At 42.6% G+C, this 257,500-nt stretch overlaps 8 protein-coding genes across 15 annotated transcripts in view; 6 read left to right on the forward strand and 2 right to left on the reverse strand.

Annotated features, from left to right (window-relative positions):
- Positions 1-34,621, forward strand: part of LOC138196995 (unconventional myosin-Ic-like) — a 65,453-nt gene extending 30,832 nt beyond the window's left edge. For 3 of the 4 annotated variants that reach the window (XM_069147420.1, XM_069147424.1, XM_069147423.1), the window contains exons 2-32: positions 7,467-7,622; positions 8,377-8,492; positions 11,150-11,348; positions 11,902-11,982; positions 12,345-12,524; positions 14,495-14,593; positions 15,969-16,079; positions 17,668-17,739; positions 18,013-18,132; positions 18,717-18,790; positions 19,081-19,186; positions 21,089-21,169; positions 22,391-22,482; positions 22,688-22,782; positions 24,038-24,084; positions 24,175-24,255; positions 24,828-24,933; positions 25,932-26,049; positions 27,132-27,245; positions 27,501-27,577; positions 27,693-27,761; positions 28,399-28,483; positions 28,699-28,858; positions 29,439-29,522; positions 29,605-29,698; positions 29,782-29,837; positions 29,960-30,095; positions 30,628-30,698; positions 30,799-30,896; positions 31,141-31,240; positions 32,299-34,621. In XM_069147420.1, coding sequence (XP_069003521.1) covers positions 7,467-7,622; positions 8,377-8,492; positions 11,150-11,348; positions 11,902-11,982; positions 12,345-12,524; positions 14,495-14,593; positions 15,969-16,079; positions 17,668-17,739; positions 18,013-18,132; positions 18,717-18,790; positions 19,081-19,186; positions 21,089-21,169; positions 22,391-22,482; positions 22,688-22,782; positions 24,038-24,084; positions 24,175-24,255; positions 24,828-24,933; positions 25,932-26,049; positions 27,132-27,245; positions 27,501-27,577; positions 27,693-27,761; positions 28,399-28,483; positions 28,699-28,858; positions 29,439-29,522; positions 29,605-29,698; positions 29,782-29,837; positions 29,960-30,095; positions 30,628-30,698; positions 30,799-30,896; positions 31,141-31,240; positions 32,299-32,325 — 3,105 coding nt within the window. In that variant the 3' untranslated portion in view covers positions 32,326-34,621. Of the gene's footprint in view, positions 1-7,466; positions 7,623-8,376; positions 8,493-11,149; positions 11,349-11,901; positions 11,983-12,344; positions 12,525-14,494; positions 14,594-15,968; positions 16,080-17,667; positions 17,740-18,012; positions 18,133-18,716; positions 18,791-19,080; positions 19,187-21,088; positions 21,170-22,390; positions 22,483-22,687; positions 22,783-24,037; positions 24,085-24,174; positions 24,256-24,827; positions 24,934-25,931; positions 26,050-27,131; positions 27,246-27,500; positions 27,578-27,692; positions 27,762-28,398; positions 28,484-28,698; positions 28,859-29,438; positions 29,523-29,604; positions 29,699-29,781; positions 29,838-29,959; positions 30,096-30,627; positions 30,699-30,798; positions 30,897-31,140; positions 31,268-32,298 lie in introns of all 4 variants that reach the window. The other variant, XM_069147421.1, reaches the window with a different exon arrangement.
- Positions 34,622-38,210: 3,589 nt separating this feature from the next.
- Positions 38,211-69,908, forward strand: LOC138196996 (large neutral amino acids transporter small subunit 4-like). Of its 2 annotated transcripts, XM_069147425.1 has the most exons (15): positions 38,211-38,556; positions 40,903-41,125; positions 47,575-47,785; positions 47,875-47,930; positions 48,120-48,196; positions 57,472-57,564; positions 57,693-57,826; positions 58,317-58,528; positions 63,017-63,160; positions 63,279-63,296; positions 63,545-63,671; positions 63,761-63,893; positions 64,348-64,421; positions 65,562-65,685; positions 65,821-69,908. In XM_069147425.1, exons 2-15 carry the CDS (start codon positions 40,966-40,968, stop codon positions 65,980-65,982), a joined length of 1,725 nt encoding a protein of 574 aa, XP_069003526.1. In that variant the 5' UTR covers positions 38,211-38,556; positions 40,903-40,965; the 3' UTR covers positions 65,983-69,908. The 2 variants fall into 2 exon arrangements, with proteins under 2 accessions (XP_069003526.1, XP_069003527.1); XM_069147426.1 differs by lacking the exon at positions 63,279-63,296.
- A 564-nt stretch (positions 69,909-70,472) lies between these two features.
- Positions 70,473-82,645, forward strand: LOC138196997 (phosphatidylinositol transfer protein alpha isoform-like). Its single transcript, XM_069147427.1, has 12 exons — positions 70,473-70,818; positions 73,560-73,590; positions 77,591-77,736; positions 78,658-78,749; positions 78,988-78,995; positions 79,119-79,193; positions 80,510-80,593; positions 80,807-80,881; positions 80,989-81,099; positions 81,224-81,346; positions 81,701-81,752; positions 81,851-82,645. Exons 1-11 carry the CDS (start codon positions 70,802-70,804, stop codon positions 81,740-81,742), a joined length of 804 nt encoding a protein of 267 aa, XP_069003528.1. The 5' UTR covers positions 70,473-70,801; the 3' UTR covers positions 81,743-81,752; positions 81,851-82,645.
- A 1,138-nt stretch (positions 82,646-83,783) lies between these two features.
- LOC138196998 (inositol polyphosphate 5-phosphatase K-like) lies at positions 83,784-96,346 on the forward strand. Of its 2 annotated transcripts, XM_069147428.1 has the most exons (14): positions 83,784-83,869; positions 84,231-84,300; positions 87,326-87,430; positions 87,527-87,635; positions 87,847-87,963; positions 89,164-89,339; positions 90,165-90,276; positions 90,753-90,862; positions 90,997-91,023; positions 93,178-93,409; positions 93,735-93,872; positions 93,958-94,041; positions 94,115-94,219; positions 94,335-96,346. In XM_069147428.1, the coding sequence occupies exons 2-14, from the start codon at positions 84,239-84,241 to the stop codon at positions 94,428-94,430; spliced, it is 1,473 nt and encodes a 490-aa protein (XP_069003529.1). In that variant the 5' UTR covers positions 83,784-83,869; positions 84,231-84,238; the 3' UTR covers positions 94,431-96,346. The 2 variants fall into 2 exon arrangements, with proteins under 2 accessions (XP_069003529.1, XP_069003530.1); XM_069147429.1 differs by lacking the exon at positions 90,997-91,023.
- A 309-nt stretch (positions 96,347-96,655) lies between these two features.
- On the forward strand, positions 96,656-102,171 carry tekt1 (tektin 1). Its single transcript, XM_069147430.1, has 8 exons — positions 96,656-96,717; positions 97,171-97,377; positions 97,487-97,652; positions 98,982-99,110; positions 99,223-99,369; positions 100,077-100,302; positions 101,215-101,411; positions 101,685-102,171. Exons 2-8 carry the CDS (start codon positions 97,212-97,214, stop codon positions 101,842-101,844), a joined length of 1,191 nt encoding a protein of 396 aa, XP_069003531.1. The 5' UTR covers positions 96,656-96,717; positions 97,171-97,211; the 3' UTR covers positions 101,845-102,171.
- Positions 102,172-103,230: 1,059 nt separating this feature from the next.
- Positions 103,231-107,613, reverse strand: xaf1 (XIAP associated factor 1). Its single transcript, XM_069147433.1, has 7 exons — positions 107,461-107,613; positions 106,114-106,249; positions 105,550-105,606; positions 104,895-105,123; positions 104,729-104,796; positions 103,584-103,844; positions 103,231-103,491 (listed from the first exon to the last, which is right to left on the reverse strand). The coding sequence occupies exons 1-7, from the start codon at positions 107,496-107,498 to the stop codon at positions 103,459-103,461; spliced, it is 822 nt and encodes a 273-aa protein (XP_069003534.1). The 5' UTR covers positions 107,499-107,613; the 3' UTR covers positions 103,231-103,458.
- Positions 107,614-109,513: 1,900 nt separating this feature from the next.
- ccdc150 (coiled-coil domain containing 150) lies at positions 109,514-129,569 on the forward strand. The gene is made up of 17 exons (XM_069148370.1): positions 109,514-109,868; positions 110,067-110,245; positions 111,469-111,537; positions 112,527-112,625; positions 112,700-112,829; positions 114,334-114,377; positions 114,514-114,585; positions 115,540-115,664; positions 118,953-119,130; positions 119,249-119,317; positions 120,508-120,677; positions 121,049-121,142; positions 126,691-126,839; positions 126,958-127,084; positions 127,537-127,728; positions 128,111-128,191; positions 129,349-129,569. The coding sequence occupies exons 1-17, from the start codon at positions 109,514-109,516 to the stop codon at positions 129,484-129,486; spliced, it is 2,271 nt and encodes a 756-aa protein (XP_069004471.1). The 3' UTR covers positions 129,487-129,569.
- LOC138197001 (endothelin-converting enzyme-like 1) lies at positions 129,556-182,379 on the reverse strand. 3 transcript variants are annotated; one of them, XM_069147435.1, is made up of 18 exons: positions 182,232-182,379; positions 173,341-174,213; positions 171,750-171,818; positions 171,142-171,252; positions 170,885-170,977; positions 168,743-168,867; positions 155,841-156,063; positions 151,308-151,406; positions 150,727-150,801; positions 147,119-147,222; positions 146,065-146,123; positions 142,354-142,405; positions 136,276-136,343; positions 135,573-135,721; positions 133,719-133,784; positions 133,038-133,133; positions 131,718-131,794; positions 129,556-131,478 (listed from the first exon to the last, which is right to left on the reverse strand). In XM_069147435.1, exons 2-18 carry the CDS (start codon positions 174,196-174,198, stop codon positions 131,379-131,381), a joined length of 2,424 nt encoding a protein of 807 aa, XP_069003536.1. In that variant the 5' UTR covers positions 174,199-174,213; positions 182,232-182,379; the 3' UTR covers positions 129,556-131,378. The 3 variants fall into 3 exon arrangements, with proteins under 3 accessions (XP_069003536.1, XP_069003537.1, XP_069003535.1); XM_069147436.1 differs by having other exon boundaries at positions 135,573-135,697; positions 173,341-174,542; XM_069147434.1 differs by having other exon boundaries at positions 173,341-174,542.
- Between the last annotated feature and the right edge of the window lie 75,121 nt (positions 182,380-257,500).

Consider the following 257,500-nt stretch of genomic DNA (forward strand, 5'->3'; position numbering starts at 1 on the left):
TGACTGATTCATGGAGCAAAAATGGAGAAAAAGGGCAAAAGATTCAGCGAGTAGCTTGATCACACGCCTCCCTCATTACACAACTTTCACAAGTTATGTAAAACAGAAGTCAGATGAGGATAGTTTTTTTTTTCTCTTACAGAAGTGACTGACAAAATCCTCTATTCCACTTTTCTCTCTCTTACTTGCACAAATATTAACTCCAGTTTGTTTTAAGTGCTCCGGGGCCCGGTCGGTTCTTTGGATCCCATTTGAAGAATAAATCTCCTCATGCAGGTCCTGCTAAATGTGGCCAAGTTGTACAAACTGAAAAATCATCATATCTTGGAATGTATAAATCATTCTTTAAGCACTGATCCACGTGATGTCAGAAATGACCTCATGTATTGATTCCTACAGTAGGAAGACTTTAGATTTGTCTTCATTGAGTTCTTAAAGGGGCACTCTACTCATTTTGTACATTTCAAATAGAAGATACTGTCTAATTGCATTATGGAAAATGTAGCATCCAGTGGTTTCAGGCCTTGAAGGACTAAAAGAGTGCTGATCAACTTTGACTCTTCTCTTCTGACTGAGAAGACTAAAACAACAGAATATCCCTTTAATTGATGCATCTACAATAATCCAGATAACTAAGTAATGAGGATTCATTGTAGACCCGAACATAACACTTGTGTTCACAATAGAGGTTAACCTGCATGTTTTCATAAATGAAAAAAAAAAGCTCCATCACAGCTTCCCGTACTGTCCCAATGGACAGAGTTTCAAGCAGAAGAGTAATAATCCTCACATCATAAAAGTTATTAATAAAGAAAATATGCCTAACATCAACATTGTTTAAACTTTATGGACTAAGATGGGATGTAGCTGCATCATAATACTGTTAACATACTAAAAAATAAGTGTAATCAAGTGGAGTCGAGTTAAAGGTCCAAAGCAATTTTTGTAATCATGGTTGCCACAGAAACACTTTGAAATGAATCAGACACGTCGGAAAGGATTTTTGGACCCCAACCAAAAGACTAATGCTCTTTGTCGACAGGTATGCGTAACGTTTAATAAAGCTAATGGATTATGTTGGTGCTTGATGTGAAACTGTACAACTGCTCAGTGGGATCAGAAGTGATGAAGCAGCACAAAGAACTCAGTGGAAACTTCCTTCAGGCCCGTTATGTCTTAAAGTTGTGTACGGTGCGCTGAAAGCAGCAGGTTAGATGAGGTTTACATAAACAGCGTGACATCCGAGCTGTGTGAGCGCTCCCGAGGCGACGTGAAGGTCGAGGAGAGAGAGCCGCTATTGTTCACAGACTGAGGAAGAGGAAGAGGAAGATTTAAAGATGCAGCGATCAAAACGGGTGGTGAAAAATACAAAGCGAGCGTCGTGTACTTTGGGTCGTCGTCATGGCGTCCAGTCGGCCGCTGATGTCTCCGGGTCTCACCTGGACCTGGCTCTGTTGGAGCGACTAACATCCAGGAAAGAAGCCGCCAAAGTAAAGTCAACAACAAACATCCTGAAGTCCACATGCCTTGTACGAGTTTTATTAAAGAACACGGAAACACTTAACAGTTACTGAAAATCAAACAAAAAGGTATCTGACGTAAAAATAAATAAAAACAACGAAGGCGATGGCGGTCAACAGAAAATCCTGGAGACAAACTGGCCCTCTGTGTTGCCGCGTCTCGGCGCCGCCGAGCATCGAACACGGAAGAGAAGGTGAAAACAAACAAACAAACAAACAAACACAAATGAAATGTGCTACCGCAGCATTTTTTGAAAATGTGTCGGTCACACTTCATTTTGAAAACTGATAAAAACATAATTCAGTCCATAAATTACAAAAAAAAAAACATTTACAGTAAAACACGTTAATATTCCTTAAAATAAATGTACGTAAAATTGTTTGTTATCTAAACTCAGGTGTTGAATATCGAGACGAAGATCGTGGAGACCTGATCCGATGGTGTGAGATGAAGTCAGAGGATCTCCGTTCCACAGAGTGAAGCTTGGGAGCTTCAACGCGTTACGTTAGTTGAGTTACTACGTTGACGTTTGCTTTTCCTTGAACACCGACCTCCTGGCTAGAAGTTGAGTGTTTGTTCTGACCAACCTCTTCCCCACATGGACTTTGTTTCCACACCGTCACATGACTCCCGTCTCCGACGGTAACCAACTCGCCGCGCCGACCGTCGCTCTCAGCTGCAGTTTTCCTCGCCGTGGTAACCGTCTGCTAACTCGGCCACTCTGAAGGGCGGACCGATCGGCGAGCGCCGTCTGTTGGTTAACGGCTCCCTGTCCCGCCCCTCCTTCACCGTGATTGGACGGCTGGTGGCAGTGACCACATGTGCTAATATTTTTCCAGACTGTCGTTTGACCGGAAAAGAATCGCCGCACGTTCAGCGCAGAATAGACGCTCGGCACCTCGTGGAGCTGCTGCCGCTCATTAAAACAATCTACAATATATTCTGTACTCAGGAAAGAAACACTCCGGTGGACCGTAGGTAGGTGCAGCGGTGGCAGAGCGCGCTGATTGGTTGAAATGAACCGGAGGTCTACGCCCAGCAGGATGAACACCTGCAGATGATTCTCTATGGAGGACGAGCAGACGCGTATTCACGGAGTGAAATGTGGCACCAGGCTAATGAAGGGCAGCTCGTGGGTAAATCTCTCAGGAACAGCTCGGAGATAAGAGCGGGCCGATCGGTCTCATGATGACGCGACATATTGAAAACTCACCAGAGTCTGTTGGTCTGTACCATCCCGGAGAAACCGCTTTCAGTCGAGCAGCGTTGCAGAGAGAAGTGTCAGCAGAGGGAGTTGCACCTCCTCAGGTCTCCTCCTGCTAACCTGGCTGCAAGCGGCCTTGTTTGCTGCACAGGATTTGGAAAACATGACGACATGTACGGTAGGAACTGGCAGGGCACGTGCTCGGTGTGTTCCTGAGACCGGGTGGAGGTCCGGTGTGTGGCATCACCCACAGGAAAGGCAAACGGAGAGAAGCATTGGGAAACAATGAAGTAATGGAGAGAGCTGACACGAGGAGAGAAAGCGAATGAGGACGTATAGAGGAGGAAGAGGAGGAAGAGGAGGGGTGCTACAGCTCTGGTTTCTTTCCTCCCAGGCGCCAAAACATTTGGATAGTATAAAAAAAAAGAAAAAAAAAAAGGTGAAACCTGAATGTAAATGAATATCAGTTGTGCTGCTGTTGACGCTGATTTAACTCAGTCCCACATGATGAATTCCTTTCTGTCCGGTCTGAACACCTGCTGAGCTGGCTGCTCAGCCTTTCCCAGGAAAAACCTCCGCTCGGCAGGAAGTCCTGTGTTTCCAGCTGCAGCAGCAGCGTGTTTGGGTTAAAAAAAAAACAACTGAACACAGACATGGAGAAAGTCTTCCTCACCAGAAAATCCAAAGTAAAGAAGTCCAAAATACTTTAAATGACGGGTGTAACTATGTCCCAGCAACGACCGAAAATACACACACACACACACACACACACACACACACACACACACACACACACACAGCTGTAGTTTCTTTGCTTTCTGAAGAGATGTGTGAAACAATAGGTCACCAGAGCTCAGGGCATCCGGGGTGAGACGGGGACGTATGGGAGAGAGTGAGCAGAGAGAGTGAGCCGAGAGAGTGAGCACACGTGCACTCATGCTTGCAGTAATAAATAACATGAACACCCTGAGATGTGGACTCCAGTCACCTGACTTGGATTTGAACTTTTTGACTTAACAGTAGCTGGATATGCGTCCCACAGATTGAACATTTAACAGAAGGGTTCTGCAGAAACAACGACTTGAATCAAATGGACGACTAGTCACGATCCACAAGTACACAACAGGTCTACACAACTCACTTCTCGAACACCAAACTACACCAACTCTAGCGAACTGACATCCCTTAAGAAAGCTGCTCGCCTTCAAGCTTTAACCGTGAACTGGTTGATGTGCTGGATGCAGGCCGTCTCACGATGTGTTGAAAGTTGTTGGACTTGTCGTTGATTTGAACTCGTTGCTGGAGGGATCATTTGTGACACTAATCATCCGGAAACTGTGGCGATCGTGTGGATCTTCCGTCAGGTCGAAGATGCGCGTTTTACAATCTGTAGAGTCTATTCTGTGGCCTCCATATTTGTCTGGTGTCATGGCAACAACTTTGTGTTTCTATCAGAATCAGTTTTATTGCCCAAATTCCTCCAGAGTCTTCACTACATGTATTATATGCTGGATAGACAAGAGAACAGCGATTTGTAGTTCGTCTCGGTTTACTACCACAGACTGTATAAAAGTGTTCGTAGCTTCCAGCTCTGACAAATGAGGCCGATGCGAAAGTACTTCAGCTGCAGTACCACCAAGTGCCACTAGAGGTTGTCTCCAAAAGGTCTCCGGCTCCACAGACTCCCATTCAACTAGTCTCATCAAATTCTAAGTCAATAAAAATTTCTCCATAAATTATCATGGTGTTGCTAGCTTAAGTCTAATAATATATAATAATATATATAATCCCATCATTAATTATAAAATAAGATTCATAAACGTGTGTTTTTGTTTTGTGTTGGTTTGATTGACAGGTCTGTGGTGCGGTCAGGTTACATTTGGGTTGGACTTGTTGGTCTTGACTTTAGAGTCTGAACTTGGCCGATACTCTGACAGAGATGTCTGTAAAGCCTCTGAAGAAGCGTACAGCGAGTGTGTCCTGTATAATAAAACATGCTCATATGATAATATTCACTACATTTGCTATTCATAGTCATTTTAATGTGTAGTTGTATATTATTGGGTCCTATAAAATCCCAAAATAAAAGCCTTCCTCTTCTCAGGAGATTAAATCAATTTATCCCCACTTTGGATTTGTGCCCTGGCTGTGTCCTTGTGAGGACACACACACACACACACACACACACACACACACGCACACACGCGCACAGAGAGCATAAAGCTGTGAGGTGAGTCAGCCTCCTCTTTGATAGGCTGTAAAGATGAAGTACAGCCCAGTGGTCTGCATAAACACAGCAGGCGATGCTCGCTGATGTTATTGGGTTTATAGGAACCCACCGGGTGTCGGACTGATTCCCTGAAGTGCTCCACGTGACTCAGACAGAGATGAAGGTCCACAGCAGCGCCCGGTGGTGTCTCCCCGGGACACTGCAACTCTGCTTTGAAAGCGGGGATCAAACATATTCATGCATACTTGTGTGAAACTCGAACAAGATGTGTGTGTGTGTGTGTACGTGTGTGTGTGTGTGTGTACGTGGTGTGTGTGTGTGTACTGTACGTGTGTGTACGTGTGTGTGTGTGTGTGTGTACACGCTCCGCAGTGATTTAAAGGACTTGGTTGTGGTGTTGTTGAAGCGCTGCTGTGAGGAATTTCAGGGAGTTTTGTTAACTTTCCGGGTCCAGTTGAAATGGAGCGACGGAGCGGGACTGAAGTCGTGACCTCGCCGCCCGTCATCTCCTCTCCTTCTATTTTTCCTCATGTCTCACCTCGCACTAATTAATAAGGCCTCTCCTCCCCCAAGCTCTCTCTTCTCTTTCGCCATCTCTTCTTCGTGGTCTCCAGAGGGATAAAGACTGCTGCGCTGCATAACACAACAACAACACCTGATGTACTTCTCTCTGTGTGTGTGTGTGTGTGTTTTGTCCCCGTCCCCGTCCCCTGTCCCCCGCTGCCTCTCCTCCACCTTCCAGCACAAGTTGTATTCGTTTCAGTCCTGTCCAGCTGCGTACGTCTCAAACATGGATGTCGGTAACATTCGCAGTCTCATGTGTAAAACTCAGGCCTCTTTTTTAGAGCACGGTTTCCTCTGCAAACGCGTCGATGAGCTCAACCATGTAAGTGTTGCTATTTAACTTCCCGTCCGATGCTAAATTTGCCCGTTGTGTTCGTAAATGCGTGACAGCTTGGGCGGGGAAGGTGATAACTTCTCACCCACCCAACGTCCGGGCTCGGTCAGATGGTAACTTAAAGGCTGCTCGAAAGAAAACTTTGGATGATGTACAAACAGAAAAAAAAAAAAGTCCACTTTGTTTTGCTGCATGCGGCTGAATGGATGTGAAGTCTGAGACGGACCGCTCCACTTCAAACGCAGCTTCTTGGCGTTGTTCTGAATGTCTTCTATTGTGGGCTGAAAGCTGTCAGAGGGACTCTGGGATTTGTCTCCAAGTCCTGGAAGATGAGAGCTCCTGGGATCCTTTTAAGACTTATTTAATGTTTAACGTGTTGTTTCCTGATTTTAGTTTTTCTTTGTTTTATGTTGCTTTGACCAATCGAGATTTAACTAGTTTTGGACATTTTGAAGACTAAGAAATGAATACACTGGTTAAAAAAAAAAAATGGTTGATGAATAATACGTATAATATTTACTTGCAGCACTGCTTGGATTCATTTTCTTTTGTCTCCGCCTTCTGCCAATCAGCATAATTACGCAAACCCCATTGACGTCATAGGATTTGTTGCAACCTAATTCATCACAACTGTTAAATAGAATAAAAGGTTTCACGATGCCACAAAATTACTCATTTGACGATGAGAATTTGATCCATTCGGTCCGATAACATTTGGAAAGTCTAGAAGAGCATTGGGTCAAACTGGAGCTTAGCTGGTGTCCTCTGTCCGATAGAAAATGCCTACAATGTACTGATCCAGCCAGCACGGGAACGTCTCACCAGATTTAAAAACTCAATGTACCCAAAAATATGGAGATTTATTTGTTTTTTTTCAGTATTGTGTGAACATTTATCAAGGACTTGTGTGTAACAGATGTTATTATATTAATACAAATTTGCACAGATTTTGCAAATTTGGCAGAAAAGACCCCAAAAAAACTAAATTATAGAAGACTTGAAGTCAGACAAAGAAATATTGTCGTTGACTGTTTAAAAGTTCGCTGAAACATTAACAGCTGACATTTCAAGCAGGAGCACGAGTGAAACATAAGGGATGTAAATGAAACGGCAGTGAAACAGTGGGAGTTAAGTATTTATTTAAAATCATAAGCTCCAGGTCATAACAGACCAAAACAAGCTGTAACAGCTAATCGACGTGCGCCATGTTGAGAAAGAGGTCGAGAAATGATTTTGTGATTTCCTAATGTGGCTTCGAGGTCTTCTAATAGAGTATAACAGTATAATCCTGTAATCAAACCAACTGCAACACAACTTCTTCATGAACAACATGCTGATTATAATCTGTGATATAAGACTGTGTTGGGTGTCAGTTCACTACGTTCACTGCTTTTTACTGCTTATTTGTCTCCATGCTGATGCAGCTCTGGTTTCTGATTATGATCACTGGTGCCCCGATGAAGATAAATCTCGTGTGTGTGTGTGTGTGTGTGTGTGTGTGTGTGTGTGTGTGTGTGTGTACACCTTCTGTTTCTGTGTGCGTGGGACAGGCAGCGTGTGATTTATGAAGTGTTCCCTCACTAACCACACCTCCCCCTCTCCACCTCCTCCAGGTGGTGGCCAGCGACGGGGTGCGGGCTATGATGGAGTCGGCCCTGACAGCCAGAGACCGGGTCGGCGTGCAGGACTTTGTCCTGCTGGAGAACTACACCAGCGAGGCCGCCTTCATCGAGAACCTGCGCAAGCGCTTCAAAGAGAACCTGATCTATGTGAGTGGATGTCGTGAGGAGGGTCTCGGCGTGGAGACGTACCGGAGCACAACTAATACTGACAGGAACCGCACAGGATGTTGTCCACGAAATAACATTTCATCATGAACACATGACAAAAACTTCTTCAAAGGATTATTTCAAATTTCATGTATAATTGGATATTATAGATATTCTTTGGTGTACAAATTGTACACCAAAAGAGATTTTTTTTCTGTGTGAAACCGATTTGGCCTGCAGTTTTTTTTTCTGTGCACATTTGCTTTATTTGCATTCAGACTGGACAAATGTGAACTGGATTCCGGCTTGTAAGCAAAAGCCTGAAAGAACTGTTGTTTCACCTGATTAAAGATTTGGAGAGTTCAAAGCACCGAGGTCTGAAAGTAACGGTCACTGTTATTAGCAGTTCAAAATACCTAACAGTGGCTCATAAGTATGTGGTTACATCCCTTTAGCCGTAACCACAGCGGTGGTTTCCTCTATAAATTAGATTAAGACTACACCGTTTTTACTCCGATGAGCTGAATTATGTTTCACTCGGAGGACAACGATGTGCGGACGGAGCAGAGAGCTCTCTGGTTCTCAATGAGTTTCAATGTTGCTGCCAAACAAAGCAAACAAAGTAGAGCAGTAAGGTTTGAGTTAGCGACGTGCAGCCGTCTCCGATGCACCCCGTCCTGACGTCGGTGTTTAATGTGCAGCACTACGAGTTATCGCTCCCACGTTATGTGACCGTATGTTCCCTCTTCATCAGACGTACATCGGGTCAGTGCTGGTGTCGGTTAACCCGTACAAGGACCTGGAGATCTACACCAAGAACCACATGGAGCGATACCGCGGGGTCAACTTCTACGAGGTCTCCCCACACATGTAAGTGCCTCGGCAGAACCAGCAGGGTTGGGCTCAGATACACGTCGACATTTACAGGAGTTGAAGTCCCTTAAATTTCCTCAAGTGATGTCATTTGAGTCATCGTCCGTTGGGTCTGAAGCGTTGACTGTAAATAAAAGTGGACGAAGCCTCCGGGTCTGAAAAATGAGGCCGATGCAGAAGTGCCTTCCGGCTGTAATACCACCGAGTGCCACTAGAGGTCGGCTCCAAAAAAGCCTCCATAGACTCCCATTCAACTTCTCATAAACTTCTATGTCAATAAAATTTCTCCACGAGTTATCTCGGTTTTGCGAGATGGCTCCGGCCAAAATCAGAACTCGGGGATTCACAACGGCCGTTCACAAACCAACATCACTGCTAGTTGCTGTTTGGTCTGAAGACTATAAGTTTAACGCTTGAAGCTTGATGCTCCATTGCACCATGCAATCTCCGACTGGACGTTGCATTGTGGGTAAATTAGGCACCAGATTTTGATACGCAAGAGGAATGTCTAGAGAGAAAAAAAGACATTGTTCTTATGAGCCGGACAGTTACAGGAACGCAGACCTAAATCAGAGTTGTCCTCTTTTAACTGCCCCCTACTGTAGAGTTACTTCATGAAAAGGTAATAAAAGCACGTAATCCACCTACAATCATTTCAAATAAGTCTTTCTTCCTCTTTCTTCTTTAAGTCAGCATGAGTTCTGCTGGGACGGTCTGAGGGAAAAAGTGAAAACCTCTACTCACCAGATTTGGCTCCTGCGACTTCTTTATGTTCCCCAAGAGGAGCCGTCTCTAAACCTGCTGACTGCCCCTCGTATGTGTTTGAGTGACAGCTGGGAGGAATGACTCAATGCTATTACAGGCGGAAACACGTTTTGCTAAACTGACTGCACCATTTACGGTGGACGGTGTGTTTACTGACTGCCTCGTCACACTGCATACGTTCAGAGCTTCGTGGGAAGGGTCTACCATAAGTGCCTCTCCGATCGTCCTTTTTCTCTAACGGTTAAACTGTCGGCGAGACATCGTGGCATCAGGCCGAGTGTCTGTTTGAAAGGTTGCCACAGGACCAGTCAGGGAATTCCCTGTTAAACCCTCCCAGACCCCAAAAGGACGGCAGCCAAACAATCGAGTGATTATGGAGCCTCGGGGTGGCGTCATCGAAAACATTTCAGTCTTTCACTGGCCTTCTCTATATCTGCTCCAACCGACCCCCCCCCCCCCCCCCCCCCACACACACACACACACACCCCACCTCTTTACTTCAACACTTGAGCGCACAGCCAAATGTTTTCTCTCCGTCCGACTGGAAAGAATGATGTGCTTTGGCAAAGAGAGAAGGTGGATGACTGTAGAGGGAAAACGGGAGGCAGAGGTGGAAAGAAAAGTAAGCAAATGATGGTACCAGGCGAGAGATTTCCTCCCGTGAGAGGGAATTCCTCTGACCTGAACCTGACCCCCTCAGTCCTCCACACACACACACACACACACACACACACACACACACACACACACACACACACACACACACAGTGTGATGCAGCTGTGGACGAGCGGCTGGTTTTTATCTTCCAGCAATTAGTCTGGTGTCAGAAATGTGTCCAATCCGGCTGAAACAACACAGCTCTGGTGATAGCAGCGCCGGGTTGATGAACGATACTGTAACTGAAACAAGCTGCTGGTCCTTTATGATTCATACTGGTCGTCCAGTATCTTTCCTGATTCACACACTTTTGAGATGCTCTCGCATGTTAAAGTCCCGACACACGTTTTCCAAGACATTTCAGTGCTTCAAGGCCAGTCCAGACCAAAGATCTGCAACGAGATGATTTAAAACTTCTCTCATTTCGCCTTCAGCTGTTTATGCCCAAGCAACCAGACGAGACAGTGAACCATCTCCATAGCAACGACTCTGTACTTCTGTGTTACCTGCCGGTTGTTTCGGCTTTTTTTGTGGCTGGATATAGTTTGTAACGTCTTGAAACATGAATGTGATGGTGACAGTTAGTCGCTTGCAACCGTCGCATTTTTAGTTGTGATGAAATAGCGAAAGCATAAAAAAATTAGAGGGTTTACAGTTTGGAGCTCCAACCAATAAACCAAGTGGTTTATGTAACTTCAGGCCGTGAACTGTTTTCCTGTTGTAGTCCGTTTTTGTATTGAATGTCTTGATTATTTCTTACTACAAACCATTTCAAGCATTTTTTTTGTGTCATAAAATTCTTGCCGAGTTGAAAACCACAGGACACCAAGAAAATGGGTTTTCATGCAGACTTCTGGTTCTGTTCTTCATCTAGCTGAACTCTTCTCTGTGTAACACAACAAAAACTACATCCTGTCAATGATCACACAGGTGGATCAACACTTTCAATGAGAACTGAACATCTGAACCTTCATTTAAAGGAGCATGACTGTTAAACTGTGGTCGTTTTAGCTCCAGTGTGTGTACAGTATGATCAATATGATTTCAAACAAATGCCATCATATATCTGCATTATGTCCCTCAGTGACTAAATACATGGGGCTTTTTTCTTGGTTTCTTTAACAGGGACAGGACAGGTCAGTAATTGTTGCTGTAAACATGCTAAAATTAGCAAAAAAGGCCACTTTTCATGGGCAGCCTGGACAGATATTAATAATCTTTACCCCACCAGCTACGCCGTGGCAGACAACTCGTACCGCTCCATGAGGACGGAGAGGAAGGACCAGTGCATCCTGATCTCGGGGGAGAGCGGCGCCGGGAAGACAGAGGCGTCCAAGAAGATCCTGCAGTACTACGCCGTCACCTGTCCCGCCAGCGAGCAGGTGCAGACCGTCAAAGACCGCCTGCTGCAGTCCAACCCGGTGCTGGAGGTGAGACGCCGCCGCATCTCAGTCATCTGGCAGAAAAGCCAACGTCAGGACCACAGAGACAGAAAGCTGCTCAGCAGACTTATTAGATTGATGAGTGAAAGAATGTGTAATAACGTCAATGTTAGTGTTAATGAACGTGGCTTTAAAGATACTGTGTTGGTACTGGTCTGCCGGTACCTCTCGGCTGCTTCAGGAGACCCCTGACCCCCTGACCCCCTGACCCCTGACACTTTTTAAACACAGTTTACCTGAAAACATGGATTTTCATAGATGTATATTTTGGGGAATGAAGGCAGCACAAAGGCGCTGTAGTTTAAGGAGACACTTGTTTAGGTGTCTCAGCCAGATGCTTTCCAGATGTGTTTCAGTGTGTCTGTGTGTGTCCACTCTGTAATCTGTGCTACTGAGGCTCTCTGATCTCTCCTCATCCGTCATCCTGTTTTTATCACTCGTTTTGTTTCTTTATGCCGCCGTTATCTCTCCCTCCTAATCCACCAATTGTCACTCCTCCTCTCCTCCCCTGTCCTCCCCTCTCCTCCTCTCCTCCCTCCAGGCCTTTGGCAACGCCAAGACGTTGCGCAACGACAACTCGAGCCGCTTTGGCAAGTACATGGACATTCAGTTTGACTTCAAGGTGAGCGGAGCAGTCTGATTTACTCTGGCAGCTACTTTCAGCAAACAGTCCAACAATTCAACAAGAACCTGAAATATTGTTAGATTTACTTATTTGAAATCGACCTCCTGTGGTAGCATCCGGCTTTTGTGCTTGAAATCTGAGTGTGATTTCTCTTTATTTAATTGCATGACGTCTCCCACCTATATCCCTGTTTGTGGGTTTACATTATGTTTCATGGACTATAAAATCCTGGTGGAACCTGCATGTTATATCAACCCCACATCACACCTCAGTACCCCAGCCTCACCTTCTCCTCCTCCTCCTCCTCCTCCTCCTTTCCTTCTTCCCCCCGCCCTCCCTGGCCTCTGTCCCGTCGGCAGGGTGCCCCGGTGGGAGGCCACATCATCAACTACCTGCTGGAGAAGTCGCGGGTCGTCCACCAGAACCACGGCGAGAGGAACTTCCACATTTTCTACCAGCTGATCGAGGGAGGCGAGGAGGACCTGCTGAGGCGCCTCGGCCTGGAGAGGAACCCGCAGCAGTACCAGTTCCTGGTCAAAGTAAGACTGTGGTGCTATGATTCATGTGTCTGTGGCACCATAACAACAATAACGTAACTCCCTCAGCATCAACAATCTGTCAACAGCAGTTGTGTGATAATAACCGTCGGTATCGGCAGCAGCAGTGTACTTTGCTCTACTTGGTGCAATCATCTAAACACTGTTTCATAGATAACAAATCTGCTTTGATCTTTTTGTAGTTGTTGTTTTTTTGTAATAAGTAACTAAAACCAGAGAGCGACGTGCACCTGACAGTCGGGCTGAGTGGTGAGAAATATTTAATAATAGCGTGTCTGATTCATGTGTCTAATGTTGGAACACTGATTTCCCGGAAAAGCTCAAAATAATCATTTATGAGGCTAATTTATCTCTGTGAATACAATAATTCAAGATCAATACATTGTAGAAGCTTCCCAACTGAAACAATAATAGTCCACATGATGTCATAGAGTTCGTGATGAGACATAAGGCTGTAGTTGTAGTAGGTGGAGCACGCTAAAAGGGCAACCAACAGTGATGTCTCCCGTTGGTTTGTGAACGGCCGGTATGAAGTTCGGATTTTGTCCGGCGCCCTCTTGTTAGTTCGGAGCGGTTTGGAGCAGGAAGTGACCATATTTGGGCGAGATGGTGGGGAGCGAGCGAGCGGTGGATCTGACTGATCTGATTAGAAACCTGACGATACAACGTCCCGCCCACCGGTAACCATAACCTGATTGCACCACAGGCCTGTCAATCAAACAGACACACCCCCAAAAACACAGCTTTTTGAATCTTATTTTACAATTAATGACGGGATTATTTTCAGATGGACGTCCAGAAAACTAATAAGAAGTGACTTCAGCGAACAACACTGAGATACCTCGTGGAGAAATTTTATTGACTGAGAATTATATGAGACTAGTTGAATGGGAGTCTATGGAGCCGAAGGCTTTTTGGGGAAAACCTCTAGTGGCACTCGGTGGTATTACAGCTTAAGGCACTTCCAGATCAGTCTCATTTTTCAGGCCCGGAAGCCATTCAGGCCATTTTTATATACTGTCTGCCAGCACGCCAGAACAAGGCTCCGCCCCTTTTCTTCTTTGAGTGGGTAAGTAAAATGTTGGCTTTTCTTTTGTTCCGGTCCCGTCCACATAAAATACTGCAAACAAACTGCCAACTTAACGGAGACAGTTAAAAGTAAAGTTGCTGTCAGTTAGTTTAATTTGCTTGTTGCCTATAATACATTTATGTTCCACTCTTTTCCAGAAGTTTCGTACAGTTTCGTAACTGCAGAGGAAGAGCTGCTGTCAGAGTCTCGTTAAATGTTGTTGTTGGAAGGTGGCTTGTTTGAGATAAGTGTGTGTTTACATGAATCCAACCATTTGTTCGTGGGAAAACCTGCAAGGGCTCACAGCGAAGTGTAAATGACGTTATTCTGCAGCCGCGCCTCTGGCCCAGAAGAGAAACCTGTAGAAGGAAGATAAATCATCTGTAAATACTCACTCTCGCTCTCCAACCTGTCAGAAGCCATTGGTCTGTACTGTGTGTGTGTGTGTGTGTGTGTGTGTGTGTGTGTGTGTGTGTGTGTGTGTGTGTGTGTGTGTCCTGGAGGGAGCTGTGGTTAATAGGCTCTCAGTCAGGGACTCTCGGTACAGCGAGAGGAGCTTTTCTCAGGGGGAGAAATCTGCCTTCGGGCTGGAACTGCTTCCTAACCTTCAGTGAACACACACACACCAGCAGCTCCTGCACAGAAAACACCTCGCATAAGTGTTTATCTAAATAGGTGTTTACGTCACGCCACGTCAAGTGGAGTTTACCTGTAAACAGCAATTTGCACATCGCCTAGTTTGTGGATTTTTGCCGGGCACGTTTGTAATCATGGCGTTGCAGGGGGATGAAAAGCTCAAGCAGGCGGGGAAGTAAGTATCATGTTCAGAGTGCTTCAGCTTGTTTACCGGTGTGTTGCTTTTTGTGTGGGTTGTTTTCCGCAGGGTAACTGTCCCAAAGTGAGCTCCATCAACGACCGCAGTGATTGGAAGGTGGTGAGGAAAGCCTTGACTGTGATTGGCTTCAACGAGGACGACGTGGAGGTGAGGACCGGGTCCGGCTGTGTGCATCATAATTAGCATGTTGAAGTAGTGTGGGAGCATCAGCAGCGCTCTGTGGCCTTTCGTCAGACTGTGGAGGCGGTTTTTGAAATGAGATTTCAATCTGATTTGGTGTTTCCAAGACCGATCCACACATCACCAACCTTTCTGCATGGGTTGCCGTGGTAATGACGTACGCGCAGCTACGCTGGTGACTCGTCTTTTCGACACGGGAAGCTGCCGGCACGGAAGTAGCAGCAGAGAGTTTGTTTGGGCTTTTGTCCGTGGACCGTTGTTGTCGTCTTCACATTTCATTGCTGTTCAGACTATTAAAAATCAATCTGGATATGACAGAAATCTGATTTGGTCTGTCGGTATGAACATGTCCCAAATGGGATTACTTGCGTCACTCCCAATGTGACGCGCAGTGATGATGTCATTTTCAGAGCAGAGTCGATGTTACCACCGGCAGAGCGATCAGAGTGGAGATTTTCTCTGGAGGACAACGAGAACAACAACGCAGAAATGAATTGCTTCCATGTTGGAAAGCCGCTTCAAACGTGGAGCTACGCGTGCGCTGTTAACACAGCAACCTATGCAGATACGTTGGTGATGTCTGGAAACACCAAATCTGATCCATTCGCTCACTTATACAATAACAGTGCAGACGGTCTGTCCTGAAGGTCTGATTTGAAAAACAAATCCCATTTCCCTGCAGCCTAAACAAAACCACTGCTAAGTGCACAGAACATTTTTTTTTTTTAGATCGGTTCGGACTGAACATGTCGCACTTCTTACTTAAATTATTGCTCAAATCCCTGAAACAAAGAAGTTGAAGTTTACTGCAGACCAAGTTGAATAAACATGTTTTTACTGCCGACCCTGAAGTACTCGTGTGTCTGAGGGGGCTGTTTCTGTTTCACCGCGGATGTTTGTTCCTGAGAGTGTTTGTTAGACAGAACTGTGTGTGTGTGTGTGTGTGTGTGTGTGTGTGTGTGTGTGTGTGTGTGTGATTTATATATTGAGAACGTGCTTGTCCTCGGTGTGGGAGTCGTCCTGCGTGTCCGTGGGTCTGGGCTTGTTTCCAGAGCTCTTTCAGATCTCACAGCTCAGCGAGTGAAGAGCAGGTGTGAGGAGTGTGTGCTGACTCCGGTCTTCTTCACATCTTTACCCGATTTGAATCAAAGCCACATTTATCTGTCAGGTCACTCATAAAGATGATAAGTTATGTGTAATCTTATCGTGCCGTGGCCTATCGTCCCTTTTATTGTCCCCCCTCACTTTTCCTCTCCTCATCCTTCTGTCCTTCCCACTCCGTCGTCTTCACGCCCTCCTCTTCCTCCTCCTCCTCCTCCTCCTCGCTGTTTTCTCTGTGTAGGAGTTGCTGAACATAATCGCCAGCGTGCTCCACCTCGGCAACGTGCAGTACGGTGGCGAAGACGGCATCGCCTGCATCACTTCGGACACGCAGATCAAGTACCTGGCGAGGGTAAGACGCTGCGGCGAGCGGCGAGCGGCTTCGCGACAGATCCGAACCCGATTCACTGAGCCGGTCGGATCGGGCGGCAGCGACGGATGAATCAGTCTTCATCACATTGTTGTTGTTTTTCTTTCATCGTCCATCTTTGAAGACTTGTCCGCAAGCGATACAGCAGCAACCCTCTGAGACTGCTGGCGCTCACTTAGTGAAATGAATGAAGGTCCCGGCAGGCGTCGAGAGCCGATCCCAGAAACCATCACGAGGTTTTAGTGCATCACAATTTTCTGCTGGTAAAAGGATGCAGCCGACAGATTAGCGAGAGATTATTTGACGTCGGTCACTTCCACTCCGGAGTTCTTTTGTTTGGCTAACTGTTGCTTAAGTAACACTGCACACTATAAAGGGAACGAAGAAGTCTTCTGTGAGTATTCAGTAACAGCAGGCGACTCGTCAGAGGTAATCACAGGTTGGAGACAGACGGACTCGGTCAGACTGAAATCAACCCAACTCTTAAACACAGTGTAGAGTTCGCCAATGAAGCAAACAGTTTACAAACTGGAAATAATAATGTTTCATACAGCAGTCATTAACTCAGTGATGTGACCCTCGATGTGCCATGAATCTATAAGATTTAGGAGTTTTTTCTGTGTAAATTAGACCTGCAGAAAATGTCATTATTTCAGATACAACATGCACCGATCAGCCATAACATTAAAACCACTGACATTAACTATAACTATAAAAAAAATACATCATTCATAAAGATTATAATGTTCAGTCGTTGTTCACTCTGATTCAGAGGTGTTGATTTATTTAAATGGTCATTTTGAAGGATACTTTGCGGCTTTAAAAGGACCGATGACATCAATCAGTGCAGGACAATGGAAAGAAATTATATCTGTCAACCTGATTCAGTTAAATGGGACGGACAAAATATTAGGAACACCTCTCAGTTTAACCCGGCAGTTCAACAGAAGCACAAATCACAGTCTCCAAAAAGGACCATTTAAATACACCAACACCCGTTAAGTCGGATTGAATAACAGCTGAACATTATAATCCTCATGGAGGGAGGATTTACTGATGGGCTGTTTCTATTACACTTAATGCTTCACCTGTCAGCGGTTTTAATGTGATGGCACATCACATTAAAAATCAGCCAAATGCTTCAGTTTTTGTCCAAACTATCTCTGACTAAAGTTCATCCTCATCATGTTTTGCCGTAATATTTCTCCTCCCATCTTCTGGTGAGTCTCCTAAATGTTAGCTGAGACATTAGCTTCACTTGACCGAACATCCTTCTCTCACAGAGGACTGATTTCCTGCTTTGAGTTGTTGTTTGTTGTTGTTTAATAACTATCTGGGCCCTCTGCTGATGAGCTCACATCCAATTCAATATTCTGTAGAAAAACACATTTTCCCCCTAAAAAATGCCCCCCATTCATTTCTTCCTCAATCTTCCAATTAAGCCTAATGTGCGACCCGATGGAAAGATCCCAGGATGTCACTGCTGCTGGTTACCGGGACGTCCGTCTGTTTGCTGGAGGCGATGAATCTGTCGCCGGCTCTAATGTTGTTTTTGTTGCTTTTCGCGCAGTTGTTAGGAGTGAACGGGTCGGTGCTGACAGAGGCGCTCACACACAAGAAGATAATTGCCAAGGGGGAGGAGGTATGTTTGGACACACACACACACACACACACACACACACTGACTCACTCATTCACTCACTCACTCACTCACTCACTGACTGTATAAATTACAAGGCCTTCCTGTGTGTGTAATGTCTGCTCTGGTCCAGTCTAATAATATTATAAGTGGTCTGACTGTCCCTGCTGAGCTCTGTGTCACTCTATTATTGTCTGTCTCTGCTCGGGTCTCACCTTCCTGTCTGTCTGTGTCTGTGTGTGTGTGTGTGTGTGTGTGTGTTTGTTTCTTCATCAGCTGATGAGCCCCCTGAACTTGGAGCAGGCATCGTCAGCTCGGGATGCTCTGTCCAAGGCGGTGTATGGACGCACCTTCACCTGGCTGGTTAACAAGATCAACGCTTCGCTGGCATACAAGGTACACACACACACACACACACACACACACACACACACACACACACACACACACACACACACATATATTGCTTCGATGATTTCGTCTTGGTATGACTGCACAGTTGCCACCTCTCCACTTCTGGATGAACATTTTTTGGTAAACATTCAGCTCATCTGATTCTTTGTGTCAGAGGACATCAGTCACTTCACTGCAGAGCATGTTGATGTCTCTCCTTCATTCTGTTGCAGCACAGCTCCACCTTGTGGTCACAACTCGATATGATATCCCATAATAATAATGATAACTGACTGTCATGTTGCCAAGGACTTAATTACACACCACATTAGAGGAATTATCCCCAATACAAATAAATCCACTGAGTGTATTCTTTCTTTAGTAGAATTACACAAAATCATTCTGTGAAGCTTGCGTGGATTTTAATTGAACAAAAACACACATTTATTTTCGATATTTAATACATAAATAGTGATTCCTGAATAAAATATTCCTAATTTATTTAAATGATATTTTTTACTGCTTATATTTGATGCTTTCTTTTTCGTGTAGATCTAACGATGAGTTTTGTTCCGTCTCTGTAACAGGATGACTCCTCCAAGAATTACTCCGTCATCGGCTTGCTGGACATCTACGGCTTCGAGGTCTTCCAGCACAACAGGTACGGTCTGTGCTGCTGAAGTGCAGGACAATGAAATGTATTTATGTCTGTTTATATCATTTTACTACTCCTCTGTTTTAAACTTAATCACAAAGTATTTGAATTAAAGGGAGAATATGACCGAGACAGATAGACCGTGTTTCTCCTTCATATAAAGAACGGCACTCAGAGTCTTGCACTCTCCAAACAAAGTGAAACAGCAGAACAATGAGGAGTCCTGCGTTGAGGTGACCCTGTGCTCTGCCTCACTTTGCACTGATTCAGCTGACGTGTCCACTGTTGTGTTGCAGCTTCGAGCAGTTCTGCATCAACTACTGTAACGAGAAGCTGCAGCAGCTCTTCATTGAGCTCACCCTGAAGTCGGAGCAGGACGAGTACGAGGCCGAAGGCATCACGGTCAGTTCCCTCTCTTCAGCTCGTAGTGGTACGGTCTAACTGCTCGGCTGATTTGATAATAAATTCGTCATCGGGAGAAAACACCTTTTAACACCCAGGACAAAGAAGAGGATAAAGAAACAAACGCGCTTCTGAACGAGATGAAAGTGATTCAGATGAAGATGGACGGCGTTATAAAACAGCTTAATATCTATTATAATTAATCCAGGAACTATCTGGTTCACACTGCAACGCAGTAGGTGCAGTAATAGTATTTTATTTCTCCTGGTTATTTGTCCGTCAAAGTCGTGAGCCAGAGATTCAAATGAGCTAAAAGTGTTTTGAGTCCGTGTATAAGAAAATAAAAGCAGACAAGGCAAGTTTAGAAAAACACGTCAAGACAAAACACATCATAAACAAATGAATTTGACCGACAGAATTACTACTATTATGTGAATATGTTCTGTAGACTTTTGGGCATGATGATTGTGTGGTGAAGATCTGATTTTGTGACATCCCGCCTGCTATCTGGGACTATTTTTAGTATCGCCTCTATCAAAAAGGTTCCAGGGGAGCTGAAAGTTGATGTAAAAACACTGCAGACCACTGATTGGTCAGAGAGATCACCACTTTATCATCACTGCACAAAGCCAGTACTGTTTAAAAACATAGCTACGAGAGCGCCCACAATTCTTTTAATTCACTGGACTGCTGGAGTTAATGGCAAAAGTGTCTCTTACCAAAAAGTGTGTGGTGTCGAGTGGAGGTGTGTCTTGTGGTGGAAAAGTGTCCTCAGTGCTTCCCTCTCGCCCTCCACCTCTCCCACTGTTAACAAACTGCTGCTTCTTAAGCTGCTAAAAATTTATCTATTTTGCATCTTGATAAATGGATTTTTTTTTTTTTAGCAGAGTAACTCCACAAATAAGAGAGGCAGTAGAAAAGCCCTCGTCTCTCCACCTCTGTCCCCCGTCTTGTCTTTCCACCCTCCATCATCCCACCGTTTCTCAGTGAGGGTTTGAGCTTTTCTGAAGAGCTCTTAATGTGATTGTGGTTTGCTGTTGTGTTTTCCAAAGTGAAACTGATAATTGAATTTGCCATCGTGCTGCTGTGAACTCCCAAGTCACTTCCAGTAAGTGCACTTATATTTAGAGGATGCTGCCTCATTAGAAATGAAGCCTGTTATTGTTGCAGTTTATTTCGTCACAGATAAAATGTGAAACCACTCCAGGAGATTACATGTCAAAGCACTGACGGATGACTCCAGATGTTGAATCCTCTCCCCGTTTCTATTCGTTGCATTTATATTGTTTTTGTTTTGCTTCTGAGGAACAAAAGGCCGTTTGTTTTGGCTCTATTAGAAACGCATTCGCTCCGGGAGCAAACAGGTTGTGGGAGAAACTTGGACTGACCTCTCAAAGAGTCCATTATGATGAGACATCGGGGCCGTGGGCCGCTCTCCCCGTCGTCTCTGTGGAAATTATGTGACCGATGGAGCTAACATGCGTGTGTGTGTGTGTGTGTGTGTGTGTGTGTGTGTGTGTGTGTGTGTGTGTCCACATACAAGTGGGTGAGCGGCGTCTCTGCGTGCCGAGATTCCTGAGATTCTGTGGATGATTGAATGTATGGTCATAAAGAGGTGGTGGTGGAGCTAAGATTTATTTTCATATTAATATTGTTGAGTTTAAACACGTCACATGTGGCCGTCGGTGGCTTCAGGCTGTTGTTGTTGTTGTTATTATTATTCTTTCAAAAGTTTATGAGTTACTGTCAGTGTTTCCCCACCGAGAACAATATGAGATGACTTGTTTTCCTGTGTGGTGCCGCAGACCTTTGGGCTCCTCAACACTCAGAGTCACTACGGTCACCACAGCAGGTTTCTGTTTCTCATGATCTCTAACCAAAGCAGCGTTTGTGTCTTTGCAGTGGGAGCCGGTTCAGTTTTTCAACAACAAGATCATCTGCGACCTGGTGGAGGAGAAGTTCAAAGGCATCATCTCCATCCTGGTGAGGAGACACTCTGTCTGTTTGTCTGTCTGTCTGTGTCTCTCTCTCTGTCTCTGTCTGTCTGGATGGAAAGAGACAGATTTTTTTTTTTTTAATTTTAGAAAAGCATTTGTTAATAAATGTACTTTCTAAGATGACCTCTGACAAAACATTTGAAGAAAAATAAAGAAGTTATGATCAGATTAGTGTTGCTGTGTTCCAGATGTTGTACTTGTGTACTAACACTCATTATTTTGAGTGCATCAGTGTGTTCACAGTCAGTACAGAAACATGCAGTTCACTACAAGTACCAGGATGATTCATTCAAAACGCTCCAAAAAAAGAAGTGTGAAACTCTGGACACTTTTCACCCTAAACGGTCGCCATCTTGGCTCCGGAGACGTCAAGATTTTTCAAATTATAGCGTCTGAGGAAGCTGCAGCTGTTCCTTAACACCGAACACAAGTATTTATTTTCCACTGCTGCTGCTGGGCAGAAGAATCAGTGTGTTTATTGAGTGTGTTAAACAGAGGACACAAAAACACGTTGACTTTTGGTAAAATAATCAAAGCTGCAGATATTTTGGAGGGTGATGTGTTCACATGCTGAGGTTATTTCCTGTAAATGCAGAAGAGCAGTGAGTGATCTGAAACAACACTACTCTGTCAAAATTCCTGCACAACACAAGAAGAGTCCTGACATGTGAGAACACTATTTGTTAGTGTGCTAATGGAAGTATTTCATGATGAACACAACACAGGTTTAATATTAAAGGAACTCAATTATAATTTCAATCAAATAATAACATGATAAATGATTCTATATTTTGTAGTTGACATAAAGCACAGAAGTTGCGTATGGCATATTAACCCTGAGTAGTTGCTGCAGGTTTCCCTGTCAGGCTGCGTATGAGCTCCAGCATGTAGGACATAAAGCGCTCACTGCTGTGAGCAGACTGTAATAACTGAAGGAAATTCAGACTTAAATCCGATTTTCTTTGATCAGCTCCTCTCGTCTCATCTGGATTTCCAAAACACAAACTTTAAAATAAACGGGACAAAAAGGATGATTTGTGAGAAGTGAGGTGGACGTGGTCACCCTGAGGTAGTAGGAACCTCACAAGGAGCAGATCCCAGCAGCTCATCCCAACTCTGTGACCTCATACCCGGGTTCACATTCGTAAATATTATGTAGGCATCGTCTCATTGACTGGCTGCTGCTGTCACTGTGCTCCTCTCACAGGACGAGGAGTGTCTGAGGCCCGGAGACGCCAATGACCTCACCTTCCTGGAGAAGCTGGAGGGCACCGTGGGAGGACACCCTCACTTTGTCACGTGAGTTTCGTTCTCGCTCCGCAGCTCCTTCAATCTCAGTTTGGTCTCACAGGACTTCAAAGTTCAGCTGTTTGCTCATCGTACCGGACTGTGAACTGCTGAATAAGTGTCCCGTCCATGTGCTGATGAATCTCTGTGTGTGTGTGTGTGTGTGTGTGTGTGTGTGTGTGTGTGTGTGTGTGTGTGTGTGTGTGTTTACCTGCAGTCACAAGCTGGCTGATGGAAAGACCCGGAAGGTGATGGGCCGTGACGAGTTCAGACTGCTGCACTACGCTGGAGAGGTCAACTACAATGTCAACGGTGTGTGTGTGTGTGTGTGTGTGTGCATAAAAATATGAAGGAGAGTAAACTACACCAATAATTCATAATACGCTGTGAGTTTTCCATCACTTCCATCATGAATACAAACATATAGTTGCTGTAGTGACCAGCCGGCTGCTCTGAGGTTCAGACCAAATTATTTGAAAGGTTTCCAGGATATAAATGAATACGAAGGCCAGAACATCCTGTTTGTATTTATTATCATCAGAGCTGATCAGGCTCCGTCCCGCTCTGTTGATTTTGGGGAAGTTAACCAGACAAACTGGTTATCAGAGACAGAGTTAGGTTTATAAAACACACGGAGTAGTTCTTTAGTTTACCTAAATAACTCTTGTAATTTTCAAAATGAAGCATAGTCTTTAAAAATAAGAACATAAAAAATGAATCTCATTTCTGTTTCTTTAATAATATATGCTAAGCAGCTGAACAGGGCTTTGTTCAAATTGTTTGTTATTTTTATCATCAAACTTTGGGGCCTGACTGGTTCTTTAGCCTTTTCGGGTTTTTTTTTTTTTTAGCATATTACGCTAAACAGTTAAGGTTTTAGTTTGAAAACACGTCAACTGGAAACATTAAAACGTCAGCCGGAGACGAACAAACAACTTATCAAGCCAGTGTTAGCTCAGTTAGCCACAGCAGGATAAAGTCTCGTGACAAGTTTTCATCTCAGTAGGCAAAGTTGTAGAAATGAGAAGAGTGATTTTGGTTACGTTTGTCTGAAATAAAAACTGACTAAAATTTTGAGTTTTAAATCTCCCAGTAAACTGCAAACTCCCGTCGCTTTTCTGCTGCCATTTTTTTTGAGTGCTGTTAATTTACTGTAAATAAAACTTGAGAAATGCTGAAAATGTTTCTCAAATTAAAAACGTACCTTTAAATAGCTGGCAGGCTTTTGATTTATAACACCTGCACAAGAAGTAAACAGAATAAAAACAGAATTTCTGTAAAAGAAGATAAATAAAGAGCAGCAGAACGGCGATGAAGTGATTTATCAATGCAACAGAGCAACATGGAGGAAGTGCTAACGTTAGCATTAACAGTGTGAACGGCTAATTAGACAAACTAGGACTTACGGAAACTGGAAAATATGATCAAATATATGTCAGGAAGTAAGAAATAAAATCTTGTTTCTAACCCTCAAATAAAGGTTTCAAACTATTTATGAAAAATAAACTATAATAAACGATCAACAATTGGATGCAGCCAGTGACCCGTGACATCTTCTCTCATTCAGGATTTTTGGACAAGAACAACGACCTGCTGTTCAGAAACCTGAAGGAGGTGAGTTCAAATGAAACAGGAAGAGAATGAATGACTTTGTGGTCCGCTGTCGATTCAGAGGTTAAATGTGCCCTCGGTGTTCGTCTGCAGGTGATGTGCATGTCGGAGAACAAGATCCTGACGCAGTGTTTCAACAGGGAGGAGCTGAGTGACAAGAAACGCCCCGATACGGTGAGACGGCTTCGTGTGTGTGTGTGTGTGTGTGTGTGTTTTTTCTGCTCTCTTGCTAATCCTCCTCCGATGCATCGCAGCATACTTTCCCACCGCCAAACAACCGGCGGTGTGTTTCCCCTCCGCGTTGCTGAGTGGGCGGTTGTGATGGGGATTCTCTGCAGCTGCCCGCTCACTGAGGAATGCCCTCATACACCCGTATGCCCTGCGCACGCACACACGCACGCGCACACACACACACACACACACACACACACACACACACACACACACACACACGCATCGAACAGGGCACCGTCGCAGGCTGGTGCAGTTAAGAGTCCCGGGCGTCCACAGTGGGTCCAGTGTTCGGTCTCTGCTGGAGTGCCAGTCACATCAGCCGCCCCTCTGCTTACGTAGCTCCTCTTAGGTCATCGTCTCAGTCTGCCGGGCTTTCATTTCGTTTCATTTCATTTCATTTCGCTCTCCTCCGCTCACCGACTCGCGACCCGCTTCGTCCTCTCACCTCCAGCTGTCCTTCCCTTCCTAACCAGCTCCGTTATCTCTGTGTGTGTGTGTGTCTGCCCCTCCAGGCAGCCACCCAGTTCAAAGCCAGCCTGGCGAAACTCATGGAGATCCTCATGTCCAAGGAGCCGTCGTACGTCCGCTGCATCAAGCCCAATGACTCCAAGCAAGCAGGTACCACGTTCAGTCTTTGTTTTGTTGTTGTTGCTAATACGGTGCGAGACGGCGGCTGCAGAGTATTCTGTCAAATGTTGTTGGAGATGGAAATAAAACTGGAGATTTCAACACAGACATCTCAGGACCATCCAGTCACTGATCGTTAATGTGTCACATGCATCACAAGCACAAGCTTGTTTAATACTTTATCTTATGATTTGATTCTTTTTGAACATCTTCAACTATCAAGATTTCTCCTCAATATTTTTTAATGGACTCTAAATCCAGTAGCATTTTTCCTTTGGAGTGTTTTTCTCACTTTTCTAAATAAAGGAGAAATATAAAGGCTGACATCAATATTATTCATTGAGAGTAACTGGACGTTTGGAGCTCTGACATTATTATCATAATAATATTATCATTCAAAGCTAAATAGTGAATTTCAACTGTTACTGAATATCTGATGTTGAAATTTGAATTTCACTGCACGAAAGTGTTTTATTTTGAAAATCTGAATGTATGTGACTTTCAAAGACGTATGTTTCTTTAATTCAACAGGTGAATTAAGTGAATCATGCTGTGACATTTTCATCAATTCAGATTTTCAAAGTCAAATATTCCAGTCCTATAAATTCAGTGGTGTTTAAATTTAAGTATTTCTTAAATATTTAGTGTCATAATTTTCAATTCTATTGGCTATAATTTCTTTACAGTTTCTAAAAGGACTCCGTCCAGCTTCATGCAGCAGTTCTTACAAACACAGTAGAAGCTAATATTTCTGTTAATCCTGATTCCATGTGTTTTCTGCTGCATCAGAGGCTGCAGTGTAGCTCTCCGTGTGCTCATCAGTACATCGGGCCGGCCTTTGTTTCTTTCACACTCTGTCTTTTGTCAGATTCACACAGTCTCTCTGTCCTCGGTCACTCCTACTCCTGCTGCTTAGCATCTACTGGTTCTCTCTGGTTCATCTCGCGTTCCTCCGTCTGACCCCGCTCTCCCTCTCCTCCTCCTCCCAGTTCGATTCGACGAGGTTCTGATCCGTCACCAGGTCAAGTATCTGGGCCTGATGGAGAACCTGAGGGTGAGGAGGGCCGGCTTCGCCTACAGACGACGCTACGAGATCTTCCTACAGAGGTGATCAGCGACTTCTGGTTTTTTTCGATCAGTGTCAACACGAGACATTTAAATCTGCTGCGTCATCGCTTCCAGTCCGTTAGTTCAGGGTTTGTTGAAACTGAGCATTATGAAGTTTCTCTTATTTAGCCTGCCCCTGTTGATCTAAACGGGGCGGACAAATATCATGTTTTATAATAGAAACATACAAGTTTAGGTAAATGTTCATAAAATAACTTCTAATTTGAGAACGGTGAAATATTCCTTCGACCTCAATATAAATGAATCCCTACAATCCTAAACACCTGCTGTTGTGGTGGTCGGATTGTTCCTCCAGGTGTTTATCTAACAGGATAGGTCCGGTTTTCGGTACCGGGACGTTTCCCGTCCTGTCGAAATGTCCCAGCTCCCCCCCCCCGACCAGCTCATTCGTTGCTCCGTCAGGTATACGAAGGTCGATCTAAAAGTTCAGAGACTGTTCCTGCTGTGCGGGAACGGGTCGTAGCACCGTGACGTGCACGAGTAAAGATTTCAAGTTTCATCGTTTGATCGACACCCGAGTTACGCACATCTGTGATTGCAGAACTTTGTGATCAACCCTCATATTTCTCAGATAGAAATCGAACATAAATGAAAATGAAAAATGTCCGTCAACACTTTCTTAAAGCCAAGAGTGACTTCATCAAATTCCCTGTTTTGTCTGAGACACTTTCTCAATCCTAAAGATATTTTATTTACTGTCACATGAGACAAAGAAAAGAGTAAATCATCACCGGTCAGACGCTACGACCGTTTGTTCACTCTGAAGAAACGTCTAAAAAGTTACCAAAGCGGTTGCAGATTATTTTGCTTGTCAATCAGTGTTTTTGCCGTCTGTTGCCATGACGCCGTCCTTCAGCTCGTCTTCTCCTTGATGGATAAACAGCGCTGCTGTTTCAGGACCTGTTTGAGGCTCATCACTGAGCCGTAGAAGAGGAGGTGGTTTAAACCTGAGGCCTCCCGTTTCAGGATGTTGTCTCTGACCTCTGACCTCTGACCTCTGCGCTGTGTTTCAGTGTTGACTTTGTGTTTGTTGACTTTGTGTCGGTGTCGTGTCCGTCCAGGTACAAGTCCCTGTGTCCAGACACGTGGCCCAACTGGCAGGGGAAGCTGTCGGAGGGAGTGTCCACGCTGGTCAAACACCTGGGATACAAGCCGGAGGAGTACAAGCTGGGCAGGTGAGCGTTCGGACGTGTGGACATTTTCAGAGGAGTCAGCGATATTTCTCAGATCGTTTGGCTCACATGAAACAAGTTCTCTCGAAAGCTTTTGTTTTTTCCTTTTTATGTTTTTAAATTTGCCGCTCTTTGTGATCGCTTGTCATTTTCCTTCTGCTTTTCTTGACTCTCATCTGTTTTCCCACAATCGCTCAGATCTCCACTGTTTTAATCAATTCATTTAAATTTCTAATATTTTGCTCTCTAACTGCGCAGATCCAAAATCTTCATCCGTTTCCCAAAGACTTTGTTTGCCACGGAGGATGCTCTGGAGACCAGGAAACACAGCCTCGGTGAGAGTCGATGAGTCATCGCTGGACAGATTATTTGTGCCTTTTATTTATATAACAGTTATTCTTCAGCAGATTGAAAGTATTTCTCTCTTTTTGCTCTGTTGTCACCACACAGCCACCAAACTCCAGGCGGGATGGAAAGGCTACAGCCAGAAGACCAAATACCAAAAACTCAGAACATCAGGTGAGGCAGCGGCTGCTTCCTTCTGTCTAATGTACGATTCACATTTAAAACAAACATATTTGTTCATTTAAAGATATGGTTTTAAGTAAAGTGGTTCTGGTCTTGATTCAGGATTCACATCTTTCCTGAGTCCTAAGTTGCGATTCAAATGCCGTCCTGCACGAAATAAACAAAAGAAATGTAACGAATAGGGATAAAAAAAAAATCACCCAGTGAAATAAAACGGTGGACATTTCTTCAACTGCTGGTGCAGTAAAGTTCAAATTGAGTTAAAACTGTTTAAGGATTTAAATTGAACTGTATAAAATATAAAATAAAAAGTCAGACTTATTTAATCCTGACCTTGTTTACAAATACTGTAATGAGAGCTGACTACTGATGTGACAACGTAGTCGCTGTCATGACGACGCTGGCAGCGAACAGCTGCTGCGAGCGCACGGCGTCGTATAAAATGTCCTTCAAAATAAAATGACAGCAGCAGAAGTTCTGCAGACTTTTATTTAGAAGTTAGACTTTTTTGCCCTCAACGTTTTTTTAATTTTTTTTTTATCTTCCACGCACATCTTGCGTCCCAAAAGTAGGCCGTGACCCACCGGTTGTAAACCCCTGGTTTGGTGTATTCGTTTGCTGTTTGCAGCTATTGCGGTTCAGGCGTGGTGGAGGGGCATCCTGGCCAGGAGGAGGGCTCAGCGCAGACGACAGGCGGCCGACACTATACGCAGGTACACTTCATACAGGAGCCAAGCAGCAGACCACTCCAGAACAAGCGTGCGCTGAAATCTGAAAGCTGTCTGAACTTTATTTCTTCAGTTAATTCAGTTTTCAGACCTTTCAGAGTGTGACGATCAGATTTGTGTTGGTATGAACAGGACGGACACTTTCACAGGTCGACGGTATGAATCTTTTTCTGTTGTTCCTCTCCTCGTCTCACCTTCAGGTTCGTCAAAGGCTTCATCTACCGCCACAAGGAGCGCTGTCCGGAGAACGAGTACTTCCTGGATTACGTTCGCTACTCGTTCCTCATGAACCTGCGCAGGAACCTGCCCAAGAACGTCCTGGACAAGAGCTGGCCGCTGCCTCCGGCTGCTCTCACTGAGGTCACCATTTAACACCCTTTGCATAGTTATACCTCGATCCCACAGACTGTATGTATAAAAGTGGACGTAGCTTCCGGGTCTGAACAGTAAGGCCGATGCAGAAGCGCCTTAAGCTGCGGTACCACCGGGTGCCACTAGAGGTCGGTTCCCAAAAGCCTCCACAGACTCCCATTCAACTAATCCCATCAAATTCTCAGTCAATAAAATTTCTCCACCAGTAACCTCGGTGTTGTTCGCTAAAGTCGCTCCTTCTTCTTAGTTTTCTGTCGGTCCATCTGAAAATAATCCCTCATTAATTATAAAATAAGCTTCAAAAAGCTGTGTTTTTGGGGGCGTGTCTGTTTGATTGACAGGTCTGTGGTGCAGGTTAGGTCAGAGCTATCGCTGGGCGGGATGTAGTATCGGTGGGTTTACAATCAGGTGACGTCAGATATCCCCCCCACCCCTACCCCCACCCCTTCCCCCACTACCAGACAGAAAGTCAGTGAAACACAGACATGTTACGTATCAGGGGTTCAGTAAAACTGAAAAATGCTCAGTCAGCAGAAGCGTTGTGTAAACGGTGTGTCTGTGTGTTCAGGCGTCGGAGCAGCTGCGGAAGCTGTTCATGCAGAACATGGTGTGGAGTTACTGCAAGAAGATCAGTCCGGAGTGGAAACACCAGGTGAGTCAGGAGAAGCTCTCCGTGATCCGACCGTCGGGCGTCTTTGTCCCCCGCCTCACTCTCGTCACGCCTCTCTGAACAGATGGAGCAGAAGATGATCGCCAGCGAGATCTTCAAGGACAAGAAGGACAACTACCCGCAGAGCGTGCCCAAGCTGTTTGTCAACACGAGGCTCAGTAAGACTTCCCCGTCTGTCCAAAAAACACGCTTGACGCTGTCCACTTCAACATTTAATGTGACGTGTTTGGCTTTTGTTCAGACGGCGAGGACATCAACCCCAAAGTGGTGCAAGCTCTGGGCAGCGAGAAGATGAAGGTCAGTGAGGCTCTGAAGGATTTTGGATTTTGTTCATCATCAGCAGTGTGTTGTTGACCTTTGCCCCCCCCCCTCCCCCCCCCCCTCCTCCTCCTCCTCCTCTTCCTCATCTCTGTCCCCAGTACGCGGTGCCAGTCACCAAGTACGACAGGAAAGGCTACAAGGCTCGGCCCCGGCAGCTGCTGCTCACCGGCGGCAGCGCCGTCATCGCAGAGGAGGGCAAACTCAAGCAGCGCATCGACTACGGAGCTCTGAAAGGTCAGAGGTCAACACACACGGAGAGGGAGAGATCGTTCGCTTGCAGCTAGTCATCCCGTTACTTACATCCATAGGGAATCGTTAGCGGTCGTTGCGTCCTACTGGGCGCAGACCAAACGATGGGAGCAGCTTTAACCAATCGGGAAGCTCCGTTCAGAAAAGAACGCTATATTTCAGCGTCACGGCACGTAACCACGGACACCGGCCGCTGCCCGCGGCGCCCTTCAGAGCGGCCGGACGTGAATGGGAGCCGTGTTCCCGGCCCACAGGGAAGAAGCCCGGCCAGGTTCACTTTGACATTAGCGGGGTTGAATCAGACTGTCGGTCACATTGGAGCATCACCGCGCTCAAAAGAAACCGGTCCTGAACTCTCTGATCGCTCTTCGTACGTTTGGATTTGAGCGAACTCGGCGTTTTCTTGTGTTAACCGAGAGCGAACAAATCCGAGGACCAGAAGAAGAACTGTATTTTGTCTCCCGCCGTACTCGCCGCTCTTCTAACGTCGCCTCTCTCCTCCGCTGTTTCTCCGCAGGCGTGTCGGTCAGCTCCCTGAGCGACGGCCTGTTTGTTCTGCACGTGCCGAGCGGCGACAACAAACAAAAGGTGACGCCGCAGATGCAATTTTTCCGCTGACCGAGTGTGACGTAGTTGCGCGTGAACGTTGAGTTGTGACGGCGTGTCGGTCTGCTGGTTTTCCTCCCAGGGAGACGTGGTTCTGCAGAGCGACCACGTGATCGAGACGCTGACCAAGATCGCCATCTGTGCCGACAAAATCAACAGCATCAACATCAACCAGGGCAGGTGAGCGGCAGGGCGGCACGCAGACGACCGCGTCAGCACGTTTTGCGTGCGGGGGGGAGGGGGGGGGGGAGAAAAAAAAAAAAATCTCCCGCATGCTCTAAAGTGGAAAACTGTGTAAAGTCTGCGTCGATCCCTCGTTTCATTTGTTTCCTCCTGAAGTTGAAAGAGCTTCGTGCATCTCGTCCAGATGTTTACTGCAGTGTGTGCGTGACTCAGTCGAACTGTCCGTCTGTCGCCCCTCCAGTATAAAGTTCACGGGGGGTCAAGGCAAAGAGGGGATCATCGACTTCACGCCCGGATCGGAGCTGCTCGTGGCCAAGGCGAAGAACGGACACTTGTCTGTGGTGAGTCCACTCAGTCAGCTTCAGTAGGTAGGACACTTTTTGTTTTTGTAAAGCAGCACCCTGTAGTTGATATATTGACGCATATTAAAGCTGCACTAATCAGTATTTTTATATTAACACGGACTGAAATGATGTTAGTAATGGGAAAGTTGCTCATAGCGACGACTCCGCCGAGAAATCTCCCGACTCGGCTCTACGGAACGTTTTAGTGTCTTTCAGTTCATTGGTTTGGTAAATACCAGTGAAATGCTCCTGTTTCTCCATGTCCACTAAATCTCTACTAACATCAAAAGATTCTACATAAAAAAAGAAACTTTGGATTACAGCTTCTGGTGCTGCCCCCAAGTGGCCAAAAAGTACAATTACCAGACCCTGTAATAAATCACTATCTTTTGATCACAGTAATGGATGAGAATTCAGTCAGACTTTCCAAACAAAACTTTTATCAATAACTCCTTATGTAGCAGCACGGCTCTTCAACTTCTCATCATCGAAACCAACAACAACGAAAAACAGCAAAACCTGAAGTGATAGGTTTGATTGGAAATGCGGTCTTTTCTTGAGAAATTAAGCGACCAATCATCACACATCCCCGCGTCTGTCTAATCATGCAGTATGTCTCAAATTACATCAGTTTACTACAAACTTCCAGTTGTATTTTGCACTTTGTTTAAATATCAAATTCCTGCAATTCCGCAAAACCGCAAAAAAAATCAAAAAACATAACACTTAAAAAATTGCATCTAAATTTGAGAGAAAAGTCGCTGTGAAGTCTAAAATGTTTGATCATAATCAAAAACAAAACTCGAGGGACTGAATAATGCAGCTTTAATATCGTTAAATCTTTGTGTTTCGTTGCTTACTCTTTCTCTTGAGCCAGATTTCCAATAAAAAAAAACACTAAATCCCGTTTTACTCTATTTATTGTCATGTTATGTGATATGAAGTTTCACTGGAGGAATCTGGTTCATGCCTGTATTTTTTTTTACAGTCGTTACTTCCTGCTTCTGTCCTGAGAGTCTCAGTGTTGACGTTTCTCTCCTCTGGGTTTCTTCTAGACGGCTCCCAGGCTGAACTCCAGATGATGGCCAGTCTGACCACACACACACACACACACACACACACACACACACACACACACACACACACACACACACACACACACACACACACACCAGGAACTCCTGACCTCTCCCATCCTCCAATCACACGACCGCAGACCCCGCTCTGCCAAAGCCAATCAGACGCCAGCTGTCACTACATAGGTGGCATGTGCTTCCAAAAAAAAAAAAAAAAAGAAAAGAAAAGAAAAAAATCCAGCAAAACTAATTGACATATTTATGTTTATATATAATATTTTTGGGATTAATACTGTTGCTGTTTGAATATTCTGATTTTATATATGAGGCCAAGGAATAACATATTTGGTGCATTTTTCCTGCGCCGTGCGTGTTTATTGTGTTTATTGCGCTTTATTCGGGAACACGACCAAGAAAACGAGGAGGGAAGCGTCCCGATACGACGAAGGGGATTGTTGTTGATGAAGTCGGGGTCAGCTGTCGCCTCTATTTGTTTCTCCTGTTTACTTCTCCTGCTCGACTATGAGGCCTGATTGTCCTCCTGACGCTACTTGTCTAACGGATGGCTCGTAATGTCGAAGCTCGCAGGTGTCGAGATCGAGGCCGCGACGGTATGTAGGACGGCCGCGAAGACGTTCGGGGGACGAGGACGAGCGACGTCTCTATCGCACGGTGGTGCTCGGGCGCAAGAAAAAAACAAAAGGCTGGTAGTGTAGGACTCACTCAAGAACTGGTCGGATGTACTACTGAATTTATTTCCAAAATCTGTTCTGGAATAAGAAGGGAGCCGGCGGTGAGGGAATCACTGCGATGCTGTAAATGCTGCATGAAAATGAACAAAGTAGGTGATGAAAAGGGACGAGCAAAGGTGAACGGAAAGACGAGAGACGAGCAGAGGTTGTTTGCCTTGACGCCAGGTGCTTGTGCCTTTTTTTTTTTCTCCTCGACTAACTTTAACCGTTCGAGAGCTCTTTACGGGTGTCGGGAAAAAAACCAGGACACTCGACGGCGGAGTGAGTTGAGTTGAGTTGAGTTGAGTTGAGTTGAGTTGAGTTGAGTTGAGTTGAGTTGAGCCAGAAAGCCGTCGTCCTCTGACTGAATGTTGGACCAGCAGCAGCCTCGGCGTCTCTCTCCGTGCTCTGCTGCACCCGACCGGCCTGAGCTACTAATTAAGAGCCGTTTGTTGTAATCCTTTTTAAGAAAACCGTTTTTACGTTGTGGGGAAAGCTTTCTTACCAAGAGTTACATGAGAAGATTGACGGCGCTCTGATCTGTGCACGGCTCACTCGGCTACGTGGAAAAACAGCTGGCTCGGCCGTGTCCAAAGATATGTAACAAAAAAAAACAAAAAAACTCCGACACATTTGAGTTTTTTCTGTGCTTTGAACAAGAAACACTGAAGCACTCGACACTAAACGAAGCTACGCTACGCTAAGCTAAGCTTTTCCTGGCTGTAGTTTCATACCTGAATGCACATCTTCTCTTTCAAGACGTGCGTGAGTAGATTTTTCAGGGTAGAAAGCACTAAACCACTTCAGTAAATATCAAAAGTCCCTCCAGCTCAGGTTTGAGGCCTCCCATAGACAATAGTCATCTCTCTGTTTAACCCTGTTCTGACCTTTGACCCTTAACTCTCCTTAACGCATGCAGGTGAGACCAAAGACAGACGGAGAAAAAGTTGTCATCAAAACCCTTTTGAGAGGAGCTCCAAAATGTTTCCAAGGTGATTTTTTTTTCCCCTCTTTCTCTGTTTCTTTGAACCTCGTTCTCACTCGATGACACAACTTTTCCTCCGCGTGACTCTGGGCGGCGACGCGGACGCGACATGCCGAGGCTGCGCTGCTGCACTTATTAGCCAAAGACCCCGTTGATTTCTAAGTGATTCAGTGTTGTATGATTAATTTGATATTCTTGTGAATGTCGTGTTTATTTTCCGGGAGAGGAGATGTGTATGTACAGTTTCTGTGTTTATAAATGAGAGACTCAAGCCAAGTGAGGTTTGACGATGTGAAACATTTGGGAGGGAAAAAAAAGAAGCTTTTTAGTGTCGTTTGTTTAACGCAAACTTGTTCATGTGCCTTCGTTGAACAGCAATACGAGATGTGTGCGGGAGGAGAAACACCTCCTGGACCGTGTCAGAGCAGAGCGGTGCTTTCCAAAGGTTCCCCTCTCTCTGTGTGTAAGCTTTATTCAAACCAAGTCTGTCTGTCCCTTTTACAGATGCACTCCTGTTATCAGCCCCGACTTACTGTATGCACCAAACCAATGTATAATTATGCCAACACACTAAAAAATAAGATAATGAAGATTTGAAAAATAAATTAAAAAAGTAAAAAACAAACCGAGCTGAGTCTTCTTCACTTTCAACCACGTGTTGTTGTTTTTTTTTAAAGGACTTTTTAAAGCCAACGTTGATGAAAATATTGAAACTTGAACATCTACAATTTCATCTCAACAATCTCTCTGCTGAGGACGACTGTGATGCAGCTGAAAGCTGCCAGCAGACGTTTTGACCTTTTTTTTTGACACATTGTAGGTTAACTGTAAATGTAAACACGGCTAAATATCGATCTTCATTTGATAAGATAGTGTCATTGAGGTGGCATTGAGATCCTGGGAACATTCATGACCAACTCCCCTTTAGTGACATTGTACCTTTCATATAAACATGCATCTCTTCACGGAGCACAATAACAGCACAGAGAATTTAGCAAGACTTACAATGAAGTAACAATAAAATGTTTTTAAAAAAAAAAAGTAGGATATAAATAAAAGCAATGGATAAAAAGTAATTACAAGTCACGTTAAGTGAAAACCAGGCTGAGAAGATATGTGTCTTTAGTTTTCCTTTAGAGAGGCAACTAATGCAATGACTTTTAAATAGATGTTATACTGTGTGTGCTCTGATAAACAATCATCAAATGCAATTAACATGAGGACATATCAATAAAAACAATGACATGAGTCACAGACACCATCAAATAATAAGAGTTATGAAGGAGTGTAGTTTTAGGAGTGTTTGTGGTTCATTCCCTTTAAAAGATGCAGAGCATCAAGATTAGAAATGGTTTTAATCGACCGCACAACAAAACAATCTCGTCTGCAAAAAAAAAAAAACGCCCGGGGGTGGACCGACCGGGGTTGGACCAGGTTTGGACCGACCGGGGATGGACCAGGGTTGGACCAACCGGGGTGGACTGGGGTTGGACCGACCGGGGTTGGACCGACCGGGGGTGGACCGACCGAGGGTGGACCGACCGGGGTTGGACCAGGTTTGGACCAACCGGGGATGGAGCGGGGTTGGACCGACCGGGGGTGGACCAAGGGTGGACCGACCGGGGTTGGACCAGGTTTGGACCAACCGGGGATGGAGCGGGGTTGGACCGACCGGGGATGGACTGGGGTTGGACTGGGGGATGGACCGGGGTTGGACTGGGGTTGGACCGGGGGTGGACCGGGGGATGGACTGGGGTTGGACCGGGGAGGTGGACCGGGGTCCTGGAACAACTTGAAAGCTCCAGACTTCATGAGTGCACATTAGTTAGGGTTAATTCAATTTAAAAAAAAATAGTTTGAGAAAATGCACCATGACATGCCGACATCACCTGACTGAAGGCAGCCTCGGTCGCTGACTTTCTTCTTTGTGCTTCCATGTCGCATATTCCTAAATTTAGTGACCACGCAACCCTGCAGGAGAATCTGACCGTCGCTGGAAAGTGCCGTTTGTTTTAAAGCAACACTTTAATGAGGCTGTTCGAGCCTTCACAAAGCAGAAATCCACATAAACTGTTGTAGACTGGACAAAAAAAAAAATTAAAAAAAATAGAAAAACCATTAAAGGAAACATAATACAGATTATGTTTTCTTATCCTGCTGTTAAACATCTCTTTTTAATGTATGAGAGTATTAGAAAAACACAATAAAAATAAATGTTGCGTCAGACACTTTCTAAAAACTCCATCCCTGTTAATGCTGCTATTTTTTATTCATATACAGAAACGAGAGTCATCACGGCACAAACTGATGGAAAGTTTCAGTATTATTATGAATTACTCCCTGGTCCTTAATCAACAAGAAAACTAGTTATTACAGTGAAGAGGTCACACTGTTCCTTTAATACAAGAATGTAAGTTAAGAAGGTCATTGCTCTCCAGATAACTGCAGAAAGATTTCATCGTCCTCACAGTAAGAGAAATGTTAACAACAGTCACCTACGGAGATGTAGGGGTCCCACCTCTGGAGATGTAGAGGTCCCACCTCTGGAGATGTAGAGGTCCCACCTCTGGAGATGTAGAGGTCCCACCTCTGGAGATGTAGAGGTCCCACCTACGGAGATGTAGAGGTCCCACCTACGGAGATGTAGGGTCCCACCTCTGGAGATGTAGAGGTCCCACCTCTGGAGATGTAGGGTCCCACCTCTGGAGATGTAGAGGTCCCACCTACGGAGATGTAGAGGTCCCACCTCTGGAGATGTAGGGTCCCACCTCTGGAGATGTAGAGGTCCCACCTCTGGAGATGTAGAGGTCCCACCTACGGAGATGTAGAGGTCCCACCTACGGAGATGTAGAGGTCCCACCTCTGGAGATGTAGGGTCCCACCTCTGGAGATGTAGAGGTCCCACCTCTGGAGATGTAGAGGTCCCACCTACGGAGATGTAGAGGTCCCACCTACGGAGATGTAGAGGTCCCACCTACGGAGATGTAGGGTCCCACCTCTGGAGATGTAGAGGTCCCACCTCTGGAGATGTAGAGGTCCCACCTACGGAGATGTAGAGGTCCCACCTACGGAGATGTAGGGTCCCACCTCTGGAGATGTAGAGGTCCCACCTACGGAGATGTAGGGTCCCACCTCTGGAGATGTAGGGGTCCCACCTCCGGAGATGTAGGGTCCCACCTCTGACCCCTCAGGAAGGCTCCTGTGTTTTAATCCGTCAGCGGTGCTGTAACGTTACCGAGGGAGTTATCTGTAGATGCAGATTCATATTTTGTGCACAAACCATCACATGTAGACAGAATACACAAAGACAGAGGACCAAATACAGAGATTACACACAGTAAACACACATAAACACACAGTAAACACACACAAACACACAGTAAACACACAGTAAACACACAGTAAACACACGTTGTTTTTCCTGCCTCTGCAGTTATGCGTCCCACACTGTCTTCTCTCTGCTGTCAGACACTTCCCCTCCACCGCCGTGATCAAATCACCGTTTGGCTGAACTGTGACGGTGTGAACCACAGACATATATTCGTATATAAATACATATACTTTATGTCTGTGGGGTAAACAGTCGCAGTCCTGGTTCCAAGCAGCCACTAGGTGTCGCCCTCGCCGCGAGACCCCGCAGTGTTTTCTTATTTTTATTCTGGCTGTCCTTTTCCACTGGAACATGTGAACCCTCCTCTCCTGTATTTCTAGGAATTACAAGTTTGGCATGAAGTTGAGAGTAAACAGGGCGTCAGCTCATATATGCTAATGGTTTAACAGACCAACCAGGGAGGCAGAGGCGCTGTAGACACAGAAAACAGAGGTTTGTGGAGTCTTGAATTTAGAAACAGCTCATTTAACTTTTCTGTCACATAAAAACAAAGAGTCCAAAGAAGTTTTGAGACGTTTAATCCTGATGCAGATCATTTCTCCTGTTTAAATATTTCACCAAACTAAAATATTGTATATAAATCTGATTACACTGAACAATGTGGCAAACTGCCTCTAAGTTAACACTTCCCAAGTTACCATCTGACAAAGTTTCCATTGTTTTATTGGCCTGTTGTTGACCTGTAAAATTGCTGCAAAATGAAATGTTCTTCTGCATTACCCCGTTTATGACCCCGTTGTTGTTGTTTCAAAGTAAAAGCCACTTTGCTTCCAGTTATTATCAGCTGTTCAGTCTGGTGTTCAAACATACCTAAGAAACAGCTTTTTTGGGGGGGCTATCGAGAAACACATATAACATGGGAGGTCTCCTATTGGCTGCGGCTGGTCTCTAGCTCAGCCACTGGCCAATAGGGAGGCGGCGGTGTTTGTGCGTCGCCGCTGCGCTGCTATAAATCCGCAGCAATGAGCGATGAGAGGAGAAATAGTGACTTAAAGAAAGGAGACGGGCATCCTGCGCGTCAACTTCCACCGCTGCCGTTTGCGTTGGTCGTCGTGGGACGTGCGGAGCTGCAGAGGCGGACGTGACTTTGGACGGAGCTGCTCCCGCTGTCCCCGGACCCGCGCGCTCAGGTGAGGATGCTCCGACCGCGGAGCCCCGACGCGCCGCCTCAGCGGAGGAGAGGCGGACTCGGGACTCCGGTCCGCTCCGTGAAAAGGAAACCCCGTCCGATAGAGACGTGGTCTATAACGGGCGGTATTTTCACAGGGAAATGTCCCGCTGCCCTCCGAGCCTCCTCCTTTGTTTAATGGCTGCAGGGAGGAAGCTGAAGCTGCAAACAGCCTGTAAACACTGTTATCAACTCCGGCTCCGGCGGAGCTTATCAGCTCGGTCTGATAACCTCAGTGAGTCATCCTGCACACGCCGGCTGCAAACACGCCGAGCTGCTTTCATCAGTCAGTCGTGATGTCTTTCCCCGTGAGGACCGATCACTTCTGCTGCTGCGTGAAACTTCGGATTTCATCCCTTTAGAATAAAAGCCGCCTGTTGTCGCAGGAGCTGCTGTGATGAGGGAGGATCGGGGAGTCTCCGTGTCTGGGAGCTTTTTGTTGTCAGCTGGCTGCTCGTTAACTGTCTTTGTTTCAGCAGCGTGATGCACGTTCCCCTCTGCTGTTGTTGATACTGAACAGCTGAGCGCTTCTTTGCGTGCGTGTGCGTCAAGTCGCTGAGACGCTGTCCGTCTACATCCGGAAGAGAAACGTTAAAATAAAACCGGACAACGAATACGTTCGGAAAACATCGCTCGTTTCACACAATGTTGAACTTCCGTTGATTGATGACGGTAATATGAACTTTAAAGTCAAAGTAGTTACAAACCCAGCTGCGCATTTTCGTCTTCTGCATGCCCAGTCATCAAAGTCTCAGCGAGTAGAGAAACTCACTCGCCCTTTTATTTTGAAAATACCACCCGGAAAGTGAGTGTTTCATCCTGGCTAACTGCGCGGGGATGAGGATGAGGAGGAGGAGGAGGAGGGTAGAGATGCAGATTGGGTATGGAGGGGGAGGAGGGGTATTGTGCGGATGATTTCAGTCCAGTTCAGACCAGTTCTAAAGCTGCTCTTCATTCACCGCAATACACTTTGTGTCATTGTTCTCAGCCGCTTCCTAAAAACACGGGAAACCCGAGTGAAGTCTGGTCCGCGTGTCACCAGCTGATGCGTCTCCTCCCCCGCGGTGCTCTGCGCTCGAGCGACGGACGACATCAAAACAACTCGCCCTCCACGCGCCACGAGGGTCCGGGAGTTAATTGCTCATAAATAGGATTCGTTGAACAATATGAAACGAATTAAAACTGAAAAGGCAGGCTCTATTGTTTCTGTTACGGTTTCAGGTCAGGCCGTGTTTGTTTGAATGAAGAGCGTCACAGTCAGCGAAGTGTCCCATTTTAAACAAGGACATTATTATGAAACCGTTCAAGTCGTGTACGAGCTTAATTACTGAACACCAGGTGTGTTTTGCACGTGTCCGGTCTGTCTTTGTGATGTCGGTCGTATTTACGGTCCGGCCGCGCTCGCGCAGACAACAGAATCTCGCGCCGCACTGGTTCGAACCGGCTCGAGCTCGCGTTGCATTCACGTGCACTGGAGTTTTTCTGAAAACGGGACATTTGTTTTTATGGAAATATCTCTGTCGTGCTCGACAGACACCCGCTTCAACGGTGTAAACATTTCAGTTTATGTTTTCTTTCATCACAAAGCAAACAAATCCAACAAGTACTCGTGTCCTGTTCGGGTATTTTATTTTTTTGAAAACACCAAATTAAGATAAACCATTTTAATCTGTTGACATCAATATTAAGAATGATGGATTTGAAGACTTTGGTTCGAGCCTAAAACTGAAAAAAAAATCTAATTCGATTTTTTTCATGTAAAAGCTGAGTGAACAACATGATCTGCCAGTAAAGTGCCCTCTACAATCTTCTCCCACCGGATATGAATACAACCTCAACCTCACGTGTAGCTGCTGCAAGAACTATGTCACTAGCAGCCAATCAGAGACGACCTGTTCAACCCTCAAGCCAATCAGACTTGTCAGGGGGCGGGCATGTTTAATATTTATAGAAGGGGCTTGTGCCCCAAAGGCCTCAGCTGTTTTCTGTTTTTGATAGTCTTCTTCCAGAGCACCATCACCATCACCATCATCATCATCATCATCAAGCTACAACAAAAGATTGCATATGTTTCTGGCTCTAAAACACTTTATTATGAAATAAAGACGTATTGCAAGAGATCATATTGTTCGAATATATTCTAAATATGAAGAGCTAATGAAGCTCTCTGTGAACAAGCAACAAGACATGCGCATCATATCAGAACACGTCAATATCATTTCTGATCATCATCTTTGGATCAGTAAAATAATCAATCTATCTCTTTTTTTTTTTCTTTCTTCTTTTTCTCCCCTTTCTTGCCTCCCAGGCTCCAGCAGCCTCCCTCAGATCCAGTCAGGTCAGCGTTCGGCGACCTGCGACCCCCGCCGACATGGCTCCCACCCTGGCTACGGCCTTCTCCCGCCGCTGGTGGATGGCGGTGACGGCGGTCATCGAGAACCTGCTCTTCTCCGCTGTGCTGCTCGGCTGGTCGTCTCTGCTCATCATGCTCAAGTCTGAGGGCTTCTACTCCTACCTGTGCAAAGGACCGAGTGAGTCTGGTTTACATCATTTAAAACCAAGTGTACCTACATGGGGGCACATTTACTTACTCGGAGTAAGTCAAATAAATAATAATAAAAAAAGATTAAGTAAATGTATTGTATTTACTGTATTAAATGTATATTTACTCTACATTACTGTAGTATATAATCAGTATATTATCAGTATACAGTATACTGGGGACCTTTGACATGTTTCAAAGTTGCAGCCAAAACCACAGAGATGCAATTTTTTTTTATTCCACATATTCCTCTTCCTTGCCCGAAACCTGGTGCCTGCTTTGCCCACAATGCAACTCAAACCGATGTCAGTTCAGGCTGAGATTGAGGCTGCCCTCGGCCATTGGATCCTGAATTAGCCAGCGTTAATTAGAGATGAGGAGCAGCCCACAGAGATCTGTCTGGTGGGCTCGCTTTATCTCGCTGTTAGTCTTCAGCCGGCCGTAACTCTGAGGCTGTGTGGCTGCTTCACAAGTGCATTATTACACCTGGAAAAGTTCCCCTTCTCGAAAAGAAACTGACCACTTCCTCCCCCACCGGACCCCCCAGAGTCAGAGGAACATATTTGATGTAATAAAACATCAATAATAAAACAATGAGATGAATCGCTTTGAGATAAACCAGTGATGAATTACTTGTACTTTGGCTGATCATATTGACAAACTGTTTTCATGACGCTACTGCTGCTACTATGATAATATTTATCATGCAAATAACTGTCATACAGCTGATCCGGTATCTTTAAAACATCCTCTCATTGTGGGCTTCTTGGATTTAATCATAGGATGTGAAGGGAACACACTTGCATGATGACGCCTTGAGTTTCTCTGAGCTGCTGAGAAAAAACAAAAGCTTCTCAGCATTCACAGGTTCTTTATGCTGATTTAGCGACACGCAAACAAACGTACAAGAACCTATTTCAGGAAGTGAGCAACCTCAAACCTGCGAGGTGTCAATTCTTCCGTGGGAACAGGGATCTTTGAGAGAAGCAGATATCTCCATATTAGCAAACAGAGGATTTCTTATTGAGCCAACAGCTGAAATTTCTCTTGTAGAAAAAAAGCCGGTCTACCGGCAGCCGGCAGGCAACGAGCTTCAGAAGCAGCTCCGAAGTGCTCCTGAAACAACAAAGCAGCAGACGGGTCAGATTAGATTATTTTATGCTTTATTCTGTCCCCGACTCTCTCTGATCAAACGTGATGCAGCGAGCTGCTGCACTCAGCGGGTCATTACGAGATTGTGAAAAATCGCTTTGGCTGATCAGGACTTGAGTTCCTCCTGGTTTGGATCTGCTGATCGTCACAGCAGCACAGATAAGGTGAAACATAACAACACAGTGAATAAAGAAACGTCCAGTTCATCTCCATCATTGGAGTTTGAGTTGTCTCCGATGCCGGGCGGCGTTGAATGAGACCATTCATCCCTTCGTTCTCCACACTGATCACCACACAGACGGTTTTCTGTCTTTGGTCCTCTGATGGCGTCTTTGTCTGCGTATTTGTCTCTTTGTATCCTACAAAAGGAGCAGTGATAAAAACATGGAGTTCATTTGTGCACGAGGCCTTTTGATTGAATGATCTGCTGAGCGATAACTCTCTCCCTGAGGTCCGTGTGTCTGTCTGGATCAGGCGTCTCCTGCCGTCCCGGCTCTCCAACGTGGTCAGCAGTGTTACATCAGCAGTTCGTTTGTTTACTGGTAGCGGTGAGAAGTCGATGATGAGGTCAAGAGGATGCAACATGCGCAGTTCATGTGTGTGTGTGTGTTTGCTCACAGTGTGTTTGGTGTCTCGGAGTTACGTAGACGTGCAGCAATGTCCTACTCTTAGTGTGCAGAGGATCTGTCTGTTAGGTTAGGATGTTAGGTTACATTACATGTTACATGTTAGAAGTTGTAAATGTTTAAGTTTCTATTGTAAAACCTTTCAAACATACCGATATACCTATATAACTTAAATATTTATATATATTTATTATTATAAATTATGATTATTATAAATTTATTTATTATAAATTTATTTATTATTATATTATATTTATTTATATATATATATATATATATATATATATAAGCAGTCTCGGTTTCTGTAATAAAACCTGGTTGAAGTGATGAGAGACATGCTGCAACACTAGTTTGTATCGTCCATAGTTGCAGCAACGTTCCCTCTTTGTGTTCCCCGACACCGAGTTTTCTTGGCAGGCTCGAAAAAATGCGAAAAATCCTTTAATCTTTAAGCGCTACTCAGAAAAGTCAGAATATTTGAGAAATTTAAGCGTTATACTTCCAAATCGTTCACTAATTCACTATTAACGGTTCATTGTCTGTATGTGAAGAAGACTTTATGGCCCTGCCTGTTAAAATCTTTATCTTTACAAAATGGAAGAATTGATCATTATTTAAAGGACTACTTTGACATTTTGGAACATCTCTGTGCATCCTTTGTTTTTAGCTGACAAGATTAAACTGTAACTAGGAGACAGTTAGCAAAACTGGAAACACTAGTTTTACACAATTTCTTCTTCGCTTCTTTTCCACAAGTTAAACGAGAAGATTGACGCGTCTCGTGTGTCATCAGCTGGAGTGAGTAAGCAGTTATTTTTGCTTATTTGCACAATTAGCAGAATAGAAATAAGGGTAGACACAAAATCCTCCTATCAAGACTTCTGAAGCTAACAAATGAACATGTCTTATCTTGTTAGTTGCATTTTTACAAAAAATGACAAGTTGTGGTTTTACAGGCCAAAACATTGTGGCTTAAAAAAGTTAATTAACGAAGCATAATTAACTACTTGTTCATTTTGTTTCTATATTGACAGAGAAGCAACAAACAACCTAAAAAAAATGAAGCTTATCAGTGCTTTATAAGTAAAAAAGTCTGGTGTGCACTATTAAAAAAAGATGACTCAGAAGTCGTCCATCTCACTGAGCTGATGTTGTGTTACGGCTGTCTGATGTCCTCGTAGATATGAAGAGATACGATCCCTTTATCATATCTAAGGTGTGCCGGGATGCGTTTCTCCATCATTTATCCCCCAAACATGTTTTGAAAAATAAAAAAAGGAAGACCACTGTCACATACCAGGAATACGTAATATGTGAAAAGCACAAGAAGTACAAGTTGCAGCACGATACGGTTCATTATCGACTCATGTCAGTGAGACAAAGAGAGGCAGTCAGAGGCCGAGCGCACCAGACGACAACGGTTCGCCCCGAGATAATGTCGTTCCAGTGTTTGTCTGAGGAAACACCTCGCAGCTGTGGCGTGTGGAGGAATTTCAGCCAGTAGGACGTCTGATGATTTACAACGAGAGCCACAGTGGATTTACCTGTTAACACAGTGCAGTAACATATGGGAAGGAGAGGAGGAGAGGAGGAGGAGGTGAGAGAAATGTACATGCCTTCGTCTAAGTCATCCACCGCTCTCACCTTCCTCTCGTCTCTTTGTTTTGTGTCATGACTCGGTCCATCTGTCGCTGAGATTCTCGTTTTTTTTTTTGTTTTGCTCTGTTTGCTCGGCCAGCAGAAAAGCTTGTTTCAGCTCGCTGTGAACAGAATGGAAGTCATTCCCGAAAAGGAAAACAGAGTCTGAGTGGCTGGATGTTTGTTCCTCCCTTCTCATCTCATGCGTTGCGTGTTAAGCCTGCTCAACATCACTTGACCTCCGTCGGCTTTACATGCAGATGAACACAACTCCGAATAAAGCCACTGATGACCAGGATCAGTGGCTGAATCTGAGCCCACTGCCCCCTTATTGTGTATTAATACCGCCCCTGACATCGTTTGTGATCCTCCTCTATCAGCGCGCCTCTGATCGGGTTATCAGCTGCTTCTTCTGTGCTTTCGACGAATAAAGGGACGACTCAAGGAAACAAAGCTGTCAGCGCATTTGAGTAATGATTAAACCAAATGATGGTGTAGGAGTGAGTCTGTTTGACATCATGTGTGTGTACAAGGAGAAGCTTACAGAAGAAAAGGACACGTCAAGAAACACACACACACCAGTTTTTGTTGTGTTGAACATCCCCTGAATAGCTGACGCACAGCGAACACAGTGTGACTAAATAGAGAGAAGTTTTCAGAGAAGTCCCTGACTGTGTGTGTGTGTGTGTGTGTGTGTGTGTGTGTGTGTGTGTGTGTGTGTGTGTGTGTGTGTGTGTGCGCGTGCACAGGACTCTTCCCTTATTGACTCAGGTCTGCAGCGACCATTTGATTAGTCAGCAGTCGGGGGCCGCTGGGGGACAGATGCTGCTGCCTTCTGTTAGTCCAACAGTCAGCACTTAATGCTCTAATTCACCTCCAGTAGGAGCCGGCGAGGCCGAGCACGTAATCTGCCTGTTGACAGAAAGGCTCCATCAAAAGGGCTTTTAGTTGCTCAGCCACGTTGGTTCAGACTGAAATGTCTCAACAATAAGAGGATGGATTGGCACGAATTGTCAAACAAACGTTCACGCTGCCAAGAGGACGATTCCTACCGACTCTGTTGACCCTCCGGCCGGGCGTCTGGTTCTTAAACTGCTGATGTAAACATGGCAAAGCCAATCTTATTGGTTTAAGTTGAGGAAGACGTGTGCACCTTTCAGTTTATGAGCAAAAATGACTTCATTTATACATCTGAATAAAAAATATAGGACGCTGAACACACATTTAAAAAAAATGAAATGAAATGAAACTAAAACTCTTCATATCAAACTAATATACTACGACATGATTGACAGATGCCGGCGTGCGCCTCTGCTGTACCTTGTGTTTAGTGCAAGTTAGCAAATGCTAGCGTGCTAACAAGTTGGTAGACATGAGAAACAACCTCATACCTGCTGAATATCTGCATGTTAGCGCTGTCATTGAGAGATCTTTGGATGCTGACGTCAGCATTTGGCTCAAAACAAAGCTATTTCCACAGCAGGCATTTTAACTCGTCCCAGTTCTGCTCTGTCTGAACGCAGCCGTCATGAACACCTGTGCTTTCCCCACAATGACGAGTCAAAATGTCTGCTATGAAAAAGGCCTGCAGCCCAACAGAGCTGCAGGCCTACCTGACTTTAGTTTGACCATTTAAAGGGAAAATGCACCGATTTAATTTGACTTAAACCTGAATACTTATCATGCTACTGTTACTAATAACTACTCAAATGAAGGTTTCCCTGTCCACAGCTTTATGTTGAGATAAGAAGGTAATTGTTGATCCACAACGATAACTTGATTTTACTGATTTATTTTGTCAATCATTATTCAAATGATTCTATATTTAGGATGCACTTCAAGAAAATCCATAACATTAGAGGTGGATGACTTTCACCAACACTTCACAGACGTGCTTCAGTATCTGTGTGAATATTCAGACTAATCTTCGTGCGGCTGTGTACTTAAGTGCGGCCCCTTCGAGCTCAAGTGTCCTCCGTGAATGTTCTGAATGCAGCCGCGTTACAACAACACCGCAGTCATCAGATGCTCATCTGACCTTTCACCAGCGCTTCATCTTCGCAGTTGACGAGACACTTCTCTCCCCCAGAGTGCCTTTTATATGACGTAATGACTTCCTGTTGTTCCTCTAAACCCCCTCAGCGTCAACACCTCCTCCCCGGTCCCCATTTTAACCATGAGCTGAATCAGCAGAGGCAGAAATCAACATCACACCCCCGCTTTAAGAGCACGGAGGGAAAGCAGATTTCCAGTTCTGTTGTTTATTAGACGGAGCAGAAAGTTTGAGCTGCAGTTGACAAGCTGCCCCGAGGACTGGATGGAGGAAAACTCTCAGATGACTAAGTGCTTCGTCGCTCCCCCCCCCCTCCCCCATCCCCCCTCCTCCCTCCTCCACATACAGTATGTGCTAAATGCGGAATCTCTATTGTTTTCCTGCCGGTTTGACCATAAACAAGTGGAGGTGATTGACCAGTTCTGTCAGCCCTCCTCTTCGTCCTCTGTCTGTCTGTCTGTCTGTCTGCTGATATCAGCAGAGTTTAACCAGCAGCAACAGTCTATTAGAGCAGAAAGACTGAAATAGACTGAACTCAGTGGACTGTGTTTACCGGTGATTCAACCGAGACGCAGAGTCCCCCTCCACTGTGCCAGGTTCAGCTGGGACTATTTCTGGTGCCTGTTTATCTTATTTATTGTGTTCTTTTCCCACCGGATTGTTTACGTGACCTTTTTAATGAGTCTCCTGGCTTTTCGATCAGTGGCTCAGCTCTCAGGGACGGGAGGGAGGGTAAATGTAGAAGCTCAGGCCCGAAGGAGAAAAATTAGAAACGAGCTCTGTTGAAATACCGAGAAGGTATTATTTTAGATCTCAGGGGAAACCTCTTGAACGACTGAACACGTCGACAAGGGTTGTTAGATCATCAGAAAGGAGAATGATGATCTGACAGCATGGCAGGATAATATTGCAAAACAAAATGCTTGCATTTTTAAATCTTTCTGTCTCCTCTTCTTTTTCTGCGTCCAGGCAACAGCTCCATCCTCAACGTCTCCACCATCTCTGAGCCCGACACAGAAGAGGAGTACCTGACGATGAACGACTGGCCCATCTGCAAGGACCAGGACGAGATGCTGAACCTGGCCTTCACCGTGGGCTCCTTCCTGCTGTCGGCCATCACTCTGCCGCTGGGCATCGTCATGGACAAATACGGGCCGCGGAAGCTGCGACTCCTGGGGAGGTGAGGCTGGATGAGAACACAGTTGAAGGTCCTTCTTCTTTTCTTTTACCGCCTTCCTCCTACTCATAACCGTCGCTTTGTGTCCCCAGTGCCTGCTTCGCCTTCTCCTGCCTCCTCATCGCCTACGGTGCCAGCGATCCCAACGGTACGTATCTGCTCTCGTGTCGTGTTCACTCGGCTGCTGTCGTGCTGCTCGTGCAGGCGACCGGTAACAGAGCGCATTAAACACGCGGGCACCGGCGGCGCATTAATGCTGCGGCGGCGCTTTCATCGATCGGACACGATGGGCGTCGTTAGCTGAGTAACAACATCTGATCTGCTCTTTCTCCCGCAGATCTGTCCATCCTCATCTTCTTTGCATTGGCGTTGAACGGGTTCGGCGGCATGTGCATGACCTTCACCTCTCTGACGGTAAGCTTGGTCAACATTACAACACCCTGCGCTGCCGTTCTATCGTCGTATTCTAGTTCACTTTTAGTTGATTTGTTGGCTGGTCAAATGATACTCACCCAAAAATGTAGGTAGAAAAGCCGTAAACAAACAGTATCTGAATGTTAGAAAAATGACTCAGAGGCTGTTTTCAAACTCAAACATATCGGACATTTATTCTTGCAAGAAGGAGCAAATACATGTACACTCAAAGAAAGATGTCCAGCATTGCTCGAAGTCTCTCCTCCAGTTCAGCTTATATACAGTGAAACAGTTGACGGTCACCCCCATTCCCTCTGTATATCTGATTTTGTAGATAGTACTGAGTGAGGTCGTAGGTCACAAGATAAAGGTACAGAGACGTTGTAACTGAGACTATAGAACCATGTTGTGCAACAGATAGACAAACATTTGACAAGTATGATGAGTTCATTATTTTTCCATCCCTGAACCACTAAGATCCACAAAGGCCTTTAAGATCTCCAACAATTTGGACCAAAAAACTTAAATGGAGTTGCTGGGATAAATCAGCCCTGAATGTTTTGTTGTTTAGCTTCGATGACCTTCAGATTTGTTTGAGGGAATGAGGAGCGTACAAAAAGAAATCACATACTTTACAAGGATTTTAGCGTTTCATGGTTTACTGGCGTATCAGAAGTCAGATGTCAACCACAGTACAAGATCCTGCAGGGAGACTCTTTACAGACTTCTACGACCATCGAGTGTCTCTCGACCAACGAGGCCACGCAGGCCAGTTTATAGCCTCGCTAGCGGGTAAACTCAAACTGTCTGCCATGAATCTTTGCTTATAAACTATAAATTAAAAATGAATACAGTGTTTTTCAGAATCAATGCAGTATCGCAAAACATAAATCCCGATGCTCAAGTGTATACATTTGTTTTTTTTAAATCCCTTGTCAGTATAGGTCACGCTTTCATACTTATTTTGTGAGAACATGCAAATAAATTGTGTGGTACCATCTGACACCTAAAAACTTTATTTAGGTTCATATTTAGTTTATTACACCTCTGAAAAACAGATTTAAAAAAAACAACAAAAAAAGCAAATGTTTATATCAGCAAACCAGCGTAGCTCAGTTTGATGTGAGCGGAGATGAAATGAGAAAAGAGCGTATAGGTGAAGGAAGAGATGATAAGATTGCAGAAGAAAAGTTGTGGTGAGCAGGAAACGGTTGGGAGGAAGAGGAGCGGCAGGAGGAAGGATTAAAGCGCTGCGATGTGATAGCTGGTGGGGAGCTGGAGAAGAAAAACAAGGAGAGACAGACTGACTGTCAGACAGACGGAAGCATTTGATGAATGACGGAGAAGACGGAGAGAGATGTGTGGGCAGCTGACGGGAGGAGAAGGGATGAGAAAAGTCAAGATGAGTCAGAGAAAGTGCCGCATCACAGGAGAGGACATGTGAGAGAGACACGGAGAGGACATGTGAGAGAGACACACGGAGAGGACATGTGAGAGAGACACACGGAGAGGAGAGAGTGATCTATTATTCACTGATGCTCTGCTGCTCTGGCCACGAGCCAAAAAAAGACCTTTCCTCATTACTATTTCATCCTCACAAGGACACATGGATCACTCGCGTGTGTGTGTGTGTGTGCGTGTGCGTGCGTGTGTGTGCGTGTGTGTGTGTGCGTGTGTGTGTGCGTGCGTGTGTGCGCGTGTGTGTGTGTGTGATAAAGTAAAAGGCTGTAAGGGGCCCTGCTGGAAAAAGATATGTACAATGCAACACACACACACACACACACACACACACACACACACACACACACACACACACACACACAGAGCGGAGACAGACTGACACAGAGGACGCAAACAGGAAGCAGCAACAGGGGAACTGAGTGTGTGTGTGTGTGTGTGTGTGTGTGTGTGTGTGTTCCCCAGCCATGCTTTGCTGTTTTCGGCCTACTGGGACCATAACAGACACACGCACACGCACACACGCACACACAAACACACACGCACACACACGCACACAAACACACACAAACACACAAGTTGTTGAGCTGCTTTCATCCCGCTGCACTCCCCCCTGCAGCCTCCCTCCCAGTCTCCCTGGCTGTTTTCTTCTCCAGTTTCAGCCCCCCCCCCCCCCTTCCCCTCCCTCCCACCCCCACAAGCAAGGCCCGACTGGCACACAACTGTAAAAGCTGTACACACTATACGCTGCTGTGCATGTGTGTCTTGAGTGTGTTGTTTTAGCTGCGGAGGGGCCTCTGACCTGCAGTAAGCATGAGTTACAGCTCCCTGCAGGTCCAGACAAATGTTTTGCTTTTAGTGTGTGTGTGTGTGTGTGTGTGTGTGTGTGTGTGTGTGTATGTGTCATTATATCTGCAGGTCTTGAAGATTCCTGAAAAGCATTCAACAGTTCAGTTTCCTCAAAAGCAGGCCTTCGACGTGTTAAAGTCAAATCTAAATGATTTTCTCTTCTATTGCGACAGTTTACACTTCTAGGAAGTATCGAAAAAATGTATAATTCTCTGCATTATCGTTCCCAGTTTCAGGTATTACATTTGACTCAATGTTGCGTCTTAAAACCTCCTGAAAAGCCTTGAAGATGGAGGAAGTGCTGCTGTGTGTCTGGCTCTTTCCTTTTCCTGAATCTCTGGGTCGAAGGTTGTTACTGAGGAAAACAAGTATTTTAAGACTGTAACCTTTATTTCTCGGGGTAAAACGCGGTGAGGCTGCGTCTCAGGCATTAGCAGGTAACAGACACTCCTCAGGTCAGACTGATCCATCCTTGTGTTTCACTCATTTGGGACGAGAAGCGGAGATTTCGTTCACCCTCTTTGTACTTTCTTTTCCCTTCTGTTATTTTCTTTATTCGTCTCCGCTTTGCTCCTCATTCTCCTCAGTGGATGCACACTCAGCACTCAGCATCCCGGACCGACATGGAAATCAGGGAGTGAATCTGAGGAGAAGAACGGGAGGGAGGGAGGGACCGAAGGAAGGAAGGAGGGGCGGCCAATCCCCTCCTCTCTGCTCTTCACTGTAAACAGCATCATGTTTCTGAGAATCTCTCCTCTGCCTTTATTCTCAAACAGACCCCACACATATCCTGTACATCCAGTCCGACCACACCCACAGGCACACAGGAAGCTCCGCCTCTTGTTCTCTGGTTTGCGGCACGTGTTGAAGCCCCCTCCGCCGCTTCCAGGGGTTTTGTCTCCCAATCTGACGCTCTGCCTGCAGCCACGATATGCTTTCCCTCTGATGCTTTGTAACGTATCTCTCCTCTGTTCTCAACACTCATCAGGAAACACGACATGTTCTCGGTTATTTTCTCCTTCATGAAAGAGCTTTCAACTCGTGAGTTTTAGGCCCGATGGCGGGACGAGGAGTGATTTCTCGTCGGGGTGAAAAAATGTACGAGGCGTGCTCACACAGCACTTCATTCTCCCCGGTGAAGGGATGAGGTCTATTTTTAACCCCGCCGGGGATGGCAGGGCGAGATGGAGGAAGTACAGTACCAGCTCCGTTTGCTGCACGTGACCTCATGAAAAAAAACATGCCAAAGGTCAAGAGTTAGGCTGTGATGGGAGCTGGGCAGACAGGGCGGCGGCGGCCGATATCGGGCTCATGTTGGCGCGGACTTTGTGTGAGTTCTGGCTGCAGTCCGGTCCAGGTGGTTTGCTGGATCCGGTTTTCTCAACCACCTGTTCAAGAACCTATTTCTGGTGGGAACACACAGGTGTTTTTTAGGTTTTATTTCTGCTGGTTTCAGTTCAAAATATGCTCCCGAAAAAAATACAAAAATATCACTTCTTCTAAAAGGAAGCACAAGATGACATCAGGCGGTGCTGTCTGCTGTTCGTCAGCAGCTGTTTGCTAATATCATAGCACTCTTGGCTGCTCTTTATGATGGATGGAGTCCCATCCTGTGCGTCAGGGCCGGACCGGTCAGAGCTGGTTCTCGACGGTCTGAGCAGCACGCAGCTGAAGTTTCCACTCGCTGCAGCAGAAACCCTCTTCCTTCTTTCATTTCTGTCTTCTTTTCCTCTCAGAGTGTCCAGTTTCCTCATTTTTGTTCATTTTTTTTTTTTTTTGCCCCTCATCCGGCTTAAAAGGCTCGGCATGTGTGTTTTTTTTTTTTTTCCCCGTTCCCTTTTCGGCCTCTTTGTCACCTCATATTCTGCCTTTTTTTTTCCATTTTCATTTTTCAACACTCAGCACACCTCTTATCCAGAGCGACCGACAAAATGCGTGCAAAAGTGCAGGAGCGGCAAAAAGTTGCAATCACAGGGAAAAGTTGCTCTGAGAACGTGTTCACAAGACAGACTTAAGGCTGAATACACAAATCTATACTGTGGGAAAGTCAGTCATCGACAAACAAATGAATGTCCTTATTTGGGTCACATGTATCGTGCAACATTCATCTCCTTTGTCTGCAATGATAACATCCAGCAACGGCCCCCAAATAAGACTGAATCTCAAGTCTCAACAGGCCCGTGTGACTGAAACAAGTTTAAGTGTGTTAACCAGCAGCTCTGTGAGCGACGTGTCCGCAGTGACAATGCTAACAGGTTAATGTTTAGCAGGTATCATGTTTACCATAATCACCGGCTGAGCTAAGCATGTATAACATTTGCTAAATAGCAGGTTGAGTGAGTTCTGGAGGAATTTAACCTTCATCACTGTGAGGCCCTTTTAAAAGCTGCGATTTTTGTTATTGGTGGATCCAGAGACTTTTAAAAGTGCTTCGACTGCTCCAGGACATCTCGGCTGTGGCCCAGGAGCTGGTTTTAAAGGTCTCGAGTTGAGTCGAAAAGCAACATTTTCATTCACTCCTCTTGACACACAAGCGAAAGAGAGTTTTCAGTTTATTCAGGTTTGTTCCGCTCAACAAAATGTCATGATTAGTCGTGACAAACTGGCGCTTGTATTCAATACCAAGTTAACCTGGATACTATTGAAACAAAACTCTTGAATGCACCACTGCATCTCAGAGGTGAATTTATTTCATTATAATCATTGTTTTTACTCCATTTATCCAACACCAGCCTTTCCAAAAAGATTTCTGCACATGCACCTGCTGCTGAGCGAACCCGGATCTCTTATCTCCGGGTGACTGAAGCTAAAACCTTTAAACCTTTAGTGGTTGTTCAAATAGACCAACATGTACTCTCTGCATGGATACACTGAGATCACAGAGCTAACAATGGAGCTATTCAGGGAAGAGGCAGAGTAGGTGGTGGGTGCTATTATTTCGAAGAGCAGTCTGCTCTCAGACTTTTCCCCCGCCGCTCCCTCTGAGATTAATGTAGTGATTGTGATATTGATGATGTAATGGAGGTCAGGAGGCTACTAGGAGCACTTAGAGATTAGCAAAGCTGGCGTTTAATAAGGCAGAAAAGGCTGAGTGAGGAAAAGAGGTGAAATATCCAGAACAAACAGTGGGAATACCTCTGATGTAGAACTACATCATCACATACCTGGAAGGCTGAGAAGCAACACATTCCTCTGATGATTAGAAAATCACCAAACAAGGCGCTGCTCTCTGAAATTAAATCTTACCGGGATTAGAAATGAAAACACTTATTGATTTTTAGCCAGCCAATAAAGATTCATCACTTTGGTCCAGACTGAATTGTCTCGCCAGCTATTGGTTGGATTGCCATTATATTTCATATACGCTCAGGATGAGCTGTAATATATCTGGAGACTTTTAATTGTGCGCCATCAGGCCCGGGTCATTTGTCCAGATTAGCACATGTTGGCATGCCAATATTAAGCTAAATTAAATTGAACTAAACCAAAGATAGTTGGCATTGTAAACATTATTGTACTTTTAAAGATGCTGCATCTGTGTCGTACTAGAGTAAACGTGAATAACAGTTTCTTACTTGTACATAGCATTCAAAATTTAAATCAGAATTTCAGCTGGGAAAGTTAAATATTTCTGAACGCTCACAGATAATCTGATTTAGAGCAGCAAAACAGGTCCAGACAATATCGAGGTCAACCGAGCGCTGTATTTTTATTCTATTTATTGGTTAAGGATCCTGTACAGAGCCTACTTTCACAAATATTTTTTTATTGTACATTTAGTGAGGAGCACTAATACAACTAATGCAAAAAAACTAATGCAAAAAAACCCAGCACAAAACCAAAAGGTCTTCCCCTTTCTATGACCTGAATATTTATAGTTATAAGGCATTCATAAAATGCAGCTGCTTTTTAATGAGCGGGAACATGAGAGCTAGCGGGTGTACCATTGTCCGTTTGGTTAAAAAAAACATTTGAGACAAATTTGATGTCAGTGACATGAATCGTGTCTGTTGTTTGGTACAGTTACTGAGCCGGTTGCTCAGTGTGTCTGTTAACGCCTGAAGCGGCAGCTGTCCGCCTGACTAATGTGTTATTGACTCCAAACTACAAAAGCACTGTCATGTGCTGCTCCTCCCATCCAACTCTCTCACTGCCACTTCATCTTCACGCAACTGAACCCATTAATCCTCCACTTCTTCTTTCAGAAGTAGCAGACCGAGCCGGTTTGCAACATGTTTTTGGGAAACGGAGGTCTCAGCAGCTGACTGTGACTCAGACCCGTAGTGACCCAGAGAAACTCTCCGTGTGACGTAAGCTCTTTATCAGGCCGGCGCACAGCGGCGTAACAAGCTCTGGATGTTTGGTTTGGTCCGGTTGGAGCATGCCGCTGCACACTCAGATCATTGGAAGGTTGTTTTTTTTTCTCTGGCACTACGTTTCCTAACTCACGTGATATTGTTGTTTTCGCCCACTCACACATGCGCTCCCAGAAATGATTGCCAGTGGCAACAGCTCTGCTTCCAAATAAACCTGTTCCCAGAGCGAGCAGATAAGCCCGGGCGTATTAGAGACAGCCCTGAGGTGAATGACAGGTAGGTTTGGGACGTACTGATCCCCTCTGCAGTGGCCTCGTTCCTTTGTGTCTGCACTGAGTATGTGGAGTTTAAATGGGATGGTGTTCATTTGAACTAGTCATTCAGGGCCTGTATAAACATTACTGGGGTGGTAAAACTCCAGGGTTATTCATATTTTCTAAAAAACAAACAAACACAACATACCAACAACAAAATATTGTGTAGGGATTTTGTTTGTGACGTAAATTTCAAAATGAAATCGGAGCATATTTGACATACTTCATAACGACAGTTAAAAGAACAAGTGTTGATCAGCGCCGCCACCTTGGACACAGTTAATAATGTACCTTATAATATTCTACATTTCCAAATAAGAGGAGGTGTCACCTTCATCCTTGAAACCTGGTTCATGTTGAATCTTTGGCGATGGTCTCCTTCTATAGTCATAAAGGTCCTTGTATTTAGGAGCATTTGCCTGTTCACCTGGTGGCTTCTGTCTCTGACACAGGTTGCTAATGGCAACCCACAGTACAGACAGTCATAGCGACCTCGTAACGATCCCTTTCCATCACAGGGCCAGTCAAAGCTAGCCTGGTATTTCTGAACCCAAATTCCCTGCGTGAATAGATACGGGTCTGTCTACCCTCCATTGAGGACCGTTTCCCTCCCATTATATATCTCATACAGTCCTTTACTTCGCTGCCCACAAATAAATATGAAGGGAACAAGACTGGCCATAAAACAGACCCATTGTTACAGGCTCAAAAGAGGAAGTGATAGAGCGTGAGTGAGTAAATGTGAACCTGTTGACTCTGCATAGATACAGTACGCTGGCCTTGATATGTCATCACCGCTCCAAACCTGCTGAGATGGTGATTTGCGCCTCCTCTCCGCTCCTCTCCATCAACTGGGCCAAAGGTCGGCCATCTTCCCGAGCACCCGCCGCCTCGTCAGTAACTCAGTCCCCTCGTGTAACGTGTCACACCGTGGTTCATGTGCTTGAGTGCCGCCGCAGACAAACAGCAGTGGAGGAATTCGGGGACGGGGGGTGGGGGGGGGGGGTTTGTTATTCTGGATGTCATGGCAGGGGCGTAGCGATTTTATTTTTTTGGCGCTCACCTTTGCTCCAATTAGTCCAATTAGTGAGAAGGTTCAAACAGCTGGCTGACAAGCTTCACCCCCTGTGGTGAGCACAGCGTCTGGACGGACAGATGAGGACAATGAGGGGGACCGCAGGGATCTCTCAGAGCACTTCTGCTATTTATGACCCATAATAAGAGCGCTGTTAGTGAGGAGTTACTGTCGGGTTTTGAACTCTCCGCCCCCACCCGGTCACAGCGGACCCGCTTGGTTCCGTTTGTTTTCCTCCCTCCTGTTACTGTACGTTGAGTCATCCAGCTGGCAAAAATTAAGCATCACGCCAAAGTACATCACGGAAACGTCTGAGCCACATGTTGCTCTCTTGGTTTCTGCTCTTTGAAGAAGACTGTTTACGGTTTGAAGTTCGTCAAGAACACTTTGTGCTCTCTCGTCTCGACTCGAGCGTCATTATGCAAGACTCTCTATCAGGGAATGTATAGCTCAGGTAGTACTTTTAAAAGAAAGCTTAAAACATATCTCTTTACTTTAGCCTTTAACTATACTCTTGAAGCTCTCTCACACTTAAACTACCGCGCCTTTAAAATGCATATTGCATATTTTATGTTTTAACCCTATTTGTGTTAAAAAAAAAAAAAAAAAGTTGTATGCTGCATTCTTTCACAGTGAGCGGCCTTCAGTAGGTTTTAGGACAAAATATGAAAACAAAGATTAGTGACCTCCTGTGCACTGAACAAAAATGAAGTAATTAATCTACTGTAGTTTACTAAATCCAATTATAGATGTAATTTTGGCTCGCAGCAGCGTGACCGCTGTAGGCTAACAACTGTTTCCCCGGGTGGTATTTAAAGGAGAACAGTCAGTGCTATACGTAGCCTGGCAAATTTTATGTCATATAAATTAAACTGTTCATATAAATTGAACAGGTCAACTTGTCTGTCAAATCTTACTTTGTCTGACATTATGTTTTTGTATTCTTTAATAATTGTTTGGGTCTATATGTTTACATGTATTTTATGTAGTCGACTATTATAAGTTCGACATTGTTTATCTATCTATCTATCTGTCTGTCTGTCTGTCTGTCTGTCTGTCTGTCTGTCTGTTGCTCTATCGAGTGGATACTTGATACTTCCTCCAGGCTAACAGCGTTTCACAGTGATGTCAATCCCGTTCAGGTCAAACTTGACACTCTCTGCTGTAGTTCCTGTGAATCTCTGGATTCATGTGTGTTTAAATGAACTCTGTTTATTCTATTTAAGTTTGTAAGCTGATCTGTTGCGTCTGTTCTCCTCGCAGCTCCCCAACATGTTCGGAGACCTGAGGTCCACCTTCATCGCCCTGATGATCGGATCCTACGCCTCCTCTGCTGTCACGTTCCCCGGCATCAAGGTAAAATCTGATCTGTTACCTACTTCAACCAATTTTTGATTTACCCCCAAATATTCATTCATCTCGGAAAACAATAACATTGCTACCAGAGAAGGTGTAATTGATTCTCTGTTTCTTCCTGCCTGTAGGTGATCTATGATCTGGGTGTCACCTTCTTCGCCATCCTGCTGATTTGGGCCGGTTGCGCCTGCATTGTCTTCTTTAACTGCTTTGTCAACTGGCCTCTGGAGCCCTTCCCCGGCCCAGAAGACATGGACTTCACGTAAGACTAACACTCATTCTGGCACACGAACAAAGGCGTATAAACACGTGTAGCTTCCAGCTGTAAGTGTTGAGCAGCCGCTGTAATGGGATTTGGAAACCTCAGGTCATACCTGCTCTAAATGGACTCTGACTCATCCCAGGCATCCTGTATTCTCCACACAGATTGCTGCATTATGACATGCACATGTGCCAGCTTGCATACACACACTCATGCACAGTAAATCCCCTGTAATGCAGCGGAGACTCAGCGGGCCCTAAAGGGGAAAGCCCCATAAAACCAGATGATCGGCCGGCTTTGCTCTCATTCACCTGGATCTCTTTATGTTTCCATTTGTTTTTTCCCCTCTTTTTCTTTCTGTCTCTGCTGCCATGTTTTCTTCTTCCTTACTTTCATCTCCCTGTTTTCATTCGACCCGTTTTCTCTGCTATGTATTTTTTTTGCTCACGTTATCTCCTTAAACTTTATTTTCTTTCCTGCGTTCTCTCAGGGTGAAGCTCAAGTTCAGCTGGCTGGGCTTTGACCACAAGATCACCGGGAAGCAGTTTTACCGGCAGGTGACCACAGTGGGGCGCCGTCTCAGCGTAGGCAACTCCATCAAGCAGCAGCACCAGCAGCCCAAAGACCTGGCCACCCAGGAGGCCAACAAGCTATGCCTGTCCACCGTCGACCTGGAGGTGAAGTGCAAGTCCAAGGAGGAGAGTAAGTGTTAAATCAGGAGACCTCACTCATGTTAGTGTGGCAGTGAAAGGGAAAGCGTGAACAAATATTCGATGACGCTTTCTGGTGTTGGCTCTCACTGTTCGAGCCCGTTCAGCTTTTTTTTTTTAGCTGCTTTTGTTGCCGTCTTACTATGAAAACTGGAATCTCCAACATGCTGCTACCAAAGCGTCACAGCCATCTGTGAGAGAAAACAAATCCAAAAACACAGTGAAGTCAACTTGAGTGCTCCACTGTAGTGAAATGATTCAGTCTTGAGGAGAGGCCGTCCCACTGATTGTTGACTATTTGTTGTGTCCCCTTTGGACGACTTATGAATATTCATCTGAGCGTCTGAAAAGCCAGTCTGCCGATGGGACGGCCCGTTGAATGAAGCGGGCAGGAGAGTCGCTCTGTTTGCCAGATTAGTCTGAAAGCTGTTTTACAGACAAAAGCTTTGCAGACAAACTGCCCGTCCCTCAGTGCCGGGATGACGAGTGATACGAGTCATTTGTAAAGATCTCCATTTAAAAATCAGGTCATGAAGCCATTTCTTTTCTCTCACACATGTTGGAAAGATTCATTGATAATCCCACATACTGCAAAATAATTGAACTGGTATGGAAAGCAATGAGCTATATTCCACTTTTATGTAATACATAAGCCCGTAGTTATATGTATTTATAGTCCACAAACAAAAATAACAACAACAATAACTTGATACTCATTGAGATCCTCACAATTTGTTTCATTTGTTCATTGTTGATGAACACATGAATCTACTATTGAATCAATATCCAGCTCAAACACTAGTGACGAATAGAGGAGGGATTCAAATAATATTCTGAAACATTCCTACACTGTACAAGATGTATATACAATAGCCTGACTGCTAAAAGCTTCTTTTATTTTACAATGATAATGGAATAACTGACTTGACATTAACCAGCGGAGTATCGTCATCTTAATTTGTGTTGCTCATTGCCGCTACAGAACGATGTTAGCCCCTTTTCTCTTATCAACACTGTTTCCAGCTGCACCCAGAGGCAGATTTGGTGAAAACGTTTTGATAAACACAGGCTGTGTCTCAAACTACGCACTTGGCTACTTACAGATGCTCTTTTGACTGCATTAAGTGTGTAAACACTGTTAAGTATAGAAACAGTGCACTTTGAGTACAATGAGAAGATGGTGTATTCATACCGGTTTTAAAATGGAGTATGAAACGTTGGACGCTTTTCACCCTCAATTGTCGCCATCATGGCTACGTAGCAGAAAGGGCGGAACCAACCAGATGTTTTCTACCTGCAGCAGCTGTTTAGATTCAGATTCATATTTAGGTTTCTTTATTGTCCATTACATTTGCAAAATTTTTTTTAATTTGTCCTTGACACTGGCACACAAAACAACACACATTGTACACAACAGTGTGCTACACACTCAACAATACATTACAACTATAACAACACAACCTATGCAACACAACGAGTGTGTATCCTAGAAATCTTAAAGTGACCAAGTGGCAGGAATAAAAGTGATGTTTTCATTGGCATTATTCAACAATAAATTAATATCATTATATTATCGGAAGTACGCAAATTGAGAAATAACTACAGTTTAACTACCGGAGGCAGAGAAGACACAGAGTTAGCAGTTAGCACTTAGCTAGAGAGGCAGATATCTGTCTCTGGAGTCTGTGGAGACCAAAGAGTAGAAAACTTTAAAAGCTGATAATACTGTGAGCTGTTTCTGTTGCCTCCAAGCGAGAAAAACAATTAACTTTAACTTAGTTGTTTTTTCTAAAATCAGACAAAGTAAAGCCTTGAAAAAGCTTTTTGAGGACATTAAGATTTCCCAAAACAACACAGACGACCCAGATGCCCCCCGCCAGCTCCAGATACTGTATGTTTGTAGAACAGGAGGCCTGACCTACATCTGTACGCCACAATTAGGGCACAAGCCCCCCTTTACCTCTCCGTGGTACCCCTTAAACTGCGCCTGCCCTACATCCATGCTAAGCTAACCTCCTTTAACCCTACACCTCCGGGCCTCCTCAGGCTGTCCTGTCTCTTCCACCGGGGTCAGGAGCTCCCAGCGGGGGATTCTGGTTGCTCCCCTCTCGGTCTCTTTGGTACCAAACGGACCGTGGAATCGGTTCGGACCTCCTTCTTAGAAAAGCCGCTCAGCAGGTGTGTGGCATGCTGGCCAGAGAAACATTGTAGTATCAGCTGGTACGAGTGTGAGTGTGTGTGTGTGGGTGTGTGTGTGTGTGTGTGTGTGTGTGTGTGTGTGTGTGTGTGTGTGTGTGTGTGTTTGGACTGTATTCATGATGCCCATGGTTGGTTTCATAACAGCTGGACATGTTCCGTCTGTCAGGAGCCTTAAAGAGGCCCATATTACACACACACACACACACACACACACACACACACACACACACACACACACACACACACGCACACACACATGCACACAAACCTGCTCCCCTCTCATTTTGCTCTAATTTGATAGCAGCTGTGTGGAGGCTGCAGAATATTTATGTCTTGTTTTTGCTCACTTTGCATCCAAAAAGCAGATTTCTTTTGTTCATAGTAAATCATGTACCCGATCACTGACAAACTAAGGGCGGCCACAGTGTACTAGTTCAGTCTGTAAACTACACTTTGTACCAGCGCTGAGGACAGACTAAGAAGGTCACTGCTTGATTTATACACCAAAATAAAATCCTCACTTATTTATAAGATATATTTACCTCTTCGAAGTCTTTGACCGCGGCTGCTTCTCTTTTACCTCGATTCTAATAATGTGCAGCTCAAAAGGCTCATAAAACATCACAAGCCCTGACGAGCGTGACCAAACAATGCCTGTAATGGTGCCTGGTTTGGATACCTGTTGTTCAAGGCAATAAACCCATCTGCTCCATCTGTGCACCCTCCATTAATTGGTCCGTCCGGCGCTCCACCATATGGACACTTGTGTCCATTTTCCATTTATATTCACAACTTTGATTAATGATCAACTCCTCCTGAAACCTACTTCTCTTTGAGTCCCCGCTGCTTCTCCGTCACGTTGAGACGTGTTGCCGTGGCACCCAGGGGCCAGTGGGAATATTTAGATGACAATCTCTTCCCTCCGCCTTCGCAGTAGACGTACCTGGAGGCCATATTCATGTAGTTTTCCATCAGATGAGTTTAGAAAGTGAGAACTGGTAGGAGGTGAGGCTTGTGTGGGCTTGGAGCCGTCTGCACGGTGCAGGAAGGTTCACTGCAGCAGACGGGGGCTTCGAAAGGAAGTGATGTGTTGAAATGAGTGACAGGAAAGATGTGCAGTCGTACCTCAGTACTTTGTTCATATTAACAGTTAATGGCAGCACAGATTTATAGACCACACTGTTGTTTGGTGGCTTCAGTGTGAGAACAATAAAGACTGAAATATCATAATAAATATTCAGTGGACGGCCATGAAATTTTGTCCTGCGTGTTCCCCAGAGTCCTTCTGAGTTTGTTGATTTCCTGCTTTTAACTGAAACACTAACAACAAGTTGACGTTTGCAGTTTTCTTTTTGAAATATCTTCACAACTGCCATCTGGATTGTTGCTGAATTTGCTACAAACATTGATGATCCTGTCAAGACGAAGGATCATCCAGCACCATCCTCAGGCCCAGATTTCCCATCAGCCTCTGCTGTATTTTATGTTCATGTGCAAATATTAGAATATTAGTGCTGAATTGATATGAAGAACATGGTAAACATTATACCTGTTGAATAGTGTCATTGTGAGATGTGGTCATATTAACCTCGAAGCACTGGTATGCCTTTAAACATCAGAGTGTGTTAATCCACATGTTGAAGCGTCCTCGACACTGAACTCCAAGTTGCTCCCGAGGAGGCGACCACCTTGTCTGGTAGCTCTGTTGCCAATGATGTGTGAATCTTTGTTTGAATAGAAGGTAAACACTGTCAAGCCCTTTTTAGACCGTGTGCCGATTTTTTTCATCATTTAAATCCTCCATTTAAACGCCATTTAAAAGTAAAAAAAAAACACTTTTTTAAATCAGTTTTTGAAGGCTTGGATCTGAGCACTCAATAAAACGTTTGGCCCTATGATGTTTCCGTATGTTCCAGTGCAGCTTACACAGCTTCATGTTGATTTTGTAAATCCTTCATCTTTTGTTTTAGACAGTCTAAATCTGACATTTTGAATATGAACCTCACACATATGTGGGTAAAACAGGTAAAACAGCATGTGGATGTTTCCCCTGCACAGAACCACGGGGAGCACTGTGTAACTGAGTCACTGAGTTATGTACAGAGTGCAGAGAGGTTACATAAAGATATGATATAATGAAAGCAGCAGAGACACATAATGAAAAATATTTTTTGTAGCTGTGTGCAGAGAAAAAAACCTCCCTGGACAATATTTGTGATATTTGATATCTCTCTGGCGTGTGAACACGGTGACAACCTCTCCTGTCTCATTTCCTCCGCAGCTCAGTCCTTCATGAAGAGTATCTTCAGTCCCATCTTCTTGCTGAGCCTCATCACCATGTGTGTGACTCAGCTGCGCCTCATCTTCTACATGGGAGCCATGAACACCATCCTGGAGTCCCTGACGGAGGGGAACCTCAGCACAGGTGTGTGTCCCCGCCGGCAGATTGTGGTTTTCAACTGTGTGCAAACACACGCAGATGTTGTTCTGTGCATTTTCTTCTTTAACGTCCCTATCATGCCTGCTTCTTGCTGCTGTTGCAGTGGAGAGGATGCAAGTGGGTAAGAGACCTTGAGGCCAGACTAACCACCTACACCGTCCACCCCCTCCTCCCCCGTCTGTCTGTCCACCTTAGCTGTGTTGTGAGAGCATGAAACCTGGAGTACAATGTGTGGTCACAACCCCTTCCAAAAAACAGCCCCATGACATCCACAAAACTGTCCCTCCATTCCTGTCAGTGTCATCTTCACGCTGTTCGTTTCAATATCCTGCATCAAAGCGCTAACGATAACCGCTGTCTGTCTCCCAGTGAGCGTGTACACCTCCATCTTCGGCGTGCTCCAGCTTCTGTGCCTGGTCACCTCTCCTGTGATCGGCTACGTCATGGACTGGAAACTCAAAGACTGCGACGACGACAATGACAAAAGCGTGAAGAGGTGAGGACGCCCGCCTCTAAGATGTAGCAGCACAGTTGGAAGCAAAAAGCTGTTAAAAACCCTGATTGCATTTCACTGTATTGTGTCAGGGAGCCCGGTCAGCCCCGCCGCTCCAGCAAACAGATCCAGAAGATCGTCAACGCCACCCGAGCCTTCATCTTCACCAACCTTCTCCTGGTCGGCTTTGGAGTCTCCTGCCTCATCCCCAATCTTCCTCTTCAGGTACACACACACACACACACACACACACACACACACACACACACACACACACTGGTGCAGAGGGTTGTTTTTGTTCAGATCGCTGAAAGTTTTTTTTTATTATTATTTTTTTTTGTTTTTTTTGGGGGGGGTGGGGGGGATTCACACTCCGCAGCATGTGCTGCTGTAGTCCCGAGTCTCTCTCATGGGGAGAGTGAACACTGCAGAGAGAGAGAGAGGCTCAGAGATGTACGTGATGTTCAAACTGGATGCGTTCACACGGCAATGCAGCTCCTGATGGTCCTCGGTGCTCTGGTGCCACCTACTGGACAGAACCATCACTGCGTGTTATTTACTCGGCTCTGAATCCGAGATAAAAGGCGTTTCTCAGTGCAGACAGGCCGGCTGTGACCTGACATGGCACCTCATGGAAAAACCTTTTTTTCTCTCTGCCCCTCCTCCTCCTGCTCCTCAGATCCTGTCCTTCATCCTGCACACCATCGTCAGAGGCTTCATCCACTCTGCGGTCGGAGGCCTCTATGCTGCTGTGTAAGTCTGGGACATATTCAACACGATGATGTAATACCCTCCATGCACAAAAAGGCCAAAAATATGTGGAAATTACACATAGAAATGAAAAACCATGTCCATTAATATTCAGCTGTATCAGCTCTCACTCCGCTGAAAAGAACCTGCCACAAGATTTTGGAACCTGTCAGGCAGAAGAACAGTAATGAGGTCCAACAGTGACGTCGGCTGATGAGGTCTGACTCACAGTTCACACTCCAGCTCATCTGATTATATGATGAAAAAATAATAATATAAGACTCAGTTCCTATTACATACTACATTATGCTCCACATTAAGGCTTTCTTCAGGCTCCTTATAAGATGTTATTTTATAGATGTGTTGTTGTCAACAACAGCCTGGGATTTTATAGATATTTCTATATGGCACTTTATAAAGTGCTTTACGAGGACATAATAAAAAGAAAACTCATAGAAAGCCATATAAACATAAAGGAGATGTAAACAAAAATGTAATAAACACACTTACATAATGTAAGTACAGACATATATATCAGCCAGCAAACATCCAAACACCTAACACAAAAAATAAGATTGTAGAAAAGTCTTTCAACAAAGATATACGTCATTATAATATACATCATAAAAACTAAAATATACGTCAGAATCAATGTTACAGATTATTTTCAAGTTTTACATCTTGACCCTGGAACAGCTGGAAGTTCCTGCCTCATGACCTCACACTGTGTGATGTTTGATGAGAGGACAGAGTCGGTACTGTCATGAAATAAATTCTGTAAAATGACCAAACAACTGCAGCTGAAAATGAGCTGAAACGACAACAGCGGCACATTTAATTAAAAAAAAAACTGTAGTTTTCAGGCATTTTCTCTGCAATCAGTTCATTGAAAACAGCTGAACGGCTTTCACTAAATTATTTCTTCAAAGTTGTAAACAGCACATTATCATCCAAAATAGACTACAGAAAATGTGTGACTTTTACTACAACTCTTATTCCCACTTTGTGGGCCAGATGATATTAATTTTTAATGAGATTCACTTTGAATTGAACTTTGATTTTGATACTCAAACATGACCTCAGGTTGGCGATGTGACCTGCTTTACATTTATTGTCTGACACATGCTGTTTGTCCCCCTGCAGGTACCCGTCCTCTCAGTTCGGCAGCCTGACAGGCATGCAGTCTCTGATCAGTGCTCTATTCGCGCTCCTCCAGCAGCCTCTCTTCATGGCCATGGTGGGGCCCCTGGACGGAGACCCTCTCTGGGTAAGAAGACGTAAATGTCTCCCCATAAAGAGGACATTTCTGTTAGACTTTTTTTTTTTTTTTTTTTTTTTTTTTTATATAGCATTTTCTAGCTTCACATATCCCGACATCTGCCTGACACCTCTGTTGTTGCAGGTCAACGTGGGCCTGTTGGTGGTGAGCATGCTGGGATTCTGCCTGCCACTCTACCTGATGTGCCACAGTCGCCAACTGCAGCGCCTCAGAGACGAGCGTGACGAGGATCCCAAGATCTACGTCAAAATGAACAACGGCAGTTCGCCCGAGGCCTGCATCTAGAGGTGTTTAACAAAGCTGAGAGGAAGAGCTACAGGAAAGAGAGACGGAGGGTGGCGGAGGTCACCTTCCCGTGTGATTAATTCAGACTGCAGCATCTCTCAGTTCATACAGTCATTCATCTTTTACATTCCCCACACACACACACTTTTAGACACGCAGTCACACACACCTTTATACCGCAAGTCCTACATGACTGAATACCACTGTGACACCAAGTTTCACCCTCTCTGACACTATGAACTGTGAAAAACCCGACACACACATACACTCAAGCCACATGGGGAGCTCACCGTCCCTCGGACTGCACCTCGGAGCTGAGGAGAAAACTGACTCTTAGGAGACAAAAGAAGTTCTCCCCAAACGACTCCTCCTCTTTGTCACATCTTTTCTTCACTGTTTATTTCACGTTACATCTGGTTTGAGCCTCTGCCAGTCCCACTTTAAAAACCACAGCAGAAGAAGAAGATGCCAACCAATGGGGAGCCACAGCTGGGAGACAGATGTCAAAAGATCTCAGTGACAGTGCTGTGAACACGCTGGACTCCAGTAACCATGACGACCTTTGCTTTTTGATAGGTATGTCTGGACCTACTCTTTGTTTGTGAGAAGACACCCCCCCCCACACACACACACACACACACACACACACGGTAGTATCCTCGGTCATGGCATTTCCTCTTCCTCTTGTGCTCCCGAAGGCTTTAACTGGATCAGAATCCACAGACAGCAGTACCGCTAGTAGCTCAGATTGAAACTCAGTGTGGAACTGCATACACACACACACACACACACACACACACACACACACACACACACACACACACACACACACACACACACACACACACAAGTTAGTCCAGAAAACACTGCAGCACCTCTTGCCATGTGTGTGTGGAGTTTGATGAATTAGTTTCTGGTGTTAGACAAACTGCATGATGCCGGAGACAAAGCTGTGTTTCACTCAGCCACCAGTGCAGGACGACACACTCAACACGCCATGTTTTTGTTTTATGTCCATACGTTTTGGAATATGTAATTGTTTTTGTATTTACTTGCAATATGATCTCCGATGCGTAGTGAAGTCTTTGGTCCTCATGCATGATCTGACAACGTGAAGGAGGAAATGTGTTTAGAGCAGATAGACAGGAAAAAGACGTTAGATAGTGTTTTTAAAAGGTGGAGTTGGTGGTAATTTTAATCGCCTCACACACGCGACTTTGCGATCTCGAATCGTTGTAGCAATAAGTGTTTCTGCGAGGTGCTGGGCAACATGCCGACACATGATCACACACACAGACAGGCAGAGGCGTATATTATATGGACTGTATTTCTAAATCCAAAAAGGTGATAGCTGAATCACAGAAATGTGTCGTTTGTATTTTCCTTTAAGGCGGAGTTGAGGTCATTTTACCACTTCAAAGTACTCACAAGAGCTTGTTTTTCTTTACAAGGTGGATTCCAAAGAAACAGTTAAATTATCACTCTCAAATTACCTTTTGCTCTTTTGTTTCTAATCGGTTTTGTGGTGATTCTGCACCGTAACACAAAGTGCAACCACAGCAGGAGCTCCGGGAAACTTGAATTCACCTCTTACAGACGTAAAGGGAGATTAGCGTGAAGGTAGCAGGCTGATAAAGAAAAAGCTTCTTCCAGCAAAGTAGTGCACGATGAGACTAAAACGCTGACAATAAGGAGTGGGCTTCTCTTTCAAAGACAAGAGCGTGGAGTGTGCAGACGATCATGCAGGGGGATAATAATTCAGTCTGCCGTCTTCAAATGCCAAACAGTGACGCTCCTCACGTCTTTCCTGGCTGCCGGTACCTGATAGAGGCACTTCCAAAGACAGCCACGACCCTCAGAGTGCCTCTCTGTGTGGTGGGAGGAGTGGAACCAGGCAGGATGTGGCGCACCCACTCCCTCTTTCCCTCTTTCCCTCCATCCATCCCTCTATCCATCTGTCAAACGCTTTCATCCACCCGCAAAAAGGTTTTGAAATGTTTACCGGTGACAGAGCTAAGAGACAAGCCTCTGCTGCCATCAGACGCTCCCAATGAATGAGTTAAGTGAGAAACGAATGGCACATGATGCACTTTAGACCTCTAAAATGGACCTCAGTCATGTATTCGTGAACGGCCCGTGAACGGCTGCTCCCTGGTGGTGCATAATGCAAAGAATGTAGACTCAAAGCTTCGGATGTAGATTTGTAATTCAGAATATGGGAACAGAAAGATTCTGTTATTTTTGTATACTCGGAAAAAAAAAAAGTATTGCTTCACATGTATCGCCTTTTTGTACACGGACGGCGTGGCAGGGTTTTTGTCTCTCAGCTCCAGAACCTCCATAAAACATACCAATCATACATAACTAATGAAACTGAATCAGTTTGTGAAGAAGCAAAGAGAACCGTATGGAGTTAAATTGGTGCCACAATTTATTCAAACGTGTTTAGTTAGATGACAAATGTAAGTAAAGTTTTGTGTAGTGGGAAGAGAAGTACATTTGTAATAAAAGATTTTTGCATTTCTGTGCATGTGAAATTGAAAGTTGCATAATACACACATGGTCTAAATTATGCAATAGACAGCACCTTGGTTTGTTAAAAATGCCACTTTTTGGTTGCATATCTGTATCAAAAGCCCGTTAAGTAATTTCTCACATACTTTTTCTGCATTTCTTTACCCAAAAATGATGTACTGTATCTCTTAAGTCCTGCAAAACTTGTGCAACAAGACCAGATCTCAATTTGTCCATTTGTTTAACCACAAGGTGGCAGCAGCTCGGTATCCCACGTGTGTCTCCATAACTGTATCAGATGTGGAGAACAGATGAGTTTTTTTTCAGTTGTCAAACTTCATTTTTTTTGTGTAAATACAACCCCACACTGATAGACTTTGCACTACTATCTTTTAAAAAGTGGGGAAAACTCTCCTATACTCAAATTCCGACGGCTGGTTTTCACTGATACGACATCTGTGTTGTTGCTGTGTCGCCTCTCAACAGCGGTTTTGTGCTTGAGAGATACAAGGCAGTACATTTTTTAAAGAGATGGACAAATTAAAATGTATATACTCTGCACAAATCTTCACTTACAAATATACAGATTTTGTTTTCACTTCATGAAACCTGATTTAAGGTACAGTTGTCATGTGAATCGAGGCACTAATTTGACTCCATAGAGTATCTGGTAGCGTGTTCCGTAACTAAAATCAGTGCATCCTGATTGTCTTATGAATGTGTGAAGATGGACACTGATTTAAATTTTTATTTGCCTGGTAACCCATCCTGAACTCACTCTCATGCAGCCACATAATACTGTTATTTACAGGCCGTTTCTCTTGCATTGATGTCACGGGTCATCATGTGATCACTGAGCCTGGCTGAATGAGTGATGAGTTCAGGCCCTCAAAATGGGAATCCAATCAGCACTTTCCTTCACTGCCGTACCTTAAATGACTCACCCCGTCCTCAATGCCATCACCTTCCTGGCCTAACCCAAACCTCCTCGGATTGAGATTCGACTCTAGTTTGGATTATTAATTGATGTATTGATGAATTGTTTGTTTTCTGATGATGAGTTCCCAGCGTCAGCGTTTGCTTGCGGGTGTTTTTATGGCTATGTGTGATGATAAGAAACGGGGATTTGAGCTGAAACACCAACCCCTTGTTTCCCTCCCTTGGCATTTTGTATTTTGTTTTCTACCTACCATGCTCCAGTTTAGATTGTTGTCTTTTATTACGCTTTTTTCTCCCTACCAATGTTTACGAGAATGTGTATTTCCATGGTCTGACATTGTATATTTGGTTTTCTTTTGTCTTGTACCACAGTATAGCCATTGTCATTGACTTTTCAATACATGCTGTTTTGACTGAAAGAAAAAAAAAAAAACAGATCAATATATGAAGCAAAATAAACACAATCATTTGTATGGATGTGTGTCTTATTTCAAATGGCAGGAATGTGCAGATTTAGAGCAGCGGGGGTCAGACTCACTGTAATACTGATGTTTGTGGTATCTGCAACTAAATAAATAAATAGAATAGGATATCTTTGTGTTCCAGATGAAACCCGTTTTTAATAGTCAATCCACAGTTTGAGTAAATCGACTCAAATGAACAGGTTGAACCAGACTTTCTCCTTACTGGTTTGACCAGACTGAGGTGCGCACACACACACACACACACACACACACACACCACCCCTTAGGAAGACAGGGAAGTGTATCCTTGTGTACCGACTAAGGATCACTGATCACTGATTTGGTGGAAAATAATAAAAAAAATATCACCAATCTCGAGCGTCTCATTATAACATGTGACTTGCATGCTCATAACCTGTGTTTGCTATTGGTCATGCAATCACATGACGTCTTGTCACGTGAACTTGAAGACACGGTAATGTTTAGTTGTTGTAAATAAAAAAGACAGGCAGTTCTTTCTGCTTTACACCGCAGCAGTTAAGTTATCACCTATTAGTCTTATTCTTAAACTCTATCGTAATCATTACACTGATATTGGTAGTATCAATAACAACATCGGTACCAGTAGTAGAACACAGTACAGAGACTGTATGTAAAATGGATGATACTGATAAAGTTCCGACAGCACTTGAACGTCACACGGAGTTACCTGAAACTAAAGGTGGGAGTCTCCGCCTCTCTGGACGCCGCGCCCCTTCGCGCACACACGGCATCTTTCAGGAAGAAAACCCGGAGGGAAGCGGTGCCAAGCAGTGAATGAACGAGTCCTGTCAGCTTTCAAGCAGCTTTCCCACCTCCTTCTCTCTTTGTATGCTGTTTTCTGGACGGAGGAAGCAGTCAACATGCTGATTAAAGAATAGTGAGTATCTTAACTTTCTGAAACTGCTCGGTTTGTTATGTCTGCTGGAGGAGCGAAACGGACCCTTGATTTATCGGTAAACTTCATAAACTGTTCTTGAAATACTAACCTTAACTTGGAGAATGAGGGCAGGATAATGAGGCTCCAGTTCAAAATGTTTGGATAAGTTGCTTGGCTACCAGTTTCTGGGGGTTTGTTTTGGCCCCTTGTGTTGTTTGAGTTGGAACTCACAGAACTCCATTTCAAGTTCTTGCAATTTAAAGTTCATTTGGTTATAACCATACGTAATCAATAATATATTTTCAAATAGGAACGCTTTTGGACTGCTATTAGGGGTGAATGTATTTTCGGCATAGATAGGTTGACCTTTACTTTCAAAGCAGCTGTGTAACTCAGTAAAACGTTCAGGTTTGTTTTACACAAGGCGCTACCGAGCGAGGTACACGCTTCGGGTGCGGCGAAACAACTTTAATTTGCTCTTAATATATGTATTTGTTTAGATCACAATATAAGCCGAAGTGGAAAATTCCTCTTATAAACTGTATTAATTCGTGTTTCATAAGACATGGTAGTGAATTTATAAGGACAATTTCAAATAGGCAAATGTTTGGGCAGAGTTTGGGATACAACTTGGCAAATATTGGGAATAATGCAATCAGTTTTATTTACAAATCTCACAAATATGCTTTAAAACGCCTGATTGAGGGACTTTAGTAAATAAAGGAGTCTTTTTATTTCCGGTGACTCCTGAGGCAGATAGTTTTATAACTCTCATGTCATATGCATATCATTGCTGGAAATAGTACCTGGCCGTCATCTGACCATGGTACAAAGTACATTAAAAGGCTCAGCCCTGTTAAATTAAAGTTCTTAAGGAGACTGATCTGTTCTGCTTTTACAGTAATACAAGGCCCCTTTAGTTAGGCATCATCCTCAAAAACTGTGGCGTGCCTTTCTGCGAGTGTGAGCAGCCCAACGTGGATCTGTTTCATCAGCCATCACGCCTGGTAGGGCTCCTCTTCCACTCTGATCTGTTCTAATGAAATATTCAGGCGCTGCTGGACTGACAACAGGTGGCGATTAATTTGCTATTGTATCACGGCACACAAGCGAAGGATGCACAAACAGCACAGACAGACACACACACATGCAGAGCTACTACTAAAAGTTTGTTATCTCTCGCAGCAGCAGACTTGATTGCAGCCTCGTAATTTCCTCCTTCTCATCAGTAGGAGAACCTCCTGTCATGGTACTTCCCAGTGAACATCATATATCACTATAAATCAGTCAAGGCAGCAGGGATATGTTGTTATCCCTGCTGCCTTTATGGCTGCATCTCCATGTGCTCAGTGCTGAGACCGTGGCTTCATTCGTTCTCTGCTGAGCTGCCATGTCTGAGCTGCTTCTGGCTCCCACCTCTGCAGGACAGCTGATTGACCTCATGTCACTGTTTCTGCTGACTCCTGTTTTTATTGCAGCTGCGGTACAAGATTGTGTTTTCCGCGTGACATCTATGTAGAAGTCAGATTGTTTTGTACGCTTGTTGAAATCAAACCCACAACCTGTAAATGTAGATGCAGCCGTTCTCTCTGCTCTGATTGGTTGGAGGACGACATCACTGATTTTACTCATGAACTTCACTTTAGTCGTCGCGTCTCGAGGAGAGCTACACGGCCTGTGACTCTAATGTCTGCTTTAGATAGAAAGTGTTGGCTTTGGAGGACATGTGCAAAACAGGTCCAATTAAAACTGAGGAATTGCATAATGGGAAATGTGGTTTTCAAACGTGAACATCTCAGCCTCTGCTGCTTCAGTTTTGAGGGATCTTTTTAAAAATCTGTCTCTTGGGAGTCTCACAACTTTCCCTTTATTACAGCATTAATTACAGTTGTTAAAATACACCAAATAATGTAATGACAAGAGGTCCCAAATTTTACTTAAGTGTTAAAGAACACACGCTTTTTTAATTGAGTTACTTTGATAGACTAATCGCACCCCCATGTGTGGATCCTGAATGTGTACCATTAGCTGGAGTCAGCAGCCACTTCTCTTTGTTTAGGTTAGTTTAACAAATAGCCTGAGAAACAGAGTGACAGCGAACCAGACTCTGTCAAAACTAAATCCACCCAGTAGCACCTCTTAGGCAAACAAATTAGCCTGTTTTATCTTGTTTGTTTAATCGGTACAAAAACTGCAGCTTCACATTTTTTCGTTATTGCTGGAGGTTATTTCTTTGCTGGGAACAGTTGCTAGGCAACCAGCATGGATTAAATGAAGTTACTGGTCAAGAAATGGAAAAAAAACCCCAGTGAATTCTCATTTTGACGTTTAGTAAAGAGATAAAATGTAGTTAGTGAACTTCAGAGCATTTGTGAGGTGAAATTGTGTTTCCTTTCAGAAGGAGAGTGGCAACAATCGACTAATCTAAATCTCTGCAAAGTGAATTTGCATTATGTTCAGTAGAAGATTATTTTCCTAAATCTTGAGACACCGTATATGAAGTTACAGTCATTTCTACGAGTGATTCTCAAGTTTGTTTGTACTTCCGACTTGTCTGTTTATTGATGTGCTGAGACGATGTCATCAGACAGCTGATGTCGGACCTAAAGACTAAATGCAGATCTGTGATAGCGTTTCCTCGTCTGTTGTTGTAGGTCAACAGTGCAGCCGACACCGTTTTATCGCTGACTGGATTGTGTGTGTGCCACAGTTAATGTCTTCTTGTTGTTTCTGTCTCCCAGCCGGATCGTCCTGCCCATTTCCGTGGAGGAGGTAAGAACTCGTTTATTTCCTTTAATTCAATGAGACAGTTTGTGATAATCGACATCAACAGACTGAACGAGCTCCAGATTCAGAGGAAGAATTAATATCATGTTGATGTTGTGTTTTATGGAATATTTTCTGCTCACATGGTTTTGGGTAAGTTTGGTTTTCATCAGTCCACATTTTACACCTGATCGTTTCTTCTCCTTGTCGGAGATGTTCTCATGTCAGTACCAGTTTCCTTCCCTTTAATGTGAGATGATGTCACTCAGTGACAGTACAGCATTCCAGGGAAGAGGAGCCTTTCCGGCCTGCTGATACGACATATTTTGGTTATCACTGTGTGTCTGATCTTCATCTTTGGAGATGATTAAAGGCACAACAGAGCGGAAGAGATTTCACACAGAACCTAGACCTTATATAAAAGTGTTCGTAGCTTCCGGCTCTTAAAAATGAGGCCTATGAGGAAGTGCCTGAAGCTGCAGTACCACCGAGTGCCACTAGAGGTTGTCTCCAAAAAGGCTCCATAGACTCTCATTCAACTGGTCTCATAAAAGTCTCAGTCAATAAAACAAGTTATCTCGGTGTTGTTCGCTAAAGTCGCTCCTTCTTATTAGTTTTCTGGACGTCCATCTGAAAATAATCCGTCATTAATTACAAAATAAGCTTTAAAAAGACCTGTTTTTGGGGGGTCTGTTTGATTGACAGGCCTGTGGTGCAGTCAGGTTATCGGTGGGCGGGACGTAGTATCGTCAGGTTTCCAATCAGATCAGTCAGATCCACCCCCCCCCCCCCCCCCAGCTCGTCCAAATATGGTCACTTCCTGCTCCAAACCGCTCTGAACTAGCAACATGGCGCCGGACAAAATCCCAACTCGAGGCTTCATAACGGCCGTTCACAAATCAACGGGTGACGTCACTGCTGGTTTCCGCTTGGCGCAGTCGTGTTGTTGTTGTAGTTAGCCACTTTGAGGACTTTACTCACTTTAGCCTCCCTTCAGATTCAAAATCCAGAATTTATTTAGCTGTGATTTTCAAGAAAGCAGTTCAGACCTCTTTCTCTCTCATTTGTACTGAACCGTGAGTGTTTACCTTCCTCACTGCATGTACGTGAACCCCTTCTTTCTTTTTTTTTTTTTGCTATTGCGTTAATCTGAGTTTTAATCCAAATGCACCATCAAATACTGAACTCTTTGTTTTTCCATTGATTGCCTAACACAAAGAGGAAGCCAGAATTTCACAAAGCCGCATCGTCTCAGTTTTCCCCTGATCCCTCTCGGGAGGAGGGGGAACTTTGGATGCAGAACTTCCGATCCCCGTGTTCGTTGGGTAACCGTTCGCGACAGTTACAACATCCTGAGCTGGATTAAGTCTGAATGAAGTCGAGGTGTTGCTCTGTTGTTACGCCGCAGGCGCTGTCATATGTGAGGCTGTAACAGTGTTTGGAAACGAGCCGGGTGGGTTACAGGTTATCAAAACGGCAATTATTACGTAATGGGATTAGTCAGTGTTGGATTTCTCCTTCTTTTAGTTGTATGTTTTATAGATCTGAAACGACAAACACTACGTTGCAGTAACTAACCTTTGGACAGTCACCTTCACTGTTTGTATTCTTTATGCAAAACTAAACTTCAGCTTTACAATTGTCAATAATCAGTTTTTTTCCTAATCTTCCATGAAACTAAACAGAATATAAAACGGTTTGGACCAACGATTACTAGAATAAAACTAAAATAATCATTTGAAGGAGCACTCAGGTGTTGCTCTCTGTAAAGATAGAGGACTCACAAGAAACCTATTTCAAAAGAACTGATCAAAACTGGGGCATCACAGGCCACCGACTTTCCCTCCTTAATATGAGATCCAAAAATGTGAATGCTACGTTTCCCACAATGCAACAGGATAACATCATTGAGTAGACCTGACTAGTCCGGTGAATGCCTTCATCTTCAAACTTTAACACTGAAGCACTTGGAGCTGCATTTCTTGCATGAAAGGTGCTTTTAAAATAACTTTTTTTTAAAATTATTTTTGAAATACAGGCTCTAATGGATTTTTTTATTTTAATAACCTGATTACATCATCATGGGTTAATGTTGAAATCAGTGAGTTTCCTTTTTTAATCAAGAAAAAAAATCTAACTAGAAATAGAAAATAACATTGTTGCAGCCCAAGTTAATTGAAATATGTTGACAGAAGTGATATTTTCATTAACATCTGTTAGTGTAACAGAATACAGCCCACTTATTTAGTTTGAACTTATTCTTCCGGTATATAATGGCATTTGAAATGCAAAGAATGAAGTTTCTCTGCAGCGCTGTGTGGAAATGTTGTTGGATGATTGGTGGCTTCAGAAGTTTCAACCAACAAACCCTGGAGTTGTTCGGACGGTTGTTGGTGTGACTGATTGCCGACTCCAGTCCTTCTGGTTCTCAATATAAAGCAACACAAACTTGTTTTTGTCTATAAGTCGCGAGCTGTGACTCGGCAGGTTCACGCTCTGTCTGAACACGTCGCCTGCCAACGCCGATCGTTGCGCTCCCTCCCCTGAGCTGTCTGACCCGTCCGTGACGACGACAAGACGCACTGGTTCGACACGGCCAGTCACATTCCTGAGCTCCCAGTCACAGCGGCGAGGCCGAGCGTCGGGCAGCTACCAAAATAGGTTAGCGGCCTGTAGCGGTGCGCCGTCGCTGAGGGAGGAGGGCTTGGCTTCGTTCATCTCCAACATTGTGGTGACAACATGTGTCAGTGCTTCTACAAGTGTCACCCAGATCCTAAAATACCAAAGACACAAAGATATCAAACCCAGCGGGCTGCTGAGTGGACCTGATGTTTCAGCATTACGTAAAACAGACTTAAATCTGTCAGAGAGGCTTTCTGTGTGTGTGTGTGTGTGTGTGTGTGTGTGTGTGTGTGTGTGTGTGTGTGTGTGTGTGTGTGTGTGTGTGTGTGTGTGTGTGTGTGTGCGTGGTCAGTGATATGAGTCACTTTTTCCAGTGTCACAACTCTTTTGCCTGAGTCAGGAGGGGTGAGGGTGAGGAGGGAGGAGAGGAAGAAAGGAAGAAGAGATTCAAGAACAGGCTTACTCTGCGGTTTCCTGTTGCTGAAGTTTGTGTCTAAGAAATGTAGGAAAACGGTTAACTTGTGGTCTTGTACATGAATGTTTCACTGAGGTCATGACAGAAGCACTCAACACGGGTCTTTGAACTTGTCTCCTCTTGTCTTCATTTGGTCTTGATTGTAGTGTTGTTTTTTTTTAATCATTTCTACAAACTTGTTTGACAACACTGAGCTCTGAGGAAGTCTGTGAAAAGACTTCGCTTTGTTTATGCAGAAATCCTCTAAATCCAATTTTTTTTTCTGCGGTTGAGCTTCTACTTTTCCATTAGGTGCTGAAAAGACTTAGAATTTTTTATTTTTCGACATAAATATGACTTCATAAAACCATCAGATTTTCACACAAGTCCTAAAAGTAGATAAAGAGGACCCAATTAAAGAAAGTGTTTTACAGTAATCAGGCCTGGATGAGATTTCTTAAATTTGAGTTGTTTAAGCATTTAAAAGAAGAACAGGAGCAGTGATTGTTGACTCTATGAAACAGCTGCGCATCTTTTGTCTTGGCCACCCACCTTACATCAGTGGCAAGACAGCTTAATAAAAGTGTTCTTGGTGAACGAAATGGCAAGTCCTTAAAGGCGTGTTTTAAACTGATGGGCTCCTGTAATTGAATATTTTAGATGACTCAAATAATCTGATAAGGTTCTGTGCTGATTTTATAGTGAATATGGCCAAAATTAACGTCTATTTCTTTTAAGGTCATTTTAGTTTATTGTTTTAAATTAAGATATATATATATATATTTTTTTTTCTTCTCACTATGTAAATTCACATGATGCCAATATTTACAATGCTTGTGTGTTGACAAAGTATCTGACTGATTGACTTCGTGACTGTATGAATACCTGTGTAAACAACACTGACCACGCTGTCTCCGCTTGTGCGTCCAGTACCAGGTGGGCCAGCTGTACACGGTCGCCGAGGCCAGCAAGAGCGAGACGGGTGGAGGAGAAGGCGTGGAGGTGCTGGAGAACCATCCCTACGAGAAGGAGGGAGAGAAGGGACAATACACCAACAAGATCTACCACCTGGCGAGGTCGGCAGCGCAGCACGGCTTCACACGCACGCACACACACGCACACACACACGCACACACACACGCACACACACACGCACACACACACACACACACACCCCGTGATACAATGGCCAGTGGAATCATTGTCACACCTTGTAACACCTTGTAAAGCTCGACAGAAGCTGCTTGCTTCAAACACACAAACATGCTCAATGATTTTAACCCAGAATACAAAAAATGAACAACGGAAGCAAAAAAAAAACAAAAAACCTGCATAAAATACATTATACAGAGATTGGGGAAAAAAATGGCAAACTGCTGCAGGTGGTGAATTAAGTGATAACATCCGTCCTGGCTTCTGTCTGTTCTCCCTTCACTGCACCATTTACTTAACCGCATTTACTTTGTTCTCGGGATCGTCCATCATTTCCTTAACTGCTCACTAACGGCCAGTTATCAAGGTTGCTGTAAGTTGACACAGTTTGTTCAAAATAAATATTTGCATGTGTTTGTATCCATTCCTGTCTGAAAACAGTCTAAAATCATGACAGAGGAGGGTGTAAAAAAAAAAGAAAAAAAAAGTAGAGGTAGCAGCACCTCTAATAAGTTATAATAAGGTTTCTTTATTATGGACTCGACAGCTGTCTGGGCCCTCATAGTGCAGCACCGTCAAGAGGGAGATATTGGTCCATGGGTGAAATGCACGTGACCAGTTTTTTGTCAAACTGTTCACCTCATGGGACATACATAAAGGATTATAGTGGAGAAGCAGCTAAAAGACAGCAAACAGACATGAAAACTATGAAAGCAGCTCTGTTTATGTGTAAAGTTGTACCCAGTGTGTCCGGTGCTTCTTGCTGTACATGTCTTGAGTGTGTGTGTGTGTGTGTGAATACATTCAGCTACATTAATGGGTGTTTTCTTTTCATGTCTCCGCAGTAAAGTGCCGGGTATCATCCGTATGATTGCTCCGAAAGGTGCTCTGCAGGTCCGCGAGGAAGCCTGGAATGCATATCCTTACTGTAAAACCGGTGAGTCCCAGCTCGTACACACACAATATGTCGGATTACGATTGGTCATTTTAACAATTCATGCAGGTTTGCTGGCCGTTTTCACTCAGTCCCTCTGTGTTGGTTCCTCTGTGTGTCGTCGACTTTTACAAGTTACAAGTTGGGTGCTTGAAATGTGCGGCGGGTCTAAAAGTTTGTATGTCCTTTTCTTTGTGATGTCTCCTCCTCCCGTCATGATCCACCCGTCCTCCTCATGCAGTCCTCACTGTAAGTTTATTTTGAGTGTTCAAATGAAACCTGAAGTTGAGCTTTTTATTCTGAATAACAAACCTTTTTTACAATAAGACCCCCGCTGACTGATCCTGTCGTGTGTCTCTGTCGTGCCCACAGAATGACTACATGAAAGAATCCTTCATGATTAAGATCGAGACGTGGCACAAGCCTGATATGGGGGAGCAGAACAATGTAAGTCAGGATGTATGCCAACAGACGTACCTTACCCAAGAGGATACATCACAGTTAAAGTCACATACGTGAAATTGAATATTTGGATTTGTGGATTAGATATATGCATTTTTTTTTTTCTAAAAATGTCTGTAATTGTTGTGTTTTGCTGCCGTGTTTACAGAGTTTTGAGCGTGAATACAAGTAGCACTTTAAAACAGAAAAACTTAGATCTGTCTAGTTTTAGATGATGGATTAAAAGAGCTGATCATCAGTTTGATAACCGTGCCGCCCCACGACGCTTCACACCACCGTCCTATTTCCACCGTTTTTGCTCTCCGTGGCTCCTGTAGCAGCGCAGCAGCTTCACTTCCTCACCTCGTTGTGTTGCAGTCTCAGTTGATGAGGGGAGACTAGTTGTCGAGGTCGAGAAATATCCCGAACTGTAAACCCACAATGACTTATCCATCATTTAGTTTTCCCCATGTTGTGTCATTCATGTGTTGCTGCGTACAGAGTCGTTGCCGTGGAGATGTTACAGCGTCTCGGCGTGTTGCTTTAGTGGAAACTGGCAGCTTTCACAGTGTTGCTGACTGGAGAGCTGCAAGTAGTTCAAATCGTCTCGCTGCGAATCTTTGGTTTGAAATCGGATTAAGATTGATTAGCTGCAACAACGTGTTGGCCAGCTGGTGCGAGATCCAAGTTTCAGACCATTTTTTTTTTTTTTATCCACGCTGGCTGAATGGCTCCACATTAGTCAAAGCTGAAATATATCAAAAATTTGTAGATGGATTAAACATCAAATTTTGTACAGACATTGGTGATTCCCACAAAGGGGATGTAGACTTTCACCCGCTGGGAGCCACCAGCATGAGAAATAAAAGTAAAATATCATCTACTGGGAGCGGCACGAATTTAATATAAACATTCGTGAATCCCAGATGATGTTTCAAATGACAGTGATTTTTATTTTTGGTTGAGTGCAAGAATTGCTCCAAATTAAATATCTTGGATTTCTGTGAAAGGAAAGAAAGTCAAATGACTCTGTGGTTGACTTTTCATCTTGTTTCATTATCAGGTCAAAATTTAGAATCAGAGTTGGTAACACGTAAGCGTTGGACCACGAGCATGACGTTATTTTAGACCGTAAATAGGAGATTTTCTGCCTTTGGCTTCGTCAGTAGAAGCTGTCTGGAGAAGATTCAGGACAAAATAACGAACTACACTGGTCAAACCCTCGCTTTTGTTTAACTGTACTTTTAAACATGAAATTGGTCTGTTTCTTGCTTTCACTAAGACGCTGAGCTAACGTGAAGGTTTGATTTCCCACTCTGCAGGTACATGGACTTGACACAGCCACATGGGAACGCGCTGAAGTTGTTAACATTGATATTGCTGACAAAAGTGCGATAAGTGCAAAGGTAAGATAAAAAAAATCCTGCATGTTTTTAGAAACAAACCGTGGCTTTGGGTCGGATTTTTCCCAACAGCAGCCGATTAGATCGCTGATTGAAATTGCTCAGAGTCACACTGTCTGTCTAGTCAGCACATCTGTTTACTAAACATTCAGTGTGTTGCTTTAGGTTGTTTTCATATGTCTCATACTGATTGTACTGGTTGCTTTCATCCTTCAGGACTACAAAGCAGATCAGGATCCATCCATCTTTAATTCAGAGACGGGGCGAGGGCCGCTGGGACCCGACTGGAAGGTACGACCTCGTCACTTCATCAAAGAAATAATTTGATTGATTTTAAAGGCTTGGATATACATCTGTATTGTTTTTTACATTTTGTCTATGCAACTGTGTGTTTTCAGAAAGAACTCTCCACCAACTCCGAGTGTCCTCACATGTGCGCCTATAAGCTCGTCTCTGTTGAATTCAAGAAGATGGGACTTCAGGGAAGCATTGAAAACCTAATTCACAAAGTAGGAAATATCTGATTTTAGAGATATATTGCCCTCTGGTGGTCAGTATGTGAATTTCTACATAGAGAAAATGTGGTGTGTCCTCACTGTCTTTCTCACTTCCCCCCACCCACCTCCCGTCCAGGTGGAGAAGCGTTTGTTCACCCACTTCCACAGACAGCTGTTCTGCTCGATCGATAAATGGATTAATCTGTCGATGGATGACATTCGGCGTATGGAGGAGGAGACAAAGAAGGAGCTGGACGAGGTGACTGTATACTAGTTACTGCATCGCTGCTGCAGGGGGGAGCAGGAATCACTTCAGTTAAACCTTATTTCGTTGCGTTACTCCTCTCTGGCAGCGTCACCATGGCAACAAATATTTCCCTAATTTCTCATTATAATGTGAAATATTCTTTGGATGTTCCAAGATATTTTTCAAATTATAATGAAATTAAAACATCCCATTAAAACAAGAAAGCTTTCTTATAATATGATAAGTTGGTATGTAATAATATAACAAGAAAAAGATAAATTCGATGGCAATAGGTTGTCCACGAGACTGAATATTTGAAGGCGCATTTTCTCATCTTGTAATTTAACGTGTTTCTCCGTGTCACAGATGAGGAAGGAGGATGAAGTTAAAGGCATGCCCATTGAGTGAAACAGACTCTGTGAGTATGAAGCTATCGTCCTGCTGAGATTTGAGATTTCGCAGAATCTTTTTTTTATTTATTTTTTATTTTTTTATTCCTTCTGTCTTCCTCCTCAGATCACTCTGACACAGGAGGATTTGTCTTCATTCAACAAGCTCACACTCCACCCCTCGGACTGACTGGAATTGTAGCAGCTTGATAGGCATAATCGAGAGCACCACACTTGCATCCCAATAAAAAATTGCTCTTAATAAGAGCTCCTTATTGTAAAGCAACTGTGTGTATTTATGTGCTACATTTGAATACAACTGCTGCAACTTTTCGTCTTTTTATATGGGCGAGTTTGCAAGTTGAGGAATGAAACGTTTTTGTTTATGCCTATTTGGTCATTTGAAGTTGAAGAACATTAGGGTAAAGGTGTGGGTTGTCTCTGAAGCAACATTTCCTGCGAATACAATAATTTTTTAATGACAGTTATTGGTTTTATTCTCCTTCTTGATTTGGTCTTTTCCAGTTCTCAGTGATTTATTGTTTACTTACCAGAGCAAGACAAATTTTTCCTGCAGTCGTCTGTCTACAAAATCCTTAAAGTTTCCAGGAGTTACATTTTTGTTTTATTTTTTTATAGAATAATAAATAAAAAGGAGAAGACATTGGTGCTTTTTAGGGAACAGTTCATTTTCTGACCTCACAAAGTGCACCTAATGTTTTATCAAATGGGAAATTCCTCCCCCTTCCTGCACTGGAGGCAGTGAAAATATAGCTTATGATTTATATAAACACTATGATATAAAAGGTGATTTAAAATTTAGGTTTAGAGTGTTGGTGATTGTAATATACAAGAAGAATGTTTGGTCATTGTAAGTCTTATCCTGCTTTGAATAAAAAAAAAAAAAAATAATAATAAAAAAAACAACAAAAAAAAAAAAACTTCTGGATTTTAATGTTATGAGTTTCTAGTATATTAAAGACAGTGTATTTGTTTATTGATTTTTTTTTTGTATTAGTACATAGTGCTTTGCTGGAAAAAGTGAGCTAATGTCCCGTCATACCACCTGCACCAATAATAACGCTTGAGCCTGAGCCTTTTAGAATAAAAGCCTCCCCCACAAATTTTAACTGCCAAACACTAAATTCCACATTAGCTGCACACAATTTAGGTCAGAATGTTTTATTTTTTTTTACTCTACTTGTACTTAATTCTCACATTAACTTGAATCTGTAGCTGTGTTACCTACTAAAGGTTCAGGTCAGGCAAACTGTCTAAGGGGAAGATTTTAAGAAAAACCTTTTGCTCCAAAAGGCTGAAATGTGACCCTGACTACTCTCTGCTGTTTGTGAGATGTCAGAAGCCTCCTGTTGGAACCCCCTGGTTAAACCTTTAACAATGCTCTGTATTTCAAAAGCTTATTATACCCTGTATTACGTTGTGTCCTCACCTTAAAAGTGACGTAAGCAGTCAGGAGGAGTAGGAAGTAGCTACTACATTTCCCTCTGAGATGTAGTGGAATGGAATAGAGTGGAAATACTCCAGCAAAGTAGAAGAACCTCAAAATCGTGCTTGAATACAGGTCACAAGCAAGTGTGCTTTATTTTCCACCACTGCTTAATACGCATGGTAAACTAAAAACTATCATCGATAGGTGTCAAGTTATGTGCAGTGCAGATAAATAGACAATATATTAGAAAACGCCAATTACATTCTAACGCATAGGTCTTCAACAGGGATGTTATCTTTCAATCAGAAATGCACACATTCAGCGACACACAGGAGCTCTCAAGCTGGACACCGGCTCACTCACAGCAGGAGACTAGCCTGGACCCTCCTGCACTCCGCCAGTTTAATATAAAACACAATTTTATACAATATATATATATAGTAGGGGGTCCCTGCTCCATCTCTCTATCAGTTTGGGGGTCCTTGGCCTGAAAAACGTTGAAGACCTCTGTTCTAGCACTTGACATGTAACTTCAAAGCTATGCTTTTATTTTGAAGGCAAATAACCTGTCTTCCGGTTAAGGGGCGTGGTCAACAACAGCAGCTACTGTACACCAGCGTCGCTGCTCTGCTGTTTACTGTACGCTCGACAAAGTCGACAAGAACAAGGGAAACAAGTGCAACTGAAGCATATCAGGTAATACACGATGCAACACCTTCACCGCTGCTTGTCGTTTATTCCGGTGTTAAGTGTTGAATGAGAAAAGCTCGACGCAGCTCGCTTTGTTTACGACATGATCAGATGACAACAACGCAGCAGCGGCGCGGGGCGATAGCACGAAGTTCCCATGCGCAGTTAGCTGGAAGTCAATGGATGCTATCGGCTAAAGTCAGAGATAAACAACAACACATCCACGGTGCCGTCAGCCTTCAGGTGTTGATACGTCAGCAGTGTTGCGGAACCAGAGCTTCACTGCTGCATGCGTTGGGAGTTTTCACTCCTCTCCAGCTTCAGGTTTGGACTGAAGTTGCAGTGAAAGCGTGTCGTTGTCTTGCAGGTGAGGAGATGATGGAGGAGCACGAGGAGCTCAGTGAGAGGAGCGGGACCGACGAGGCGGACAGCTTCAGGTGGGACACTGACTCTTTATTGGCCCCCTGCGACCATTAACCCCCCCCCCCCCCCCCCCCCCAAAAAAAAAAAAAAGCATGTTTCATACACCCTCTGTTGTGTTGTGCAAAGTGAAACAACTATGGGAATTTTTTTTTGTGCATTTTGTGGTCAAACTATTTCTAATGTCTTTCCATTGTAATGGAGGGGGATGTTTTCTGTTGTAAGACCAACGTGTGAGTGTCTTGAAAAGAAACCCAATCACGCAATAGAAAGCATTGCGTCAGGATGACGGGATGTGATGACATGCTGGATGGAGCCCAGTTTGTTTTTGGCAACACAAGTTAGTCCTCGGTAAGAAGGTCCTGGTTGTGCTTGTTTGGTCAGATGGTGATTCGAAGTAGACTTTAGGTTTGAGTGTTGATGATTGTGTGTCTGTGGGATCGACTGGCGACCTGTCCGGGGTCTAAACAACTACAGACCCGTCTCTCTTCTTCCCTTTCTTTCCAAAACTCTGGAGCGAGCTATCTTCAACCAACTCTCCTCCTATCTCCTCCATAATAACCTTCTTGATCACCAGCCTGGTTTCAACAGACCACTCAACAGAGACGGTCCTCCTTGCTGTCTCTGAGCAGCTTCACACTGCTAGAGCAGCCTCTCTGTCCTCCGTCCTGATCCTTCTAGACCTTCTGCTGCATTTGACACAGTGAACCACCAGATCCTTCTTTCCTCCTTCAGGACCTCGGTGTCTCAGAGTCTGCTCTCTCCCTGTTCTCATCCTACCTCAACGACTGCACCTACCGGTTAACCGATCTGTTAGAGGATCTGTGTCTGAACCTTGTCCTCTCACTACTGGTGTCCCTCAAGGCTCCGTCCCGGGTCCCTTCCTCTTCTCTCTGTACACCAACTCTCTCGGCTCTGTCATTCACTCGCGTGGCTTTTCCTACCACAGCTATGCTGATGACACCCAACTGATCCTCTCTTTTCCCAGATCTGAAACACAGGTAGCAGCACGAATCTCACTTAAAATGACACTTACTGATAGAACTTTGTAGTTTGGCTTTCTTGAAGAAATTGTATTTTCTTGATTCTTGTTGTTCTGGGTTTTGTACCCTCATGGTTGAAATGCACTTATTGTAAGTCGCTTTGGATAAAAGCGTCAGCTAAATGAAATGTAATGTAATGTAAAGACAGGATAAGTCCCAGATAACAGCTGGATGGATACAAGTTATGTGCTGCATAATTTAAAAGAGTTTAGGAGAAAGCTTTCTGTAGTTTTCATTGGATCCTGCTGTTTAAGTTGTCTGAGTCACTTCTGATTTTAACAGTTTTTATAGCACAAGTTTTTCTTTTATTTCTCCTCATTTGTCTTTATTTTCTTTGGACTCGATTGATCTTATAATTCAGGCCAGAGCCGTAGTTGGGGACTATATTGTGTTATTGTCGTAGCCAGTTTGGCGTTTCCCTCTTTAGACAGAGATAACATTGTCCACACCCGGCCGTGAAGACAGACTTTACAATGTGGACTTTATTCTGCTCTCCTTTCCTCTCCACCTCATTTCTCTTTGCCTTTTATACGTGACATTTACGTTTCTAGCTGAAGAATGTTTCTTTGTTTGGCTTAATTAAAGGTTGACTAAGTCTTTGTGTCGCTGCCTGACGTTGGTACCAGAAAGCATAATTGTCCGTCTCATTCAGGGTTGAATGTGCTCCTGCCAGTCTACAAATCTGAGTGCAATCAGAGTGCGTTCTGGCAGGAGGATTAGGTTGCCCAACAACATATCTAATGCGGATTTGAAGTGGTAAACAATGCTTTTCCATTCTGCCTGATGAAAAAGCAGCTGGATGCCCAACAGCTTCCAGAAGGAAACGGAGGTTTTTACATTCGCGCACGCACGCCGGTTTCTCAATTTTTAATAGGCCTAATGTTGAGACCTTTGAGATTAGACGTAGCACACGAAGACGACTTGTAGACAAATTAACCAATTTCCTAATCCGTCCCACTCTGGAGCACCAAAATCCTCGAGCCAGAACTTTCCTCACTTCACTCAGTGGGTCGATTCTACAGACGCAAGGACTGCCGCTCCTTTGATTCCTTTTTTAGATTATTTTGTTGTTGTGGAACGCTGCCAACGATCTTTGATCCTTCAGCAAATACTTTGTACTTTGGTGTATTTTTGTAACGTCCACGCTCCCTCATTCAAGCAGCCAGCTGACCACACGTCAAACTCGGAGGCAGAATGGGTCAAATCACTCAGCTGTTTGGCAGCCTCCGCCGCGTCCGCTCCGACAGCCTTTGCAGCGACGCCACGCTGCTGTCGGGGAGCAAAGTGGTGCTGCGCCACCGCCTCAGCCAGCTGATGACCTGCGTGGACGACTTGGACCCCAAAAACAAGCTGCATGAGGAAGTGGGGAAGACCCTGGACAACGCCTTCCTCGTCTGTGGCAGGAGAGCGAACACGCAGAGAAAGAACAGCTTCAGGTGGAGAATGACGTCGTCTCTTCATCTTTCCACATGAACAACTTTACTCTGTCTTCGTGGATCTTCTTCCTCTGGGTTCACCGAGCCGCCGGGTCACCGGCCAAACAAGGACACTCTTCTTCCTTCTAATTGAAGCCCCTCTTTATTCTTCGAATTTCTGTCATAGATTTTGCTGTCAAAGCGGAGCAGACAAAATTCAATATACTGGATGTCTCATGTTTGGATGAAAGGACGACTGCTCTCATTATGAGAACTGTAGTAGTAGTACAGTGGTTATACTGTAACAGCTTTTAAACTCGCATGATGTGTTCGTCTTTGCTTTCGGTCGTGCTGAAAGAAGCTCTTTGTTTGTAAAGCTCGAATTATAGTAACTTCTTATTTTGCGATGTGGTGCAGCTGAAGTCATAAGATCATCCTGTATCTCGTGGATTGTCGTGAATGAAGGTGGATCGTTGTAGCTTATTGCTTGTTTAGTTTCCCATTTTGTTAATCAATTATTCACGCAATTTGTATGTTTTTATGATGCTTGAAAATGACTTAGTTTTCATCTTCCGTTCACACAGGCTGCACATGGTGACGTGGAACGTGGCCACCGTCGATCCCCCGGATGACCTGACCTCGCTCCTCCACCTGAACTCCCCAAAGAGCCCAGACCTCTACGTCATCGGGTAGGTGGTGCAGGGAAGGTGACGCTGCTGGTTTGTTGGTGCAACTAGACATGAGTTGGACTGACAGTCACAACTGTATGTGTGTTTGTGTGTCAGTCTGCAGGAAGTTTACTCAGGGCCGCTGAGATTCGTGTCGGACATCGTGTTCGACGACCCATGGAGTCATCTGTTTATGTCCACCTTAGCACCACACAAATACATCAAGGTACGTATCCCCTCAAAACACACACAAACACACACACACACACACACACACACACACACACACACACACACACACGTCAGAGCTGGAAGTCACTTTCACAGGGAAACAAGAACAGATCAATCTGTTATCAGTCATTTTCATTCATGTAAGTGAAAATTCTTCTTGTGTGTGTGTGTGTGTGTGTGTGTGTGTGTGTGTGTATATATTTCAGGTGTCATCCATCAGGATGCAGGGTCTGCTGCTGCTCTTTTTCTCCAAACTGGAGCATGTCCCCTTCATCAGAGACATCCAGGCTACGTTCACACGCACAGGCATTTTCGGTTACTGGGTGAGTAAAACACACACACACACACACACACACACACACACACACACACACACACACACACACACACACCAAACATTTTGATAGAGTGGACTAAAACAGTCAGACACAATTTACGGTTTTACAAGTGGATCAAAATCAAAGCTGAAGTATCCGCGACATATTTCTCTTTTTTTATTCCACGCCTTCTGTTTCCTTGTCAAAACCTGGTGCCTGCGTTACCCACAATGCACCTCTACCACAAAGTCAGAGTTTTGGCTTTGCTAAGCTCGTAGTATTCGTAGAGGCCATAAAGAGACGAGACTCAAGACAACTTAGAGAGACAACTAAATGAATCCAGTGCATTCTGGTTCTTCACTCAAAGATTCCCTCCAGGTATGTGTGAAGATGTATAAAGATACTATGAATTCAGTAATGAATTGTGTTTATAAGATTTGGTCATTAGAAAAAGTTAAATTACCTAAGTGTATAAATTCTCTGCCCCCCTCCCCCAAAAATAATATGGAATTTATCACAATGAAAATATTTTTCAGTTCAAAGGTTTAATTGCCGAATACAAGATGAGTAAAGCGGGTTTCAGGTTTCCATCTCATACTCGTGTTAGCTGCTTATAGACTCTGAGACTTGTCACAGTATGGAAAACACAAGTGTATTAATGATGGCTGCATTCCACTTTGTGGAGGTCCTGCTTTTGTGTTTGGTTCTTCATTGTTGAGGCTTTGTGGGGCACGAAATGGAATTTATCCGTCAGTAATCCCATCTGTGGTTTCCCCACTGTGACGAACAACAACTATTTGTGATGTCGCAAATCCTCCCGACAGACACACGCCTTCAACTCAGATTTCAGATCAGCTCAGAAAACCTTTCAGCAGATGAATTTAAAAACAGCTTTCTGTGTCAAACTCCTAAAACTGAAACCTGGCTGTGTAGCGCAGCTCATCAACACCTGCGAACTCACTCTGGCGAGTAAAATTGGAGCACTTCCCCTCGAAATAAGGAACGCAATAAAGTGTATTGTGAAATGCGTCATCCCGCTTGGTGTGTCTTTCTTGTGAACTGAACCGCAGAAGCAGAAGTAAATGTTTGACTGTTTCAGAAGGCTAAAAATGGACTTGATAATTGTCTCTCACATGCTGTAGCTCAGTGGATGAAAAGTGCTTCAATAGATTCAGTGTGTTTCATCTCTTCCTGTTTGTCTCTCAGGGTAACAAAGGTGGTGTGTCCGTCCGTCTGTCCTTCTACGGCCACATGCTCTGCTTCCTCAACTGCCACCTGGCAGCTCATATGAAATACGCCACAGAGAGAGTGGATGAGTTTGAGTACATCATGGACACGCAGATGTTTGACTGTGAAAAGGCTCCAAGGATTGCTGACCACAGGTGAGAAGAGGCAGAAATATTTTGCAATATTTGCAATTTTTCCGCAAAACATGTCGTCAGCAGAAGCTGTGCTGAAAGTGTTCCAGTGTAAAGTCTTTTCAAACAAAACTCTTTATTAACAAAAGTAACTCAGAAATGCTCTGCACCTGTTTTCTCATCACCAAATAAAACTGGAAAACTAAACAGGAACAAGCGGGAAAACCAGACGTGACAGAGTTTGGAGGAAATGTGATTCTCACATTAATACTTTTGAATGAAATTCTTATTATTAATGGAAGTGATTACATATTACTGTATGCTAAAACAATTTTATACACACATTGTAAGAGGCTGCGCTTTTGTACATACAGTAGACCTATATATGCTGAATTAACAATAATGAAATGGTCATTAAAGCTCTTATTTAAAAAAAAAAAAAAAAAAAAAAAAAAAAAAAATACCTACCTACCTAGTCACAGACTGTCTGTTCTGTAAAGTTGTGTCATTTTTATGAGTCTTATCGTATCTAATATTTCTGTGATGTGCAGCATGATTATTATCACAGGAAATGATTATACATTTATTCCTTTATAGTAGTAGGTAGTGCAAAATGTTTTTTTTTATTTCTCCACTTAAAATTGTTTCTAATTACATCGCAATTCTTGAGAAAATCCTCTGCAAAATCAAACATTTTTGATCGCAACCATCATAAAAAACCTCTCTTTCTCCTGCTGCCCCTCTTCCCTCCTCTGGTCCTCCTCTGGTCCTCCTCTGGCCCTCCTCTGGCCCTCCTCTGGCCCTCCTCTGGTCCTCCTCTGACCCTCCTCTGGCCCTCCTCTGGTCCAGACTCGTGTTCTGGTTCGGAGACCTCAACTTCCGGATTCAGGACCACGGCATGCACTTCGTCCGCACCTGTATCAACAATGAAACCTACAACCTGCTGTGGAGCAAAGACCAGGTATCATTCAGCTACTGCTCACGTGACAAGTATTGCATAAATGCAGATATTTTATTTGACCACAATCATTTTCAATGATTACTGGAATCGTTCTATTCATCTGAAACTAACAAATACATTTGCATCACTATTTCCATGTTATTTTCCACAGTTGGAGGTTTGACTGGTGCTTTTAATGACCTCATCTCGCTGCTCCTCCTTCTCCCGTTTTGTTTACGGCATACGAGTGGAAAATTAGCGCCACCAACTGTTTATTTTGAGACGCTTATCTTTTAATATTAAACCAACCACATTTTGATGAGCATCCAATAATGTACGCATTTTGAATTTGGTTGCAAAGCCAAACACCAGAGGACTGTTGTGGAAACATTTTGGTTTTAAACCAAATGAAAACCAAGAGCCTGATAACTGGGAGGAGGCGTTTTGGATGGGCAGGTCAGGAAATGATGAAATGTGTGTGTTGCTGCTGTTTTCAGTTGCTCATGATGAAGAAGAAAGAGCCGATGCTGCAGGAGTTTGAGGAAGGACCCCTGGACTTTCAGCCCACGTACAAGTTTGACTTAAACTCCGATACGTACGACAGCAGGTAACTGTTTTACTAGTAACACACAAGAAGTCATCACCAAAATCAATCCTGATTAATCATAATCAAACGTTCCAGTCACTTTTTTTTTTATTTGCAGTACTTTGTATATATTTGATCTCTTTTCAACTTCACAGGTTCTACAAGACATGGTTTGGCTTTAAGTAAGAGTTCAGATTACATTCGTGTCCACATCTCCCATAATATATTTTGTCACCCCACATTTAGCTCACCTAACTGCACTCTGTATGTGCACATTCTTTTAACATACTACTTTTAACAGGCCGGTAAGAAGTAGTGTCCTCTTTTGTATGCAGTAACTTAAAGTCTTTGTTGTGTTTTTAAAGGCTAAATGTAGATTCTGTTCTTCTGTAACGTGTGCAAATCACACCAACAAGCAGAGAGAGCGTAAAGTCTTCGCAAGACCAATTTCAGATTGTCTTTGCAAAGAAAAGACTCAAATGCTTGTTGACTTCACAGATTGTTGTTTGAGCTCACAACAATGTGGCTGTCAAAGGTGCCCTGCCGAGTTTTTAGCCACCGCCGCAAAGTTTGACTGTTCCATGCTCTTCCACTGATTGACAGTTGGCAGTAATGCAGCGACAAACTTAAGTGATTCAAAATACTGTAATAAAAATAAACTTTTCAGGTATTTTCTGAAGAAGAAAAGACGTTCAGCACATTTCTCAGGCTTCAAGGATGCACACAATAGTTTTCTGTGAGAATTGTGTTTCCAAAAAACTCCACAGGGCACCTTTAAATAGCAAAGTTTACATTAACCTACACCGTCTAAATCCATCCTGCTACTTGCAGAGCTTGTTTATATAAATGTGTGAACCTGTCTGGGTCCCAGATCAGCTGCTGCATAACATCTAACATGCATGGCCAGAAATATATGTTTTGATAGGCGCTATGACTGTTTATAATTCAGTATGTGTGGATTTAAGTCAGACATGGTACCATTTATGATGGAAGTTGGTCTCTGCATGGTTGGTCTGCAATGACATTTTTTACTTGATTTAATAGTTAAGCTCTGCTCTCTGTGAAAGTAGTCACACAGTAGTTAAAAATTGTTGACACTTGTTTTGAGTTGCAACAACCCTCTAAAAACAGTGATGGCCTCGAGAAAAACACGTGTAAGACCGGTTCTGCCACCCGGAGTCATGATGGCAGACGTGTTCCAGATGACGTACTTCCCTCAGTACACTAACAAATAGTGCTCTTCCATGTCAGGACTCTTACTTGTGTCGTGCAGGGATTTTGACAGAGTTGTGTTGTTTCAGATCACACACTGCTGTTCTGCACTGACATGAAAGAACCTCAGCATGTGAACACATCTCTCCAACATATCTGAAGCTTTAATTATTTTACCCAGAAGTCAACGTGTTTTTGTGTCCTCTGTTTAACACTCTCAATAAACACACTGATTCTTCTGTTCAGCAGCAGCAGTGGAAAATAAATACTTTTGTTTAATGTTCAGGAACAGCTGCAGCTTCCTCAGACGCCTTAATTAGAAAAGTCTTTACGTCGGTGGCCCCGCCCCCTTCCTCGACAGAGCCAAGATGGCGGCCGTTTAGGGTGAAAAGTGTCCAGAGTTTCACACTTCTTTTTTGGACTGTCTTGAGTGCTTCATCCTGGTACTTGAAGTGAACTGCATGTTTCTGTACTTGACAGTCTAAGCGCACTTCTCTGCACTCAAAATAGTGAGTTAGTACACAAGTACAACATTTGAAACACAGCACTGGTCTCTATAATGGGACTTCAGAGGTGGAGGAGAAACAAGAGACCTGCAGGAAAATTTAAGATTAATTTCCACCTTTGATTGAGTGAGAAAATGAGACGAGTGTGTCGACCTTTCTGTTCTTGGCTGACAGGCGTTGAACCCGACGTGTTCTTCTAAGGTTGCATGTGTTGTTCATTCTGAGAGGCTTTTCTGCTCAGCACAGGTGTAAAGAGTGTTTATCTGTGTCACAGTATCTTCTGGAGATCTTAAACATTTTCTCTCACATCAAATGTGGTAGGACAAGATGGAAACTTGTCAATAAATAAAGCTTTTACTGTAATTGGCTACAAGACGTGTCAGGATTACCTGGCGTGGACATTGTTTTGCATTTTTGCCTCCATGTGTCTTCTGATACGTCCCCGCTGCGTCATGTTCGGTTTCAACATCTCACATATTAAATCATTTTTCTCAGTTTCCCTCCACTGTCATGTTCCTCATAACAACACTGATTGTTGCTGTCCAGAGTTGACTCTATCTCCCAGCTAAAGCCTTCCTCTGCTCTCTGTCCCTCCACCGTCTGGAACCGCCAACGCAGCGGTAAGAAACGTAAACCCGCTTGGACCGACCGGATTCTGTGGCGTCTCCGACCCGCGGCCTCGCCCTCCGACGAGCAGGACGAAAAAGGGATCGGATCAGACGCGGAGAAGGTCAAGCAGCTGGGGGAGGATGAGGAGTACCCTCTGAAGATCAGGCAGGACTTATACACCAGCAACATGAAGTACAGCATCAGTGACCACAAGCCTGTCATCAGTACCTTCACACTGGAGGTGAGAAACTGAGCGTTCACATACAGTTAAGCATCCTTCAGTTTACTCTAGCTTCACCTATTCACTCTATTATATCTGACAGAGATGGAGTTGACTGAATTACATATTTATTTTAGGGTAAATCAACGTTTTCGTTGTGGACCAACGAGTCTATATAAAAGTGTTCGTAGCTTCCGGCTCTGAAAAGTGAGGCCGATGCGAAAGTGCCTTAAGCTGCGATACCACCGGGTGCCACTAGTCAAACCTGCTGTCTTAACAAATTTCTCTTTAAAATGTTTTCCAAATTGACTGATTTGTGTGTTTCCTTGTGTCTCCGTCCTTCCAGCTGAGGAAGATGTACGAGACTCCTCTGGTGCGTCTGCAGGCGGAGGGCGACTGGAGCGCAGACATCGACGCCATGGTTCTCTACAGCCCTCTGCAGCTGTTCCCCTCCAGTTCCTGGGATTGGATCGGACTCTACAGGGTGGGTTTAAAAACGTCTCTCTACACACCAGCTGATTACATGTGCTATTTCAGCATGAGATGCTTAACGTCAGTTTGAATCTCAGGTTGGATTCAGCAGCGTGTCGGACTACATCACCTACACGTGGGTCAAAGACGACGAGGTGGCCTTGAACGAGGAAATCATACAGGTAGGAAGTCGTACGTTTAATGAGACGGACCGCAATGGTGACACACGTGATATAAAAGGATGTGTTTTTGCAGGTGTACGTCAGTAAGGAGGAAATCCCCGTGCGCGGAGGAGAGTGCGTGCTGTGCTACTACAGTAACACTCTGCACTGCATCATTGGAATCAGTGAGCCATTCAAGGTCAGTAATCAGCAACAAGATGTTTGTCCTTCATTCTGTTTGACGACATGATTTAAGATGAGAGTTTCTGGTTTTGTTGATAAGAACCAGTGAAATCTGCTGCTCTGGCTTTCAGGTCCACGAGTCCAAGGTGGCCATTGAAGAAGGCCTGATGCCCGAAAATATCAACGGACTTGATCAAACCGTAGCGAGTGAAGATTGTTGGAAGTGATCTGTCAGCAGTTCTAGATGTGGCAGGATGTAGAGATGAGGTCTCCCGAACAACACTTGGGTTTTAATAACTGTTTCCTAACCTGCCACCGAGAGATCAGATCATGAAACGCTGCCGGTTCACACTGTTCCACCACTGACCTCTCTGAAGCCACCTAACGCGGTGGCTGCTAGTTACTCACACCTCTGAAGTCACTACATTGTGTCTCTTTCTTTTTTATATGAACCAGAGTGAAAGTTTGACAGGAAATATGAACACTCCTTCATCAGCTGACTTCAAAACTTTGATTAAAGTGGAAGGTCAGATTTGAATTGGCCTTACAATGGGGCAAAGAAAGTTCTTACTATCGTGCTTATAAGACTGTGATATGCAATATGATGTTTGCTTTGATTGGATATTATACTTAGTGAAGCAGGAAGAGGTTTGGCGTGTTGATAAAATGAGAGGCAAAAGTATGTCGTAAGATCCGCTGCTTTATGTGATCAGCCCAGTGTTAAAAGGAAGTAAGTTTGTTTTGAAATGGGAAAAAACACTCGAGTCAAACTTCACTCAGGTGCTACAGTCACAAAAAGGAAAAGGGAATAGCAACATTAACAAAGCTCACTGGCCATCTTTGTTTACATCAGTTTAATGATAGAGATTGAGTTATTTTGCAGTGGAAAACGAGCTGTCGTCATCCAGTGCTTACTTAGCAGATAATGGGAGACTGGAGCAGGAAAGAGAAGCTCCGCCAAAAATGAAAATTCATGTCACCTCAAGCTCTGTTGAAGCTCATGGGACCCCTGAACATGTCACTTTTCCCACCAGCACTGATGTACTAGTGGGTTGGAGGGGCCCGGATCTGTTAGTGGAGAGGATAAAGGGGACAGATCTGTTTTTTGGAGAAAAGTTAAGGACATTTTATGCTGTTTGTGTTTGATGGTCCTACAGACTCCACAGATTTGACCGACATGGGTTTAACTACGAGATGACGAATGAATAAAACCATTATGTAGCTGTAATAGAAAATAATTATATACTTCTGAGATTCCACACTGGTACTATAAACATTTAACGGTATTGACTGAAAATAAATTCCTCCTGTAGAAGTGTGTGGAGAGTCAGCAGTTCTGGGGGACTGATCTTCATGTGGGTACTGTCCTGAAAACCTTGCTGTAGTATAGAGGCTGGATCTGTTCCTGGTTTCATGTTATTTAAAGTATACATAGGGCTCACCGTGTTGTGAAAGGACTGCTGTAGGAAGGTGAGAAGATTTTCTCCTCCCAGTATTTGAATTAACTTCAGTTGTTCCTGAGGACTTGAACACATAACTATTTAACATAACGTCACACCTTTTTTCCCCCAGAGCAGGTTATCTTTAGCTCGTCTTCATCTTTCTGTCTCGGTGAATCATTCCTTTTATTGCTGTTCATGGTGTCACAGTGAAAAAAAGAACTTAAAGAAACATTGCACTGTTTATTGTTAATGTGTGTGTATTTATAGGTTGTCATGTTTTCATTAGTGTGTACTAAGAAAGAATATAAATTTAGTTTTCATTGAACTATATGGATTCAGCAAGTGCCTTTGAAAGGATTGTTGCGTTACATTTACTGTACTGTACTATACTGCTTAATTTTGATCCATCTACCTTTAATATTCAATAGATTATTTATCATAACATGCCTCTTCTTGTTCTGATCTCCTTCCGATTTAAATTTGTTTGTTTTTTCCTAACTTTTAGCTACACTAAGCTGTTCCACTGAATGTTATTATTGGCTTGCTGGAATCAGTTGATAAATTAGCCAGTTTATGTCACAGTTTTGTTTTTTAACTAAAGAGTGACTTATTTTCTCAAATGGAAATTAAATATTGTACTGTAACAGAATACCAACAAATGTATGCTTTGCACATACAAATATTAAAAAAGTCTCGCTTCATCCTTGTGTGGTTCATTGATTCATCGTCAGTTATCTATTTAACTGCACGTGTTTATTTGGCACTAAAAGTCTTTTATTATTACGCAATTCTTTTTCAGTAGCCCTGCTGGCATGTTTTGGCTCCAGTTACATGTGTTTTTGTTCTTTATAAAAGGTAATTAAACGGTCAATTTTAGTCAATAATTCGGAATTTTCTGGCATCAAAACAAACCTTTCAAGACGCTGATTGGCTGCAGCTCTGCTGCCACAGCACGGCGTCACGAATGACGTGTCGCGCGCCGTTGCCACAGTAACCATTTGTTTTGAACTGAGCCAGAGGCCGAGGACATTAAAGCTGATACGCTTCGTGGGTGACAACCACAGGGAACAAGGTGTGTTAAAAACCGCTTTTATTTTATTCCTGCAATGTGTATCTTTGGCGAACGTTGTTATGTAATGTAAATTTAAACTTTCAGGATAGTTAACAGCTAATTGAACGTTTTGTGTAGATTTAACGTTAGCTACTTTGTCTGGTGTTAACGACTAATACGGACTTAAAATCAAATGCAAACTTAAAAAAAAATTAAGTTTTTGGATACATAACCGGAATACACCCCAATTAAAATAATGTTGCAAACAAAACAAAGCAAAAATATTCTGTAAAAGTTTCACATAGGAACAGACAAATATAGACGTCAATATTGAAACAGACTGTGACATTTTTCTAACCTAATTTCTTCAAACAGTAAATAACCAGCAGGTGTCCAGTACAGTCTCATATGCATTGTCTTCTTGTTTTAATTTCCCTTTAACTATGAGTTGCCACATTTGAACTATTTCCTCAGTAAGCTCCTTCCTGCCCACACTGAGAGCCACTAGAGACACCATGTCTGTCATAGACCACAGTCCCCTGCAGGACGCTGCACACAGTCTGATGAACGCTGAGGTGGTTCTCAACCACTCTGAGCTCTTCAGAGCAGAGTGCAAAAGGCTCATCCTGGAAACTGACAAAGCATGCAAGCGCATGCAAGATGATGACACCAAGCGACTCGGTAAGTAGAGGAGTAAAAATCCTGCTGGTCTATTCGTGTGTAGCACAGAGGGATGACGTTGCAGCGACTGTTGAAGGGGATTGTAACGCTGTTATCTTCTGCTGTTCAGATCAGCGGATCCGAGACATCGTGTTTCTGAAGCAGGAGTTGGAGCTGAAGCTGGAGGCGATCTCTCTGGAGACCGATGCCCTCATAGCCTTACAGAACAGAGTGATGAAGGCTCTGGAGGCGATCGAGGAGCCGCTGAGAGTCGCCGTCCTCTGTCTGCAGGAGAGGTGAGGCTGCACAATGAAGGAGGGGAGAGGATCTTAATCAATACAAGTAAACTTCCCTTCCTCTCAGATGTCTTCTGTCTCATAGATCTGTATTAGTTTTCACTAACTGTCTTTTTCCGTGCTGTGAAGCTCAGACACAGATGAAACTGTAAAGTTCATTCAATCCTGCAACACTTTCTTTAATAACGTGAAAGCATTTATGTCAAAACTATCTTCCATTTTTAAACCTGCCCATGTTCAGTTCAACAGATCTTTTTAATTGCAGACATTAAAACAAATCAATTAACATTGAAATATTTTGCAACAAAAGGGAAACATAATTACAATATTATTAATGACAATATTGTCATTATGGATTTTTTATTATAAGATGCATTCTTCAGCTAACGCTAAAATCAATCAATTTTGTACATTTTGGTGCAGTTCAAAGTGGCCAATAATAAGACAATGTGGTGGTCAATTTCGGGAGACAGGTAAAGACAGATGAGGATGGAGTCGAAGTTCAATATAAAATAATTATTTGTTTGAACATGCAGCATGGGGAGAAGTTCATCACTTGCTAGGCAATGAAGTTCTACAAACTATACAAACACGAATACAGTTTTTATAAACTCACTTTGGATAGAAGTGGGCGTTATTTCACATAATCCATACATAGCTCCATATATGGATAAGTGCTGAGCACATACATCCAGCTGGTTTCACTCATCATAAGTCACATTTAATGTTGTTTACAAAAACAAGCTTGTGACTAGCAGGAAATGGATACGGCTTCAGTTCTGCCATAAGTCACTTTAATGGTCTCACAACAGAGTGAAAATATATAAGCTGCTATAATAGTATGTTATGCTATGTTAGATGTGTTAATAAGATATGTTAATAATGTGTAATGTTATAAATCATAACATGTATATGAACAGGAGATATTAAATATCTCCACAACAGAAAAACCAGAAAAATAGAATAAATCTGAGATCAAATTAAAAACACAATAAAAAACAAATTAAAAGGAAAATAAGTCAGTTTAAAAAAACACATTGAGACCAATGCACGCAAGATGATAGAGATAATAGAAATATATAAGGTAGCTTAAAAGCTAAAATGACAATATGACAATATGAGTGGTAAATTAGAGTGAGATAAGAACTGGAAACTAAAAACAAAACCATAACATAATAACCAGTGTTGTATACAGGAAACATAATGGACAAAACTCTATTTTGTGTTCATTGGTGAGGACGGTAATATTTATTTTGAAGACAGAGGTGTTCATAAAGGTGCCGAAGCAGCGAGGATGAGCAGATGCTCTTTTTATGTTGTTGCCTGCAGAAAGAGACGTGACTGCTCGGCGAGGATCTATGACGAGGTGGAGCGAGAGCTGCATAAGGAGAGGGAGGTTTTTGAAGGAGTTGTTTCTCTTCTGCAGCGCGTAAATGAGCAAATCACTGAGCAGCTACGGTAAGAACATTTCAAAGTGTGCACACCTTTTTTTTGTTTTTCATCAGTTACTGTTATAATCAGATACAACACACCTGTCACTAAAAACAAACCGAGTCCTGTTGTTTTCCAGACTGAACCGATCTGCCAAGTACCATTTAGAGCAGGATCTGAAGGAGAAATTTGAGGCTGAGTGCATCGACAACTCCTGCACCTTAATGACCACCAACTCCATCATCAACCTGCAGAAGCCCGGTAACAACGTCACTCCTCTGCCCAGGTAAACTACCATTTCATTTGTGTGTCTCTTAATTCATTAATGCCCACAGAAAGATTCACAAATGTATTTCAGATGCACAGAAAAAGATTTCTTGTTTCAAATATATGTAACTGAAATCCACAAATCCATTTATTTAAATGTATTTGTGATTTTCATAAAAAAACATATTTTTGGATCTTGTTACATTTATATACAAACTGTTGAACTTGCATTCATGGACTGCTTTTATTTTGTGAACTTTGCTGTATTTGTGTGTGGTTTTTTGAGACACTTCTGATGTGACCCTGATCCAAAATAAAAAAAAATTTCAATAAGGAAATACCTGTAGCCAATCAGGTGTCTCCCTCCTATTCAACCAATCACATGAGTGTAGCGTGAGGGCTTGATTTAATGTGACCACATTGCGTTACATTTGCAGCTTACAGACTTACAAGTGCTGATAAAAAAGGAAAAGCAACTAAACAGAGTTACGATGTTCTTGTTCGCTCCATAAAGACAGCGAAATACAACGATCTCTTAAAATTGTGTTTTATGAGTTTTTGAAATTCAGCTTCTTTGGATTATTTGAAAGTATTTTCAGTGCCTAACCAGAACGGGGACAGGATATTTCTCTTCAAGGGTTTCTACTCAGATGTGGTGAAGTTGGAAATGTCCATCAAGAAATGTCATTAGCTCCACGTCTTCATGGCTTTTTAAACGTCTCTCAGCTTGGCAGTGACTCCAAGGCAGTGGGAGAACATCTCAGAGATGAACATAGTGAAGACGGAGAATCAGGTGACCAACTCGGTGTCCCTGCGGGTCCTGGTGGAGTCTCTCCTGGAGCAGACGGCTGCTGACATGCAGAAGCAGATTCAGGCCACGACAGCAGCCTTTCAGATGAACATCCAGGAACTCAAGACTGCAAAGAGTCAGATGGAGGAAAAACTGCCCACGGTAGGGCAGTGTGTGTGTGTGTGTGTGTGTGTGTGTGTGTGTGTGTGTGTGTGTGTACGTACTGTATATGTGGCAGAGAGAGTGAGAGGAGAAACAAAAGCAGGAAGGCGAATGTCCCCGTAGATGATGATTACTTTCCTTATAATGATGGACGGATCAGATAATTGAGAAACATTAGAGACATTATTTCATCATCATAGTAAATACACATGATTTAATGTTCCTACTGCTGCAGCAAATAACAGCAGATTGAATCCAAAACTATTTGCACGAGTCTTTGACTTCCAAACATTTTGGTCACTGGTCATATTAGACCAAGTAATGCTGAAGCAGCAAAACCCTGACAGTGTAGCAAATACATTTACCTTTCAATTTATAATACATCTTTTTTTGTGTATGTTAGTGCGGACGACTACATACGAGGTAAGATGTGAGTTTTAAAACTTCAGCCTGTTAATTGTGTTGAAACTGGAAACTGTTTGTAGGGTTGTTACACGCAAATTTAGATAAACAAAACCAAACAACAACGTATGCTTCCTTATCTTAAGAGACAAAATAACCAAAACAATAGAGCCCGACTGATACCGGACTTTTGGGTTTGATAGTGATACAAATACGAGGCAGTAAAAAACATCCAATATCGATGTATCGGCCGATATTAATTATATATATAAATTGTATATACAGTATGTATGAATACATATTTATAATGACAGCTTAAAAACATTATTTATAAAAAGAATAACTTCAGTCAAAGTGTTTGACATGTTTCTAATGCTCCGGTGGTATTTTGAAGCATTTCATTCACAGAACTGTACGTTGTCTGAGCTCCATATATCCTTCATATATTTCTACAGCAGACTTCCAGTGTGTGACTGGCTGACCCTGGCGTGACTCCTCTGTTCCCTGCAGGTTCTGTCTGAGATCAGCAGCCAGCAGAAGATCAGAGAGGATCTCCAAATGGCCATCACAAATAAGGAGCATTTCCTGAGTTTGGCCCGGGCCCGGCTGGCTCTGCGCTACCAGAGGCCTGGAAAAGAACAGTGTCTCGATCCGGCACAGGCCCAGCTCCTCGCCGAAGTCCAGCACCTCACCGCTCACATCGCAAAGTAAGGCCTGCTCACACATAACATGTAAGATGTGTTGCGCCATTTGAGCTGCTAGTGTCCCTGGGATTTAACCAAGAAATGTTGAATGTAAAGAAGATGAATTATTAGCATTATTAACATGTCAATTCCCAGAAAGGAGCCACTACGATGTTAATATCTGGTTCCCGTGTTCCTGATTATTCTCACTGCTCTGTCCACACAGGCTTAAGTATTATTTAAAGAATTTACCCTTTCGAGTCATTATGTGGTGTCTCTGTATCTCTGTTCCCTCAGACTACGTGACGGAGTGGCCCAGTCAGAGGAGGACCACAGGGCGCTGGTTCGCTGCCAACTGAAGCTGCAGGATGACATCCAGTCCAAGACCAACTCCCTCTACATCGACGAGGTCATCTGCACCCACCACCGGGAGCCCGTCATCATCCATAACTTCTGAGCACTCATCAACAGGAAAGGTCTACGTGTACTCAGTATTTATCTCAAAATGTAGTCATGTAAATCCACTTTTAAACATGTGTCAAGTGTCTTTCATGTGTAAACAGGGTTTCACATCATGCAGTTTAAAGTCGTCATCCGTGTGGCTTTATGTGTTTTGGGAATTTCGTAATAATTATACAGCAAAGTTTCTCACCCTCTAGTGAAAATCTAACATATGACCTCATGTTGAAACCATGTATTAATATTTAATTTAAAAAGAATCCCAATAAGAAGAATAAACCTTATTTGTGTTGCACTTCAAAGTTCAAAGTGGTTTACATCAAAGCAGAATTCATGATTTTATTGTGTAGTTTTACTATTAAATTAATCACAATCTCCATTCTTTACTTAACAGTTTATAATGCACCAGAAGTGTGAAAAGATGACCTGCTGAAAATGGGTCGCACCACTCAAACTAGTTCTTTCTGTAAATCTTAGTTCTGTTTCAAAATATTCAGCCAGTAGCTGCCAGATGTTGCTCACATGACCAACTGATAACCAATTTTAAGTTAAAAATGTCGATAATATTTCACGAAAATGAAACAATATATGTAAATTCATGCCATCGTCCCTCCCAATCTGAACACATAGTTCTCTGTGTATGTTCCAGATTTACATATTACTTAAAGGTCCCACGCTTTATGCTTTTTTTGGTGTTTTATATGTAGTCTTGATATTTATAAAATATATATTTTTGTAGTTTTAGGTACTAAAAAACATCTCAAAGTAGTTTGTTTTACATCTCTTCTCTGCGGCATCTCAGGTGATTTCGTGTCTGTGTCTTTAAAGCACATTTACATCAGTGAGCCTCGTTTCTGATTGGTCGGCTCTTTTCTGAGTGACACAGGCCAACCACAGGTTGTCTTTGTTCTTCTGGTTTGCTAGCTCCCTGACAGAATAACCGCTCCCTGCTTGCTTCCACATAAAAGGTTGGACCGCAGGCTGTGCTGAAAGGGACATATGACATGAGTGTGTGTGACATCACACAACTTACAGAAGTCCAAACGTCTCATACGGGCTGTGTGCATTTCTTTTGTACCCTTTTGCAGTATTTTTTTTACAGTATTTGTTGCAGGTGGACCTGCTTCATGATTAAAAAGGAAATGGAAATCAGGATTTACACAACATGAGACCTTCTTAAGTATAACAAACCAAAAGATGTGCAGAGCTCAATATGACGGGTGGGAAACAGGCCTCCCAAAAAAAGTTTAAATATCTAACAGCACAGGAAGATCAGTGAATGCATCATGGAGTAGAAGCAAATTAGAGACTTCAGCAGCAACTACAAACTACTGTGAAAATAACCAACATAAAGATCCTCACTCAAAACGCTCCACTCACCGGCTTAACCAAAAGCAGTTCGCATTAGAGTTTATTATCTGAGCATTATAAAGTCATAAGGAGTGTCAGATTTATTTATATTATTTCATTCTGAAGTACTTTTTCTTCACGTAAACACTAAAACTAAAGGTCATTCAAACATAAAAAGTGTAAACATTCATCTAAACACGTAAAGAAACTCTGAAGGCCACATTTCAACAGCAGCAGCTTCTCCGCTCTGAGTTCTCCGTCTTTACTTCAGCAGAATGAAGAGTTTACACTTCCTCTAAAACACAGAGAGAGAGAGGGGGGGGGGGGGTGTTAGCGTAGGAAATCTTCAACAGCGTGAGTACAAATCTTGTGATTCAGGAGTGTTACCGTGTGCCAGCGCAGCGTGGCGACGGGCAGGGCCAGGTGACAGTATGGGCAGATGCTGATCTGGTTTGGGTCGCCTCCAGGACCCTGGCTGGGTTGGACTGACGCGGATGTCACCTTAAAGCTGCTGACAAGCTGAGGAGAAGCCCCGGGGCTGAGGATACCCCTCTCTTCTTCCTCTTCCTCCTCCTCCTCGTCCTCTTCCTCCTCTTCTTCCTCGTCTGACATGGCCTCCTCATCGTACCACCTGCTTGCTGGAACACACTGCAGGTGGGGAACACAGACAAAGGTATTACTACCTTCATGACTGCGTGTTCACAGTTAAAACGCTGTACAGTGGGTATAAGCTTCAAATGAAAATGTGCCTCTTTTAAACACATTCTTTCTTTCACTAATAAAAAGCTGAATTCATAAAAATTGCCATTTAAGTTTACTCCGAGGTTTTACCGGCACAACCTCACTCCGTCCGGTATGAACGGTAGCTCACGGTGGCTAACGGTAGCAGTACAACTGGGTCGGGTGGATGTTGAAGCCAAATTCTCAAAAACAACATGGGAGACGACTTCTGGAGGTGAAATTAACATTCAGTTCATCGGGCAACGGTTGGACAACAACACAGTCTCAAAACCTGGGACATCTTCGGTATTGTGTTACGCAATAAAAGCGCACGTTTTGGAGTGGCCTTTTATCGTGATAATCATGCTGTTGATTCAGCATCACGACGCACCGCGTCTGTCAGGTCGATGGATTATTTTGCCAAAGACGTGTCTTGAAAAAGTTGACATCTGATCACACGAGTGAAAAGTTTTAACGTGACGTTCTATAAAACACTCTGTTGGACAAAGACAAACATTCAGATTGATATTCTTATTCACGAGGGAGTGCCATCGTCCCTGACAACAACATCTCATAATTATCAGATATTCTACGAGATAAAAACTCACCAAGGAGGACAACAACTTTACTCTGTAAAAACATCAGTTTAGGACGTCATCAATTGTAATTCAAACTTGTTGCTGTCATCAGGTTTATAAGACATGAAGCTCACAGTCAAGTCTCAGTTCACTGTTTCTTTCATACGCCACATAACTTATGTTCAGCTTTATGTTTAGCCGCCAGTAATATGTGAGAAAAATGCTTGTAAATACCTCATGTTTGTCTACATCCTCAGCTGGAAATGAGGTCACACACCGGGGACAGATCACTGTTTTTTTAGCTGTTGAGAGATGCACAGGAAGAGTTCATGGATAATAGGAGGAAAAGAAGCACTGTGGAGGTCCACTGAGATTTGAGCTGAACCTGTCAGTCCCTTACTGCGGCTGCTGGCTGCAGCGCGGCCGGTTTGAGGAGGACCCGAGCCGTCGTCGGCGTCCGAGCAGGTCCGACCGTGCTCCGGCTGGTCCCTCAGTCTGACGTAGAGGCCGCAGTCCCTGCAGAGCTCCGTGCGACTCCCGCAGGCCAGACGGTGCTCGTCCAGCTGCCTGCACGGCAGCTCCAGCTCACAGAACTGACAGATCTGCAGACGCTCCGCACACTCGTCAGCCTGGGAGGAACAGAGGAGCGGCGTCAGACTGACAACCAGATGTTCTGGGGCCCGTAATGTTACGACAAATCTGGCATCGCAGTGTTCAGAAAATTCAGGTTTTTTCAATATCCAAGCAACAGAAACTGTTCGTCTAACTTAGACTTCAGAAACACGAAATCCTACATTTCCCACAATGCGATCTGTCTTTTATTAACCTGATGATGACACTATGACATCATCAAGGTGTTTCTTTCTCTCTCGGAGGTTAAATGTTTTTTCTTGTACTATTAATAGTTTATATCCCTTTTGCCTGAAGAGAGGAGACACAAAAGTACAGGAATGTAAAAAAAAAAAAACATGAACAAAGTGTGTTAAATTGGAGACGTTCTCTGTACAACACTGAACTTCACCTGATGTCCACGTGAACAATAAAACTGAACTCACCTCGTGATCCATTAGGCGACAGCGCTCCATCTTCTGGTGACACTTGGAGCATCTCACCTGCAAACACAAAGTAAACTTACAGAGAATTCACCAGCGTGTGTGTGTGTGTGTGTGTGTGTGTGTGTGTGTGTGTGTGTGTGTGTCCTTCCCAACATTAAAACCACTGACAGGTGAAGTGAATAATATTGATTATTTCATGACAACGTGTCCAGTGAAAAGGTGGGATATGTTTAGTTTGGCTCCCTCTGACTGTGGCTCACAGTTCAGGACTGGTTGGAGGAACATGACAAAGAGTTCAAGGTGTCGATTTGGCCTTCAAACTCCCCAGATCTCAATCCAATCGAGCATCTGTGTCCGTGGAGGCTCACACCTCGTAACTTCCAGGATTTAAAAGATCTGAAGTGAATTTATTTGCAGTCACATCGTAAGAACAAAAAGCAAGTCCTCCCTAATGTAACTGATTCGGTTTTATTGTCAAGACTCGGTTCAGGTCAGGTTTAGAGTAGGTTCATGTAATTCAGTGTAATGTCCCCTGATGTGATGGAAACGTGACTGTGTGTGTACCTGGGTGTGTTGCTCCTCTCGGTGTTGGCTCAGCTGATCTTTTGGAACGGGTTCATTACAGTCGGGACAGAGACACAAGAATCGGCTGCAGTGAGTTTCATGCAGATCGAAGTTGGCCTCTGCGACCTCCTTGTGGCTTAAAGAGAGAAGGACAGAGTCATCTTGTGTTTAAAACGGTTCAAATCAAGTGTATTAAGAATGCAGTTTTTAATCAGGCATTTAAAAGGGCAGTGCTATTTGTTTTTCCCTGTTAGCTGTTCAACTTCTGCTTTTAGCATCTCCTTCAACCTCTCCACTTTGGGCCTTGTCCTCTTTCCGAACACTTAATTCAATTTGTAAATTCTGTTATTTATTCATCTTTTTAAACAGCATTAGCACATTTTAAATTCAATTACTTCTTTAAGAAATGTATTAATAATTGTTTTATGATGTGGGCCGACTGACTCTTTATTGATGGTTTATTATTTCTTTTGTACATTCTTTTCATAATTCCTCTTTTAATTCCCCATTAAATCATCGTATCATAAATAACTTTGTAATTTAGTCTAATTGTTTCTGGTTTAAATAATTAATTTGTCATGTATCCTTTATTTATAAAATACTTTTTTTTATCGTATAATTAGCCACAAATTAGTGAATTACTTTATTTCTACGTTTGTCAACGTTTATTGCACCCGGATTTGTTTCTTTCAATAACTTAAAGAAACCCAAAACACTTTCATGTCATCATGCCAACATTATAGCAGACTGGGACGTTGTTAGCTTTTACGTTGAAGGGAAAAATCTCTTGATTCACCGAGTTATTGATTTAACTGATGTTGTTATTGTTTAGAAATGTGGAGGACATTTACTGTCTTTTTCTCCTCATCAGGAGGAGCTCATCCTGAAAGTGAAAGTAACTCTTGTTTTGTAAATTGTGTGTTAAACTAAAGCCAATAGTTAAGAATCCACTGAGGTTAAATATGCTACGTTTCAAATAAAGTTAAAACCAACTATTGACTAAATATGGAGTGAACGACGACTGAGGAGCTTCTCGGTTTGTCCCCTGAGCTCCTGCAGAGCCTGATGTTATTTTTATTGGATTACATCACGCAGCACGTGGTCCTATCGCCGGCTGCCCTTTGAGGACTTTGTGACATAACTTCAGTTTAATTTATACTGACAGTCATCCTAGTATTTTTTTACTCAATGCCGAACTGTGACTCCATACGACCTTTAAACGTCCTTACTGGTTTACTTCCTACTTACTGTAGGTTCAGTCGCCTGTGACCGAGTCAATGTTTAAACAAGCAGACTTCCGATGTCATTTGGTGCGTGCTCCTCCAACTTAACATAGTTAACTCTCACCATTGGCCGCAGGTGCGTGTTGCCTCCTTGTTATCCATCGACGAGAAGTCTTGAATTATAATGTACGAACTGTAGAAGACCAATGTGGGATGTCTGACTTCACCCTTTTCGACCCGGTTCACCAAAACAGAAAGTGAAATTACTGGTTCCACTTGTTGGTATTTTCCACTTCGGCCACAAGGTGGCGCGGAAGAGCCCTCGAGGTTGAGTCAGTTCATTTTATTGTGGGTATGAATGTAAACATCAGACAGACTTTATCAAACTTTGCTGAACTTGTGTAGTATATATCCCAGAGTGTGGTTCCTCTGGGTTATATACGGAGGAGGTTTTACTATCCAGTCTCCCTTTATCGATATTAATGATTATAATTAGTAGAAACTCAAAATCCCAACAAGTGATATGCTACTTTTAAAGGATGGCAAAACATCACCTCCACGATAATTAGCCCACACAATAAAATAACTTGTTAGTCTTTACATACGAATCATTACATCTCATTCCGTGTTAACAGTTAAAGTATTTTCTTATTCACGTCCTCGTCGTGCGCTCGAGTGATAACTCTGACATTTCCTACAGTTCCTGAAGGCAACGAAGTCAATGTTTGAGGAAGGAAGCGCTCCGACGCGTCGCTATGGAAACAGGTCCCGGAAGCGGCCACTGTTTTGGTGAGAGGAGCCGGTTTTTATTCACTCCACTCCACGGTTTGACTATAAAACAGAATAAACTGACATTATTTCCCTCTACTGAATGCCGAATTGAAGTTTTGTTTTGCTCTTGACGTGTTGCTCCAGTCTCGTGCACGAGAGTTGACACGGCCGGTGAGATTTTTCCTCGCGCGCCTTCTTTGCTCATTCACGGTAAAACTTCAACTCTTCGGCTGAAACCTGAATCTGACGTCAGTCTGAAGACCTTTAACGTGTCCTGGGACGTTTACACATTTGACTTTTGGACATTTGATAAACTGAAAAGTAAATAAAGTGAACTTATGTCTTTTGAGTTTTCACAATTGTATTTGTAATGAAGCGACGGTGACAATTCAAGTTTGTATCGTAGATATTATTACGATCTTATGTTGACCACTTTTTTTTAACCTAATGAAAATAAATGGGGACATTTTAAATGATTGTGTCACTTTAAGGTGTTTTTTTTGCTGCAGTTTGGCTCAGATAGTCCTCAACGTGCAGTATTATTGTGTACGTCAACGGTCACGAGCGAGGAGGGCTGCGTCACTCTGACGTCACTACGGTGAGCGTATTGCGTCACCTATCTACAAACACTGTGACTAGTTACTTCTCTGCTATTTCAGCTTCTTTTCCTGAGTTAAACGTCTCTTAAATCTCTCCACACTTCTTCTAGTCTCGAATTAAAACTCACGTTTCTGCTGTTGAAATCTTTGACCAACGTACTGTTAGTTTAGCGGTTAGTAATGGCTTCCCTCTCTCCCTCCACCTCTTCTTGTTTTTCCTGCTCGGTGTTTCGTTGACATGTTTAGTTACGAGCCCGCCTCCCTTAATGATAATGCTACCTGTAATAAATGTCGTAGGGTCACTGAATTAGAATCGCGGCTGTGCTCCATGCAAATCGAAACCAGCGGCCATAGTTGACATTGACATTGGATTAGTTTCTGGGGAACCTGTTCTGGTCGAGGCAGATGTTCTCCACCTCTGAGCCTGGTTCTGTTGGAGGTTTCTTCCTCTTAAGAGGGAGTTTTTTCTTCCCTCTGTTGGAAGTTTTTCTCCCTTAAATATTAGTTTTTTTCTCTCGTGGTTTATGTAGGAATTGTTGAATTGTTGGTTTCTCTGTATAATGTTGTAAAGTTCTGCTGTAACGACTTTAATGTGTTCAGTGCCATGAAATAGCCTCTGTTGTGATTTGGCGCTATATAAATCAAATTGAATTGAATTGAACTGTGCACTGTATTACTGTGGAAAGAGATAAAAGAATAATCAACCAACTGTATTTTGCCATAGATTTCCTTAAACAACTTGTTCTTTTTCCAGGAAGCTTGAAATGTAATCTTGGCTCCAGTTAAAGAAGCACAAGTGACCACCCGATGTCCCGCTCAGCCATGCAGCCCCTCGGTGTTGGGGCCACAGCCCCGGAGGCCCTGTCCCTGCTGCACCAGCGCATTGTGTTGGCTAAGGAGGGGACTGACGGTCTTATTCGGGACATGGATAAACTGGGAATATCCAGGGACCACATCTTGGGGTCTGCTGAGATAAAGGAGCTCACTCAGCGCCCTGTAAGTCCCCTGAAGATGCTTCGGGTTCTGGGGGATGAGAGCGTACTGTGGCAAAAGTGTGAGTCTCTCGTGAGCCAGGTCTGTCGCATGGAAAGTCTACTGCAGACTCTTAAACTCACCATCTTCCGCCTGGAGACTGAGAGAGAGCTGCATCCCTCTCACACAGGTAATGGCTGTCATAAGAGAAAACAATAGCTCTCTGAAAGTATATTGATACTGTACGTTAGTATAGAGGCTACCATCCGAGCACATATGCAGTTGAATCCAAATTTGAGCAAAGATGATGCTATAGTTAAACCTACCACAGTGAGCAGAGGGGCAGATCAGAAACTCTTGTCTCTTTATTCCTGTTTTTCCCGTGCAGCTCATCTGAAGCAGCAGCTGTCAGCGCTGCAGCAGGAGAGCGAGGAAGAGCAGCAGACCTCCAGGAGGGAGCTGATGAAGCTCCAGGACCAACTTCAGCAGGTGAACCAGGAGAGGGATGAAGCCCGCATGCAGGTGGAGAGGTTGGGGGAGACACTGGAGGCAGCGACTGCAGCCAGGGTAACAATGACCGTAAAATTATTATTGTAGTTTTGTTCTTTATCATTCATTTTAGAAATGGTGACATTTTACTTTACATTTTCATTGTATATTGACAAAGATACATTTATCAACACCGCCAGATTGAATAAAGTTTATGATATTTGCATTGGTTTTACCTTCCAAATGTATTTCTTAGATAACCACCTGCCTCACTTCCTGTGAGTCTCTGGTTCTTCATAATATTACCGTTGTGTAAAATGTTACGATCAGAATGATGATCTTTGTATATTTCAGTAACTGCCGACCTTTCTGGTCGTGATTAAACGCCACTTCTATGACACTCATTAAACCCTTATTTGTTTTGTTGCCGACAGTTAATTGAGAAAAAGGATACCACTTAATGACTGTATGGTAAATATGAAGGTGGAGCATAAAGCCTGGAAGATGTTGGGGATGTTATATTCAAATCATTTCTCTTTGAGTTGATTTAGAGTGTGTATGTGGTCCATTGTTGAGTAGTTTCTTCTGAAACCTGCCTGCTCTTTTGGTTGGCTTTCATCTAATGTGCTTTCCAGTCTGTTGGTGATAATCTTTGTGAAAATGTTGTAGATGTTCAAAAGTAAACTGATGGGCCTATAATTGTTCAAGTCTTTTTTATGCAGAATTTTCATGTTGGCTTTTTTCCACTCTTGCGTTACTTTCTCTTGATGTATACATGCGGAGAATAGTTTCGCAAAGTATGTGCAAACGATATCTCCACCTTCTTTGAGTGTGTCCATTAGTATATTGTCTGGGCCTGGTGCTTTTCCCCTTTTCAAATGTTTGATGGCATGTTTGACTTCCCAGTCAGTCACAGATGGCAGACTTTCTTGAGTTATTTCTGTTGCTTCTGTTGATTTATTGCTGTCGTACAGTTGTGTATAGAATTCTTCTATTCTGTTGAGTATAAGGTCTTGATCAGTTATTTCAAGTTGTTATCAAGAAGGCTGATATCTTCTGCTTCTCATGGGAAGACAGGTAGTATTGGATTACAGGTTACCAGTAGCGAATGACAGGTCTCCTGACATCTGACCTGACATCATTTTTAGTTTTCTTGTTTATCTTTCTACAAACACAAGAAAATGTCTTTAATCAGATGTTTTACTTTTAAGAATCTGAGTAGTTCAGATTGGTGAGAAGCACAGTGAGTAATGTCGTGGTCTTCGTGGGTCCTGATTATCAACATTTGTCTTCCCATCCAGATGGATGTGGCTTTGGCTGCTGAAGAGTTGAAGATTATAAAAATAGAGACGAGTCAGAAACTGATGGAGGTGAGTGGTTCATTTTTTTTCATTCTTTTGCACCCCATTACCTCCATTTTCACACATGCAGTCGTGTGAAAAACTAAATTGTTTCCTTTTTAAACATATTTGAACAAACAAACATTTGATCCTGTAAAACATCCTGTGTGCCTATTGAGAAAGGTGCTAGACTCAAACAAGTGACACATCAAATTCACATTTTGCGGTGATTTTCATGATTCAAATAAATTAAACAAACTGATCAGTCACATGGAAAAAGTAAGTAAATCTCTGCATGTATCGCACCTTCAAGTTCATCAAATCAGAATCAGGGTTCCAGATCAGCTGTCGATGATTAGAAGCTCCTGAGGGAGAGACAGGTGGAGTCGGTCTCATTTAAACCTCTGACATTGAGTCTCTGCTGTTCTCTTTGATATTACAGCGTGTGTGGTGTCATCATGCTAAGATCTAAAGAGAAAAGAACATTAAGAGTAAAACTAAAGTCAATGAAGATACAGGTGAAGACCAGCGGCTTCAGTGCACACCGCCTCACCTAAGATTAAAGTTTCCGTCCCTTCGTTGTTTTGAGAATTGTCCTAAATCTCTCCTATGCTTGGACTCATCACTAGAAAGCTCTCTGAGGCCTCTGACTTTTGTATTAGTATTCTCCAGACGGATGAATCAAAGATATTGTTAACAGTACACATGTTTGATGCAGACTGAAGACGGCCTCTCAGGAGAAGAAGCTCAAACCATCTGTGGCTTGGGGCTGCTGCACTGCCTCAGGGACTGGGCAGCTGGCAGTCATTCAATTCTGCATCCTATCAATATCAAAAGTGATTGAAGATAATGTTAGGCCGTCCGGCTGAAAGTTGAGAAGTTGAACCAGAAGTAGACCTTTCAACAGGAAAATGACCCAAAGCACACAGCCAACCCCCAACAGAAGGGCTGGAAATGTTTAAATTTACTAGTTATATTTTCACATGACTGTGCATTTTATAAATCTTCCCACCGTCCAGATGAAGGAGCAGATGAGGCAGGAGTCCGTGAGATTTCACGGTGAGCTTCTGCAGCGGGTGGAGGAGGCGGAGGGAGCGGTGGAGATGGAGACGCGGCAGGTACGTTGTCAGAAGAGCTCGGAGTGATGATCACGTGTCCACGGCAGCTAACGTGACGTCCTCTGGCCTCCCAGGCTCTGCTGCTGCAGTCCCGCTCCCAGACCTTGTGTGCAGAGGTCCAGTCTGGCCGGCAGCAACTGGTGGAAGAAAAACACAGAGGCAGACAGTTGGAGGAGTGCTGCCAGCTGCTCAGACAACAGACAGGTTCGCTTAAAGGAATGAGGGGATACAGTGGGATACCAGTGTACCAGTGTAGCTGTAGCTGTGCTGCAGCCAAGACAGAAAGCTGCTGTAAGGCGTTTGAGGAAAGACAAGTCGATGTCAATCAGACAGAAATGCAGATCATTTCACCAGCTGCCGGATTTATACTTCTGTTCACCAACAAGATATTACACAGTCAAGTCCTCCCTCACAGGCCTGATAGTTGTTTTAGCCTCCACAAATCATGTAAGAATACTCTGTCCACCCACAGGTGGCTGAGGACACCGTGATAAGGTGAAAATGCCCATTTAAATTTTTCAGGATCTTCAGTTGGGTCCTCAAAGTTGCTTATTTTATCTGAAAAAGCAGTAAATTCTCACATTTGATAATCTGGAACGAGAAAATATTTGGCTTTTATGCTTAATGAATGACTCAAATTATTATTATTCAATTATTAAATTGTTTCAACTCTCAATTGGACAACAGAGAACTGTCCATTGTTCCACTTCCTGGTGCCCTGTGGTGTTCCTCGTCAACAAAGCAGTATGTGAATCACTGAGGTTGAACAAATATGTGGATTTTCCTTTTTGAAAAGTAAATTTTTCTAAAAACGCCATCCGTCTTTGCTCACTTCCAGTAATTCTCCTCCTGGTCTTTGTTGATTCATCAGTTTGTATTTTGACATACTGTAGATCAGTGGAACAGTGTTGAACTATTGGCTGGGATGTGAACTGTGCCACTTGCATCTGTATGTATGCTTGTGTTCTTCAACTAAGAGCAAACAAAAGGGAGACCAACTCATAAAAAAATTCTAAGAGTACTGAAACCTCCACAAGGAAGCTTTAATTGAGACACTGAACTTCTGCCATCTCTATTGAAAGGTAATGAGTCTCTTGTCAGTGTCATGAAGGTATTCACCTGACTGAAGTAATGTCACATGATTCCAAACTTCGATTTGACATATTTTTTGGAGAATAGTTTGAGTTTTTGAGATATACATTTATTGACTTTTGTACCAAGAAATGAAAAGATTGACCGCGCTCATATCTGTTAGCTTGGCTAAGCACAAAGACTGGAAAGTCACATTTTTACATTTATTTTTTGATATACAAGTTAAGTTTTGATATAAAACTTAAATATTAAGATTTTCAGGTACTGGCTGGCTGATATTTTTTTTTACCTTTTGGACATATGTAGACTCGCTGTTTCCCACTGCTTCCAGTCCTCATGCTCAGCCAAGCTCACTGGCTGCACCTTCACATTCAACGGGCAGAAATGAGAGTGCTATTCTTTCCTAGCTCCTCTCAAAAGAGCCAGCAAGTGTATCATCACATTATTATTTTTATCTGAAAGTGTTCCTGTGTCTTAATGAAAAGCTGAAATGTGTGATTTTTATATGACTTTTTGCAGCAAGGTACTGTATAAGTCAGATTTACATTTGAAATATTTCTCACAGCTTTACATGACGTTTGGTCGCTGATCTACATTTTCTGTTCGACTTTTACAGCAATGAAAGACTCCCTTCTGCGCGAGTTGAAAACCGAACTGAAAGTAAGTAGAAAGAACGAAAGAAATATCAGCACATGGAAAACATTGTGCAAATTCTCATCAATCAAATATATGATTAGCAATGCATATGATATTATTTCGGTTGGTGAATACTGTCTGTGTTCGTCGGTCCCATCAGAAGCAGCAGACTGAGAACGGTGAGCTGCTGAAAGAGAGCAGAGAGCTGAGAGCTGCTGCTGACAGAGTCCAGGTGAGGAGTTGTTTCCCACTCACTCTATTTCAGACTCCAGGGTTTGTCCAGGCATGTTTCACCACAGTCATGGGAAACATGCAAAAACACAACGAGCTGCAGGTTACGGTATGTTTTCTAAGCTTTGTGTGGAGTCTTTCCATTTAAAAACAAATAGTCTACATTTAGTGAAGCCAATGAGGGGCGAATGGGGAGAACTCATCCGGACACGTGTTCTGAGCAAATATGTCCAATACGAAGTATCTTTGAAAGCAGTGACCCATTTATTAAAAGTCGGTGCACGTGCTCAACTCAGCACAGGTAGGAAAAACATCTTAGTCCACAGTACATCACAGGTAAGTTTCCATTCAACAGGATGCACAAAACGCTGCTACACACACAGTCAAGAAATTGTTTGCTTCCCCGTTCAGTCACCTGGTGCTCATCACCTGAAGCTCACTGTGGCGAATGCTCCACCCACTGTTCAAACACAAAAGCTGCATGTGGCCTACAGTCACCTGTGCATTATATAAACATAAAACACACACACAAAAAAAAATTACATTATAGCTCCATCACTTGGATATATGACTGAATGGAAATTTGACTTATTACAAAAACCCAAATAGCAGGTTTCCAAATATTTAGGTGATCAGAAATAGATGTAGTCAAAAGTACAATTAGTAGATTACAATTTAACAATGATCTAACTACACACTCAAATAAAGTTTATTTAGATTTAATCATAAGATCTGGAGGAGGATCTGAGTTTTTTGGTGCCCTTTTGAGAACATCAATCATTGTGCAATGTAACAGTGATGCACTCTACAAACATCTAATTCCCTGCACTTTATAAATAACAAACAGAACCTGAATAAATAGTCCTGCATTCAGTAACAGCACAGCATGAAAGTCAACACACACACACACACACACACACACACACACAACCCATTGCTTCTCTGTGTTGTTCAGGCTGAGAGGAGTCGTGTGGTCGAGCAACTGCAAGAGCAAGACCTGCTGCTGGACACAGCCAGACGCAGTATTCAGACTGAGCTGCAGGTGGCGCTGGCAGACAATGATCGCCTGGAGAAGGAGCTGTGAGTCTGTCAGCTTAATTCACACTGGTAGTTCGGATCAATGTTATTTCCCCTGCCATCTTAATGCTGGAATTATGATTAGCATGAAAAATTAACAGCTCACATACAAAAGTGTTGAAAATACTTTATTTGTTGAAAGATTCTCGAGTTACATTTTATGTGGCCTAATCCTATCTGAATAAAGAATGGTGACGTAATTATGGGAAACCTTAAAGATAAAATGTATTAATCTATGATGGATCGATGCAATTCACCTAATGAATATCAGTGTAACAGAAACATATTGTATATTTAACGTATACAGTAGTACTCTGGCTACTTTTATAGTATATGATTTATGGTGTTCCTGAACTGCACTGCTGTACAATGTATGCAAATGCTGTCCAATCTGCATGTCAGATTGTACACACACACACACACACACACACACACACACACACACACACACACACACACACACACAACAACAACACACCTGTAATTTTATATATACTTATAATCCTACATTCAAACCCGCTGGTTGGCTGGTTAACTGCATGTATTTTGAGGCATAAACTGTTTGGGGCACATTTCCTGTGTAAACTACAACCCAATGCAACACTATTATCAGTGTCTCAGCGTAGAGATTGCGTCTCCATGAAAGCCGGCTTTTAACTTGGAAAAGTAATAAACACATTTTGTTTCGTTCGTGGGTGAACAGCACATGTTAGGAAGTCGTCGTGACAGACCATAAATCAGATCAGACCCTGATCAGGACAGAAAAGTTTAAATTTGTCGTTGTTTGGTTTGACCAGAAGATGGTGCTGCTTTCCTGGGTTTTGATTTAGATCGAGTTTTTTGTTGAATGTAACGATGGCATCACCAGAATAGTACTCGTGACTCAATGACATCACTAGAGTGATGACAATGAAGTCTCAATGAAGGTCTAATCTATTTCACAATGACAGTAAAAGGCCTCGTTTAGGAGGCCTCTCTACCGCTTAGTGGCCCTTCAGAACGGAGCTAGAAGGGGTGGGGCTTAACATCTTAAACTAATCACTTTCAGGTTACAAAAATATTCTTGAAAAAAATATATTTATTTCCTGGACCATTTTTCATTTTATGTTGCTTCAGTTTGGAAAGCATTCTTCTACCTCTCCATTTGGAGTCTGCATATGAAAACACAGTTTGGAGGACGAGATTACAACTGCCTCTCCATCCCTTAAAGAAACGGGACACCTAAGCGGGCACGTGGTAGTGAACTGGGATTGGGCCAAAGAGTCCTACTGTGGCTCCCCCTGATGTCACTGTGCTCCCAGTGTTCCCATTGTTCCCAGTGCTCCCACTGTTCCCAGTGTTCCCACTGTTCTTTTTTTTTTTTTATTTATTTTTTTTATTTTTTTATTTTATACACTTTATTAATCCCCGAGGGGAAATTTCTTCACTACAGCAGGGGGGCTCTCAGGGGGAAGATGCTGCAGCAGGCTGCCACTAGCGCGGCGCCAGGTAACCTGACCTGAGATGCATGTTTTTGGATGATGGGAGGAAGCCGGAGAACCCGGAGAGAACCCACGCAAACACAGGGAGAACATGCAAACTCCGCACAGAAAGGCCCAGGACCGGATTCGAACCCGGAACCTTTTTTGCTGTGAGGTGACAATGCTAACCACTGCACCACCGTGCCACCCCAACTGCACCACCGTTCCCAGTGTTCCCAGTATTCCCAGTGTTCCCAGTGCTCCCAGTGTAGCAGCAGGAGCTGCGAGGCTCCTATAATGACATGATTTGACTTCTGACCACGCAAATATTCTTTAGCTTACAGTGACATCTGTGCAGTTCTATTGTTGCTCAGAATACCATCACAGGGCTCTAATGTAGCTCTGTGTCATCACAAGTGTTTCACTGTGTCTTAGAATCACATTATTACAGTTCTACATGAGCTCTCGATGACATCAATAGAGCACTGCTGTAGTTCTCAACCAAATCAATACAAATCCACTGTACTTCACAATGTCTTTACTAGATTGATGTCTTTACAAGTCCTCTCATTGGTCTTCACTAATGATGTCACTATGGTTCGACTGTAGCTCTCAATGACATCACTAGAATTCAACTTCAGCTCTCAATGACATCAGTGGAGTTCTGCTGTAGTTCACAATCACAGTTATGACTTCATAAGTGTTCTACTTTATCTCAGTGACATGACTTGAGTTCTACTTGATCTCAGTGACATCACTTGAGTTCTACTGTATCTGTGACATCACTTGAGTTTTACTGTATCTCAGTGACATCACGAGTTCTACTGTATCTCAGTGACATCACTTGAGTTCTACTGTATCTGTGACATCACTTGAGTTTTACTACAGTTATCAGGGACATTGCTATTTACAGTGCAGCTCACAATAGACTCCCCAGATTTCAACTGCAATGACATCATCATTAGAGTTGTACTGGAGCTTACAATGACATCACTAGAATTCTTGCATTGACCTCAGTGGCATCAGTAAAGTTGGGACACTTCTTGTTTCCTGTCGGTCATATCTGCCCACTGTTTGTTGTTGGTTGAGGAGGTCACGTGATTCTTGACCTCATGAACTACAACTGTTTTTCCTACTCCATCAATTGCAACTAAAATGGGAAAACATCTAATAAATAGCTTCGTTTAAAAACAAAATCAGTTTTTATTTAATTCTTTGTCATATTTTGAAGTGCTCATCGGTTTGTTTTTCTGATCATACATTTCTTTGTATTTCCTTCCTTTAATAAATACAATTCTTAAGTTGGAAGGAAACACATCAGGAATTGTAATCCATACCAATCATTAAATATACAGACATTATTTGCTTTAGAAATAAACTCTTAATGGAATCAGCAACAAGTTGAGCCACATATTCGAGCATAATTATCTGTCTCCCATCTCTTTCTCTTTCTTCCCCGCTGTCTCACGGATTTAGTAGAAGGTGGTGTCGGAGGAGAAAGTATTACCATTTGAGAACAGACGGTTAGTCAGATAAATTGGTTTGCAGTGCTTCAGACAGATTCTTCATATTTTTCTTTTATTAGATTCAATTTCAGTCCTCCTCTAATGAAACCTGTCCCACTGGTCACCAGCCACCTAAAATCACTGCGTTAGTCAGGGGAGAGATCCGTATCATTTGTCGATCTAAATACTGCTTCAGAGGCTTTCTTTTTTCAGCAAACTGAAATTTTTGGATGTGAAAATTCTCAGATAAAGGAGGATGACAACAATTTCTGAAGTCTTTTGAAGTACCTCTTAAGACATTAAAAAGAAAATCTGTCTTTCTTCAGGGAGAAGCTCAAAGCTGAGCACACTCACCTCCTGCAGAGCTCCGCCATCACACAGGAAACAGCAGTGAATGAGAGGAAGCTGCTGCAGCGAACCGCTGAGAGATTACAGGGAGAGCTGAGCACAGTCAGAAAAGAGGAGGCGGCAATGAGGAAAGACCTGGAGGGCTCCAAAAATGAGGTACTTTCACCAAATGAATGCTATTATTTTTGTGATAGATAATGTTGCGCAAAGAAGTGAAACCACACTCTCGTTTTGTGGATTTGTCTCTAAATAAATCCTTCTCTCTGACGAACAGTTAAGTCTGGTTGTCACTAAGCTGGAGGCAGAAAGAAACACTCTGGACGCTCAGCTGCGGGAGGCCAGGGTAGGATTAGTTCGAATACTGTCTTACCTCATGAAGTATGTCTTATTTAATCCTTTCGTGGTCATTGCATTGGTGGGATTTCTGAGCTCAACCATGCAGAACCAGCAGGATGAGAACAGGAGGCTCATGGGAAAGGTGGCAACTTTAGAGCAGCACCAGGTGAGAGATAGGTCACCATTAATACTGCAAAATACTGAGAGAAGTACAGTTGTACAGTTGTGTGTGGGTGTGGGTGGGTGGGTGGGGGGACCAGATAATTGACAAGAACAAACTGGCCTATGAAAGAGGGAAACTTAAGGTACCGCACACACACAAACACTTATTAGAGATCAATGTTGGCTAAATTATACTTTTCAGTTCATTGAAAAATCTGTAAAAAAACATTGAATTCAGTTTCCTCAAAGAGTGTCAGATCTTCCTGCCTGCTGTGAGCAGAAATGTTAGTTCTGAGAAGTTTTCGGTACACGATCGCAGGCCACCAGGAGGCGTTACACACCGACAAACTAAAAGTGGAAATGCTGTGGAGTTTCACTCAGCACCATCAGACCTGTGGCAAACACCGGTGATACAGTAGTTAGGAGGCTCATTGACTGGCAAAAGCAGATTTGGACAAGAACTTGCATGAATTCATCATTTGTAATTGGGTAATCCATCCATTCATTTTCTGGCACTTATCTGGATTTGAGTCACATCGCCAGAAATTATTGTTATGTGCTGCCAAAAGGTACTGAAAGAATGTGATATAATGTGAAATAATTTTATGTGATCATCCACTTTTGGTTATCCATCATCATCTTAAAATTGATTTTACTGTTGTTAAATGGGAATCAAAACGTTATTTCATCAAGTTGGACTCATGACACCTCGGGAAGAGTCGACTAAAGTCCTGACGTCCCAGAACTACTCCCCTCAAACTTCACACTGTTATCTGTGTGCAAAGACACAAGTTCATACCTGCAAACTTATTATGTGACAACACAATGAAACACATATTACTGGATTACACGTTTTCTACTAGAAACATCAAAAATCACATTGAGACTCCTGATAACAAAGAAACCTTCTGGCAGACCTATATTTCCTCTTTTACAAATACCCAAACGTGTTGGTCCAACCTCAGCACATCCTTTTGATCAGGTTTCCTTACAAATACATAAACTTGTCCGGTAACACTTTGTCTTGTGCTGTAGATCAGTGAGCTGCAGGCCTGGAAGAGTATTTATGGACCGGCAGAGGGCGTTGTCAGTAAAACTCTTGATGACATCCTGGCCTCCCGTAGCAGACTTCAACTCAACAGCCAGACTCTGCATCAGGAGGGGGGGGAGAGAGAAGAGGAGCTGGCCACTCTCAAGCAGGACAGGTCTGTTAGATGAACTCTGCATGATGAGATGTGAAAGATGATAATACAGCATGTCAGGGAAATGTCTGTAAATGCAAGTATTTGTGACTGTAATTATACTGAACGTGCATGTATTATAAAATATAAGATTATGGCATTTTAGGTGAGCCAAAATTCAAACAATTGTGTTACAAAGGAGAATAAAATGAGTAATATTACAATCTGCTGAAAAAGAGAGATTAACATAATGCAGCTCATGAGTCAAGAGGACTTCAATCAAACTCCAATGCGCAACATAACACTTATTTCATTTGAGGAGTGTTCATAGAAATGTGTGGATCATATTAAGCTGTGTAACCGGTGATGTGACGTGATGCTTTCCTCTGTGTCAGGCTACAGGCTCACAGAGAAATCAGAAAACACCAGGCAGAGGTGGAGAAACTCCAGAGACTCCTGACATCTGCTCACTGCAAGAGCAACAGAGCTGTAAGGACACTCGCTTTCTTTAACTCATGTACTCGTACACATACTTTACAGGAGATGTATAACACATATTCTTACTAGTGAGGTGTCAGGTAAATGATTGTGACACAGAGCCGGGGTCTCGGGTACAACAAAGGCAACTGTTTATTTTAACAAATGCATTTGGGTCCACAAGCATCACTTCAATAAGCTCTGCTGAATAGTGAACAACAATCTCTAGTCTCTCTGTCCTTTCTACGCCTTCTCCTCTCCCACCGCCCATGGGTGAAAACTCACTTCTGCTCATCTTCATGTGAGCCAAAACAGCTTCAGATGGGGGAGAGACTCCCTGGGACAGTGTGGGATCCTTTATGATGAGCAGGTCACCGTACGCAGCACAGCCAGCACAGCCAGGTGGTGAAGAACAGAGATTGTTGTCAGTACACAGAGTTCTTTTGGCCAAGGTTTCTTTCCACACATTGAAAATGGTAAATACATTGAAGAGAGTGATTTTTCTCCATCATGAGGCTAATTAGAAATTTACACATATTTATATCGGATAGTTTTTAGATGAAGGTGTTCATATTTGTCATTAATGTTATTAGGACACACCTCCAGTGCATCCGGAAAGTATTCACAGCGCTTCACTTTGTCCACATTTTGTTGTTACAGCCCTATTCCAAAATGGATTAAATGATTTTTTTTCCTCAAAATTCTACACGCAATATCCCATAATGACAAAGTGAAAAAAGTTTGTTTCAAATTTTTGCAAATCTATTAAAGATAAAGAAATCAAATATAACTCATACATAAGTATTCACAGCCTTTGCTCAATAATTTGTTGAAGCAGCTTTGGCAGCAATTACAGCTTCAGGTCTTTTTGAGTATGATGCTATAAGCTTGGCACCTATTCTTGGGCAGTTTCTCCCGTTTTTCTTTGCAGGACCTCTCAAGCTCCATCAGGTTGGATGGGGAGCGTCGGTGCAGACATTTTCAGATCTCTCCAGAGAGGTTCAATCGGGTTCAAGTCTGGGCTCTGCCTGGGCCTCTCAAAGACATTCACAGAGTTGTCCCGAAGACACTCCTTTGTTATCTCTGCTGTGTGCTTCGGGTCGTTGTCCTGTTGGAAGATGAACCTTCGCCCCAGTCTGAGGTCCAGAGCGCTCTGGAGAAGTTTTTCATCAAGGATGTCTCTGTACATTGCTGCATTCATCTTTCCCTCCATCCTGACTCGTCTCCCAGTTCCTGCCGCTGAAAAACACTCCCACAGCATGATGCTGCCACCACCATGCTTCACCGTAGAGATGGTATTGGTCAGGTGATGAGCGGTGCCTGGTTTCCTCCAGACATGACGCTTGGCATTCAGGCCAAAGAGTTCAATCTTTGTTTCATCAGACCAGAGAATTTAGTTTCTCATGGTCTGACAGTCCTTCAGGTGCCTTTTGGTAAACTCCAGGTGGGCTGTCATGTGCCTTTTACTGAGGAGTGTCTTCCGTCTGGCCACTCTACCATACAGGCCTGCTTGGTGGAGTGCTGCAGAGATGGTTGTCCTTCTGGAAGGTTCTCCTCTCTTTACAGAGCAACGTTGGAGCTCTGTCAGAGTGACCATCAGGTTCTTGGTCACCTCCCTGACTGAGGCCCTTCTCCCCCAATCGCTCAGTTTGGCCGGGCGGCCGACTCTAGGAAGAGTCCTGGTGGTTCCAAACTTCTTCCATTTACGGATGATGGAGGCCACTGTGCTCATTGGGACCTTCAATGCTGCAGACATTTTTCTGTACTCTTCCCCAGATCTGAGCCTAGATACAATCCTGTCTCAGAGGTCTACAGACAATTCCTTGGACTTCATGGCTTGGTTTGTGCTCTGACATGCACTGTCAACTGTGGGACCTTATATAGACGGTGTGTGCCTTAACAAATCATGTCCAATCAACTGAATTTACCAGGTGGACTCCAATCAAGTTGTAAGACAAGGCAAGGCAAGTTTATTTGTATAGCACATTTCAACAACAAAGCAATTCAAAGTGTTTCACATAAAACCATTAAAAGCATCAAAACATCAGGCAAAGGAAAAGCAAATTTAAAAACAATTAAGAACATTGATTGAAACATTAAAAACAGTCATTAAAACATTAAACAAGCTAAAAAATAGAATAAAAGTTGCAGTGCAGTTTAAGAAATAAAATACAGTAATAAAATGCAGAAATGCAGGAAATTGATCAACATCCCTGAGTCTGGTTCAATTGAAGGCAGCAGCAAACAGAAAAGTCTTCAATCTTGATTTGAAGCAGCTGAGAGTCTCAGCAGACCTGCAGCTTTCTGGGAGTTTGTTCCAGATATGTGGAGCAGAAAAACTGAACGCTGCTTCTCCAAGTTTAGCTCTGACTCTGGAGACAGAAAGGAGACTCGTCCCAGACGACCTGAGGGGTCGGGATGGTTCATAAGGTTGCAGCAGATCACAAATGTATTTTGGCCCTAAACCATTCAGTGCTTTATAAACCAACAGCAGGATTTTAAAGTAAATTATTTGTTGGACTGGAAGCCAGTGTAAAGGCTTCAGAACTGGAGTGATGTGATCCATTTTCTTGCTCTCAGTGAGGACTCGAGCTGCAGCGTTCTGAATCAGCTGCAGTTTTCTGATTGACTTTTTACAGAGACCTGTAAACACACCGTTACAGTAGTCGAGTCTACTGAAGATGAATACATGGACAAGTTTTTCCAAATCCTGTTGAGACATAAGTCCTCCAATCCTTGATGTATTCTTCAGGTGATAGCAGGCTGATTTTGTAATTGTCTTGATATGGCTGTTCAGATTGAGGTCTGAATCCATTACTACACCGAGATTTCTGGCTTGGTTTGTGGTTTTTAACATCATTGATTGAAGCTGAGCGCTGACTTTCAATCGTTCGTTCTTGGCCACAAAAACAATTACTTCTGTTTTATCTTTGTTTAATTGAAGGAAATGTTGGCACATCCAGTTGTTGATTTGTTCAATGCATTTACCTAACCCTTGTATGGGATTATAGTCCCCTGGTGATATAGTTATGTAGATTTGTGTGTCGTCTGCATAATTATGATAACACACTTTGTTTCTTTCCATAACCTGAGCCAGTGGAAGCATGTAGATGTTGAACAGAAGAGGCCCCAGAATTGAACCTTGGGGAACACCACACGTCATTTTAGTCGGCTCTGATGTGTGATTAGCTGCAGACACAAAGTATTATCGGTCCTTCAAGTAGGATTCAAACCAGTTTAGTGCTGTGCTAGAGAGTCCCACCCAGATTTTTTCTCTGTCTAGTAGTATGTCATGGTCGACTGTGTCGAATGCAGCACTGAGATCCAGTAATACTAAGACTGAAATTCTGCCACTGTCTGTGTTTAAGTGGATGTCATTGAAAACCTTAACAAGAGCAGTTTCAGTACTGTGGTGCTGTCGAAAGCCTGACTGGAAGACATCTAAACACTTATTTACGGCCAAGAAGTTATTCAGCTGTTGAAAAACCGTCTTTTCAATTATTTTACTTAAAAATGGGAGGTTTGATATTGGCCTGTAATTTTTCATTTTTGGGCAGTCTAAATTAGCCTTTTTTAGGAGTGGTTTGATAACTGCAGTTTTTTTTAGGGACTCAGGAAAAACACCTGAGAGAAGGGATGAGTTTACAATTTGTAAAAGATCAGTGGTCATGGAGTTTGAAATATTTTTGAAAAAGGGTGTTGGTATAATATCTAAGCTGCAGGAGGAGGACTTCAGTTGTTGTATAATGTCTTCCAGACTTCCATGGTTGATTGAATGAAATTGTGTCATGATATTTGAATGGATATTATTTAGAGACGGGGACAACACATATCCTGTGGTTGGTGTGGAGGCACTTACTGCTTGTCTAATTTTCTGTATTTTGTCTGTAAAAAAGGAGGCAAATTGATTGCATGCCCAAGTGGATTGGAGCTCAGCAGCTACTGACACTGGAGGGTTCGTTAGCCTGTCGACGGGAGCAAATAAGGTGCATGTATTGTTATTGTTTTTGGTTATGATGTCAGAGAAGAAGGACTGCCTTGCATTTCTCAGTTCCAAATTATAATTGCGAAGTCTTTCTTTATAGATGTCACAGTGAAACCTGGAGATTTGTTTTTTGCCACCTGCGCTGTGAATATTTTCCGGATGCACTGTATATCCCTTTATAGTACATAGTCTGAGAAAGACTGTAATAAAAAAGAACAACTTTTCAGACATACTGATTTATTCCACCAAACTGTTCATGGAAGGTCAGCAAGATAGATAACGTGCTCATCTCGTTGAATCTAGTGAAAGGCTGTGAAACTACCTCTAATTTGAAAGGCTAGAAAATATTATGCCTGGATTTTTTTCCCTATTCAACAGTATTTTGTTTTATCAGACTATTATGTGTAAACACATATTGAAGTGACATCTGAACTATTAAATGAAAAAGGTTTTTATTGTCCAGATACATGGCACAGCAGGACTATTATATATAAATCTTTTAACACGTTTTAATTCGGGAAGTTTTTCTTTTTAGAGGCCTGGAAATGAAATATTTACATGTTTTTCATTCCACAGCAGTCTCAACAGAAGATTAGAACAAGTGAGCGTGAGCTGCAGTGGGTGAAGCTGTATATCTATGAAACAATAGCATTGGGATGGGATTCACTGGCTCCACCCTTTGAGATTTAATTTAATAATACAATTATTTTTTATCTCACCTGAGAAAAGGACCTGATTAAACCCCCAGGGGCTTTCAAAGCCAGAAGTTCACAACATGTCAGGAGGTTTGTTTTGACTGATACCAGAGAATATGAATAACCAGAGCAAAACAACAACTGAAACAAAAAGGGCCTGAAAGGAATCGTTTGAAATTTAATTGAAACTGGACACTCTAATAAATCACTGTTTATGTCCAAAAGTGATCTTGCATATAACCTCCTGTAAAACCCCAACGTGTTGTTTTTATATTTCTGTTTCTCTACAGAGTCAACAAATAATGTGTCAGAGAGATTTAGAGGTGTTGGTGGATGAATTTTATTCCCTTTTGACAGACCCTGGCGAGCTGTTTCCCTCTGTTTCAGGTTTTAATGCTAAGATAAACTAACCAGCTACTGGTTGTAGCTGACGCTCAGTTAAAGTGTGTATTTGCCAAAATGATAAACTACTGTTTTGCATCATGATTTTATGTTGAAGTCCTGAGAGCCCCTTAACAAAATTCATTCTTTAGACCTGCAATATTTGTGTGGATATTTTGCTGTGGGGCTTTTATTCCTAAATATTTTTCTTACCACAGTGTTGGAAGCACGTAGTGTTGTAGCCTAGGAGTAATGGGCTCTCTGTAAAATATAATAAAGGGGCCATTTCCTATGTGCCTAATGGGATTTTAAAGTTAACGGGGTACAAACTGTCCGGTACACACAATGCACAGAGACGGGGGAGTAATAAGTGGTCATTGGCGGCCCACTGCTCTATTTTTCCATGGGCCCCCTCGGTGGATTAATCCAGTTATGATCACAGAAGGGTTTTTATAATTAAAGCTGTGTGTGTGTGTACGTGTGCATACAAATCCTGCAGTTGGAGTCCTTGCAGAAGGCCTTGGTTACAGCCAGAGAGGACAACAAAAGGCTGGCTCTCAGTTTGGAGCAGACTGTGTTGACCAACAGCAGTTTACACAGGAAAATGGATCGGGCTGAAGACCAGTACCGGGCCACTATCACACAGAGGTACACAGTCGGACATCAGCCCGGGGCCCGTCTGCTACATGACTTGTCTGGATGAACGGGACGTCCTATGCAGGATGTTTTAATGATATTTTTATTGTGCTGTCACCGTACACTGCAGAGACGACGAGTTGCGGGAAGCCCGGACAAATATTAGTTATTTGTCAACAGATCTGAGCTCTGCAAAGCAACAAAGTAGAGAAGACTATGAATCATCCATGAAGACACTGCAGCGAGAAGTTTCAGAGGTACCAAACTGCAGACATCTTTTATTACGTAAAAGCAGATAATGATGGAATTTCAGTGCAGGTAAACAATGTACTGTAAGTGATTACATCCTGTGAAGTAAATACCATGTCTGTCTCTAACTTGTTAGGGAAGGACCTCCAAATAGGACTGTAAAGTTAAAATAGCCCAAAAACTGCTGAGAGATTTACTGACATGTGTGAATATGTAAATATGTATGGATGTGCATTATCCATATTGAAAATCCTCACCTCTGACTGCGTGCTTTCCTTTGATGCACTGCTGCCTGGCTTCTCATCACATAGTTTTGTTTTGTTTACTGAATCTATACTTTTCTCAGAAATATATCAGCTGACGATTCATCGATTGGAAGGAACAGAACAAAGACACCAGCTCTCCTCTTGCATCAAAGGTTTATCTTTTTTAACCCTGAATCTTTTGTTTCCTTCTCCAGCTGAAAATGACAGTGAAAGATTCATCAACCAAGTCAAGCGACGTGTCCAAGACCAACCAGGAGCTGCACAGACGGGTGTGTGAGCTGGAGCGGCTGGTGTCCAGACAGAAGGCCTGTATCAGAGAGCAGAGGAGCCAGCTGAGGCGGCAACAGGAGAGCAGAGAGTTACAGGACGGCTCTCGGAGAGTTCAGGTGCTGCACACTGTGAGGACATGAATGTCAAAGACTCAGGTCCTAGAAGTTGTGCAGAATTAGCATCTTTCCCCTCCTTTATTTACTTCTGTTGAGTTTCCTTTCAGCAACCTATGAAACGCAACTGATTATTTCCTAAAAGTAGTTAATTTGCTCTCAATGTCACATTAAAATTTCACCAAATTACAATGCTTTCTTTTTAAATCAGAGCACAGACAAAGAAGGTGATGTTTGAGGCAAGGCCAGGAAAGGAAAACAACACAAGTATCTTTAATTCAAGTCCTATTTTTTTTGCCAGAAATTGTGTATCTTTTGACTTATAATTGGATATTTTAGTCATTGAGAGCTTGCATGTATACTCAGTGTGCTATGTTCTCACCAGAGATTAGAAGAGAGGACTGGGAGTCCGCATGAGAAAGAGCATGTGGACAGGAAGCTCCAGGTCAGGGTGGATTCTGAACAGGTGAGTGTCTTAAAAATGTCTCATTTCACATTGTTTTCATTCAAAATAGTTTTTTTCTGGCTTCAACCTGTTTGTCCTTGCTTTCTTGTGGTTGAAGGTGAAGCCTCAGCATTATATTTTTTCTAAATAAATGATGCTGCTCTTTGAAGCCACTAAAACCTTGAGGCTTGTCAGAAAAACATTCAGCAACTCGTGCATTTCAAAACAGTCATGGAGAACTCCTGGTTTGTTGTGTTGGCATAAGCCTTTAAGTACATCTTTATCTTTTTTGGAATATTAAATCCCTGCAGCCTCTCAGAGAACCACTGATCTGTAAAAGCACTGCTGGCTAAAGGTTCGCTCCTTTTGATGTGTTGTGCCCTTTTTATAGGCAGAGGGTATTTTCAGTTGCCATTGATGTTCACAGTTGAACATATCTGTCTTCAAATCTTCACAGTCATAATTAACGTGAAAAACATCTATTGATTTATGTAAAGCCAACAAATGTTGCTTTTAAGCCACATTTCAGCTCTAATGATCTTAAAATTAGGAATTTCATACCAATCGATGGATTTGGAAAGTTTCTACCTCTTTTTGGGCTTTTTAAGGCTGAAAATTGAAAATGATTGAATCCTTATTAAATATAGATACACATAAATATTAGATTTTTTACGTTATGTTAATTACTTTTAGATACTTCACACAAACAAATCATAGAATACACCACTGGATAAATTGTAAAATAATCCTTTTAAAAGAATGAACGATATGGGAGATAGTCAGTTCCTCCTTCTCTGGGCGAACATGTCATCAATCATGTGATCACTTGAGAGTTGCTCTTTTACTGTTGAAGCCATTTGCTTAATAAATGTCTCAAGGCTCAGCCAACTCAGTGAATAACTTATAACTTTTCTGATATGTAATATCTTCTAAGTTAGATAAATATGGGACCAGATTTTAAACACAAGAAGTGGAGCCCATGTTGCACACTGATTCTTGTTTACAGCGTGAAATCTTCAGAGATAAATGTTGGAAGGAACAGCGTGTTTCAGTTTGTCAGTCTGATTGTAAGTGGTTTAACTGATAATCTGGTTGTATTAAACGGCCTTGTGGTTTGCACAGCTTGTTGATGCTGCACTGTGAACGTGTTGTGTTGATTTTTGTCGGGGTTTTTGCAGGTTTTAAGCAAACGGGAGGCGGAGCGGGAGAGGTGGACTTCTACTATCCAGCGCTGGGAGGCCAAGAGAGAGCTGGCTCACACCGCCGGAGGAGACCAGCCTGTGAGGACAAAGCTGATAACACAGTCGCATCGATAATGACCAACACATACAGAAGTGGAGTTTCTCACTGACACACACACCTGAACACAGACAACACCACACTGATCCTTTGTTTTTATTCAAACATTAAACAGTGACCAACAGAGAGGAAGAGATAGCAGCCACATGTGAACTAGCAGCTGTAGAGTCAAATGTGTGTGTGTGTGTGTGTGTGTGTGTGTGTGTGTGTGTGTGTGTATGTGTGTGTGTGTGTGTGTGTGTGTGTGTGTGTGTGTGTGTGTGTCTTCGTCTTCATCTTCCATATTGATCGACCAGAATTGAATGTCTGTCGGTATGGAAACATGCACTCTCTTCCAAACAAACTGTACACCCATAACATGTGATATACTTCTCCACTGTACAAAGATTCTCACTTTTTGAACCAACAGATTCATCATACAAAAGTTTTTTTTTTTTTTTTTTAAATAACACTGTGTACAAATGTATGATTCTCCATCTACCATCGTGGCACCTTAATATGTACAGAGTGTTAGCTTCTGTTATTTGGTGAGTTAACTGTGAATATATGATGTGAGCTCACGCTTGTCTAAGACCATTCAGAGTTTATCAGGAAACACTGGGATGGGAATCAGCCAATAGCAGATGTTCGTCAGTTTCAAGTTGTCCAACAGGGTCAAGTTGTCACCTGTGCTCTGAACTCCAGTGAGACAGAAACAATCGCTTCTATCTTTGTCCAATGTTTGATTTATATACTTTGTGTTTGCACTGTAGGCTTGAAGAATTGAATGCAGATAGAGACACAAAGATCCTCCGTTTGTTGCCGCACTTCACTACAAATCCTGAGAAAAACATCCACCATGACTCTACATTCTTTTCTTTTTTCTTTTTTATAAAAGTTGACAAATCTTAAAAACCGTACAAACACTCACAGTGACAAGAGACCAATGCAGGCAAACGATACAACAGTCATAACGGTTGAACACTTGACCATTGCTCTGTGCGGCCACAAGAGTGCAGCATTGCGACACAAATCAAACTCCAGTACCAAACCGAGAGGACACCAAAGGTTTGGCAGGCACGAGGATGCTACTGATCTCAGCTCATTTCAAATTGGTTCGTGTCCAGTTTACATTTTGGACTTAAGTCCCTTCTGTTGCCAGTTTTTACTCTTCACATGTACTGAATGTTGTTCTAGTTGATGATACAAAGGAGAGAAACAAGTGAGGAAACGTGTTGGTTAAAGGAGCAGTGTGGAGGATTTAGTGGCATCTAGTGGCGAGGCTGCAGATTGCAACCAGCTGAACGCTCCTCGCCTCTTCTGAGCATGTAAGAGAATCTATGGTGGCTGCAAAACTCGAGAAAGTCCCTCTCTAAAAACAGTGATTGTTTGTCCCTTCTAGGCTACTGTAGAAACACGGCAGTGCAACCTGGTGGGATCCGTGGACCAGGAACCGCTCTCTATGTAGATATGAAGAATTCATTCTGAGGTGAAGCAGTTTCAGGTCATTATCCACAAATTAAAGCATAATTATTCATATTCTATTTCTCCCATATCCCCCTAAATCCTACAGTGCTCCTTTATTTAAAAACAAACTCTACGCATAATGTGTGTGATATCTGCTAAATACAAAAATAGATGATTTGAAAATAAATTTAAACATAGAAAAATATATATAATGATATATATGTACACAATCAATGGTCGTGTGACCCATGCGTTGTTTGATTAGTAACAGACAGAGTTAGTAACGGACAATCGATGTATGAACTTAAGATAGATAATGCTGTAAAGATACATTTCCTTCCTGTGTCGCATGAGTGGGATTTATGTGTCATCCTGTTGGCTCCGGTGAATATGTTAAAGGAGGTGGTGGGCGGGGTCATTAAAGGTGGAGGTCAGCCTGAGGTCAACGAGTTAGACGGACAGGTCACCAAACGGAGCATTTGTCCTCAGGGTTCATCGGGGAACCTTTGTGACAGTGGAACACTCGGGCAAACTCATCGAACTGGGAAACGCTGCCGATCACTCTGCAGAGGCACGAAACAAACAAACAAACAACAGTGATGCAGAGACTGTAAACAATTTGTGTCTTTACGTAGTGCACCGCTGACAAGAGACACTCTGACTGCAACATCTTCTGAAACTGATATTATTCAAATGTAAAATCATTATGCACAAATATGTGAAACTTTATGAACCTCAGGGTGTGTGTGAGAGTTCTGTGTGTGTATGTGTGTGTGTGTGTATATATGTATATATACTGTACCTGTAGTGCTCTGGTGCGTGTTTGTCAGTCAGCAGCTGCAAGTAGATGGACTGAGATCTTCTCTTCATACACCAGTTCTGAAAAAGACAACATTAAAACAACAGTCAGCAAACATGGACGCAGTTTAGACAAAGTAGAACATCCTGCACGATAAAGGAAAGTCTTCCTTCCAGTCGTGGAGAATAAGTAGTATTTCATTTTCTGATATTAAATACTTCTACTGCACAACATTTTACATACAAACATGATTTTTACTGCCCAACATTTGTCTAAAAAGCTCAAGTAGATACTTCAGAACAAAGATTAAAGCAGTGGTCTCCATACGTTTTAGTGGAAGTCTCCTGCCATGATTCACATGGGAGTTGTTAGCAGTTCCTCCAGAGAGCGAATTCGCCTCTAAATGTCTCAGATGGATTCATTAAAATACCGTTTAAGGTCAGGAGTATGAAAAATGATCAAATACTTGACAGAAAGCAATGATTAGAGGAAAAAAACAAAACAATACAATCTACCTTCAACAATAAAATGGTAATTATGCAACAGGTAATTAAACTAAAGTTATTTAATTGGTCACTTGAGGGCCATTGTTCTGCTGAACAACCTCTGGTATACATTTTGATGATAATACTTTGTTCCTTTATTTAAGGTGGATTTTCAATGCAGAACTTAGTTTCTGTCATTTTCCTGAGCAAACAATTAATTGGGAAAATCATCATTGGTTAATCAATACTTTTAAAAAAAAACGTTCGTTGCAGCCTGATATTTGTTAGGAGTTAGATTTTTAAGAAGTCGTTCTGTGTAAAAACCTTGTGTGTTGGCCTGCTGTGAAGATTTACAGACTTGACCATGTTATTTTGGTTGAGGTGCTTGAATTGCCTCAGGCTGAAAATGAGGCTTTTTATTCACCGTGAACACAAATATGACATTGAAGATGAATGTATGCACGTTTGCTCGATTTTAATACTGCTCCCCCTGTGGCATGAGTTTTAAAAAATAATGAACTAAAACACTCCATGTTGCATTAGAAAGTGTGTCTAGATTTCACCACTGTCACATTAGGCCATGAATTTCAATGAAACTCAATGTTGAAATTCAATGATGAGGCATGATGGTTATCAGGGACAGGGGTGGTCGCGCTGTCACCAACACTGCATTTTTTTTTTCTTATCCCTCTGATAGTTTCCATCAGCTAATGTTGCGATCATATATAACTCCTACCCACTACGATCAGCCGCTCCAGCTGAGAGTGGCAGCAAAAGCATTTAATATGTAAATGTAATGAAAGACAATAGTGTGAACTCCATCGCGGGGCTTCAGTACCTGTGCGAAGGCGATGAAGAGCAGCTGTTCGTGAGTGTATCTGAGGCCGGGCAGGGGCCTCTCCGGACCATGTTCCCTCACCCACTTCTGATATGCCTGAAGAGACACAGACAGTGAGGTGTGTGGAGGGAGTGAATTATGACAGACAGGAGATAGAAATGAAATTATGACCCCCAACCGCAAAGAAGCCTCTTTTCTTTAAGTTAAAAGAAGATCTGAAACCAAACGGGATGTTTAATGAAACGTACTTGTTATGTTCACTTCAGCCAATCAATATGATTGACACGACTAACGGGTATTATGATACTATGGTGCATTTAATGTTCTGATTTATTTAAACGCGTTCATTGTCTCCCTTTGTACTTTTGTCTCTGCCTTCATAAACCACTGCTCACTTCAATGTTGACTACTGACATGCTCAACGTAGAATTGAATTGTGCCGCACCTCAGACATGCAGGTATATTAAGTATTAAATATTCAGGTCAGAGGAATTTAAATCAAATTGTTTATCTTTAATGCAAATAAAGCAGGGTGGTTTATGAAGAACAAAAGGAGGGAGATTTTTGAGACAGAGCAGGCAGAGGCTTTGCGTACTGATGAAGTGGATTCTAGTATTTAGATTTTACCGAGCAACATAGCACTACAGTATTTGAACAATGATGGAATCAGTTATTACTTACAAAGTATGACAGCTTCAGCCCTCCCATGTCTGCTATGTTCTCCCCCAGAGTCAGACGACCATTCACCTAGACACAGAAAAGGAAAGTTCTGAAACTTTGAAAACATATATCCGTTATTAGATGTACTTCAGTCTGGGGTCAGAAATACGATATGAATTCTACTCTAAAATATTAATATCTACAGTGTACCAATCAACAATTCGGTAATCTTAACAAAAAATGTTGTCATCTGGGAACTTGCTTTCTGTGCATCCTGTGACATGATAAAAATTGATACCACTTATATCTGCGTATAATATCTGTAAGCCAGAGCCAGGAAACCAGGAAATGGTTAGCTTAGCGTAGCACAAAGACTGGAAACAGGTGGAAACAGCTAGCCTTCTGCTATCCCAAACTGAAGAAATACACCGACCAATGAGGTTAAATGTTATTTGTTTAATCCTTATAAAGTGTATAAAGGATGATGAGATGACAGGTTTTATGAGGGCTAATGTTCCAGACTACAGTAGTTCTTGGCTGGATGCAATGACTTCCTGGATTTGCAGCAGGTTAATAAATACTCTCCCCATTGCCCCCCCACCCCCCCCTCCCCACCCCCTGGAAGCGTCCAGTCTTTATGTTAAACTAATGGCGGTTTTCCAGCGCATGGTTCGACTCAACTCGGCTTGACTCTCCTCGTTATTTTGGTTCTCCAACTGGCAAATGTTGTGGATAGTAGCTGGTACCTGGTACTTTTTCTGTATCACCTCCATCAAGGTTCCAAACAAACTGAGCCGACACCAAAAGGTGACGGGCAAACACTGCCGACCACTGATTGGTCGGAGAGAATTTGCTCTGGAGTCATCATCACCTCATCGTGACAGGACATGCCACACAAATCCGCCATTGTTAAATAGCAAAGCTACCACAGTGGCCACAATTTCTACATTTACCGCACTACTGGTTTGATGGCAACCCGCAAAACCACATCGGGGTCACTTTGGGTGTGCTGCATTGAAAATGATGTCATAGTAATTTCATGTTTCTTTGCCATGATGACCAACTGCACTGAGGGGGTACTATGTGCAATAGAAAACAAAATCCAGTAAAGTACTTAGAACCTTAACAGAGTAGAGTCGAGGTGTGTCGGTACCTTGTTGTAGAAACATAGGTTAAGCTCTGTTCGAAAAGCTAATTGTTTGCTCGTTCTAGCTTTAAATTTGCTCTACAGAATTGTCAAAATTGAAGCAGCAGAAAATGAAATATTCGAACTTTCACTTCCTAATAGTGGTTTAGTAAGCTCCAAAAACCATGGATCCATCTGACATTTTCCATATTAGAACTCAAGAGAATTTTTTTTCCTTGCTTGGTAAAATTGACAATATTTTTAAGCTTGGGCACTTTGTGTTGTAAAACTATAAATTTCAAGCAACATCAGCTCCGGGTTATTTCAGACTTGATGAAGCTCACCCGAAGTCACAAAAGACATTTTACAACTGTGTTCGCAGTCACAGAGAGGTCCAAACTATGACTGGTAGACTGATATTCACTGTGAAACCGGCAGAGGTCTGCTTTAAAGGAACATATATCTCCTTTCAATCAGTACAAAATATTGCAGAAGTCTCCCAAAGACAGCCAGAGTAGTACTGATCAAATCAGTGGTCATAAATAGAGCTGCATTACATTAGAGATGGACACTGACTTTCTGATGTATGGTTTTCAATATAAACATAATGTCAGTCGAGAACGTCGGTGGACCCATGTATCTATGTCATGACTCGTACAGTGTGTGTGTGTGTGTGTGTGTGTGTGTGTGTGTGTGTGTGTGTATGCGTGCGCACACACACACACACACACACACACATGCAAACCCACCCTCTGGTTATACACAGTGAAGTTATCGTAGAGCTTGACAATACATTCAGCCTTCCTCTGGAACTTCCTGTAGGACTCCTCGGTCCACCACTGCTTGAGGTTGCCATGGCGGTCGTATTGGCCCCCTAGGGACATGAACCATTGCATCACTAAGATGAGGGGCAAAAGGGCAGGGGGGGGCCAGTGTTAGCATGGAGACAACACAACCTGCAACTTTCCTTTTCAGTCCAAAGAACTGCCCAACGTGCCACATTTGACACTTTTGGTCGCTGCAGGAGTCAATAAATTGGAAGGCAAGACGTTTGTACTTCCAGAGTGGACTTTGGCTGATGTGTCCTGTTCATGAACCAGCCGAACAACTTGTTCAGCTGCCTAAATTTGTAGAGTAAAAATGATGGTTGGCTATCTGGCAAAGAAGCTGGAAGTGCACAAACAAAAAGTTGTTCGGCAGAAAGTTCCCACCCTCACTAAATTCTTCTGATGAATCTTTAAGGGCAGCACTTTTGACTGGAAACCAAAGTTTGAGATTGTGGCTCAAAATAACCTTTGCTGCACAGTTGCCCAATGAAGTTGATAAAATAATCATTTAAAAAAACAAACGTTATGGAGCCTTTTAAGAACTACAACTCAAAATGCTGAAAAAAACTGTGGATGATCAGACTTTGTTGCAATGGATTATGGGTGAAGAGGTTAGTATTCTTACCCCAGTCATCATATCCATGTGTTAGCTCGTGGCCAATGATAGCTCCTATTCCTCCAAAGTTCAGGGACCTAATGTTGGGAAGCAGAAATATGAAACATTACAAAAACTGAAACTTTCTTGGTATCTACAGACACTTAGATAGTCTTGAAGTGCCGATCTTAAAGTGACCCTGAACTTTTAAAAGAAGAAAAAGCACATTTATTTTCGTGTGAAAAGTAGAATTCATAAATGAATATGGAAACTTGCTTGTAGTGGCTATTGGTAGCAAAGTTCAAATGGAGTACTGAGTATGTGAGATTGGTTTCTCAGTTTGTTGACGTTGTCGCTCTTTGAATTTTCTGCTGTTGCCTCATATTTTACAAAGCTACTCCCCCTCGCAACTCTTTAAAAAATAACTAAAGGTATCGTAGCCTTTCATTAGTAAGAGGCTAACACAACTTTTTTTCAGATAACAGGTCTCTTGTGAAGTACACTGTTTTGCCAGAGGTTATGAGAGGTTCGTTGGCAATCTCATCTGTCTGTTAAATCTCAAGCTAGACCCGCTTACCATAAACAATAGAAAAAGGTGTTGGTGGCCTCTAGGTTTTTGTTCAGCTCAAACGAATGAGACAGAACATGTAAATTACTGAGCTTCAGCCACACAAGGGTGAATTTGTCCCCTTTGGAGAGAGCCAGGCTCTTCATATCCCTTGACTCCCAGTCTTTATGCTAAGCTAACTTGAACTAACTGTTTCCCAGTTGCAGCTTAGTGGTAATGGACAGACATCAGAGTGATATTGATTGTATATCGTGTGCTTTCACTATTAAGTGTGTTTGCAAGACTTTGTCAGGCTCATATTATAAAACTTCAGAAACATCTCTACTCAAGTCTCTCCTGTATCTTACACTCTACAAAACGTACAAAAGCACACGCAAGAAAGCGAATCAATGCTATAATGTTGTTTATATCTATGGGTGTGTTGAGAACTGAATCCTGGACTTAAGGGTGGCACCTGCTCACTTGAATGAACATATTTTGCCTGACTTATGAGCCAGAAAAGTTTCCCAGCTCTCGAGTATGTGCGGTTTTCATTGCAGTCGGAGGCGTCCTGTCCCCAGTTTTACACTCTTATATAATGGGCACATGGCCACACTGAAAAGTAAGCGGCAGCACTATATCCATTTCTCTTCATGCATTTATGTTTATATCGTGCTACTTTCTGTCCAGTTCCTCTCTGGCTCCCATTCACTGTTTCTCACTGCTCGTCCTCGTGATCACGATCTGACGTTTTTGTATTGGAGCTCAAACCCAGGACCAGAAAATCCCACCTAAAATCTCCAAGTCTGAGTTTGGCATTACAGATACCCAAAGTAAGGGCGGTATGCATATCCTCTCAGAGCACTTTTGACTGATTCGAAGTGTCTCATTACAGTCAGCTAGTGGGCTTTCTTTTCCCTTGTCCCATTGTCCTCATTGCGAATTCTGCTCAGCCAAGCCAGATGTTGCACTTGAGATCTAATTTGGTATCCATGTGGTTCAGATTGGTATTGAATAAAAATCATCTTAATGCCACATTTTCCTTGTTCGCATTGATTAGAAAACATCAAATCTGTGTTTCACAAGTGGGGAACAAATCTGCTCTGAGGCCTTTCAGCTGCGGTGCGAACATAAATCTTAATTTCCCAGGTTGTTGGTACAAGAAAGTCAGTGTAAGTGCCAACAACCTTCCTGTGTTCCTCCCAGTGGCCCCCAGATTTAAAACAAGCAGCAGGTGGCCTTTCCTCTCCTTGACCTCCTGCACTGAACTAGAGTGGTGTCTTTGGCGCACATGCAGATATAGAGAGCGATGAGAGGGCAGACTCAGGGCTATTCACATGGCTACGTCTGAAAATGACTTTCTGACAGCTAGTCGATACGCTGCCTCACACTGGGCCAGACTCCCTCGCTGAACTAACTGGCTGGTTGAAGCTTCATTATACTCAATGTGATAGTGGAGAGAGGTGTGTGTGTGTGTGTGTGTGTGTGTGTGTGTGTGTGTGTGTGTGTGTGTGTGTGTGTGTGTGTGTGTGACAGAGAGCGAGAGGGGGGAGAAAGTGAGAGTTTATGGGAGGTTAGGGCTACTGCAGTAATAACTTCAAGGGGACAGACACGGACAGGCACACACACACACACGCACACACACACACACACACACACACACACACACACACACACACACACACACACACACACACACACACACACACACTTTCTTCCGATCATTAATTAATATTGATTGGCATGCATGGCAGCAGGTAGTGGAAGAAGTGGTGATCACCTCTAATGAAGACATAGAAGTGTTAGCTAATATTGGGTACACAAACTGTTAGGTCTAATTTCCTCATATTTGTGTGTGTGGTTGTTGAGTGGAGTTGTATGAATGCAAAGGGTGTAGCTACTTGGGTTGTATTGTGTTGGTTTAGAATAATGCTCAATACTGGCGGCTGCAGGTTGACTCACAGCACGCAGCTCGGGTTAACAAAAGGTATGCTGAGTGAAAAAAAAAAAGTTGTTTACTCGCTCTCCTCACTGCAATGCTTTCTTCACAACCACACCACAAGTTTGTGGATTGATTTCCTTCCTTGCGGGCAGCCATTTGGTTCTACTTCACGCCAGTATTGTATGAAAACTAACTCGCAGAGAGCTGAAACTCTCACTGTGAAGTTTAGTTTAGTTTTTCTAAAACTTTATTTTCAGTGTTCATGCAAACCTGAGTGAGCTGCTCATCATTTTTACGTAAACAATGTCATGAAAATGATCTCTTTATATAACATACAAGGTTGAATCTTCATTTAATCTTCATTCTTAAACAATCCTGAGAAACCTGCTTAAATGAATTACTTTGTGTTGGTAACATAACTCCAAGCTTCATTATGATCTGTTTGCCATTAAGTTCATTAAGTCTCAAGTGGAGTTTCATACTGTACTGAATTTAAAATCAGTGGTGGTCTGGAACGTGTGAAGTTATTCTGTAAACATGTGATATGCTTTGATAAAAAGCCTGCAGTGATAAAAATGTAAACCGTTGTAAATCATTAATTCTACACAATTAATAACGAATTGGCTAAAACATGTAAAAGTGACTGAGAGTGAGTGGGATGTCTCCAGTAGGACATCACTGTTATAATGCTGTATTTTAAAAATGTAACATTTGAATTTACAGTCATTTTCATCAGTTTCTTCACACACATATAACTAAATATACATTATTGTAATTGTTTAGATTTTGATTTGTTATATACTTTTAGATTAATACTGAACCACAGCAATTTGTATATTCTTTATTTAGTTCTCAGTATGAATAATGAATCCCAGCACTGCTTTCAAAGAATTTCAGCCTATTGCCTCAGAAACATTCAGTAGGATTTCAGTCGGTTGCACCCAGATAGTTAACCAGTAGGCTGTGTGATTGTGCCATACTGGGGCAGGAGTAGACCCAGTACACCGGGGTAGACCCAGCATACCGGGGTAGACCCAGCATACCGGGGTATACCCAGTATACCGGGGTAGACCCAGCATATTGGGGTAGACCAGTATACCGGGGTATACCCAGTACACCGGGGTAGACCAGTATACCGGGGTAGACCAGTATACCGGGGTATACCCAGTATACCGGGGTAGACCAGTATACCGGGGTAGACCCAGCATACCGGGGTAGACCAGTGTACCGGGGTAGATCCAGCATACCGGGGTAGACCCAGCATACCGGGGTAGACCAGTATACCGGGGTAGACCCAGTATACCGGGGTAGACCCAGCATACCGGAGTAGACCAGTTAACCGGGGTATACCCAGTATACCGGGGTAGACCCAGCGTACCGGGGTAGACCCAGTATACCGGGGTAGACCAGCGTACCGGGGTAGAATAGTATACCGGGGTATACCGGGGTAGACCAGTATACCGGGGTAGACCAGCATACCGGGGTAGACCCAGCATACCGGGGTAGACCAGTATACCGGGGTAGACCAGCATACCGGGGTAGACCCAGCATACCGGGGTAGACTAGTATACCGGGGTATACCCAGTATACCGGGGTAGAATAGTATACCGGGGTATACCGGGGTAGACCAGTATACCGGGGTAGACCAGTATACCCGGGTAGACCCAGTATACCGGGGCATACCCAGTATACCAGGGTAGACCCAGCATACCGGGGCATACCCAGTATACCAGGGTAGACCCAGCATACCGGGGTAGACCAGTATACCGGGGTATACCCAGCATACCGGGGTAGACCCAGCATACCGGGGTAGACCAGTATACCGGGGTAGACTAGTATACCCAGTATACCGGGGTAGACCAGTATACCGGGGTATACCCAGTACACTGGGGTAGACCAGCATACTGGGGTAGACCAGTATACCGGGGTAGACCCAGCCTACCGGGGTAGACCAGCGTACCGGGGTATACCCAGTATACCGGGGTATACCCAGTATACCGGGGTAGACCAGTATACCGGGGTATACCCAGTATACCGGGGTAGACCCAGCATACCGGGGTAGACCAGTATACCGGGGTATACCCAGTATACCGGGGTAGACCCATCATACCGGGGTAGACCAGCATACCGGGGTAGACCAGCATACCGGGGTAGACCAGCATACCGGGGTAGACCAGCATACCGGGGTAGACCCAGCATACCGGGGTAGACCAGCATACCGGGGTAGACCAGTATACCGGGGTAGACCCAGCATACCGGGGTAGACCCAGCATACCGGGGTAGACCCAGTATACCGGGGTAGACCAGTATACCGGGGTAGACCCAGTACACCGGGGTAGACCAGCATACAGGGGTAGACCCAGCATACCGGGGTAGACCCAGTATACCGGGGTAGACCAGTATACCGGGGTATACCCAGTATAGTGAAGTAGACCCAGTATAGTGACGTAGACCCAGTATGGCTGTTGCCACCTGATTCGACCCGCTCAGTGAACGAACCCGGTTCAATTAATAGGCTTTTCAGTCTGTCCATTGACTCTACCTCAAACTCCAAAATCCTCCAAAGTGTGGGGGCATTTCAAAAGGGTAAAGGATGACATCAAGAAGACATATGAACTCGACATACAAAATTTAGCATTTAATTTCACAACATCAAACATAACCTTTCCACTGAATCCCGTCAGTAGCCCAACGTTAGCCACCTAGCATGACCACAGTAGATAGCCAAGGTAGTTTAATGGGCTACCAACAGGCAGCTCGCTTTCTGGTGGTTTTTTATTACTCTGTAATGTAGCACAGTGTTAACAATCTTACTTAAAACATTCTTTGCCAGCCCTGAAACCATTTTGTGACGCACCAAACAATATTTATTCTTATGATTTCATTAAAATCATAAACGTGCGACAACTACTCAACTATTGGCTTGAACTAACGACTACTAGCCGGCTCGAAGACTATTGAGTCCTGTAGATTTCAGCTGAGAGCTTTATTGTCGAACAAACAAGTATATGATAATGTAAATGTTACTCCGAAGGTTGTCCACTCTGACAAGAACACTATAGAGACAATCTTTGTTTTTGTTTTTTTACAAAGTGCTGCTGTTTTCGAATTCTGTTGGCCATGAAATACCCCGTAGCCACCAGACTTTGGTTAAAAATACCAAAAGAAGAGCCGAAGAAATATTCATTTGTGTCCTGATGTCTGACTAACTTAAAGTAATAAATAGTTGTATCTATTTCTATGACAGTAATTCCTAAAATTGTCATCACAAAGATCTTGTTTGAGACCCTGACTTGAGAACGACTGAGAGAAATGGAAGCGGCAGAAACAGACAGGGAGGCTATCTACTTTCATGCGCCATCAAATTAGTCGACGGGCTCAAATTTAGGGAGGCGACCTCTCAATGACACCTGTTCCATTAGCAGGACCATGTTCAGTAATTGAGCTCTTGGTGGGTAGTTAAATTGGTTTAATCAGATGTGTGGGGATTTAAGGGGAAGCAGAGGCTTGCCAGACTAACGTAGCCTTTAACGACCTTTGTTGTTGTGGTCGTGGAGATGTCCGTTCCTCCCCACAGATGGCAGCAGGGAAAGGCGGGGGCAGTGGGAGGACTACTTACTGTGGGAACTCGGGGTTGTAGAGAGTGGGCTGAAGGATGCCGGCGGGAAACACTGTAAGACAGATAAACAAAAGCAACATTAGGGAAGCGGTATCATCAGGTATCTTCAGAGGGAAAACGTGTTCGGAGGAAATGGAAAACTCAGATGCCTTAAAGCTGCCAAAGCCATGATGTTCCATACAAACAACTTCAAATTTAAAAGTACAGCTTTTACACAAGAGAGTGACAGAAACAGTCCCTGTTTGCCCACATATATTCCTGTGAGCAGACTGTGGAAGCAATAAACAAACCAGTCTCCTTAACAGGTTTCTACTTCATTGGTTTCACCAACAATGTCTAAACCTCTTGAACTAACCCTTCTACACCTTCATACACTCTGAAGAAGACATTTATTTTTATTGATATCTTGATGTCTTCCAAACCTGGGGAATGTATCTCTTGTTGCCTCTTGCTGCTGTAAATCTTTAAAGTTAATCCAGCTTTAAATCACCAGATATCTGTGTTATCACTGAAGAGTTGTTGACAGGATGTCAGCTGCATGTCGTCTCAGGTCGCAGCTTTGAAAGACCTGAAAAGCAATTTTTTCAATCAGGTTAAACGTGAACACACAATCCCCCAGACTTTAAACCAGTGAGAAGAGCGCAAACAGAAAAAAAGGTGATGTCATGCACTTCTGAGCGAGAATATTTGATTCAGGATACGATCACAGTTGTTGGGTTGTTTATGTTGCCTGAGGACATCTTCAGGGTTATATTTTCAAATTGTAAAAATCCTCTAAAGCTGCAGAAGTTATACCATCGTTTTATGTTCTTCAAACTATGTGCTTCAGTTTGAAATCAAATAATGGATACTACCATAAAGTCTAAAGCCCAAGCTTTAACTGAACTAGGTTTACATCAGTAAACAAGAAGCTGTGTGGGAGATAAAGCCCTTTTAACAAATAGTGCCCAAATTCAAAGGGTTCAAAAGTAATCGGACACCTGTATACTAAATGTTTCATGTTTCATTATTAGTTCACGCATTCCAGTGTTGCCATTTCGATTAAGATTGAGTTGTCTGTTTTACGAACAGTAAAGAGGTGGACATGCAATTGAATGAAAGTATTGTCTGAACTTATTTTTACCTCAGCAGTCTACGAAGCACTTAACAATCTTTGCCATTCACACACACACCGATGGCGACAGAGCTGCCATGTAAGGTGCTCACCTGCCATCAGGAGCAAGTTGGCATGGCGGAGTGTCTTTGGTGTCTTGCCCAAGGACACTTTGCCATGTGGACAGGAGGGTCTGCGGATTGAACCATCAACCTTATGATTATTGGGCAACCTGCTCCACCATCTGAGCCACAGCTGCATGACAAGGCGGTTGAATAACAAGGCCAAAAGGAAATATTTTTCATACGAGGGATGTCAGAGGTAGCTGTTATTCAAAAATCAAGAGCTGGATACATTCCAGAAAAAGTAGGTGTGCACAAGAAATCTAGAAAACAAAAAACAACCTTAACCAAGACCGAGGAGAAACAGGTGTCATGGATCAGAGCAAAATCCTACGATAAGTCAAGAATGCTCTCCGGGATGAAGGTGTCCATGTTTCCTTGTCAACAATCAATACTTTCTGAGGAGGAACACCAGAGGATTCACCACCAGAAGGCATCAAACACAGAAAGACCAACCCGAAGCTCACAAAAACATCCAAAAAGAAACTGGTGGAGTTGTGGAACAAAAGTCTGTGGACTAATGAAACAAAGATGAACCTCGATCAAAATGATGGAAAGAGGAAAACAAGGAACAGCTCGAGTGCCAAAGCACCACCTCATCTGTCAAACATGCTGCTTCTGTTCCAGCTCGGGTATGTGGTGCTGCCAGTGGAACTGGCACACTGTCATGTTTTGATGCTTTCACCATTGACAGAAGAATGTAGAAGAACACAGAAACATTCTGTGCAATCAGATTCAGCCAAATGCATCAAAACTCATTGGATCAAATTTCAGCATTCAGCAGGACGATGACGCAACCAAAGAACTTTTCATCTTTATTCAAGTGAAACACAAACTTGTTATGGCCAAAATGGTTTTGGTCACACTATTTGGTTCCATCACCGGGGAAAAGTCATCGTCTGGCACTTTTGTTTATGACCAAACCCCCATAGAGCTAATAACACCACCATCAGCCTCACATGCACTTTGTGCTAGTAAGCAAATATTAGGCTAACATGTCACTCTGAGATGGTTGACGATAGAAATTTTGTCTGCTGATCACATTATTGTCTGCTCGCTAATCACGTTATTGTCTGCACACTGGCATCCTGATCATTGGTTTGTGAACTGCTGTTCTGACGTCTCGAGTTCGGATTTGGCCGTCACCATCTTGCCATTTTGGGCGAAGTGGGGGAGAAGTGAGTGGTGAATCTGACTCGATCTGTTTGGGAACCCGAGGACACTATGACCGTCCAACTAACCTGACTGCACCACAGGCCTGTAAATCAAACAGACACGACCCCAAAACAACTTTTCAGGCCTAATATCTAATTAATGATGGAATTATTTTCAGATGGACCACCAGAAAACTGATATAAAGGAGTGACTTTCGCAAATATTGACTTTGTATTTCATGAGAGAAGATGAATGGGAGTCTATGGAGCTGGAGGCTTTTTGGAGCCGACCCCTAGCGGCCATCGGTGGTATTGCAGTTTAAGGCTCTTCTGCATCAGCCTCATTTTTCAACATGGAAGCTACGTCCACTTTTATATACAGTTAATGACCCTGATGTTAGCGCAGAGGGCAGCATGATCATAGACTTCATAGACTGGTAACATTTGTACAATCTGATACTTTCAATGTTTGTTAACATACTGCCAGATGCTCAATGTTTTAAATTACTGATGATGGCAAAAGAAGTAATTTTCTGACTCTAAGCAAAAAAAAAAAAATTCTAATTTAAAAAACTGATTTTGTATCAGCTTTCTATCAAGAGAAAAAAACTTACAATATAGTGCGAAAGCAGAACCCAATTCTAAACATGAAATAACAGAAACCAAGGAGATGGAGGTTCAATTGAAGTGGGCAATATTAATTTAATTAAAGGAAAAAAAGAGTGAAGTGAAGTAGCTGGATTAAGAGAGAGAAACAAGATGGGCAACAAAAAAAAAAAAATCCAGAAGGGTTCTGATGACTGTGTTTGTCTGAATCCTTCTGTTATCCAGCATCGGCTTGCGAGCACACCATTGATTTTTCTGCGAGAGATTTAATCCAGCAGGCAGGCAGACACAGACAGCGGGCCGATCTCGGGAGAAGAAGAGGAGGGAGGAGGAGGAAGAGGAGGGGATGACATCGCATGGCTAGATTTGTTAAAACTCAGGAAGGTGTTACTGCTTGTTTTTCCTCCGGGAGGGTATTAAGTATGTAAGGTGGAGATCGAAGTAGAAAGTGAGTGATGAGAGCGAATATGATATGAGGAGGTGAACGCGTTTCTTTTTCTCTTCCTGCGGCCATCGTGTTTGACTTGTTGGAAACAGACGACAACATGGTGTGATTGTGTGTAGCTAATGCACGGTCCAAGGTGTGGTGTGGAATGGAAATTAGAGGAAGGATTTGGTGTGTGTGTGTGTGTGTGTATGTGTGTGTGTGTGTGTGTGTGTGTGTGTGTGTGTGTAGAAACAGATGACAGAGACAACACAAATATGTCCACGTACATTGAGTGAGTCACACACTCACCCATTTGGTTCTTGTTAGGGAGGTAGTAGGCATTAAGGGCCTGAGGGGGAAGAAGCCACCTGAGGAGAGAAACAGTGTCAAACAAACAGGGTTTAAAAGATGAGATCCCTCAGACGCACACACACACACACACACACACACACACACACACACACACACACACACACACACACTCAATTCACCAACCTGCCGACTCCAAACACTCCCAGATCCTGAACAGAATCCCAAACACCTCCGTCTATCTCCCTCCCTAAACCCCCCCCTCACCCCCCCCGGTGAGAAATATTCAGTGTGTGTGGTCCCACGGCCAAAGTTCCTCTCTGCATATGAAAACACGGACAGTTCCTTTATGGTAATCCACTTAAAGCCGGCCCAATCGATTGGCACGAAATCTCCCAAATGACTAACTCTGAAAGTGTGAGATGCCCTTGTTCTGGGAGGGAAAGACTGATGGATCGGCGTGGACTGGAGAGATGGAGGGGAGGCGGACACGGGGGAGACGGAGGAGGAGTGTTTCCTTTCTTTATTTGCGCAGAGACAAGACAGAGTGAGTGATGAAAGGTGCACTTTTTGGGTGATAACGGCAGAGCATGTGATTTGCCTCTTCAGGGCGTTGAGTGTGGGCTAATGATACAGTTGTTTTGAGGAATACTAATGCGACTGTAATGTGTTGTCATAGCAGAGAGGCACTCAATCCAGGCGCACCGGGCTGTATTTTAGAAAAATGAAGCACATGTCCCACAGCACTTTTTTGCTGCCTGCCTGCTGCAGATAAGTAAATCAAATGGATTTTCTGCAGCTGTGTGTGTCAATTTGGTATCTGTTGGCTTAATTTAGAGGCACATCAGCAAATATGTCGAAGTGAAAAGGGATTGGTGGGGACACATGTTAGGCATGTCAAACATATTAGAGGGACACACGCTGTGGTGTAACCGCAGGAGCCTCAGCTGCACCTCGGATATATTAACCTCGTTTAATTGTGTGCGCTGCATGTCGGTGAGCTGAGATGGCTGACTAGTGGAGCTCGTGTAACGTGAGGATGCGGGACACTCACGCCGTCTTGTCCACTTCTTCATGGATCTTCTTGACAGACAGCTTGATGTTGAACTTGATGCTGTTGAGGATGTTCTTGAAGTACGTCTTCTCATCCACATCAAACTGCACAAAAGAGATGAAGCATTAAAGGAGAAGTTCGACATTTTACGTGCTCTTTAGCTTTCTGGAAGAGACTTGGATGTTTCATTTGTTAACAATTGAAATTTTTCATCAGTTCCTTAAAGATTTTGTGGAGTTTTTTTGTTTTTATGGTCGCTATGATAAAAAAATTATTTTGCAGCAACTTTTCTCAAAAATGTCGAAGTATTTGTGGAGTTCTAAGTGATTATTTTGTAGGAAAATTGCGTGAATTATCAAAATTGCGAGTCAAGAAAAATACAAAAATTATCTTTTCCCACTACCATACAATAGTCATAGTCATAGATAATCACCTATGATAATAAGCATACTGCACATCAGAAATATTTTAGTTCTAATCTTTAACTAAAGAGAATCGTGGGCTTAAAGTTACAAAAGAAAATCATAAAAGGGAAGAAACTTGAGAAAACATACTTTCTGTGGCTGTAATAAATAATACAAAGGCTAAATCTTCTGTAACAATAAGGGCTTTAAATTCAACACATACAAAAACAAAGTGCAGCTTCTTACGACTGGTGTGTGTGAGCGTGTATAAAATGAATTTAACATATTTCTCATTACCATGATAACACCGTATTTCCCACAAACCCCGTCACTTCTGTTCCTTTACTAACACAACTGAAACTTAATATATTGTACACTTCTCTGTTTAATTTGTACATAATGCCACTTTGCCATTTTAGGTCTCAGACCCCGGAGTTACTGCTCCCAGCCAAGAAATAGTCACAAAGCTATGCATAAATCCTTTTATGTAAATATTAAAAGTAGGATGTGGTAATTAGTAAACAGTAGAGGTGTTACCAGTGTTTATGTTAAGCTATAAGCAAACTAGCTAATAGCTGTAGCCTTGTATTTAACTGGCAGATGTAAGAGTGGGAATAATCTTCTCATCTCACTCTTGGCGCAAAAACAAATATTTGTATTTCTCAAAATGTCAAACTACTGATTTATGATGTTGTGTTTGTGGATGTGTGAGGTGACCAGAGATCCTCAGTCGGCTACTAATTAGCTGTTATGTTGTAAATAGTGATCATTTGTGATGACTGGGACACAACTTATTTCTGATTCAGTATATAAGAGGACGACTCCTTCTGCTGGGCTGCCAACGTTAAAATGCACTCGCAGACGTTTATTGTACACAGATGGAAGACTGGTTTTATTCATTTGCCAAAAGAATTGAATGTAACTCGCTGTTGTAACATCTCCATCCTTTTAACTGACAGTAAACACATCATCTCTCTTGTTTGCTCTTTTTGGTTGTTTAGTCTCACAGGGCCAAATGACCTTCGGTCAGTTTGTGACAAAAATACACGTCTGTAAGGAGCCGTATAAAAACTATGGTAGCAGATGGAGGGAAAGCCGCTACAGAAAGGAACAGAACTTCCACAATCACAACACACGCTTTTATCTGGGCACTTTTAACAAGGAGTAGAAGCAACAACAAAAGGTGAAGGCACACCTTGGTATTGTTGAGATTAAAGAAACTGTTTGGCATTTTGGGAAGTACACTTTATTTTAACTCGGTATCGCGGCAAAACGTGAAATAGCCACGCTTTGGCCTGTCCATGCTTGAAAGTTAGATGTTTTACTTTATGCTACGCAAAGTTAAGATAATTATCTTCAAAAGCTGACAGTTTGTTTCTACATGAAATTTAATGTAGCTCTACGAAAGCAAATGCCACCTACTCTGTCATCAGCAGTGAATTGGTACGTACTCAGGCTAAAGTCAAGTCAGGTTTAACAAACGATATGTGATCTATATAAGTTCAATACACATTTACAAGTTTTAGTTCACTTGTAAATGTGTGACTTTTCAGCAGGCTGAATCCTCTATTCAGTTTAGAAGTGTCCAGTTAAGTTTTCAAAAAGTTTTGAATTGATAACGGAGTACAGGACAGTAAATGCGTACACATCGGGGGGAAGCAATAACTCTGGTGAGTATTCCAAGTTACGTCACTTGAACATCAGCACCTGAGTTACATGTGGTTTTTGACCACTGGTGCATGTGTGATTTCACCGTGGACTTTAGAAGAGAGTGCACGGAGACCCTTGAAATGCTTTAAAAGCCTACGGAAATGAAGGGAAACCAGGCGGGTTTTCTTTGGGTTGTGCATCATGGATTCATCCACCAGGATCCGACTGTCAACACCGAGTTGCACTGGGATGTCGAAGGGAAAATATTCTGCACAAACGGCCTGAACTTTTGCACGATGGCACTCGGGTTCTCCAACATGAAAAAACACCCATTGAATTTCTCTTCCACAAAAATTTGATACAAAATTGATTGTGTGGTCTCTGTTTTAGTTTTAGGTCCATGGGGAGACTAGACACGCACATGAACTAGTCACAAAAACGAGTTTAACAGGTGTTGGTCTAGCAACATGACTTGGAGTACTTTCGAAAAGTTATTGCTTCTGTTCATGAAACACTCTTGGAAGTTTTTGATCGCACCTCAGAGGTGGTGTGACATGGTGGCAGAATACGTGCTAATGGTTTCTTGCTGTTCCACTGACACAGTTGATGCCGAAAACTTGCCAAGAAACAGCAATGAGCCAACTCACAGCTTGCAGACATAGATGTTAATATTGTAGGTTGTTAAAATAGTGAAAAAAAATATTTGCAAAAGATTTATTAGATCTCAAGTTTTTACAAGTTTTAGTGAGAAAGTTTTTTCTTAATTTATAGTACTGGCACAAGAGAAACATTCATTCGTCACATAATTGTGTTCTATGAATAATTATACTCTGATGATAGTGGAGATAATTTGATCTGCTTTATATCATGTTGGGTTGTTTTTAAGTTTATGAGCCGATCATAGGTTTATGAAAGCTCCAAATCTGCAAAGAAACTAGTAACTTTAATTAAATGTGTACATATATACATATAAATATGAGCATTTCTTCTCTCTGACATGTTGTGAATTAAAATAGCATAAAGGAAAATAGTCACGTAAAGTACAAATATCTTAAAAATATACTACACAAGTACACACATTTAAGTAAACGTACTTAGTTTCCAATACTGATGTGAGCCTCAGACTTGTTGTCGTACTGCCTTCATAACAGTTTATTTAGTTTTCAGATTTTGTTTACGCTTTCATTTGTTTCCCACACATTCAATTTCTCCATCTAGAAACACCCGATTGCATATTTTCTGACCTGCATGCTACCAAGTTTTATGTGCACTTAGTGGTTGTAGCAACATACGCAGTAAATATTATTATTCATTTCTTTATTTGAATGGTCTCTTCAGCATGTCTGTGCACTCCTGCATATGATAATGTACTTTCTCTCTCTTTCTGAATTCAATCACCCAGGATGCACAGTAACACCTGATGGGAAATCCTTGTAGAGCCGAGGGAAAGAGAAGGATGCTGGGTAATAGGATTGGAGTGTATGATATGTCGGTGCTTATGTGTGGTAAAGATGACCGCATGGCGCAGAGTGAAATGAAATCCACATGACTCACCCCATATTCTTGATCAATGAGTTCAGGTTTGAGCAGGAAGTCTGGGTATCCTGTCATCACCATCATGTGCTTCAGCTGGGAGCGGAGAAGAAGAACAGGATGATAGAGTGGAAGAGGAAGTGGAGGACAAACAACCAAACCTGTCCAAAAGTAGCCTACATGCACTTGCAGCGAGTAACAACCACCCATACACACTCGCTTATGGACCCATTGCCATCTGAGCGCACACACACATGCATCAGCTAATCAAGCAAACCCAATGTAATAGGATTACAGCGAAGCTCTTTATATTCAGCATGGCCCCCTAAAAGGATTATAACTTCAGATTGTAAAAGTATTAGAAGGGATATCTTGCAGTGCAGACCCTAAATCAGCACCACAGAGAGATCCGGATTAAGCGAACCGCACTTCTCAATGTCAAGCCCTCGATGTATTCTATCACACACTTCTATCTAACCAAGCAATCAATCAAAATCCCGGAAGAAAAGAATCGCAAAGAAATAATTAAATTCTTTTCAAATACTAATCGGATCTGGCAGAAAGTCGTGTTTGTGATGCAGAGACTCAGTGCGGCTCCGAACCTTCGCTCTGGCAGCATCCTTGGTGGCTTCATCCATCCAATCCAGCTCCTGCAGCCGGAGGTCCAGGGAGTGCTTTATGTCTTCGACCAGCTCCTGTACCTGGAGGGAGATAACACAACATTTGATTAAACTTTGAAGAGCTTGTGTGCATCGAGCTTCCAGCTCCCATTATGCTGTGGATCAGGAAGTAGAATGTTGCCATGGAGATCAGCTAGTTGTCAACTGTCACATGGACGTACAGGCAACTATTACTGGATTACTTTGATACTCTTAAATTCAACTAGAACCCAGCGTCTCCCAGCGTACGCGGTACAATCAGAAAGTACGGAGACCGTCGGGTTGCACATAACTTTCATGAGGAAGTACTTCAAGTTCCGTCTATTCAGCACCTGAAATCAGCAACGGAAACCTTTGAATGCTTGACGACAACGAAGTAATGGGCTCGGTAATGAGGGTCAGCCTCAGGTCAGCAGCTTCTTCGACATTCACAGGATCCGACCGTCAATACTAAGTTCGGCTGTGACGTTCTGAGGAAAAAAACATTCAGCGTAAATAACCTGAACTGTGGCGCGATGGCACGTTGCTTCTCCAACATGAGTTTCTCACTCTTAACCTACAAGTGTAGCTCCCTGCGACGTCTTTCTGCGCTCCAAAAATATGACACAATAGTTGATGAGCACTCTCTGCTGAAGTTTCAGGTCCATGGTGACGTGGGTGTTTTATCCCACTCATGCACGGGGAGCCAACAGGAAGTCGGCCAGCGGGAGTTTGTGCATCCTCTCCACTAGCTGGAGTGAGAAGGACGTATGAGAAACATACGTATGGTTCACTGAGGAGACTCATCATCCTGTAAGTCAGTGTCCAGTTCTTAATACAACCACGCTGTTGACGAGGAGTCAGTCTTGCTTATTTATGACCCAGTTAAGGAGAGGAGGCAGAATTTGTCTGAACTAAACTTACAAATCTATATATGATTATATGTACAGTGTAAAACAAACAGTCTGGTGTGCAGGTCCAGTTTAAAACATGACTCTCGAGCAGGTTCTGAAGCTATGGGGGAATACATCAAAGCAGATTGAACGACATTCATTCATAATGGACATGAAATAATAGATACCTGCGGAAAATGTAACCCATGATGAATCTAAATACGTGTCCGTGCGTTCAGATTTGATTCAGTTACGACTGCGAGGAGTGTAAATTTTGACATAAATTGCGTCTCACGCTTGACGTCTCTGCTTCTGCACTTTATCTTCAACCCTCTCACAGATTCCAACCTCTGTTATACAGAAATACTGAATTTTTAATGGCGAGTTTTCAGGGGCTTTATCTTCAAATCCAAATGATTAAGTGAGTCGAAGGCCAAGCTCCAAACGGCAGACGATATTGTTTGTGTTATTCTGAGTCGTGTACTTGAGCTTGTACGGTTGTAACTAATTGGATTTCTGTTGCCTGCAATGCTGGCCTTTCTCTAACCTTTGTAGTTCTATAGCTGCAGTTTTAAAGCAAATTCCAAAGTCCAATATGTAATTAGCCCTAAACCTTCCATTGGATTTCTCACACAGCTCTGTTTTCCAGCTGAAGCAACCAGAATGGGACGTAAGACATGTAAGACACGTTTGATAATTAGAGTTCCTCAGGTGGGTGTGACTAATGCTCCTTTTCCGCTGCCGCTATCGGATCGGCTCGCCTCTATTCGCATTTGGCACCAGGTATTTTTTCCAGATTTCGATTACCTCTGTCGATAGTACTAGAGGTGGTGTTGTTATCATAGCGACGTCGCACTCGATGCGACACGCGCACAAACGGTGGAAGATATAGAAGGGAATCTGTTGATTCTTGATATGTGACTGTTACCGCATTAAGACATATTTTATTTTTGAGGAAGCACCTCAGCTGTTTAACAATGCCGGCTGTGTGCAGAATGCAGTGAGGCAAAGGTTGTGACGATTCTGTCTGACCAATCAGTGGTCAGCAGGGATTTCACGTCACCTTTTAGTTTATGCTCAGCTATGTTGGAGCATTGATGAAGATGACACCAAAAATGGGACCAGTTACTGTCCATAACCAACGGGAACCCAAAAACAGTGAGTAGAGCCAAGCCGGTCCCGGCAGTTGACGAGTGGCATATGCAAACTGCACACAGAGGTAGAAAATTCCTTATTATATTGTCATCCTAACCTGTATTTGAATATCAGAGACCGACTAGGTGCTGCTGATAAACTGCTGCACAAACTTCTCCTTTAGGACTTCTGCTCTCTCAAAAAGCAGAAATGCTGCTCCTAAAAGATACCATGACATGTTGTGTCCTTCAGCTCTCTCCACTTTAGCGATTCAGGATAATAAGAGAGCCTGTCTTCACCTCGCTGTCTCCTGTCTCTCTACTTCAGCTCCTGAGACTCATTAATTCCTGTTCGTGCTGAGGTAAGCAGCGACTCGGTGAGTCAGTCAAGGCTACACACATCGCAACTGGCTTCAGGTCTGGTACCTCTCTCGGGTTGATAATGAGGTCTGCGACCTGTGCGGACATACAGGCCGATGTCTATTAACAAAGTAAAATGATCAGTGTGGACATGGACATCCCCTCCCATCTGCAGAAGAGGAGGTCTACACGGGCTAAATAGAGCACAGATACTCTTGATGTTTGAAGTGATTTTCAGAGGATTTTGAGGTATCTATGAGACTAGCACCCACTTCATCTGGCAAAAAAAACCCAACTTTGCTTGATCATAAAATCCTTCCTCTCTGGTCTTTTCTTAATCAGAAAGGCTCCACTAGCTTGAAGCATTATTGAAATTTACATTTAGTATCTCACTAGAATCTGAAATGGAACTTTAAGAGCTCGGAAACTTAAATTTCAATTAAGCTACAGTATAAAGAAAGTAATTTACACCCAGAACGTATCCGGTTGTGGCGAACTTGCTTTGGCGAAGTTTGCAAGAGAAGAAGACAGATGGCTCAATGTAAGATGAAGAGTATTGGGTGGACAGGTGAAAGGGAGATGATGAAGGGCTTACAGAAAGAGCACGGGGTTACACAGGTTAGAGATCCCATTGGGAACCATATCCCCATGTCAGAGACTGGACATGAGACCGAGATAAGAATACATATGAGGAAGGATTAAGGTGAGAGTGAAGGGGGCCAGAGGGCAGAGGTGGGGGGATTGCGACTGACCTCGGCAGAGAGTCAAATACAAAACAAAACGCAGTGAATGAAAGGTATTCAGGAATCAATCAGTCATTTCAAAATGCACAGCTGGACAACGCCCCTGCACATCTACAGGAAAAAAAGATGAACTGGACCAAAAAAAAGTGTTCACCACAGTTCTGGTGGAAAACGTGTTTCCAAGTACAACTATTTTCTAATACAGCCAATGGGAATTGCAGTTTAATTGCTCATCACTGCCTGCATTTTCCCCTTGTGTTTCAGGGTACTCGATACCCAATGCAAAGCGTGGCGAACAGATAATAGGTTTTTTTTGTACCACATATCGCACTAAATGCACACAATGTGTGCTGCATACTAATGTCTTCCTGTTGATTCACTGGGTTTCAGTGGAATACAGCGCACATCATATTTAATTAAGAATTGTTTCTAGGGTTTTACATGTAAGTGCTGGCAGCTACAGATGCAATTAATTTCAGAATGATAGCAGCACAGGCAGTGTCACGAACCCAAATCTTTATCAATGGAAGGATTCCTTTGTGTCTGATACTGTCATTTGGTAAACTACCGCTCTTTGACGAAGGACTCAAATCCTCAGAGTGAAAGGAAGTTTATTGCAAAACGGTTCTACCCTATTGGACACAGAGATTAATACGCCTTATAGTCATCCATATTTGCAACTGTTGTCTTTTATGATGATTTCTTCTTTTGAACAATAACAATGATCAATAGTTTGTTCATAAAATTCAGTTTTCTAACTCTTAACTTCCCATCTTCTAACTTATCTTATTGAGACAGGAGGAACAATGATAGAAAGACTTCATTGTTCTATCCCTGATAAAGCTGAATATTACTTTTTTATTGTTGTTTTCTCTGATTTTAGATATTTTTTATAATGATTTGTTATGTGGAACAATCATTTCCCGCTCAAGCATTTACTACTTTGTTTGCACACTTACTTGTTCTATATGCTCAATTGTGATCACAAGATATGCTGCTTAGAATTACTGTTTAGAAGAGAACTGGGACACAGACTGCATTTAGATTATATTCAATAGTCAGTGATGGATTAAATAAAGCAGTAGGCAGTAGTCAGGTTTCAGATCTCTCAGGTTCAGCTGCCTCAGTTAGGAGCCAACAGTAAGGAGTTAGGAAACTCTACTGATAATTCAGATTTGATGTTTTGGAGGTCGTAAAGATCTACTTGGCAGTTTTTATTTTGTTACCGTCTATGCGAATGGCAAGAGGAGGTTTTTTTTTTCTCCCTCTGAGCACAGGAGAAAATCAAAACAATTCATTCCTCCATCCAGTCCATACACATCACTCGACCGCAGCACCGACCACCCTTCGGCCCGCCCGTATCCACACCTTGGCCTTGCTCTGTGAGGAGAAGTGCTGCTGGACGAACAGGGCTCCCAGGGCCATGCCGAAGTGTTTGTTGGCCTGCGTGAGGCAGAGCCGGCCCAGCTCCAGCTGCTGCTCGGTGCCGTCAATCTCTCGGGAGAATTCGTGGATGGTGCTGCGGAAGGCGGTGGACAGGTGCTCACTGAGTGCTGCCACGATGCGCCACAGCATGTAGTTATGGAGAACTCTAGGACAGAGGAAAGCAGAGGAAACCAGGTACATTATTTAATTCATATTTGAAAAAAGAAAAGAAAACTTGCTTCTGATAATTAAAAAGTTCAAAACAACTTCCTCTCTTTATGCTATCTTATTTTTTCAGCCTTTATTTAACCAGGTTTGCCCAGCTGAGATCAAAGTATTTCTTCTTTCATAGATTAAAATAACATCAGGAATGATGAGATGAAACACAGACTTCCAAAGATTTAAATAAAAACACAGTTTTGAGAAACGGGAAAAATGATCAGATGTAACATTTAGACGCAGACAGCCTGAACTCAATAGATTTGACCAATATGTAGTTCTACAGTAACCGTTCAGGGTTCTGGAGCTTCATCTCAGTCTGTAAGGTTTTAAAAAAAACGTGCAGAGAAACCTAAAAGCTTTTATTCCCACTTCAATTCTGAGTTTTGGGAACAAGAAAACACAAAAAGTCCTGCGAACAGAGATTGTAACTTTCACAGTTAAAAAAGCCCAGAAAACAGTTTTGCGTACACATTCATCGGAAAAGGGGTGAAAGTAAAATGGCATCGTGAGAATTTGACACATTTGGCTCAAAAACTTTTGGAAAGTCAAGAGAAGCCGTATGATTTTTTTTTAAACCACAAGTAAGCCAGCTCAGTCACATGCTCTCTACGGGCTCGACGGATGCTGATGCACCTGCATTAAATGCACAATTATACTAAAGTGGAAGATCCTGGTATCTAATGGTGGAAGTTTGGGAAACTTTTTCGTGGTATGTGCGACTGACAAGTTTTTCATTCCAGTAAATGAGGCGCCATCTTGTTATCTGGTCTCCTTGATAGATTGTGGTCATCCCAGAACAAGTAAGACTGCAGCAGCAAAACCCGAGTGTACTGAACTCAACGAGGGTTTCTTACGAATTAATCTTTCACTTGTAAGAATAAGAGTGTGTTGCTTTTACTGCATAGTATCGCTTTAATGTAAGCACACTTACCAGCGCACCGTCTCTTTTGTTCTCTTTGTAAAGTGACATCTACACTGTCGAGCCGCGATCATGTCTCATCTGGCACAAAGTGCTGTTTTTCCATCTGCCCTCTAAAACCCTTAAGAGTCAGAAAAGTCAGCGAGAAAACAAGATGGAGACAGTGATCGAGAACGAATAGTGAGAAGTCAAGAGGGCCTGACAGCTAAAGAACAGCTCCCTCCAACCCAGACTGACTCGCAGCGGAGAGGCAGCTGAGAGGAGAGGCAAACAGAAAGAAAATGGATCATTGATTTATGTATTCAAGCTGTGTCTTCTCCCCCCAGACAATGGAGTGCTGGTGTGTCCTCGTGCCCCCACTGGGTGTGCACATCTAATCTGCCCTGCGGGGACAAATGCCCCCTTCTCCTGCTGTGAGGCCCCATGCAAACCTTGCGGCATGTTGTTGTTGTTTTCCCCTTTATTATCTTATTTTTTTTCCCCATCATTTTCCCTATGTGTGACAGATATTAAATCAAAAAGCGCCTTGGCAACTGCACCCCGAGGTCCCGCCAACAAAGCACTTGTGAAGTGAATTTAATTGACGGGAAAAGTGAGAGGACGGCAGGAGGTGGCGGAAGGGAGGGGGAATAAATGAATGGGAGACTCAGGTGGTGTCTACTAATCAACATATGTTACAGTGCAGGTGTGGCTGCTGCACTTCATTAGCTGGTTTTGTTGTCAAGTATTTGTTCCACGTTATTTATTTGCACTGGGACAGGTGTGAGTTTAGACTTTCACTTCATCCATGTGAATATCTTTGTGTGTGTGTGTGTGTGTGTGTGAGTGAGTGTGTGTGTGCCCAGGAGTGCAGCCACATGTGTGGAAGTCATCTATATGATAATGGTAAAACTGTACAGCATTCCTCTGCTGTGTATGAGGTGCGGTGAGCGGTTTTATTTGAGGCATCTTTGAGGAAAAGTAATGACAGTAATCTCTCGGAGTAAGAGGGGATAATCCACAATGAGCTGTGTGGTTACTGAAAACCAAACTCACAATGGCCATTAATTTATGTTGAGTGTTACTTATCACAACCACACAGATCACAGTTGATTATTAGAGATGGTCCTCACCAAAAAACAAGAGAGCTGAGTTCATTAAAATATAGTTAAAACAGCACTTGTTCACATTTTTTGGAGATGAAAACTCTTATTATTTTGTATCTTAGCGCTATTATTCTTGTATGTACTTTGGAAGGATCTAACAATTGATGTCAACATGGGTGTCAGATTAGAGAGGACTAATGAAGATCAATGTAAATTTAATCAGGAAGACCATATTTGTGACTCATTCATTCTCAATTCTCTCTCTTCCTGCTTCTTCTAATCACCTGACTACTAGCCGTTTTCGGTAAACCAATCAAATTTTGCCACGATCTCAATCAGCCAACCACTGTTGTCAAAATGTATATCTGGTCTCTTCTCTTTTGCATCAGCCGTCACATAATGGCGATCCGCCTCATTCACCTGCAGTCTTATATCCAGTGTCCAACTCATCAAAGTCCTCCTCATCTCATCCAGATTTAAATTGTTTAGTTCCTCTCTGTTATGTATGAGGTTCGATGGAAGGGCCTTATGATGTTAAGTGCCCTGTACCGACTGATTTTTTTTATCTGGTGCTATATAATTGAATTGAATTCCTCAGATCATCACCACCACCACGTGTTTACTGTACTGCATCACCCCCTTTAAACATGATGACATCACATCGGAGTCTAATCAGACTCTCACGTTTCTCTTGTTTTTCCTGCACGACGATAAAATCTTGTATTCGTTCACTCAAATCAAATCTCCCGATTGAAATATGTTTGGTATCAGAAGACGGGTGTCAAACAACCTGAGGAGTGGGTTCTTATCAGCCATCAAATGAGGAGTGTTGTTTATTCATAATTTCGCCCAGTATTTCATACATGGGACATTTTGTATTGGTGTTGTATTTGTTATCTTTGGATTAAATGGTGATTTGTTGCTACAACAGGTACGGGAGAAAAAAACAGCGCAGCCAAGTAACACGTCAAAAGAAGAGCCTTCCAGATACAAGCATTCATTTAGATCAGTGATGAGGCTGCTGTCTGAAGATGATGAACATCCCCCTTTGGTCGGTGATGCATGAATTTCCAGTTACTAATAACGCTCCTTTAGTTTTCTGCTGTTTCACTGGGAGTTTGATGGAGGGTTTATATCAATTTTATCTGTCTGCGTTCATGGAGAGACCAGTCAGCGATGTCTTCGGCTGGAAGTGATGGGCGGGCAAGACTATAAAGAAACTGCCTGCCAGTTACTTCAAGGTTATTTACATGTTGTCTCTACAGCCGGGTCTCATTCCCAGATACTGAAATACTGCCGTTTCTTCAAAGCCGTTGGTGTCAGAGAGTTATGAAGAAGGAGGTGATGTGACAAGTAAAAAGACTGATATTCGAAGTATGGAGGAGTTTTAGGGTGGTTGGAGGGAACAGACACAGGAATGAAGGAGGATCTGTAACCTCGCGTCCTGGTTTAATTCCCCCTCTGTGAATGCTCCGTTTTCCCACGCTGTCAAATCACTCATTCATAATTTTGTTTGCACCATATTTGCCAAATGATCTCTCTGCCTGCGCTTTTGAGCCAATCAGTTTCTCATCCCTGTTCTTTAACTAGCATCGTAATTCTGTCATTCTGCCTCTCAGACCTCCTGATGCGAAACCCTCCTCCTCATCACCAGCTGATACGTCTGGTTTTCCTGGGACTCTCCACCGAAGGTCCCATCAGTCATCATCGATCTCCCCTCTCGCTTTCTTCCTGTTAAAAGGAGGTTTTTTCTTCCCAACTATCGCTCATCTGGGATTTGTTGGGTTCCTTTCTTAAGTGCCCAGAGATGTCTTATGTTGTGATTTGGTGAAGCATAACCCCAAATTTTGAAATCCGTATACTCCACTCCACCACCTCCAGCGGGGGTCCTGCCCTATAGCCTACATCCATCTGGGACATCGCCCTACACTTTGTGGGCGGAATCTAACTACCAAGATTTATAAATCAAACTCATTACTTCAATAAATCATGTATTATTATCATCATCTAATGATCTCTTCTAATTGAACCCTCAGCTGGGAGACTTGTTTTTGAGTCTGATTTTGAGTGAATTGTTATGGGCGGCCAATGTATTACAACTATATTAAATTATTACATTGATAATACTGCTGTGTGTGAGCAGTATTTTTTACTGTTGCAACTACGGGGCAGTGAGATGATTAATGAGACGGGAAAGACAAAGACATTTCTGCTTTACAAATCGGTGGCAATTTTTTGACAAAGTTTCTACTTCTTGCTTTTGTGAAATATTAAAGAGCTTTAGTTACAGGAGATCTAACCCCTGTAACCCTTCAAGTAGGTACTTCTTTATTCTACTCTGCTTTATCATATCACAAGCTTATTCATTGTTTTTAATGTAAAATCTTAATTGGAAGAGTAATTAGCAGCTATAGCTGTCAGATGAAAGTAGTGGAGTTTAAAGAGTAATATTTCCCTCTAAAATGTAGTGGATTTGAAGTATGAAGTAGCATAAAGTTTTACTAAAATACTTGAATTGTACTTGAGTGAACTTCAAAAGAATTATCATCGTTTTCATATTTTGGATCCACAATTTTCTTTCACATAAAACCTTCACCTGGAATAAGACCCAACTTTTATCAACATTGCATCACTTTGTAAGTAAAATGAACTATTTCAAACATGTCAAATCTAACATGTGTTGCTCCCTAAAAACGCCCTTATTGTGTGAAAGCCCCCCCCCTCCCCATACCCCCTTCCACATGGTCACTGGTGTTGTATGTGTCTGTGTGCACATTTGAGCAGTAATGGAGTCACAGCACAGCTCAATGAAAGCAGAGTCTGTGAGAGCGCTGCACTGAAAAAGCAGTAGGTCTTAATCACCGGAGGACTGAGTGAAGGCTCATTAGCTGAATGGATTTTAATGGGGCTAGTTAGGGAGATGAAAAGACACCGTCCTCTTGCACAGCATCAACACATTACTGCAGGTAATGACCCTGTGGGTAATGGAGGAGGGAGGGCCGCCTCTTTTCCAAACTTCCCCAGAGGTACTCTGTAATTTCAGACTGACACTCAGGAGTTTGATCGCTCTGTCTGTTAAATGATAAAATGAAATTTTGAAATAACGGGACACACATCAGCTTTCAGACTGCAAACAGCACAGAGACAGAAAATCACAGACATTTCATGAGTTTTAGTGGTGACTTTTATCCAAAGTACCTTATAGTAGCTTGACGGCACATATTTTCAACCCAGGAGGCCCTGCTGGGAATCAAACCTCGACTGCTGAACGCTACAGAGCCGTGAAATCCACTGTTTGGTCAACCGCTTCATCTATAAAATGCTTTGCAGCTACATCAAGTGTATATCTTTTTTGAAGGCAGTGGACCCAGCAGGAAGTGAACCCTCAACTATGGCTGTTTCACTTCTCTCGATTACTCACAATATTGTGCGCTGAAACTCACCTGAATATGACAGACTCTCCTGCTAGCCTTCAAATTGCTCCACACAAACACTCACTGAATTCCCACACTCGCAGAGTGACGGATGAGTGGAGGGAGCAGACGGAGAGGGAGGGAGGGAGGAGGGAGGGAGGCAGCGGTAGCAGCGAGGGAGGAGTGTGTGAGAGAGACGCTGCTGTTGTCATTATGCTTTCCCCTTCATTGGAGGCCTGCTCATCTGGCTAATGGGATTGGCTGCAGTCTCCACAGTGCTTAGGGACCGCACACATTTACACAAACACACACACACACACACACGCACACACACACACACACACACACACACACACACACACACACACACACACACACACACACACACACACACACACACTGAAGGAAGAAAGAAGAAGAAAAAAGAGATGGTGTGAGTGTTCTTGTCGGTAGACTTGTATGATGGCGAAGACATCCATGTGAGAACATGGGAGGGATGGAGAGAGAGAACAATGAAGAGAAAGACTCAGTCAATAGGTGCCTATTAAGATGGAGAGAGTGATGGAGGGCTTGAGAAATAGATGGAGGTAAAAGGACATAAAAAAAACAATATAAAGGAGAGGAGGAGAAAGAAGTGAGAAGAAAAATATGGGGAATAAAAGGTACAGGATGGATGGATGGATGGATGGATGGATGGATGGATGGATGGATGGATGGATGGATATAATAATAAATAAATGGATGGATAAGTGAATGGATAGATACATGGATGATGTTTAGATGGATAAATGAATGGATGGATGGATTAATATATGGATGTATGGATGTATGGATAAAGGTTGGATGAATGGATGGATGATGGTTGGGTGGATAAATTGATTGGTGGATGGATTAATGGGTGGGTGAAGATGAAAATGAGAGAATGAGAGAATGGAAGGAAGGAAGCAAAGGAAAGAGTATTCATAGATTTCTAACCATCATGTCATCCTAAAAACAGGCAGATGTTTCTTCTTCCCACTTGTCTTCACCTCTTCCTCTCTACGAGTGCATCTTCACAGTCTTTAACAAGAATCCAAACTTTCCTCCTCTGTTTTTCTGTATTTGTACAAATGTCAGCCTGTACCATCCACTTCAGTTGTGTTACAACAGTAAGTGTCCTCCTGGACTTTGTGTGTGTGTGTGTGTGTGTGTGTGTGTGTGTGTGTGTGTGTGTGTGTGTGTGTGTGTGTGTGTGTGTGTGTGTGTTTGAGTGACAGACTCCAGCAGAGTACAAAAAGTGTTTTTCTGAGGTCCATTAGTGGCTTTGAGAGGAACAAAACGTCCTCTTCATCTGCTCTACTGGTCACTGACACAATGGGCCACGACCCCCGACTCTTACTGCGATGAGCCAAATAATGGTGTGTGTGTGTGTGTGTGTGTGTGTGTGTGTGTGTGTGTGTGTGTGTGTGTGTTCACAGGACTCATACTTCGTGGGTGTTACAAGTGCAGCAGTTGATATGACAAATATGACATACATTTTCCGTATGATCTTTTCACATCACAGTATTGTTGCTCCTGTATGTTGGAAATATCGACACGCCACAGAAAGAAGGAGGAAACAAGAAGTTCAAGTGTGTGTGTGTGTGTGTGTGTGTGTGTGTGTGTGTGTGTGTGTGTGTGTGTGTGTGCGTGTGTGTGTGTTTGTGCGTGTGTGTGTGTGTGTTTGTGCGTGTGTGTGTGTGTGTGTGTGTGTGTGTGTGTGTGTGTGTGTGTGTGTGTGTGTGTGTGTGTGTGTGTGTGTGTGTGCGTGTGTGCGTGTCTGAAAGTTAGAAAAAGATCATAATTTGGGTCTAATAAGCAATTTTACATAAGTAACATTACAGATGTCATGTAAATAAGTTTGGATATGTCACCAAATTAAATAGGTTAACAAAAACAAATCCAAACTGACTTTGCTTTCTCTCAGACTTGAACACTCTCAGGTGAAGATCCCGTGTTTCTCCTCCATTCATGGACTTTGTCATGTTTTTGGGAAATAAGAACAGGCTGTAACATAACTGTTTATCAGAGAAAGCAGTAAAAAGAAGGAAGTTCAGGTTCACATTTGTGTTATCCCAGTGTGAGTGCTAACTTCACCTCCCTGGTATCTGTATTTATTATTTGTGGGCATGTGTGTTTTTGTTTGTAACAAGCTGTGTAACTGGTGAGTAACAGGCAGGACTGGAGAGACCCCATGATGTGAGGAAATGGAGCTTTTTAAACCAAGTCCTCATAAGCTATGCTAACGAGCAACACCCCTCAGGAAATGAAATAGCTCTGTTGCTCCATTTGCATGTGTGCAACTGTGAACTAGCAATGGCAACCTTTGTTTAAACCCCAGTAATGAACTTCCTAACAGGCAGAACCTGGAGATGGACTGGTGGTGGGAGGAAGATGGAGAACGAGAGAAAGAAGATAAGAGAGAGAGGATGGAAAGAAAGACGAAGGGAGGAAGTGACCGGGGCAGAGATGGAGAGAGGGACAATGGGAGAGTGGAGAGGTGTTGGGGGAATTGAAGCTGGGGGGAAGGAGATGGTTATCAGGCAGAGTGAAGAAAGAGCGATGCAGGAGGAAGAGAAGGAGAGAGCTGGTGCAGTGGAGGTTTGGACAGAAAAGAGTTTGGTGAGGTGATGATGAACGAGACGAGTCAGAAGCTTCGAGACAGAGTTCAAAGTTCAAATGTTACTACTGTTATTGTGTTGAAGCCAAAACCTGCCAGGAAAAGTAAAAAAAAAAAAAAAAAAAAAAAAAGAATAGTACAAATAAGAATCATGTTTTTCCAAAATAATGGGATTAGAGGTAAAAGTAGACTTTTAAATCAACAAATGTGGTGTGTCACATTCCTGATTGTTTTCTTACACCACTGCACCACTGATTTTACACATAAAGATTACTTATCAAGAGGAGTTACTACTCAGCCTGTGAAGATGTCCTCTGTGGCTCTAAAGTCTGAGAAAATAACAGATTATTCATCAGGTTTGGTTTGTACTGGACCTGAGACAGAGAATCCATGTTATAAACTTGACACATGGTGGCGTATCCCATAAAGCAAATTAATAGTTTTAACTGTTCCTTCAGCATTGCAAGTTTTAATAAAACCAACAGATCTTTTACAAAGCAAGTTTTGCACACCTCAGTATGTTATTAATATGTCATGGAGCCTGCAGGTGGATGCCAGGGTGGTGGCGGCGCTGAAAGTACATGCAGCAGCACTGATGCAGAGCAGCAGAGGGCAGAGATGGGTAGTTTTTGGTAGCTTAAACATCGATTCGTCTATTATCTATACCCGCTTTATCCTGTACAGGGTCACGGGGGTGCTGGAGCCTATCCCAGCTGACTTAGGGCGAAGGCGGGGTACACCCTGGACGGGTCGTCCGTCTATCACTGGGCCAACACATAGAGACAGACGGAAACACATACCATCGCACTCTCATGGGCAATTTTTGTGAGAATCACCAATTACCTGACATGCATGTCTTTGGACGGTGGGAGGAAGCCGGAGTACCCTGAGTGACGCGACAGTGCTGACTCGTGCACCGCTGCACCGCCGAGGTGACTTAAATAGACAACCAAATTTGGAGGGTGTGTATGTTAGCATGTCTCGAGTAAGAGCGGAGCAGCTCGAGTTGACTGCCTAAAAAGCTCACAATCATCGCCTCATTTCTGATATTGTTATTTTGAATTACTGTTTTGTTGTTTTTATCCTTCCTAACTATATGTCATTTTTTTTCTTTTCTGGGCTTGCGTACTTTTAATCAATGCCTGAAAATGTACTTGTACATGTTTAAAAAATTCTTTACCCTAAATGCAATTTTACTAAATGTTAAGTGCCATTGTGCGGTGGGGAAGAGGTTAGAGCCACATGTTTAAGTGTTTAAGTGTTTGATTTTGAAGAAGTAACCTTAACACAGTGTTGTTGAACACCCGTCAGTCATTTGAACCAGTGCAGGCAGGTTTACCAGGATAAATACTCCATCTTCTAAATGTGTGTAGCTCCACACTGAAGCTCGTATCTCCCAAACATCCCAGCTGACTGAGGGAGCGAATGATGAAGGGGCGAAAACACAGGATGTCAGTTAGACAGGGAGAGGGGATGATTGAAACATTGTGTAGGATCTATTACTGAAGCCATCGGGGGGGATGGATGGACGTACAACTGAAAGAGAAGATTGGTAAACAACAAGGGAAGAGACTGAGGATCAAACCCGAGAACAAAAGAGCCAGGGCTGATGGATGTCAGTGGCGATGGTAACTGTACCTTTACAAAGGGGATTAAGAATCCCTTCATGAGAATATGGACCTCACTCAATGTGTATTCATGCTGGAGTGATTTGATTGAAAATTGGATTTCACAAAGAGAGGAGAGCAGCAGAAGACCAGATAAAACAGATCTGGCAGAACTTGTTCCCCAAAAAAAAGAAGAAAAAAATGGAGCAGAACTGATAGATAGAAGAGTTGTTTACAATGATTGTAGTTAAGATGTAACAAGATCCCATGTTTAGTCCTGGCCGATAAAAGTAAGCAGTAGGAAACACTAAAGAATTTTAAAGTGAAGACAAATCTTTATTTGTATCCTGTAAAAATGTGAAATGGAAAAGAGAAGAAGGAGCCAAATACAGGATATAATATAATAATAGTAGGAGTTAAATTACAATGTTGGATTCTCCCTGTAAATGTTCTAAATTCTTCTGGAAGACAAAATACATTTGTTGGAGGAAACAAAGCTGAGTTGTATGAAGCTGTGGCAGGGTCAGCCATGATGTTTACTCTAAAAAAGGGTTATAATTTACCCAAAATTTTTTTGCAAATTAGCCATACTGAGATAGCCAAGAGCGAACTTTGTGCAACAGATAGACATCTATCTAAAGTCCATTAGACAATGATCTAAATCCAAGCCATAGTCAGAGTCCATCTTTGTGAAAATGCAGTTCTGTTATTTCCCTCCAGTCTCACCTCTATTTCCTTTCATCTCTAGATTTAGCAGTGGATTCATGGAGCCCCAGGATTCATGCTAATTTGTCACTCCAGTTGAACTTAAGATTCATATATATATCAATTGCTTCCCAATCAGGGCTTCGTAGACCTGATTAAGAGCTATCAACTAGATACATCCGTGAAAAATAGCAAATCAACAGAAAACTGGCCACAAGAAGGATGATAAGCATAATGAGCACATCACAGCTGTAAAGAAAGATGTAAACTGACTCACAGTTACATTAGATACGTCTTACGTTGTCTTATTTGTTTGATTATGGTGAAACATGTTAGTTAACTGCTCACAGTAAGTGACACCACAGCCACCGTGTGAACAGGAAATTATGTTGGTGAAACAAATATGTCCGCTGATACTGATCAGCTGACACACAGTGTCGGGCTGAACGAAAGCACAAAATGGCAGTTTCTTCTGATTGTCAAGACTAGGCAGCACAGGGGGTGTCTGGGAACTGTGGACCTCATTTCGAGATACGATAGTACTGACTCAGAGTCCGTATGGATCAACAACAGACAGCTTCCACTGATCGTTCACATCAGGTGATCTATTACTTCCTGAGTATTATGTTCATGAGAGCTGTATCAGTAAAACAAAAGTCTCCACTGTCCACTGTGATATCTGAGGTTCACGGAGAACCTGAGCTACGACCTCGTACAAAAATCAGATTTTTATCTGTTTGGCAATGTCATGTCATGACCTCAGATAAAGTGGATATGTTGCAGTTTAATTGATTAATTGATTACACATCTTGTGTATGACTAATCAATATTACACCAGTGTAAAGCCCCGGCACAAAAATCAATCAGAGGTTGCAGGATACCACACGGTGAGTCAATAAATCTGAAATGGTGCAATGAGGTAATAAAATTACCAACACCGGATGTAGCTGTAATGTCATAAACTGGTGAATCATGAAATTACCAAAATGTCTGAATAGGTTACGCTGCTAGACAGACATGTGTCCAGTCTGAGACATAAATGACAAGCAAGTAATCCAGCCGCCAGTCATCCGGGCAGTCAGCCATGCATGAGACCTGAGAGCTGTTGTGTATTTGTGCCGAGCACGGTGACTATTGGCGAGCTGTCAGTGGCTGTAACACACATCCTGACGTGCAGCAGCCTTCTGAGGCCTCCCTTGGAGTGTGTCAAGAAGAGGAAGGGGGGAGAACATGTGTGTGTGTGTGTGTGTGTGTGTGTGTGTGTGTGTGTGTGTGTCCATCCATGTGCGTCTGTCTGAGTCTGCAGGAGGTAGAAAGGTGTGGGTGTAGATCAATAATAATCAGCTGCAGTAGAACTGGAAGTTCACCGAACAGTGACTCACCTCAAACACCCACACCCACACACACACACCCACACACAAACACACACACACACACACACACACACACACACACACACACACACACACACACACACACACACACACACACACACACACACACACACACACACACAATGCGTACGCAAATACATGCACATCAGCACTCAAAAACCAATCCATACACCTCGTGACACTGTGTTGTAGCTGAAACCATAGTGACAGCCCTGAACCAAAGGTAACACACACACACACACACACACACACACACGCACACACACACACACACACACACACACACACACACACACACACACACACACACACACGCACACACACACACACACACACACACACACACACACACACTAAACAGCCTCAAACTAAAGCGCTTACTCACACTCAAAAAGTACTGCTTCAAAAATGCATGCATATAATCTCATTGATTTTCCATACCCTGCTGCGCCTTCATCTCGCTCTACCTGCTGCACACCTCCAACCCACATGTGAAATAAACAAAGTCAAAAGCTTATAGTATGTATATGTTGATCATCTATTCATAATCATTTACTCAAATATTGATTTATTCTTCTTTTGACAGATGCTTATGTATTTACATGTCAATCTTAACCTCAATAATGTGAGTCTAATCTCAGCCTAATGTGTGTCCAACATCCCGTGGCTCCAGAACAGTAGGAGCTTTGAGTAAGAGGACGAAGACGAAGAAGCCACACAGGATTTAGGTGAGTCTTTAGTCTCGTGACATGTTTTGAAGAGTTCCTACAGGCTTGAACTCATGACACTATGGCCCTCTATTTGACTCTCAAGAGTTATCATCCGTTCACCCCACACCAGCTCCCGTTCTCTGTTTCTTTACCTCTTCGAAGTGGTCTTGATGATGTCCGAGACTTTCTGTATGTAATCTGTAGCCAGCACCACGATCTCTTCATCCTCGGAGAAGTTGTCATGAAAGATTCTTTCCAGCAAGCGTTTCCAATGAAGCTGAAGTAAGAGTAGGAATGACAGTGGTTCAGATTTCATACAGTCACACAGTTTTCCCTGTCAACATCAAACAAGCAAGAGCAACAGGAAACTGTGCTGACTTACTGTTGTGTTGAATGTTGCGTGAAATTTATATGACCCAACATCTTTTCGCTTGACTTACATAGGAGCACTAGTTTACCAGGTGGGTGACATAGTCTGAGACCACTTGGGGGGGAGGGGGGGTTCATGCAATGGAGAGTACTTAAAGAGCAGGACTGTGTCCTCCAGGATTGGATTGGATTAAAGGATCCTCCATCCTTTATTCAATCGTCATCGACCACCAAATACCGTATGTTGTGCGCCAGAAATCTACGCCATTGTTGGATTTATTTCATCATCAGTACTTAGTACATAGCTACCCCCACCGGTGGCTGATTGGTCCTCCCCTCAGAGTGGCTGAGCAAACTTCAATGATGACGGGGTTTCCAGACTGTAACCACAGCGAAGACTGAAGCTGTGAGAAACAGTCGGGCGGAGCCAGACTAGTATATCTGTACGCTCTGATACAATCCACAGGACCCGTACTGGCAGCAGGAGTTATGCCACTGAAAACCTTTTAAAAGTCAGTGATAACAAATACATAATATAACAGTGCTATAGTAAAGGTTTGGTTTGGTGTTGGTGTAAAAACAAGTTTTTTTATGTTTAGAAAAATATTTTAAAACTACTGGACCAATAAGCTCTATGAACAACCCACGGGGTCGTTTTTTACAGGAGCACAGACTCAATCCAATCTATAAATAAAAATCCTAAATTCTGTGAAAAAATACCACGAATGACTACTAATACTATCTGTACATGTCCTGTACTCCCAAATCTGAACACCTGAACTGACCACGGTTCTTTTCAGGCTTTTCTCAGAGTCAGGATCCCTGATGTGACTGGAACCAAACAGGCTAAAATAGTGGCACCCAAGCAGCTGTAAATACATTTTAAAGAAATACTCTCTGCTGCCAAATAAAGTGTAGATAAAATATGCATTATGAAGCAAATGCATTATCCATGTCTCACCACTTTGCATCATTTTATATTTTGACTTGGAAAACCATTTTTTGGGGTGTTTTTTTCATTGTACATCAGAATATCTGCAGCTTGCAGATTTCTTTTACATTGAAGTCAAACTTCATGTAATAGAAACTCCAGGGTCTTTCATGCATTTGGACTCCAGATCTGTATGAATAATTTGCTGCAAGACACCGAAGCCATTTAGCAGCGTTTTGTCCTCTAGTTGAATCTCCATCCTCTAATCAGCTTCTTTCCATGCGTCTCTTTTTTCTTGTCAGCATCTCTCACACCCCTTTTACTCACACTCATGTTCACACTGTGTGTATAGGTGTTTTTTCTTTTTTGGCTGAGAAACTAAAAATCTAATTCTTCCCTCTTTTCTTTATCTTCCTTTCAGTGCATGCCCAGTTTCCATCTGTCCTGCTTCCCTCTTCATTCCTTCCCTTCGTCAACCATGAAACATCTTGAGGATTTTCTGTCGCTGCTCGCACAGCTTCAGTAAAGCGCCTCCTCCTCCTTCTCTCTCCCTCCCTGCCTCAATCACCAGTGTCTTTTCCTCTTTCCTCTCCATCCCCCCACTTCCCATCCCCCCAATGTCTTCTCATTTTCTCCTTTTCTCTCTACCTACTTCTTTCATTCAGGCCCTCAATCTGCTCGTCTACCCCTGCAGGGCGACAGCGTTTGTGAGTCACTTAGTGTGTGTGTGTGTGTGTGTGTGTGTGTGTGTGTGTGTGTGTGTGTGTGTGTGTGGTTAGGGAGGGAGCAGTGAAGCGCTACACACACACACACCCTCTGCCTGCACGCTCGCACACTCGCCACACTGCTTAAAATGCTCAGCTGGAGTTCAAATCTTAATCCATCACGTCTGCTTCAACACAAAATGCACGTGCACACACACACATACTTGTAAATGATTCATGTGTGTGTGTGTGTGTGTGTGTGTGTGTGTGTGTGTGTGTGCAGTACTCACACTGGGTGCAATGCGCTGTAGTTGCCTGAGGGTGATGCGGTTATACATGGTGCTGATGTCCTTTCGTTGGTCATCATATTCTGACACAGTGATCTGGAGAGGAGAAGAGATTTCACTCAACACTGCACACATGTACGCACCTGTGCACTTAAACACACACACACACACACACACACACACACACACACACACACACACACACACACACACACACACACACACACACACACACACATATACACGTGCAATGGACTCACATTGGCCAAACGGGTCTCCAGCTGTATAATCTCCTTGGACTTCTGCGTGGCGTTGTGAGCTCCCAGCATGCTCAGCAGGCGCTCCATCAGTGCCTTGTACGCCGCCAATATCTGAGAAGCAACAGTGACATCAGCGCTAACAGACAGGAGGTGATGCGGCGGCGGCATCATCAGTTAACGGCCGGTGACCGGGTTGACATGTGGCAAAGTGGACGGGATAACAAAAGCACAGCGGGTGACAAGAGGAAAACAGGTGGATTGATGAGGAAAGAGCGAGAGAAGAGTCAGTAAGGACAGATGGGAGGAGGAGAGCCAGGGAATAAAGGGGAAAATGAGGTCAAGAAGAGTTGAAGGTGGGAAGGAGAGACAGAAACAAAAGGAGGTCAGTGAGGTGAAGAAAGAAAGAATTGGAGGAAAAGAAGCACATGGATGAAGTTAAACAGGAAGTGAGAAAATGAGTTGATGGGAAAGAGGGAGAAGCAGAGAAGAGTTAATAAATGGGAGGAGGACTGTCAGGGGAAAGGAAGGCAGGTGGTGGCGAACTAAAGAGTGGTTTAGGGATACTGAATGACAGAGAGAGAAAGATAGAAAGCAGGAAGCAGGTTCACCTTCACGCTGTCCTCATCCTGTCCCAGGTAGAGACTTCTCTCCGGCAGTGTGAGACCCTCCTGATCAATCTGAACAAACAAATACACACACACGGTCAAAAGCTCAGACGGTCATCACACTTTTTCTGGTGGTCACACTTGTGTTGGTAAGATGCATATTCAAAGGGTTGATTCATATTTTATTACTCTATATTAATGCTAATCTTTGTAGACCATTCAACACACTGTTTGCTTGACTTTTGAATTATTTATAACAGTTGATAAATAATTCACACTGTTAGTCATTCATCTTTTATCAACTCTCAGATATCGGGCAACTAATGTTATTCGACTTTATTATTGACACTATGTTGATTGACATTGATTTTTTTTTTTTTTTTCAGACTGACTGAACCACTGAGGGAAGAGAAAAAAAATTCTCCTCACACTTAATCCAAACTAGCAGTTTTAAAAAACACACTATGATTATCTGGAAAAGCTCCCAATGTTGGTATTCAGGTGTGATAACATTATTAGTCTGCTTAAAAGTGGGTATCGGATCAGATGTTACAAATATAGCCAAGTCAGTCTACCAAACCTGAAATTCAATGTTACTTTATATTTAAATATTCAAAACTCAAACTTCATTGCTCAGATGGTGACGACACTACCAACAATTAAACTAGCTACTGTTTGTTTGTTTACTGATTCGGATCAACCGGCAACCAACTGTGACGTCGCCCACTGGTTTGTGAACTGCTGATCTAAAGCCTTGACTTCGGTGTTTCAGTCGTCACCATCTTTCTATTTCGAGGCGGCAGATGACCATATTTGGAGCGAGTGGTGGATGTGAGTTAACCTCAGTATGAATCCGAGGACACTACGCCCCGCCCACCTATAGCCCTAACCTGACTGCACTGACAGGCCTGTCAATCAAATGGACACGCCCCCAAACATACCTCACTTTGAGGCCTAATATCTAATTAATGAAGTGACTTTTTTCAGATGGACCACCAGGAAACCAATAAGAAGGAGTGTCTTTAGCAAATGACACTATTATGACTTTGTATTTCATAAGAGAAGTTAAATGAAGTCTATGAAGCTGGAGTCTTTTTTTTTTTGGAGCAAACCCCTAGTGGCCATCAGGGGTATTGTACATAATGGCACTTCCATATTGGCCTCACTTGTCAGACCCCAAAGCTATGTCCACTTTTGTATACAGTCCATGATTAGGATGCATTGATGCCAATAGATACTTATTTGCTTTACTAATTGAGCTGCAAGCCTCAATTATTATTTTTTTGGCTTGAAAATCTCTAACACAAGTGACCTCGTTTTTTCTGCCCCCCAGGAACTTTCCAAAATACAATTACACGACTGATAGCGTGGCGCTTTGGTCACATGATAACAGTGGAAGGGAGGCAAGCTTGGCTTAAATTTACTGCGCTCATAATGCACTTAAAAGAGACTATTTAGCTTTTTTTGTGCCATTAGCACTCTGGCTCTGAAGATTTACCAACCTGGCATAATCAATACGAACACTGCAAGTGTTCTAAAAACACACACAGCATGCATTTACAAATGTATTCTCGGTTCCACTTAAAGTTCTCACCCTGATAGCGTTCCTGGAGGAGTTTTTGTCGTCCACATTGACAGTCAGGGAGAAGAAGACGGCCGTGCTGTAGACACCCTGCGTCCTGTAGAGAAGCTCGTTGAAGTCCGGCCTCTGCGGAGCGCCCTCCCTCTCCCACCCAGCAGCACCGGGAGGAGCTCCCACCAGGTCCCACCCTCCGCAGCTGTCTAACACCTCCGTCATGGGGTCGGACCCCAGCTTGTCAATCTCCTGGATGTTGACACATGATCGATAGAACTCCTTGACCTTGCGCTCTGCTGAGTCGGGCCCGCGCCTCCTGATTGGCTCCAGCAGGAGGCGCTGTAGTTTCTCCTCATTGTGTTCTCCTATAGCGGTGATGATGCCGTAGCTGAGCTTGTCCTCGGGGATGCCGTGGCGCCTCAGCCAACCACCACAGGCGAAGGAGTAGAAATCCTGGCAGGGCTGTATGGTCGGGTCAATATTGGCCTGGACGAAGCGAGCCGCCCTCAGCAGGGAGCGTTTGCGTTGGCAGTCCTGTCGGCACTGCAGGTCCTGCTGGGCGTCCAGTGAAATGTACTTGAGCGCCAGCATGCTTCCCAAGATGACGCACATGCCTGCAGCAAAGACCAGCGCTGAGAGGAGGCAGATCTCCCTCCGGCTCCATCGAGGAAGACCACCGCTGCTGCTGGTGCTGCTCACATCTCTGTTTCGACCGTTCGACAAAGTCCCTCCCCGGCTGCGCCCCATGTGACGGTCCAGGCTGCCCCCCAGGTGAAGGGTCATGCCATTGCTGAGGACATCACTACTGTAGCGACTGCCATACTTCACTTCCTGGAACTCGTCATAATGGGCAGTCAGTGAGTACGTCTTCTCCATGGCAAACGAGTGCTTCTAAGTAAGAAGTAGCAGAAGGGTTTAGGGAGAAAGGGATGAAAAAGGAGTTTATTCTGTGTTCAGAGTCCTGTCATGACTACTGCTCTGAGACAAAAGGGAGAATTTCCACTACAGGACTAAACGCTGAAGTGATGTCAAAGTCCTGTTGGCCTTCTTTAGGCAGAGTCCCCTTTATTCTTTTCAAATCAAAAGCCAGCAGAGCAAGGGACACCCATTGTGCACGAGGAATCTCTGGGGTCCTGCTCTCTTCTCTCTCATCCTCTTTCTCTCTGCTGCCTTTCCATTTGCTCTCCTCTCCTCCCTCTCTCCAACCGGTTACAGGTCACCTGTCGATAAAAATAGAAATGTGATAGAGGAGGGCTGTAAGTCGTGAGAGAGAGATAGGAAATTGAATCCACGATTACAGCAGCAGAGAATGACAAAACGGCGTCTGTTTTGCCACATTATTTCCCACTTTGTCTGCTTCTGTTTGTCAGCTAAAGCTGTTGGATTGATTGGTGATAGTCATCCCTCAGGGAGATGATGTCCCCCCGGATGACTCACAGCTCCGGATGGATCAATGGAGACCGGGAGGAAAGAGTTGAGCATCAGCCGGGCAAGAGGAGGTGTGGCAATCACCATAACTCTGCCGGTGTCGGTCCAAACGGATGTAAAACTTTTTATTATTATAGAAGGACAGAGAGAATTTATGACTCTGTCTCACCAAACTGAAGACACACATACACACCAACCTTAGCAACAGTGGACCTGCGTTTTATACCATCCAAGAGAGGATCAGTGTTTCTGGTTACTTTGAAGAAACAAAAGCAAAACATTTTTGTTTAACGTCTTTCTTTCATAATATCATTGCAAATATGCCATTTTCTCTTTTTTTTTTTCTTGTTTTGTTTTGTACTCACACACCTGCTGGCCCCATCTTGGCCAAAGTTAAAATAATTTCAGCAGAAAATTGTTGACATCATTTCAGCATGACTAACACGGGACCCTGTTGGATTGTCAGACCCTTGATGGTGATGTAACACACACACACACACACAGAACGGAGGGCATCAGCTGATCCTCTATGGTGCTTTTAGAGGAATTATAATCAGTCACACAATAAGCAGATGCCAAAACATAAAACAGATACACATAAAATTTAAAGTATTTGAATTTGAACTACTTTTCAATACAAAGAAAAAGCACACAGACAAACCCAAATGCTTTATAGCTGTTTGCGTGCTCCTTCGCCTCCTCTGATGCCTTCTACATGAAGCCCGTGAGCGATATCACATGCCTTTAGGCAGAGACTCTCACTGATAAATAGCTTTTTGGATGCTGTCCTTAAAGCCCTCGCGCGTGTGCGTGTTTTCACTGGCTGGACACGGTGAACTCGCTGAAAGTTGTGAAGGCGATCTGTAAAAATTGATCCCTGTTATCTCCACTGAGAATAGCAAACTTAAACACTGATGTCTTTAAAAAGCTTTCCTTCACCTTATGAGAGTGCTGTAAGTAGATAAGAAAAAAACAAAAGAAGGAAAAAAAGAAAGAGGAAGTTAAAGTCTTTGTTGGCAAACAGATGAGTTTCTCATCTTGTGAGAAGCGGAAATACAAATCTTGTACGATTGGCAGATGTATTATGAGAGGGTTAAAGTTTTATGTTTCAGGGAGTGATCCCTGAAAGAATGCAGGAAAAAAGGTACATGGGGGAGTGCAGAGATTTGGAGTTACTGTCCTAAAAGCTTGCTTGTAAGTTCCAACAAATACAAGACTGACTTGTTTGTTGTAGGAAGCCATCTATAGGCCAGAATGTCTGATTCATGTTCAGCGCCAACCCAGCTCGAAATATTCAAGGACTGTTATCAGCGGGAAGTTTTCCTCTGTTCCCACTATGTCCTTCTTAAAAGTAGGACAACGTTCTCTGAAAACATTTTTCAAACATTTTAAGAACGTTAATGGAAAGCATTAGTGTTATGTTTTCAAAGCATAATGTCCTATGCTCTAAAATATTGACATTTTGGGAACATGGAAACAATCTGCGAGATTTCAAGAATTAGTGCAGTGGGAACAAAAAAATAAACCTCCCGCTGAAAGCATAACTAGAACACAGCATAATATTCTCATATAATCTTTAGAGCATAACATTACAGAGCATAGCAGGTAATGATGGAAGCAGCAGCTTGAAACATGCTTCAAATTGTGTAATCCATCACTGTAAACATCAAATCTGCATTTGTTTTTTGTTTGAGTAGCGTTATCATTACAACGTAAACCGGTGCAGACTTTTCAAATAAATTTACGAACCATCAAGAATGGATTTTTTTGTAAATGCAGCACGGACATATTACCTTTTAAGTTGACATGGAAAACTTGTTAGCAAACAATTCTTCATACGGTACATTCAGAATTCACGGAGCAACTTTTAGCAGCTTTTAGCTCTTATTTTGGTCTCTTCCAACTCCTAAAGGAAATATCTGGCTCTGTCGCCACTAAATGGTCCGTACGTCTGCTGTGTGGTGCTGAGAGAGTTTGTGAAGAAGGTTATTTGGCTGAAAACAGTCTTTTGCAGCTGAAAAAAGGTGCGAGCAACCAAAACGGTCACAAACCGTACGGTGAAACTTGCTTTGGAGCTCCATAAAGCTGTTGTGAGCTGCAGATCCAGGTGATAACTTTTTGTGGGTTCATCACTACAAGAGACCTGTTTTACATTGTTATCTAATACACTGATACAAAATATTAAGTACATAATGAGAGATAAGTTTAAGGGCCACAATAAACTAGCAGAGTCCGTTAAAGTTGCAACTACTGTGAACCTCATCAGAGACGACTTCCCTCGCATCTTCCCGACACTGAAATCGGGGGAACGGGCTTCTGCAATCAAACATTTACATCCATTCTCTCTTTATTTCTATCGCTTTTCAAGTTAAAAACTAAGTGCCACACTGTGAAAGCCTTCTAGGAGAGACTGTCGGATAATGCGCGCTGTAACCCGCATATTTAAATGTATCATGTCTCTCTCTTTGTTATGATGGATGACTTTTCATTTCATCTTGGAGTGTGGCTTTGAGCTCTTTTCCTACTTCATACTAACTAGTCTTGTTTCGACAAGGCTAAACTCTGCGTTTAAGATTGATGGATGGTCCGATGAGCATACTGGACGACAGAATTTCTTTTAACTTGTACCGTAAATATTTTGGTTGCTTAAACATCCTGCATCGTGCGGGATATTACAGAAATAAAACCATCCATACTTCAGCATTTAATGTTCCAATAAAATACATTGTCTCTGTGCATCATCCTGAGTTTTGCAGAATCATCCAAAATCAATAGTTGCTTGATAGAGTTGTCTCGTCGCTGCTTGAGTGACTCCTCGCGTTTGTGCTTGCACATTGGACGGTGGAGTTGGAGGGGCATCGGGAACCTCTCGCGCTTTCCGCACTTCTGATGCAGTTAATGGCTGGAAGGTGAAAAGTGCAGGGCAGAGGGAAGAGGACACGCCAAAAATGAGAGGAAAAACGTCAAGGATAGTGTGTCTCTGTGCGGTGTCATTCTCAATTCAACTTACCATCCATCAATCTTCTGCTTTGTTACACACATACGCACACACACACACACACACATGCACACGCACACGCACACACGCACACGCACACACGCACATGCACATGCACACACGCACACGCACACAAGCACACACACACACACACACACACACATTAGAAACATGCCGGATCTATGAAACCGTATCTGGTCCCTTTCAGCCTCGTGTACTTCATGCACATAATTTATTATAAATATAAATAGAATTGCTGTTCAAACTATACAACGTGCACTCTATTCACTCAACTTCCCTTCTTCTCGTTTTCAAATTCACACACACTTTCTCTGTGTCACAACTCCTTAAGCATTATAATAATTTATGACACTCACACACGCACACACACACACACACACACACACACACACACACACACACACACACACACACACACACACACACACACACACACACACACACACACCGAGTGGACATCCAGCGTATGGCTAATGGATTGGATCTTGCGGGTACCATCGCAGAGAAAGGCATGCGTGATAAATGGGTATTTACTGAACATGACAGGACTTAATATCTGAGAGTTATACTAATACTGCCGTTCACACACACACACACACACACACACACACACACACACTCACTCACACACACATCTCTTTCTTGCTTGCACACGTCACATGCATGGAGACTTAAAATGCATCAAAAACACACCCCTGTTGATGCATGGCTCCTTGTCAGTTGTCAAACATTTCCCATACATCTTACAACCTAGTACAATCACGTATTCGCTCACAGTAGGGGTTCTCAGTCTGTGGTTCGGGGACCTCGAGGAGTCCTGGAGATGGTACACAACAGAATAGGAAGTCCTATTATATCCAAATGAACCACAAGAGCTAAAACGTAGTGATGAATCTTGACTTTTTTTAATTAAGCAAGCTACATATATGGGTACTTTGTTACTCAATCCCATAATTCTGTTTTCCAGACCACCAAAATATCAGTGAAAATCTTTGATCTACCTGGAGACTGTGCTTCCACAACGTCTAGTTTCCTGTTCTGTCACTCTCCTGTCTCCTGTCATCTGCTGAAGCCTTTCTAAGCACAAAACTAGCAGTTTACGAGGCCCTGAAGCACAGCGTTAAGGAGCCACCTTACTCCGTTAGATTATGTCCGATCATTTCTGCAACAATCCCAAACCAACTTTGTTACTCAATCCCATAATTCTGTTTTCCAGACCACCAAAATATCAGTGAAAATCTTTGATCTACCTGGAGACTGTGCTTCCACAACGTCTAGTTTCCTGTTCTGTCACTCTCCTGTCTCCTGTCATCTGCTGAAGCCTTTCTAAGCACAAAACTAGCAGTTTACGAGGCCCTGAAGCACAGCGTTAAGGAGCCACCTTACTCCGTTAGATTATGTCCGATCATTTCTGCAACAATCCCAAACCAACAACCCGACATTCACACCCACCTCACGCTGTGCTGGTCGGCCGTGTGGAGGGTTTAAATGGCTCTCTGTTTTCATTTTCATTTCTGTCACTTTTCATTCCAACAACTGAGAGCAAAACTAGAAATGTCTTCCATGAGACAAAAGGCGTGGCTTCTCCATATTTAAGCAATATTGTGTCTCCCTTTTCTCTATGATGGACAACGGTAAACACATTTGATTTCCACTGAGGTCGCACAACATGTTGAATGAACCAGGTCTGATGGCGTACACCCCCGCCCTCAGCTTTCAGTGAAGGTGCAGACTCAGAGGAACTGACGTCCCTGTCACAGCTTTCAGTTTCAGCTGGTCAGACAGAGGCTTTGTGTTGTGTGATAAAAAGAAAAAGTGAGCCTTTACGACGACGTTAAAACCGGAGTTACTTATGTAACTGCAGTCCTATGGATCCTTGATGTCCTGGCTGGACTGTCAGTGGTCTCAGGAAGTGCATTTTTTTTTAAATTTATGAAGTCACTCTTTGAGCAAACTGTACACTTTGAAGGCGGCACGGACCTTTCTGTTTCCTCTCTAACTATTGATTATAAATCCTCTGAGTAGATCAATGGATAATCAATAAGTAGAGGACTGGGATGGATTGGGTTCACATCATTGTTTCAGAGACTCTGCAGATGGATCACAGAGATGTTGGAGGTCCGGTAGAAAATCAGATGGGTACAAATGGCTCGTGGTGCTGGTCTTTAAACAGAGAGCTAGTAGTGATTGGGTTGATTTATTTAGAATTGTTAAAATGTTATTTTACAGGTTTCAAAAATACCAAAACAATATCAAATCGTCATTGCAAATGAAAGATAAGTGTATCAGCTTAAGCTGTACTAACTTATTGCCAGAGTCACAGTGCTTTGGGAGTTAACAGATTTGTTGCTGGTCAGACAGAAAGTTAAATGCACGTAAACATGGTCTCGCAACAGAGTTGCAAAGTTTTGCAAGAAAAAGACAATTGTTAGAATGCACATTACAAACAGCAGAAAAGATTAAAGCTTTTAATTCAAACTCTACCGGTGTTATTTACTGTTCAAGCAAAAGTAACAAAAAAGTGTTCCACCTTTAAAAAGTGGTGCCACACCTTCACCGTGCGTCTCTTCACAGAAAACATACTTAATAAGATCAGCAGCAGTTATCTTTGACAAAATCTCATCATGTTCAGTTTAAGTCTGTTAGTCACCTTTCAGCCTGACTTAACATTAACATAAATTAATTGAGAGTAAACTTTTTTTTTGCCCCTCAACTGCAGTTTGTGATGATATTTGGTGGTACCCAGAAATTACAGCTTAGCGGAAAAACCCTCCGCTTTTATCTCCTCTCAGGCGTGTTACGTCACCTGAAAGCCTTCTATAAATGGGTTTATTATCCCCTAATCAAAGTGGTCACAGAGCCTGCCCCAAAAGCTTCGCGGCACTCAGAGGGTTGAGCGTGGAAGTCGGCCCCCTCCAGCCTTATCACCAGTTGCCAGAGGCTGCAGTAGAGCACTACGGTGCGTTTGTATGGACTACAGATTTGGACACACAGCTCAGGGGTCCTGTCGAGTAACAGGAGATACTTAGACTTGTACCGAAGCACAACCTCCCTTTGTGCTGCTATTAAAAGGTATTTAAGCATTGTGTGTATGTAGTAAATGTCCCACATCTGCCATGTTAGAGAACTTTTTAAGGAGCACACTGGGCTCTTTATTCTTATTTGATTATTAAAACAGAAATGTTTGAGTGATTCTGAAGACAGATTATTTACTTTAAGAACTAACTCCCCTGCCTCACTCTCTCTCTCTCTCTCTCTCTCTCTCTCTCTCTCTCACACACACACACACACACACACACACACACACACACACACACACTGCCTGGTAGAACATAGGCTACTGTAACTCTATTATCCTTAATGACTCCCCAGACTCCCTTTCTGGATAGATCAGTGTGCCAAACTCCAATTGAGATATCAGGATTTTTACATATTAATAGGCAAACCTTCTCTCCCCTTTATTGGATCTACTTTATTAGCTGGAGGTTTTGGTGTGTTTCTGTGAAGGAAATGAGGTAAATAAAAGTGTATATCTCCTTCAAATAAAAGCCTCTTTTGTGGGCTGTGTTATATGCTGAATGAAACATTATCTTGAAAACTCCTGAAAGTCATTTTTTAGTCAGTTTTCTATTGTGCGAGGAAGTATTCAATTTGTATGATTTTAAATGGAGTTCTCTAAGGAGAGATATGAGTGTCTCTAATAGACAGAAGCAGCCGACAGAGCTTTATTAGTAGGGTGGGAGAGACACAGACGCGCTGATCTACTGCACCATTCAAACTTTTTGGAGATGCAAAACTCATTGTGCATAAAGACGCAAAATTGACTGCTGCACGGAACGCAAATAGAAAAGACATTATAAACCTTCGGTCCTACATTTGCGCCTATTTTAGCTCACCCTATTGTCTTTTTGCTTGTATTGAATTCCAGTGAAGACATTTCTATCTGGTGAACCATTAGTGAAGGACGCAAACAAGCTACATGGAAACGGTAACAAGAGCAGAAAAGATGTACATATGTAAACCCATCCAAGTTCTAATGAACACACGTCATTCATCTGTACAGTCAGTCAGTCAGTTGAAATAAGTTCCAGCTGGATAAACCAGCTCAGCATACCTCATCCAATTTCATAGTTTTTCTCTTTTTGCTGTTGATCTCCGAAACTTCTAACCAAGATCACACGGCCACCGATAATTAAGATCATGTTCGTGAAATGAGTGAACACCTTTCATCAACGGGTGTGCTGCTCAGACGTGACTCCGAAGTTAATCTATGACACTTGCCTGCCTTTATCATCGCTCTCCATCATTTAGAAAAGAAAGTACACGATCACATCTGGAATTACAAACGCGTTTACAGCGCCGTGCCATGCCCATATAAGTGCGCCCTCGCCGATGGAGGACCGGCGTCATTAGAGGTGTGGATGGATACAGAGTGATGAAAACTTGTGCAAAAAGATCTTACCTGTGGTGAGTGAATCAAAAATCCCCGCTGGGAAATGTAAAAATGTGTTTGGCTGCGCGTGTAAAAGGGAGGAGATGCACTCCACTGAGGGTCCGACTGGATTATCCGACCCCCCACTGGAGATCGGCACACACCGGTATCCGCACCGCTTTCTGCCGCCGCTGCAGAGCACAGCCTCCGATGTATGGAGGAGAGAGAGAGAGAGAGAGAAAGAAAGAGAGAGAGAGACAGAGAGAGAGAGAGAGAGAGAGAGAGAGACAGAGAGAGAGAGGATGGGTCCTTCATTAACAAGCGAAGGTACACAGACACACATGCACAGTTAGTTACAAACAGATGGTCATCCATTTAGTCCACTTCTGCTTTTTTTTTAAAAATATTTCTTCTCATTGGTTTTACTTTTAACTGATTGGTTTTATTGTAATCGTATCATAAAACCAAAAGCACACTTCATAAATGTATGTAGCTGTAGTTAATTATTATTGTTGTTTATGTTCTGTTTTGCAAAAACACTGACTTGCAATTTATACATTTGATGCTCAATTGCATCAAAACGTCCTGATTTTAAGGAAAAAAAAGCCGCTGCTGACTCATGCATTCTCACAATTGTTCCATCCATATAAAAGAGATTTAATCTGAACTGAGTAAAAGCAACAACAGGCCTACAGTACACCGCTCATTCCTCCACTATAATATTAATCGCAATGTAAGTTTCTCTCTGATTGGTTTGAAGCAGATTTGAATTAAATTTGCACAATCCCACCAGCCCAGTGAGGGAACTCGTTCCCAAATGACTCAACCTATTCCACTGATTGATGTCATTGGGCTGCAACATTTTGCTGTACTGCCTGTATCAGACAGTTTATTCTAATGTATCCTGTGAGCTAAACAACTGCAACACATTATCTATAAAAAAGATTAATCTCTATGTAGTCTGAACCTCCCACAAACCAAACTAATCAAAGCAAAAGGTGGACTAATATTATTATTATGCAAATCAGTAGAGTAACTAACTGGCTATTTCATTAGCCTGATTGTTCAGTGAGAGGAAGGAGCTCATGAAGAGAAGAGCGCTGGTTGATTGTACGCTGGAAACACTTCTTTTCTTTTTGGACTTTTTGTGTTGATCTAATCACATAACAGTAAATACCCAATAGAAGGTGCCATTTATCAAAACTGCACTCAATTACTGAGGTGGCCTTCTTTAAACTTGAGTAAAATGACACATGACAAATGCTGAAGATAAAAAGGTATGTTTTTTTTGGTGTGTTGTGGTTTGGGTATGGACTGTAAGGAGGAGGACCCGAATGGAGAAACAAAGCACAGCAGTTTACATAAGAGTCTAAATCTGTGGAAAATGAACAGGCTTACAGTTTGCAACCGAGAGGAGGTCCAAACAGGCAAACAAATCCAAGAGAGGGAGGGAGGTCTAACAGTGAAGGAAGGGCTGCAACAAAAAGGTTTCCAGAACTGGGACCAAAAACAGGTCAGCTCAGTACCACAGCAAAGCGTGTAACATACGTCCATAAGATAACTTTTTTCTGACGGTTTGTATCACTGCGATTTGAAAAGTAGATACATGTCACATGAGACAAAGCATAGACTTGAAAGCGGTAACAAAGAGGACTCTGAAGGCTAGAGTTTGATATGGATTTCTTTAAAGCAATGTTGGTCAGTAGCTCTAAGCACGAGAATTTTTTAGGCCACCAAAAGGCAAAATTGTGACACTTAAACGCTGCCCTCTTTCGGACTGGTGGGTGTATTATATGCTTTTGGTGCTATTGTAGGCCAAAATCTACGGCAGGAAAGTGAAGCCAAGGCAGAAGTACCTTAGAGTGCAATACCACTTAGGGCCACTAGGTGGTGTCTTCACAAAGTCTGTGGCTCCAACAGACACTCAGATATTAGTCCTCAAAGACAGGTAAGTGTGGGGGCCATCAATTAATGAGCTGATTGGACGAGGCAAGCCAGGCTTTTCATTGGCTGAGGAACTCCACGCTCACATGCACATTGATTTGAATAATTTATGAAATAATAATGGTTATATTGTGGTCATTTGTTGGTGGAAAAGGCAGTACATGTTTGTTCGCTTGTTTTAATCAGTTTTCGGTGCACTGTATTTGGATAATGGTATCGAATTTTAATATACTTTATAGGCCTATGCAATTTTAGCATTAAATAGCATATTTTTTGGTGGAGACCAAAACAGAGATAAAAGAGTGAGGAATATTGGAGTGACATAGTAGCTGTCCAGAAACATGGTAATGTCTTGCTGACATATTAGACGTATTAACTTTATAAGATAACAATGCTGTTATGCTATCCCCTGGTGGCCAAAAGAACCATTAATGCAGATTTCAACTATTGTGAGTTTATAAGATATGTTTGTGGGCTTCATAAGGTCTAGCAGTTCATTAATATATAATTAGAGCTGCCTTACTCCGATTAGATAATATTTAACCATAGTTGAGAGAGAAATTTAGCTCTTGATGCCGGACAGATTATATTGTTTACTGCCTTTTTAAGGTCACACTATTAACAGTAACTCAGCATATGTCAGCACAATGTGAGTAGATTTAACATACAGAATATTTGAACATTTCTAAAAAGGAAAAAGACACAGGCATGACTGACTTTTTCTCCCACCTTTTCATTTACCTCAACCAACAACGACTGTGTCCACAGTGTTTCTTTCCTTTTCTTATAGATGTGATTTCCACAGCTAATTTACCTTCAGCTCGGGGCCATTTTATCCCACTTTCCCCGCCCGTGCCTGGGCTCATTTCACTAACAGGTAACAACAGTGAGGGAAACGAAGCAAACCAAGCACACTGGCCTATAATTCGGCTCAGTGAAGCAATGGATTTGGGTTCAGCTGTCAGCCCGCACAGAAGCAGGACACTTGGCAAAATTATGCCACAACACTTGCGGCCTACAGACCCAGAATTATAACAAGTGCCCCGGCAGACAAGAGAGGAAGGGGGGGAGCTGTGTGCAGCCGGGGGGACACCGGTGATGAGCAGATGAGCTGGGATCAGTGTCGGAGTTTGACGAAGAGAAGGGGCGGGGGTGTATGGATGAGTGCTGCTCCGGTCCCTCAGCACTTTGATTCATCCTCATTTTATATTAGGGTGTTATTTGCACACCTGCTGCCACGGGGACAGCCTCGGCAGCTCACTCTCTTCTAATGCACACACGCACATAAACAAACAGCAGTACGGGCAGCAAACACTCACACACATCTGTGTTAACTTCTCCAAACACTTCCTCTTGACAATAATCGAAGAGTCTATATGAGCTGTTGACTGTAGCTCTATTTTTGAGCATCTAAAAATATCCTTTTTTTGTCCTGATTCACTTGATTCATCAAGGTCCCTAATGAAGAAGCCATATCACAAAGGAAGTTAAGTCAGAGACAGAGATGATGATACTTAAATAACATACAGGGGAAAGTGAGCTGATTTTTTTTTACAAGAACAAACAGTATTAGGCTTTATGGGCCTCTTTCCTCCCTCTTTATCCTCCCTCTTTCTTCAGGATGGGTGTGATAGAATTAAAAAGTTAGCCTCCAGCTAGCACACATGTTTAGCCAGACTTAAGATGGATGGAGGTGGTTTGCCTAAAAGGTACAACAACTTCGATAAGAGGGGAACGGAGTCGGATGAGGGGATGTTTTTTCTCCTGTCTGCCGAGCACCTGAGCCTGACCCCACCCTGTGTGTCCACCCCCTACATCTTCCACTCAGACAGACTAATGGGGAGCTGGGAGCACCATTTATATTCCAGGCCCCCCTACTGGCACCCTACCGCAGCTGTCTGATAGGCCGATTCCACCCCCCGGAGGAGTTAAATAGATGTGTGTGTGTTTGTGTCTGTTCTTGTACTTCTGTTCTTATGGGAAACAAGTTTCTGGTATTACTTTACAATATGTTACTCAGAGAGCACTTATGCTGGGACGAGTGAGGAACAAATTACCGATAATAAGTAGCTGAACAGAGGACTTTATCGTAGATAATAATGAATTCCCAAAGAATAGACTGGGCAATCATTAGGTAACGATTAGTTCATAAATAAATGTGAAACGAAAATAACAATCACTTTATTCATCATCTTAATTATTACTTAATCATTAGTTGTACTTTTTGTGCTCTCTCGTTTGTAATCTATTTGTAGGAGGCACAAAAATCAAAGTAATCGTCAGATTATCGTGGGGAACTCGTTACTAACTCCTCTGAAGGCTGCACTACTTTACTTGGGAGAGCACAAAAAGTAATTAGTTACTGTTGAAGTAATCAGTAATGAATCAGTGAACTCTAGTTTGTGCTGGAGTTCCTTCAGAATAATGTAGTAAGATAATTATCGTTATTGCATGTCACAGATATTTATGTACTAATCATCACCTAATGATTCATTAACATGGTACCTCCCAGTCTGTTCTGGAACAACTCATCATGTGTTGTCCTCAAAGGAGCAAATCATTCATTGGTGATTGTCTCATCCTCATACATTTCTTACTCGTTTCTCAGTTTTGTGTGATGTCTTGGTTTCAGGTGAAATTTTCAATGTGTAGTATTTTTAAGCAGACAGTATATATTTATGATATTTATGATTTGATATGTTTGGTATATTTACTTCAAATATGCTACAGTTTAGTTTCTATTTTTTGACACTATTATTGGCTACATTACGGTTTAGAAGATTAGAAGCCTCCCCATGGGACAGTGGAGACTGTCCTCCCATAAAACAACCCTATAGGTAATGTTTATTGCAACCCACAGTTATATTTCATTATGACAGTGCCCTGTAAAGGCTATAGTAACTATGACTGGAGCAAAGGGGAAATGTGCTGAAGTACAAATTAAAATCCATGAAGTGGATTGATGGGTTGACGAAACATTGGACTTTCTTACAGAAGAACTCCGCCCAAGAGAAAGCAAAACTACTCTGCTCACACAGGTTTATAATTGTTTAAACTTGGGAACAGAGTTTACTTTTGGTTTTCTTTTAAAATTAACGACATGAAAACAATTGGCAGTGTGGCTGGAATAATCAAGTTAGGTTAGGTTAGGTTAGGTTAGGTTAGGTTAGGTTAGGTTAGGTTAGGTAGTTACTTTATTAGCCCTCTAAAATAGTTTACCGTATCCTAAAATGCTATCTACCAACTGAGCACAAAATAGACTTTTGTTTCTTGAATTAATTTATTACTTGTGAAACAATAATTTCCCAATAAAATATTTGTGTACAATAATTAAATCACTCTGGATGCATTCCTTTTTCAAGGTAAATTTCTGACCAACAATGACATAGATTTGAGGAATATAACCAATTCAATTCAATTCAATTTTTGCTTATATAGCTCCCAACATATATATTATATAACCCAACAATTCAACAATTCCCACGTAAGGTAGGAGGGAAAAAAAAAAAATCATCTTCAAGGGAGAAAAACCTCCAACAGAGGGAAGAAAAAACTCCCTCTTAACAGGAAGACACCTCCGACAGGACCAGGCTCAGAGGTGGAGAACATCGGCCTCGACCGGTTGGGGTGAGGGGAGAGCAGAGAGAGAAAAGGACAGCATAGAGATACAAAACATGAACTGTTGGTGGGGCCGACAATCACAGAGACATGCAGCCCCATGGCACTAAAGTCTTTCACTAACGATGCAGCTCCATGGCACTAAAGTCTTTCACTAACGACGTATCTACAAACAGCAGGGCAAAAGAAAGAACAAAAACTACACAAGGAGGGAACTGAATGGAGAGGCAACAGACAATAAGCAAAAACTATGGGAGAGAAAAAGCATGAAGTTAATGAGATGCAATGGTGAGTTATGAGTGTATAGAGAGTGAAAGAGTGAGAGGAAAGAAACTCAGTTCACCACATGAGGTCCCCCAGCAGCCTGGGCCAATAACAGCATAACTGCAGGATGGTCCAGGGCCACCTGAGCAGCTCCAACTGTAAGCTTTATCAAAAAGGAAAGTTTTAAGTCTATCCTTAAAGCTGGAGAGGGTGTCTGCCCCCTCATGCCACCACATGTAGATAAATCTTATTTCAGGAGAATCCTCATGATGTGAGGTGAAGTTAAAGGTCTGTGTCCTAAAACAATATTGCTGAACAAAATTCTGTTTTTTGCCAGTTTTCTCAACTTTGTCTGTTAATGGCAAATATTTTGTATGTATTAAGTATAACGTGCCAAAAATGTATTGGCTTTAACCATAGGCCATTTATGGTTGGAACTTGATTTAGTTTTCAGTGAGTGTACCTCGTTCACATAGGAACTGCAGATTTGGCATCCTGTGCTTTTGACATTCACACTTTTTGCACATCACGATTTCTGCCCTGCTGAATTTATCACAGCTACCACGGGATAATCAGTTCTTCATATTCTCCAGTAAAACAAATATCCCCAACAAAATCTTCATATTGTGACTTCATGAGGGTCTTCAACACAGCTGGTCATTTTAGCTACAAATACATCATGCATGTCAGGTTGATTTCCTCATCTTCTGCATGATCAAGGCAGAACCTTGGAACCTGGTCCAGAGCATGATATGTATGTACAATCCAAGAGTGTATGAAATGTAATATTTATGTCTATGATCCTCAGAGGATTATTTCGAAGGCCTTTGGAGACCCTGTTACCTTTCATTTCCAAGGCCAAATGTCAACATACCAGTGCTGACAAGATGTCTTAAAAACCAGTCTCTGTCTTTTGATGACCATTGCTGTGGATATATCCCAGAGGTCAAATTCCAGTGTTTTTGAAGACACTTTGACCTTTCCGCTGATGGCACTGTGGGGCTAAAAATGAAATTTACAGACAAGAAAATCTACTGGCCAGATTGCCATGAAATGTCCTGCTCCTGCTACTGCTCCCCGGAGGATGAACCTTAATGTTATAAGCCTTCCTCTACCACCACCAGGCCAAATGTCAACTTTATCACACAACATTCATCATACATATTGACATAATCTGTTGAAGCAGATTAACATAAGGTCTGCTGAGCACATTCGGGCTCCCCCGGGGGGCGTTTGAAGGAGCGGTAAATAAGTTCTAAAGTGCCTGTGTGTTGGCATATTTATATGCAATATAAGTGAAATGTAATGTGACTCTAAATATCTTTATGTGTGGGTGTGAGCAGCCTGGTTTCCCTCCGTTCACTGAATTTAAATGCAATTTAAAAGCTCATGTCTTTTTCTGTTGGTGGCAGAGAATTCCTTCTTAGTTTTAGAAATATAGATTAAAATAAGGTTTTTGTGGTGAAAGTTTTGCATTTTTTAAATTCCAGAGAAAAATGTGCTTTCTGACTTAATTAAATAGAAACCGAATCAAGCCTCATCTAAATATCCATGTGCTCGTCCATGTTTGTGTGTTTGCCAACACATTGCGCCAGACGTCTGAGATGTCTCTGTGAATGATAAAAATGGAAATGAACCATAATGAAGATGGACAAGAACTTGGCTCTCATTTCCTCCTCCTCAGCTTTCTTTTTCCTGTTGCTTCCTTTCTTCTTTCTCCAACTTCCATTTGAGTGCAGACCCCAGATTGTGTAGCTGCTCACAACAATTATATTTCTCTGTCAAACATGTGAAACCAGATTTCAGGGGGATGTCATTGTGTTTTATTTAATTATTCAAGGTGTCTCATGCTTAATCAAAAGACTTAAATCAAGTGATTTAAGACATAACGTCTCTGAGGTTTCTCCCCTACAAAATGTTGAACTAACTTTTATCTAAAATAACTAAAATTAAAAAACTTGTTTGCAAAAATCCCAGTTGATCCCCTCAAGGGAATCCTTGAACCGCAGTTCAAGAACTGCCACCATAAACAACCTGAAAACAAAGGACCTCAATAACAGGCCGGCATGCCTCCCATGAGTCACAGCTGCAATGTTCAATAATTGCTTAATTAATATTTTTTTCTGAAAAACTCTTGTGAACACTTCTGAATGTCGTGGACTGCTGTGGAAATGTACACAAAAACACAACTACACACTTCTTGGTTTTTGTTTCCTGCACACACAGATGCATGCACACGTCTCGCAATTAAACAGTCACAATAATGAAGGACTGATGAAAAGTGCGGCAAATTGCTGCAAAAGAATGCGTCTCTGTGGAACCCTGGAGTGCTTTTCGTGATGCTGGTGGACCAAAGCCTCCATATAAAACTAATAACAATGTCCTTTCATTTGCCCCCTTCCCAGTCCCTCTTCTCCATCTTTTTTACTTCTTCAGTCTCAAGTGTCAGAAACCCCATTACAGTAATTAAGTCAGTGGACCCTCAAAGAGCTCTCCTTCAAACAGCCAGGGAGTGAGGGAAGCATGGAGGGGGAGAGATATGGTTGGAAGGAAAGAGATGGATGGAAAGAGCTCGACAGCTCCAAAGAAAGATGACGGAGGGAAGGAGAGATGAAGGGGTGGATGAGAGAGTTGGGGAGGAAGAGGCAGAACAAACGTGCTTCACAACACAGGAAAGTAAACTGTGAAGAAAATCACAGCAAGCAACTTTAAGATGCACATGTAGCCTTTTTCTTCAATAAATCAGGAACACATTAAATTTGAGATGTGGCTGTAATTAGAATAAACAAACCGGACCATTTTCCAGATGATTGTCAGTTTCCACCAGACTAATTTCATATCCTAATTTGTTTGCTAGTACTCATACAAAGGATACAAAGGTATCACAATTAATTTGATAATGTTATTGTGATGTTTTAAAAAGTGTGACACAAAATCTAACAATAAATTAAAAAGACTTCTTGACTTTACAAACTTTCTCCAAACATGTGTACGTGTGTCATTTTTCTTCTTCCAAGAGTAAGGGCAACAATCAGGCACAAAGGAACTAAACAAAATTAAACAGTCTTTACCGCTGGTTTGGTTTACCGCTGGTAAAGACTGTCAGATGTGGTGGAAAGCTCTGGAAGAAGCTAGTAAGTCGACATGTACCCAAAGCTAAAACTCAGTTATCTAAAAACTACAATACACTTTCTTCTGATTTAGCTTCCATCTGTCTCATCATCATCCTCTCACGCTAAACTGCCTGGAAATCAGAAAAAAGAGGAGGATTTAGAGCCTCTGTAAAGATTAATTCAGATAAAGCAGCACTTTGAGCAAAATGCCACTCTCAGCACGCCAACACGCTCAAGACGACAATGCTAAGATAAGTTAATGTTAAGCAGGTAAAATGTTCAGCATCTTGGGCCTGGGACACACTGCCTGCCTGGTATGTGTGAGGCGGTTGCAGAGTGTCTTGATTTTTAACCTTGATTTCAGGTTCATGTTAACAGATAAGATGCTTATATTTCATATTCAGGGCAAAGATCTATGATCACATGTGCCTGCTATAATCATAGCATAAACCCAATGTAGGCTCTACTTACATTAAGGCAATACCTAACAGGTGAAGGGCAGTGTGTTTTCTATGTTCTCTCTGTCTATCCTCCGTGTCTCACTCTGAACGAGAGTAAACAAACATCGTGTGGCTGCTCTTTGGTTACAACTCTTAAATTGTCGAACCTAAAACATTCGATTAATAATGGCCATTATTCAAGACAAACTCAATGTAGAAAGATCCCACTGGACGCAGCAGGCACGCTGCCATGAGGGACCAAGCAGCTACAACAGTGACTTTACCCATTAGGTTGACAACTGCTGTTCTGAAGCCTCGAGTTTGGTTTTTGGCCGTCGCCATCTTGCTATTTTGGAGCTAGAGGTAACAATTTTTGGACGAGCTGGGGAGGAGCAAGCTGTTAATCTGACCCAATCTGATTGGGGACCCGAGGTCACTATGCCCCGCCCACCTATAGCAGAAACCTGATTGCACCACAGGCCTGTCAATCAAACAGACAAACACACTGCTTTTTGAGGCTGATATTTAATGAATGATGGGATTCATTTCAGATGGACGGCCAGAAAACTAAAAGAAGGAGTGAATTCAACTAATGACAATATATTAATTTGTGGAAAAAAATTATTGACTTTGTATTAAATGAGAGAAGTTGAATGGGAGTCAATGGAGCCAGAGCCTTTTTGGAATCAACTCCTCGCGGCCCTCGGTGGTATTGCAGTTCAAGGCTCTTCCGCGTGGGTCTTACTTTTCAGACCCGTCTACATGGCTACATCCACTTTATACAGTCAATGGTGTGGGCACACAGATACGAGGTAACACTCCATGCAGGCCGTGTGTTGTGGGCGTTAGTTTATAACGTTTGCACACTAAAATTTGCAAAACATTAAGCACAAAGTACAGCTGAGCTACTGTACATGGAAATTTCAAGTCAAGTATCAAGTAAAGAACAAAAGCACTAAACAAATAAATATTTTGACTTGATGAAGGTGCCAAATAAAAATTCAGAAGATCACCACGGTCAGTGCAGTTCATCCTGAGTGGCGATCTATCCCGTGGTTGCTGAGACAATGAAAACCACAAATGTCAACCTAGTCTTGTACTATTGGAATAGTCAGGGTCAACAAAGTCTTTAAGATTCATCCTCTGGGAAACATGAATATTTGTATTCAATTTCAACATATAGCTGTTGAGATATTTCAGTCTGGACCAAAGTGGTTGGCGGGCCGACCGTCAGCCATTCACAAGCCACCTGGCTAAAACCTGCCACCCAGTCTTATTCATTGCCCCCTCAATCCTCGTGGAAGCTGTTCCACTTAGTTTTTTTTTATTGAGCACAAGGGTGACAAGAACATTGGGCACACATTCAATTTGGCTTTTATGATCATTCATACTGGTGAGGTTACTGGGTTCTGGATATAAGACAGGTCTGAGCAACAAATAACTGCAATGACGGAGGATGAGTACAGCAATGTGTAAAGTTCAACGCCGCTGACTAGGTGTGATTACTTGGACCTATATCAGTGACTGAAACAGAAAAGGTGTCCTCTCTGTCTGTCCAACGTGCATAAACAAACCAGGAGAAAAACTAAAGGAAACAAGGATTGGAGCTGAAGGGAAAGTGGTACCGCTGAGATTGGAAAAGGCACAGAAAAGATTAGTAGCCGGCAACCTGAATTCTGGGAGAAAAATGCATGAACATGAGGGAGGGGTGGGAAAAAGGACAGGTGCCAGGGCCCCATGATAAAAGGCTAGCAGTAGTGGAGATATAGACAGTGAGAGGTGCGAGGGTGGAGGGATGGAGGGCTGGAGGGATGGAGGGATGGAGGAATGGAGGGCTGGAGGGATGGAGGGATGGAGGGCTGGAGGGATGGAGGGATGGAGGGCTGGGGCTTCAGTGCTGGAAGTGCTCAGAGCCTGTCCTGCTGCATTGATATTCTGAGCTCATAGTTTGCTAAAAACCCTCCTCCTTCTCCTCTTCCTCCTCCGCCTCTTCCTCCTCCTCTTCCTCCTCTTTTTTTCTTCTGAGGATGATGTCATCCCTATATAGATCTTTTGGTCAGATGCCATCGTCGCTTACATCTCTGTCACTGTCACCATCTGCACACACACACACACACACACACACACACACACACACACACACACACACATCCACTTAGCCCCGTAGTGACCTACATCTTAATGCACATTCTCTGCAAAGGACACAAATATATCTGTATCATTAGATGGGTGGAGCCAGCGGAGAACAGGCCGGAGCGGAGTGGTCACACAGTCCACGGTCTGAGATCTACTGAAGCAGGAGGAGCTTTATGGCTTATTTAGGCTGCCTAACCACACCATTTACAGCCATGGTGGAGGGGTACGTTCCTTTTTTTAATATATCAGAGTGGTTCCACTGGTGGAGCCATGTGAGGGAGGGTGGAGCCATAAATCATTTCAAATCATTATGAATTCATGGTTGGGAGTAGAGGGCTGCTGTGGTGTGTGTTGCTTTTCTGTGTTTTTGAATCAAAAAGGGGGGAAGGTGGCCAAAGGCGCCCGCCTTCGGGATTTCACTTGGAGCAGACCACCAAAACACTGGTACATAATAATCACAGGAGCTTGAAGCTGCGAGGCACTGTCAACCGACAACCAGACAACACCATCGTATTCACATCAGCTGGATCCTCTGCAGGCCTCATTTTGCTTTGGCAATATTGTGATGAGGTGATCTTGGGTGTGTGTGTGTTTGTGTGTTTGTGTGTGTTGGGGGATTGTGGGGGGTAAAGGGCGGGGAAAACCAAGTGACGGGGAGGAAACAGCTGCAGCGCTCTACTTCCCTATCGGCTGTCAATTGATTAAGGAGGTCATCTGAAAGTCAATCTCTTTCTCTCTCTCTCTGCCACCCATGTGTGACCCCCCCTCTCCCTCCCCCCCTTTCTCCTTTCGTCTGTCCAGAATTACAGCGCGAGGCAATTAAAGCCAACCTGCCGAGCAGCTCGGTGTTCCGATCTCGTAATTTTTAACTCGCCATAATTAAAAGTGTTACAGCGACAGCAGCGGGAGGGAGGTGAGGATGGGAAGGTGTAGGGTGACGAGGTGTGGCGTGATTGATTGACGGACGGTTTGAGGGTGGGGATCGGGTGGAGGGGGTGTGTGACGAAAAAAGGAGGGGAAGGGCAAAAGTCAGAGCCTTGAGTTTGATTGGAAAGAGGGAAATCAACTCAAATCAAATCAACCTCGACAAAACTGAACTGCTCTTCCTTCCAGGGAAAGACTCTCCCACCCTCGACCTGACTACTACCTTCAACAACTCTGTGTTATCCCCGACCCTGACTGCTAGGAACCTCGGAGACACTCGACAGTCAACTCTCTCTTTCTGCCAACATCGCTGCAACAACATGTTCCTGTAGATACATGCTGCTCAACATCAGGAGAATACGTCCTCTTCTCACTCAGAAGGCGGCGCAGGTTCTGGTCCAGGCTCTGGTCCAGGTTCTGGTCCAGGTTCTGGTCCAGGTTCTGGTCATCTCACATCTGGACTACTGTAACTCCCTCCTGGCAGGTCTACCTGTTAGTGCCATCCGACCTCTGCAGCTCATCCAGAATGCTGCAGCTCGACTGGTCTTTAACCTCCTAAATTCACTCACACTACTCCGCTCCTCCTTCTCCTCCTCTTCCTCCTCCTCCGCTCACTTCACTGGTTACCAGTAGCTGTCCGCATCCGTTTCAAAACATTGGTACTTGCGTACCGTGCTACGAACAGATCGGGTCCAGTCTACATCCAGGACATGGTCCAACCTTACACCCCAGCCCGCTCCCTCCGCTCTGCTTCTACCAATCGGCTTGTTGCTCCTCACTGAGCTAAACACTCTACTAAATCAAGACTGTTTGCTGTCCTGGCTCCTAAATGGTGGAATGAGCTCCCCACCGACATCAGGACAGCAGAAACTCTGTACATCTTCCACCGTAAACTAAAAACACTTACTGATAGCACTTTGTAGTTTGGCTTTCTTGAAGAAATTGTATTTTCTTGATTCCTGTTGTTCTGGGTTTTGTACCCTCATGGTTGTAAATGCACTTATTGTAAGTCGCTTTGGATAAAAGTGTCAACTAAATGAAATGTAATGTAATGTAATGTAATGTAGTGGAGGGATGAAACTGGGGCAACGGGAGCGAAATGGGAAGACGTGTGTGTGTGTATGTGTGTGTGTGTGTGTGTGTGTGTGTGTGTGTGTGTGTGTGTCTCGGTGAAGAAGTGGGTGTCTAACATCTAGACAGGGTCCCCAGGGAAATACTAACGAGATGACCGGGGTGAACTAATTGTGTCTGTTGTGCTCTCTTGTACAATCAATCAATTACTCCAGATAGTGTACTGGAGGGCAACAGGAGCATGTCTGTCTGTCTGTGTGCACGTGTGTGTGTGTATGTGTGTGTGTGTGTGTGTGTGTGTGTGTGTGTGTTTGTTTGATGACTTTTCCTCAGAAGATCCATTACAATACACAGTTTGTACAAGTGCATTTAGTACAAGGTGTGTTTGTGTTTTCACTTATTATCATCATCAGTGTAATGTACCGCCATCAAATATCAAATCGAATCAGGACCTTGTGAATCAGAAGTGAATCGATATAGTAAATCAGTGGCAATCCCAAAACAGCCCTAAAAACAATGGATAAATAGTTTAACATTATGTTGGACTAGCAAAGAGAAGTGTATAAATCACAGAGTTCTTTGGTTGTGATCAAAAATGCTTGATTCTGTGGCGGCTTTTCTCAGAAACTGTTATGTAATTTGCAACCTTTCTACAGGTTTTTTTGGTGGGAAAATGTGATATATTCCTCACTGATTAATTTAAGACCATATTTATTAAACCCCATCACTTCTGGTTGTTTTCTGTTTTTTTTCCCGTCAGCCAGCATGTGGCTTGTTATGATGATGAGACAAGAGGTTCAAGAGCCTTGCTGATGTAAATGAGGAGCTCTTGTTTGATTTATTTGGATAGACTTATTTTGGGCTGTAAATACCTTCAGCAGAGTTTCTATTGACGACCTGTTTTACGGAAAAATCTTCGGAATTTTGGAAAATTGTAAGCTTCCGCAAATACTGCAAAGATTTCTTGAATTTGCTTTAAGTATTGCAATAACAAGATTGCTATTTCCTGGAGGGACTGATAAATGGTCCCTGAGTTGATGTAGAAGAATGTAAACTGGTCCAGCTCAACCTGAATATGGATTTTTGTTTTCAAATTAATGAAACAAAATTTACTTTAGGTCATTTCTAGCGCTGAATGACATCGTATCTAAAATCATCTCAATTGAACACATTTGAAATGTGATGAGTGGTGTGGACGGAGGGGAATCTGACTTCATCTGAAATGGCTGTAGGACACGTCAGACAAAACAACCTAGGAACCAGAGATGCACATTATATGTGTGAATGATGATGTTCAATGGATAGAAGCACAACTATACATTATTTTCATTGTAGCTGCGTAGGACTGTATGGCCTCAATATCTCATTTTAACAACCTTGCAGGCTTTACAGCAGTTTTTCAGGGCAGAATGACACACACACCGATAGAAAGAGAGAGTATAATACAGAAGAAACTCATAGGGGAGGCGTTAACAGTTACAGCCCCTTCTGCATTCTCCTCCCTTCGCTCTCCTCGATCCTCCCTCCTTTTCTCTCCATCTTCCCTCCTGAGTCGCTTCCCAAGTTTTTTATTATCAGGCCCAAGAAAAGAGCGTGAAATGAAAACATAATTGGGTTTTAATTTGTCTGTGGAGTTCCAGCTACCCACTGACAAAAGCCCAACCAGATCACTGCTCACCGCCCCATTAAGGGACAGACACGAGGAGGTAAAAGTGCTGCCAGGAAATGAATTTCCCTTTCCATAAAAACTGGTGTTATCCTATGTGTACATATAACCAGTATGCATTTATTTACACTTCTCCTGTGTTGGTTCTGTTTGCTCTGAAGAATACACAGTACACTCAGCTGCAGAACAAGGTGTGCTTACAGCCTGTAAACAAGTGTTCAAGTGGGAAAGCTCAAGTACCCTTAAGTAGCCCCTTATCGCATACCTTGACAATGTGTGTATGTGCATGTGTGTGTGTGTGTGTGTGTGTGTGTATTCCTCTCTGGCTCTTGGCTGTGTAAGCCTTGAGCTTCTTAAAGAGCCCGATGGGACGAGTAGAGGAACCAGAGGGAGGACTTAACCTACTCCGCTCCCCCCCAACACCATCCACTCTGCACTACAGCCTCCATCTATATATCTATATCCAATTAGGTGGAGTCTGTACGTCTGTGTAAAAACCTTCAAGCTACGTTGATTGACTGTTTTCTTTTGGGCCATTTTTGGATAGTGCAACCCTCCTTCGAATCTGGTATTTGACATGTTCAGTGATGCTAATCTGCCTGGTGTTTGTTAATTTAAAGCTTTGCTGCAGATTGCAGCTGTTTCAATAAAAACTAATAAATCTAAATAATAGATTTTAATGCAGAACTCGGTATTCAAAATTTAAGTTGAAAATATTATGCCATCTGGTAAAGTTTGCTCTACTTGGAGGATATTCTCCTGTCTCTGTATGCCTAATTATTTGACGTTTATTATTGTTTGTTTTTAGTCACATTTGGTATTGTCAATTATTGTGTTATATATTTATTTTTTGTGAGAGGATTTAGTTTGTGTTTTGCGTGATTTGTATGTTAAGAACCCCCCTGCAGTACATCTCAAGGGGGTTACTCCTGACAAAGAATTTTCACAAATATCACCATATTATATTACATCTGCCTTTTTTCTGTCACTTCCGTAGTTTTTTAGCTGCAGCTCTAGTAGATCAGAGCTTTGAGGAAAAACAATCAGCTTTCCCAGTCCAAGTATTTATGACTGATATTGACGTGAACTCTTTTTATGAGGGGGAAACTGTTAATTAAACTGACTCTGATATGACCTGAATGCAGCCTTAATGAAAACTGGCTGCTTCTTTTGGCTACAGAGAATTCTGACCAATCACAGCTCTGTATGCACAGGAAAAACAGCAGAGGCATTTTTCAGGAGTTACTATTATTTTCCTCTAAAGGAGTAATATTTCATCATTTTGGAGCGTAATTACTAACTGCAGCCAGTCGAGCAAATATTCAGAATAAAATCTGTTGGAGTAAAACAGCGTGACCACGCCCACCACGTGCCTTACGTTTCGTTTCCGCCAGGTGAGGTCATTATTTTTGGTTAACTTCGTGTGTACATTTTGGAGCAACATTGCAGTTAACCCAGTTCACTATTTGTAGCTCCTGATTGTTGGCAGATGCTAATGTTAGCCTCTAACTTGTTCACATGGTCACGGTCAAACGAGCTTCTAGCAAATAAACATGAATTCGCACAACTTATGGTGCTTTATGGACACATTAACCAGGAGGATTGTTGACACACCTGAATTAAAGTCTCAATAAAGCAGCATTAGCTGTCTCACTGAGCAGGTGCACGTGTGTTTGATTCAGTATTTTACTCAGAAAACAGCTCTGGAAGCGACTGTTTTTTTTCTGCTGGCGTTTGTTGGTGCAACAGGTGCATGTTACTGTGGAAAGGGCTCCGTAGACAGACCGATACAATCTGCAGTGTCTTCTAGTCTGAAAAGAGCTGTTTTGAACGGACTGTTTCAAGCCGCAGTTTGTTGGGCTAACGTGTGTTTTCCTCTGAATCAGCTGTGCAGGTGGTCCGTGGTCAGCTGCAGCTGTCAGCTCCCTGGTCGATGCAACATGCCTGTTGTACTCTGAAAAATGCACTTCACTGTGTTGACTGCTAAAACCAGCTGGGCTTGACATTGGCCTGGGCAGCACGAGCTGATTGGTCTGTTATACTGAGGTGAGTCAGAGACAACAGAGTCAGAGACAACAGAGTCAGAGACAACCAGGTGAAGGAGACATTGTTCAAGAGGACTTGTCTGCACATCCTCTGTTTGTTTCTGCCATGATTACTACCTGAAGGGTTCAGACTCCGTAACTAGCCTGACTATAAGCTAACTGTGTCCTGTATTACAGTGAATATGTCGTCAACATGGCTTCAACATTAGTGGTTACTGCTGCAGTTCATATTAATGTTCACTAAAAATAAATACAATTGATAACAATGGCAATTGACATTTATATGAACATATAACCAAGGTGGAACTGATTTTTAACACTTCCCATTGCACAAGTTGTCTTTTTTACTGTACTTTTTTTTTATGTTTAAATCTTTTAGCATAACAAATGCTTTCCTGTTTTATTGGTTATTTTGACCTGTTCCACCCTTTCTGGAACTGTAGTGGGCAAAATACAATGTGAAATATTTGCATTCCTCTAGTAATAAGGGATGTCTGCACTTATATTGTGTTGTATAAGGGACAGCGGAGGACGTTCTCCGAAAGACTCCTCCAGCTCCGCTGTCACAAGGACAGATACAGGAGATCGTTCCAGATACAGGAGATCGTTCCTGATACAGGAGATCGTTCCAGATACAGGAGATCGTTCCTGATACAGGAGATCATTCCTGATACATGAGATCGTTCCAGATACAGGAGATCGTTCCTGATACAGGAGATCGTTCCTGATACAGGAGATCGTTCCAGATACAGGAGATCGTTCCAGATACATGAGATCGTTCCAGATACAGGAGATCTTTCCTGATACAGGAGATCGTTCCTGATACAGGAGATCATTCCTGATACATGAGATCATTCCAGATACAGGAGATCGTTCCTGATACAGGAGATCGTTCCTGATACAGGAGATCGTTCCTGATACAGGAGATCGTTCCAGATACAGGAGATCGTTCCTGATACAGGAGATCATTCCTGATACATGAGATCATTCCAGATACAGGAGATCGTTCCTGATACAGGAGATCGTTCCAGATACATGAGATCATTCCAGATACAGGAGATCGTTCCAGATACAGGAGATCGTTCCTGATACAGGAGATCGTTCCAGATACAGGAGATCATTCCTGATACAGGAGATCATTCCTGATACAGGAGATCGTTCCAGATACAGGAGATCGTTCCAGATACAGGAGATCGTTCCAGATACAGGAGATCGTTCCTGATACAGGAGATCATTCCTGATACAGGAGATCATTCCTGCCCACTGCAATAAAACTGTACAATAACTCACCTCTGGCAAAATCCATCACACAACAATAACATCGCTGGTTGTCTGTTTTCTTGTTTGTTTAAATATAAAAAAAATATATATATATATACTGTACTGTATATACTGTGCATTTTTATATTTAATATTTTTTTACTGTTATTTTATTTCTTTCCTGTATCTATAAATGCTGCTGTAGTGAAAAAAATGTCCCCTTGGGGATTAATAAAGTAACTACCTACCTACCTACCTACCTACCTACCTACCTACCGAGTCACAATGTTAATCACATCAGTTAAATGTTTCACTCCTGAGGGTCCAAAAGCTGGAAGAGATCCCTTCAGAATCTGTCAAGGAGAAGATGAAGCAGACCTTTACCTATCGCCAAAACATGCTTCATGACACAGTGAAGACCTCTGAAATATTCAGTGTTTCCAAGATTCCTGGACGTAGCATAACGTCAAGGTTTTACTGCCTTGCCACTGTCATAACTATTTTTCTGTTCTCCAATAACCTGGGTAGGTCTGTAAGATCTGTCATGACCATGGTGCTACACCATAATGTTTACTGTTCTGTTTTGACTTATTCGATCTTGTCTGCAGATTGACCAGGGTTTTGGTCTGATGTTTGGTGACGCTGCGGCTACATTGTTCCTGGAGAGGTGGCCTACTTTCTACAAGCAGAAAGTTCAGGAGCAAAGCCGTGGCCTCACACAGACAGCCGACCTTCAACACCTGCTTCTGTCCCCTTTTCTAAACCTATCAATCCCTTTTTACACACACACACACAATTCAAATAATGGCAGCATCATGTATATCAGTAATTCAAAGACATTTCCTTAAACTGTTTGCTAACTGTATAATTTTATAGTTGACTAATTAATCATTTTTTCTGTCACAGACTGGGACGAGCATCGAGGGGCATCTGGACAGCATCATGGAAAGACTTCAACCCTACCTGCTAGCTGGTTGTGGGGACCCAGAAGAGTCTGATTCACAAGTACTTCATTGTGATTGTCAAACATGCAATACCTTGGAAGTCCCCAGACACACTCGCCTTTTTTGTTGAGCTTTTTAAAGCTCACTTTGTCTTTGGTACGTCGTACAACCAGGATCTGGTAATTGTGTAAAACTTCTTGCAAACCACGATTTATGAAATCCATGTTGATACCACTAAGGTGAATCCAAGGGTTGCAGAGTTAAGGGCTGGGATGCTGCATTGAGTTAATAGGAAGATGTTGTGTTTTATTTGCAAAAGCCCCGAGGTAAATGCCAATTCCCTGACAAAACACTTGGAGTTGATCCACGGACTTTGTTCAGGAAAGACCCTTCGTCTTAAATGTGGTCAGGCTGATTGTTCACAAGTTAATGGCACTTTTTCTGGGTTTCGAAAGCATCTCAGTAAAATACATGAACCTTGTTCTGATCCTGGTGAAGGCTCATCTACATCTGAAGATTTAGCAGCAAGTCATTTGGATGACTTGCCAGCAAGAAGTTCAGTTTCTGACTGAGTCCTTCTCTAAAGGAGTCTTGTAGACGGCCGCGCTGCAACTGTTTCCTATGATGTCGTCTTCAGGAGGGAAAAGGCCAACATTTTATTTTTCACTTTACAGAGATGTCCAATTTTATTTTCTTAAAATTTATTCTGCAAAATATCTGTTTTGATTTATTGCACATTTATTATATTTGTTTTCAAAATAATAAAAGTGTGTTTTGTTCAATGCTGATATCTGATTTATTCAACTTGTTGGGTTTAAAGATAACCTTCCAGAGTAAGTTCTCAGGTTTTAATCATAATTTAAGTATATATCGAGTGAAATTCAATTCATATAGTTAAATCCAATTCATAGAGTGAAATTTAAATCCATATAGAGTGAAACTTAGTTCTATATGGAGTGAATTCCACTTCTATACAGAGAGAAAGTCTACTCTAAATGGAGTTAAATATAAATCTAAATTGAGTGAAATGGCAGTAGAGTTGTTTTCATCTTATGCTACAGAGAGTAAATTGTCATGTAGTTAAATATAAACACCGAATAGAGTAAAAAATACTCAGAATTATTAGCTCTGAAGAAAGAGTAGATTTGACTCTATTTAGACTGGGACCAAATATATTTTTTTAGAGTAAATGTTTTTTCGATTTGTGTAAAATTTACTCTGACAAATTTACTGCATGGGGGACTCAATGAGTGTATCAACTTCTGTAGTAGTTTCATCCAGGGACGACCTCGACCACAGATTTGGCTGATTTGTTTTAATATTTTATTCATTACTGACTGGCTAAAGGGAAAATATTAATACAGCCTCCTGCTAGAGCAGTGGACCAAACTGTTTCTGAGTTTCTGTTTTTATCCCCACCAGCTCCTGAGAGAAATATTCTGCTCTTTAGCTGCTAAATGCTCGACTCTCTTCTCCAGCTCGTTGCTAACTTTATTCTTCCTGTTCGGTGCTGGGCAGGTAGAGTAGAGCGGGTTTATCAGAGACAACAGCCGCCTGCTGCTCCTGACAGGAGTCGTTTTATCCATTGTTAATATAAAAAGTATTGATTTGTGCAACTCTCTTCAATTTATATCGGGATAACTGGGGAGCTGTTTTAATCTCCTCTCTGTCCAAATGTTGCACACATTACAAGTCAATTTATAAAAGTATGACAAAAGGAAGTGCTTTTTCAGATTGTTTTTATTAGTTAATCTTACTCAAATATTCTTAGTGAGACCAGAGTTTCTTATCATTTCTATCTAATATGGTATTTGTGCCAATTTAATGTTATTTGTCTTTGTTATTTCTTTTTTGTTGGTCTCTGTGGTGCAGAGAAAGAATAGCAGTAAAACTTCCGATTATTTCAAAATAATCTCTGTTCATCAGTTTTTAGAGACTAATGTTTGGTGTAAAAATTGACAATGATAATTTATTTTTTCCATTTAGGTGTTCAAGTCTAAGGTGTCATATAGTGCTGGAATGGCTGAAGGGAACTGGTTCATTATTAATGTCTCGAAGATTTTACATTTTTAAAAAAAGAGAAAAAGGATGTAATATTCAGCCCGTTTTATTTTATTTTTGTGAAATTCTGTATTTCCATTCTGCTAAAATGGAAACATACTTAGTTTTAGTTCCAGTAATGACTTGTACTGCAGACAACACATCCCTGTGAGTTTCTCCTGCAGGTAAAACTTCATTAACGAGGCTCAATCATTTATTCAAAGCCTGCTTCAATTTGACAAAGCAGCACATTTCGGTCATGTGCCAGTTTTTTTTCAATTAAAACGTTGGTACAAAAAAAAATCTATCTTGGAGACACACAAAAGCATCTGGTGCCCTCGGTGTTACAAATCACGGCTTCAACATGTAATTTTTGTTTCCCTTGACTGCAGCGGAGGGGGAACTGGGAGAAGAGAGAGTGAAGCTGGTCGAACAACAAACAGTAAAAATGAGATAATGCGTTTGTAAAAACCCTAAAGACTCTTTATCTCCAAAAAACAGATTTGCTAGCAGCCCCCTTCCAAAAAGTGGCAAAAAAAAAAAAAAATACTTTCATTGCTGTTTTGCACAGGCACTACTAAACTGTGGATGTTGCAGTGTCCATGGCAACCCACCTGGCTTTTGCTGCCATGTTTTGCTGAATGGGTTTTCTCCTGCCAGTGGTGTGTTAGCCAGTCGATAGCAGTACATGGTGTAATGAACAGACTATATGAAACAAGGCCAGGGGCAATGCCACTCCAAAGATAAGAGCGTGAAAGAGGAAAATGCTGACTTTGTTGAACAAAGATACAACTATTTAATGTAGAAATTGCCCCGGAGCCCAGCTGTTGAGATGAGAAAGAGGAGCAAATTGTACCAGCTGGCTCGATCCAGCTTTACTTTGATTTATTTGAATGAAAATACTTATGGTGAAAAGGTAAAAGGAGAATGTGGATGCCACTGGCAAGAAGATTTTATATTACCTGAATGACAGCAGAGCAAGTGAAATCTATTTGAAAGGAAAGTGGAAGTCTTAATACAGGACCACATGCTGTATGTAAACTGAGAGTTGTGGTAATCTCTTGGGTTCACATTTCCTTCGTCCTGCATGTGGTCAGCTTTGGGATGCTGAAGCTGCATTTCCACTCGTGGTACCGGCTCTACTCTACTTGACTCTGGTATCAGGAGCTTTTCTGGGTTTAGTTTTCCTGTGCAGATAAACCTGCCTCCAACTGCCATGTTTAAACTCAACAACATCTTTCACTTATTTAATAGGATATTCCACAGCCAAAAGATTTGACTTAAGTTAACTTTAGGCTTTGTGTCTCTCCTTTGGACTTCAGTCGTGTGAGCAGAACACCTCGGGGCGAGCTTTGCTCTGAACGGGCTTCCATTTTCTTGTTTTCAGGTGGGCGGGGCTTGGGGAGCACATATAGATCAGACCGGCACATCGAGGATATTTGGCTTGCAGCATGTCCCCAACTCCTTTAGGGGGAAAACAAGTGACCCTCACCATAGACTTTATCGTAAAATAGCGGTGCAAAATAATAAAAATACACTTTATTTGTATAGCACCTTTCATACAAGAAATGTAGCTCAAAGTGCTTCAAAATTACATGCAGTGTTTCACATAAAAACAGATAAAAAAAAAAAAAAAAAAACTTTTAGAAAACGACCAGAGTTAAGTTGATAAATAACCCAAAGACACCATGCCAAGTACATTTATGTCCACTCTGACTGCCATAGAACAAGCTTGATATATCAACAAGTTTAATATGATCCCTCTTCCGTCACGTTCCCCCCGTGTCCCGGCTGGCATCAAGCTGGTGCTGTAACTCCACTCAGTGCTCAGAGGTGTCCTGCCTGGACGTCTATTTTTACCTCACTGAGTCTCCAGGGGAGTAAATTACCAGTGAAATATTTTACTTTTCAATCCTGCTCTACAAATAGTATTCTAGCTAACATCAGCTTGGTGCTCTGACAACTGACTGAGCTACAGTATAACCCACAGCATCCTGTTCTCTTCCCTTTTTCATAGATTGATGCCATAAAGTATTTTTATCCCCCTTTTTTTTTTTTTAGGACATATCAGTGGAATAAATCGAAGATGAGTATTTTTTTTTACATCAGTGCAACCAACTTCACAGCAATAGCGTTATTGATTGTCGTTGCCATCAATGCAGGAGTGTTTTGATAAGAGTCTGCTCTGGATGACGTGTTGCCGGTCTGATCTATTGGTGGGGGAACAAACAGAAACAATAACAACTAATAACACTTACTGGGTACAAAACAACAGAATGTTTGAAGAAACATTTTGCTAGTATGTTCTGGATAACACACATTTTGTTTCTGAACTGAAACTTTTTCAATGCTTCTTCAGGTTGGAGAACTTTTCTGCGGTCTGAGAGCGACAATCTGACGCGGCAAAGAAGCAGTTGTGCCACATTTAGAGTGATAGAAGAGGAGAGTAAGCAGGGCCTGAACTTATCTATCAAACCCCGCTGTACAAAAAGTTCACTGTACATTTAGCATGAGTGTAATATGTTGAGATAGATTCAAAATATCCAAACCTGTCCTTTAATACAACAAATAACCCTCTGACTGTTTTACAGTGTAATAATCACTGTTTAGTGTCGTGTCATGGGCTCCAAATCAGCTGTAATAAAAGAACTCTTAAAAGAGCCACCTGAATTTTACTATCATCTTTGCCAATTTTATTTTATTAGAACTAATTAAGAGGCTTTTTGGAGGCCTCCCACCTGCCTCCCAGCCAACTACCTAAATCAAAAAAGCCTCGACGGACCCTCTTGTATATATTTTACATTTGCAAAAACATGAATTTGCACACACACACACACACACACACACACACACACACATGGAAACACAGCTGGCTGATGATAGCAGTGTGTGTTCCACGTCTTTGTTATCACTATTGTGTCTGTGGAACACAAATAGTCCCATTCACTGTGTTCCTATTGACATAGTCTTACATTACTTTACACATTACTGTTGCCTCCTGGGGGGGATTTCCTGCATGTAACAGCCTTGCTCCATATCACACTTCACTCCAATGCTCCACGGCACTCAGCGCTACACACACACACACACACACACACACACACACACACACACACACACACACACACACACACACACACACACACACACGCACATGCACAGACACTTGTACTTGACCGCTGCTCTTGGCGAGTAAAACCGACCTGAAATGAAAAGGAAAAACAATCCCCTGCTTTCTAATCTGTTTAATCTACACCTCCTCCAATCTCTCTCTCACCTCCTCCCTCCATTTCTCCTCATGCAATCTCTCCATCTTTCACCCTTTCTGATCTGTTCATCACTCCTTCAATTTAACAACTCTCTACCCATCCTCCACCTTTTTGATCCAATCTTCTGCCTCTCTCTCTCTCTCTCTCTCTCTCTCTCTCTCTCTCTCTCTCGCTCTTTCTTTCTTCCCCCCTTTCCTCCCTCCTCGGGCTCCTCAGGCTGAGTGGAGTCATTTCAGGGCTGTAACCTCCTCACACCCTCCTCTCTCCCTCCTCTCTCCCTCCTCTCTCCCTCCTCTCTCCCTCCTCTCTCCCTCCTCTCCCTCCTCTCTCCCTCCTCTCCCTCCTCTCTCCCTCCTCTCTCCCTCCTCTCCCTCCTCTCTCCCTCCTCTCCCTCCTCTCTCCCTCATCTCCCCCCTCTCTCCCTCCTCTCTCCCTCCTCTCTCCCTCCTCTCCCTCCTCTCTCCCTCCTCTCTCCCTCCTCTCTCCCTCCTCTCTCCTTCATCTCCCTCCTCTCTCCCTCCTCTCTCCCTCATCTCCCTCCTCTCTCCCTCCTCTCTCCCTCCTCACACCCTCCTCTCTCCCTCCACTCCATCCATCCTTTCTGAAAAAACATAAATACCAGTTTCATATTACATCAGTCTGATGAAGCCAGCAGCTGAGGCAAGATTACAATATTGCTGAGAACAATACTTTTGTATATGCGTCCCCCACGTGTGTTTATACTGTATGTCAATCAATCAATCCATCACAATGTATTTGCTTTTGCTCCCTGGGGATGTATGTAGTCCCCCATGTATATATATGTGTGTGTGGGTATATATCTTGATTTTGTGCTTTTATTTAACCAAAAGAAAACTGCTGCTGTTTTTGTGTGTCAAGACTCCAAAGAGACAAAAGGCAAAGTGAGAAACTCTAATGTTATGCAAAAGAAAAGAGGCTTGAGTGCACTCGTGTGTGCGTGTGTGTGTGTGTGTGTGTGTGTGTGTGTGTGTGTGTGTGTGTGCGCCTGCAAATCAGATTGATGGCAGCTATAATTAAATTGTATGTGCTCCCAGAGATCATGTCTCCCTCTCTCCCACTCTGTCCCCCTCCTCTGTATGTCTCTAAGTCTCTCAGTCTGTCTCTCTCTCCTTTAAATTAAGCAGGAGGTGTTCTTGTTGCCGGTGTGTCATCAACAGACATGACTGCACAGATTGTTGTTCTGTTTGGCCCCCACAGACTCATACAAATCATAAAGCTGCATCTGAGCTGTTTTATTACACAAGCTGTATATCAGGCTCATTATTTACAGTTTTAATTTAAAGATGGGAATTCAATTAAATGAAATCATTAAAACCAAAATCAAGCTGAACATTAGTTTATAACAAAATCATTTGCAGAGAAAAGAAACCTTCATAACATTTATTAACCAATTATTGATTTTTTTTTTTTTTTTTTAAATGACTGTGAGGCGTAAAATGCAGAAAATTAGTTTAAAAGGTGACGGCTGGTGAAATTGTAAATTGTTCTTGTCCACAACATAAAATGGGAAAATTGTAGTCCTCTTTGTGGATATTTTTTTAAATCTATCAAATGCCACTGTGTCATGTGAAAGGTGTCACTCACGGTGACAAACTAACAGAGAAATCTGCAGCTCCCACCAGTTTTACGGAGCTTCAGGGTGAGTTTCGGCTGATTGTTTAGCTGTCCAGCCTGCAACTTTACTGTTCTGGTTCAACACTCTCATTGAGTTGTTTTCTGCTACAGCCGGCAGTTTTCTGTTTTCACTGGAGAAGCTCCACAACACTCTTGGCTGTGGAGAGTGAACCAAATGAAACATGTAGCAGATAAAGAGGCAGATATTTATCTCAGGATTTGGTTGAGACCAAAAATAGAGGTAGAAGATAGTGAATGTTGGACTTACATATGCAGATGGCCTGACAATAGTGTCTAAATAAAAAAAACCTGTTTGCTAATAAGTTTGCCACGGTGCCAACCCAAGGAATGACATGTCAGTATTGTGTTCACAACAAGCGCCACCCATTGGTTTGTGAAGTGGCATTTTGGCTGTCGCCATGTTGCTTTTTTGGAGCCAGAAGTGACCATATTTGTACAAGCTGGAGCAGAGGGAGTGATGAATCTGATTCGATCTGATTGGAAACCTGAAGACACTATGCCCCGCCCACCTATAGCGGAAAACTGACTGCACCCCATGCCTGTCAATCAAACAGACACACCTCCACTTTTTATGCCACTTTTTAAGGGCTAATATCGAATTAATGACGTGATTATGTTCAGATGAACCGCTACTAATAAGAACTGACTTTAGCAAATTACACCATAATGGCTTGTGGAAAATTTGTATTTACTTTGTATTTCATGACAGAAGTTGAATAGGAGTCTATGGAGCTGGGGCCTTTTTGGAGCCAACCTCCAGTGGCCCTCGGTGGTATCGCAGCTTAAGGCACTTCCGCATCGGCCTCATTTTTTAGATCCAGAAGCTATGTTCACTTTTATATGCAGTCTATGGTAGAAGTGTAAAAAAAAATACGTTTAAAGGATTTATTCCTTTATGGGTTTTATCAACAGTAATAAGAATAAAGAAAAATGTCCAGATGCATCCTGTAATGAGTGCGCAGTGTGAAAAATCTGGGGATGTTGAGTTAAAAACTGTAAAAACTAAAAATCATTAGCCTTGAATGAATAGTAAGATAAATACTCACGTACCGTCACATCTGTTTCACTTCTGAAAGTATGACAACAACATCGTGAAACTAATAAAACTGGGGAGAAAAACAAATTATTAGCTCTGCAGTATTTTTCTTAAATGATGATGAAGTTGGATGGAGACACATAAACCACATATATTGCTTAAATATCACTTAGTCTCTCCCCCTTTTTACAATCTTCAGTTAAACCTTTAATTACAATCGGCATTTTAACTTAACGCCTTCTCATCCTCTCGTCCTCAGAGCGACAGCGAGGACTGGAAGATATGAAATCTCAGCAGATGGGCCTCCACCCAAAGCTCCATTGTAATTTCTCTGTTAAAGAGGTGGGGATTGGCTGCATGATCACAGTTGGCGCCTGAAGTTGGCATTTGTAAGAGTGACACTGTGATGTGAATTTTATTATTCTCCGTAATGAGCTGACAGTTATTGCATTGTTGTGCCTTAATTATGTTGGATTGGAATTGCCTTTTCGATAATGAAGAGCCACCCTCAAGACTTGTATTCAATTTTCCTGCTCCTCTAATTCCCTCATCACCTGCCATTACTCCTCTCCATGCCAGCGTGACAGAGTGCGGGAAACAGTATATTTACCTTAAAAGCCTGCATGCATACCCTTCATGTACACTCTTTAGTCCTTTCATTACACCATTAAAATGACATGGTGCATGTGAAGAAAGAGCAGCAGTGATGGATTTCAACCTTATTGACTGACAAGAACATTGAATAGTTCTGCAAATCGCTGCATGACGTCTAAAGTGTTTAGAAACACTACAAGCCTCTTGAAACATAAATGGCACCTGCTTGTAGTCTCAGTGTGATGGATTGCGCAAACTACCAGGAAGAGTTTTCCATAAGTATGCGTTCCAGACATAGACTGTATATAAAAGGTGGACGTAGCTTCCAGGTCTGAAAAGTGAGGCCGATGTAGAAGTGCTTCAAGCTGCAATACCACCGGGTGCCACTAGAGGTCGGATCCAAAAACCCTCCGGCTCCATAGACTCCCATTCACCTGGTCTCGTAAAATTCTCAGCCAATAAAATTTCTCCATGAGTTATCTCGGTTTTGTTCGCTAAAGTTGCTCCTTCTTATTCGTTTTTCAGGCCGTCTCTCTGAAAATAATCCCGTCATTAATTAGAAAAAAGACGTGTTTTGGGGGGCGTGTCTGTTTGATTGACAGGCCTGTGGTGCAGTCAGGTTACATCTATCGGTGGGATGGAGGTAGTATCGCAGGGTTTCCAATCAGATCAAGTCAGATCCTCAACGGTCGCCATTTTGGCCACATAAGCAGAAAGGAATCACCGACGTGTAAAGTATTTCCAGCCGAGGAAGCTGCAGCTGTTGCTAAACACCACACAAACATGTTTATTTTTTCACTAAGTACCACTTGTTGGATTAAAGCCATCAGGGTGTTTGTTGTGTGTTAAACAGAGGGCATGAATAATTAGCGTCAGATATGTTGGCAGGTGATGCATTCAAATGCTGCACTTATTTCTGTTAAGTGAAGAAGGGCAGTGTGCGATGTGAAACAACACATCCCTCTCGAAATTCAACTCCACAATAAGATTACTCAAATGTTATAGTACTTGATGCGAGTTTACTAATCGATGTACGTCATTTGAAACATAGCCGCGGTCTGGCAGCCTGGCTCCTCTCTGACCGCCACACATTTTGCAGCAGGAATGTTTGTCAGCTTGTCATTTTCATAAAAGTTCTAAAACACCGTCAGATTAAGCAGTTTGTTTGAAGCCTCTGAGCGTGTGTGGAACCCTGAAAGGATGGAGCTGAAGACTGTTCAGGTTGAAGGTGTAGAAACATAACCAGTACACAGTGTTTTCACAGCATGTGATTTAGGCTTTCGAGTTGGTTCTAATCTCCCCCCAAAAAATTGTGTTGCTTCTTTCAGGCAGAGTTTGCCTCTGTTCTGTTCTGTTCGGCTCTTTGTCTGTCATCTGTATCAGTTCAGTTCAGTTCAGTCCCATCAAACAAAAAGAGGCGATCAAAGCCGCGGGGAGCTGCAGTCTTTTCTCCTGCCGAGCTTTGTCAGTCCCCGTGGCTTCAAACGGAGCATGAGTAGGTAGGATGGCGGAGCACCCAAACTGTCAGAGTGGATGATTAAAATCTCCCTCACAGACTTTAATTAATCCCAGAATACCAATAATTAATAACTCTGCACCCCTGTTGATTTTTAATTGTCTGATGATTCCCTTGTCATTTATTCAGGTGTTGTATGAACGTTCTCTAAACTAATTGGGTGTAAAATCAGCATAAAAAGGAAAAGTTGAAAGCCGTGTTAAAAAGAGGAGTTTGAATGTTTCTCAACTGAAGCGTGGCTGTTATTTTATAGGCGAGACGGAAAATTAACTGGTGTCCAGTGCTCTGCTGCTGCTGCATGCAAACACATCCAGATATGGCACTCTGTGGGCGAGCACAGCCAAGGAGGAACGCCACAGGCATCACACACTCGCAAACACATGCACAGACACACAGACACACAAATAAAAATAAAAATAAAAATAAAAATAAACTTGATGCGCAAACAGGTGCTTTGCCACACACATAGTCTGCATACAGAAATTCATCTGCAAACGTGTGCCCTTCCCCAACACACACACACACACACACACACACACACACACACACACACACACACACACACACACACACACACACACACACACACACACACACACAGGTACAAACGCCACTGGCAAAAAATCCAAACAAGATTAGGCCCCCTGTTGACGACACCTGTCAATGCAGCTTCGCCTAAAGGATGCAGTTAATGTTGCATGGTGATTCATTACTCACACACACACACACACACACACACACACACACACACACACGCGCACACACACACACACACACGGTTCCTCCCTGATTTCTCCTTCTCACTCTTTTCTTCACAGTGGAACATTTTCCAAATTCTTTTACTCTCACCCTCTTCATGTTTTTGTGTTCATCTCATCCAAACTGCCTTATTTCCACGGTCCATAATTAGTCTCCATGATTTGCAGGTTAGACAGTCAGCTTTATTTTAGATTTCATCAGGGTGGTTTATGAGACTGAAAACATTTATCCAGTGTGTTACGAAGAGGCTGAACTTTGTGACTGTAAGACGTCTTCATCTGTTCCTCCTGAAGTGTGGTTGAATTTAGACAACTAAACCTACTTGGTTGAGGTCAGGGAACGTTGTCTTCATTGTTAAAAGAAAAGCAGATGAGATACAAACTATGGTCTCTGCTGTCGTTATGACAACATCAAACTACTTCCACCTTTTAATAAACAACAGGTTTCATTCAGTTGTCTGGTGAGCTGGGCAATTTATGAAGCTTTTCTAACAACTAAAAGAGTAAGTTAATCAAAACTTTAGGATGATGTATGTAAACCACTCATTTATCACAATGCATATGATGTAGGTTTAACCTTTGGGTTAATTGGGCCAGCGTTTACCTGAATCCAATACCAATTTCTGTCCGTATTAATTCATTAATTCATTAATCCTTATCAATATTAAACTCATAGTGTAATGTCGACTCACCATGATGTTACCTAGTGGTTTATAAACTGCCATTTAAAAGCTCCCAGTCTGGCGTTCTGGCATCTTAGTTTTTTGGAGCCAGAATTGACCATATTTGGACGAGCTGAGGAGGGAAGGCGGGAGGGATGTATCTGATTGAGAACAGTATGCCCCGCCTACCTGTGCTGGCAGCCTGACTGCACCCTAGACCTGTCAGTCAAACCAGGCAGCCCCCAAACATAGCACTCTTTAAACCTAACATCTAAACAAATATGGGATTATGATTATCAAAAGGACCAACACTGATCAGTGAATGTAGCTATTGATACCACGTAATTAAACTTATTGAACAGGAGTCTATTAAAGCCAGAGATTCTTCGAAGCCAGCCCCCGGTGGCCCTCAGTGGTATTACACTTTAAGGCACTTTGGCTTCTCTTTTACTGAATCACTGAACATAATAAGATCATATTTTTCTCAAAACATCTATGAGAGAAGGCATACTGGTCCAAAAATAGTCAGGGCAGTTGACACCTGGGAAGGTTTGTGAGTTAACTGTAGTGTAACTTTAATATCTCTAGTTTGAAATAAAGTTTATTGTTTGATAGATAGATAGATAGATAGATAGATAGATAGATAGATAGATAGATAGATAGATAGATAGATAGATAGATAGATAGATAGATAGATAGATAGATAGATAGATAGATAGATAGATAGTTATTTTATTAATCCCCAAGGGGACATTTTTTTGCTGGTACGTACAGTGTGATACAGTGTGAGACTTCATTCATACATCACAATGCAAACCATTGTGATGTCCTGTCCTGTGGAGCTACAGGGTATGAACTCTTCTCTTATTGCCTGTACTGACCTCATGAAGAATGAATCACCATGAGAGACTATTAATCCCAGATGTATGAATGAAGTCTCACACTGTATCACATTTCCTGTTTTCTACCATCCATGTCTTCAATTTCCTCAAGCTCCTCCATCTCGCTATTGAATTCTCCCTCCGGGGAATATCAAACTGCTGTCTCTCCTCCTCCCACCTCCCCTGATGAGAATGGACGGTCGTGTTCCCGCCGCTGCGGACGAGGAGGGATGCGGGAACTGGAGGGGCTGGCGGAGAGGATGGCATACAGCATGTGTGAGTGTGTGTGGTTGGCTGCTGGCAGTGGAAGCCATGCTGGGATTGCATTCTGCTGCAGCCACTAAACATTCAGCTGCCTCCCATCAACCCCTCTGTTATTACCACGGACCAGCGAACCCACTGACTGACTCAACAGCTGCCCAGGGTTCATAGTGTGCGTTTGAGTATGCATGTGTTTTTTACAGCCAAGGGTGTGTGAGTGGTACATTTGAAAGTGAAATGTGTGTATAGGTGTGTCAGTGGTTGCCAAGATTGTATGCATGTATCCATGTGAAAGTGAGAAGAATTATGTATTTGTATGTGGGGTGTGGTGTTGGGTGGTGAGATGGTGATGGCGGGGTTTATATTACCGTTTTTTAACTGTGCAGAACCGGTTCGACTCTACTCAACTTGGCACCAGACACTTTTTTGGGTTTCATTTTTCACTGCAGATGGTTTCCCCCCTCCCACCCCCACCCCCACACTACACACACACACACACACACACACACCTTACTTCATGATCTGGTCATGTTTTCTTGATTTCTGTGCTTCTATCATGGGTAAACATTGTTAAACGGCTTCTTTTCTGTCCGTTTTGTGTTTATTGTTGTAATTTCCTATTTTGTGCTGCAGCCTACAGACAAAGTTAATACAGTTTAAATGATTAAAAACATTAATCCTCCTATTTATTGTGTAACTACTTCACATACCGTGCCTGTAGCGGGAGGAGAATGTATTTCTTGCCTAAATTGGAAGATCGCGCGGTAGATGGTGACGTGGTGAAGGTTTTTATGATTGGGAGTTTGCACTTGGGCGTTTTATTTTGAAGATTTACTGGATTTTCTCCGACTGACTTCCTGGCCGGTCGATCTGCTCTGTTGAGAATGCTTCGGTCTAAAAATGAGCCGCCCCCCTATCTTTAGCAAGGCCATGTTCTGGGAAGCTGGTGAGATGCAACCGGTGAGATACGAAGTGTAGCATAAGGGAGCTTTTATCATCCCTTAATTACGGGGACATCACTGACCAATCATGGTGGGCGGGCATCATATAAATGCGGTGGGGATTCCCTTAGCTCCCCCCTGACGTCAAACGCATATCCCGCTGGTCCTGCAGGTGTGCACGAGTGCTGCCGTATTGTTTCTGTCAGGTGTTACAATGTCTTTCTGTGATTTTGTAGACGATCTCTTGGGCTCCCCTCATCCCACACAGGTGACTCACCTGCGGATCAGTGTCGGCAGGTCTCGATTACTCCTGCTTTTATTATATTATGGTGTCACGTTCGTAACCGCGTCTTGTTTACATAGCTGGCGGTATCAGCACTACATGCCCTCCTCTCCCCATTATTTTATTGTGTTAGTTTATATACTTTGGTATTAATGAATATTATTCCATTAACTTGATGTTCATCCTGTATCACAGGGGATTTTTGGCGGGTTGGAGTGGAACTTTGCCAGAAAGTGTCAACAGCTAACTTGCTCACACTTAAGAACTGCTGCTTTGCCTACCGGGCTTTGCAGTACCCTGCGCTGCCGTTGTCTCCGGTGCCTGACGCTACTCATCTACCGGGCTTTGCTTGCTCTCGACAGCACTGCAGCCCTGCTTTGTGCCGTTTCATTTTAGCGTCAGGCTGTTGTTTTAATGGAGAAAACTCCTTTTAGCTTGAGCTGTTTGACCTGTGTATGTACTCTGACAAGGGATGTTTAGGTCCACCATGGTATTTTGTTTAAATAAATTGGGTATCGGATCATCCCTCCTGGATGATCATCTAACATGAGTTATTTTGTTTCTTTGGTTTTCTCTTTTGTTATTTGTCTTTCTGTGAAGTGGAGCCTTGTTAATTCTGCTCCCAGTCTCTGTAGGAGCTGCAAGGCCTAAGGTGGTGGGGTTGGTGCCTCCTGGTGTTGGTGTCTCCCTTCGTGTGCTGTGTGGTTTGGTGCACCCCTGGTTCTGAACCCTCAAGTGTGCTTGCTTGTGTGTGTGTGTGTGTGTAAGGGATTCTGTGCACACGTGTGATCTGGGTGCCTCCTCTTTTTGGCATCCTCACCTTTAATGGTCCACCGGTAAGCCACAGCCCTGAACATCTCTTTTAAATAACTGTGTAAGGCTTTTTTTTATTCGTAGTTGGTGTTTAAAGTGACCTCTGCTTGAACCACTGTTTTCAATATTGAATGTCATAATGAAGAATAATTGTTTGTAAAGGAACCACGTCTCCCGCTCATCAGTGTAATGAACCTGAGGGCCTTCTGAGTTCTTGATACTGTGTCGGGAAAAACTTATTCTTTAGGTGAAATTCCTAAGGTGGTGTTGTCGCGCTCTTACCAATACTATTGGGGAATGTCCTCAAAACTCTACCCACACCCTCCTCCCACCACAGAAGCATTGACATTAATGACGATGATTCACTCTGGCAGCCGCGTCGGAGATGAACCGGGGGGAAAAAAAACTTAAAGTAGAAGGAAGAGGTATTGGGAGTAGATGTGCGACAGCCCCTCCTGTCTTTCCATTACAACACCAAACATTTTGCTTAAATGGGTCTCGCTTTCATTGTCTTCCGTATTTTCATAAATAATTTCGGAGGCTGTTGTAGTTTACTGAAGTCATTGTCAGAAACAATAAGCCTGTCTCCCCATGTGTTGCACAGTAAAACTGATGCATATGTGTGCGCAGTCCAGCGTTACCAACTTAATGACTTTGTTGCTAGATTTAGCTCCTTTTTTTATTTTTAACGTTGTACAATTTGGTACTTTAGTGCAGTGGTCAAAGAGAAGAGCCACAATATGTATCTGGAGCATGTGAGATTACATTTTTATTTTTTATGAAACATTGGTTAGATTTCACCTTTCTGGGAATCAAATATTTATTCATAGTAAACTCTAACAAAGGGCTTAAATAAAAGGTTTTTTGAAAGCAGTCACAATCAACTGGAAACCACTTGTTGAGTCAAATATTGTGAGATTATAATAGTTTTTAGTTGTTAGTTAAGCTGTCAAAAAATGTGGTGAATCAAAAAGTGTAATATATCCATCTAAATGTGGAATAGGAGTATAAAGTAGCTTCAAATACTCAAGTAAAGTGCATGTACCTAAAAATTGCACCCACAGTAGGTACATCATTGAGCAGATGTACTTCTGTTGATGTCAAACTAAAGCCACACTTTAATTCAGCAATATCCCTACTGTATTTTTTATCTTTAATAATAAGAATAGTTTTTATTAAGCATTGAGTGGATTCCTGCAGTGGGTTATTTTGTGAGCTGAGAAGCTGTTTTTGTTTTTTGCGATGGATGTCTGTAAATGTTTTGGAACTTATGAAATCACCACCACGGACTCAAACTAAATTAGAAGTATTTTTAAGAGGACATGGAAACACTGTCTTTGCAAATGAGTTCTTGGTTTAGCGCTTTAATAACAGCAACAGAAAAAGATGTTAAAGGTTGGAGACTTTTACTGTCCCTGAGAGGAAACTGACCTGCAGCAGAGAACACAGAAATATACAACACAATAAAATGAAAAGAAAATTACATGAAACACACTGTGCAGTGGATTGGATATACAGTAGGTGTGCTTTATAGGCAGATGCAGGTAATAAATATGAAATAAATTTAACATCATATGAGTGCATCCCCTAAATTGAAAGTGATATTTTACGCAGCTTGGCTCTACAGTCATTCCTGGCTTTCCATTTATCATGACATTTATTCGGAAAGTTGGAGTTGGTGTGGCTCCCAAACTTGTACAGTCCACTCAACTTTTCCTCTGATCTGTAAATTAACGTAAGTGTCACTGTTCTGTAACTACTCCAAATACTGGAGGAGGGAAAAGAAACTTGCTGAAGTCTCCTCTGGCAGACGATGCACAGATGTGTCCTTCCCAGAAGTTTTTATAGTTTTGGCCGGATCGCCTCGCTGTGGCGACGGCCAGATTATGACATCATCGTCAGAACCTGTGCAAACATGGCGGTGAGGTTGTGTCACTACTTCAGGTGTATTGGATTATGAGCACGTCAGTTTTTTTACAACAAGGGTGAACATGTTTTACAGAAATATAGAGGTAGAGAGGGAGGCAGGGATATGAGGACCAACAGCTAATGGGGGAGAAATTAAAAGGCAGACCAGTTAAATAGACACATTGAAAGTGATAAGAGTTGAAGAGATAGATTAAAAGGGATAAGAGTTAATCCAATCAATTAAAAGGGATATGAGTGGGGTAAATAAAACACACGAGGCATACAAAGCAAAAAACAATGCAAATTGATGCTCTGAGTTACAATAGCTACATCTGTCAAGCTTTCTGTTCTCGTCAGCGGATATTTGGTACTTCATTAACGTTAGCCTTAAATTAGCCCAATGCAAAAGATGTAGCTCGTCTGGACCTAAAATGGGCATCAGGTATGACAACTGATTGTTTTATCCTGGTGAGTAAGGGTGGATGACCATCAATAAGGCCACATGTTGGACGCCTCGTGACGGATCAAGACAAAAAGCCTGTCAGAATTTGCGTAAATCTTTCTCTCCATAACAACTTCCACAGCATCCCGAGACTCTGACCAACAGGAGTACAGAGCGTTCTTCCCCTGACAAACTTAAAACAAACTACAGTGTAGTGACCCCTACTGTCCTCTGGGTGTGACCCATAGACAGCTCCACTTGCTCTTTCTTTCTCTCTTAAAGCTTTTTCAAACGCAACACCGTCAGTATGACACACGCACTGACGCCATTGTTGTTAGACTGTGCTGTTTATAGTAGTTGGCCCCTGTAGTTGTGGAGAAACGGAAAATTATGACTTGTCACAACAAAGTATGACTCTAAATTTACCTAATTTGACACAGTGACCATATTGACAGATACAAATATTGTGCAGGCTGTTATTTCATTTATAAGGTCACTGTAGTTGCTTAGGTGACATACTTTGCTTGATCTTATTGACCATTTTCAGACAGTATGAGGACAAAACAATATGTCTGGAAATTCTATCGTTATCTTTCTTAATGAGCTTGGCCCGGGTTTCTGGGGCGCAAACTTCCCCAAAACTCATAAAGCAGACAAGAGCTGCTAACTTTAAGAACGTTGACAAAGCAGCATTCAATATCTTGTCAAATTTATCAACCTAATAACTAATAATGGTAATAATGCCCAAATGGTTTGGATGAATATTCTTCTCATACATAAGCTATTGGTGCCTGTATGTATTGTTTACATTGTTCCAGTGATGTTGGTTTATGACGATACCACTGAGGTGAAATGAGAGGGACAGCTCTGAGGATCAAAGGGAGACAGTGCAGCGCTGGAAATCCCTGCCAGCAGCATCAACCTCAGGGAGGAAAAGCTGCTTTATAGCAGCAAAACTGAGCAGCCACATCATAAAACAATAACACAACAGCTCCATTGAAGTTGTTTAGCTCTTACAGTTCTGTGACAATTTTAATCCATCCTTCTGTTACAATATCTCTGCACTATGGTTAAAATAATTAAAACCCATGAATTCCCACATAGCATAAAACCTTTCCTTTATTCATTTCTGAAGAAATGTGTCATTGATTAGGTACAGTCATTCACTGTGCCTCAGACTGTTATTATTGGACCTATAATTCTCTCATTTTAGCTTCTCTTCATCAGCTCCCTGTAAAATCAAGAACTGAATTCTAAATTATTCTACTGACTTACAAAGCTCACAATGACCAAGCATCTTATCTCCAAGATCTTACAGAACCAACAACTCAGTGCCACGGAAAAGCATGAAATAGACGCTTTGGCCGCTCTAGGCGTGGCAGTGGCATGCCTTGTAAGCGTGAAACTTACATGCATGTAAATGTCACGTCACAAAGGATCATGTGAACAAGTGCAAAGGACATGTTCTTGAGTTGTGTTTCGTTTAATAACCCAAACCATGTTTTTTGTCACAAACCCCAACCATTTGGTGATTTCCTAACCCCAACCATGAGTTTGTCCTAAAACCTTTATTTTCCTGTAAATGACATGGCTGTATGCATGCAGGAGGTTTCATTTTCATCCAATACTGGAAAACGTGAAACTGTCACGCCTAGAGAGGCTAAAGTGTGACTATCTCACGTTTTGCTGTAGTGGACAGGCGTGTCCATTTCATGCTTTGCTGTGATATATCCGAATAGAGCATTTCACTCTTACTTGTGGTTACAAACATTTTTAAAAGTACAATGGGAGGCAGCGCCTTTAGCTTTCAGGCCTGTGGAACCAGCTCCCAGTTTGGGTTCAGGAGTCAGACGCTCTCTAATTTTAGGATTAGGTGTAAAACTTTCTTTTTTTGATTGGTCTTCAGTTCGGCCTGGCTCAGGTGGCCTTGAGGTGTCCCTTAGTTACACTGTTATAGGCCTTTATATGCCACCACTATATCTAATTATCTTTATGGCTTATCTCTCCCGTACTTTTGTTTATAGTTTATCTTCTCTCCATGCAGTTTTCCTCACTCATGTAGTTTTGCTCTTTTTTCCTGCAGGTGTCCCTGACCCTGGAGCTGCATGTTTCTGGTCTGTGATTACTGGCCCCACCACCAGTTTATTGTCTCCTGTATTTCTATGCTGTATTTTTGCTGCCCTCCCTTCAACCCAACTGGTCAAGGAAGATGCCTGCCCACCTCTGAGACGTGTGAATTACTTGTTGAGGTGCTCTATATTGTGTTGTAAGGACTTTACTGTGTTTACTTGTGCTGTGATTTGGCACAATATACATGAAATTGAATTGAATTGACATCTTGTATGCCAAAGAAATGTGCTGATATGTGGAGATCTTATTGCACACACACAACCTGTTTGACTCAAGAAAGCCATCACATACTGTACTGAACTAGTAGCACTCAAAGTTCAACATGCAGCAAGAGTAGTTACGCATGTCAAACACTACATTAGATGAACAATCCTTTGCAAAATTATCTTTACCATGTCTTGTAATTGGTTAGGGATCCTGTTCATTCAGCTCTCATTGAGTAACGCATGACAGACTGACAGTAATTTACCATTTGAACAGCAGACCCGTTTAGTGATGCTAAATTAAGAGTTTTTATGTCATGTATTTTAAAACACTTTTTGATGACCAGATCGACAGCATTTTATATCCAAGAAAAGACTCATGGCAGTCCAACGGAGGCACTAAGTACTTGATAGATCTCAGTGAAAGCCAGGATCTGTATACTGTCAGCTGAATGAGGAAGCAGATGTCGCCTCTTGGCTACACAACTGTTGACTATGTTGTTCTCAGGACAAACTACAGCTTCAACCACAGACACGTGTGAGATCATAAAACCACAGCGCTGGATGTTTCCTGACAAGGCCTTATGCAACAAAGGAGGCAAAGTGGACTCTGAGGTTTCTGTGGTGGTCTGTAGAAACAAGTATTGGGAAGTCTAAACAAGTTGCAGGGCATCATCCATCATGTAACCCAAGCAAACTGACAAAAACTTTGGATTGTCTTCCACCAGCCTCCAGTCTAATTCCCGAGTTACAATGACCTTCTCGTGGTCCCTCCAGCAGAAAGAATACAGCAGAACCTGGAAGACACATACTCTGGACTTTAACTTCCCCCATAAAAAAAATAAAACATTGAAATATTAATGTTCCAAAAGTCCAGATGTCATGGAAAGAAGTCGAGCTTCATCTGTGTAAGGCACAAACTCATTCTTTGACAGTACAGTAATGTTTTAGATTCTGTCAAAGTTCAGAAGTATGGAAGTCCATTTCAAATTTTAAAGGCGTGCTCAGATCAGATATTTTTAATCAGAGTCTCTTTGCCTGGTTTCAATGTACTTCAACAAAACCAGATGTACCTGCACCCAAGAAATCACCTTCAACATGTATAAATGATCATAGGCCAATTGTTTTACAGGTCAAAAAGTTATAAGACTGTTCCTGTTCTGTTTTTTGCGATCACTAGTACGTTGTGCATTTGCAATTTCACCATGGACCTGAAACTTGAGCAGAGAGTGCACATCAAGTTTTGTGTCAAACTTAGGAAATCAGCAACAAAGACCTTTCAAGAGGGGCAGAACGTCACTGTCCAAGATAGAAGAAGGTGCTTCAGGTTCAGGTTCCACACCGAGTTCCACGGTGATGTTCTGAGGTGTCTGAGGAAAAACATTTGTTATGAACATAGACTGGATATAAAAGTGGGCGTAGCTTCTGGGTCTTCTGATGGGACAGTGCCTTAAACTGCGATACCATTGGGTGCCACTAGAGGTTGCTCCATAGACTCCCATTCAATTAGCCCCATAAAATTTTCAGTCAATAACATTTCTCCATGAGTTATCTTGGTTTTATTAGCTAAAGTTGCTCCTTCTTATTAGTTTTCTGGCCATCCATCTGAAAATAATCCTGTCAATAATTAAAAAATAAGCTTCATAAAGCTGTGTTTTTGGGGGCATGTCTGTTTGATTGACAGGCCTGTTGTACAGTCAGGTTACATCTATCTGTGGGCGGGACGTAGTATCGGCAGGTTTCCAATCAGATCGACAATAACAGGGTTGTTAAACAGGCTTCCAGGATATTATGAAGGTACAGGGTGTAAAAAACTCACCCAGGTCAGTTATTCACATTGGGGTGTTTTTTCTGTGGCATTAAAACAGACATTTCTCAACTCAAGAGAAAGTTTGAACCACAGGCAGTGATAAATTTATGCAGCTGCCATTTGCTATACTTTTGTAACATGTATCCATTATCAATACCAGTAAATTAATGCCAAACAATGTTTGTCACGTGACATTTTTAGATTGTTCCTTCAGCCAGTTTGTATTAAACTTTATATTAATGCAATAATAACACCTCAGCAACATTTGGACATTGGACATTGGACAATTTATATGTCCAGCTTCTTTGTTTTGTTTTTTGCCCTTATAATTATGACTTATGGTGTCAAAATTATGAGATTTGTTTTTATATGTATAAGAAAGCAAGTCATATTCATGAGACACCAAAATCCCGCTCGGAGTGGTATTAACATTGGGTGGTGGGGGGATAAAATATTCCCTTTGGCCCATGGTAATTTAAATTACTGCTTTGGACGGAAGCAAGAGAGCAAATGAATGTAAATAAATGCCCATAAAAAAGGCAGTTCAGAACCTGCCTGGGAATCATCCTATTTTTTATGTTTTTCCAGTATCACAGTAATCCAGTGATGGTGCTCAGTACATCCAGGGGTGCATTAAGTACAGGAATTGCTGGATATTAATTCAGCATACACTAAATTGCACTAACTAATAATAGCACTTTGCTCCTATATGTTGGTGTTGACATGTTTTGATGTCCCGTGTATTTACATAAAGAACAAATTTCAGACCGAGCTGATGACATGCAGAAAAAAATACAAAAATCGAATATTCACTTTAAAATATATGGACATCATCACTCGAAACAGGATTTAAGTTGTAAGTGGAGCAGTTTGGTGAAAACCAGTAAATCTACCTGTAATTCCTGTGGAGGGGGACCAAAAGTACTCACATATACACACTCCAGACTACTACAATAAAAGGACTGACCAGGGCAGACAGCATTGAAATTATTAAATTATTATTATTAAATTACTCCACCACCCCTAGGGAAATAAAATATAGGAGAATGCCCCTCATGATTATGATATACTCAAAATTATGAGCCACTATTTGAATACATTAAGACACAAGGGCTCTTAATGGCCAAGTGATCAACAGTGCACTGGATTTTGGTTTTTTTTTCACCACTGTACATATTTAATGTTCAATTTCAGCATAATAGAGCTGAAATATTTACTTCCTGTATTGTATGATGTATTCTGTGGCCTGTTAATCACATGAGTCATTCTTTTAAGTTAAAATAGTAAACTCTAGTTAGATCCAGCCAATCGGATGTGCTGCATTTCTCTGTTTCGTGTTAGTAAACTGAATATCTTTGGGGTTTTGTGTTTTTGGGTTTCAACCTTCTGGCATCTTATAGATAAAACAACAATTGATTGAGAAAATAATGAAAGATTACCTTGTTCAATTCAACTCAATTCAATTTAATTTTATTTATATAGTGCCAAATCACAACACAGGTTATTTCATGGCACTTAACACAGTAAAGTCCTTACAATGGAACTTTACATTACATTTCATTTTGCTGACGCTTTTATCCAAAGCGACTTACAATAAGTGCTTATTATAAGAACTTTACTGCATTATACAGAGAAACCCAACAATTCAACAATTCCCACGTAGGCAGAAAAACCTCCAAAAGAGGGAAGAAAAAGCTCCCTTTTAACAGGAAGAAACCTCCGACAGAACCAGGCTCAGAGGTGGCCCGGTTGGGGTGAGGGGAGAGCAGAGAGAGAAAAGAACAACATAGATGATAATTAAACCGGCAGAGTAATTACATAAACACTGTCTACATATTATGTTGTAGCTTCATCTGCATTTTACTCCGTTGAGACTGTTGAGGCTGTAAAACGGTGGATAAATTGTGGATAAATAAAATAAAAGGTCACAACCACCAAGAAATTACTCTTTCCACTATTAGAATTTGAGCCATTTGGTCCGTTAACAAATCGAAAAGCTGCATGATTGAATAATTTTATCCCCATTCAATTTAGCATAGGGCTAACAGGGAAGTTAATCTGCTTGGCAGGTGGAGGTTTCTGATGTGCCCGTAGAGCATGCCCAGTTTGCACTTATCTTACCACCGCGGGAACGTCTCACCAGACACCAGATTTAAAAACTCTGTATACTGTGGAATACAGAGATTAATCTAGTGGTCATCACTTTAATCAGCAATATGTGAACTCATTTGGCTTGAATGTAACAGACGTTAATGTATATGTAAAAGTCCCAACTATAGGTTTATTATTACAGTAATTACTGTAATAGTATTATGGGTGAGACATTTCCTACATCCGTCTCCTAATACGATGTCTGTTTTTCACATATTTTATAATTAGGCTACTTTATGCTATTCAAATGTATGTAGTGTTATAATACTTAAGAATATGTGTTATTAGGCAAATACAAATTTTTATTTCAGAGAGATAGAGACAAAAGGCAGCCAGCGATGCAGTGTGAATGTGACTGAGTGAAAATGAATGAGGCCCCTCTGGCCAGTGCTGAGGTTTCTCTCTGACACATATTGATTGTGAGGCTGAACAGCAGTCCTGGCAGAGAGCTGCAGACCTGGCATAATTTATGTGCATGTGCATGTGCATGTGTGTGTGTGTGTGTGTGTGTGTGTGTGTGTGTGTGTGTGTGTGTGTGTGTGTGTGAGAGAGATTTTATGTATGATTCCACAATTAGATCCAAACAAAGACCAAATGACCTCCAAAGAGAATGAGGGGAGGAGAGCCTGAAATGTTATGCAAGGCTTTTGGTTTCTCAGGTCAGCGCTGTAGTTACGGAAATTCAGAGTTCATTCGAAATGAAGCTTGAAACGCAGGGGATAGTTAAATGTCAACTTTCTGCGAGACAAATAGACCTCAGATTTGACGGCGGGAGCGTTATCATTTGTGCAAACGCTTGTTGACACACAGCAGCTGTGTCAGTCGACGCTGTGCTGTGATGCTAATTAAAAAATAATGACCTGTTTGTGTTGTCTGTGTACCTGCCACATAATCTACATAACCACGTAACAATTTTTCACAGAAGCGAAGTTTCTGTTCAGTGTAGAAAATTAGGCACATGCAGCTTTTTCACAGCAACCAGAAGGAACTTTGGGTTCAGTAGTATTTTACAAGAAAACACCTTTAACACCTTCACAAAGAATCTTTCACACTGTTTTTTTACCTCGTGTCTTATTTAGAATTCCATTTATAGAGTCCATTTACTTGTAAGAACAATAATTAAGTAGTTCTTAAAACATTTAAAAAAAAAAATTATAATCCATATTTCTGTTATAAAGGTGGTAGGTCATGTGTCCTATAGTAGTAGTACTTGTATTATAATCTTACGTCAGGAGATCTTTATGGAAACAAAACAAGATAATAAATGAAGTAAAACATATTCTGAAAGGTGAGTTTAAAGGATAACTCTGGATTGAATGAACATGGCACATTTCCCAATAAACCCTTCAGCCCATGCTGATTTCTAGATTTCAAACTGAATTTTTTTTTTTTTTTTTTTTTTTTTTTTAACCCTTTTAGGATAAGAGACAATTGGGAGAATTTTCCTGTCCTTCACCAGAATAGAGGGAAATTTGAAAAACTTACTTCCACCTCATCAAAACTCAAAAATTAGAGAGCTCATAACAGTGATTCAGTGACACTGATGTTATTAGACCTGTTCTTAAAAACTGAGGGGCTCATTTATAAAAGTAGGTTAAGAAGAGATCAGACATTGGTAAAAAAAAACAACATTACATGTCTTTTGGCCTGTGATTTGAGAATTTGTGATTATGTATCAGAAAGTCTTAACTTTTACACACACACACACACACATATATATATGCACACCTTAAATGCATATTTTTTTTAGTTAGTAAAAGGTGCAGTTTTATAGTATAAAAAAAATAACCTTTTTCGTGTTAAAATCTTTTCAACCTGCTAGCTTCTTCTGGTACCTTCAACTACACCTCAACTCAAATATTCTCAATATGAAGGAAGTAGTGGATATGTCTTTTGTTTGTAGCGTAGTTCTCTGACTTTTATTAATATCTATTTTTTTCTGCCATTGACAGCTTCTCCAAATAACAGGTTTGTTAGACTTGGATTTGTTTGCCAGTTGATTGTCAGAGGTGGTGAATATTTTACACCAGGAACACATCATTTTTTAATTAAACCATTAACAGTAGGCCTACATCTGGTTGTTTACAGTTACAATCAAATCCAATGCAGTTGTTTAACTCTGTGAAACAGATCTCACCATTTCAACAAGTGTTTTGTGTGCACCACACAATGTGCATTCACCTGATTTACCTGAATGTGACACATTCGTTCCGGTGGAGGAATCAGCCTTTTCTCTTTTCTTTAGGAAATCACCCAAACAGGCTTCTTCTGTTTACACTGAGTCAGCTTTCACAATACTGGAGGTTCATCACTGTGTTTTTGCCTGTTAATGAACACCATGGTCATTACTAGTTTGATGTTGAAGGTTGCTGGCTGAAGTGAAAATGGTCCAAGGTTTGATAAAAAAAAATGTTGATCAGTTCACAAGAACTTGGAAATATGGTCATTACTCTTGTGTGCTAATTAGTGTTAGCAAGATGTGGGAGGTCATTGTCTGCCTGTGGCCCCAGCAAACACACACACACACACACACACACACACACACACACACACACCCTCGTGTTGTGTGTTTCCATTAGACCTGATTGGAAGTGTTGATTGATTCGGCTCATGTGTTGTCAGATCGGTGCAGGCGAGGCAGCCACTCTACTTTATTGGGACACGGTGGCAGACTGAGGACTGAAAAGAGAGCTGATTCAGCACAAAACACAGAAGATCAGACTGTAGAGAAGTTGGGAGACTTTAGTGCAAATTCACAAACATTTGATTCTGTCCTCAGCCTCAGCACGCACCGCCTGTTTCTGACTGTAATGTGCGGTACATTGGGGACTCCTGTCTGTGGTTAAGGTCAAAGAAATGGTTTGTGGTTTTAGTGAAATGCAGATAAATCACATTCAAATACTCATTAAGGAATATGGTTGGAATTAAATTTATTTTAAAACATGCTGTAATTTAGTATGAAAGTGTGTTTTGAATAATGCTGTGTTGGACTTCTTTGATTGCTGATCATTTTGCTCCACGGTTTTTGGATACACAAAATATTCAACTCAAATCGTACTTAACCGTCTTTTGTGAAGATTATAATGTTTAGTTTGTTTTTGAGAGGAGGTCAGTTTTATATTATTCTGCATTATATTTAAACGCGTATACATTTTTTGGTCATCTGTTTTTAGATACATCATCAAATTTGTACTTATGTTAGGATCCCTGTCTTTGCCAGTGTCTGTGTTTCCCCACCTTCCCTGCTTGTGCCTGTCTTTGGTGTGTGCAGCTCATCAGGCTCCACCTGTGGCTGATCATCCAGCGGGCTACTGGCACAGCTGTGTGTCATTCCACTAATCCCCTCCTGCAGCATTTCTGCGCTCAAATGGGGTCGTATTTACCGTATACACGAGAAGAGTCCATACGAACGGCCCCCTCTTGTGGTATTCACAACGTAGTAACTCTAAATTTTCTGTAAGCCTCGAGCTGTGACGTGTTTGTTGATGTTTACAGAAATGGCAGAGGACATGGAAGTCCATTTTTCGTTGGATGTTGAGCTAATATATTGTAATTTTACGCCATGCAGCGTTCTTCATAACTTGGATAATAGCCTACGTCTGAGGAAAATGCTGATCTTCCCAACGGCCTCATCTTTTCTCGCTGTGCCTTTGAATTTCATGCATTATGTTACCGCCCTGTTAGCTTGCTAAATTAAATCATCTAGACGTTGTCCATGTTGCCGTTGCCTAGCAACAGTGTTTTTACGACTTTACCACTTAAACGCCACGCAAACGGTAAACCCAACTTCCCATGTTGTAACCACGATCTCATGAGTTCCATTTGAATGCAGCATTCTCCACCCTCGTCAGATCACTCCATCAGTCAACACGGTATCCAGGCTCAGACCACCAGAGACTCTGTAAAATTGATCTCATCCAAGTCTTGGTCTGTTTAATACTGTTTCCTCTGCCCTGTCTCCAGTTGGCACTTCAGTCAGTCACCGGTTCAAGGATTCAGATCTCAAGCTCTGTAAGTTTACTTTGTAATCATCTTTGTTGTGTCTGATCTGTTTCCTCCACTCTGCTCCGGTTCAGTCAATCTTCACCTACCTGCTGCAGCCCGGCCTGGTTTCCTCGCCTCTCTCCAGCTCCACTCACCTGCTGCAGCCTGGACGCCAGCCTGCTCCGTCTCAGTCCTCCGACCACCAGTACGCTCACCTTGGACACTCCAATCCTTCGGACCAGCCTTCGTCCCGCAGCCCAGCCCCCTTATTCACTCACTCACTCATCTGCCACGTCCCCAGCTACACCTGGACTTAAATTGTTGTAATCTCTTCTGTTCAAATAAAACTGTTTAATTATTTTACATCTAGTCTCCGCAACATGCATTTGGGTCCAAATCCTCCACTACACATAACACTTTATGCTGAATGGACCTCCAAGAATAGACAAATTTGCAAAAGTACATGGAAACAGTTTATGTGAATAACGTATGTTTGCATGTTGAAGATCTCAGTTTTGTTTTGTTTGGCAGCACGTGTGGTGATAAATACTATTTACAGCGATGTTTTTAGACCTCTCAAAGATCCAATCAGTGTCATTTTAGCTTCTTCTTCCTTATCTTTTTCATCATCATCATCATCTTCTTCTCAGTATGCCATTTCATGCAAATGTGAATTGAAGAGTGATGGAAAACTGCACCACTTGTGAGAATGTGACCACGCACCCAGCTCGGTTAGTTAAAGATAATACAAGGGCTTTTATCAGTGGGTCACAGGATCAATCATCATCATTTTACTTCATTCAGCAACAGATAAGTGATTTATTTAAGCAAAAATATTTTTAGGTTATTAATCTAATGCATAAAACAAACAGATTAACCGTATTTCATCACATTTTCAGTGTGGTGGTTGTCAACTGTCAACTGAGTGGAGAATTATCACCACCAGCTGTTTCGACTAATACCTGCGTCATGATAATGGCTGGAAACACATTAACAAACAAGCCCTTTCCCATGCAGGTAGTCATGGGATTAATTGTAAACAGAAACCAATGATTATTGCTGCTTTAACAGAAAACCTGCATTATGAATGGCTTTGAAAGATGGCAGCAGGAGCTCACGAAGGACACTAATGAGTCTCATTACAGTAAAAGTGCTTAGTGATTTTAAAGCCTGATTTAAATGGACTTTAAGTCATGATAACTACTTCTGCTGTACCATTATTTGAGTAAGTTATCTCTCTCTCAATTTTATGAAAGCACACTTCTAAAGCACCATGTTAAGATGTACAAAGACTGTATTTGTTGCACGGCTGTTGGATTGCATCAAATTGGACAGGTCTTCATGTCACTGTATTCACCCCATGAAGCGGTCTGTCGTTGTATGTTTGTCGAACCACGTCTCCTCGTATTTGTGTATTTTCCGTCCTGAATGTCAAACTGACAAACTGAATTAGAGTTAGTACAGAACAATCAAGATCAAATATGTACGGCTGAGCTGCTGTGCTATATCATCCTCCCACCTCTTTTCTTTAAGCCAGCATGCTTTCCCTATCTCATAGCAGGAAATCAGCATACATATCAGCAGGAGCTGATAGGAAACGGCTCGATGATTGTTTGGCCACAGGCTGAGATTTTTGGCTTACTGGCTCTTTGGCTCGGAGCCGGCTGTCTGTTTGGAACCGAGACCACACGCTGAAGTCTCAGAACAACCGTCCCTGATCGCTCTCACACACAAAGACAACTGCTCGTTGATGGAGTCAGCAAACATTTCATCTACTGAGGCTGAAAAATCATTTTTCTCCCGGAAAAAAAAAAAAGCAGAAGAGAGAGCTGTGTTATTATTCTGGTATTTAGTATTGGATATGGGAAATGCAGCTGAAATAGTTTGAAAAACAATTCTATCATTTTTGTGGCAACAAAAACAAGGAGCACTTTAGGATGCGGCAAATCATTAAAACTACAATAACAGAAATCAGTGGATATGTTCATCAAACCAATGTTCAAATGTGATCTGACCACTAATCCCAACCACCAAAGGAATCAGGAGTTATTAGCAGTGGAGTTTCACTGTCTGTGTCAGCTCAGCTGTAACACTCAGCATCTCACTTTTTGTTGCTCTTTTAAAGTCAGTGAAATCTACAGAAGCAACCGTGAGGTGAAAACTCTGCTGCACACGCTGCAGTTGCTGCTGAGTATCTAGTTTTGTACTGAAGTAGAAATGACAAGTTGAACAGGCTGCAGACTGAACGTACTATTGAACTGAAGGCAAGTCAGAATCAGCATGAAGTGGCAGTCTGAACTGTGACAAGTTTGATCTTTGTACCGGAGAACATGTGAAAGGAGAAATGAGCGCTTAACTTGAGCAAAATGATTCTGAACTGAGTGAAGTCACAAAAAGTGAAAGTTTTTGCACCGCTTGAAAAAAGAAGATGCACCCCAGCGCGGTGCCATTTTGTTAATACGGGGCGCCGCCCCCTCCAACGCAGAGAGGGGAAAAAAACTACTTTAACATGTAAAACATAAATCAATTCTATAATAAAAGTTTGTAAAATACACCTGGTAGTCTGTCAGCGCCTGTGAGCATTCAATAAAAACTATTTACAAATTGTATTTAGTGAATTTCTGTGTAAATACATACTCTGCTGCAGCCAAATGAGAGTGAATGCAAGTTCTTCAACTTTTGTCAACCACGGGACATGAGACTGCTTTTCAATTGGTTGTATCTGATTTTTCGGGTTCAGATTTTCCGAGGATGTCCCTCTTTTATCAGGCAGCGTAAAGCCGAACTGTGGAAAATTCGGTTATTTCTAAGGATGAGACGAGTACGCGGCTGAAATGAGTATCCGGTACGCATAATGTGTTTTGACGAGTACGAGTATCACCCGAGTAAATGTGTCAATATCTGTGTTGATGAAGACTTCTAACTAGCTGTGTGCACACGTCGGGGTAAATGAACCAGTTGACAAAACTCATGTTAACTTGCTAACATGAGACTCATTAAAGGTTTATAAGCTAACGTTAATCGTTTTATTAATATATAATAAATGTGTTCTTTAGGGAGACCCCTGCACTGGAACCCATTGGGTTCATACTATCTGTAAAGAGCTCCTGGACATCACATCATGCACATTCACAACTGAAGACGAGACAGATTATTGTGGGAAACCTTTTAATAATTTCTTAACATTTATACTGACTAACTTTTTCAGCCCTTTTTTTTCTAAATTTTAAGTTTGAATGCAACTTAAAGCGCTGAGAAGATCAAGTCATGCTGGCAGAAGATTTTCCACAATCTGTTCCTATTACCAGCTCATAACTGATCTGTAGAGCCTTAATAAATGGTTTATTAACTGTTAAGAAAGCCGTTATTTACAGCTTATAAAACCTTCATAAAGGGTTCCTTATCAGACAAGGTACGACAATGACAAACAGTCTTGTAAAACTAATGGGATTTGGAATAACATTTAACTCACCACATTAAGTTTAATTAGATTAAATTAAGCTGATGCTACAAACCTTGTGCGTTCAGACACAACACACAGACGTGACAGGGTTTTATACAAAGTCAATAGAAAGCTGTAATGAGAAAGAATGAAATTGCAAAGCAAGAATTTGCTTCACCTTCTGTCTGTACGTATACTTCATATGCACATATAAATAAAATAATAATAAAATAAAATTTGCACAACAGCTACATTATTTTGGTAAAACTGAGTTTGTTGCTTTTAGTGTGAAGCTGATGGAAACATTTTCTAACATCTCATTTTCACATCAATAAAGTTTTTACGAGCCAAGACATTTGTTAAGTTTTATTACCAGCGTGACCGGATCCTGTAATCACAGGTTTGAAAGTAATTATTCACTTGGTTCTGGAAACTACAGACTTTCTCTGCTTCTGTCTGTGTTGAGGATTTCTGTTCATCATTTCCTCCACAGCAGCTTTGTATCACAAGGCATTACTAACTGTAGCTGTGGAGTACTAATCAAGAGTCACTTTCCTCCCGCTGACCTATTCAGCCCCTACAATTACAGAGAAAGTGATTAATTGTGCACTGATGCACCTACTGTAAAACACTGTGGAGATGAAGAACACGTGGACTCCTCCTTTCCTCTGCCTCATATCTGCCATCTCCACCAATGCTTTCTTTCCTATTTTCAGTTACTTGACTCTATTTCGCTCTGCTTTGGCTTGAAGTGAGAGAAACCTAATTTTCCTTGAGACACAGCAGCTTTTATTTTGTTTTTCTCAGTGCACAGTGAAGCAAACAACAACAGAGAAAGCTGATTCACAAAAACCTGAAGCAGGTAAAATCCTCCAATCTGCAAAATTTCAAACCAAGATCTCTTGGGACACAATGTGGGAATGACAGACTAAATGTAGCCAATCGATTCAAGCTACGAGAGTTTGTACCTGTTTCATCTGACAGAAAACTCCTCGCGTGGATGCTCATTCCACTCCTCGCTAGTGAAGCAGTCGCTTCCAGGGCCAATCAGCGGCAAATATGTTGTTACATCCTGTAATTCAATCCACTCGTTTAAACCACTTCATATAATTTTGAAATACTCCTGAAATCTGATCTTCAAACAAGCTGCTCAGGGAATAATGGCCAGAGACATGATCAGACTTCCGTTTGGTGTCTCTGTGTGAGCGATGAGACGTGATGAGAGCTGCTGGAAGACTACAAGGCCCACTCGATAAGTATTATGTCTGAAGTGATTGTGTGTTGGAGCTGCACATTTGGTGAAATTATGCAGACCAACACACCCTGGTGAGAGGAACAAAGGAAACATCTTGCTGTTTACCTCCTTTCATTGTTGTCAAGGTGTTGGGAAAACCAACTTTCTCACTTCTCACCAGGAGAGGTCATCTTATTGTTTGTGTTGCAGGAATATATTGAAATTACTAACAACAGCAAAAAAAAAAAAAATAATATTTGAAAAATTCAATTTCAAAAGGTCAATCTCAATCGGCCGGCAAATATTCCAGCATCAAGACTATTCACGCTGGCAGCGATGTGAATTTAGCCAAGTTGCAACAGTTAAAAAAAAAATTCAAAAATAAATCGTGCCAGTTCGTTCTTCAGAAAAAACAATGGATTCAAAATGGCAAAACTACCTCTTAAAATCGGTATGGCTGGTATTAAAGTAGATTAAGGTATACCGCTAAAGGTGGAAAACTTTAATACTGTTGTAAACATGAGCTCCTTTTTCACTAAAACTGACGGATACTTTAATGTGATGTATTAAACTGCACATCAGTCAGTCCTGATACAGCGGCTGGACAGACAGACAGGCAGGCAGCCCATCTGAGAAGGAAAGAGTTTTGTTTGGGAATATTTGGGATTCAGAGCTGATGATACAAGTGAGCCGACCAACAAGGACGAAGCTGTGTGTGTGTGTGTGTGTGTGTGTGTGTGTGTGTGTGTGTGTGTGTGTGTGTGTGTGAGAGAAGGTGGGTGCACATCTTCTGCAGGTGTGGAAAGAATATTCTCCACAGCAGAAACTCTGGATGTCACCTGATCTACACAATGTGACTGGTAAATGCTTTTAATGCGCAAAGGCTCCGAAAACCTTCAGTTTTTTTCGACACGCAATAGCCGTGTCAAAATACTCATGACAAAAAACAAATTTTTCACAATTTAAATAAAATAATTTTAAAAAACAGATCCAAAACATGGAACAAGTGACTACACCCCTGCATTTATTACGCCTTTAAATCCATCCAATTAGACTCAGATTAGGTGTCAAAGATTAGAAGCTTCTTTGGGAGTGACAGACTGTTTTATTTAAACCTCTGACTTTGAGGCTTTGCTGTTCTCTTGGCTGTTGAAGTGTTCAGTGTCATCATGCCGAGATCTAGAGTTTTACGAGGTTTTCAGAAATTAAAAAAAGTTTGTGGATGTCTGTGAGTCTGGCAAGGGGTTTAAAAAGATCTCCAAATTATTTGAAATAAATCTTATTATCTGCTTATTTTTCCAGGACTGATTGCCCCAGCAAGCTCAGCCCAAGGACAGACTGTTTAGTGCAAAAATAAGTCTTCAACAAGCCCAAACTTTCACCACAGGATCTGCAGGTAACTTTGCAGCTCGTGGTGTCAAAGTGCAGGAGTCTCCAATCAGAAAGAGATTGAACAAATTTGACCTGCATGGGTGGCGTGTCAGGAAAAAGCTTTTACTGTCCAAAAAGAACATCAGAGCAAAAAATAGTTTACTAGTCAACATGCAGGAAAAGATCAGGTCTTTTGGAGTAATTTGCTCTGAACAGATGAATAAAAGATAGAATTGTTCGGCCGATGAATTTCCATCCACCTTTGGAAGCAAATATAAGATACAAATTGGGATCAAAAGGTAAAAGCATGTGCTCAACAGCACATTAATGACCTTGCTGACTGTAGCTCTTCCTGCTTTAATTTCTTTCATTTTGGCTCCCAAACAGTCCTACGTGTTAGTGTTCCCATCAGATTGGCAAACACATGTCTGACTTTCTCCACAACTGCAAAAAGCTTCAGTTCACACTGAGCTGATAAAGTGGAGGAGAAGGAAGGACGTCGCTGTGGATGGGATTTAAATTCATATGAGATTTCCTGACTTTCGCTGACTTAAAATGTAATTTCACAGCCTGCAATGAACCACAAAACAGTCGACGTTTGTGCTGACCAGACAAAATGAAGCCACATCTTTTGTAAGTTGCAAGCTTTATTTACTAATTTATGGTTGTTTTCAGTACAAAACTTTTGTTAACTGTCTAAACTAAGCAAAATATTTCTTCTTAAATGGAACCAAAATGAATGAATTTCCTCAGGCTGTTCGCCTAAAGATTCTCCTCCGCTGGGCTGCAGCAGAGCAGTGAGGAAGACAGCATGGAGGGCTCCACCTCCCATGTCTTTTAGATTAATAGTGGTTTTACAAACTTTACATCTGGCTTTTTTGTCGGCTACCATCATGGTTTTATAGCCAAAGCGCTTGAAATTAATATTTCCCTGGCATGTTTGCCTTTGTTAGCAGCAACAGGAAAAAGCATCTTGACAAACTTGACTGTTGATGAGCCTGAAAAAATACTTAAAGAAAACGTTATGGAAAAATGTAAACATGCTACAAATTCCATGATATACCATGATTTCACCCAAAAGATTATTAAATCTCCTGACTTACCATGTCTGGAATAGCCTTTTTATTATGTTAATGATATTCCAGAAATTACATGGCCAGTGAGAAGCTTGTAAATTAGAGAAGCAGCAAGTTTGCTCGAAAACATTCACTCGTTTTGTTCCAAACCATCTCCACTTGACATCCTACCGACACATAACTCCCCAAATCAAAAACCCCCTTTAGTTTCTCCAACTTGTGGCTGGTCTTTAATTCTCATTCCTGGTCTGAGGTGAAGTCTGACAGCTAAAGAACAATATCAACAACTGCAGCTCTTCAGTCCCGCTGACGGTGGGATTCATGCAGTGCTGTTCAAGTTACCGAGTGCTGCGTGTGTCCGAGTGCTTTCGTAGACCAGTCCACCTGGCTGTGTTTCCAAGGCCCTAACTTTAATTTGGAGCCCATTTTCAGTCCATTATGCCGGGCCACTGGGGAGGCCACAGCAAATTAGAACTATCTCTACTCCACTGACTTCATCATTAAAATTAAAATGGCACTCGCTGCACCCCACCTGTCACGCACACACACTGACCAGAGAGCACACGCAAACGTAGCCGCATGAACATGCGTGCAGATGTGTGCACCACACCGCACAACTCTGAACATGAAAAGCCCGACACACAGTTTTACTCTAATTGACATCCTTTGAAAAGACACAGTTGTGCAAAATGGACGCCCATCCGGAAACACTCACACTCTCACACACACACTCTCACACACACACACACACACACACACACACACACACACACACACACACACACACACACACACACACACACGGGGAGTTTTTTAGGCAACGGAAAGAGTCCCTTCACACACAGTCAGTTTTAGTATCAGTCGCTCATTCGGACGGCGTATTAACTGCCTCTCTGCCGATGCACGTGTGTGTGTGTCCTCGTGTGTCGGCCAGTGGGGGGTTGCCTTTGATACCGCGGCTGGTCTAAGAAGTAAGAGTGGCCGATCATTTAGTTGATATAGCTTCACAGCCTGCCTCTGCCCACACTGTGGCCCAAACAAGATCGATAGAGAAGAATAGAGGACACCCATAGAGCGGGAGAAAAGGAGAGGAAGGGAATAGATGTACTCATATCAAAGACCTCGAGGCCTTGCCTGTGGTAATCACAACCGTAAAACTCGATAATTACAAAGGTTTCTCTGTAAACAGGACCGACTGAGGGGGGAGGAAACAACGCTGGTGTGGGTGAGTGTGTGATGGCTGGCTGGTGTTGCTGTGCGTATGTTTTGGTATATATTTTATATGCTTTCTCTCCACAAACTGTGTGAGTGAATTCATTAAAAGAACAAATTGTGCACTTATTCAAATGAGATTGAATGGTTTCAATTCAAGTGAGTCTGAATGAGCGCCGTCAACCGTGTCCGTGTGTGCACTCACAGGTTCGCATGTCTTCGTGTGGAGATCTTTACGCGCCAGTCGCTGCGCGTGTGTGTCCGTGTGCGTCTGCGTGCAACACGTTACAGCCAGTAAATAGCATCAACTTTCCGTTAATACCCTGAAAAAAGGGCGACTTAGGCGTGAAACTTAGAAGTGAGTGTTTTCCTCATGGAGTCAAAAAGAGGAGGAGGCGTGGAAATGAGATGAAATGGAGAGGGACGAGAGGAGGGGGAGGTGGGTGGTGATGGGGGAATCACACACACACACACACACACACACACACACACACACACACACATAACGTTCAGCTGTGCATGCTGCTGGAGCTGGAACAGACTCAATGTCTACCGGCCGGGAAGTTTGAGGAGCGTCTTTCTGCTCCTGTACAGTTAAAGACAATTGTGAGAATCATGCATGCAGTACAGAAAAAAACAGCCTAATGTGAAGAAGACTTCTTGTGACTCATATGAGTGTCATAAGATCAGCACACAAATCAGCTACAAGAAAAATATTGGCGTCTGAAAAACATGTTTTAAGGAAATTTGGATGATTTAGGTTGAAATAAAGAGCTCAGAGTGAAGAAGTGGATTTAAATCATTAATATCCTTCAATGGATGTCGATAGACAGAAACATACATGCATATACTGTATGTATGTACATATATGTGAGTATATATATCACGGATGGGCATTTCAAGCGAAAATACTCTTCGACTATTGATGTGGAGAAGCTGCTCGGTTGGCTTGGAAAAACACAAACACCTGCTGTCATCGCAAAGCAAATATATTTATGCTGCAGCATAGGAGACAATATTTCCTCTATGCAGTCTCAAAGAATATGCATTCAGGTACAGCATTTTATACTGAACAGAGATTTAAGAACTTCGTTTACATTGGTCAGATATACATAGCACATTGTTTTCCGAACCATGTAAAGATGATTATGAAACAGAAATCACAGTGAACAACTCATTTCTTGTAACAAACAAACACAACACAGCAACCCATAATTTAAGAGAAAACAGGTGATTACTACATTACATTACATTTCATTTCATTTAGCTGACGCTTTTATCCAAAGCGACTTACAATAAGTGCATTTCAACCATGAGGGTACAAAACCCAGAACAAGAATCAAGAAAATACAATTTCTTCAAGAAAGCCAAACCACAAAGTTCTCTCAGTAAGTATCATTTTAAGTGCTACTAAAGTTCAACTATTCAAGGTAAAGTCTGAAGAGGTGTGTTTTTAGTTTGCGGCGGAAGATGTACAGAGTTTCTGCTGTCCTGATGTCGGTGGGGAGCTCATTCCACCATTTAGGAGCCAGGACAGAAAACAGTCGTGATTTTGTAGAGTGTTTAGCTCAGTGAGGAGCAACAAGCTGATTGGTAGAAGCAGAGCGGAGGGAGCGGGCTGGGGTGTAAGGTTGGACCGTGTCCTGGATGTAGACTGGACCTGATCTGTTCGTAGCACGGTACGCAAGTACCAATGTTTTGAAACAGATGCGGGCAGCTACTGGTAACCAGTGAAGGGAGCGGAGGAGGAGGAGGAGGAGGAGGAAGATTAGGAGGAGGAGTGGAGTAGTGTGAGTTAATTTGGGAGGTTAAAGACCAGTCGAGCTGCTGCCTTCTGGATGAGCTGCAGAGGTCGGATGGCACTAACAGGTAGACCTGCCAGGAAGGAGTTACAGTAGTCCAGATGTGAGATGACCAGAACCTGGACCAGAACCTGGACCAGAACCTGCGCCGCCTTCTGAGTGAGAAGAGGACGTATTCTCCTGATGTTGAGCAGCATGTATCTACAGGAACGCGTCATTGCAGCGATGTTGGCAGAAAGAGAGAGTTGACTGTCGAGTGACTCCGAGGTTCTTAGCAGTCAGGGTCGGGGATAACACAGAGTTGTCCAAGGTAGTAGTCAGGTCGAGGGTGGGAGAGTCTTTCCCTGGAAGGAAGTGCAGCTTGGTCTTGTGGAGGTTGATTTTCAGGTGGTGTGAGGACATCCACTGAGAGATGTCAGTCAGACAGGCAGAGATTCATGCTGCTACCTGTGTTTCAGATCGGGGAAAAGAGAGGATCAGTTGGGTGTCATCAGCATAGCTGTGGTAGGAAAAGACATGTGAGTGAACGACAGAGCCGAGAGAGTTGGTGTACAGAGAGAAGAGGAGGGGACCCGGGACGGAGCCTTGAGGGACACCAGTAGTGAGAGGACAAGGTTCAGACACAGATCCTCTAACAGATCGGTTAACCGGTAGGTGCAGTCGTTGAGGTAGGATGAGAACAGGGAGAGAGCAGACTCTGAGACACCGAGGTCCTGAAGGGAGGAAAGAAGGATCTGGTGGTTCACTGTGTCAAATGCAGCAGAAGGTCTAGAAGGATCAGGACGGAGGACAGAGAGGCTGCTCTAGCAGTGTGAAGCTGCTCAGAGACAGAAGGAGGACCGTCTCTGTTGAGTGGTCTGTTGAAACCAGACTGGTGATCAAGAAGGTTATTATGGAGGAGATAGGAGGAGAGTTGATGAAAGATAGCTCGTTCGAGAGTTTTGGAAAGAAAGGGAAGAAGAGTAGTTGTTTACTTCAGCCGGGTTGAGGGGGGGTTTCTTCAGGAGAGGGTTCACTCTCACCTCCTTCAGAGAATTCGGGAAGCAGCCAGTTGACAGAGAAGTGTTCATAAGATGGGTGAGAAAAGGAAGAAGGTCAGGAGCAATAGACTGATTATGAATCAGTAGTTAACATAAACCATACGTTTATTATAAAGTTTACTTTCACACTATTCTCCCCCGTCTGCTTGTTTGTTTGTGTCTCGTGAAAAAAGACGTCTCCTCTTTTTGCTCTTCTTGTCTCCCTCAATGTCTGCAGGTCTCTTGCCAACAACATCCACAGTCCAGCAGTGGAAATAGAACAATGTGATGACTGTTTTTGCCTGAAAAGAAAAAGTATTTAAAAAAAAAAAAAAAAAAAAAAGCCCATCTTATTTGTTTATGGTGAAATTTGAATCATCTTCAAACATGGATTGGAAAAACAAAGAGCAAACAATGTATGTATATTTTATGATTTACTTCTCTGGAATATTTGCTAAAACAATAAGTAGAAGCTGAGTCACTATAGAGCAGCAGTGGTGTACAATATACAATTAAGTCTGAATTTAGTGAATGAATTGGTTGCGCTGTGTAAATTTAGAACAAATCACACAGAAGACCAGTTCTTGTTCTTGCAGCAGCACAGACAGACTGTGTTGTCTGCAACTTCACATCCATCTGCACATCCAAAGTCTTCCAAAGTTTATTTCTTGTTTGAATGGAAATGTTTTATTGTATTGTTTGAAAAATTACAATGTCCAGAAGTGTGAGCAGCCATGGTGTGACATTACCAGGACCTCTTCATCCCTTCTTACAGGTTCAGGGTACATCTTTCGCCTACGGAGGGAACTTTCACACATAGAGATGTGCCCCATTAGGAAACTTACATATTTGTTTTAAATGCTAATGATTTTGTGCACAGGACTGTGGAGTAATTTAGACCAGCAGCCACTCATTCAGTCAATCATTAAACCAAGTGTTGCCCTCCGAGTGAAAACTAAGTTGCAGAGCTCTGGCTACTTAATGAAAAAACATTAGTCAGGCTGGTTCAGTGTCAACTCCTGCCTGTGGGTCTGGTCTGATTTAACAATGTTCATCTGTGTGTGTGTGTGTGTGTGTGTGTGTGTGTGTGTGTGTGTGTGTCCTTGCACTCTGCTTTTGTGATTCCTGATGTAACTGAGAGACAGAAGAGCAACAACAATGAATGTGTATATGAGTGTGTGTGCACATTGTGGCTGTGTATGTCTATAAATCTTTTTACAATGCAGAGCAGGGTCTGGCTGACAGGGGAAGGGATGCTGGGGGAGATGGAAGCAGCGTGAAAGGAGAAAATGATGAAATGGAGCAGAGGTAAAGGAGGGAAGCAAGGTGGGATAGAAAGAAGTGGGAGGGGGCCGAAGAGTGGTGAGGTCGTTGGACTGTGATGAACCAATAAAGCAGAGGGGATCAGAGTCTCAGTCATTACACAGCAAACAGTGGAGTCAGGTTGGAGCGGGAGTAGAGTCATAATGAAATGGATCACAATACATAAAAGCCCAAAAGCATGTTTAAGTTATGGGAGTGCCTGCAGGTGTGGCCCACTTTTATGGTAATTTGGTGAACGCAAATGCAAGCGTAGGTAGGAGGGGTAGATAATTAGGTGTGTCACAGCACAACTTCCATCATGGCCAATCAAATCAGCACAATATATTAACCTTAAAGAAATAAACTTCAACAACAGAGAGAAGGTAAACAGTGACTGCTTCTCAATCTCAACGATGTGTCCTTGGTAGGATGAGTCCTTCGCAAGTCAGGTCCTTCAGAGGCTCCTTCCTAACTTCATAATGGAACAGTCCATTGTATGCAAGTTGCGTCATTTTATTTATTTTAAAGAGGAATTACAGGCAAAGCATTTATCGCCCCCTACTGCTTTGTTATGGAGTACTTATATTCCAGGTGTATGTCATTGAAAATGTCCCTCTGATTGACTGTATATAAAAATGGACATAGTCTCCAGGTCTGAAGAGTGAAGCCAGAGCGAGAGCGTCATAAAGTTGAATACCACTGAGGGCCACTAGAGGCAGGCTCCAAAATACTTCTCTTATGAGATACCAAGTCAATAAATGTTTTCCACAAGTCGTTATGGTGTGCAGTCAGGTTGCTGGTCTCGGTTCATGTGCATTGTGCCTTTGGCTGATTCTTAGTCAGATCCACCCTCTACTTCAAATGTCATCAAGTCTGGCCCCTAAAAACCAGGACGCCGGTGCCCAAAATGACAGACTTAAGGGTTCAAATCGACACTTCACAAACCGTTGGCTTACGTCAGTGGTTTTTGAAGACACGTCATAGGTCAGTGTGTAAAACCCCTGATGCATCATTTAAAATTATCTGAACGAAAGACCCAGTCCTTGTTAGAATTTCGAAGGGCCCTAGACATTGGAAGAGTCCTTTAGTAGGATTTGATGGCGTACAGACATCCTTGAAATGTAGCCTACAAAGGACACATTCTTGAGATTGAGGCAAATTTGATGGACAACGTCACAGGAACCATAAAAAGCTGAAACCACTGTGCATGCTTGAGCATGTGTGTTGGTCACTTACTGTCCCTTAAATCTCTTCTCATGTCTTATCTCCCACCGTCACACAAATGATAATCTTGTAGCCAGTACTACAACTCCAAAATCCCCATTTCAGCTCGTCTTCTTTACTTTCCTGATCCCTCCACAACTCCTGAGCGCAATACTTTATAGTGAGGAATAAGTTCTCCCTTGTGTCCTAATAAATCTAACATCACTCCTATCTTTCCACCTTTCCATCTGACCACAAATTCACTCGTCACCTGTTAACTCTTCTCTTTCATTCAGTCAGTGCTGTCTTTCGTTTCTGCATCTGCGCGTCCAATTTTTCCCTCCTTTTGTTTTCTCATTTTCTTTTTCTAGATTTTACATGGCCTCTCTTTCCAGCTGAGTGGCAGCACTACATTGAACAGAATGTGAAAGTCTGGATAAATCTCTCTCCCTCCGCTCGTCTCCACTTCTCATCCTCAACCCACCCCCGTCATCTCTGCTTCTTCCTCCCTGTATCTGTCTTCCTCGATGTATCCCCTCATTTGTTTATCTCCTCACCTCTACTCACCTGCTCTCTCTGTGTCCCTCCTCACGCCGCCTCTCTCTGTCCATCGCTTTTATTGCTCTCTACAGCTCATAAAATACAAAGGGACGAGGGGAAAGCTAAATAAGGAAACAGACGCATTCAGAAGCGGAGGGTGATTGCTAATAATGATTGTGAATTGGACAGCCAGCATCCCAGCTGTGATTAAGCAAAAAGCCAGTGGTTGGGAAAGAGGTGAAAACTCAATTTCCTGTTTGTCTTCTAGCTTTTGTTTGGTAATTGAACATTTCTCTATTTTTCCAGGAAGTACAGGCCTCATCTCAGGGTTTAGCTGTGAAAATGGGCCAGAACCAATGAGAGAGGCAGATGGTTGATTGCTTACCAGGTTTCCCTTTACTGTATTAAAAACGATACGCACAGTCTTCACGGAAATGAGCGGGACTTGTGAGAACACATATTGATGGGGTAACAGAGTTCGACACAAGACCAGCTTCATTTAGCGCTCAGAAACATTGATCTACTAACTGCTCCATCAAAGGAGGGACAGGGCACAAACCTCAGGGAGTCTGCACCTTTCAAGCTTGTGGTCTGCAGCGTTTTCACGTCACTTTTTAGTATTGGCTCAACTTGCTTGAAACTCAGATGGAGGCGACGCTAAAGCTCGTGCCAGGTACCATTCCCGGACAATGGAAACCCCCCCAAAAAAGTAGAGTTAAACCGAGACGAGTGAGCTGTGTCAGTTGAGGAGGGGCTGAAGACACGTAGAGGGACAATTCTGGGACCTCAGAAATCACTGTTGCTGAAAACCGTAAAGGTGAGAAAGAGATTTGAAGAAATTTGATGCTTTTACTTCCACCTAATCAAAACTGTAAATCAATGAATGTTCTAAGCTTTGAAACATGGTGCTGGTGTTGTTTTTATAACAGATGTGGACGGTCACTTTAAAGGGACCTCTGGGATAAGAGAGGGTAAAGTATCATCACAACGAGCAGGACAATAGCTAGCAGCTCTAGTGTCTCCTGTTTTTATGATTGTCCATTCACATTTTCTCAACAGGAGAGTTCTGGTGGTGCTCTGTAGATTTTCGAGGGTTGATAGTAATGTTTTGTCTCGTATTTAGTGTTGTTGCTCAAAAAGCCTCGGAACTGGCATATCCCCAATCAAGAGGTGAAATCTGGATCAGTCGTACTAAAACATGCACACATGAGTTAAATGCCATTCTGTGTCATATTAAAGACAAAGAGAAGGAACTGCGGTCCAACTCTGGCTGCTGAACAGCTGAAGAAATGACTTTGTCCCATGTCTCTGTGTTAGCCTTATCCACTAGCATTGTCCACTCATCTTTCTCACACTCACACACACACACACACACACACACACACACACACACACACACACACACACACACACACACACACACACACACACACACACACACACACACACAAACACACACAGCTGAGTGTTTAAGGGGGCTAGACACAGCTGGATTGGCACCTCTTCACCCGCGGGCAGAGGACTGAGGTGAAGTAAAGCTGGCGTACCAGCAGGGTGAGGTGAAGTGGCTCTAATCTGCTCTCCTGGCATGAGGTGGCACAGGGCCGGCCCGCTGTGCCAAGAGTTATACTGGCAATAGGCGAAGTTGGCATCCCGCTGCGTCCGGCTCAGTGCATCAGCCTCCTGCCGAGCAACAGAGAGGCAGGAAATGGAGACGGCGTGAGGCCAAGTCAGGGGAGGCGGTGACAGAGAGCCGCAGAGACAAACAATGTGATACAGATAGAGAAATATGTGTTGAAAGAGATGTAGACTGTTCAGACATCTAATATCACAATGTCTCAAGCTGCTGAATTTTAAATGACAAGTAACTGACAAGTTATTATTGTTTGGCCTGTGTGATAAATCACTTAGTTTCAAAGAACTTTCTACTCTTCTTTTGGGGAAAAAGAAAGACAAATAAGAGTGACAGCTGAGGAAAGAACAACACGTCTGCCTGCAACATGTGACAGTCTGTCTAATACACTCCCTACTTTGCCGCCGACAGCTTAACGCTGTTCACACATTAAGTGACTCTAAAAGTAAAGGTCACATCACAGTTTTCATAGCTGGTGGTAAAGTACGTTTACACATTCGTGTCAGTGTCAGAAAGATCCATTCATGCTCATAAATATGAGGTCTGAGAGCACCCCAGGAGAATACTGGGTGCTGTCAAAACTTCCTTTGCACAGTGATAGCCAAACAATGAACCAGCAAAACCTTCTGTCAGCAAGCCACACGCAAGCAAAAAATCCTGCCTTCTTCCAAATTTGTTCATTAAACTGCGCTACAGGGATCTGTCAGCTCTCAACACTTCACCCCTTCATGCAGGGAAAAGTCAAAACAAAGTTTCAGATTCCATTAGCAAACCACTTGGCAGTTAACACTTAAGAAGATTGAGCTCACGTTCTCAGGCCTGTGTCTGTTGTTGTTGTAGTTGAAAAGGTAGCATTTGCTAAAACAAAGTGAGTTAAATGAGGAAACGCTTCGGTAAGATGAGACACCCAGAAAGCTAAGGTGTGATTAATCCATCCTTTTACAGCCCCTTTATTTTACTTTGAACCAGGTAATTATGTAAATAATGACCAGTATTCCAAGGAATTACATTAATATTAGGTGATTTTCAACCTCATACATTTACACCCAGGAATGCTCTCAGTGTACCAGAGTGGAAAATAACATAGTGTTGAGGTTGTAGAGTAGACTGATTTGAAGCATTTCTGGTTCCTGGAGTTTTGCAGAATGATCCATTATCGATATTTATATTTGGCAACAATTGCAACATGGGAGGACCTGTTTCATACTGCCCTGGCTCCAGTATTAAAAGACAATTTATTTGTATGCCTCCGTGCCAGCAACGGTTTCAAATTGTCCATTTGTCCATTCGTCCCAGTCTCATGAAGGCAATATCTCAAGAACACTTTGAGGGGATTTCTTCTAATGTTCACTTGGACTCAGAGAAGAACTGATTAAAAATTGGGAGTCAAAGGTCACCGTGGCTTTACAAAACACATTTGTGGACATAAATCAATTGATGTGCTAATCATGACCAAATGTGTAATAAGATAAAATGATGATTTGTTGAAATGTATATGCAAAAGAACAAAGGTCAACCTTGCTGTGACATTGAAAAAGTTCTTCAAAAACACTCTTCTCACCATTATTTAAGGCTATAACTTAAATTTGACCATATTTCACATTTGGTCATTCGTGATATCTTCCAGAATTTGTGCTTCTTTGCAGAAACATCTATAGTTGAAGCCTCGTCCACTGTCATGGCTACAACTTTGTCTTTTATCAGAGTCACCTTTATTGGCCAAGCATGTGAACACATACCATATAGTGCAAGAATTCATCTTAAATACATATATTGTACGAGTCTGGACGCACATATGCACACTGAGATTTGACCGTTTGTTGGGGGCATACAACTGAGAGTCGAGGAGATGATATCTGACTCACAGTAACAACAGCTTAGATCGGTATGAAACTCTAAGTTCGATCATCAGTTAGAATAATTAGCAACCACATTTCATAATATAAGGCTCTTCGATTAAGGATCTAACTTGCTAAAAGCAGATAATGGTACGATGTTGACAAAAGTAAATTCATGCCTTTGAATTTTGAGCTTGTAAAGCAATCTCCACAAATAGTTCCAAAGTTTGTAAATCAACTTTTGTAAACTTGTAAACATAAATCTTAGAGAAATTCAAAAAATTGTGCGTGACTAGACTGAACGGACACTGTTCCCACACTGTGTAACACTTATGTTAAAAGTATGAATTTTGAATCTGACTTCAGTGAAAATCCAATCACAGAGTCTCACGGCCCAATTTAAGGGCAGGTAGTCGTGGTTGTCTTCATCTTCGCTGCAGGTCCTGAGAGTTACTGTAGATTTTTAAGACTGACGATGGCACAGGCTTTTGACCCAGGTGGTTTTAACTGTATTTAATGTATACTGTAATGAATTATGTAAAACATTAGTCCAGTGAAACACAGTTCTGGCCCGCCACTCAAAACCTTAACTTCTGCGTGGTTCCTGAACACGCTCCGTGCATCTCAACTCTAGTCTCTCCCAAGTGGGAAACTGAGCGAATAGACAGCAATCTTCTAGTCCACCGTAGTCCATTACTATATATACGCAAGTAACGAGCCCACTTAAATTTTATGACCCATGCTGGCGTCTTCTGCTATCATTCCTGTTCAAATTGACTCATAAAACACATAACTTATTGTGCATTAAGGGTAATTTTTACTAGAGAAGCCTACCATGCACCTTCAGTATTTAGAGCATGTGTATGTTAAAGCTGTCATGAGCTGCTGTTGGACCTGCCTCTCTACAGTAGGATTACCAAGTTGAGGAGTAGAGAGAGCAAAGCTGTCAACAATTATTCCCTTTCAATCTCTGCACCTCGAAGCTTGGATGTCAGTCTGGTGAAATACCACCAAAAATAGTCGATGTACCCCGTGCTGTTACCTGTAAACATGCTCACAGCACGCATGGCCGTTTTCCAAATAACCAGCAGAGCAGAAAAGCTTTCCTTGTCCCACAATTCCTTCTGACCTAAATAGGCCAATATGGAAACATGCTCCATTTCCCTACACTGAACACCCCTCCGCCATGGGCCCGTCGTGCACAGTTAGTCCTTGACTGACTCCGGCAAGGATCCTGCTGGATGGAGCTACGTGGGAGCTACATATCCCCTCCACCAATTTAGAGCCCGCTCACCCCAGAGGTACCATTCAACTGGCGCCATCAATACTAATCTAAAGGTGCTGTTACAGAGTCATTCAGAAAGCAACCCATTCAACTGACCTCACCAACCACATCAACAAATACACAGCCACACTAACAAACTGGATGATAAACCAGGAGATCAGAATAATACAATTAAATGTGTACCACAACACACAAAAACAGCAGTCTATTTCCTTTTAGCTGTCTGACATTCCCTGTAGCTGCATTAGTAGAGACATTGGCTTGGAAAAGCCTTTGTTTGCCATCTGACCCGGCTCTGTGACCCAGTATTTGTCCCGGCTTTTACACATCTCTAACACCGCGCAAGAGAATGGGAAGGTCACAGAAAAGAAAGATCTGCATGAGCAAACACCCGATCATCTACCCTGCCTGTGATGCTGACCCTACAGGGTTTAAATAACAATGTTCAACCCTGGTTAGCAGGGATGTGCATGTGGCCGAACCAGAGCTGCAGACCTGGGTCCCATCTGAGTGACAAAGACAAATGACCAGAGATTAAACCCAACATGCTAAAATGATTTAAAAAAAAAATGGTATTCTTCTGTAGCTACTATTAGTGGAGAAAGTGGTACTGCATTGAATGTAATTTCTTTTCAAGAGAAAGGTGTCCCTTGCTTTGATGTTCAAACACAATAATGTTATAATCAGATTATTAATATGACACAAAGATGCAGGCTGCGGTGCCTTTGATTCTGGTCCGCTGAGACTGTTAGTGAAATGACTCTCAGCTTTAGCTCTGATGGGTCCTTTATAGCTGTATGACAGCTGGAATAAGCCGACCTTGCTCTTTATGGGACTGACTCCAGAATCACCTAAATTAAAAATGTTCTTCATTCAAACTCAATTATCTGCACTGGTTATTGTTAGCCAGCGTATCAGTTTTCCAACAACAAAACACTGGACCCTGGAATGCACACTGTATTATCAGGAGCATTTTAGGACCGTTTTAGGTTTATTTATATTTATTTACATGAGGGGTACATACTTTATTTGCCTTTCAGCCTGGTTGAAGATGCTAGGATGCCATTCCATGAGGTTGAGATAGCTGGTTAGACCAATGCATCACTAATTATGTGGTAAGGTGCATCTATGAGTGTATTTTACAAACTGTGCATAAATGACTGTGAGGTGGCGACTTGGAAATGAAGTCCACGCACCCGTTGCACTGCTACCGTGATTTTGACTGTCGTGGGCGCTTGCCGTATGCCGCCGGTTAAAACACCTACTGGCTAGTTGTTTAGCCAGCTTTGCTGCTAGAAATGATGCAATGTACTCATACTGTTGTTGTTGTTGTTGTTGTTGTTGTATTGTCACCAGAATGTTGTTGTTAAAGGTCAGATAACATTCAAAGAGATTGTTAAAACATCTTAAGCGTGTTACCAAAGAACATTTGTATAATGTATAACATTTTGGTAAGGAAAAAAAAAAATTAGGGCATAATGTTTTGACAATTTTATAAAAAAATATGTTCTGAAGTTTAATGCAAAATATTGTTTGAACGTTTTTAAGAACATTGCATAATTTCTAAATGGGTGCATATGAACCCTTTTTTTCCATTATTGATTTTGCTTTTAGCTTTCTAGATAAAGCATTAGCATGAACTTATTAATTAAGATTGGCTTTAAAAACACAGTCTAAACTTACTCAAAATCTCCAAGGGTTCCCCAGGCAATGATACTTTTCTCACCTTTTTACTTTACAAATCTTGCAGCCTGGATTAGTGTTCGGCAAGCACACCTGTAACTCTCATTACAAGAGGGTCCAACTATTGGCACATACAGATACTAAAGCCAGTCTGCACTGCACTTCCCTTGCCCTCGGCATTATTGATTACGTTTCTAATCTCTTGTTAAAATTGATAATAAATTAATAAATAAATGAACTATTACTCATTGTCTTTCCAAAATATTACAATACAAAATATGGATTAAAGGTGTTTTAACATTTCCAAACAAATCAAATTTGAGATAAAACTGCTGATAACTGTTGTTGTTGAGGAATTATGTGAAATGAAGTAAAAAACTAAAAAGCCTCAAGACACACTGTTTTAAGATCTAATCTAATAGAAATTTTGCATTGATTTATGAAGGTTGGAGACATTTTCAGTATTTGAGAGTCAATCACCCCATACATTTTGTTTTCAGGAATGAGATGCAGGCAGTTACACCGCAGATGAGAAAAATGTGCGAGGATAAACAAGTGACGGAGGTGATGAGTATGAGAGGAAGGGAGTCTTCCCTCCCCTTTTGGAGCGTGCTGCTTGGTAAGAGGTGCTTGGAAGCATAAATGGTTTATACCTGCATGCAGCCTACAGTAACTGACTCCAATCTGAAGAAGGCGAAGAGCACACGGGCCTTGGCCTCCAAATCTCATTTGGCTCCGGGACCCGAGGCCTGACTCGTTGATAGGAAAAAAAACGTGAATAACAGCAGAGACGGAGGGTGGTGGTGGTGGTGGTGGGCGGGTGAGGGGGGGTGGGGACGGGACGGTGGAGGTAAAAACTGAACTGAAAACGAGGGTAAAGGAGTGTCAGGGATACGGTGGAGCTCAGCTCGATGAGGGGAGAGAACGAATGAGACGAAATGGCAGAAAAATTGCAGGAGATCCAAAAGGGAGGGAGGAAGGTGAGGAAGATGTGAAGGTATAGGAGAGAGAGAGAGAGTGTGAGGAAGCAAACGAGTCAGGGATTTGTCTACAGGGCAGGATGGATTGGGAGAGTAAATAGAGGTTAGGGAGGGATAAACCGAGAGATAGCAGCTTGTTCTGAGGACAGACAGAAAGATGTGGCACATTGTAAGGTGAACGAAAGAGCAGCGTGTCAGAGAGACGAGGAGGGGGGAAGGAGTGATGTGGAAAAGATCGCAGACAGTGTGAAGAAAAGAATGGGAGAGAACAAAGCGTTTGAGAAAAGAGAGGAAGACTGAGGAGAATCTTTGGCTGTTTGTGCGTGTCAGAGAGAGAAGGAAGGAGGAAAATGTGTGCGAGAGCGAGGGAAGCGAGTGTGACTGATTCGGCCGAGGCGGCAGTAAAAGGTTCCTCTAATACAGCGGGTGGTGAGGAGATCGGTGCGAAGCAGCCTGAAGGATACACTCTGTTAGAGGAGAGGAAGGGTGGGGGAAGGCAAAGTTGAAAAAGTGATGGAGAGGAGGAGGAGGAGAGACAGTTTTCCCCGGGTTCTTCATAGCATCTCCTCCTGCTCCTCTCGTCAAATGTTCCTTTTCTATTATTCTTTTCTCTTCTGTCTCTCTTTTTGCATCTTCCCTTCTGTGTACCCGTAAATCTCCCTCCCCCTTTTTTGCTTAATTTTGGCATTTTGCTCTTTAAGCTGCAGCCGGCACACTCATTGAAATGGGAACCTTGAAAGCAAGATGTTTTTTCAATAAAGCAGGATGATCAAAGGGAGCAGAAAGAGGGACTCTAGTCCAGACATTTAACTGTAAACCATGTTGCATCAATTCATAACCACAAGGGACCGCATGCCAGAGAGCACTTAAATGAACCTCCACTCCTTCTCCCCCTCCCCCATCACTTATTATAATACACTTTCCCCAACCGTCACTCCCAACCGGCAAAACATCAGAGAGGGAGCTACCACCGCAGTACCTGTTGCTGAAACAAAATACAGGGAACATAATCGACTTCTAGGATGTGGGGGGTCCTTTCACTTCTTCCCCATCCCTCTATCCTTCTCTTCCTCCTGTCTTCCCTCCTCATCCTGTCCAGACTGGCCTTGGCCAAGTGCCCAGGAACAAGTGCTAGCCAACTTTGCTGGCAAGACGGGAGCTGGAAGACAAACTATCCAATACAGGCTGGGAGCAGATAGAGACGGAGAGGGGGACGCGTGGCTGGAGGGGGAAAAAACAGGAGGGAGAAGGGAGCTTTCAGAGATGCAAGGATAGTTCCAAAGGGAGTTGAGGTACAGCGTGCCGGGGCATTGATTTGCAATTCCAATGGAGCCTGCTTACAGTGAATTACACAGCAGCGCACTCGGGCTTAAGTGTGCATAAATAATCACAGCCAGCTCTGCCCCGTAATGGATGGTCCTGCTGTAACAAAGTTAGTGAGGCTGTCTGCCACAGAACAACATAAACATTAAAACCATTATGAGAAGTGCCAGGCTGGATTAAGTTTGCATGATGGGGCTCTTGACATGTTTGAGCTTTTGGTAAAAGGGCACCGAGAAGACCGCAGGACTCACGTTTTATGACTACAAGTAAAACCTATCTTTGTTTTACCAGCTTTACAATAATGATTTGTGGGGCAAGTGCAATAGTTTGGGAACTCCATATTGATAACAAATCCCTGCTTGATCAAAGCATCTAAATCACATTACAAGTACATCTTCAGTTATCATGTTCACAGCAAGCGAAGGTCCGAGGACTTTGCTGGGGCCTGTTTGTATAGATTTTGCATGATCTTTGCACTGGTTTCCTCCCTCAGTTCAAAGACATGCAAGTTATAAATCCTCCAAATTAAATGACAAAATATGTAGTTTGTCCATAAACTCTCTAAAACTACACATGGAAGTATTAATGTATAATCCAACGCTCCTGTCAGGAGGACAACGTAATTTGTCCGGGCGTTCTAAAACCATTAAACATCGCCGTTGGAATGGATGACAACAAAAAAAACACATGGTTAACAATCAAACAATATTGATAATAAATTAGAAATGTCTTGCAGCCTCCAGTGTTCAACTCTGTATTTGGTTGACCATCCACCCTCCTTGTACAGCCTTTGTTGCTCTATAATACTGACTTCCTTTATTTGCTCCCTTAATAATTCCCACAGCCACTCAAACGCTTTGTCATTTGAACGTAAACACACGATGTGTTGGGACATTTCCTGGAAGGAAACATGCTGTTGTTTTCCTCTCACTCAGATCCCATTGTAATGTCATCATTTTATGGGGGTAGACGCCATAAACTAATAAAAATTCCCTTGAATAGGAAAAAGTGAAGAACAGAATAAAGATCTGGATTGACGCAGAACAGTTGGGTTCTTTATAAGCTTACTGAAAGTATTGTTTTTAAAGTTTGGCAGCAAGAAGATGGTTGGCTCTCAGTAGCTGCAGTCAAATCTGATTGGTTGAAGTGAAAAGCGTGGGTAGCAGAATGGAGCTTCTGTCACTCACAAGCCAATCACTGTGGGCGGGCATCACATAAATGCCGGTGGGGATTCCTCAGTTCTCACCGGACTTCGAATGCACGTTCCGCTTCTGCCTGACTTCCGCCGCTGTTGCAGGTATGCGTGAGTGCTGCCGTGTTGTTTCTCTGTTTGCTTTGGTTATATTGGCTTTCTGCAATTTTGTAGATGATTTTGGGTCTGTTTTCTTTTCTATTGTGTTCCTGATTCATAGCCACAGGTTTATTTCCTTTCAGTTTAATTTTTGTTCAGATGTTCTGAAGTTTATTTAGTTGATTAAGCCTGGCAATTAACACTTTTCTTTCAAAGGATATTTGGCTTAATTAAGCTAATATTGCTTTGTGTAGTTTATTTTGTGGTTTATATTAACTTGCAAACCTGCAGTTCACCCTTTAACAGCCGAATGTGTGCTGGACGGTCTGCTTAGTTTCTTTTCTCCTTTTCTTATTTGTCTTTCTGTGAAGTGGAGCCTTGTTAATCGTGTTCCCTGTCTTTGTAGGAGCTGTAAAGCCTAAGGTGGTGGGGTTGGTGCCTCTCGGTGTGGGTGTCTCCCTTCCTGTGCTGCGTGGTTTGGTGCACCCCTGGTTCTGAACCCTTCTGTGTGCTTCCGTGTGTGTGTGTGTGTGTGTGTGTGTGTGTGTGTGTGTGTGTGTGTGTGTGTGTGTGTGTGTGTGTGTGTGTGTGTGTGATTGTGCGCACGCGTGTGATCGGGGGTCCTCCTCTTTTTGGGATCCTCACCTTTAACGGTCCATCTCCACTGGTAAGCCGAAGCCCTGAACATCTCTTTTAAATAACTGTATAGGTTAAGGCTCTTTTTAAAATTATATTTTATTGAATCACTGTGTTGAATATTGATTTTGTCATAATAAAGAATAATTGTTTGTAAAGGAACCACGTCTCCTGCTAATCAATATAACAAACCTGAGTACCTTCTGAGTTCTTGATAATGTGTCGGGTAAAACTTATACTTTAGATGAAATCCCTAAGGTGGCATTGTCGTACTCTTGATGAATAATAATAATAATAATTCATAATATTGGTCAATGTCCTGAAAACTCTAACCACACCCTCCTCACCACAGATGGAAACTCTTAGTAAGCTGATTGGGTAGAAAGAAGAAGAAAATCAAAAAGTATGTAATGGAGGCATGAAAATGCTCTTCCATATGTCAGTTGTGTGGTAGACAGTCTCGGATATAGTTCAACATATTAGGATAAATTATGCAAATGCATAAAATAATCAAATGCTCATCTTTGACTGATTTATTTTTAATCATTAGAACTGATTTTACCTGAAAAATATCCAGAGATTTTAAAATCACTTTCAATTTTCATCTCAGGTTTATGTCTAAAACTTTTTATTCGAGGATTGTTATGTTTCTTGTTGGCAGAGAACATTTTCATCAAAATGTATTTACATCAAAGATGGTCTGTCTTTTTTTACCCAATAGAAGGTGAATAGAAAACTCAGAGAAAAGGAACTGCTGATTTTGCTCGAGTCTTTTATTTTTCTTGCAGAGATCTTTTCTTGGCCATTGAAGTACACAATATATTTCAGCTGTTTCATTTCCAGGTCTTTTATTTTCAAAAATCACGAGTCCCACTGAGGACCCAACTCTCCACCAAAGTTTAGACATTTTAGTAACTCCTTGACAATGAAAATTCCATTCAATATCTCAGCAGAGCAAAGAACAAAGCAAAATAATATTCAACCCTATTCACACATAAATGCCAACAGGGTAATGTTCAGCGTTTTGAATGCACATTTTCTTTTAAAAACATTTCACACCTACAGTAAGCACTTTTTAGACAAAGCTTATGTGAATACTGTAGCTGCGGGATAGGAACTGGCTGTGATGGCGAAGTGCTTAAAGCCAGCCAGTGTCTTAGCTCACAGTGTTAATGTGAGTGTAATCTCCTCCATTCACACCGGTGTTACATGGAAGCAGGCATGTGTTGTTAACAGGCCCCTATGGAGTGCGAGCCAAAGATTAGCATGGTGAAGGCTTGTTGTAAACAAAGAGAGCAGCGCAGCCAGACACTAGACAGAGTGGCTTTTTACTCCACGTCTGAGTTGCCCGGCCAACAACAGGGAAGGGTGAAAAGAGAGAAAGAAATGCGAGCGATCCACTGTGAAGCAGAGGAGGATACATGAGAATAAAGACGGGAATAATAGTGGCAGAGCGAGTGGAGAGGGGTTGGGGGTGGCAGGTAAATATTGGAAATTTGTACTGTTGCACTGGCAAAGTCCTCCACACTGACTGACAGAAAGCAAAGGGATGAAAAGAAGAATGGAGGGAGTGTAAGAACAGATGGAGGGAGCAGTGACGGATGGCTGGGGGATGGATGGACGGCGCTAAACGATGCCATCAGTCAATGAATTAACAGCCCATGATGAGCCAGCGTGCGAGCCTGCGTGTTAACACAGGACTTTGTTTGCCACTGCTGCCAACAATCAACTCCGCCATGTTTGTTTGTGTCAAGGGGTGGACAGAGAGAGAGAGGGAGGAGAGACCGAAATAACAGAGCAGGGGAATACATTTCAGCACGGTCAACATGACTTCAAGATCTAAGAGGGCTATAGATTTCAGCTTTAGTTTGACTGAAAGCATGTTGAGCGCTCACACATGAGGTGAATAGTGATTGTCTTGTAAACAAAAGCTCATCAGTTTCTGGGATATATTAGACGGTAAGGGACCACTCGGTTCTGTCAGTGTTGGACAAACGGGCAGGTGTAAAGACCAGAGAGTTTGGGGAACAGCAAGTTCTGCAGTGCTTTCAAATAGCATCTTGGTCTCTTTCAGAGCAATTAGTAGGCATTTTTTACTCATATGTGAAAACTCCAAACAAATTCAGACATCTCTGAAGCGAACTGAAATGAGAGCATATCAAAGGTGGTCTCAGTTGGGATTGTTTTCCGATCCAAGTCCGGTCCAGTCCGGTCCATTGTGAACACAAAGCTCTCCAGGCTTGATACGTCTTTTATCATCACTAGGCTTGCCGTAGACAGATTATATACTATTGCAATATGACGCGATATAAATAAACCTGAACTGAATTATGAGGAGAGGATTTAGTCCTGGGTTGGGCTCAATGCTGTATAGTGTGAACAGAAAGAGGACCGAGGCCCCTTCAGAGCTGAAGTGGACCAGAAGTAAGTCCTCTTTCAAATATACTCACAACATGAATGCAACAGTCCGTTTCTGTCGGTCCATGTTTTGGTACGCTCAAGAAGGACTAAGTTTGGTTCATTTAAAAATGACGAGATGTTAAAGCACTATTACAGGATTGCTGCTAATGTCTTGGTGCCAGATACCACAGTGCACCTTCAAAGGCCTTTTAGAGGCCATAGCTTTGGTGTGTTGAGCTGTTCCAGCGGCACATGAAGGATGAACAGCAAATGAAGCACGGGTGGTCATAATGGTTTGGACTCATTCATAACTTTCTTCTCTTTGTTTAGATTCTGGTTGGAGTTGGAAGAACTCGTGGCTAATCATGAGTTTTCATGTGGAGGGCGTGACTATCATCAGGTAGGAGAATTGCCTTTTCTAAGCAATCAGCTTGATTTTCAAATTGTGGAGACACCTTTCACTTTTAGTATCAAGGTTTATATTAGTGATTGTCTGTGTTTACTTAAACATACCCTGTACAGATTTTGACCACAAGTGAAACAGTTCTTATTGCATTATAGGGCCAACACAATTCAGATTCTTACCACCCATGTCATGCTATTCCACTGATGGAACCATTGGTGGCAGTGAGACACAAAGCAGTGGACCAATGCACCAGGAAAGGTGGTGCGGAAGAAAACTGCAAGCAAGCAAACACAGATATACTGTAAACAATGCATATATTAAAATGTGTGGTTTGAGATATACATAATACATAATGTGTTTCGGAGTGTAAACACCAGTTTTGTTTGTCTATCAGAAAACTCTACAGGCTCCCTTTAAATGTAAGAAAAACACATTAAAGGGTCTGTTCACCCAAATTACAAAACAGCACATTTTGCTTGACGGTTTAGGTCAAGGTGCACAATTGTAGGTCTCATGATGACAACTATCTTTGTGACAAAATTACTAAATGATGGTGATGATGTTTCATTGGGACTAAAATGGACTAAACCTCAAGTATCTGGGGATCCTTGACTGGAAACGTGTCTGGAACTTGTTAACAGCTTTTTTAAAACCTCAGTGTTTGAATTTAAGGTTTTAACTCAAATTGTTGTGATGGCAAAAAGTGATTTGGTGTCTGATCACCGTTTTTTTTTTTTTGATCTGGTTCAGCGCTAGCAAAATATCCAGATTTGTTCACTAACCTCATACGGATCTTTTTATCCCCTCACACTCTTTTTTTTTTTAAATTTTTTTTTTTTTTTTAAAAGAGCTGAACAAAC

This window comes from Embiotoca jacksoni, unplaced genomic scaffold (genome assembly GCF_022577435.1).
Source record: "Embiotoca jacksoni isolate LCO1_2020_lvr unplaced genomic scaffold, fEmbJac1.0.p SCAF_14, whole genome shotgun sequence".
Taxonomy (NCBI): domain Eukaryota; kingdom Metazoa; phylum Chordata; class Actinopteri; family Embiotocidae; genus Embiotoca; species Embiotoca jacksoni.

Coding starts and splice junctions, on each gene's coding strand:
- LOC138196996 (XM_069147425.1), top strand. CDS start 40,966: ATGGCTCCCACCCTGGCTACGGCCTTCTCCCGCCGCTGGTGGATGGCG. Junction 58,529..63,016: donor GTGCAAGTCCAAGGAGGAGA/GTAAGTGTTAAA, acceptor TTTCCTCCGCAG/CTCAGTCCTTCATGAAGAGT. Junction 65,686..65,820: donor TGGACGGAGACCCTCTCTGG/GTAAGAAGACGT, acceptor CTGTTGTTGCAG/GTCAACGTGGGCCTGTTGGT.
- LOC138196997 (XM_069147427.1), top strand. Junction 79,194..80,509: donor ATATGGGGGAGCAGAACAAT/GTAAGTCAGGAT, acceptor CCCACTCTGCAG/GTACATGGACTTGACACAGC. Junction 81,100..81,223: donor TTGAAAACCTAATTCACAAA/GTAGGAAATATC, acceptor CCTCCCGTCCAG/GTGGAGAAGCGTTTGTTCAC.
- LOC138196998 (XM_069147428.1), top strand. CDS start 84,239: ATGATGGAGGAGCACGAGGAGCTCAGTGAGAGGAGCGGGACCGACGAG. Junction 90,277..90,752: donor TGCTGTGGAGCAAAGACCAG/GTATCATTCAGC, acceptor TGCTGTTTTCAG/TTGCTCATGATGAAGAAGAA. Junction 94,220..94,334: donor GAATCAGTGAGCCATTCAAG/GTCAGTAATCAG, acceptor TCTGGCTTTCAG/GTCCACGAGTCCAAGGTGGC.
- tekt1 (XM_069147430.1), top strand. CDS start 97,212: ATGTCTGTCATAGACCACAGTCCCCTGCAGGACGCTGCACACAGTCTG. Junction 97,653..98,981: donor GTCCTCTGTCTGCAGGAGAG/GTGAGGCTGCAC, acceptor TGTTGCCTGCAG/AAAGAGACGTGACTGCTCGG. Junction 99,111..99,222: donor CAAATCACTGAGCAGCTACG/GTAAGAACATTT, acceptor GTTGTTTTCCAG/ACTGAACCGATCTGCCAAGT.
- xaf1 (XM_069147433.1), bottom strand. CDS start 107,498: ATGGATAACAAGGAGGCAACACGCACCTGCGGCCAATG. Junction 106,250..107,460: donor ACACGCACCTGCGGCCAATG/GTGAGAGTTAAC, acceptor TCTCTCTTTAAG/CCACAAGGAGGTCGCAGAGG. Junction 103,492..103,583: donor CCACGCTGCGCTGGCACACG/GTAACACTCCTG, acceptor TCTGTGTTTTAG/AGGAAGTGTAAACTCTTCAT.
- ccdc150 (XM_069148370.1), top strand. CDS start 109,514: ATGTCCCGCTCAGCCATGCAGCCCCTCGGTGTTGGGGCCACAGCCCCG. Junction 114,378..114,513: donor AGTTGAAAACCGAACTGAAA/GTAAGTAGAAAG, acceptor CGGTCCCATCAG/AAGCAGCAGACTGAGAACGG. Junction 119,131..119,248: donor TGGAGGGCTCCAAAAATGAG/GTACTTTCACCA, acceptor TCTGACGAACAG/TTAAGTCTGGTTGTCACTAA.
- LOC138197001 (XM_069147435.1), bottom strand. CDS start 174,198: ATGGAGAAGACGTACTCACTGACTGCCCATTATGACGAGTTCCAGGAA. Junction 171,253..171,749: donor AGGATGAGGACAGCGTGAAG/GTGAACCTGCTT, acceptor GTTGCTTCTCAG/ATATTGGCGGCGTACAAGGC. Junction 131,795..133,037: donor TCTTCATCGCCTTCGCACAG/GTACTGAAGCCC, acceptor TGTCTTTTTCAG/AACTGGTGTATGAAGAGAAG.